The sequence below is a fragment of the Doryrhamphus excisus genome, linkage group LG4 (assembly GCF_037039965.1).
Source record: "Doryrhamphus excisus strain RoL-2023G ecotype Guam linkage group LG4, RoL_Dexc_Guam_v1.1, whole genome shotgun sequence".
Taxonomy (NCBI): domain Eukaryota; kingdom Metazoa; phylum Chordata; class Actinopteri; order Syngnathiformes; family Syngnathidae; genus Doryrhamphus; species Doryrhamphus excisus.
The window spans coordinates 5,807,456-6,047,592 of record NC_136360.1 but is presented as its reverse complement, the minus strand read 5'-3'; the positions used below and the strand labels follow the sequence as shown (position 1 = coordinate 6,047,592).

General features: G+C 40.5%; 13 protein-coding genes, 1 long non-coding RNA gene and 6 other non-coding genes across 33 annotated transcripts in view; 17 read left to right on the top strand and 3 right to left on the bottom strand.

The window, feature by feature from the left end:
• The first annotated feature begins 2,789 nt into the window (after window positions 1-2,789).
• Window positions 2,790-10,336, top strand: soat1 (sterol O-acyltransferase 1). The gene is made up of 16 exons (XM_078790043.1): window positions 2,790-2,993; window positions 3,303-3,454; window positions 4,836-4,894; window positions 5,555-5,703; window positions 5,844-5,903; window positions 5,983-6,090; window positions 6,176-6,461; window positions 6,556-6,634; window positions 7,259-7,343; window positions 7,408-7,457; window positions 7,543-7,668; window positions 7,745-7,842; window positions 7,905-8,003; window positions 9,043-9,178; window positions 9,257-9,402; window positions 9,499-10,336. The coding sequence occupies exons 2-16, from the start codon at window positions 3,304-3,306 to the stop codon at window positions 9,562-9,564; spliced, it is 1,698 nt and encodes a 565-aa protein (XP_078646169.1). The 5' UTR covers window positions 2,790-2,993; window position 3,303; the 3' UTR covers window positions 9,565-10,336.
• A 503-nt stretch (window positions 10,337-10,839) lies between these two features.
• On the top strand, window positions 10,840-36,282 carry abl2 (c-abl oncogene 2, non-receptor tyrosine kinase). Of its 4 annotated transcripts, none has more exons than XM_058073504.2 (11): window positions 10,840-11,518; window positions 23,261-23,422; window positions 25,729-26,024; window positions 26,145-26,417; window positions 27,392-27,476; window positions 27,752-27,929; window positions 28,012-28,196; window positions 28,279-28,431; window positions 28,530-28,619; window positions 29,156-29,338; window positions 31,064-36,282. In XM_058073504.2, exons 1-11 carry the CDS (start codon window positions 11,302-11,304, stop codon window positions 32,815-32,817), a joined length of 3,576 nt encoding a protein of 1,191 aa, XP_057929487.2. In that variant the 5' UTR covers window positions 10,840-11,301; the 3' UTR covers window positions 32,818-36,282. The 4 variants fall into 4 exon arrangements, with proteins under 4 accessions (XP_057929487.2, XP_057929486.2, XP_057929490.2 ...); XM_058073503.2 differs by having other exon boundaries at window positions 10,841-11,518; window positions 23,258-23,422; XM_058073507.2 differs by lacking the exon at window positions 10,840-11,518 and adding an exon at window positions 22,928-23,095.
• A 257-nt stretch (window positions 36,283-36,539) lies between these two features.
• osbpl9 (oxysterol binding protein-like 9) lies at window positions 36,540-68,196 on the top strand. Of its 6 annotated transcripts, XM_078790039.1 has the most exons (24): window positions 36,540-36,692; window positions 38,573-38,623; window positions 41,275-41,353; window positions 48,885-48,961; window positions 54,173-54,268; window positions 55,648-55,695; window positions 56,941-56,970; window positions 57,063-57,113; window positions 57,466-57,504; window positions 61,173-61,266; window positions 62,618-62,722; window positions 62,952-63,111; window positions 63,191-63,303; window positions 63,369-63,487; window positions 63,595-63,680; window positions 64,127-64,307; window positions 64,398-64,482; window positions 65,072-65,182; window positions 65,263-65,326; window positions 65,396-65,536; window positions 65,609-65,687; window positions 66,253-66,344; window positions 66,408-66,543; window positions 66,919-68,196. In XM_078790039.1, exons 1-24 carry the CDS (start codon window positions 36,582-36,584, stop codon window positions 66,991-66,993), a joined length of 2,223 nt encoding a protein of 740 aa, XP_078646165.1. In that variant the 5' UTR covers window positions 36,540-36,581; the 3' UTR covers window positions 66,994-68,196. The 6 variants fall into 6 exon arrangements, with proteins under 6 accessions (XP_078646165.1, XP_078646166.1, XP_078646163.1 ...); XM_078790040.1 differs by lacking the exon at window positions 57,466-57,504; XM_078790037.1 differs by having other exon boundaries at window positions 64,127-64,482.
• Window positions 68,197-69,274: 1,078 nt separating this feature from the next.
• LOC144898317 (uncharacterized) lies at window positions 69,275-72,673 on the top strand. The gene is made up of 11 exons (XR_013627217.1): window positions 69,275-69,359; window positions 69,804-69,858; window positions 70,244-70,285; window positions 70,469-70,491; window positions 70,859-70,883; window positions 71,063-71,087; window positions 71,277-71,316; window positions 71,852-71,886; window positions 72,081-72,141; window positions 72,312-72,339; window positions 72,532-72,673. It is a non-coding gene; the product is annotated as an uncharacterized LOC144898317 (long non-coding RNA).
• Window positions 69,604-69,684, top strand: LOC131130329 (small nucleolar RNA SNORD74). Its single transcript, XR_009130028.2, has one exon. It is a non-coding gene; the product is annotated as a small nucleolar RNA SNORD74 (small nucleolar RNA).
• On the top strand, window positions 70,097-70,175 carry LOC131130323 (small nucleolar RNA SNORD24). Its single transcript, XR_009130022.2, has one exon. It is a non-coding gene; the product is annotated as a small nucleolar RNA SNORD24 (small nucleolar RNA).
• On the top strand, window positions 70,325-70,406 carry LOC131130324 (small nucleolar RNA SNORD79). The gene has a single exon (XR_009130023.1). It is a non-coding gene; the product is annotated as a small nucleolar RNA SNORD79 (small nucleolar RNA).
• Window positions 70,916-70,998, top strand: LOC131130330 (small nucleolar RNA snR60/Z15/Z230/Z193/J17). The gene has a single exon (XR_009130029.1). It is a non-coding gene; the product is annotated as a small nucleolar RNA snR60/Z15/Z230/Z193/J17 (small nucleolar RNA).
• LOC131130331 (small nucleolar RNA snR60/Z15/Z230/Z193/J17) lies at window positions 71,130-71,212 on the top strand. Its single transcript, XR_009130030.2, has one exon. It is a non-coding gene; the product is annotated as a small nucleolar RNA snR60/Z15/Z230/Z193/J17 (small nucleolar RNA).
• On the top strand, window positions 72,384-72,456 carry LOC131130328 (small nucleolar RNA SNORD47). Its single transcript, XR_009130027.2, has one exon. It is a non-coding gene; the product is annotated as a small nucleolar RNA SNORD47 (small nucleolar RNA).
• Window positions 72,674-73,348: 675 nt separating the features above from the next.
• tor3a (torsin family 3, member A) lies at window positions 73,349-77,529 on the top strand. The gene is made up of 6 exons (XM_058072583.2): window positions 73,349-73,704; window positions 73,781-73,903; window positions 74,739-75,004; window positions 75,512-75,687; window positions 76,406-76,530; window positions 76,599-77,529. Exons 1-6 carry the CDS (start codon window positions 73,533-73,535, stop codon window positions 76,844-76,846), a joined length of 1,110 nt encoding a protein of 369 aa, XP_057928566.2. The 5' UTR covers window positions 73,349-73,532; the 3' UTR covers window positions 76,847-77,529.
• Window positions 77,530-77,955: 426 nt separating this feature from the next.
• On the top strand, window positions 77,956-84,006 carry LOC131129256 (calreticulin). The gene is made up of 9 exons (XM_058072582.2): window positions 77,956-78,214; window positions 78,652-78,753; window positions 80,160-80,363; window positions 80,439-80,533; window positions 81,172-81,381; window positions 81,459-81,572; window positions 81,660-81,803; window positions 82,260-82,352; window positions 82,435-84,006. Exons 1-9 carry the CDS (start codon window positions 78,121-78,123, stop codon window positions 82,654-82,656), a joined length of 1,278 nt encoding a protein of 425 aa, XP_057928565.2. The 5' UTR covers window positions 77,956-78,120; the 3' UTR covers window positions 82,657-84,006.
• A 1,177-nt stretch (window positions 84,007-85,183) lies between these two features.
• On the top strand, window positions 85,184-106,733 carry eps15 (epidermal growth factor receptor pathway substrate 15). Its single transcript, XM_058072956.2, has 25 exons — window positions 85,184-85,320; window positions 88,106-88,147; window positions 88,835-88,924; window positions 89,004-89,051; window positions 89,115-89,210; window positions 89,299-89,361; window positions 89,868-89,993; window positions 90,700-90,759; window positions 91,763-91,981; window positions 92,188-92,333; window positions 92,643-92,799; window positions 93,429-93,511; window positions 94,453-94,525; window positions 95,976-96,137; window positions 96,893-97,090; window positions 97,318-97,713; window positions 97,783-97,863; window positions 98,164-98,320; window positions 98,405-98,449; window positions 98,524-98,921; window positions 98,997-99,069; window positions 99,140-99,210; window positions 99,302-99,437; window positions 100,234-100,439; window positions 105,911-106,733. Exons 1-25 carry the CDS (start codon window positions 85,294-85,296, stop codon window positions 106,049-106,051), a joined length of 3,294 nt encoding a protein of 1,097 aa, XP_057928939.2. The 5' UTR covers window positions 85,184-85,293; the 3' UTR covers window positions 106,052-106,733.
• Window positions 106,734-108,540: 1,807 nt separating this feature from the next.
• On the top strand, window positions 108,541-127,066 carry ttc39a (tetratricopeptide repeat domain 39A). Of its 3 annotated transcripts, none has more exons than XM_078790035.1 (21): window positions 108,541-108,771; window positions 109,572-109,618; window positions 109,759-109,809; window positions 111,259-111,312; window positions 115,748-115,852; window positions 119,559-119,690; window positions 119,905-119,945; window positions 120,037-120,104; window positions 120,206-120,270; window positions 120,345-120,444; window positions 120,604-120,669; window positions 122,017-122,125; window positions 122,213-122,280; window positions 122,352-122,411; window positions 123,052-123,213; window positions 124,012-124,103; window positions 124,299-124,419; window positions 124,629-124,740; window positions 124,829-124,943; window positions 125,035-125,151; window positions 125,364-127,066. In XM_078790035.1, exons 5-21 carry the CDS (start codon window positions 115,788-115,790, stop codon window positions 125,476-125,478), a joined length of 1,608 nt encoding a protein of 535 aa, XP_078646161.1. In that variant the 5' UTR covers window positions 108,541-108,771; window positions 109,572-109,618; window positions 109,759-109,809; window positions 111,259-111,312; window positions 115,748-115,787; the 3' UTR covers window positions 125,479-127,066. The 3 variants fall into 3 exon arrangements, with proteins under 3 accessions (XP_078646161.1, XP_057928944.2, XP_057928946.2); XM_058072961.2 differs by having other exon boundaries at window positions 108,566-108,771; window positions 109,572-109,622; XM_058072963.2 differs by lacking the exons at window positions 108,541-108,771; window positions 109,572-109,618; window positions 109,759-109,809; window positions 111,259-111,312 and adding an exon at window positions 111,934-112,154.
• A 486-nt stretch (window positions 127,067-127,552) lies between these two features.
• On the top strand, window positions 127,553-140,036 carry rnf11b (ring finger protein 11b). The gene is made up of 3 exons (XM_058073804.2): window positions 127,553-128,037; window positions 135,164-135,333; window positions 136,142-140,036. Exons 1-3 carry the CDS (start codon window positions 127,915-127,917, stop codon window positions 136,311-136,313), a joined length of 465 nt encoding a protein of 154 aa, XP_057929787.1. The 5' UTR covers window positions 127,553-127,914; the 3' UTR covers window positions 136,314-140,036.
• An 8,126-nt stretch (window positions 140,037-148,162) lies between these two features.
• cdkn2c (cyclin-dependent kinase inhibitor 2C (p18, inhibits CDK4)) lies at window positions 148,163-225,451 on the bottom strand. 3 transcript variants are annotated; one of them, XM_078790033.1, is made up of 2 exons: window positions 225,263-225,451; window positions 148,163-148,549 (listed from the first exon to the last, which is right to left on the bottom strand). In XM_078790033.1, the coding sequence occupies exons 1-2, from the start codon at window positions 225,365-225,367 to the stop codon at window positions 148,232-148,234; spliced, it is 423 nt and encodes a 140-aa protein (XP_078646159.1). In that variant the 5' UTR covers window positions 225,368-225,451; the 3' UTR covers window positions 148,163-148,231. The 3 variants fall into 3 exon arrangements, with proteins under 3 accessions (XP_078646159.1, XP_078646160.1, XP_078646158.1); XM_078790034.1 differs by lacking the exon at window positions 225,263-225,451 and adding an exon at window positions 150,362-150,552; XM_078790032.1 differs by lacking the exon at window positions 225,263-225,451 and adding an exon at window positions 149,417-149,579.
• faf1 (Fas (TNFRSF6) associated factor 1) lies at window positions 152,797-217,086 on the top strand. The gene is made up of 19 exons (XM_058072940.2): window positions 152,797-153,085; window positions 154,281-154,349; window positions 157,590-157,636; window positions 159,365-159,666; window positions 159,756-159,847; window positions 160,241-160,338; window positions 172,398-172,503; window positions 180,476-180,562; window positions 188,674-188,769; window positions 188,830-188,950; window positions 189,065-189,128; window positions 189,218-189,299; window positions 195,059-195,213; window positions 200,931-201,067; window positions 201,234-201,322; window positions 204,543-204,623; window positions 204,968-205,045; window positions 209,797-210,012; window positions 216,063-217,086. Exons 1-19 carry the CDS (start codon window positions 153,026-153,028, stop codon window positions 216,144-216,146), a joined length of 2,064 nt encoding a protein of 687 aa, XP_057928923.2. The 5' UTR covers window positions 152,797-153,025; the 3' UTR covers window positions 216,147-217,086.
• Window positions 225,452-225,544: 93 nt separating the features above from the next.
• dmrta2 (DMRT-like family A2) lies at window positions 225,545-228,417 on the top strand. The gene is made up of 2 exons (XM_058073283.2): window positions 225,545-226,288; window positions 226,979-228,417. The coding sequence occupies exons 1-2, from the start codon at window positions 225,817-225,819 to the stop codon at window positions 227,875-227,877; spliced, it is 1,371 nt and encodes a 456-aa protein (XP_057929266.2). The 5' UTR covers window positions 225,545-225,816; the 3' UTR covers window positions 227,878-228,417.
• Window positions 228,418-230,546: 2,129 nt separating this feature from the next.
• LOC131129765 (GDP-L-fucose synthase) lies at window positions 230,547-237,388 on the bottom strand. 2 transcript variants are annotated; one of them, XM_058073611.2, is made up of 10 exons: window positions 237,171-237,388; window positions 235,090-235,241; window positions 234,883-234,997; window positions 234,674-234,802; window positions 234,328-234,401; window positions 231,855-231,988; window positions 231,606-231,737; window positions 231,442-231,521; window positions 230,916-231,015; window positions 230,547-230,837 (listed from the first exon to the last, which is right to left on the bottom strand). In XM_058073611.2, exons 2-10 carry the CDS (start codon window positions 235,212-235,214, stop codon window positions 230,782-230,784), a joined length of 945 nt encoding a protein of 314 aa, XP_057929594.2. In that variant the 5' UTR covers window positions 235,215-235,241; window positions 237,171-237,388; the 3' UTR covers window positions 230,547-230,781. The 2 variants fall into 2 exon arrangements, with proteins under 2 accessions (XP_057929594.2, XP_057929593.2); XM_058073610.2 differs by having other exon boundaries at window positions 230,548-230,837; window positions 235,090-235,244; window positions 237,171-237,387.
• A 213-nt stretch (window positions 237,389-237,601) lies between these two features.
• The window catches only part of serpinb1 (serpin peptidase inhibitor, clade B (ovalbumin), member 1), a 3,506-nt gene continuing 970 nt past the window's right edge, over window positions 237,602-240,137 (bottom strand). The window contains exons 2-7 of the mRNA XM_058073609.2: window positions 239,895-240,083; window positions 239,567-239,704; window positions 239,381-239,498; window positions 239,166-239,308; window positions 238,911-239,078; window positions 237,602-238,566 (exon numbers count right to left, since the gene is read on the bottom strand). Coding sequence (XP_057929592.2) covers window positions 238,159-238,566; window positions 238,911-239,078; window positions 239,166-239,308; window positions 239,381-239,498; window positions 239,567-239,704; window positions 239,895-240,062 — 1,143 coding nt within the window. The 5' untranslated portion in view covers window positions 240,063-240,083 and the 3' untranslated portion in view covers window positions 237,602-238,158. The remainder of the gene's footprint in view (window positions 238,567-238,910; window positions 239,079-239,165; window positions 239,309-239,380; window positions 239,499-239,566; window positions 239,705-239,894; window positions 240,084-240,137) is intronic.

Sequence of the window (240,137 nt, the reverse complement as noted above, 5' to 3'; positions counted from 1 at the left end):
GTCATTGTCCCAAATAAAAGCAGACACACAACAACACAAGCATTCTTGTCAATAGCTGTCCATGACAGCTGCGGAGGTAATTTTCAAGACTTTGGGAAATAGAAGATTTTTTTTCATATTCACATTTTGTAGTACTGCTGAGTCAGTAGTCTTAAAAGAAAAGTGCACATATTTGGTAATTTTGACAATCTGTGACACTCCTTATGTGAGACTTTGCATGCATTCTAATGATACAAAGTGTATCTGTATCTATACGTATATACTGTATATCCATGTGGTGAGCATGTTGTAACAGGCACATTCATGATAACATATTTACAGTACTTTGCCCTATTTTGGTCTAGGTGGGTCCCATTATGTGCTCTACTGAGCTGCCTATTTGTAGCTGTTTTTGTATTGTTACAACACACAGAAAAGAGAGTTTGTGTCCTACATAATTATTGTGGATGATGGGCAATTTTTTTTAAAGTGCACTTTTCCTGTAAGTTCTAATAAATACCAATATTTGCAGTGAAGGATACATAACAACATTTCACCCCAGCTGGAGCAACATTTGTACACAGACACCTTTATAAATGAGGCCCCTGGGCTGCTGTGGTTACACATGTGAGGCCCATTGGATGTACTTCCAAATTCTCTAAAGTGCTTTTTGGAGGATGGATTATGTTTAACGTTCAATTCATGAGCAACAACTCTGGGTAGACATTCCTGCAATTGTGACATTTTGCTGCGTGATAAAGCCTCAACCTTTGGAGTGTCCTTAAGATGGAGAGGTCACTAAAGAACAATATTTGAGAAAAATAAGCCTTTTGTGTACGGTGTACACATTAACAATTCGCCACTAATTTATAAGTATGTGATAATACAGGGGCTGCACGGTGGATAAGTGCTTAGAGCGTAGGCCACACAGCTAAAAACATGCATGCTAGGTTAATTGGAGAGTCCAAATTGTCCATAGGTATGAATGTGAGTGTGAATGGTTGTTTGTCTATATGAGTCATGTGATTGGCTGGCGACCAGTCCAGGGTGTACAAATCACGAATAACGGGGTTCTACTGTGCTAGATCATTAAAGACGGGACAAAACATGTGTAGCGTTTATGTGTGTCATGGATCTTTGAAAGTTTCAGTACATCTGATTGTGTGTATAGCCTCTTCGATCTTTATTATTTTAACTGAAACTTAAATTTTGTGAGATAGCACACATTTGTGACATCATAAAAGTTTTTAATTTTGTGGAAGGAAAAAAATCCTATCATGTGCAAAATTAAAAATGATATATACTGTGTGATCTAAATAATTTGTCTATGGCGAGTCAGAAGCAAAAATTTGTTTAATTTGGATCTGAATGGGATTGCACATTTGCCAATTGTAACTGAAAATAGATGATTCCATTTAACATGTTCTGACACTATGTATATTAAAACATACCCAATTTGAATAAAATTTGCTTGGTGTACACAACATCAGGTGATGTAAGGTCCAAAGTGTAATAAGGAATTATCACAGAGCAGAAAAATGCCATCGGGAGAATTTTCATCACGCAATGTTACTAATACAGCTTACAATTTTCATCAATGTGTCCTTGTATCTTTGCAGTTAATTGAGTCGGACATGCTCCACTCATAAGATCAGCCTTATTCAGATTACAGCACATTTACTGACATTTTTTCCTCTAATTATCAATGCAATTTGTTGTCCCAAAAACATGACAGGAAGTCTAGTATTTAGTCATCACACTGTATAGAAATAGTGTATTTTATCGAGCCAAGCCAAACCCCTGCATCACAAGATAAAGTTGTGAATAAGACCCCCTTAAAAACATGAGAAAACGTGATAACAATATCAGAATTTGTAAATATAGGTTCATCATCTAAATATGTTACATTTTTGAATGATTTCTTATCAGTATAACTCAATCACTACGAAATGATTAGAGGAAAATATTGACAATTCCTAACTGTTCAAATAAAACATTCCCGCTTTTCTGCTGAGTTACATCCCAGAGACTATGACAAATAGCGAAAATCTGGTACACTCATTAAAAATGCCTATTTTTGACACATAAACCATCAAACTAGTTGATACACTTTCAGAGTTCAGAACATTTGCAATAAAAAAATGGACTTGAGTTTAGATTAGATAGCCATATCCCTCCCCTTCTCTCTTCAATGGTCATTGTTCACCCATGACAGGTCCCAGCTTAAAGCCTTAAATATGCCTCACACACTGAAATACATTTAAAGTATCAAATTCATAGGTAGGCACCAGTAACGAATGACGAATAATGAATGAGCAATCAATAGATAGTGCCTTGATAATAAAGCAGTTCATGGTCACATGTATGTAAGTCAATATGTCATCAATACAAAAGTGTATTTGTTTTAGCATGGCATCGATTTGTGTTATTAGCGTTAGGGCCATGTCCAATGAGGAAGTGACTGGGGACTCCATGGTGGGCTCTCCTATCTCTGGGGCTGAGGTATGTCATACAACTTCATGTCAAAACAAAAATCTGCACTGTCCCTTTAATAACACATCTCCACAACACCAATATAAATAAACTATAAACCGGCACTGGCAGAGAAGATTTGGGAATATTTTCACGACTGCTACTCACTCAGCACTGCTGCCCACAAATGCATATTCTTAACAAACATGGTATATATTTTAGGAAAAAGAAGCCATTAAATACATGTCGAATTTATTTGCATGTTAGTGATCAATTGAAAAACCTGCTACGTCAAAAGGTGGAGTGACTTTTCAGCCAATCAGCGTGGAATTGGCCTGCCATCCAATCAGCGTGGGACTAGCCTGTCATCATCATCTCCTCAACGTTGACACAATGGCGGTATACAGCAGCTGCTCGCTTTTTGTGATTGATAAAAAAAAAAGTTAAATTGAGTGGACTGACTGACTGACTGACTGACTCTCGGCGCTGCTGTGGATGTGGACCGGCTAGTGGAACTGCTATTCTGTCCGAGAGGTTAAGACGTGAGTGTTTGTCAACTGTCAACATTTAACCTGTTGTTTAGCTAAGTTGGTTAGCTCTTAAGCACAGTAACTCTCACACACAATTGGATGTTAGACACTTAATTTAGTGGAATTCCCGATTTTCTATGTGTTTGCAGTCAACGGCTGTCTATAGATACAGAATCATGTGAGACTGATTCACTCTCATACTCTGCTAACTCTTAAGTGTGTCACTCTAAATCCAATGAATTATTGTTCGTGGAGTTGTGAGATCGATTGCGTTTTTTTTATACACACACAATTTTTTTATATATTATTTTTGCTTTCCAGGATGGAAAATGGTGATGACAGTGTCCGGTTCCGCCGCCAAACTTTTCCGAAAATGCCCTCTTCCTCAGACTTGGATAGCTCGGTAAATGGCGAGTGCAGTCTGGCGAAACACGATCAACAGCCTAATGGAGAGAGTCACGTCACTAGTGAAGGTAAAACAAACAAACAAACAAACAAACAAACAAAACCACCAAACCTATCAACATGCCTTGTAGGATGGAGACGCCCAGATTTTCTCTCTTTTCTCAACACACCCAGTTTAAACGACACAACTATTTATTAGGAAATACAGTTCTAATCAGCACTAGACTCCAGAAGTGATGACAAGTTCATGATACCATTTTAAGAGGACCTGTGTGATAGTTCAGAGGATTTTAACACAACAGTACAAAATTAAGTCATGGTTACCACTTATCCTCACACGGGTTGTGGGGGTATGCTGGAGCTTATCCCAGCTGTCTTAGGGCGAGAGGCGGGGTACACCCTGGACTGGTCGCCAGCCAATCACAGGGCACATATAGACAAACAACCATTCACACTCACATTCATACCTATGGACAATTTGCAGTTGCCAATTAACCTAACCTAGCTTTTGGAATGAGGGAGGAAGCTGGAGTACCCGGAGAAAACCCACGCATGCACGGGGAGAACATGCAAACTCCACACAGAGATGGCCAAGGTTGCCCGAGGGTCGAATCGAACTCGGGTCCCCTAGCTGTGTGGCCTGGGCGCTAACCACTCCTGCGCCGTGCAGCCCATTGTTATGCAGTATATAATTTTTGTTTTTAGTTAAATCGCATTGTGTTGTATTTTCACACCATTTTGAAAATCTGTGGTATCTATAGCAATGACATTGCTTGACTACTTCATTGGGTGCCAGAAATTCTTATTTTTAATTCCGTTTATTTATGCATTTATACATAATTATAAGCATTTCAGTTAGTCGCTTGTTGTTTTGCAGCATGACTGCAAGCTGCGTGTGAGTGTTTCATACAGCAAATCATTGTCAGCAACAAAAATGAACACTTTAAAACGTATGAAGACTATAATCAACTAATCTTAGACAAGAAATTGAAGCTATTTTTTTTAAAAAGATATCTGGCTTGTATATTTGGATGTAAACCTTTTATAGTACTCTGTCATCTGGGCATCTTCATGATAACTGAACAACAGCGTATTAATAGCTGCTCCCCCAAGTGAAGACCGGAAGTGATGAGGACTGCTTTGAGGTCACATGGTTGAAACCCAGCAATATTTTTGAACATCTCTTGGTTGGGGTATCTCTAACTCCGCAAAAAAAATATTTTCTGGACCATATTTTGTGGAATTTTCTGTTCACCCCAAATTCTTACTGCAATCTCTCACTGTGTAAAAAATGCTTTTGAAGTAATAGAAGTTAGCTAAGCAGGTTTAAAAATATATGGTTTTCTGTATTTTTCTCAAGCTGTTGGACCTCCTATAGTCGCATGGTGCCTTTTGGGAATTTAATTTGCATAGAGTTTGCAAATTAGCAGATTCTTCTTGTTATTTCAGGTAAAATTGAAGTGGAGCAGGTGATCAGCAAGAAGCTTCAACTGAAAAGGAAAGCGGAGGTTTGAAATTCAATCATTTGTTTTTTTGTGGTGGTGGGGGCAATGGAGGGGCATTTGAATGATTTGCTTATGAAATGAAAACATGAGGTCAAGTGTCCGGAACATGATGTTATGATATTATTATTATTATTCAGATCATATCCTGAAACAGCTGCACGGCGGATGAGTGGTTAGCACGCAAGCCTCACAGCTAGGAGACCCGAGTTCAATTCCACCCTCGGCCATCTCTGTGTGGAGTTTGCATGTTCTCCATGTGCATGCTTGGGTTTTTCTCAGTTTCCTCCCAAATTCCAAAAACATGCTAGGTTAATTGGCGACTCCATAGGTATGAATGTGAGTGTGAATGGTTGTTTGTCTATATGTGCCCTGTGATTGGCTGGCGACCAGTCCAGGGTGTACCCCGCCGCTCATCCGAAGAGATAGGGATAGGCTCCAGCGCAGCGTGCCGGCAGCACTCATGCAGCCTCAGACCTTGATACGACCACCTCCATGCTTGACTGTCGACAAGACCTACTGTATCTTCGTATTCACTTGTGTTGCCTGGTATTTGGACAATAATGGCTGTGTTGAGTACAGTGTTTTATTTCTATACTATTATCCCTTGAGAAAATATAACAATGATTGCTCTTACTGCATTGCGGTGTTATTCTTTCTCCTCAGCATCTTAAGCGGGAGCTGTTGCGCGAGCTTGACAACCAGGTCAATGACTGTATGGACAGTCTTATCGAGGAATCAGCCAGCCTGGACTGTGCACCCCCGCCTCCTGTCTTCTCACCCTCTCTGTTAGACAAGAAGATGAGCAGACTAGGGTAAACAATTGGGAGTCACTAGGCATTTGATTGGTACACCAATACAAGAAAAAAAACATACCTAAAGTTATTTAGAGGAAAAGATAATCACAACTAACTAACTAACTGCACAAAAAGAAAGGTATCACCCTGTCTTGCAGGCATTTCCAACCTCCTCATGGCCAAGGCAAGCAGTTTGTCAGCCGCAGGTCCCTCCTGGAGTAAGCGGACCCTAAGATGTCAACAAAACAAGTGTGCATTTTTCAGTCACTCATTGTCTGTTTTTTTTATCTGCCATAGTGAGTTATTCGAGGTGAACCACATCCAGACTATCTACCACATGTTTATTGCTCTGCTCATTCTCTTTATCCTCAGTACACTGGTGGTTGATTTCATTGATGAAGGAAGGTAATATATAAGACCATTTAACTTCACAGATTGTGAATTTTTACTGTATTTTTGCCTCATAAGATATTATTGCGCATCTCTTCAGACTGGTGCTGGATTTTGACCTGCTGGTCTATGCGTTTGGACAATTTCCTTTGGTGGTGTGCACGTGGATCTGTATGTTCCTGTCTGTTTTAGTGGTTCCCTACAGCCTATTCCATTTGTGGATGCAGAGTCAGGCTGGCTCTTCCAGTCACCATAGGCAGTACAGTTTTGTCTTTGGCTCCATGTTTCTTCTCTACCAAGCTTTGGCCCTTGGTTTTCTACCCACATATGTGGCAGTTGTCAACAGTTTACCACCAGCCTCATGCTTCATCATCATTCTGGAACAGGTATATTCTATGTATGTCTAATGTCCTTTCCTTAGTGAAACTAGGTACTTTTCATTGAAATCATCTGATAATAGCTGTTATGTGCACATTCCAGGTGAGACTCATGATGAAAGCCCACTCCTATATAAGGGAGAATGTACCAAGGGTCCTGGCCTGGGCTAAAGACAAGACCGGTAAGTCTCACTCGGGCCAAAATATTTTGTACAGCAATCCAATGTAATTACAATTACAGTAATGCAGGGAAGTATTGATTTAACAAGCTGCTGCTTCTTTTTCTTTGGGCTTTTCCCTTCAGGGGTCGCCACAGCAAACCAATCTCCTCCATCCAACCCTGTCTTCTGCATCTGTTTCTCTCACACCAACTACCCTCATGTCCTCCTTCACTACATCCATAAACCTCCTCTTTGGTCTTCCTCTACACCTCTACCTGGCAGCTCTAAACGCAGCATCCTTCTACCAATATATTTGCTATCTCTCCTCTGGACATGTCCCAACCATCTCAGTCTGGCCTCTCTGACTTTATCTCCAAGGCTTCTAACATGTAATGTCCCTCTGATATACTCGTTCCTGATCTTATCCATCATGGTCACTCCCAATGAGAACCTCAGCATCCTCATCTCTGCTACCTCTAGTTCTGCTTCCTGTCTTTGTCTCTAGACCGAACAACATGGCTGGTCTCACCACAGTTTTGTATAACAAGCTTACTATTATTATTACTAAAGCACAACACTTGAATGAATTATGAAGTGGTGAGAAATGTGCACCATTTGTTGTTCTATCTGTTTTGTCATATACAGGCCCAGTCCCAGTGGTGCCTCAAGTTTCTCAGTACCTCTACTTTTTGTTTGCACCCACGCTTATCTATAGAGATAAATACCCAAGGTAAGCAACATCAGCACAACTGAACAAGGAGCTCCTTAAACTCGCTCCTGTTTTTCCCACACAGGAACCCAACCATAAGATGGGGCTATGTGGCTTCAAAGTTACTACAGGTACCTTTTTGATTCTTACTGACTCATTCCAAATAAAACTGCTACTTGTTTATCTTATCAGCCCCGCTGGTTTTCCTCCTTACAGGTACTCGGCTGTCTGTTTTATGCGTACTATGTGTTTGTGCGGCTCTGCATCCCTCAGTTCCGCAGCATCAGTCTTCAATTTTTTGACCTGAGAGCAATGGTGCTATGTGTCTTCAACTCCATTTTGCCTGGTAAGATCAGACATTCGATCATCCTCTTCATTTACAAGAACAACAGATTAATATGTTTTGTTATTCAAATTTTCAGGAGTGTTGATTCTCTTTCTGGGGTTCTTTGCCTTCCTCCACTGTTGGCTGAACGCATTCGCAGAGATGCTTCGTTTTGCTGACAGAATGTTTTACAAGGTGTGCCGCACTTCTGCCCACCATTTGTGGTCAAACTCACTCATTTTGACTTTACATCACAGGATTGGTGGAATTCAACATCTTTTGCCAACTACTACCGTACTTGGAATGTAGTCGTTCATGACTGGCTGTTTCGCTATGTGTATTGGGACTTCTTGTGGGTGAGTCTGAGAATGTATTAAGAACACATTTTTTGTTACCATGTTTTACAATGACCGGCAATTTTAACTCTAGAAGTGAAGTGTAAAAAAACTTGCAGTCCACCGTTGTTGGTTTTCCAATAGTTAAATGATCACGTACAACAAGACTGTCACTTCGAATGCAGACATCTACAAAGGGTGAAACTGCAAAGAGGGCGTTCATTAAAAGAGGTGGTTATTTCTCACATTTGAAAACTCATTTTACATAATAACTTCAAGGGAATGTTTGCAACTGTTTGCAAAGTTATTTTTAAACACACAAAAATATTGGAAAACCACCACAACCAGCTATCATATGTATGTTACCATTCATGGTTTAAAAGAACAGACTGGAAAAACTAAATTGATGAAATTAACGCCCCCATTAAGGCACACAAAAGTAGTCAGAGAAGCAATATTAACTTAAATGTACTTGTTTGCCTTTTTTAATATGAAAAACGCCCCTGCGATTGGCTGGCAACCAGTCCGGGGTGTACGCCGCCTCTCGGCCAAAGATAGGCTCCAACATACCTGTGACAATCGCGAGGACAAGCTGTATAGAAGATGGATGGATGGGAAATGCGAGAAGGACATCGACACCTTCAACTGAGAGCGCTTAGCAAAGGCTCCTGCTTGTGTTATGTGGGGTGTAGCTTACATGCTGCCATCTTGTGGAATTATTGAAAACAAAAACCTACATCTGGAGGTTGCCTACAACCACAGCTATTAATGATGTACCTTTTTTTTATTTAACCAGCGCTAATTAGAGAATTTGCTTTTGGAGATCTGGTGACACAGGATGTTCTGTGGTAAATTGGCACATACCATAATTGAATTGCAGTTTAATGGGATGGTCTGTTTTGTATATCTTTAGTGGCATATTTTTTTCAAAGTTTTGGTTTAATTTGGAATTCCATGGAGTAGTTCTAGTACGGACTTTGTGAAAAGCTATTTTGCTGCAGATATAATCGCACATCGATACAAAGAGATCGATACAAATGTGTTTTTTGACTCATTCCAGATCTCCCAGAAGCGCTTCAGACCAGCGGCCATGCTGTTTGTGTTTACAGTGTCTGCAGTCGTCCACGAGTACATCCTAGCAATCTGCTTCGGCTTTTTCTACCCAGTCCTCTTCTGCTTGTTCATGTGCTTTGGGAGTAAGACGCCAACACACCTTCCAGCTTCTTGGGTTTATATTATAAAATACATAAATGTTTCCTATCACCTTCTTATAGTGATGTTTAACTTCATCCTCCATGACCAAAGGAAAGGTCCCATCTGGAACATAATCATGTGGACATCGCTCTTCTTAGGTCATGGAGTTATCATCTGTTTGTACTCTCAGGAGTGGTATGCCCAGCGCTACTGCACCCTAAAAGAGGTATCACCTGAATTGTGATGTCTTTGGTACAGATGATTGCTTCTTTCTTTTTGATTTGTCAGAAAATTCTGATTCTTAAGATTGATTTTATTGTAGCCCTCCTTCCTTGAGTTACTACAACCTCGGTCATGGAGCTGCAAGAGAAGTTTGGTGGCCAACTAAAAAGCTGTGACCTGAACTGCAGCTGTGACCCATCACTATCACGCCGACCAGCCTTTCAGTTACTTGCCTGACATTTGGTATTTTGCACTACTGTACATATTCTGCAAATCACACTGATGCCTTACTTTCATGTCTGCTTCAACCTGGAAGAAAAAATAGCATTTTTTTTTCCAGTAACCTGAGCTTACATGTGCCCACTACTTATTTTGCAACTTTGTAAATCCCTTTGACTTGATCTGCTTTGAGGTTCCGCCTTGTGCCAATAGGGAGAGGGGGCAATCATGAGGCAACTGAATACAGTCATTATGCACACACACACGCCATTTACACATGCAGTTATAGTTAATATTTAACAAAACCTGCATCCTGTCCTAAAGGTGTTGGTCTACTGAATTCCATGAAACGTGTATGTGTCATTCAAGCTGAACTTGCTTGATTGTATATTGAGCATCATTAAGAATGCTTCAGCTGCACCAAATTAATTGTTGTCCTTGATATACGTATGTGCTTGCAGACTGTCAGCGCAGTTAAAAGCTTTTACAGTATTGATGCTTACGCTGTAACTATTCCCACTAAAAGAAATGATCTTCTGTATACAGTACCTACAGTTATACACATTTCGTAAGGTCATTGCCAATTTTGATGGATGTAATGTATCTTTGTAAATAAGAAGATGCCATATTCCAAGTTTAAAGAGAGCTACGCAATAGTTTTCACTGTGACCAATGTTTGACCACAAGGGGGCACTGTACTATAAAAGTTTCATTCTCGACTGGTGCATTGGCGCTTCATTGACAAATTCGAGCCACTTACAATTTTTCATGCAGTATTTATTTTTCACAGCTTGTACCAGTATACAGCTTATATGAAGGCCATTGCTCTGTTTTCCCATGTAGATTTGGTCATTAATGATCACAACACGTTAGAAAGAAATCTGCAGACATTTTGGATACTGTAGTCATTGCTCATATTTTGCTTTGCAGAATCATAATTCATTCCCTGACCTTATTGAGACAAGTTTACAAATCTTTTAGCAGTTGTATCAGGTCGAGTACGCAGGCACATAAAAATGAAATTATGTTGTAAATTATATACATGAAATATATGTGGAGTTTACTTGTTCTTGTGTTTTTCCATGGTGGTACTTTTGGAAAGTTGGAGTGGCACTGACATTGGAATAGTTTTTAATGTTCTAACAGTTGACCATAAGGTATTGTGGGCGCCTGGAGGGCGTCGTGCGCGGCTTGCACGATCCCGCTTTTGGAGGGGACTCAAGCAGAGGAGAGGTGGAGGACGGTGACTTGGGGGATCGACCAACCCCCCGCCGCCTTCTGCAACACATCCTCTGTTGTGCGGTAAAGATGGCGGCGTCAGAGGGGGCGCGCAGCAGCCGGACAACGGCAACAGCCTTTTGAAAAAGCGCCACATTTCCGCAACTCTCGCTTGTTCGTTTTCGTACTTTGGTAACATATATTTTCCGTCGGAGGGAACTGGGTGGCTGTCAAGCTACTTGGGCCGTTACTTTAAGTATAGAAGGGTGGATTTCTTATCGCCACCAACATTAGCTAGCTTGGTTAGCCAAGCGAGCTAATAGGGAATAGCGGGGAGAAGAGCACGAAGGAGGGGGAAGAACAGGAACGCAATTCGGAGCTTCGGCGGCTACAGCTTATGGGAATGTGAACCAGGAGGGTTTGCTCGCTTCGTCGCGAACGTCCTTACGAACTCCAAACTACCGGGATGGGACAGCAGGTAGGCCGCGTCGGTGAAGGCGCATCGACCGGACTCCAACCGCCACAGCCCCACGCGTCCCAACCACACCAAGGGAAGGGGAACCGGGGAAGCGTCGCTGGGAGGAGACCCCGAGAAGCCGGCAGTAACACCGGTACACCGCCAGGCAGGACAGCTGCTATCAATGTGCCTGATCCGTCAATTAATATATTCACCAAGCATTCAGGTAACATTATTAATGATGTATGGAATGTGGTGGTGTTTTAATATCTGTTGCAGCTTATTAGCATTGGCTAGTTAGCGGAAATCGCCTCAGCAACCAACATGAGCCTGCACCTATTTTCTGTGCTTTTGTTCCTATTGTAAATGTTGGCTATACTTCTATTTTTATCTATAACACTGATCAGTGATATTCAGTTTGTGCTGCATGCTATCAAACGATGCCAAAATGCAGACCGTGTTATGGAGGAAGCCCACTTTTCATAGCCGAAGGGCCACCAGTCGGCTGGTTACGATTTTCCTCTCAGCTATCCGCATCTGATTGTCGCTTTAGTAAACAATGATATTTCGCCTCCGGAAATTTAGCTGCAATTCCAGTCCATTAACTCACCATAGTTACAATAGCGAGTTGTTTTGTCATGCTCACTTGCATCCTGTCTCATCAGGTCTACTGTTACAGCACACTCAGCAATCTCAGTGATCCACTGGGGGAATCTTTTGTGAATAATTTAGGTCACCTTCTGTCATTGCATGATTACGCTCATGCACTCAAGATTATGTTTTAATATCTTAAGATTTGCCCTCCTTCGTGGAAGATTAGTGACATTGCTACTTTTCTTAATTTCCTCAGAGATAATACTGTCTGCCAATGGAGCCTAGTAAATATCTGAGGGCTCTGACTGGTTGATGCATCTTAACATGTTTTAGCAATGACCAGATCTCTTTACCGCTTGTCCTCACTAGAGAGTCACAGGTGTGCCGGAACCTATGTCAGGTCATTCGGGTGAGAGGTGGGGTACACCCTGGACTGGTTACCATATAGACAAATAACTATTCACACCACTGGAAAATTTGAAAAGAGTCTCAAATTCCAACATGCAGCTCGAAAATAATAAGACTACACCTCAGTTTTCGTGATTAATCTGTGCCAAAGGGTCGGTCCAAAACCAAATCATATGAAAACTTGAACATTTCTTTCCCGTAGAAAACACTGATAATTCAGTTAATCAGTTTTCGACACCCAAATAAGTTGAAGGGGGCCTATTATGCTAATTTTCGTCCCTTTCTATGTACTCCTATAAAGCAGCTACACACGAAAACCCACACAGAAAGCTTTCCAGATCTTCCAGAATCTGCACATATTCCAGCTGTAGAAATGTTTTTTTTAATGACATGGCAAATGATTGGAAATTTAGAGGTAGTACCCCAGCACATGCTCGCCAGGGTTCATGGAGGAGACACACACACACACACACACACACGGACCAGTGTTCGGCATTTGACATACCAAAGTAACCATGTGGATTCATGACTTCAGTAAAGATTGTGGTTAAGTGGTTAGCATGTGGGCCACACAGTCAGGGGATTGGGAAGACCTGCATGGAGTTTTGCACGTTTTCCCTGTGCATGTGTGGGTTTTCTCCGGGTACTCCGGTTTCCTTCCACATTCCAAAAACATGTTTGGTAACACCAAATTGTCCATAGGTATGAATGTGAGTGTGAGTGGTTGTTTGTCTATATGTGCCCTGTGATTGGCTGGCGACCAGTGCAGAGTGTACCCTGCCTCTCACCCGAAGACAGCTGGGATAGGCTCCAGCATACCCGCACAACCCTAGTGAAGATAAGCAGTATAGAAAATGGATGGATATATTAAATGATTAGATATGTTTTTACATGGAATTATCTCCTCCAGAGAAGACCAGAGGCTAGGCAGAAAACTAGCTAGCTGGCTAGCGAGCTGCTGCCAGTGAGGCTGAGTGATAGGCAAAGTGTGCAAACAAAGATGCCAGAAAAGCCAGCAGCCATGAGAATGAAAGATGAGCCGTCATGACATGCTGTCATCAACTACGGTTCACATTGCAGATGTGTGATGGTTTGCATGTCACTCTCCGGGAAGGAGAGGGCGCAGATGCAATAATGCATTAATTTTTCCTAATATTTTCGGGATCGACTGGCAAACCCCCAAAGATCGACATGTGTTATTGCACTACAAATTTGAAGTAATATGTTCCATATTGATTTATTTATTATTCTATTAATATTATTCAATGTTCTATTTTTTCTCATCTCTCTTGTCTTCCTTTTGTTGTTTTTATTTTTAAGTGGATTACGTTAAGTTTCTTATGACATTTTTGCTGAGCTGCTGGAAATGTGGATTTCTCATGAAGGCAAAGTGCCAAATCTATCTATTCATACACCCCGAGTTAATCCACTGATGCTCTCTTAGATTTTGGGAGGCTTGCGGTCATGTTATGCATAACGGTGCTTCAGTCTGACGGGCATATTTTTGGTCATATTCCAAATTGTATGACCTCAGGGATTTCAGTAGAGCTAATTTTTCTTGATTAAGGATGCTCTTTTTCTTGTTTTGATTAACTGGGAATGTGTGGAGTAATAATGATGCGTGCACGTATGTGCACAAATGTAATTATTTTTAACCTGAGAGTAACATTAGTTTCAATGCTTTTTATTCTTGCTGTCAACTTTCTAAGCCTTGTAGAAAAGCACATTTGTCCCTTCGTCAGGGAATGGTCCAGCATTACTCCTCCTTGGCCGGGTCTCTCTTTCACTTTTATATGACTGAATGAAGTCCTAACTACCACTGCAGTGGACAAGGATGCTTTAGTGAATGGATAGGATTCGCCAGCTCTGTTTTATTTCCAAACGAAGCGAAGTGGCAGAGACCTACTAAGTGCAGCACGACTCACTTCCCAAGTGTTCTGTTTTCTGATGCTGAGTGTCCTTTTTATAGAATCCATGGTACCGTCATACTGCCACTCCACTGAGAGAGGCTTTCACTATCAAAGTGCATTTTTGATCTTAAATTTGTCTGATAGGAATGATACTTATTTTTGTCTCACTGAGAGGAAAAACAGGTTTGTTCGTTTATCGTTCTCTCCCTAGAGAGCAACGTGTGTATTATATTTGTTGTCTCCGGTGCACTCATCTCTTGGTCATCTCTCTCTGTATCCCTCACTCATTCCTCCCCATCTTAGCTGATGGGACGCTGAAATGATTCATTCAGCTGCCTCTGTCTACAGAGGGAGGCGCCCTCTGAGAGTGATGCTGCCAACTAGCCGGAACTACTTTCCCCAACCCCGAAAACTGATCAGAACTCGGCTCACAAGATGAAGTAGTCGCCGCTGATGCACTACACTACATAACTTCCATATAACGTTATGTCAAAAAATCTGAACTATCCGTATAAAAGGTCATTTTAAACTTCCATGTGCCATCTATTGGACGGGAAGGCACCAAATGGATGAGGATCTACTGGAGACCAAATGGAGTTCTGATGTTGCATAGCAATCTGATTGGACATTTCCACCAAGCAATTTAGTCCAGAAAAAACAGCTATAGAATGGGCATGTAATCCACTGTTTGTTTATTTTTAACTAATTTTAATTCAATCCCAGCCTTTTTTTCAAAAGCCGCCCGGCTTTTTTTTTGATGTTTTGACTGATATTTCAAGGCGCACAGAATATTTTGTTCATGGGCTGTGTAGGCGTGGTATATATATATATATATATATATATATATAGACTCATCTTTCATCAGAAAAAATGTTTGTTACTACCTTTTTCTGGTCTTTAGTAATCAGCAGTACAACATAGTTACGTTTCAGTAAGATATCAGCTCTCGACAAAAAATGGGAGGGAAAAAAAAAGCACACTCGTGTAAGCAGTGCAATGTTGTGTAGAATCAAATGATGCCTCCTCAGAACATAATTGAATGGTGCCAGTCTATGAGGAATGCATGGTTGTCTGTTGAGGTCATGCATATGTGTTGCTGCGTATCTCTGTAAATGTCCTGGTGCATCTTGCATGTACGTGCTCTCATTTGAAGTGGTTTTCAGAATCAAACAAAATGAACAGTTAACGGGGTATGTCTGTTGGCTCATTGGTGTGAGTAGTAGCGGTGTATAATATGGGGAATTTTGATTTCATACCAATAAATATGAATTTGTTAACATAAAAAAATAGCTCCATAAACAAAAATTTAAAGAAAACTATCCATATGGTGCTGCAGGTTGGGGTGAGTGATAATTTTTCACGGAATCGCATAATTTGCCAATATATACTGAATTTACTGTTAAATGTGGAATCTCATGTGAAGTGAAATATTGTGAATGAAATGTCACTGTTGACCAGTCCAGGTTGTACCCCGCCTCTCGCTGACAGCTGGGATAGGCTCCAGCATACCCGCGACCCTCGTGAGGATAAGCGACATTAAAGAATTGGATGGATGGAAATGTCATTGTGGCGAGAAGGAACGTTCGTATGCATAAATGGGGAAGTATTTTGTCGGGCCAACAGTTCAGAGTTTGTCTGGCTATGGATTTGTCACAAACGCGAAGGACGGGGATGAGGTTGATGACGCCGTTGTTGTTCGTCTATAAATAGTTTGTGTGTGTGCACATACACATCTGTAAATAGTTTAAACACATGTAAACGTCTGTAAATGGATAATTATTTTGGATTACGTTCTAAATCTGTGAATAAATGTAGTTATGTATTTGGCCATCAAAATCTTTTTTTCCTGTGTTGTTTTGTTGTTTCATAGAAGTCAACAACTGTACAGATGTTCGAGGTGGCACTAAAACAAAAACTATTGACAATTCACCATTCTGCCTGAATTTGCTTCTCTGCAGAAAAGACTAATTTTCTCTATTTTTTGTGTTTCTCTATTTTTTTGTGTTGCGTTGCTGAAACCTCTTTATGTTCGACTGCTGATTTCTAAAGACCCAAAAAAGGCTAGAAACAAGCTCTTTTTGTTCTGATGAAAGAAGAGTCTAAAGTTTCTTTGCATAGTTTCAATTTTTATTTTTATTTACACACCAAACCCAGCAGCCACCTGAAATGCCATGAATAAAAATCAAAATTTCAAAAATAGTAGATACAAAAAGTTATCTGTAGCAGTCTTGCTGTATGACTCTTGTTATCTGTGGCTTCATCACTTGGAAAAAAAAATACTGTGCATCCCTAGTGAATAGCCGACTGCTGTGCCCTGTGGTTATGAAAACGCGGACTTAGATTTTCACTTCCTCTCGGTTCTCTGCTTATGACAAGGTGAGTCATTTCCTGTGGCTAACTCAGGTGTGCAGCAGTTCCTCTCAGCACATTATTAATTCAACATCTCTGAGCCGCAGCTAAACATTACCTCAGCAGGCAGGACCAGAGAGAGCAAGAGACTGAGACGGTCAATGGAACACAACAATGCTGATTCACACCCTTTGGTTATATTGGTTGGAGTGCAATATTGACGTCACTGGGTTAAAAAAAAAACATTGGCATTGACAGCTGTGGCTGTAGGCAACCTCTTGATGTAGGGAACAATGAAAAAAAATTCTAACATTTTTGTCATACTGCTGTCTTCTTCCAGTATTAAGTTGTGATTATCAAAAAACACCCCCAGGGAGTTTTGTGGGTGTGGCTTATATATGATCCAGCGAATTTGTGGTTGCATTCTGGTCTCGAGACATCTCGTGTGCTTTGGAGCAGTCATTTTTTTCATCATGGAGACGTGGATGTGATGCAGCTTTCAGGTTAAAGGTGGTCAATCTTGCCGCTTTTGCTCGGGTTTGCCGGTGGATCTTGGCCGTGTGGCGCAGCGTCAGGAGGTGCACTGTTGCTGGCAGGTTGCAAGGGACTGGACTGCTGTGTGGTGGTGGGGAGTCGGGCACACAAGCCGAGGCAAATTTGCCTCGGGCTGGGGGTGGCACGTGAGCAACAACATAAGAGGCAGAGAGACTCGCGGGGTGTTGGCGAAGGAATTGTGGAAAATGGCTAGTGGTTTTTAGTGTTTTTTTTTTTTTACTTTTTTGACTCTTGAATTAAAAAGTTTGTCCAGTCATACTTTTTCATTGTACTTTTCTGAAAATTAATGTTAAAATATTGTCTCATGTTACACATAAGGAGTTTTTAAAACGCTTTGTGATGCTTTTTCCCGAAACAGTGTGTCTAACATGGCTAGCCTATGGCTAGTTAAAACTCGCCATATTCATTCATCCTCCTCCTCTCACAAAGTGTGAATGGAAGCGAGCCGGGGTGAGCTTAGTTTAGCATGCGTAGTTGTGTGTGTAGATGAGTGTATATATCTTTTCACAGCATTGTTTTTTTAAGACTTTAATGTAAGAAACGTTTGACGATGCCAGATGACGACGTGCTATATCGGAGGGAAAAAAAATACAAGAAGCACGTTTTATTTTTTATTGCAGCTCGTCTTAGCCGGAAATACACATGGAACACACTTCTGTGACCGTCCTTCAAAATAAGAGCGGTGTTTCAACAGCACTATACTCAACCGAGTAATTTGGTGCTACCAAAACGGCAAGAAAAAGGGACTTAACAATGAAAGAGAGACAGACCATCCTAATATGTAAAAATGTATTCTTCTAAAAACTTTGACCGCTAATGTACATACGCACCCTAACTTGCTAAATGTAGCGACCACGTCGCTAAATCTCTTCTCTACTGTATGTAATGAGTTTTCACATTTCAGAAATAACAGCCTTGCTTCAGTTATTGCCTGCTTCCAATTACCAACCCATTCTATTTGCCATTAAAGTAAATCACTTCCCCTGATATAATTACGGCGTATACGGTAAATTGGAAAATTCTATCACAACTTTCTCATGCCTTTAGCATTTATGTCCACAAAAAATGATCAAATATATAACTTGTAATTGGACTGTATTTTTTCAACAACTAGCTAATATTCACCCTAACTAAATTAGAGGCGGAATTTTAGAATGCCTTAACGCAGCACTTTTAGGTTCTGCTCAGATGAGAATGCCTTCATCCAGGATCCACGGAACTAAGCTGATTTGCATCAAGGGTGAAATTGGATTAGACGCAAATCCACTTTTCATTTGACTGTGTGCTAAAAGCCCTAACAACCACAGCAAGTCGCACAGCGGCCACAACACAATGTACACGATATCCTACATTCAGACACATTAGTGGTGATGATAGGCTTTTAGAAACGAGATTTCAAAACGGGTTGGTCAGTCAACCACCAGGAGGAGCCATGGCCACTGTGGTTTCACTCTCAGTAACATGCTGCATGTATTGAAATTATAATTGGCTAGCTATGAAGAAGTTATTCATGGATGATGCACATTTTGAGCTTTTGCTGCATCCTTGAGCTTTTGCATTGGCTAACAACCAAGCTTTTTTAGTCCACTCCCCCCGCCCCAAAACAAAAAAAACTCTTCGTCCATTGCCTTGATTCTCGTTCAGCTTAAATTATTGAGAGGGTGTTAATCAAAGCAGTGAAGTTGGCTGTACAAATGGTGAATCCTCTCCATGCATCTGTTATCCGAAGAACACAAAATGTTTTCAACTTTGAGGAGACGTCTAGCCAAATTGCTGCAGCAGCTCTTGGTTAAGTAGCGGTTTCACTATGAAGCTTAGCTGCGGGGGGGAATGTTAGAGAGAGGGCAAGTCACTGCTGCCAAGCCTGTTAAACATTGATTGGCTTCCAGGATCAGTCCTATGCTGTTGCCAGTATCACTGCTGCTTATCTTCTGTGTTGCAGACTGGAGAGTTGGCTTGGAATTTACACATAATACACACACACACACACACACACTTCCTCTGGACAAGCATGCACATCTATAACTACATTTATGCATTCACGCATCTTTTTTTCAACATAGACACTTAAGCTGCATGTGCCTCTCTGAGATTCCTCTGCCATCCAACATCTTCTGTCTGGAGTTTTGTAGCATATCAGAGAAATTAAGCACTATTTTCCATCACCAACTCCTACTGCGGTACAACATACATATATAGTCAACGTATAAAGGAAAAATGTGCTTCCATATCCCACCGAACGTACTCCTACTGCTAACATGTATGATATACATGTGTGATATACAATATGAACTATGAATGATAAAACATTGTCTATTAAAGGGTATGTGAACGCCCCTCCCCCCCCTTTGCCTTAGAAGCTTATTTGTTTTGCAGTCAAAGGCTACTAAACACAGCTGTCATTCAAACTTTAATGATAACGGAACATCAATGAAACAGTTTATGCTTCAAATATTCTCACACTGGCAATGACTTCTGTACAAGACAAGACATAATTATTACAATGGTGACAAGAGAGCAAGGTTAACGCCTGGCACGTACCCATGAACATGACAGCTATTGTAGCTTACCTGTGGGACAGCATAAGCTCCGAACAAAGCCCATTGTGTGTTTGTTTCAAAGACAAAATGTAAAAAGTCTGTGGATCAGAGACTATATGTTATAGCTAGTTGCCACCAGAGAGACAGTGGAGCCAGGCAAAATGTGTAAACAAAGATTGGGAGTCAAACATAGGCTTAGACTGACAAACTGTCGTCAATTTTTATCTGGTCGCACATGCATGAGTAGATGGAAAAATTCCCTCACAAGGTCTCATGTTTCAGTTGCACCATTTAGTCAATAAATGTAAGAATTTTTGCATTTAATGATGGACATTTCATTTACTCAAAATGCACACACTGGTAAAATAAGTGTAAATGGTGAAGTGAAATTCCAAAAAATGTAAATGGAAAAAAAATAATAATTTGGCCAAAAAATAAACAGATTTCTTGGGGGCCGACATTTTCCAGCAAGTCTAATTGCTCAAATTGATTTCAACACCAACATGTGTGAAAGGTGGAAGTTTGTTTGAGGGGAGAAATGAGGAATTGGGTTGACATGACTCCACTGTGTACAAAAGGCAAGTGCCTGTGTGGATTCTTGTTAAAGCGTATGGGAAAAATTCCACTGCTGATGAATGGATGTTGTGGCGCACACTCAGCAAAGAAGAGGCACTGTAATTTTGATTTGATTTGAAGATACTGTATCTCACAAAAGTGCTGACGCCCCTCGCATTCCACCAAACATTTTTATAGTAGATCTTAAGGGACACTAGTATAGAAATTCCACTTGAATATACATGTACAACTAGTAATACTTGAGTGTCTGGTACTGTTTATGCTCTGTGAATGTAGTTGACTTACAGAAGAAGGACTAATTATGACCACCGCAGCCTCATTTATCAGGCTTTAGCCTCGCCTGCTTGTAACAATCAGACTCCTGTCCGTCTACCACAGGACGGGCTTTAGCCCGATATAGCTTATGTAATGTCTTGTCCATGTGGGGATCATTGTCTCAAGTTGGGCTTGGGTTTGGGGCTTCCTGCAGGCAGCGAGCCAGCCACCATCTTTTGTCTGCACCAGCATCACAGTGTGCACTGCGGAGTTATTCCGAGTGTCATGCTACTGTGTTTTGTTCACTGCCAGTTAAAAATAAACGCTTACCTTTTCAGCCATGGGCCTCTGATATACAGTGTCATATAATATTTTTGTTGTTGCTTGTTTGACGTTATGAAAGATGGTATTGCATCTTGTTTTAATGGCTGAGTGTTTGGTTGCAGGATTATGCAACATTTTCATGGGTTGGTCTGAGACAGCATGCACTCTCTACAAATACAGATTGAGATTCAAACCCAGAACTTTGTAGCTATGGGTCGGAATGCTAAACACATGCTCCACCATTTATATTTGAGGTCACTTTGGTCATTATCGATAGATCAATAGATAATTTTAGGTCTTGACTATCTCATATTATAGACAATTAAGATAAGCATTGTGATCATCAACAAACATTAGCTAGTTTATTAGTATTATCATTTACCTCAAGGTGCTTTGGCCAAGCGAAAGATGAACACATAAGGAAGTGTAAATCTCTCATCGGTCATATAAACAGCTGCTGAATAGAGGCAGGGTCCTGGTATGCGTATTTGCCCTGGGATCAGGGTCACCTCTGTCCCGGCTGTCTTGGGGGTGGTGGGAGAGACTTGCAAAGACCCCTTCTGGTCCACTCAAAACAAAGCATTTCTTCAGACTGCACATGTGATACACTCCACAGTATGCACATGCACGGCTATCAGACAGCCACACGACATGCAGCATGTAGACCAACTGCTCACTCAATCAAATGCTACTGCGTTTGGGCCAAGCAGAAAGGCAACCGGCTATCTAAATTAAAAAAAAAGTAATGTTATTAATGTAGCTTCATGATTGATGTAATTAGGACAGGACACACCTTCACTAATGTGTCCTGTCATTAGAAAACGTTCTTGGAGGAGAGTGATGTGATATGCAGCAATGTAAGAGGAGCAGCTATGACAGTTGGCTCAGCATCGCTAGCAGTTGCACACACACTCCCAGGAGAACAAGACCAGCCATCTGCTGTTGACTACAGCTCTGGTCCAGGCCTCACACACACACATTCACACGTTTGTACACACATTACCCCTCTCCCTCAGCTTTCCTACCATCCCATAAACTCTGACCTCACCCCCAAACCTCTGCCTAAGCACATGTCTAGGCGCCTCCTACCCTTTGCCATCCCGTTCACAGTGTAGTACATCGCAGGAAGCCCTCCGTCATGACTATCTCTGCAGTCCATCGGAATATTCTCGTGGATTCTCAACTAGAGGATTAGTTTGTGTATTTTTTAACTCCGTTGTCTGGTGACTGGGTGAGATAGTGAATAAGCAATTGCGCTATTTTAGTTTTGTTGAGGCTTGCATCAATTGACGGATCAAGAAGTCTACAGAGTGTCGGACTCATAGAGCTCCATAGTGGAGCCGAAGATGTACTGGGAGCTGTGGCTCAGCCAGGTCACAGCCAGTGCTGCGCTGCAATGCATGCTTGTCCAAAACAAAGGTGGGCTTTTTGTTTGTTTGTTTTGACACTGTGGACACACAAGATGATTCATTGTCGTGTGTAGGCAGAGGTCATTTTTACAGGCTTGAAGTAATATTGTGTCTGTGTATATGTGCATAGAAGAATGTATGGACACTAACCATTCTGGCTTCCCAATGAAACTATGCATGTTAAAGAGACTGCAACTGTCTGCCAAGACACCAAATTTATTGCAAGTCTGTACAGCGTTGTAACATAGACAGTCCAATTATAATGTGCCTATGAGCGTGGGCAAGTAGGTAGCGTCAAATCTGATCGTGGCAGGTCTCCACAAGGAAACTGGGACTGACTATTCTTAAAAAAATCCAAATTAGATTTATATTGAGTGTCCACTCTGCAATACAAAACAAAGGTTGCAGGTTGCACAACATTTCTATGGAATTAAAGCAGCTCGCACTGCGGAGTGTGCGCTCCATCATCAGTCGCTCTATTTCATCACCCTCCTCTCCCACTCCCACAGCAGCTGTCCAGGCATGCAGTTTGACTTTGGCAGCAGCTGCAGAGAGTTGTTCATCCTGGCTACTCATATGCTGGTTCATCAATCGGTTGTCAGTCTCTGTGGGCGTGTGTGTTGTGTAGCAAGGATTAACACTGCACCTTTGTCAGGTGGCGTCACTAAAATGTACCCCTCCCTCTTTGTGCTCTTTAAATAAACACATAGAAAACTCTCCCAGCTCAGGTCATAACTGATCTTAGTGTCTGAAAGGAATCATTTGGTAAAAGTAATGCTTTTGAGGTGCCTGCAGGCAAATAGTTTTGAAGAAGAATGGACGGCCCTGAGCGGCCAACACTTCCACACTGGCTTTAGGCAGAGACCTGAACCTGGACAAACAGGTAGACGAGAAGGACAGTTTAGATTCAGGTTCTCATCAGGATGTTTCTTCAGACATTGCATATGTCCATCTGCAGTAAAGATCTCTCATGGTGGCTTGCTTGATGTTTCATTTATCGTCTTCTTTTCTCTCGTTCTCTTTTTGGCTCTCCCTTTTTTTCCAGAAGCTCTCCACCGGCCGTTCGGCCTGGACTCTGCGGCCCTGACAGAGGCGGTACGCTGGAGCTCCAAGGAGAACCTGCTGGGAGCGGCTGAGAGCGACCCCAACCTGTTTGTTGCACTTTATGACTTTGTTGCCAGTGGGGACAACACGCTCAGCATCACCAAAGGTAAATAGTGGACAGTCTTAAATGATGAGTAATATTGATTTTTAATCTATTAATAAGAAAGGTATTTGAATGACTTCATTAAACCTGCACACTCTGACAGCCAATGTAAATGCTGTTTAGAAGAGCGTTAATACTGTCGCAACATGTTTATTTGTATGGTTGTAGATTGGTGTCAAAGCACACAACATCTCACTGTTTTTCCTTTCACACCACCTAAAAACTAAAACCACAATGTTACATTGTTAAATGAACACCTCTCAGACAGCATCGATCATAATGGGGCATTATTCTATTATTATTATTATTAAGCCTGAATTATTGTTTCAGTTGTCACTCAATGAAGTGTCCATGTTATCTCATGGCTGCTATCACATTCAGCATGGGGTCATTGCAGGCTGGATCATGCCCTACAGAATACGTAGGTATCATGTCTGCATCATCAGGCAGTCGGAACAGTTGCTTGGTTACATGGTGGTGTTGTTAATGCATTGCTTTCTACACCTTCAACAGAAGCACACGTGTTGCAACTGAACTGCATGCCGACTTACACAACAGACACTCCTTCAGGCCAGGCCATTGATTGACAGGTTGTCGTCACTGAGGAGAGCCGTTTCATGTACAGTAATGCCATTAGAATGTTGTGTGTCAATAGAGCTTTGTATCGGGTTTTATGTGACTTAGTTTACAAAAAAGTATTTTCATACTCACATGTTCATAGCTTCGTGTTTGTGGTACCACGGCGATGTGGCAATTTGGAATTTAGTTTCAACCATAACAGGTGGGTAGTCCCAGCAAGAAGTAGTTGACCACAAACAGGAATTAGCTGCTCAGGAGTCATCATATCCTCCTCGGCAGGCAAAAGGCAAAGGGGTGCAGTCAGTGTTTCCAGTTGTGCAGAGGAAACTGTTGAATAGCGGCCTGGATAAGTAGTCTGATTATAGTACACTACTTTTATTGGCTTTTTAGCAGTCTCAGTTATAGTGACAGTGGTATTACAAGTTTCTCTAATACTAAATTGTATGGGGCAGGGTGGAGTTTCTGAAAGCTTATTTATATATTTATATGTCATGTTAATGCAATGTCATGTCATTGAGGGGATTGGATAATATATGTATACCACGGATTAATACACAAATGTTAACCAATATAACCGCCATTCATTTTCTATGCCACTTCTATGCCTATTTTTGTTTTTTGGCTGGACCGTCATTTCCCAGATGCTTAGGTAGCTTCAATGTGTAATGATGCGTCATTTATACTGTGACTCACTGGACAGTCGGACTGGACCGGATGCTGAGATTCTCCGTAATAATTAGAGAAACAGTGTGATGAACTTCTTTAGTTTGCAATGGCAATGAATGTGACAATTTTTTAGAGGTGATGTACCAACTGAACACTCCTTTAGCCACTCCCTCAATGAAGTTAAGTTAGTGTATTATTTTCACATTTGTGAATTTATTTCTACACTTCAGATGTCAGGAATGTCATTAAAATATTGCCTATACGGTTAGTAAAGGCTTAACCTCTACCACAGAGTAGGTTGCTAACTTTCTGCATTCTAGATTTGCCAGATAATGAGGTACAGGCAGTGCTGTGCTACTGAATCACTCCTCCAGTTTCGAAAAAAAACCAAGCGCCTCTCTCTCTCTGCCTAACATCTCACAGCATTGACGTCAAGATACAGACAGACAGAGACGAGACACCGAGTCACAACATGTCTGCCTTTGCCCGGCTCTCGCATGGCGGCATCGCTTTCTTATTGATGCACAGCTTTTTGATGTGGTTCAGCAAGACTCACAAGATGTCCATACCTTCCCTCTTTGTTTGTGCTGTGTCACCAAGACATCCTCGCCAACATTCTAATCTAATGATATGAAGCTAAAAAAGGAATTAGTTTTTTTATCATTACTGCTGCCAGGGAGTAATATTTCTATGTGGGTTGATTTGTTCTTCCTAGTAATACATGTATTTTTTATAGCAAAGTGAATATTGTATCATAGGGAGTACATTCGTTGAATGTTCTGAACTCCTATTTCAATTGCAGTGCTGCCTTTAACATAGTAATGCTGAGCCGTAGCGGAAGTGTGAATGTAGCTCAACTTCCCATCTTGTTGTTGTTCTTCAGGCCACTGAATAGTTGAGACTGAATCAGCAGCACATCCTGCAATTAACATTTTAACTTTTAACAGTACATAGACAGATAGGGTTTTTAGTGTTTATGTGGTGAGGTGAAGCCTTCACACTTTAAATTGTCTTTTAAATTTACATGGAGCCTTGATCATTTCCTTCCTGTGTCTCTTATCTAGGCGAGAAGCTGTGCGTGTTGGGATACAACCAGAATGGAGAGTGGAGCGAGGTTCGCTCTAAGAACGGCCAGGGTTGGGTCCCATCCAACTACATTACACCTGTCAACAGTCTGGAGAAACATAGCTGGTACCACGGACCCGTGTCGCGCAGTGCCGCCGAGTACTTGCTGTCGTCCCTCATCAATGGCAGCTTCCTTGTTCGGGAAAGCGAGAGCAGTCCCGGACAGCTGTCCATTTCCCTCCGCTATGAGGGGAGAGTCTACCACTACCGGATCAACACTTCCTCGGATGGCAAGGTAGAGTTGCTTGTTCTTTGAGCTACCCTTTTATTGTATTAATACTAGTCCTATACAATACTGTGAAATACTGAAGCCTGGAATCATTTTCAACATCTCCATACTCTTTCTCCCATCAAGGTATATGTGACATCTGAGAGCCGCTTTGCCACCCTGGCTGAGCTGGTCCACCACCATTCCACGGTAGCCGACGGCCTGGTCACCACACTACACTACCCGGCGCCCAAGTGCAACAAGCCCACTGTGTACGGCGTGTCGCCCATTCACGACAAGTGGGAGATGGAGCGCACCGACATCACCATGAAGCACAAGCTGGGAGGTGGCCAGTACGGCGAGGTTTACGTCGGCGTGTGGAAGAAATACAACCTCACAGTGGCGGTCAAGACACTCAAGGTGTGTTGCATGTATAGGTGGTCTTCAGGTGATGGTGTTCCGAGTTTTGGCATGTTGTGGTTACGTACATGTTCCATAAATTCAAACTTTCGATCCATAAACACTGGAGTCAATGATGAGGTACTTGCAGTGCAGAAGACTACCCTATGCTCAAAATTGGCTGTACTTTTCAGTCACAAACATCATTACAGATGATGGTTCCGTTTTAACCAGGGTGTTACAATCCAATCTTATTCCACCGATGGCCACATACTGAAAATCAAAACACTTTTTATGTATTTTTACATTTTGTAAAAAGGCTAAAAAAGGACTTCATATGCAAAGTAATCCCTCGTTTTATTAGTGCATTTCTCAGCAAGTAGGAGTCCTACTTGTTTACGATCTTCTGAATATGTTCTTTTAACATTATTAGAGCCCTCTAGAGATGAAACACCAATACCTTCCTCCTCTTCCCATACACATTAATAATTTGCCTGCCATGTTCACAGGCACTCGGAAATTCCAGAATTCTTTAACACTACAGCACATATAACTGAGAGGTTGCTGATCCTCTGAAAGTGGCAGTAATATCAGTATAAGCAGTGCAGTGGTCTTAATATTAAGATGGAAAGGTTGCCAGTGCTTTGACTTTGTTTTATTACTGTATCATTTCATTCTTGCATTTAGTGTTTTATTACAGTAATGTATGCCTTAATGTGTTCTGTGTACCATGTGAGTGACATAGGAGTTAATTTAGGTATAATTTAGCTCTAATATCCGATTTACATCAAAACTCAACAGACACCAAATTCTAGAAAGGTTATATGTATGTAACCTGAGGACCACTGTGCTTTGCAATCTGGCAATGATGAAACATGGGTGGAATCATGGAAGTAGGTCGCCATCTGCAGGTGGACTGTGGCATTGCATATAAATTGAAATTATTTGGTTTGCTTCTTTATGATGATGATTGAATTTCTCTTTTTTTATGACAGGAGGACACCATGGAAGTTGAGGAATTTCTGAAAGAGGCTGCTGTCATGAAGGAGGTCAAACATCCAAACCTTGTTCAGCTTTTAGGTCTGTAACCCCGCCCCTTATAAATTCGGGCCACTGTATACTATTTGTAACAAGCCTCAAGCATGACAATTTGTTGTGAATTTAATTTCAAATGGGTCAATTTATTACTCTTCCATTATTCTGTGTTAAAATTGTTTAAGTGTTTGGCACTGATATCAGATAATATCCAAACGATAACCAACTCCACTCCAAAAAGTCACATTATTGTTGGAAAAATAATTAAAACGTCAATGTTGCATAATGGGACTTTTTTAATAAAGTTGCCTCTCTGACAGGTGTGTGCACATTGGAGCCTCCGTTTTACATCGTGACAGAGTACATGCCACACGGCAACCTTCTGGACTACTTGAGAGACTGTGACAAGGAGGAGGTGAATGCTGTGGTTCTGCTCTACATGGCCACGCAGATCTCCTCTGCAATGGAATACTTGGAGAAAAAGAATTTCATCCACAGGTGAGTGAGGGTGGGGAGAAATTCAGCTGCCATCTTTTTGTGCTTTTATTCAAAGTACTCTAACATCTCCTTTCCTTGACAGGGATCTGGCGGCGAGGAACTGCCTGGTCGGGGAGAATCATGTTGTTAAGGTGGCAGACTTTGGTCTGAGCAGGTTGATGACTGGCGACACCTACACTGCACATGCTGGGGCCAAATTCCCCATTAAATGGACCGCGCCTGAGAGCCTTGCTTACAACACCTTCTCCATCAAATCTGACGTCTGGGGTGAGTAACACATCTCATTCATTTATACACAGTAGTACCACCGCAGTCATGGTTGCTAACCAACACTGTGTTTGTCCGACAGCTTTTGGGGTCCTGCTATGGGAGATTGCCACCTACGGTATGTCTCCGTACCCAGGCATTGATTTGTCTCAGGTCTATGACCTTCTGGAGAAGGGTTACCGCATGGAACAGCCCGAGGGATGCCCACCAAAGGTCTATGAGCTTATGAGAGCGTGTGAGTTGGCATCTTTCCAGAGCAACATGAGTCCTTCAGTTTATGATGTTAATGCAATCAGTGTTTTATATACATCAACTCTACTTTGTTCCCGCTAGGCTGGCAATGGAGTCCTTTAGACAGGCCGTCTTTTGCAGAGATCCACCAAGCTTTTGAAACAATGTTCCATGACTCCAGCATCTCAGAAGGTAAAGAAACAAGAAGAGACTTGTGCAAATGTGTCGAATCTAAAATTTAACAGAAATAATCTCATCAGCTGATCATGTTTAAGACCATAGCTTCAGGTGATGTTCCTGGAAGAAGCGGGGAGTCCAGCAAGCACCAGTTTTGGTCTTTATTTTGGTCAAGGATCGCAAATGTAATACTTCGGCCACTGCCACTTGACTTTTTTGTTTCATAACCCTCAGGATTTTTTGAAGAAATTCACAATGACTGTCTTACGATGGTAATGGTGTGTTAAGAGGCCCTCCTTTTATACATACATTATATACCGTCCTACCATGTTCTAAGATGGCAAACTTTTTTTGCCATCTTAGCCATGAGGAGAGTTATTGTTATTATTTGGAAATAACATGGAATCCTACGTGTTTCACAGATTTTGGCTTTTAGAGGCTGTGGTCTTAAGTTTTTGAATAGCTGACAAAGATATTAATGACTATGAATGCAGTTTTCAATCAACTGCCTGCTAAAAATAAAAATATTTTTTTCTCATTTTTCTTTGTAGAAGTGGCAGAAGAGCTCTGCAAGACAGCCTCGTCCGGTCGCAGCGCTCCACTTCACTCGTTCAGCCATGACACGCCCCTGTTACCTTCCAAATCCCGTGCACTTCTCAAGCACACGGAAAACAAGGAGAACATCGAGGGTGGACTGGACGGACGGACAGACCACGGCACTCACAGTCCCTCAGGTACGGCTAGAAACGCCTACCTCTCCTCCAAGGGATTAGATGCACCTCGTTACAACCCTACAGGTGTCCCAAGTGGCCTTGATTCGAAGAGCCAGCTGCAGCGTCGTCAAGCCCGTCGCCTGAGGAGAAGGGCTGTCATTTTCCTAATGGAATGACCTTTTTTTTGTCCTAGGTAGTTCGGCATAAGCATTTATTAACTGAGAAACAAAAATGACTTCACTAAAGATACAACTCTAGCAGCTTCTTAATAAACAATATACGCAAACTAGAAACAGATTTTGACCCACTTCACTTCCTGTGCTGAAGTTTTAATGGCAGGAAGTAAATCTGCCAGCCATAAAAGTCAGTAATATTCTGCGTGAAGAAGATGCTGCGTGCATTTAAACCCAGGAGTCTACAATTATTTTATAGTTATAAAACCCGTAAGATACAAGATCCCCAAATAGCACTAATCAGTTGAGTTCCCTCGTACATTCTAAATTGTTTCATTGCTAATTCATGTGGCTTATTTAGCTCCAATTGATCTCTGTCTGAGTATTTAAGTAGATAGTTATATCTGTACTATACACAGTATATGCAGATAAAAACACTAAAAGCTACCAGCAGTAGCAGCATTAAAATAGACAACATAGGCCATTGTGATGTAAGGTAAAATAAAGATTCTATTGTTTTTTTTCAATCAAATATTCCCAAGTCAGAGCAACTCCTATTTGTGTTAGTCTGTGTACTTTATTTTTTGTTGTTGTTGATAATAAAATGTTTAAGTGTCTTTGTCTGTGATGTGAACAAGGTTTGCCCTTCATGCTTGTTTTTGTCCTCGTTCTGTGTTTGTACCTGGCCACTTCACAGACCCCCCCTTTTGCTGGCCCATCAACACACAAAGCATTCATTTGACTAACACAATAAACAGAAACAGTACACCCCCAACCCTTGAATCCAGTCAAAGTGTTTGTGAGCATGCAGTACAACAAAAGTCACTGGTGAAAAATATATGCAATGCAATAGTAAACAAAAACTTTCTCATACAATTGCATACTGTCATACCATGTTTTTTTTAAATATTATTTTTATATAATTTTAATTCATCCAAACAATATTTATATTGCATCTTGCACAAGTGCAATGCCTGTCCAAATTCACTTAGATGGTGAGGGAGTGCATGACTTGCATGGACTTTGTCTTCATCCCGTATTATGTAGTCTTTAATCAAGGTCAAAAGCAGCTTTTTAGGGTGCTGGAGTAGTCTGTAGCTACTTGTAGTGGGTTCATTGGGAATGATCTGTGGTCTGTGGAGATCTGTGGAGTTTTCCCTGTCGTGCATGGGTTTTCTCTGGTACTCCGGTTTCCTCACTCATTCCAAAAATGGGTTAAAAAAAAAAGGTTAATTGGCAACTCTAAATTGTACATAGACATGTCTATATGTGCCCTGCAATTGGCTGGCGACCAGTCTAGAGTGTACCCCTCCTCTCGCCCAAAGACAGCTGGGATAGACTCCAGCTTACCCTCGCAACCCTAATGATAAGTGTTATAGAAAATGGATGTATGTTAATTCACTGAGTTTTATGATGAGAGAGGAAACTGTCTGACATGAGCAGAAAACGCCGCTTTTGTCAGAGAAGGTGGAGCCCCCAACAGTATTTTCCTCTCTAAAAAGAGGCTCACTCTTTTATACTTTAAAATCTCTTACTTTAATTGTTTTAATTGATCTTTTTCTCTTCCACTTAGGCTGGACTTCTTTGTCGGGAGGTGATGGACGTTCAAGCAGCTCCCCTGCTCTGCCCAGAAAACAGCAGCCACGCGATAAGTCCCCCAGCAGCCTTTTAGAGGACACACTGGACATGGGGACGTTCACACGAGACCGCAAGACCAGCTTCTTCAGCTCCTTCATAAAGAAGAAGTCATCGTCGTCTTCCTGCTCACCATCCTCCCAGCATCAACAGAATCTCCCAACGCCTCCCAAAAGGAGCAGTTCTTTTCGAGAGATGGAGACGCAACCCCACAAGAAATATGAGCCTACTGCTGATTTCAGCGCTCCTCCTCCGCTCCCACAGTCGGACAGTTTAGGGGGCTTCTCCGCATCTCCCTCTCATTCCCATGGCGAGCCCGCCCAGGTTCAGTCACGCTGTTGTGGAGCTGCATTTGGACAGAAGCCTTCTGGTGGAGGATTTGTTTCACAGGTAACAAGCGGCAGCAGCTGGGGAGGACTCGCTGGGTTTTTTACCCCCAGGCTTATCAAAAAGACACTCGGGCTACGGACAGGAAAGGCGGTCTGCTCAGGGGATGGTGGATCCATGGTGGGAGGGCCTAAACCTTTACCTAGGTCCAATTCTACCTCCTCAATGTCATCTGGGCTGCCGGACCTGGAGCGTATTGCTCTGACTTTACCCAGGAACCGCAGTGCTAAAACCCCTCTGGAGAGGACTGCCTCCACAACCTCCCAGCCGGAGAATGGGACCACACGGCCCACTGAAACACTGCTCAGGAGGATGGATGAGGGGACCGCACAGATCAGGGAAAGACCCAAAGCCAAGCTGCTACCCCGAAGCACTGCTGCAGAAGGGAGGGCCACGGGGGTGGGTGGGGAAGTCGGGGAATCGGACGGCGTGTCTCGGGCCAGAGAGGAGGGTGTACAGCAAAGCTGGTCATCCCCTTCCAAGACTTCTGCTTCAGCTGCTGCAGGTCCACAAACTCACAACCACAAAGTTCCAGTTCTTATATCCCCCACGTTGAAGAACAGCCCAGGAGACGTGCACCTCGTCGGGTTGGACTCTCAGGGGAACCGCTTTAAACTGCTGTCCGAGCACCAAGCGGACCGGGACAGGCCACGGCTTGTCAAACCCAAGTGTGCCCCACCGCCTCCGCCGACCTTACGCAGCATGCAGCACTCGTACAGCAGTGAGGGAGAGGAGCAGGTAGGAGCCACGCCAGTTGAAGTCAACGGAGATGCATTAAAAAGTCATAAATCAGGGCGGTTGTCAGGAGGAGTAACCATGTGTAGACCAACAGTTCCACCACCGCAAGTGCCTCCTGCTTCCTGCCCTGCAAACACAACTCCCACTAAAATGGCCAACGGATCACCCAGCACCACCTCCTCCTCACACTCCAAAGTGGGACTACGGAGAACCAGGCAGCAGTCAGAAAGAGTGCCACTGGAGCGCGTGAGCCGTGAGGCCTTACTGGAGTGCGCTGATTGCTTGAGCAACGTCCTCCACAGCAGCCCCGAAAGCCCCTCCAGCAGCCAAGTCCTGGACGCTGGCCACCAGCTGCTGGACTACTGCTCTGGTTACGTGGACTGCATCCCCCAGATGAGGAACAAGTTTGCCTTCCGGGAAGCAGTAGGGAAGCTTGAGCTCAGTCTGCAAGAACTGAGGGCCTCATCCTCGGGAGGAGGTGGGGGGCTGAGCTGCGTGGGGGCCAATGCCGTATTAGATAACCTGCACAGCTGTATCAAAGAGATTAGCGATGTAGTCCAGAGGTAGCTGACACTAACACAGCAAGATTCTCTTTCTGATTCCTTTAATACCGTATTGACCCAAATATAAAATGACTCACTATAATATGGCAGATTATTTTTTTTATTAATGATGTTTCATTCATCACATTATTAATCATATTTCTTAGCACCATGAATGTGAACCGAGCCAAGACTAGAGCAAAGAGTGTGTAGAAGTGACAAAGAGATAAGAGAAAATGTGCTACAATAATTCAGTTGTTTTGCATAATTCTCCAGACCACAACTATAAGACAATTTCTCATTTTCAGATTGTTTTCAAAACTAACAAAACACATATTCGGGTCAATGCGGTAGCTTTGGGAGGGTGTGGTAATAACATGAGAACAATATGTGTAAAGTACCTCAGAGAAATCACTACAAAATCTTTTTATTGTTTACAAGCCTAAAACGCCAGTATGGACATGTCTGTTGTACATATAGGGGACTGCTTAAGCCAAACTAAATCTGGTTAAATGTTTTCCAGGCGCTCGTGAAATGAATGTCAAGTGTGTCACCAGCACACATTGTCGCTGAAGTCAACACTCACTCTGCTTGTGTATGTGTCTGTTTGTTGTGCTCAGCCTTACTGACAATACCAGACCCACATTTCTCTCCTTCTGCCAAGCTACATGTTCCGTGTGTGTGTGTGTGTGATTCATCGGTCGGGTGCACTGTGTTTCTCTGAGCATTTTGCTGACTGTAGAGCAACTGAGGGACCATAAGGATTTTCTGAAAGCCATCTTAACTAAGTAGCCGATTTGAGGTAGTGATGTTAAACAAAACACACATCAGTTTTAGTCAACAGGAATTGCGGCCACAGTTTTATTTGAAACATGTTCGCCTTATGGGCGTTTATGTTAGGGATGGGTATTTGACTACATTTTATGGCTCACTTAAGGGATTCATTCATTCATTTTGTAACGCTTTTCCTCACAAGGGTCCCGGGGGTGCTGGAGCCTATCCCAGCTGTCTTTGGGCAAGAGGCGGGGTACACCCTCGACTGGTTGCCAGCCAATCACAGGGCACATATAGACAAACAACCATTGGCACTCGCATTCATACCTATGGACAATTTGGAGTCGCCAATTAACCTAGCATGTTTTTGGAATGTGGGAGAAAATCCACGCATGCACGGGGACAACATGCAAACTCCACACAGAGATGGCCGAGGGTGGAATTGAATTCGGGTTGATTACTGTTCAATTAAGTATAATTTTTAAATGATGGGGTTGGAGAAAGGTTCTGAACTCCTGTTTTCTTGCCAATGTTGCATTGACGAGACTAGCTAAAACAGAATAAACACTACTCCTGCTGGTTATAGCCAAGTAGTGAACGCTGTTTTGCTTCAATTGTTTCATGAAATGATTAAAGGGGACCTATTATGCTTTTTAAACTTTTATGACACCTTCTATTGACGTTCTACCGGACTACCTTACATGGGCTGCAGATTGCCCTCAGTAAACATGGACCTAGTATGCAAAAGTTCCCGGGAGCGCTTGGGAGTGTGACCAATCACAGCGGAGTGACTGTACCTAGAGGGGCGGGGTGGTGTGAATTAAACAGACCGTTATGGTCGATAGTAGAAAGTCCATGGCAACACTGCAGAAAGAGATGCAGAATCTGGAAGCTCTAGAAAGCTTTCTGTGTGTGAGTTATCCTGTGCAGCTGCTCTATAGGAGGCCACAACTCGAGACAAAGCGCTGAAAATTAGCATAATAGGCCCCCTTTAATCAGCAATGGTAATGGTTTAGTTTTATTTAAACATGCATACATCACAACATACAATCAATCTTGTAATCAATTATTAAGCGCATCTCTAGCTTGAAATACGACTTGATATCTCAATGTGGGCCAAAAATTGTCAGTTCATTTTTTTCCCCTGTAATTTTTCATTCACTTGATATTTAAATGTACAAGATATCCGGTGGTATATGTTCTGGTTGTCTACATCTATGCATTTTTTTATCATACAAAAACACAAGTGATGCCATAATACCAACTCAATTGAAAATGTAAAAACAGAGAATATAAGCAAATATTTACCAATTTTTATTTCCCCACATTGTTTTTATATGCACAGCTTTTTGTTTCCTTGAATGAATTTCACACTTGCCAAGTCCTTATAGCATTTCAGTATTTATATTGAGGAAATCCATTCGCACAACACTTTATCCTCGCATGGCAAAAAGAGACTCAACAGAAGCACAGGGTAGCGCACGTACTGTAAGAGCAGGCATTGGAGGACCGCTTTCCTTCCATGTGTACTTGCTCTGCTATGGACAGTGCAGGACTCAAGTGTATAGCCTTGTGGCCTCCGTGCCTCGCATGGCTTCAGTGTATGAAACCCAGCTTAAACACGCTAATCGCACAGTACATGGCCTCTCTTTAGGCAAACTGCAGTATGTCATTAGCACATACGCAAATTGTACATGTTTGATTCAAAGAAAAATGATTTCTAGAATGTTAATGTATGAACTTGAATTTTAAATTATTGTTTTTTTTAATTAAAAGCACAGAGCTATTTTGGAAAATACTTATGTAAATACTTGTTTTTATTTCATATTAAATAATTTATGTGTAGCCACAAAAAGAGTTTTAGACTGAGGCCTATCCATCTGAATATCTGCTTCCTGAATGTATTCTTCAGTTCTATTCGTCAGCAGTGAATATCTCATCTCTCAAGGTGCCATTACTTTTATTTTTTACATCCGTCACTGAACTTTCAGTCACACTATAGACAAGCTCAACCTGCTCTGTTTTATTGAGCACATTTTGCAAGTATTGTGCATTTATGCACACACACACACACACACACACACAGCTTAATATACACTGGATACGGCCTCAGGCAATATGGTGTATCTACACAAATGTGCATATGGGAACACTGTGTCCATATATTCACACATACTGTGAGTCTCAAATGTTTTTCAGTGATTATCAGTGCCTTTTGTGAGAAAACTTGCAAGAATCCACAGCATGTCATGTGCCATATTTCCTTTGCTATGCCATAACTTTCATTATAACTGAGTCCTGAGCATTTGTGCTGTCTGAAATTAATCATTTCAACCTATTTGTGATCATCTCTTGAATTAAAGCCTTATCAAAGATTGAGATAAAGATGTTTGGCACCTTTCACATACAGTGATGTGATAATAAATACATGGCCTTTGAATAAATTGAGCTCCGGTTTTGCTGTTTCATATCTGAAATTTCATTACCTGCATTTTTTTCCCCCACACTTTTGCACACGTCACTATACCAAAGTGGTTTAAATACAATGAAATCTGACATGTCATAATGGAATATCTGAATCTACAAATGAATTTAACAAAAAAAAACATGTTTAACTTTATATTGTGCAACCTATATATGTTTTTTTTATTTGAAGCTCACATTTTACTGTGAAGTTTTGCTCGTCAGTGTTGAGTCTATTGTAAATAAAGATGTTGATGACTATTGTATTCCTTTGCATATTTCATTGGCTTTGTTAAGCTAAATAAGTTAAATGATTAAACTTTAGTATTAAACCAGTTACAAAGTAGTATGTAACAGTTACAAAGTTGTATGTCACATAAGTAAGAATTTAGAATAATAAAAACTATATTAATATCTGACTTAAGTGATAAAATCTAGTTCCCGAAATTGGGACAAACTTTCCGCAATCAACATTATGACAATAACAATAGACTTCCTCGTGACGTCACCACGCAGCATATCCGACTCCTCCCTGTCGTCCCTACGGTAAAGATGGCGTCCATCATGGAAGGACCACTGAGCAAGTGGACCAACGTCATGAAAGGTTGGCAGTATCGCTGGTTTGTTTTGGACTATAATGCCGGCCTGTTGTCTTACTACACGGTACGTTGTTTTCGACTGCTTGATAATACTGAACTGTTCCGTCAATGCGGTTAGAAGTTATCGCTGCTTGCGAAGAGGGCCTTGGTGTTTGTCAGGAGTTGGGGAGTCTCGGGCACCCAACAGGCGAATCTGCTGTGTGACGGATTGTCACATGGACGAATCACATTGCTCCTTGAAGTGTAGCTGACCAATCGAGTGGCAGTATGTACCTCCATGCTTCCGTTTAGCAACCCTGCTCGAAAAAGCTAAGCCGAAACACCTTTAAACACATCCTTTACATTTACACTTAACTGTTTGAGTTGACAGCGAGACAGAATTATGTACGTTGTCAAGATTAATTCTTGATATGTGACAGCATTAAGCTTGCTAGTTATGGGAGTATGGAGCTAAAAAGACAGTGTGAGGAGTCGGTTACGAATGTTACTTGTTAGTTTAGTATAATACCATGACAATGACTAACGCCCTCGTAGGCAAACATGATCAGGTGCTTCATCACGACACGTTTGCAACTGCGTGTCAGTTAAGTTAACACTCGATACAATTTTGTTTATGTAAATTACATTCTAAAGCAAGGATTTCTGAAAGTGTGTCACTGTAGCCTCCCCACAGAGGACCTGGAGCCTATTTTATGGCATTTCCTGCTCATCCCAGAGTCGGTTTACTCTCGGGTATGAACTACAAATCAGTTAATTTTGCCTTTTAAAGATACCGGAAGTTAGGGTACAATCGTCAAGCACTTTTCAACCGTAAAACATACATGGAGAATTGTAATTTGCAGACGACATAACAGACTGTGGACAATAAGCCGACCTTGGGTGGTGTTTGTTTACCAAACTATGCTCACACTTGTGTGAATTGGTCACATAAGTGAAAAAATCAGGTACAGTCTGGTCCATGAATGTTGGGACAGCAACACAATTCTCAAAAAACACATTGCTGTTCGACAGCACTACTGGCAAAATATCCCATAAACAGATAAAATCTTGATGGGTAAACATCCAAGATGAAAGTGCAATTTTCCTATAAGACCACAACCCTTTAAATCTTGGCAAGGATGTGGATTCAGTGTCATTTTCTGGCAACACTGTCATGATTTCTTGACGGCAAAGGCAAAAAGCTTTCTCTCTTGAACATAGACTGATTGTTGAGCTTCATAAGCTGTCATTATTGGCTACTTCATACAAAGATGAGTTCTCTTTTTGAAAATTGTATTTCTATTTTGGAGGAATTTATGTATATAAGCGTAAGTAATATATATAATTGGCCACACACTTCCTTTGATTATTCAGTATGTAGCCCTCGGTGGAAAACTTTTGGAGAATATTTGCATTGTTTATTCATCTTCAGCACAAATATTTTCTCATGTGAAGGCTGAGATGTGATTTGTAGTCTTTTCCTTACATGAATACAGGTATACTTCATGGTTGCCATGTTGCAAAGATGCTTTTCTGAGTCTTTTTGTTCTTTTGTATTATGTTCATTAATTATTCCTCAACAAGTTTACCCACTATAATTACACAACAATTTATTACAACTTTCATTTTATCACCCAATTCTTGGCCAATATGACACCCACAACACACAGTTCAATCCATATTGTCAAATTTCAACATTGGTGCAACATTGGAATCCACAAAAAAGACTGTCCCACATTTCCTTGTGAATACTAGACAAAAGACTTGCCTCTTAGCTATAGCAAACTGGGAGTCACGGCAATGCTTATTGGAAAAGGAACAGTAGTCTGGTGTTCAGTTTGTGGTTGCCCTTTTGCACACACTCGCACCCACTAATTCCTAGGAATTCAACCTCAGGAAATAGTTGTGCATGATGTTTACCCTGTGTTGTTTTGGTTATACTGATTTTATTTTGTTGCTTTTCAGTCAAAGGACAAAATGATGCGTGGCTCCAGAAGAGGATGTGTGCGACTCAGGGTAAGATGTGCCAATGTGACATTTGCTCACCTCATAAAGAAAATTAATACACTGTATAACACACTACACTGCTTCACATTAAAGCTTTGGTGTAGTGGTTACTATGGGCTTTCTCTGGGTACTCCAGCAGTGTTTACCACAGGGCTGCTTTCTAACTGTGGCCAGGGTTTTAGGTAGAGGTTGCTGCCCAATGTCATTGTTTAATTTGCATAATTGTTTGTTTCCTCCCCAAGGACAAGACCCATAATTAGGGGTGTCCTGATTCAATAATGTTATCAGCAAAATAACAAGCATTGGATTATATTTGCCTGCATCTAAAATCTGTGATATTGGCACTCAGATGCAAGCAGTCAATTCCAGACTCCGCCCCAGCACATCTATCCATCAGTGGCCGGGTGGAATGCTTTCGCGGTGATCAGCAGACACGGACTGCTCTCATAACTTAAACTTTCTAACCTTCAGTTGAATACAAAAAATACGAGTTCATAATATAAGGCTTGCATTTTGATACAGACATTACACAGATGAGAGTATTGTCCTGACACTGAACTTTGAACATACAAACAAAAACTTCTGTATTTACTGCATTGTTTCCTGGTAAATGTGCCTTGAGACATCACAAATTGGAGGTATTTCTCCCTGTTTACACCCCCCTCCAAATGGCGAATGTATTGGTGTAATCTGTTGAGTATTTAATTGCAAATTTAGACATTTAACAAGCTTATGCAATGTGAGAGCTATATTAATATGTACAGCTCATATTACTGTTTCATTGTAGCCCCAGGATCGTTTGGTGTGACCTTATTTACAGACATAACACAAAGATGCATTATGTGGGTCAGCGCACCCATGTTTGCAATATGTTATTGTAGCCACTAGATGGCAGTAGTTTCTTGCGCCTCATGATTTCTTGATCTTGAAAGACAAATGATCATTTCTTTCCAAGTTATGTGTGCATTGTGATGAACGTGCATACATTTTTAACAAATGTGAAACATGCCTATTTAGCAGATACAGTGGTATGAAAGTGTTGGTAACCATGATTTTTTATTTTTTGGTCACACTTATGTTTCAGATCATCAAACTACACAATTGAACATAAAATGCTGTTTTTAAACTCCGCTTTCCTCCCACATTCCAAAAACATGCTAAGTTAATTGGTGACTCCAAATTGTCCATAGGTATGAATGTGAGTGTGAATGGTTGTTTGTCTATATGTGCCCTGTGATTGGCTGGTGACCAGTCCAGGGTGTACCCCGCCTCTCGCCCAAAGACAGCTGGGATAGGCTCCAGCACCCCCTCGACCCTTGTGAGGATAAGCGGTAGAAAATGAATGAATAAATGCTGTTTTTAAATGAAACATTTTATTATGAAGTGAGGGGAAATAATCAAACCAACACGGCCCTGTAGAAATAAGTGAGTTAACTGAGGTTAAGTGAGCTTTAGTCTGGAAAAGGTTATCAATGTTTCCCCTAGGATTTGCTGGGCCTATTTTGTAATTATGACAAATAGGTTTTATGACTTAATTAATTTTCTGATGTAACATTTTTCAACAACCAGCAGAACATGAACAAAATGTTCTCTGCTCAAAAGCACTTTGCCACTGTTGGTACATTTACTTACTAATGACACAGCATCAGCAGCAACTAAGGATACTTCAACATTGTCACGGCAGCGTTGATCCCACAACCGTCAGGATGGGAGACGACCACTCTACCACCTGAGCCACGCCGCACAACATTGGCCAATGGCCAAACATTTTTCCACTGAGTCTCTGCCGAGTAGTTTCTTTGTGGGGATTGGCACAATGGCGTCATGACATCCTGGAAAGTGTAATTTTATGCCATTTTATGCTATATTTTCCCCTCACACATCAATAACATAAGCAAAACCATCAGCAGGAATGAGTGCACACTTGAGCGCACAAGAGTATAAGGCTTAAATAAATGTTCAACCACGTCAAAGACTTTGTGCCCTGCAGTCATTTATTGCTAACCATTTATGATCCGGTCCATTTTATGGTAGGATAGAAACATTCTTGATGCATCAACATGGGGAAATAACTATAATAACCACTCGCTAAATGTATTACAGAAAAGATCAGTTAGTATAACCCGTAATGTAGTGTACAGAGGACATTCAAATTCTCTATTTCTAAAATCCCAATTAATAAAATAACTTTGAAAAATTAACCTCACTTTTTTGAGGTACTCATCAATGTATGATCACTGTTTTGGTTTTTTTTTGCATTAAAAGGCTGTAATCACATGCCCAGTAAGGTTTGTTTTGGACAGCTCGCCAGCAGTCTTGTTTCTCTGCAGTCCTTTTTAATCTGTTTGCTGCTTGTCCCTTGTGTGTCTGTTGCTCTCCTTCCCTCCCTGCTTTTCTCCTCCTTTTGCTCCAAAAGGCTGTGCTTGTGTATGTGACTGGAACAGCGATCTTGTGTGTGTGTGTGTGTGAGAGCGAGATATATGTCAGGAGGAGATTAGTTCTTTTAGAAGGTTCTGAGGTTGGAGCCAAGGTAATTTTATAAAGACATGAAGAAAGAGGAAAGTAACTGAAAGTGGAGTATGACGTGTCCCTCTGACTGCCTGCTTTCCATACTCTCTCTCTTTTTCTCACTCTCTCTTTTCGCTCTTCCTCTTTCCTAGGGCGCTGTAATCGGCATCGATGACGAGGACGACAGCACATTCACCATCACTGTGGACCAGAAGACTTTCCATTTCCAAGGTGAGCTGACCTTCTTAATTTAGTCATCTCTCCGTGTTCTCTTTCCCCACCATCACCGCTGTTCATTTGCTCTGTCTTTCTCTATCCTTCTCTCTCTCTCCCTGCTCTTATCCTCCCCGCCTTTTTAAAGACTTGGATCAGCCTCTTCTATGCCAGGAAACAAGCACATGAGTCAAAGTGGGCTGTGTGCAAATTGAACTTTTTCTTCTCTCTAAGGGAATGTTACCTAGCTTCACGAAGTTTGAGTGTCACAATGACATTTGCGCCGCGACCCATTAAATAGATTTCCGGAACGGCAAACAAGGAAGGAATCTGTTTTTCTCAGCACTCCTGACTGCGGCTAGCACGAAGATTGCCGCTTGTGTGTTTCTGCAGCTGCGCCTCTGGGAATAATAATGGAATACTGCTGAGCTGGAAGCTGAGCTCAGGTCTCTGTCGGCTGTTGCCTGTCCTCGTCCTTCACTACAACCCTACCTCTGCTAGCACTGTAACAACCAGTCAGTCCATCCATTGGGACAGGATTGTCCCCCCCCCCCACGTCTCTTAGCCGTGCCAACCTGTCCCTCCTTTTTTGCTGACAGAAAACTAGCACACACATCAGTTTTGTTTTGTTTTTTTGAATCACCCCCACCAGGTTTTGACTGAACCTCAATCTTTCATCTCTGTTCTTCCATCTCCCCATTTGTATACATTTTTACCTCCTCACTGCCAAGCAAGCCCTCACATATCATCACCTGCATCCAACCGCCCTCCACTCATCCTCAAGGGTCATCTGCCACAGTCCATGGGCGCTCTGCCCCTCTCACCACCTCCATGCCCTCTCCCATGTCTGTGTTCCGAAGCTGTATGCTGTGGTTCTACAAACGGAAGGGTAAGGAGAATACCGCCCTTGGCTAGGGCCACATGCATGTCATGTCCAGAGAGGAGAGGAGGTGGCCTTAATTGCTCATCGTCTTGAGATTTACAGTTTAGGCGGAGCATTGGGTTTTGTTTGCTTGGGCGTATTGGTTTTGTTGTTGTGACTCAAGGACACTGTGAAAGATAGATTGTTGAGTCAGGTGTGATGGGCAGGTGCGTGCAGCCTTGCATATCAGCCAATTGTTGGCACAGTATGAAAGTATGACTATGCTAACATAGCATGCTGGGTTTTGTACCCCCGCTCTCCCCCACCTCCCCGGTGATTCATTTTGCGGACTGTGTGTGAACAGCTATGTGTATAATTGAGAGATGACGTCAGATTCTTATCATAGTCTGGAATTCTCGTTGGCAAAGTTTGTGCATTATCAAGGTGCTCCACATTCTTGAGTGTATTTTAATATATGACACAATAGATTTGGGTTTGGATTTTAAGAAAATTACAATGACAAAAATGTAGGACTGAAGAGACTTTTCATTTCACTCTGTCACAAAACAACTGTTTTTTGTTGAAACAAATTGAAACAAAAACTTTAACAATTATGAAAGTTTGTGTTGTTGTAAATGCTACCACTAATAATTTATGTTCATGTGTAGATATTTAAAGACACCTAAATAGATTGCAGTACATGAGCTTTGTTTTCGCTAAATGAATTACAGTTCCGATATGATGCTTAGTTTCCCACCAGGAAGTAGGTCAGAACTAGACTATAGTATGGCGTTTTCATCTGCAGTGATCATGTTTGATCTGACAGATCTTGAGTAACTTTGATCAAATGTAGAATTACTCAAGCTTATGCTTGGATTTTAACACCGCAGCAGCTGTTGAACTCCCAAGAAAACAGTCACATATTGTGAGTGAGTGATGCTGGGAACGCCGAGTGCAGGTTGGATTGCAAGGTTTGCTTAAAGCACTTATTGTGCAGTTTCAATCCTGCCTTGCACGCTGCCACCTCCATATTACATATATTATCATTCACAGTAGCAATGCCACAGTTTTCTGGATGCCCTCTTCCTCTGAGACAGATTTTCTCTAAATGACAAATAATGTCATGTTTTAACCTTCAGATCTTGTCACACACGATCTTGTGGCACTCCTAATTACTAACATTAAATCCCATCTCATCCTGCTTTGATTATGTCAATGTAACATACACACTTGTTATGTTTGTTGTCGGCTAAAGATAGCAATTTGCCAAAGTTTCGCTTCTCTGAGACTGATTTTGGGGGAGAGGATAATACAATGTCTGAAAACCTGAAATGACGCAATATGTTACCTCAAAGCAACCAAAAGAGGAGCCTTTTCTAACCTGTGACCTACTTTTGAAATGTTTGAAAAGTTACTGTGGATGCCCAAAAATGTATTGTGATATATACTGTATATGAGGCAGCCATATATATAGAGATATGGCCAAAAATGTTGTCATATGCCCAGACTGCTGCTGATCCAGTCTTTGTCCTGCTGGAGGAATAAATGGAAAATTAGCACTAAATATGTGCCTACCATGAGACAGGCTTTTAGCTTGGAGATGAGACACAGGATGTTTGCCGAGGAGATTCCCTTGTTGCTGTAATGTAAAATGATCCTGCACTGAGGATGCGCAGTAGTATGGATATGTCTAGCAGTATGTGTTTTGCTCATATTTTAAACGACCCACACGTGATGATACACGGGTCTATGAGTGTTGTGTTATACTCATATCATATGGAATTAGGAAGTGCAGTTATTCACCTGCTCTGCCAGCTTAGATTGCGTTTCTGTTTCCTCTATGTTTTTTATTTAGAGGAGCATCCATTATTAATCAGACCCTCTACACTGGCGGCGCATCAGTTACCTGAGAGCCTTTTACCATCCCCTTTTCCTCAGCCCTCATTCACCTCCTCTTATCGACAGTCGCCATCCTTCCTGTGAGAGAACCAACCCCCTTTCTTTTTCTTGTGCACTTGGTCCTCTTCCTGCTTCTTTTCTTCATCCCATTTTACCAAAACTGTTTTGTCTGTATTTTGTGTTGTAGTTGGTGAATTACCCGTGAGCCAATCCATTGAACCATAGAACTGTACTGACCTGCAATCATATTCACTCTAAAATTTTGCATCGTCACTGTACAACACTCGGGTCTCAGCAATCTTGATATGGTGTAGTCCGGAGTGACTGGCCCAGCTCCATCACATGGGAGCACATACACAAACCTCTCCTCAGCTTGAGGAAAGATGGCAGGGGGAGGAAGGAAAAGGGTGGCATGAATAATTCAGATGCATTTTGGACAAAGGAGGGACAGCAGAGGCTAAGCATTTCATAGGGAAATGTTCAGTGCTCAATGCCCTGACTTGGATGTGGAAAAATACAGTGCAACATCAAAGGTCAAATATAACCCATACAACGACACTGGGTGACCCCTGAATTTTTAATTCACATTTTCATTAAGCATGAGATCGATTGGTTTCTATAATTTTATGAACATATGAAACCGATCCTATCTACCTCTCCAAAGGTGTGTCTATTGCACAGGTAAACAACAAACACTCGCCGCACAAGTAAAGTAAAGTTGAATCTATGGTATCACACTCAAAACGTTTCCCCTGCTACTTGTGCTAACTCGAAACATTTACATCACAATCCTATTCTAACAGTGGCCAGTAACAGACCTCGGACCTCTTAACCTGACTTCAGAAGTTCCATTCTAAGATAATCAATTTATCCTTATGTCATATCAAAAACAACCACCAAAATTAATTGAAATGTAGTCAGGTTTTGCATTTTGTTCTCCAATCAGTTTGTCCCTGGTTCATAGCAAAGCTGTGCACAAGATTTAAACAATATGTATTCACGTTTTTTTGCATACATGTATACATGGATTTGATTGCCATAAGCTTTAGTTAACTTTATTGATTTTTTATTCTATTGATTTTTTTTCTTTACACTGCATCAAAAACTACCCTTCCCGATTGCTTAGTTTTTTGCTTGTTTGTCACACTTCATTGTTTCAGATCATCAAACAAATTCACATTTTTATCAATGACAACACAACTGAACACAAAATGCAGTTTTTAAATCAAAACAATATGGCCCTATGTGGGAAAAGTGATTGCCCCAAGACACAAAGTAATTGAGATCTATCAGTCTGGAAAAGGTTATAAAGCGGTCACAAAAGACCCTGCAACAACAACAAAGTTCATGGCTCTCCCATAAAAAAGACAATGCGCAAAAATGGCCCGCATGGCAGAGTTTCAAGACGAAAACCACTGCTGAATAAAAAGAACATTGAGGCTTGTCTCAATTTAACCAGAAAACAACAACATTTTAACTTTTTGGAAGGTTTTTGTCCCATTACATCTGGTGTAAAAGTAAAGCCGTATTTCAGAAAAAGATCATCATACCAACAGTAAAATATGGTGGTGGTAGTGTGATGGTATGGGGCTTTTTCGCTGCTTCAGGACCCGGAAGACTTGCTGTGATAAGCCATGAATTATGCTGTCTACCAAAAAATCCAGAAAGAGAATGTCCAGGCATCTGTTTGTGACGTCAAGCTGAAACCAACTTGCACAAACACACCAGCATGTCCACCTCTGAATGGCTGAAGAAAAACAAAATGAAGGCTTTGGAGTGGCCTACTCAAACAAAGTCTTGACCTGAATCCTATCGAGATGCTCTGGCATGACCTCAAAAGGCAATTCATGGTGGAAAACCCTTCAATTTGGCTGAATTACAACAATTCTGCCAAAATTTCTCCACAGCGCTGTGAGAGACTGCAGGGGTGGCCCAACCAGTTATTCGGTTTAGGGGAGTTATTCAGTTTTTCACAAAGGGCCATGTAGGTTTGCATTTTTTTTCTCACTGAATAATAAAACGTTTAATTAAAAAACTGCATTTTATGTGCTACTGTGTTGTCATTGTTAATGTTGTACACGGTGAACAACTTCTTGTTTGTTGACTAGACAGATTACAGTAGCAGTCCTTTTATTGTGCAAAGTCCTACTGGAATGTACCCACTCATCATTCAGGAGAAAATAAAATCCATTTACTTGTTAGCCCAGGCTTGGGACAATATTGTGCTGCGACAAACTGTACATCAAGGCTGCAGCGCTGTCTCCATCTGGAATGGAGCTAAATAACATTAGCCTCAGTAACCACATCCTCTGGAGAGTCTATTATGCTGGGGGGTGTCTGAGTGGGTCGGCTGTCTGTGTTCAAAAGCTTCTTTGCACTGCTCAGCTTATGTACCTGCTCCGTCTGTACTGCCTTGTTTTCGGCCACAATACTTAACATTTGAAACTGTTTTCTGCAGTTTAACGCCACTTCACACTATAGCTATAGTCCAGGGGTCTCAAACTCAATTTACTTGGGGGCCACATCAGGTTTTCCAAAAAAAACAAACGCATTTATTAAAAACAGAAAAATGAATAAACTTTGCTTTTGTTCCGATTTTCTACAAGAAAAGCTCTGATGAAACATTCCACTGTTCTCAAATATCTTACTTTTTATGTTTCTACACAAAATAAGATGAAAAATAAATAAACAAATCAAGAATAAAGAAAATCAATCAATCAGTAATAAATAAATATAATAATAATAATAATAAAACGGCAAATAATAAAAACTTAAGAAACCACATATAGTTGCTGGGTAGACAAATTATTTTTTCAGATTAAAATTAACAAAGCATTATTAGAGCCCTGTAGACATGACAAAACACGACTATAGTCACATTTATACTCTTTTTATTTACAACATATTGTGCAACTGCAGGGTCTTCAAACACATGCTAACTCGCAAACTAGAGAGCTAGCGACCTAAACGGTAGCCTTCAAGTTATTTCCTTTAAACTTAAATAGCCAGAAACTTACCACTTCCACATGGATAGGGAAGATAACTAACAGTTATTTAACCTTTAACATGAACATTAATCAAACGTAATAATTTTTTCCGAGTACATGATACCATACAGCAGGGGTGGGCAAACTACGGCCCGGGGGCCACATGCGGCCCACTAAGCGATTGAATCCGGCCCGCCTGTTGCTTTTTAAGTATTTCAAATTTTAACATACAATTTGGCAACATAACTTGCAAGTCGGACGTCTTATTTAGTAAAAAAAAAACAAAAAAAATTACAAATTAAATGAAAATAAATAACAAGAAAAATATATATATTAACAATATATATATAAATAAATGTATGATATATTAAATGACTGATGTTTAAAGTGCTCCTGAAAAAGTTTTATAGATAAAATTAGACCAAAAAAATCTAGAAAAATTATAAGTATAAAATAGTGTGTATGTTAAATATATGTTATGGCCCCCCCGGACAATTTTGTTAACTCAATGCGGCCCACCAGTCAAAATATTTGCCCACCCCTGCCATACAGCATCCATATCAAACTTGTGCGGGCCGCACTAACATTAAACTTTCATATCAAGGCGGGGCCTCAAACTAGTGTCCTGCGGGCCACATTTGGCCCGCGGGCCGCATGTTTGAGACCCCTGCTCTGCAGCATCCGTTGTAGAACAACCAGGTTTAGGGACAGCTACTTCCCCCTGGCCATCAGACTGCTGAATGCCAAATAAGCCCCTCTACCTGCCCACACGCAAAACTTTATATTATTATTATTTATCCAAAATTATTTGTGCAATTTACTGTTTATGCTGTACATTGTTGTTCATATTTGATGTCATCTTTTTATTCTCCACATTATTATTATTATACGTGAGCCAGGCAACAACATTTCGTTGGCAATTTCACTGCTGTGTTATTGTGCAATGACAATAAAGAAAGTCTATCTATCTAGATAGAAGCAAACTTTTTTTTTTCTGTTTTGGTATATACTGTACCATGTCAATAAAACCCTAGAACACAATATTCTTTGTGCCTTGAAAAATCTGTCCAAATCATCAAAACTGTTGGTACTGAGAGGGACCGCTTTTGAAAAATGTCCGGGATTGAATGAGTTAAGAAACTATCTTCAGTGTGAAGTCCAGACTGATTCTGTACTTTTTTTTTTTTTTAGCATGATGACCACAATCATTGAATGGGTTTGACAAAACCCATTCCCACCCAATGACTGACAAAAAATACGGAACCTTTTCATACCAGTCGCTCTCTTGCCCTAAGTCTGCTGGGAAAGCCTTCAGCTCACCCTTGAGGGGAAACGGTATAGAAACAGTATAGAAAAGGGATTGTCATTGTAAAATATTGTATGTCTATATACTGCTGGCCCTACATCTATGAAGCACGTGTTCTGTATTGGGTCAGTGTTCAATGTCACTGGCGGTGTGTTTATGAGGGTGTTGTGTGTCTGTGCACTGAGGGTGCAGCTTTGTCCTGCTCTATTTCACACACCAACCCCACGTGGCTCATTCGGAAAATTGACATCATAGGCCTGCAGCATTTAAATGCAAGCCAATAAAATATGATTTAGAACCTCACTGTTAATGATTGTTTTCCCTGATGGGGTTTTCTGTTTTAAAGTAAATAGATGCTTTTTAACTTTAGGATTAGTGCCTTGTTAAAGATGTTTTCATTCTCGTCATCTTTGTCATATCCTTGTGTAACATCTATTGATGTTTCTGTATAAGACATATTGCTCACTGGGTGTGTCTGTATTCTTGTTTCCTCAGCCAGAGATGCAGACGAGCGAGAAAAGTGGATCCATGCCTTAGAGGGAACCATCCTGCGTCACACCCTCCATCTCCGGGTAGGAAACTGTGCACGTGTTTGTATAAACATGCCTCTTTTTGCATGCACGTTATCCATCAAACTGTTGGAATAAAACCTGTTAAGCTGTAGGGCTTGGTTATGCTTTATTGTCTGCTTATGCAAATTTCTGTCTTTCTGTTTGCACTGTATAGTTTACCATTTGCAAACAGCCGTATCGGGACTCCCGATAGTCGTCTTTTCACTTTCATGGCTGTGCTTTTGCGACATTTTGCAATTCAAGTTTCTGTAAGGGTCTGTCTTATCTGGATAAGCCAAATGTCATCTGTAGCTTTAATTATATATATATTTACAGTACATATTATGAGGGCATGATATATATTTACAGTATATAATATCATGAGAACCAATTACAATTTTATTCAAAGAATTTTAACAGCAATGTCTCTTCATTTAATTGTTAATCCACCCACCTATAAATGTTGTCCTACTTTGAATGGACTTTGGACATTGAGCATGATTGTACTTATACAGTTCTTGTATTATATGTGTCTTGGTGGCCTCATTACCTCATTTTTTTTCTCTACAAATTCTTATTAACTGTCAGGCTATCTCACGAGAGAGACTTCACCGTGTCTTAAGGACTAACTGCAAGTGATTGCAATGATGAATTCCTTGATGCAACTATTCCAAAAGGCACTACAACCAGCTAGATTTAAAAAAAAAACTGTTTAATAAGTAAAAATTATTAGGCATGAGTACTTTAAATGAAGAAAATTATTCAAATATAGTGTAAAGATACTTCAGATAAAACATACAGTATTTCACAAAATGGCCCACAATATTTAGTCCTGTATAAATGTATTTAATTATTTGAAGAATGAAAATGCTCTAGTCAGACACGCTTATTATATAAAACATTTCATTTTATGTTGGTTGAAATGTTTTTTTCCAATATTACCAAGTCTTAGACGGTAGAAAGTGCAACATAGTGCAAAAAGCAGTACATTTTTTATAGTTTTGCTTAAATGACACAAAAGATGCAAAGAAAAGAAAATCTGAGGGCCTCCCAAGTTTATAAGTAAATGGCAGTACAAAAAAGGAAAAACATGTTGTTTTGTGGTGGTAAAACAAACGCTTGTATGACTGCTCTTTGGAGGAATTGCTCTCCCATACTTCCCCATACTATACTGTTTTCTGCTAATGATCGGAAATCCAAATAGTGCTTGTTCCACCGGTCTTTTTCATCAGCTCCTCCTGTTTGCTTTCAGCCATGTTTACATCTTACACTGACATTGCGTTGCAGCTTGTCACTGTTAATTTTGCAGGTCGTGGCTAGATTGCATTATTGCGATAGGGCGATGGAATTAACTAGACCAACTATGTAACATATTTTGGTACTGTTGTATACCATTTCTATCGGCCATTACTACCATGAAGTCAGTTGATTTAGTGTTAAGGTTAAGAATCTCCTCTCAGGCAATGACACAGTACACAATTTATAGTTTTATTGTACAGTGGTTGGTTTACTTTTTTTTTTTTTGCACTCGTATGACAATTAACAGTGTCAAAGTGCAATGCTTGAGGTCACCTTCATTAATCACTACTCCTGTCATTCATCATCAAAGGCTGAATTATGAAAAACAATATGTCGAAAGACAATGAGACTCATTAGCGGCCAACAACATTTAAATTGATATGTTAAGGGATTATTTAATTTTACAATAAGTGTTCTTATATTTGCCTGCTCTGTGTTCTTTTGTTTGGAAAGGACTTACGATTTTTATGTGTCTTGTTGGCTTTGTTTCAACAAAGTATTATCTTCAATTTTGGTTGTTGATGAATGTGCTTGTGTATCTTATGACCATACTATTTTTAATAATCCTTAGTAATACTGTTAAAACCAATTTTTGGTGCTGCCATCATCTAATTTTCCTATTTTCTATGCATTTATTGTCCTCAACTCTTTTGGTATCTCGGCCCTTTATTGCAAATGCTTCTGTGTATTGTTCAGCACACACACACACTTAACACGCTACTGTCGTTTGCATCATGTGACCCACTCCTACCAATCTCAGAGCTGCTTACTGCCGCTTGCTGGATCAACCAAACATCTGCCCCACCATCTGCCCTCAGCCAATAGGAGCAGGTGTTGATGCTTGCTTCAGTCAGCATTTGCTGCTGCTTCGTGTGTTTTCTCTCCTTTGCCTGCGTGAGAGGAAGTGTGCCTTTCCTGCCAGGGGAGGGTCCTGGATTAACTCGGCTCTGTCTGCCTCGTACTAAACGCCCTGCTGATAACAGATAAGACAGGATCAACTGTGGCTGCATGGCTAACTGGGTCTGAAGGTTGTTGCAGTTAATACTGTTGTCCTGTAGTGGAGAGCAGTGTTTGTTGTTCCTGCGAGAAGAAGGAGGAGGAGTGAGGAAGGACGCTAACCACCACACTAGGGGGTTTTATCGGCCGAAAATGAAAGTGCACAAGAGGCAGAGGAAACAACCCACGTCAGGTTTTAATGGCCTGATGGACAAGATGTGCATAGCTTAGCTCAGCATGTCTATTGGAGCGAGGCACCCTGTAAGTAAGACATACACACACTGCACCACAGCAACTTTAACACCTGCAGTGCGGTGCCAAGGCAGAAGCTTTTTTTTTTTTTTTTTGCCTTGGGTCATCCTGCGCGGAAAAACAAATATAAATTGTGAGGGCGGTGTTGTTTGTTGAGTCTGGTATGGTTATGAGTGTCACTTTGTAAGCTTCTCTAAAATATGTCCACTATGTGGCACACGGCCATGCAGTATCTCTTGTGAGAATTAGTGGGAGGGATTATATCATGGAACTGTGAAGACGGGAGCATGTGACATTTTTGGATGCCTCGGTAAAACATGCAATGTTGCTTACTGTGGGAAAACGGCAGCTTAGTATTTTTCAGTCACAGTTGTTAATGTCCAGTATAAAACAGTTATTTAATAGATGATTTTAGTAGGAGATAATCGGACAGAATGTTGTTTATTTTTGTGTTTGTTGTCCTGGAGTCATGCTGACAGTGAAAGCACCTTTGCTCCTTTTTGAGGAAGTTTGGCCAGTTGACCGCAGGCTTGGAGGTTGCGCTAAGGCAGACTTTGTTCTCCATAAAGCCAGTGTATTTTTTTTTACAAGTAGATCGCAGGCCTGCAGCGACATTTTGGCTCTTTATGGCTTTTCTTCACATCCCCAGGAGATTGTGTAGAGCAGGAGGAAAAGGCCCTTCAGGTCCACGATACAGTAGGACTGAGCGACAGAACAAAATCAGAACAGGCATATCAGCCCACAAGGTTTGATTAGAGCTTGATTTGATTCCATGTTGAGAGGTGCTGTGTTTTGTGTAGCTGCTTGCAGACTCAACAATCTCCTGTGTTGTTCATCCTGCGGAACTGCCTGCCTTGACATTAATGTATTGTCTTCTCCGAGTTGATTTTCTTTTTTTAGGGAAATCTCATCTTGTGTACACATTAATCTGCTTTTTCCTGTTTTTGCCATTGTGCTAACTGACTTGGTCTGGCTACATGGGTGAGCCCAGGCAAGGCATGGAATGACAATCAGACAGTATGATAACCTTGGGCAAAAATATGGTTTCACTCATTCACACATTCATTATAATTCCATCTCTAAAATATGTTCCACCCATCTTGTGTGCCGCTTATCTTCACGAGGGCCGCCGGAGTTGCTGGCGCCTATCCCAGCTGACTAGACAAACATTTACTTTCATACTTATGGGTAATTTTAGAGTTGCCACTTAACCTAACATGTAACATGGTGACAACATGCAAACTCCACATAGAGATGCCTCTTGGAGATTCTTCCAGATATCCTGGCTGTGTGATCCACATGTTAACCACTAGTCTACCATGCGGACATCTAAAATGGGTTATTTTGAAATATAGGAAAAAAAGTAAGTAAAAACAGCCATTTTAAACCAACAATGGTTGGCTCTTGTACCAAGCTCTTAGACTAGAACTGTCCTACATTATGTCACTGGTGCGTGCCCCACTTTAATCTTTGATCATGAACTGATGACGCCTGCTCAGATGAGAGGCGAAACGTCTTCTAAGACAACCTCAACAGTCCAGTTGCGATCGATTTGAATGCCCTGATAATACTGTGACCTGATGAATAAGAATATTCACAGGCAGTCATTTTTAAACCATGTAATAGAACACTGTGACAGTAGAACATACAGTCAAGGGTGTATCCCCGGACCAGGGTGGACACAAAGTGGGGATTGAGTCGCTGTTGACGGACTTCTGCTTATGGGCGTATCATACAACTTCTTGTCAAAAAATCCGAACTATCCCTATTTAATATATGCACGTGAACATGTGGACAATGTACTTAGTGTTCTGTGCTTACACATTAGTTTGATAGCTCCAAAGCCATGTGACATACAGACTAAATCAGTATGCAATGCAAAACTCTGAGGACAAACATCTTGCCACAACGGCTGCACATGTTGCTAACAAGGCAACTAATGTCACTGCTAGCTTTGCCACGATGGTTACATTGCCAAACATTGGTAACACGGTTCATGCCAGTGGTTTCAGCACATCAAAGCCCAGTTCCAACTGCGACGACTAACACAGGATATGACAAAGTATTTTCACGTAGTGTTCAAGCTGGACCTCCACTTTCTCTCATACGGCAGGAATGATATGATGGACAATTTAGTGGTGTTGAAACCATGACTTTTTCATACTGTGGTATACCTTGCACCCAGTAACTGGCCCATGCCTAGCCTAGACATATGCTCAATCTTCTCTGCCACTTGTCTGGTAATGGCCTTTTAATGGCTTTTGCTAAATTAAATTGCCCTTAACTTGATTGCTGTGTGCCTGTATTATGTCTGGATTTAATCAAGCAGCAATTACGGGCACCTCAGTAAATCTGCACACCCTGTCTTTTCTCAGTAGCTCTCATGTCTTGGTCACCTTGATTCACAGATTGAAGGCGGGAATGCTCAAATCCCAGTCACACTGACAGACCCGCTAGCCAGTTGTATAGGCAAGGCTGTAAACAATAGTTCTCATATGTGGACCAGTTGCTGGAAGTTTCTCCTGAACTGTTGATGTAACTGTTTGCCATGATGTGTGTATACAAAGCCTGCATGACCATGACACTCATTGCAGACATTACTCTGACTGGTAATTTTTACAAGCATAGTGGATTACTTACTTTTTGGGGGGCTTCACTAAATCAGTTTTGTTTTTCTTAACACAGGAGGCCGAGACAGGATTTGTACCCAGTGTCCAAGACTTTGACAGAAAACTCGCAGAAGCTGACGCCTACCTACAGATTTTGATTGACCAGTTAAAGGTAGAACGGCAGGACGTGCTTACCTCACTGGTGCTCTATGCAGTGTATCACACTTAGCTGTTTCCTTATATTAGCTATATTGTAACTACTTCACAGCCTACGGGCCAGATATAGCATTTTAATCTAGCCAACTGAACATTTCCAGATTGTATTTGTTTGTCACCTTTAACATCAAAGCTGTAGCCAACAATAGGATTTACATGGATTTTTCTGACTGCCTCAAGTATTGAATAATATAAATAATTTCAATGGTTTCTGAAACTAGAGACCGTGCTTTCCAGTGATGTATGATGTATGTCATTGCGGTATCATAAGGACTATGGCACGGCAGCTCCTGGAAGATGTTTAAATTTGTCCTGAAAAGAGGGACCCAAGCACCAATAGCAGATTGTATGGCATTTTTACAGCTGAAATATGACATAATTCCAGGTCGGCTGTCAAAATTAGAGGCTTCCAACTCGAGACTCAACACTGCAGCATTAAATCCTGATTTGAGCATTTGTACGCTGAATCTTGTAAACAATGACACAGCTCACAGTTCCTGTGATGCTTAGAGTGCACGTTCAGGAAGTAGTGAATTGGAGTCGTGAAGTGGATGATCATTACCTTTTGAAATCTCATACAGCGATCATGTTTTGATCTGACAAATCTTAAGTAAGTTTGATCAAATGTAGAATTACTACAGCTTCTGCTTGGACGACGGCAGCTGTTGGACTCTGATGGGAAGAAAAGTGTCTCGCGTCTCACCCATTGTAGCTAACGAGTGTAGGTCGGGTTGCAAGATTTATAGTGTATCTTTCTGTATAAATATTCCATGTCACAACTTGGACAGCGCCGGCTTAGACAAGTACAGCCTATGTGTAACCATATATACACATATATTTCTTAGTGCGGCTTCTGAATTACAAACAATGGCATGAATCGGTCCTTTTCTGTAGCTGGTCCACGCTCTGGAATGTCTTACCTATTGAATTGGACCATCACAGACTTGCATTTGTTTAAGGCAAAACTTCAGACTAATTTGTTCCAAACTGCATTTGGCACATAAGAAAATTGTCACACTTATTTATTTTTACATTTTCTTTTAATTCCTGTTGTTTATTCTTTTATTTTAGTCTTCTTGTGTTATTTCACTGTTTTTCTTGCACTGTTGTACAGCGCTTTAGTTCAGCTACAGCCAATGTAACAGTCTATATAAATAAAGTTTGATTTTGATTATTATTTTGATTACAATCAGGGCACTCAGTTGTCCAGAATTGAAGTAATTAGATAGTGGTATATATTTGTGAACATCCGGCACAGTATGTTACATTAGCACAAAGAGCAGCATCAATCAGTCACTGCCTTTTCTCATCATGTTTTCTATCCATTTCTAACAGCTATTTGATGACAAGATCAAGGACTGCAAAGACGATGAATCACGCAAAGTGAGTACTGTGCACTGTTTTTGTGTCTAAACTGTCTCAGTTCTGGTCACCAAGCATTACGAGATGCAGTGTAATGGGCTCCACACATGGGAGGTGACTAACAACTGCAATTGGTGAAACTCATCGCCAACACATACGAAACCCTTCACATGGGAGGTGACAAGCAGCTGTGGCGACACCAGTGAGCAACGCACTCACAACCACAGCGAATTCTGAGTTACCATAACATGAACAAATGCTGGTATTCAGAACTCACGTTTTCTATTTCACAATGCATTTATGTCTCATCTTCTCACATTATTAACTGAAAACTGAAAAACTGAGTGTAAAGCTGGTTTATCTACCTCTGCTGGGTCGTTCCAGCCGCATGCGGTGCCTTCTGAAGCACAGATACAGCCGACTTCTTCTTCTGTGCCCGGAGAGATGGTGTGATATCAGTGTTCACAACGGCTGTTTCAAGCGTGGCGCAAATGCTCACACGTCACACATCATCCGGAGCCGCAGAACACAATGAAAGTTCCTCCCCCTATACAGCATGCCCCCAAATCCGTACTGAGGTGATACTCATCCCCAAATTTTACCCACACTTGCAAGTACAGCAGGTTGGAACCGGGGCTTTATAGCCGCTGCATGACGATGATCACATCGCGAGCCTCAAACTCGCCACACACTGCCAAGTGTTCGGCCCCAGAAGTCGCACCAATCTAAAGCTTTTCAAAGCGCCACCACGGTGAGGCACGTTTTGGGGTGCAAAACTTAGTCACTCTCTCAAGACAGGAAGTCCCACACACGGCACACATGTATGTTCTAAATGCTGCAGCGGAGGCGGAGCTGATAGGCGCAGGGGATCGGAGGAGAGGATCACCGTTTTAAAGAAAGTATCGGCCTATGTCAATATCGTCCTTTTTTCATTGGTATCGGCCGTTACCGATCTGTGGCCCATTGATTGGAGCACCACTAATATGTATACGAGTATATACAGTATGAATATATGAAAACTCAGCGAACAGTTGACCGCATTGATTCAGTTTTTTTTTTTTTTTAAGTAATGGTTATGTTTGATTTAATTGAAAATTGTTATCACCAGAACGTTGCACAATGTTTACTGGCTTTATTTTTGGAACCTATCAACAGCCTCTAGCACATTTCCAAGGTCAAAGGAACACTCCTATTGTCAGTAACAGAGTCAGAAATGTAACATGTTGACTGCAAGCAAACTCATTAATTTTCCTTTTTGTTTTTCAGAAAATAGACCATTTGAAAGAGACTACTTGTGTAAGTTGGAACTTGACACACTTTCCTTCCTGCTTTTCAGTTTTGAAGTCAGTTCCTGCTTATTTATTTCATTCCTGTGTTGGTGTTTTCAGAGTATGGTAGAGTCCATCAAACACTGTATTGTTCTGCTGCAAATTGCCAAGGTAGGTGTGATATCTTTGCCCGCATGCTGTTGTGTGTAATCATCATGTGACCATATGTGTTGACTGTTGGCTGTCTCTTATTTCTGGGGTAGTTCCCAGCTCATGTCTGCTACTTGTGTCAACGGCCAATGAGGATGTAGCCCAGTCATCATTTCATCACATGTCCGATTCTACTTTTGAACATTTGTAAAACTACATTAAACTGTTTATAATAGTTCTTTCCACTCGTTCCTGTATGAAAACTATTGATTTAGTAATGTGATGAAAAGAATACTTAACGTGGCAAGTTGGTAAATTATGTAGTCATGACAGCAAAGCAAATAGTCTAACATTGTCTTCTTAAAATTTTAAGGACCAAAGTAACGAACAGCAACACGCAAACGGACTTATAGTAAGTTTGACATTCTTTGTCATGGCAAGGACTGAAAACAAACAACTGCTAACTTTTCTTTTCCCGCTTGATTCACTTCACACTGTAGGAAAGCGGTTCCAATGAAATCTCTTTTTTTTAGTGCATGCAGTCTGATAATGGAGATTTGTATCCATCTCAAGCTTTTCTCTCACATCTGCCACTATTTCCTCTTGATCTTTTAAAACAACTTCCTGATTTCATCTGATTTTAGTCTTTTTAGCAGTGGTTGGGAACTATTCTTTATCAGTGTGACTGTATGTGTTAAAAGCTGTGTTACAGTAAATGTGCATTGTGTGTTCATACTTGACTTTGCTTGTATGAGAATGTTGCTATTCATGTCACCCATTCAACCTTCCACAACAAATTCACCATTGATTTATCTTGCGTACACACTGCCTGCTTATTGATCCATCGGACACTAATAGCTGGGCATATTCTATCTAGTACTAGTACTAGTAGTCTGTGATGTATTTACTCTTTTCTGAAGCCATAATGGACTACTAGGATGTAAAACTGTTTGCATGTCCACATTTGGGAACAGTGACTTCCTCATTTGTGATTTGAGAACCGGAGGCCACTGTTCTCCATGTGCACGTTGAATAATGCTTCTTCTAATGCTAAAACTTTTCACCAATAATTCATGGCTGCCATTGGTTGCACTTGAAATTCAGTAAGCTGTTCAGAAAAGCAAATATTACAAGATGACTTTCATGCAATTGGAATCTTGCATTAAGGAAATCAGTGCTGATGCTCGAATCCCACCAGGGAAAACCGTTTACTTGCTTATGTTGCTCTTATATCATGGACTTAATCTCACAGACATTACATACAGCATTACTGATAATGGGACAGTGTGTGCTCTCTTTAAATCTACATGCACATTTCACACGCCATAAGCTGTGTGCTAAATATACATTTTTAGGGCTTTATAACGGTTTAAGCGTCTGTCACATCCATCCTCTAATATGCATGTGTGCTTGATGCATTGCTTATCCACTAAGTTTAAACTTCTGGAAACCCCCGCTGAATGTATTATTGATCATTTCCACTGAGTATGGAAGAAACCGTTTCCGTGTCTATTATTGGTCTCGCTTTTGCTTCATTCTTCATATGGTAGAAGGCTTGGAGTATTGAAAAATTATGACCTCTCTGTTCCAGCTTTAATAGAGTTTTGAGAGCTTCACTAATAAAACAAAAAAACAATAAATAAAAGCAATTTTTAAAAAAACAATGCCCAGGTTAACCTGTGTTAAAAGCCCGACAGTAAAAGTAAGATTTCTGTAAGGATTTAAAATGCTCCGGTGATTGTGCAGATCTTATGTTAAGAGGCAAGCTATTCCAAAGTCTCTGACCTGCAACAGAGCAGGCCCTATGACCTCGAGATTTAAGATTAGATTGAGGCATGGTTAAAAGGAGCCGTGAGCTGGACCTCATAGTTCTGGTAGGAACATAAACAGTCAATAAGTCAGATAAGTATGAGGGAGCGTAACCCATTTAGTGATTTAAAAACCAAGAGCAGAATTTTGAACTGGATCCTGTAAGTAACAGGTAACCAGTGCAAAGAGAGGCGGATTGAGGTTACATGTTCCCGTCTCTTGATATCAGTTAACAGGCGACAGGTAGGTAGATTACACTGGAAGGTAGTAATGTTTATACGTTTTCCAACTATCTCAATTTAAAAGAACCATCTAAAACCATGCCAAGGTATATGGTTGGCAGTATGAAGATGATGAGCCAAGCACACTGTCCACACCATCTAAAAGACCTGGATTGCCAAAAAAAATTTCCTCATTAAGCTTAAGGAAATTCAGAGACAACTACTGCATGATATCGGCAGTTCAAAATGGCAAAAAAGGAGTTTGTACCTGATTTCAAAGGCAGAGCAAACAAGGCTGGACCCAAATTGGAGCCATGAGGCACACCAGAACTAAGCTTGACCATAGTGACAGAAAAGGACCTACCAGATAAATAGGAGTGAAACCACTGGAGAACAGTTCCTTTACAACCTACATATAGGTCCAAACGACAAGAGGATATCATGGTTGACGGCATGTACGTATGTATGTACTGGCTGCTGATAAGTCTAACAATAAAAGGACAGCAGAGCTACCAGAACCGTAATCATTAAAAACCCTTGGTGCAGTCTCAGTGCTATGCCGCAATTTAAAACCAGATTGACATTTTTCAGAAATACCAGTCGTATTAAGGTAGGCCTGCAACTGAGTAAACATCCACCTCCAACACCTTAGAAAGAACGGGGTGCTTAGAAATTCGACAGAATATCCGGGGCCAAATTGAGCGGCTGCACTATAGCCTGTTTAAAACATGGAGGGACACAACCTGAACCAAGAGAGGCATTAATTAGCCTCATAATACAAGGCCCAATGGTAATAAAAACATCCTTTAGCAGATTAGGTGGGAGACAATCCAAGGGGCCATATGACGGTCTTCCATCATGCACCACCTGTGATCATTCAAACTGCTCAAAAACAGCTTGACACACACAAGGACCACAGGGGCGAACAGCAGAAGATGTTAGAACATAGGATCAAATAGCTGAAACCTTGTCAGTGAAACACACCAAAAACTGGTCACAGATACTTGATGGAAGGCACCATGCCAACTTTGTTGCAGGGTTTCACAATGCGATTAAGCACATTTAAAAAGAACACGAGGCCTGTGGCTATTAACAGACACGAGGTTTGACATGAACTGAGACTTTGCAGTCTTGACAGCTTGCTGATGATTAGCGAAGCATTGTCTTGGTATAGGCAACATCTCTCAGCACGTCTGCATTCTTGTCTGAGTTCTTATTCAACCGCGACTCGGACACAACTTTAGCTCACTTAATCCTGAAGGGCACAATCAAGTCCAGAACATCCGTCCAAGTTGAGTTAAAATGATCAGCCAAGTCCATAACACTCTCGGAACAAGAGTTAAGCAGTCCAGTGTCATTGAAAGCAACAGCAAATTGTGACGCTGTTAGGGCGTTGAGGGTCCTCCCGCTGCGTTGTGGAACAAGGGGATGGATGGATGGATGTAGTTTGGGTCTATTTCTACAAGAAGGTTCACATGTTGTCAGTGCTTCTGTCTGCTTACTGCACGGACTTATCGTGATGGTGATGGTGACGGTGACAGTGATGATGGCTGTATCCTGCAGAGTAGAATGTCCCAGCTGGTGTTCACTATCGGGATGTCGACATGTAAACGATTTTAGCCTGAAGTTGATTAGCTTTATTTAGATTGGTTGGGAGGTTGTTCACAGTTCAAGAGACACTATTGGTTAATGTGCACAGCTACTGCTGGATGGTATAATATTGATCTGATTCATGACATCTGGTAATGTCACTCTTTCCAGGAAGTGAAGTCAAAGGGAATTGATTTGGCCTTGCAGGACAGAGGCAGTGCATATTTTATATCATGGTTTTGGTTTCTACATGACTGTATCATTAGGCTGATCCATTGTCATAATATACAGTAAGTTTCCTTGTAACTTATCGACCGTCTATAGTTTTCTTCTAAAGTTTCCTTTTATTGACGGAGCCTGGGTAAGCAGGCAGTGGTACAGTTACTGATCATAGCAGATGGTCAGGTGCATGTCCATGCTGTGTAACATTGATGGCCAAACTGCATTTGTTTTGCTTCAGAGCACCATCAACCCAGTGGATGGGATCTACCAGCCCCCTCTGGACACTCCAGTAGCCAACGCCACAATGCCAACACAGACCACTCTACCCACAGGTAGTGCACATTGTTTCCATACCTCATGCTTTACGTTTAAACATGTTTAATAGCGTTTCTATTTACCTTATGTTGACATAGACACTACACAGAATGCACTGTTGACTTCTCTATCATCTGGCCTGGGAAGATAAAGAATATGCATTAATTAAGTATGCATTAAAATAGGATTCTTGTCGTAAGAAACAACACTGTATAAGAATAAAGTAACAATGTAGTAAGTAGCAGAAGTACTCTTGATGCAAATCTGGAAAACAATGTTTTATTTCTTGGAAATGGTAACGCTGAGCCAAAATGCAATAGAAATAAATGAAAATGAACTACGTACATTGTCGCATATACAGTACAGAGGAACCTTGGTTAGCATCAATCTGTTCCAGAAGCACCAAAATGAACAAAGTCAGTTTTTCCCATTTGGAAAAAAATTATTTTGTCCAATTAATTTTTTTCAGATGTTTTACAATTACAATTTAACATACTGAAAACTATTAAAATTGCATATACATTTATATAAATGAAGAATGAAAGGGATAAATGAACATCACTTTTACTGTGATAGAAGAGGTGATTGTTGCCAGACGGCGATGTGGCAACAAGATCCACTCTTTGCTTGTTGTTATTTCTTCACCTTCTTTTTCATATGCTGGCACTTGCAACTTTGTTTGGCTCCTTGTGGGTTATTTTGCAACAGTGATCAAAAGAAAAGCAGAAACCTTTGGTGTAACTACGTTGGTTAGCAAAGCAGAGTCAACTGCTGATGGCATCTGTGATCGCATCATTGACAAGCGACGGAGCTGACATTTCTGTTTCCACGTATTGGCAAGCTAATAGGCACACACAGACTCCCGCCATATTGTATTGTAACTGGAAAATGTGCAAAAACCAGGGCACATTTTTGACATTAACCAAAAAACACGCTAACCAGGAGGTCACTGGAATAGAAATAGCCAGATGTCATACAGTTATTAAAAGATAAGGAAGGTGAGATTTGTTCTCTCTTTAAATGACTCATCTCTCATCCAAAATTTCCTCAGCATGCTAAAACCACCCAAAAAAGTTTTTATTTCAGATAGATGCACGTGATTAGATCGGCTGCTAATATAGTGTGAATTTCTCTTGGAGATGAATAAAACATCTATCTATGTATCTATCTATCTATTGGATGACACTATTGAGAACATTCTAAGCAAGATGTCTATTTTGGGCAAATGACTGTGACCAGACTTAAAAATGCTGAAGACCTCAAAGTAGGCCTTTGTAATTTCAGTCTCTGAATAGACTGTAATCCCTCACATAGGACCCGTCTGTCTGAGAATGTTTAACATTCTTCTTTTATTTTATTGTGCAAAAGATACTTCTCAGGTGTGTAAATCGGACCAGCGACCCTCAACATTACCTGTTGGTCCTGTTGTCACAGTGATGGGTAGTCTGCAGACCCCAACTCCCAATAGCACAGGTGACTTCATATTTTTTGCACAGTCAAGCATGAAACAAATTCTGAAATAAGTGAGAGAAATGATAATGACGTTACATTACTTCTACGACTGCATTGTTTGATGTGTCAGTCAGTGAAAAGCACAAGTTTGTGCTCTGCAAAGGACTTTGTAATGATGCATGACAACGCATCAGTCTCTGTGACCTCCCGACTTTATACTTGCTAACATTCTCCCTTGCTGTTCTGTCAGGGAGCGGGCCATCGGGCCCCAACAGCGGCGTCACCTCCCCAGCTCACATCCCCCTCCCCTCGCACTCAGTCCCAGACTTCTCGTATTCGTCCAGCGAGGATGAATTCTATGACGCAGACGAATTCTACCAGAGCACCACCTCCCCCAAACACTGCATGAAGTGAGTCTCATTGATACGGAAGACGGCTACGTCAGTTGAGTGACGACTTATTCTCTGTGCCTGACACTTTTCCCCTCAGTCCCTCAGGGCCCCCAGCTGCCTCCGCTCTCAATAATGAAGAAACAACGTTGAAAAGACCGGACACAACAGAGTCCCTCAACTCATCCATGTCAAATGGCACCACGGATGCAGGTGAAAAGACAAACATGACGCACACGTTTTTGTTTTGTCTTTGCTAAGTCTGTGACTGTGCTCAGATCCATTTGATACCCATGACGATCGTGATGATGAAGGTGAGGGGGAGTCGGTGGAGGAGCACAAAAGTGTCATCATGCATCTGCTTTCCCAAGTCCGTTTGGGCATGGATCTCACCAAGGTAACCTGCCTGTTCCTCCCCATAGGAGTCTGTGTCGTTACCTTTTTGTTCAAGCATGAACTCACCACTAACATTTGTGGACTGTTTGTCTCCATCCTAATTCACAGGTGGTGCTGCCTACTTTCATACTAGAAAGGAGATCATTGTTAGAAATGTATGCTGACTTCTTTGCACATCCCGACTTATTTGTAAGGTAACCATCTTTTAACTCCTTCCATTTGTTGTGGTCCACTGATACAGTACAGTTTAGCTCAGTACAGTGCAATACAGAAATGTGGGTTGTTTCCTTTGTCAAATCTCCTGACGGGTACCAAAACACCCATATTCTCCAAAATGTTGGGTGTGGGGTATAAAATATAAATAAAAGTATCTATGAAGTATATAAGTGCATCCAGAAAATGTTCTTCAGTTTTTCTACATTTTGTAATGTTAGCTTATTCCAAAATAAATCTCCCTCTGCACATAGCATCCCATAATGACAACACAAAGAAGTTTTTTTTCTTTTTTGTCTTACCTACACACCCTACCACCTCATCAATCCTCTAGTCCAAATTGTACTGCTGAACCAAACTGTATCTATGGTTGGAAAAGAATCATTCAAGGTACTTGAAATTAACTTAATTATTTGGTTTCTTCTAGTATCGCAGAGCAGCCGGAGCCCCGTGAGCGCATGGTCCAGGTGGTCAAATGGTACCTCTCTGCCTTCCACGCGGGAAGGAAAGGATCGGTGGCCAAGAAGCCTTATAATCCCATACTGGGAGAGGTCTTTTTCTGCCACTGGGACCTGCCTTGCCAGACTGAGGAGCCAGCTACACACATGGTGAGGTCACATCCACTACCACCACCTATACTTGAAGCTATATTTTATTCAGTGGTCTGTTCTCAAGTCTCTATTCCTCCTCCTCTGCAGGACACGCAATCAGAAGGTCCCGTTCCATGGTCTTCAGCAAACAGTATCAGTTTTGTGGCAGAGCAGGTCTCTCATCACCCACCCAGTGAGTGGCGTTCTTATATGGCCAAATACACTGTAACACTGTCTGTTCAGCAATGCTGCTTGATGTCCTAGTTGTAAGGGGGAGGGTACACAGTGCACTCCAGAAGTAATGGAACAATGAATTTGACATCAAAGGGGGAATACGGGACCCAAGAGCAACATTTCAGCTTTTACTTCCAGGTATTGATGTCTGGATCGGTTGCACAACTTAGAAGGTAGCACTTTTTCATAATTCCGCTATGTCGCAAGTGTAGATGAGCCTTGGAAAGCGGAAGGCGATGGATTTATGTGCGTGCATTATTTGTCCTTGTATAGTTTGGTGCGTGGTTTCATCTGCCTGTTTACACACACAAGCGTTCCCTGTGTATTACATAGTTTTCACCCTATCTGACTGTAGCCAATACGGTGTGGATGTGACTGTTTTTCAGCCTACCAAAAAATATCTAAAAATCATTCCCATGTAGACGGGGCCTGAGTTTGACACTCCTGCACTATTGGCAACATGAGCTAGCAAGTTTCATACAGTCCTTTCATGCCCTTTTTTGTGTGGTGCCCAACATAAGTACGTTTACTGTTTCCTCTTTCTGCAGTTTCTGCATTTTATGCAGAGTGTTCAAGTAAGAAGATCCAGTTCAATGCTCACATCTGGACCAAGTCTAAGTTCCTGGGCATGTCCATAGGTGTTTATAATATTGGCCAAGGTATGTCCATTCTGCACGTTTAATGCTCATATTTCTCTTTTGGCTTCTTGTCGTGCTAATTCATGACCTCCTCCATACAGGCTGTGTATCATGTTTAGAGCATGATGAACATTACATCCTCACCTTCCCGAACGGATATGGCAGGTGTGTGACTCTCTCACAATCTCTCCTATCATCAATGCACGTTTGACTGACCTTAACGCATCTGTGCAGGTCCATTCTGACTGTGCCCTGGGTGGAGCTGGGTGGGGAGTGCAACATCTCGTGCTCCAAAACGGGCTACAGTGCAAACATCGTGTTCCACACCAAACCATTCTATGGCGGCAAGAAGCACAGAATCACAGCTGACATTTTGTAAGGAGAATGATTTATTCTCTGCTATTCTCTGGTATTTTTAATAACACCATGACATTCTTTATTTTGCAGTGCGCCCAATGATAAGAAGTCTTTCTGCTCTGTTGAAGGGGAATGGAACGGAGTGATGTATGCCAAGTGGGCCACTGGAGTGAGTTCTCGCTCAGGCTTTAATTAGACAATTCTGTCAAAATGCATTTATTGTGTGACTGCTGAGAGATGACGAGTATTCAAGCTTCCAATGTGTGCCATAAAAATTATATAGCTCAACGCAAACCCACTGGAATACGAGGGCCCAGTGACAAATAATGTTGTGGTATTAACAGAAACATACTAATACCCCTTTTCTGATGCTACCTCAACTCAACACAGCTTTTCTCATTACTGATGCTTTTCTGTTGACAAAACCAGGTACTATAGGGTACTATTTCTAATATCTGTTCATCCAGATTTCTAAGCATAACGAGCCAATACAATGCGAGTGATGTAAATTACAACTGGTCGCCTTTTGTTTGAGCACATTTATTATGACTGCATTCTTGTAACATTTAGCATTCACTATACAGTCCATGGCTAGAAGTAACAAATACTAAAATAACCAGTAAGTTCTTCCATTTGTTGAAATTGCAGCTTGCAGTCGGCATATCTCAGCATTTTCACACAATGTAAGAAATTCCCTGCAAATATGAAAGTCTGAATATGAAATGTATTGTAAGGAGAACACAACGTTTATCGACACTAAGAGGATGGGTATCATTAAGAAGAAAGTGAGGAAGCTGGAAGACCAGCTGACGTACGAGTCTCGAAGGTGAGGCATTTTGATGCTCTGAAACCTGACTGGTGACGTTAACCTTTCCCACCCCCGTGGCAGATTGTGGAGAGATGTGACGCTGAACCTGAAGCTCAAAGACATCGACGCTGCAACAGAAGCAAAACACCGGCTGGAGGAGAAGCAGAGAGTGGAAGCCAGAGAGAGAAAGGAGAACGAGCAACAGTGGGAGACCAGGGTGAGGGCGGCGGCCTTTTTTCAACCACCAGAGTTAGAATTTCTATATTTAACCCCTGAATGTTCTGAACTCCTGTTTTCCCTGCCAGTCTTGCAAAGGTTAGAATAATTCTCCCTGCAGAAGCTTTCATAGTGGAATTCTGCTTGCATGTAGCTCAACTTCCTTTAATTGACATCATGTTCTTCATCACAAATGAATAGAGACTGAATTAACAGCGCCTTTGCTGGTTGCAGCCAAGTAGTGCACTGCATCACATCATTCTTAATCAAACTGATCAGTTGTTATGCCTATCCTTATTTAGAATATTGCAAAACATGATGATGGAGGCACTGTGAAGTATCCAGTATAATCATTTCCTCTGTATTTCCTCTGCAGCTGTTCCACGAGGATGGAGAATGCTGGGTATACGACGAGCCACTATTAAAGAGACTTGCTTCTCCAAGGCACTGAATGGAGTGACACAATACAAAAATACACACACACACACACATACATGCATTAAGATAACGCACACGCTGCAGAGTCTTCATAAGAACTCTTTTGCAAAAACCACTTATTCTCCAAGCCTTTGACTGACTGCTGATGGCTTTGTGTACACAGCTTTGCATTCAACTGTAAAACAATGGCAATGAATGATATTAAATGGAAAGACCTAAAGCTCTACCAAGACCATTTAATAACTCCTTACATGCGCCCGCCCCCTGGTGGTGATTTTTGCCAACGCGCCCCAGCTGCGAGACCACGCCCTTCAATTCTGTTTTTTTGTTTTTTTTGTAGGGTCTTGCAATTGAATAACAACCTTTACAAATGTAAAACAGAGCTTGACATCTCAGGGAATCTGGCGACTGAAGAAAGCAAGCCACAGCCCCCTGCAAATGTCTGACAGCCTTATCGGTATTTTTATGATGGTGGAATGGATTAACCTTAACTGGGCAGGGAGGACATTCCCTGCTTGCCTGCAACTAGTTATATAGCTTGTTTATATATATATATATATATATACAAATAGATATACATATGAGACGTGTGTGTATATATATATTGTCATTTTTTTAACTTTGTTTATTTTTCTTTTTGGCAATAGTGTAAAATAAGAGCATAATGAAACATCACGTCTCCAATGGTCATGTTTGCTCCCAACTCCAGATAGTTTGTCATTGTCTCCAGTGTGATTATACACAGTAAAGCCCCACAGAAGCCATATAGCATCCAATGGAATATAATATGCAATCTAGTGGTCATCAATGCTTTTGAAGAGCAGGCTGACGGGACTTTCATGTGCACACAGAACAAAATCAATATTTTTTTCTGTTACCTGGAAGCATTTATGAACAAACTTTTTGTGGGTTTTTTGTTATTCTTCCTGACCACTTGTCCATGTTGAGGATGTTTTTTTTTCATTTAATCACCTTGCTTAGGGGAAGAGAGGGGTGTAAACGACCAAAAAACAAAAGTGTGCGATCGCCTCTGCTGTTTTTTGTCGTGCTGCTAGTTTTCTTTCCATAAGAGCCACTCTGGAGGGTCTACTACTACTCTTCACCTCAGCTTTTTTCTTCCTTTTTTCAAAGTGTTATTCATTCCTTTATTTTACAGTGACATAGAAGTTGGATCAAAGTGCAATGGATGAGATACAATAAACAAATTTCACTTGAATATGCCAGGGAAAATGTGGTGCTTAATTTGAGATGTATTTGCTTCAGTATGAAGACCATACGATTAGTTGTAATGATAACCCACTCAGAAGTACGTACACCTTATGGACAATATTATAGAAATTAAACTTCTATAACTTATATAATATAAATATATTAAATATAAATATAATTTAGACCAGTAGTTCTCAACTGGTGGGGTCAGGAGCATTTTCAGTGGGTGACCCAATGTCTGTGAATGCACATAACATTTGTCTGTGCTGTTCACTTACATCGCCACGAGGTGCAAGCCATGCTTCTGGGCGACTTTGTCAAGCTTGAATAGGAGAGGAAGAACATTTTGAGTAGTCAGTGTACAGCTTGTGTAGCACTCTACATTTACTTGCCACAAAGTACGATTGGATTGAGGTCCAGGCGCTGGGCCACTCTACACTTTGTTCTCATGATCATTGCCACCCCACAAGCTGAAATCTGATAAAAACCAGACCAAGGTCTATTGATGGTCATGCTATACTTCTCAACTTTTCTCACAAATGCACCAATGGTTGTTACTTTCATACCCAGCATCTTGCTAATGTTTTTGAAGCCCATTCCAGATTTGTGCAGGTTAACAATCCTGTCTCTGAGGTCCTGAGAGAACTCTTTGGTCTTACCCATGTTGGAGAGTTTGGAATCTGTCTGATTCTGTGAATAGGTGTCTTTCATATATGTGATTGGTGAGAACAGGTGTCTTCAATTCAGTTAACAGGTTGATTGGAAATGTCTAACTGGTCTGTGAAAGCCAGATTTTCCCTCAATGAAATATAAATGAATTAAAACTTTTGTTTAAATATTATATATCTACCATTAAAAGTATAGAATGGCCATGTCTTCATTGGTGGGCAAACCCAACCAAATCAGATCAAATACTTGTCTCCCTGTACATATACACACACGTATATACAGTGGGTGTGTATTTTTGAAAAGGTGGAGTGAACTGAATGCATATTTAGGAAGAGCAAATGAAATATATCCATTTGTTCATTAGTGTAATCAGTGCTCGCTTGCTTTCAGTTCCTCGTTTCTACCACTATAAGCAGTATTTTCCCATCAGCCCTTGCGGGAGAGGGTATAAAAATGCTTTCCGTCCACTGTACTGTCTCATTCCCCCTACTAAACGGCAAGGTAAGGTTGTTAAACTATACCTTCCAAAAGAAGAAAATACAAGTAATTTGCCACACGATTTTGTGTTTTAGCTGTGTTTCTTGTGTCGTGTAATTTAGAACCGTATAGTGGCTAATATAATGTTGGTTAAATGCAACGTAGTCAGCAAGGCCTGTGTCACGTGCAAGTGCGTGCTAGCGAATGTTGACCGGTTAACATTTTTTTTTGTTACAAACTTAACGTTTTATGATTAGTTTTACTCCGTCCCATTGCTATATGATGACAAAATGTTGGTAGGGACATCTGAGTCGATGTGAGGAAACGCCAACCACACTGACCGCATGGGACGTGGTCGAATGTTTAACTAGCCGCCTAGCTTTGCATTAGCATTTTGCTAAAGCTAGTTTTACCTTGATCTGGTACTATTGTTTCCTTAACTTGATCTCCAACACACTTGTTTTCTAGTTTGAAGTGTCCTACGATGAGGAAATTCCATGAAGACCTGCCATCATGCAAAAGGGTCAGTTTGATCCTTTTCCTAACATTAAGCTTCTGAGGTGGCCTGTGTGGAGTAATATACAGTCCGGTCCAAAGGTTTTGGGCATGAACGTTTTTTTTCTGAAATAACGCCCCAGTGTTGGAAAAAAAAATTTTTTTTGTGGTACTCACAAATGAAAGTAATTAAAAATGTCAATCACTTCTGAAACTTTTGTCCATGACTGTACATATTGTGCACAGCCTTAGGTTGCATCCTTTGCTGCCGTGATGACAGTTTATTTGCTACTCTTGACAAGATGGGTGACGATACAAACAACCACCAAGTTGATATCTGAGGCACTGGCCACTTGCTGTATGTCCCCAGACATATGGATTGCTGTTATACTGAATGTGTTCTTTTCCTCCAGGTCCTCTTGGTGTTTAAATTTCCCCCGTGATTGCCAGAAGAGGTAACTTCTCAATTTGAGTCATTTTGATTAGTCTTCACAATCTGTCAATGATGATTTTTGTTTGAAAACAATGGGAATCTCTCTGAATAAGAGTGAAAGACATATTTTTTCTGATGCAGTGTTTAGTGAGTTAGACAAATGTGACTTTGTAGTCTTGTGCTTAATGTGTTTGTCTTATTGCAGGTGGATTCCTGGCTAACTTGGAGGTATGTGCAACTGTTCAAAAGTTGGGTTTTCAAAGTGTAAGGTGAGAAGACCTTAGAACAGCTTTTTTCCCCACATCTGAGTTTTGCAATAGTACCCCCACTCATACAATGATTGTGACTACGAGTGGTATACAAATTGCTACTTAGCTCCTAAAAATTGGACATCTGAACTCTGAAGGAAGCTCTCACTGCAATACTTTGGAAACCCCCTGGTCTGTTATCTTGAAAGCAGCCAGCAAGTGATGTGTGCATAGTTCAGCGGATGACAGTGAAGACAATTCAATCTTAATCCTGATGTGTTGGCATTCATAACAACAACATAGGACTCTACAAACCGAACCATATTAATTGTTTTGCATCTCCCTAGGTGAAGCACCATTCCACAAAAGATGGTAAGTAATTGGTGTATTTGCCAAATGACAACTTGACACAATGATGACTGCATAGTTCAGCTGACAAACCATGACGAATTAAAAATAAGTCTTTCACCCCTAACTGATGTGTCACCCTGCACATTATCTCAAGCCGCTAGGAGTGGCATATGATTTACCTTTTTGTTTTCCCCTTCTAGATCCATGAGCAACAGTCAAAAGATGGTAAGTTTTTTTTTTTTAATATTTTGCTAAGGAAATCAAAGCTTGACACTATGATGATTGCATAGTTCAGCAGACAACCCATGAAGAATTAAAATAAAGTCTTTCACCCCTAGCTGACGTGTCTAAATTTTACTGAAGGTCTGAAAGTGTAAGACTACTGAAATTAATTGGTTTCTCCCAACTTTGTAGATGTGCAAAGGAAACGGAGGAACTCCCTGGGCAACTTGAGGTTTGTATTCTAGAAAACGATGACACTATCACAAGGCCATATTCACACCAGACCTTTATCGTTTTTTTTTTTTTTTTTGTCCTTATCGTGCCTTCACAATTGGTTTAAAGTTTACTGGTTAAATTGCATAGCTGTTGTGTTGGTAAATGGCCTTCAAATCTGACAGCTGTGTAGTTTATTCAATATACACAGTCATTTTTGGGGGGAACAATCTGGCTTCGGTGTTGTGTGGATTTTGTTTTTGGGGGGGGGGGGGTCAAATGTGCAACATTTTCACGCCAACAGAACTGTGTTGTGCATTGTTCTCAAACGTTTTCAGCCTGAAATAGATGTATGACCCTGTAAGGAAATATTTGTCGCCATAAACTGCGCTAGGTTGTGAATGTGGCCTTTATCTGTCAGGCGTGATGAGTATGAATCAGGTCGCTGATCTAGTTGAGGAGATCTGAATATTACTGATCTTGACTGAAGGACGAGAGAATTTCACTGTTTTTGGAAGAAAGCCTGACTAATTTGTTTTGTCATGTCGTTGTAGAGTGCCTTGAGGACTGGATCGAAGCTGTCCAGCAGGTATGGACTAGTTTGCTTTTTGACACACAACTGTATGAAATTACCCTTTTGTTTGACCTATGTGATGATAAACATTTATAATAACTGACCGTGCTTCCATGGAGTCAATTATTAGCTCTAGCTGAATGGGTCAGTTTGACAACCTTTTTTAAAAGCTGGTGTGTATTTTGACTGAATGCTGGTTTTTACCACAGGATGTCGTCCCACCTTCTGACACAGGCTCCAGTTTAACAGTCACACCTGGCTGACCTTAAGGTGAGAAGGGGATCAGACAGGTTTCCTAATACAGATGGGTTCGGTGATGTCATAACAAATGTCTGACCTGAAATAAAATGTGGATATTCAGTTTTACTGAGTGACTGCTGTAACAGTAACGCTCAGCCTTGCGTGTAAGGTTAAACCAACCCCCCTTTTTTCTCGTACAGATAATTGGATATTTGCAGCATCTGCTCGGTAAGTTTGTTACCTGATATGAATTGAATTGCAAACTAAACCACAACCTGTGATGAAAAGATTCTGCCATATGAACTCTGATTATAACCCTTACCGTTCCATTTTTTTTCTGAGCTTGTGGTGGAAAAATTTGCTTTGTCTGTAAAATACAACATGCAATTAAGTGCCTGTCTAAAATGTAAATTCCTACAGGAAGTGGAAAAGCTGCCTGGGTCACCTGGAGTTGATATCTTTTGGATGGCAGCCATACTACTGTGTGTGAAACTGAATGTTAAAATAAAATTGTATGGTTGTCAGCCATTGCAAGAATAAAACTTAAAATTGACTAACTTGACAGCTTGTGTTTTCTTGTTTTTTAGCATAAAATGGCAAGTCGGCATTTAAACCAGAAGTGACGTAATTGCCCACTTAATTAATCCACCAGAGTTTTGCCATCCAACAAAGGACTGAAAGTACCAATGGGCGGATTCGGGTGCCATTTTAGTAAGCAGAATACAAATGGTCCACTTGAAACGTTGCATACGACGAAGGAAATGCTCAAATAGGTCATGTTTAGAGTCAGACGGGTGTGTATTTGTCTTAAGGACATTGAAGACGTCGAGACTGAAGTGTAGTACACATGAAGCTGCCTTGTTTCGCCCTGACTAACATATCCAACTTGTTTCCATCACTGAATTTTAAAAACTAGATCTTCAGAATAGGGTTATAGTGTACTTAGACATGGCATGTTAATGGAAAATTGGTCATGGTTCAGTGTAAAAGATGCACTTCCAAGGTGCCAACTTGATGAATGTGACGCTATTTGCGTCGTTCTCAAGTGAATAAAGATTTGAGCTTGAAATAACTGCTCAGCGCCAGGGAATACTCGCCCCACAGAGGGCTTGCTTACCAACATGGCGGACATTACGCTCCATTGCATACTACGCTCTAATAGCATGCATGTTCGGTAGTGTTTGCAGCACGTATACGTCAACTAACTGAACATAAGGCTAAGTTTTTACTTCTGTCAGCAGGGTATTCGTTAAATATTGTGCTTGAACGTGCTATGTTTTTACCCCCAAGCTTTTACGACTTCCGGTGTAGCAATCGGTACGCCCCTCCTCCAATAGTAGCATCTATAGTCAAGCAGTGATCTCTCGATGGCTCATTAGATACTGTGTCCAGCTAACGGCCACGGTCGACCTCTTCCGCCAATGATTATCCGCTTCTTATTGCCGCTGCTGTTGCTGCTGGCTGTCTCCGCACAGGGTCACTTCTTCAGACTGGAGACCCTCTCCAATGCGTCCACTTACTATTTTAATTATATTTACTGCAACATTTGGGAGGGGGAGTGTCAGCCCCACCAGGACGATGCGACGCAGCAAGGTAAAGGAACATCATTATATAATGACCTACACACATGACCTACTAAATTCTATTCCTTGGTGTGGTTTGTGAACAGTTCCAACCAGGGACCTTTGGGCGGCGTTTCCCCAGGACTACATTAGCCTGGTGTACCATTGGTACTGCAGCCTGGGTCAGTGCTGTGAGTCTGGGGACTGCAGGGTGACCAACAACATCACAGGTAACTGTTAAAAATGTTCACACCTGCACTGCATGGTAACAGCACACAGTAGCGTTATAATAACTAGTATTAATAAAATACTGATACATGTAGTTTATTGCAAATAAAGTGCATCTTTATGCGAGAACTGTATCTGCCGCAAATATGACACTTGTCATCAGTGAATGGAAGGTTTTGCTTATATTGTTGAATTTGGCATCACCTACTGTATGTATGGTGTTACTGTCATGTTGTTATAGTCGATTGTTGATGACTGCAGCGCCATCAAGTCTTTGTGAGGCTGAGTGGTTAGCATGTAGGCTACACAGTCAGGAGATCGGGAAGACCTGGGTTCGGTTCTCCACTTGGGCCATTTGCATGCTCTCCATCTTTTCTCCGGGTACTCCTGTTTCCTCCCACATTCCAAAAACATGCTAGGTTAATTATTCATTCATTCATTTTCTACCGCTTATCCTCACAAGGGTCACGGGGGTGCTGGAGCCTATCCCAGTTGTCTTGGAGCGAGAGGCGGGGTACACCCTGGACTGGTCGCCAGCCAATCACAGGGCACATATAGACAAACGCTAGGTTAATTAGCGACTCCAAATTGTCCATAGGTATGAATGTGAGTGTGAATGGTTGTTTGTCTATATGTGCCCTGTGATTGGCTGGCGACCAATCCAGGGTATACCCAGAAGACAGCTGGAATAGGCTCCAGCATAATATAAACGCCATAGAAAATGGATGGATGCATAAATGTATGTTTGAGTTGACTGGTCACATCATCATCAGTACTTTTTGTTAGAATTGAATCATTTATTTACATAAACATATTTTTTCTGATGCCGTTTTGCAGGCTTGGCTCGAGACCTTCAGACCAAGCTCCACGGTCAGCACCTGGCTCAGTCTGTGGTTCTGAAAGCCATCCAGGGTTTTATCAACAACCCGGAGTCCAACAAGCCCCTGACACTGTCCTTCCACGGCTGGTCCGGTACCGGAAAGAACTTTGTGGCCAGGATTATTGCAGATAACCTTTATCGTGACGGGGTGAAGAGCGAGTGTGTCCGCCTGTTCATCGCCCCGTTCCATTTCCCACATGCTAGACTGGTGGACACGTACAAGGTAGGTCAGACTGAAGCCTGTTTGCCCTGTGAGGGATCCGTGCCAGAAACATTCAGGTCTAGTTAGAACCTAAAAAAGTGTCCTGAGCTGGAATAATACAGGTGACTTTTTGAAACCTGGCGACAGCCCAGGTGGGACACCATGGTCATGATTTACTCTATGCAAATGTTACACAATCACTGTGGTAGGTTTCCAAATGAAGTTTGATTACTATTGCAGAGGCAGAGTACAGTCAGTCAAAAGTGAGCGTTTTAACTATAGCAAAGCATGCTGGGAAGGGGGACCTTTGATAGGCTGAGCACATGCTGGAGGGATTATGTCCTGCAGCTGGCCTGGGAATGCCCCAATGTCACTCTGGGAATTGCAAGAGCTGGCCAGAGACTGGGAAGTTTAGGCTTCCCAACTGAGACTGCTGGATATGCAGGAGAAGATGGGTGGATGGATGGGATTTTAGCCATACTGTACTGAGCACACACTATTTTTGTTGTTTGTCTTTTTGTAACCCAGGGTCAGCTGAGAGAGGCAATCCGGGACATGGTTCTCCGTTGTTCTCAGACGCTGTTCATCTTTGATGAGGCTGAGAAACTCCACCCAGGCCTCATCGATGCCATCAAACCTTACATGGACCACTATGACAATGTGGATGGCGTCAATTACCGAAAGGCCATCTTCCTCTTCCTCAGGTTGGTTCCAGAAGAATATTTTAACATCTCCAGGCGGGGGTGACTGCACCCGTATCCAGATCCTCACCCAAGATATGCAGGAATCATGAGAGTCTGTTGAGAATTCTATTTAATACAGAGAAAAACAAACTTTTTGAACTGATTTTGAGCTAAACTAATTAAAGCTTAAGGCCTTACTTGAATGTCAAGCAATGTATGAAAATACTTGTACTTCATTGGGGGGTTAATCTCTTCACATATCTTTATGCTATGCATTCTGTTCTGCCTGTATAAATATTGTCATCTCAGCCATATTGTACTGAAGCCAGGACAGTGTAGACTGCTTTCCGACTTGACTGGAGGATTCATTTCCTGTTGTATGGTTGCTTATCTTTGCCATCATGGTGAATCTCAGAAGTATACAAAAAGCAAAATTCCATTCATTCATTCATTCATTTTCTACCGCTTTTCCTCACAATGGTCGCAGGGGTGCTGGAGCCTATCCCAGCTGTCTTTGGGTGAGAGGCGGGGTACACCCTGGACTGGTTGCCAGCCAAACACAGGGCACATATAGACAAACAACCATTCACACTCAGCAAAATTCCATCATCATGGAATTAGTTGATTTAGGAATTAGGTTTAGTGATTTTGAACTGTTTGTATTTTATAGCTTTAGAGGTATGTTTTGAGTCGTACGACCTAATTTCTAGATGTTTTTTTCTGTGCTGGCTGGCTGCAGTAATATTGGAGGAACGACAATCAACGATGTAGCCTTGGACTTTTGGCACTCAGGGCAGAACCGAGAGGACATCGGGATGGAAGATCTGGAACATCGGCTCCGAGCTGAAACCATGGAGGCACAAGGTAATTGATTTATTAGATTTTTTGTTAGTTTTAATGTTCACTGACATTTTATTTTGGTTTTCTTCCAGGTGGATTTGCCCAGAGTGAGCTAATGTCGGGCCACCTCATCGACTTCTTCGTCCCCTTCCTACCTCTGGAATACCGTCACGTAAAGCTCTGCGCCCAGGACGCCTTCACGGCTCGAGGCCTTGAGACAGACGACACCACCCTGGATGAGGTGGCAAAAGCCATGCTGTACATTCCAAAAGAGGAGAGATTGTTCTCGGCCCAGGGATGCAAGTCCATACCTCAGCGGATCAACTTTTTTCTTCCTTAGAAGAGAGACGTGGAGCAGGTTGGGTGGTTCATGCTTTTACAGGTGCAACGTGTGTCTGTCCAGGTCCCAAAGAGCAAGTCACACAACAGCACATGCTGTGTGTGTGTGTGTGTGGGAGCGCAAAGCACCATTTGCTGTAGAGCGTCAAGACGGACAGACGGGCCACCTGGCCGTCTTACGATAAACACGTTTCACTTTATATTGTGCAAAAGACTGAGCCCTGTCATAGTTGATTGTTATGTTGATATGATAAAACACATCTAAAGGTGGCGTAAGACTTCTGCACATATACAGTACACACAAACATCCACAATTTTCACTCAAAATTAACTTTTGGTGTTTTTGAAACAACCCTAAATGGCACTGAATTGTTGTTACCAGGCACCTAAAGTGACAAGGTGTTGAAAAGCAGTTGATATATATTTTATTATTATTTTAAGAATAATTGATGCTCACTGTAGAGCAGGGAAGGAACCCTGCTCAGATAATATCAGTTGTATTTAATGTAAAAATGAATTGATTTACCTCCCTGATCGTAAATATGTTCAGTGTTTACACTTTTAATTGTCTCTTTTGATGTCTCTCTCGCCCAAAGACAGCTGGGATAGGCTCCAGCATTGCTCCGAACCTAGTGAGGACATGCGGTACAGAAAATGGATGAACATTAAAAATAATAAATGACACCCATAATGGTCTTCTTTTCTGTGGACACTAAAAAGCCTCACAAATGTATAATTGTGTCCCACAGCAGGGCAATAATAAACAACGGCACCCATATGATCCTTGAGATGTTAAGACTATACAGATGACGCTTAGCTGTGATTTTAAACAGCGTGACAGTTAAGAGAATCTTTCATTTCCCCTTGTTTCCCCTTTTAGTTAAATAAAAATTTCATGTTTTGAATTTGGTCGGATTGAATAATCCTTCCATATAGGCATAAACTGTCACTTCACAGGGATTCACTTTTAATGCATCACGCTCCCTGGGCCCAAACGCGTGGTCTGCGCCGGTTGGCTGTAGCTGCAGCTCGTCAACAAACCTCTCATTCGATTGGCTGACAGGTTTTTCACTTCCTGGCTGAGCTCCGGTGCTGACAGCCAATCAGATTGGGACATCTGTTCCGAGCCGAGAGGCGAGAGGGGTTGCATGATTTCAGTGAAACGGCACTAAGGGGGAGTCAGCAGTTGCTACAAGCCGAAGAGCTGTCAAGGCGACTTAATATCACTTACTTTGTTACTTTTTTACGGTCGTTTGACGGGGTGTGCTCGTCGCCATGACTGCCTTGTCGCTGCTCTTTTTGGCCGTGTCGGCCGCTTCTGTCCTGGCTGAGTCCACTGTGTATTTTCGAGAGCAATTTGAAGACGGGGGTGAGGTCATTTTCCGTTAAATATACTTGTAAATTATATATTAGTTATATGCTATTGTGTATTTTGTCACTATGAATACAACTAGTGCTTTGAATGGGTTAAATCGGTGCTTGTGTTGCTATGAAGCCCGTTAGCTTATTATAACACATGTTAGCATTGTAACTGGTCGATTTTTTTCTCTTAAATTCTACATGCATGCATTTTTACGTACAGTACAAACACCCCAATTTTATTAGATTATAGCTACACACTAATTATGGTGAAACCCCAATATGTCTCCCCCTCCCCCTTCTGTACATCCCTCCCCTGGTCATTGACTATAACCTCCCCCCTCCCTCAGCCATACTCTGTGTGACACTCTCCATGCAGGTGGACAGCACAGCACCTCATGTTACCAAATGTTTGATTATTATAACATATCTCTTGTTTGTGCGCAGATGCCTGGAAGAGTCGCTGGGAGGAATCAAAACACAAAACAGACTATGGCAAGTTTGTCCTGACTGCAGGGAAGTTCTACGGCGATGCAGAGAAAGACAAAGGTGAGTGGAGTGATCCAACCAGCCCAAAAACAAATAAGAAACGTCTTGGTGCTGGGCCATCTGCTGGATGTGGTTGATCACTGCCTTGCTTGCCCCCCCATGCAAGTGTACATTATAGTAACTAACCGTTAGTTGTTATGCAACATTAACCAGACAGCAAGCTTGCGCTTTCATTAATGTACATTTTTGCTTTGTGTTTTAGCTTTTTTGGTAATATTATTAAAAATAAAGAGTGGCGTTATGAAAATATTGTTCTTGCACCGAGGGCTGTATATATGTGCCACGGGCTACACTTTGGACACCCCAGTATTAGGGGGGTCGTGCACTACTGGGCCTCCACCCATAGAGGCACTGCTGATTCAGTTAGTCAGTTTGCATGCTGAAGAACATGACATGAGCTACGCTACATGTTACATGTTACAGCTTTTTTGTTTGTTTCTTTTGGCTTTTTTCCTGATTTCGGAACTAAGGTTAGTATTTATGTAACAAGACATGAATCTTTACAAAGAAGAGATGATTTACACCAGACGTAGCTAAAGCTTCTTTCTAGTTGCAGTTCCCGGACAGGTAGTTTAAAGCAATAAAATGCAGTCAATATCGATAAAACCAAGAAAATACACTCCATATCTATACAGTATATCCAAACATAAACCATCCACCATCCACACCACATTTCTGTCATTTTGATGATTCCATCACCTACTTTGAAAATGACGCATCAGTAATTAATGTTGACGTTCCTTTGCGTCATGTTTCTCGGACCCGCTGTTTTGCAGATTTTTAAAACTGCAATATTGCATGCTTTTTCTTAATGCCATATGAACTTACATTCTGCATCCTTGTGGTTTGTTAGAGTGATATATCATTGCTCTGTTGAAAAGAAAAGAATGTCTCCCTCCACCTCATCTCAGTATGTGTAGCGGCTAAATATAGGTGGCCACAGCACTTCTGATTGGCTAAGGGAGAACCAGCCCATTATGATCTGCATTCTGTAGACGGCTGTAGACCATTGTCAATCTCCTTCATGCAGTACTGCCATGTTTGCTGAAGGGAGGCTGAAGTTGCATGGTTGTAGGTGGTCATTATGGAATACTGGAAATTAATCTTCGGTTCATGGAGAACTACTAGGAGGCGTAAAATACTACTTAAGAACAATGTTTTGACAAGGATACAATAATTCTACAGGCACGATCACATCAGTCACTTAACTCATTGCCTATCAAAGACATACTTGTGTTTTTTTGTCAACCCGACCTCGCGTTCACACAGATGTATTCATACATATTTTCAGGTTTATTTGCACAACAGGCACAAAGAGTTGATGCAGCTCTCCAATTGAAGAGAGCATGTTTGGTACTGTTTTAAGACAAAAAATGGCCATAAATGAACCCTGGTCCCTGTTGTAGGTTTGCAGACGAGCCAGGATGCCCGCTTCTACGCGCTGTCTTCCCGCTTCGATGACTTCAGCAACCAGGGCCAGCCTCTCGTCATCCAGTTCACCGTGAAGCATGAACAGAATATCGACTGCGGAGGCGGATATGTCAAAGTGTTCCCATCAGACCTGAAACAGGAGGAGATGCATGGAGACTCCGTCTACAACATTATGTTTGGTATGTTTGCGTCAGCATTTTCTTTACTGTAAAATGTATGTTCTCTCATTGAATCTCTAACCTCTCTATGTGAAGGTCCTGATATTTGTGGCCCCGGCACAAAGAAAGTCCATGTGATCTTCAACTACAAGGGGAAGAACCATCTGGTTAACAAAGACATCAGGTGCAAGGTGAGTCTTCAAGTGGTTGTGTACATGAAGTAAACATATGTTCCTCTTAGTCCAGAAAAAAAAACATTCCACTTAAAGATGCGTTAAAATGACACATATACTGTTCTAGCTTTGTCTTATTGCTTTTCACAGCATGGTAAAAGTAAATACAAAAATCATTATTTGATGCTGGCTGACTTTCAAGTCTCAATTTCAAAGTTTTCTCATAGGAAATGTGTGAATGGTTGTTTGTCTATATGTGCCCTGTGATTGGCTGGTGACCAGTCCAGGGTGTACCCCGCCTCTTGCCGAAGACAGCTGGGATAGGCTCCAGCACCCCCATGACCCTTGTGAGGATAAGTGGTAGAAAATGAATGAAATAGATTCCTGTTAACTGACATGTTTTATGTCACATTTTCAACTTCCTGTCTGAGATAATAATTAGTCCAGACTTCCCTCTCTCAAGCTGGATCCCAAAGCATTCCCAGGCCAGTTGACAGACAGTCCCTCTAGTTTGTCTTGGGGGGGGGCGTAGATCGTTCAGCGTCAGTATTTGCAGCTTTTTAATTGAATGTAAAGGGCAACATTTGGCTGACATGAAAAACAGTATAAGATGTAGTAGGTCACTCCTCATGATTCCAGTCTTTTCCGCTTGGCAGGATGACGAATTCTCACACTTGTACACGCTGATCGTCAACCCTGACAACACGTACGAGGTGAAGATAGACAACAAGAAGGTCGAGTCCGGCAGCCTTGAGGATGACTGGGACTTCCTGCCGCCCAAAAAGGTTAAGGACCCCGAAGCCAAGAAGCCAGAAGACTGGGATGACAGAGAAAAGATCCCCGATCCTGATGACACCAAACCAGAGGTGAGTGGGGTCACAATTGATTGAACCTTGCATAGCACTACAATGAAAGTGACTTACCTCGGTGATCTGTTTCACAGGGCTGGGACAAGCCTGAGAACATTCCAGATCCCGATGCCAAGAAACCAGATGATTGGGATGATGAAATGGACGGAGAGTGGGAGCCTCCCATGATCGCTAACCCGGAGTACAAGGTGATACACGTGACTGCTAATGCCTAATGGACAGAAAATGGTCCAAATATAGGAAATAAGAGCCTGTCTTTTTGTGCTGTCACATAGGGTGAATGGAAACCCAAAGAGATCAACAACCCTGCCTACAAGGGCAAGTGGGTCCACCCTGAGATTGACAACCCGGAATATACTGCAGATTCTGAGATTTACAAATATGACAGCATTGGTGTGATCGGACTGGACTTATGGCAGGTAAGAGGTCATAGTTAAGTACCTTACAAGAGGTACACTTGTGTTAATACAGATGAGCAGTGAGATGGCATCCTTCAGCTACAAGCTGAAACCATTAAGGATGCACTTCAGCCAATAAGGATCAGAGGACCGGAAAATGCTGTTGTTGTGGCTTTTGAGGCAAATCTGAAATCTGCTTTTGGTTTTCCAAAAAAAAAAAAAAAAACAGCCCCATTACTCTGTTTTAATTGACATCCACCACCACTCCTGACTCTGATGCCGCTGGGGTGGGTTAGGTTAACATGGCAACACAATGTGGTAAATGTGGGTAGTGTGTCTGATGGTGTTTAGGCCCGTAGAGAAGGCCTTGCTGGTCGTGACTGACTACACACTGGTCCTGCCTGAAAGCGTTGGTGTATTTCTCCAACCTCATGCTTTTATATCAAGTCATTTCCTTTGCTGGTGTATTTGCTTTAGGTCAAGTCTGGCACCATCTTTGACAACTTCCTGATCACCAACGACCCCAAACTGGCCGAGGAAGTAGGCAACGACACATGGGGCAAAACTAAGGTATGTTACTTAGCTTCGTCTCCCTTTCATGTCATTTCTTTGTCCCCACTTTTAATATTCATCACTTTTACCCCCCTATTAGGATGCTGAGAAGAAGATGAAGGATAGCCAGGATGAGGAGGAGAGAAAGAAGCGTGAGGAAGAAGACAAGCAGAGGAGAGATGAAGAAAAGGATGAGGATGACGAGGAAAAAGATGAAGAGAAGGAGGAGGATGATGGAGAGGAAGAGGAGGAAGATGATGATGAGGAGGAGGATGAGGAGGGAGAAGAGGACACAGAGTCCCCCCTGAAGGATGAGTTATAATATATACCATTTCAAGGCAAGGAGCAGTTTCTAAAGAACAGACTGTCTATGAACCACTGGAAGCAGGCTGTAGAAGACTCGCCCAGTGGGAGGAGTTTTGTTTGTTTACAATTTAGCGTCAAAATATCATGATTGGAATTCGAGATAGCAGAGGTTTTCAAAGTGTTACAAACAATCTGTGCCCGGTCTCTATTACAAAAAATCATGTCTTAAGTTAACATCTTAAGGATAGTTAAGTTAGCAGATTTTGAAAGGCTGCTTAAAAAAAGCTGCTGTGTTTCCCAGGGGATGCCTGTTTCACACTTTGAAAACCGCTACTCTATATAATTACTTGTGTTAACCTAATAATAATAATAATGACGATGGTAATAGAAATATGATTACAAATGAAGATGTCGTCATGAATGTCAAGACTAGAAAATCCAACCATATTTCAGATTGTTTTTTTTTTGTTTTTTTGCAGTTTCTACCCTCCCGAAATGTGTAAGGAGTGATTTGCGTGTGTGTGTGTATTGTCATAACTTGGGCTGTTAGGGAATATACAGGGTTATTTAAAAAGAATGAACGGATTTTGTGATGCACTGCTTCATGTCTCAAGCATGATCATGGAATGGGTCAGTGACCATTTGAAAGAGTTTTGCAAGTTTTGGAAAACATAAACATGGAATTACTACAGCGATCAAGCCAGTGGACGGTGATAAATGTACACACGTCTGGAAGGAATTCTCTTATCGCATTGATGTTGCCAGTGCTGCACGTGATGGCCACATTGAACGCTTTAAGACAGGAAATAACACTTGACTGCTGGTTCATTCTTTTTGAATAATACTGTGTGATGTTGACACATAACATATTTGCCTAGTGGAGGCTTTTGTTTGTAAAATATTTGATTTCTTATGTATTCCTTGTCTTGTAATGCTGTTTTTTTTCATGCTTTTGTCAGTCCCCAATGTCAAAGTCCACTCAAAATGGTTTATAGTAGAAATGATCTCAACTAAATTTGGGCATTGGAACCTCTCCAGTCAAATGCTGTTAAAGTCAACTTGCCTATTTTTGCACTGTACAGTTACATTTGTGCACATATAGTGTCAGTGTAGTGATTGAATGGATTTATGAAGCACTCCGGTAGCAGGAACGCTTTTTAGGCTTACCACTCATTGTTTGGTGTGTACACAATTCACCTGTCCTCAGTACCCAGAATGCCTAAAAAGGATAAGCGCTAATCTTTTTTTGTTTTTGTAAGACATTTTGTACTAATACTGGTGGTAAAATGAACGTTCAAAGATTTGTCATTGCAGTGCAAAATAAAAAAAGACAGTTCTGTCCCAATAAAAAAACAGAGGAAAACGACTCAAAACCTCTTTATTTATTTTAAAATATATTATTTATTTTTAATTTGTTGTGTTAGAGAGCTACCTTAACAAAATGAGAAATGCTTGATTTTCCGGGATATTAATAATAAATACTGGTATCCACAACTCACATTTTCTATTTCAGAATGCATTTCATTCTCGTGTTCTCACGTTAATAACGAATACCTGAATGAAAAGCATGCTTGCGGGCGCCTCGTGTGATCATTAAGGACTCATCACGCCAAGTCATCGCGCCCATACAACACAAGGGGGCGCTAAATCCCTACTGAGCTTAATAATATGCCACCACTGATGTGATGTTGTACGAGACACAAAAACACCCTCGCTGCTCAATTGAATTGTTTTCTCTTGAGCTACGCCTTCATCGGTGGTATTATTGAGAACCCTATGGCTTGGATTTTCTCTTTTCCACGTTTCGTTGACGTTTCAAGAATTCAATAACATAACATTGTACAGTTTGAGTAAAGTAGCCAAACAATGGCCTAGCTAGCTAAAACATAACTCGGTTGTCATCAACAATTCATTCAATATCAACGATTCATTTCGCATGGACAACACGTTTAATAATAATAACACATGTGACCAAAAAGGTCAAAATATTTGCATTAAAAATGTGGCTGTATAAAGCCAATGGTAAAAATAACAAAGTTACACAAAACATAATAAATGAAGTTACAATTCTGCCGACAGTTGGATTCTATTCTTTTTCCAGCAACACACAGAGAAACAACAGCAAAATTGGTGTGTTTAATCTGAACCTTTCCATCCATTCATCGTCTATCGATTTTCCAAGGTTGGGTCTTGGATTTGGAACCCAAGACAGGAAAGTTCAGATTTAAAATCCACTTCGTCCAGCCCCTCCTACCTGAACTCTAAGGTGTTTTAAGAGACATTAGTCTCTCCAATGTGTCCTAGGTCTTCCCCAAGGCCTCCTACAAGTCGGGTGTGCCCTGAACAAAACAAAAAAACAAAACTTTCAGGAATGCATATACTTACTGTAGTTTTATGAGAGCAATATGTTGAAATAATTTTGCTAGGTTTTGTTTTTTGCCTTCAAATTTAGTTTGATTGTATAAAAACACACACTTTTGACTCCATACATCTACTTCTAACAATGAGTTGCGAGTTTCGGCTCTAATGTGTGTGGACTCCCCTACGTCGGGGACTCCAGGAAGTCCAGTTCGTCCAGTTCCAGGTTTTGTGGCGGCCTGTGTGTGAGTGTGTATCAGGCAGGCAGCGTGAAGGCAGCAGCAGCAGAAGGACTATGGCCGCCTCCCTGACTCTGACTCAGGTAACACTCTTACAACTCTCATTTAACGACAGACAGAGATTCATGTCCACCGTCTTGCCCGGTTGGGGACTCTTCGACAAACAAAGAGGCCTCCTGCGGGAGAATAGAGTGTTTACGTCTGCGATGTTGCTGTTTCAGAGGGGGAAGTTGACAGTGCTTGGTTGTGACTGGGAAAAGTTTCTGCCTAATCTCTTTGGGGACTGTAAGGGCGTAGCTAGCTAGCTAGCTAGCATGCTAGCTAACTGACTGCTAGTTTGTGTGCATTGTTGGCTCGTTTTTGACTCGTTTTATTGTAATTTCGATAAGGGGTGTATCCTTACCAAGCTTGGTTGTATGTCGTTAGAAAATGTCTCAGAATTCTACTACCTTGCGTGTTTGCGGTGCGAGAGGCGTTAATGTGACATGAACATGTGTGGTTGTGGTTGGGATTAACTGTCACTTTTCTGGACAGTGAACGCCTCTGATAAGTAACATTAATGTTATTGATGTACCTTCACTTAGCGACAACCTTTTCGCTGTTACTATATGAACAATTCCTAGTTGGTGCCTTTATGACATTGGTCAAAGTGACTGTTAGCATACACAAAATGTAATAAGTTATTTATCAGCTGAAAGGCAGGTGTCACTACTAGGTTACCCTTGTCACCTGAGTCACTGTTGACTCTAACAACACAGAAGACGAGCTGAGAGTGTGAACACTTGAATGGCTTCATTGCTACAACTAAACAATCTTCAAGTGGACACGTTCCACTATTTGACTACAGCAGGGATCTCTAACTTGACTTTTTACTTTGACAAAATGAAAGGAGACGTGAGCTACTTGTACTTATTTATTCATTAGCATTGTGTCCTGGTTAGTTCATTTTGGTGCAATCATAGTGCAAACTACTAAGGTAATTCTTCATTAAGTGCTACTCTTTAATTTTTCAATACTAAAAAACAAAATAGTCATGGTGTAAACAATTATTATTGCATTTGTAGTAAGTCCCAAACAGGATTAGGGGTTTCAAGGTCTGTCTTCTTTTGGCACTATTGCTAGCCGTGATTCCAGCTCTCCAATGGCTGCCCTTTAGATATCCACGGAATAGACATGTGACTATATTGAATGTACCATTACACCCCCAGAGTTTATGCAGTTAATGAATGAGGTTGCTCATGAGCCATCTATTGGAGACCCCAAACCTTTTTCCATCGAGAAACATTTTAATTTGAGTAAAAATTTTCTGCCAAAATATAAAAACAAACAACAGCTTGTGCAATAAAGCCCAATTAACTAGTCCACTGTGCATTTGGGCTTTCATGGGCTGCATGTGGGCTTTGACGAACAACCCTTGGTATACTCTGGGCTGTTACATCGGCCATCTTTAATGAGTGTTGAATAAGTTCACATCAAGTACAATGCACACTGTGTTGCAGCCACAATTAGTTCCTGGCACACTATTGTCTACAGCAATGAAGCAGCCTTGGCCATCAAGAGATAAGTATGGGCAGTTAGTTATCGCTAGTCCAGATCCACCAGATCTTGTCCTGCGGAGTCATTTCAAAACTTTTTTTAAGCACTTTGCAAGCTGTTAAGTTGTTCCGTGCTGCACCTGCTCATTTTTAGAGAACCGCAACAATTGAGCTATATGAAAAAGGAAATGCTGACTGTCTTCCCGTCCGCCCCCGCTGTGGACAGTCAGATATACTGAAAGAGGAAAGGGGGTAGTTTAAAGAGGATATGACATAAGGGTACGTTTGCTGATTTGTTCTCATTTTCGTGAGGTCATGCTGGAGCCTAGCCCAGCTGACTTTGGGCACCCTGGGCACCTTTGGGCACCCTGGACTGGTCGCCAGCCAATCACCGGGCACATATAGACAAACAGCCATTCACACTCACATTCATACCTATGGACAATTTGGAGTCCAACAGCAATTAACCGAACATGCATGTTTTTGGAGGTTTTAGGGAACATATAGATCATGTAGGTTGCATCTCTGTGAGATAAACAAAGATAGAGGCAACTGTTAATCCACATGTCCACCAGGATTTAATAGACTATTATAGAGTGTTTGAAAGTGAAATGAAGATATATGCTAGTGTTTACTCCTGTTTGCGTCAGCATTTGTTTTTGAGCTATCTGTAAGATGGACCTTTTCAATAGCTAATAAATATGACTAATTGAAATTAGTAGGCTGTTTTTGTGAATTTAGTAGGTTTGTACTTTGTGTCGAATCGTATTTTGGGTATTATAAGATTTTATGTTGATGTACAGCAGTTGTTCCCAAACTTTTCAGAGTCGCTGGAAGTCATGGACCACCTACTCACAGTAGGGGACTTTCTGACATAATCAGCAACATGACTGCTTTTTGAACGCCATGACTTTGTACACGTTCAGAGCTGTATTTTGCTGACATTTAAGTCAAATTCTGACAATCTTGGAGCCTTTGATATTAGACTTATGGAGCAATTAATCTCTGCCAATGTTGTTGCTGCACCCTCTTTGCCTGCAGAAATAAGACCTGCAGCCTTTTTAAGCTGTTTGCATTGACAAGTGAGTGTTCTTTGTTTGCAAAACAGGTTCAACGTGGCTTTTCTTTACGCAATTATCACAATCCCTACCTCAATAGACAAACTATGGTGTTTTCTTGGTGACACCAGCGAATATAGTAAAGAACATTAGGGTATGAGATGCCTTGTCTGTGTGTAGTAAATTCAGTTTTCAGGTGGATTGAACATTTAACCAATCCTTTGAGTAGACAGTGTTGATAAAAAAAATAAATGTGACTTTTTCTTCTGCTGCAGCTCTCCAGTGGAAATCCCATTTACGACAAGTACTACCGACAGGTATGCAAATATGTCATTATTACAGTTCTAAAGTCCTGATTTCTGGAGACCAGAACATGTACAAAAAATGTGGATGTCATTTTTAGTTATCAAATGCAAAGATGGCACGCACTTTAAATTTAAGGAGCCCCAATACAAGCTTTGTAACAAAACATCTACCTTCACAAAGGTAATACTTCTTTCAATACTGTATGTTTATTATTGTGCGAGACTGCACTGCATCACAATTGGATATTTTTTCAACCAAGTAGAGTGACCACAAATATGTATATACAACTACATCTAGTGTGAATGTCTTTTATTTTTGCACAGCTCTATAGATTGTGCACGTCTACCTAATGTGGTGACAGCTTCATGGTCATGTTGCAGCTCTTATTGCTTCCCATACAGGAAGACGGTCTATGAATTAATAATGCAGCGTGCTGGTCAACATGGTTATAGTGGGCTGGCTGTGACCCTCATGAAAGGATACTAACAGACGTAGACGTAAAGAGCTTTGCTTTTACTGTCAAAATTGATTTCAATGGATTGATTTTACAGGCTTCCACCTCTCAAAGAGGTGTCCACATTTATTTATTTGGTTGTACTTTTATTTAGTTCAACCACTGCTGCTCAATCAATTGGCTAAAAAGATCCTAAGGTCCTATCCTATCCTAAGGTTTATATCTGTGACGTTTGTGTCCACAGGTTGATCCCAGGGGCAGCGGGAAGGTCGCCGCAGCAGACGCAGCTTTGTTCCTGAAGAGGTCGGGCCTTGCGGATCTTGTTCTGGGCAAGGTAAGCAAAGACTCCTGAAACCAACAGAGAAATTGGGCTATGTTGTTTGATGTTGATGGAGTCTAAATGTCCTCCATAGATCTGGGATCTGGCCGACTCAGAAGGCAAAGGTTTTCTCAACAAACAGGTATAAAATCCCAGTCTAAGTGTTTTTCCACACACTTCTTATGAACATTTGTTTGCCCTTCAGCAATTTTTCATCGCACTGCGCTTGGTGGCGTGTGCTCAGAATGGCCTGGAGGTGGCACTCAAGAGCCTTAATGTGGCTGTTCCACCCCCCAAATTTGTAAGTCTCTGCTGCTTTGCATCCATCATAATATTTGTGTTGCTGATTCTTTAAATCAAGATGAATAAAAGTTGTATTTTGTTCCAAGCATGAAACAAACAGCCCGCTGTTAGCTGGGGGGGCAGCCAATGATCTCCCCTGGGTGGTCAAGGTAAAGCATTTATACATTTTGCTTTTATATTCAGTAAATCCAATCAGAATAATGCAGCCAATCTATTTGAAATGTATCATTTTTTTAATGCGGATGTGCTTGTTGGGTTTGAAAACTTGTGTATTTTATACCAATTACAAAACAGAGCTCTGTTTGACCACATGATCAAGTAGATTGCACAATAAAACTAATGTTGTAATAGCGGTAAGGAGCAAACTGCACAGTCAGCATGAATAAATGGTAGGCATCCTTCTGTCTCGAGAGACAATGGTAATGCCCCAGGGTTGGGAGACCGCTAATGAATTCATTGTAAACAACAGTATGCTCAAGTGTATTATGGATTTTATGTTGAAGCGCATCTAGTGGTAGATAAAGCAGTTAACACTATTAGAACCCAATATAATAACTGTACACGTCTGCTTCCTTTGCCATGTCATCTTCACAATAGGACCCAATACAGAAAATGTGGAAAACTTTCCTCCTTTCTCATTTTGTTTCCCCCTCAGCCTGAAGAGAAGCTGAAGTTTGACTCCATCTTTGACAGCCTTGGTCCAGTAGGTGGCATGCTAACTGGAGACAAAGTCAAGCCCGTCCTGCTCAACTCCAAACTGCCAGTGGACATTCTTGGCCGGGTATGAGGTGCCTGCAACTCCAAGCAATGTCAAAGGAAATTTGTTTTTGAAACTAGGAAGATAAATATTTGTAATTTGCATACCACAAGAAAACAAACCGATGAGACCAAATGGTTAGCAAAGGATGTAGTGGGGTTTAGGCGTGTCACAAGATCTCGCGAGATTAAAACGTGCCGATGTTTCTCCTTTAGAGAAAAGCTGTCTGGTGAGAACAGGACAGCTAGAAGTCTACCAGACTGAGGTATGACATTGCTACTGTGAATGATAATACACGTCATATGCTAGCGGTACTCTTCGAGGCAGGATTGGAACCGCGCATTAAGTACTTTGCGTGTACTATAAACCTTGCGATCCAACCTCGTACTCGGTTTCCTTATGTCACTCGTGTGCTTGGGCGGTTGAGACTTGATCAAACTTACTTAAGATTTGTCAGATCAACACATGATCATTGCATAAGACTTCAAAACGTATTAGAAGCTGATAACTTGGTAGCTTATTTTTCAAAAATACACTACTATCTTTTCTTGATTTCTTGAAGCCAATACCGTGTATTGTCTCGTCTTTTGAGCTGAGTGTATTGTGACACCCAAATGGGGTTCATGTAGAAGTGAAAGATGGTACTTGTGATCAAGCACATACATCAAATACGGAAGTTTTGTGTTGATGCATAATTGACAACATAATTTGCTTTTTGATTTATTTCAAGGTGTGGGAGCTCAGTGACATTGACAGAGATGGCATGTTGGACAGAGATGAATTCTCCGTGGTAAGAATGTTCTCTTTTCATTCCTGATCCAATGTGGTCAATATTCTGCCTGAAAGATAATGATGTTTCCATTGACACTGTTATTTAACAATTCTGAGATCTGTTTCTAATGGTTTGCAACTGTCATGTAGCTAAATAAGGCAGGGAACATACTGCAATACTGCTGTTCTTATAGGAGCATGAAAAGTGACACAGTGATGTTTCATGTGCTATTTAAAGACGCCGTGTGCGTTGGTTATGTATTGCTTGAGGGCTGCTAACTTTCAAATGTATTTCGCCCACCCTTTCCCTGCTGTATTGTAAGCTTGGCCAACATATAACACACACGCACTTTTATTAAGGTTGTTGTCAGTTGATGATAGCGATTTGGTTAAGTTTATCTACTAATGTTAGCTATCATTGACTGTGTAACCCATCATAACCACACAAGGACTCCAAAATGTTGTTTGCATCTCTGAGACTGCTTTTGCGTGTGTGCATATGTTAACAGAGAAATCGGTGAGTGAGAGCCATGAATGCCAGTCATCTTATTCTGCTTTCAGTTTTAGAAAATTTCACTTGGAATTGTGGCAAATTTCTTGAACATATTCATAGCCAGTGGTGTTTGTCTCATAATTAATAATTTTAAAAAGTGTAATTTGAAGTCAAATATCTGACTCTTTCTCTTTTCTGTGAGTTTTAAAGAGAGAAAAACGGCAAAAAAATCTATGCACATAACAGGCTCCACCTAATTCGACTATAGAGCAATTTAAAAAAAAATGTCCAAAAAATGCCAACTATGTTCTATTTACATACCTGACCTATATACAAACCAGAGGGCTTTATAGTCTAAGTAGGTGTGTCCCATGGCGTGCATTGTTAGCTCCCTCATGCAAACTGTTTTTCCTCTCTCTAGAATGCACAGAAAAGGGAAAGACGTGGTCAATTTTCACATTAGGATTGTGAACAATTGGCAAAATGCAATTTTCAGACGTATTAAATTGCCAATCTCCTGCTCTTCCAGGCCATGTATCTGGTCTACAGAGCTCTGGAAGGAGAATCTGTTCCCATGTCCCTTCCACCTCCCCTGATTCCCCCCTCCAAGAGGAAAAAACCCTCTGTGCCTCCTGTGATGCCCTTGTTACCCTCGCCCCCTTCCGTCAAAGACAGTCGCACCTCCCATGTTGGCTCTAAGACCATGCCCCCTCCCCCTAAACCCGCCCCGATGCCAACAGCCGCCCCTGTGAGTACACTGCCACACCATCCTTTGCAGCCTCCCAAATGTTTAGCATGTTATTGTTGCTTTTAAAATGATTTCAAACTGGGTAGTGAAATGTGTATTTCAAAAGAAGCAGACCAAAGGGAATGTGAAGGTATATTATTTTTATATGTATGCATTAGTCAACATGTGGAAATGCTGTTGAAATGCATGTTTTGGCGTCTGCTCAGTGGGTGGTGTCAGCAGCGGACAAGGCCAAATATGATGAACTCTTCAGCAAGACAGACGGAGACATGGATGGACTCGTGTCCGGACCTGAAGTCAGAGATATTTTCCTCAAAACTGGTCTGCCTTCTGCTACACTTGCACGCATCTGGTGAGAGAGACTTTTATATTATTAGTATTCTTTTTAGTTATTTTCAGGTTTTTAATATCGGGTTGAGTCGTTTTAAGTAGCATGGCCTCTTTTTTTTTAAAAATGTAATTTAACAGAAATTTGTATCTGAAATCAATATATCTCTGAATGGGAAACTGACATTGCACTGTTGTGTGTCTGGATGAGGAAACACATTCTATAGATTTTCCCTAATTAGCTTTTGTCTTGCTGTGTCGGTCTGCTCTGTTTAACTGTGGGGTGTGAATCGTTAGTCTGTTGTATAACCTGCGTGCCATTGTTTCCTATCAGGGAGCTCTGTGACATTGGCGACATTGGAAAACTGACCCGAGAGCAGTTTGCCCTGGCGCTCCATCTGATCAATCAGAAGCTGACGAGAGGCCTGGACCCACCGCAAAGCCTCTTGCCGGAGATGATCCCTCCCACAGACAGACAGAACATCAAACAGGTGAGATATGCCCATTGATTACCAGATTCCCGGAAATCATTTTTGTTGTCTATTTTACATTTTCACTCACATATTTCACTAAGCAAGCAACACTTATTGTAAACATCAAAATGATCACTAAGCGGAGATATAAGATATCCCTTTCCATTGTAGTGAACTTTAGTGCTGGTGTACATTTATTATAGTGTCAAAGATCGGAGACCCGAACCCTGTCCTTTGGTGTCCTCTGTTAAATAATATTGCACGTTCGCATTAGGTGCTTCTCTAAAACCATGCATTCTTAACTGCTGCTCTTGCTTTGCATGTACGTATATGCCTTTTGGCTTGTCTTTTTCCTTTGCTCTCATTGTTTTTCTTCCGCCCTTTCTGCACTTTACATTTTTACTCTTTGCATCGTTCACATGCAAATGGAACCGGCCCCCACTCAGTGAGTTTGTACTCTCCAAATTGTTTCCCTCATGTAATGCCATCCCGTTGATTGTCTTGTGCGACGTTTCGTGAACACCATCATTGTGGTTGATTGATTGTTATGATTTAAATATTAGAATCTGCAGCTTCCGTGGCAAGGGTAGCTTGGACTCACCTGTGTTCTCCATTTCATTTGTCACTTTCTACTTCATTTGCTCCAGAACAACATGGCCAACCTGGCAGCTGACTTCTCTGCCATTAAGGAGCTGGACTCGCTTAGCAACGAGATTGTTGAACTACAAAGGTAACATTTGTTTTGTTCTCACAAAACATCAACACATAGGTCAGTTTTTGTAACCTTTGAAAAGCATCATGTCTAAGAGTATGATTTCAGGATGCAGATCATAACACTTGTGATTTTCACATATTTCTAGTATTTTGGGGAAAGTGGGAGCATGTTTCCATCTGTGCCAGACACTTACACGTTTCTAACTTCTTCTTAATGTGGCAGCAGCCTGGAGTGAGGATGAGAAGGATGGTACTGGTGACTGTATCTCTAGATTTGTCAGTGGAAAAATATTCTGACGTGAGAGCAGATGGAAGATCCAAAAATAGAGACTGTGGAGATGAAAGTTGTGCTGTGTTATTTTTTTGCTCTTGTATTGGTTCAACATAACATAAGTTTATTTGTTTATTTAATTGCTGCTGTGGTAAACCTTCAGTCTTAATGTGATTTTTATTTAGTTCCTACATGAAAAGCCAAAACCTTAAAAACATCTTTCCACGACAACATTTTTCATACAGATTTTTGATTGTATTTTATTAGTGAAAAGGGCTATGTAATGATGCGCTACATGAGGCATAGAGACAGCAAGAGAAGGATGTAAGATGCTTCGGCAACGCTCAGAAGAGCTCTCCTCCCTCACATCCTCCTCCCTTCACACGTCAGCCATCTGCTTATTACTTCTTCTCTCCCACGTAGTCGACAGATCGAGCACACACTGACTTCTCCCAGTCTTCATCCTCGGTATTCCGAGCCTCGGCCTAATTTGCTTTACCATCATACACACTCATAGCCGTGGCTTTGATTTGAGTGGCCATGGTTGTCAAGGGAGAGCAGGTGGAAGCGGCTGCTCAGGCACAGCAGGGTGTTGGGGCTTCAACAGAGAGCTGGCTGTGGTCTGGTGGTCTTGGGAATTTACCCTCTTTGTCCTTAGTGGCTAATCTGTTGTGCTGGACCCCCAGGGAGAAAACCACAGTGGAAGAGGAGATCAAGGAGAAGGAGGAGGCTATCAGTGAGCGCAACAGTGAGGTCCAGGTACGATGGCATTTGCTGTTTTTATTAAATCTAGATTTTTGTTTTTTTGGTGTACTTATTTCTGCTGTGTTCAATACAGAAAAGGCTTAAATGGCTGCTTTGTTTGAAGTAAAAACACTGAAATAGAATAAGAGTTACCTGAGATGCTTTGTGAAGAACATCAATAGTGCTATGGAGGCTGGTGGTCTTGTGATGCGTCTACATGGTCTGAGCCTCATGAATGGCCACTATTTTGGGAGATGACCGTCTCGAGAGCCAGTTCATCATCTCACTCAGGGATGTGAGGCTTTCTCAATCCAACACATCTAAGAAATTTGTTCATGTTTATGCCAGAGATCTATCACACATCGGGTTGGGTTCTGAGATGTATTCATAATAGGATCCTGATGTGATATTTACATTTTGCCCAGCAGAGGGCGCCTCAGACGTTGGTAACCATACCATAGCCTCCTCTTCACAATGATACATAAAATATATATAAACATAAGATAATTTCATCAGGAATTATGTGCCAAGCGCATAAACAGTGTGTGAACTAGTCTTCAAAATGACATGCATTGCCATTGTGAACTGTGGGATAATTCCGAAGTACAGTGCGAGCAAGCGTTGGAGCAAAAGCCTGCCCCACAAAAAGAGGGCATTATTTAAAAAAAAAACAGTAAATAAATTGTAAAAAATGCACTACAACAATATGAAGACACCGTATTCAATACAGGAGGTGAAAAAAATGCTTTGCAACTCATGTGGAACGGATGAGGGATAGGATTAAGTTAGCTTTGCTTCTTCTTTTTCTTCTTCTTTTTGGACATGCCTAACTGTGAATTTTGTTATGTTACATGCTCTGGTGTTATTTGTGTGCATGTTCAAGATGAGATAAACCACTACCATAATTCCGAGACAGAGGTTTCTCTCCTCCAACCTCAGACAGGATTGTTTTCAGTGCTGAAAAAAGTAAAGGGAGAATAAATATGTCAACATTCAAGCACATACACAATACAGGAAATATGCTTGCCAGTGTTATTATGCACGGCACAATTAACGAAATATACTTTGGTGTCATGAGCACTTTTAAAAACACATGGATTTAGCCGCATAGTGGAGTTAATATCGTACAGCTAAAGTTCAGTTGCTGGTCTGTTTTAATTTTAGAAAGTCAATGTGAAAGTCTCTGTTGCCACTTCCACTTCGCAAATTAGTCACTTTAAATGTCAAATCAAGTTTAACTGCAAATATGAACACTTTGCTTCTCTGTGTGTACTGGCAGTATTGTCGAGAGAACCAGTAGTCCCTTTTCTTATCTGGTCTATTACAGCACCATATATACAGTAAACGTACTGTATTTTACAAACTTTATTCTTTCTTTTTCTCTGACAAATTTAATTTGCTTATATATTTAATTTACAAATAATATATAATAATAATAATATATTTTTTGTCTTGATACCCACAGGACCTGCAGGATGAGGTGGCCAAAGAGAGCGAGGAGTTGCAGAAGCTCCAGACTCAGCGTCAGAAGATTCAGGATGCCCTGGAGGACCTGGACCAACAGAAGGGCTCTCTGGAGGAGCAACTGGCTCACCTCCGCAAGCAGACCAGCCAAGAGACCCAACTGGTGGGTCTGGCAGAACGCTCTCGTCACCTCCCTGAAAACATAGTAGGCTAAGTAGTATCATAGATATTATTATATCGGCAAATAGCATATTTTAGTTTCTGCACTTTTTTGACCACCAACAAAATTCCAACATCATAGGATATACATTATATTAAAGTGACTTACTTCAGCAATAACATATTCAACATCATTGTTGGGTTGTTAGCCTGTATTTTAAAAGCGGTGAACACCAGTACTGCATTGATGTAAATATAAGGGCATGTGCACACCCCCACACCGGTGTTAGAAAACATTCCATCCTGAAATTAAAAAAAAACTGTCCACATAAAAACAAATTCACCATCTGTCATGTGCATTCTGTCCGAGCCTGAAAAAGCATCCACTGCTGATTGGTGGACTATAACGCATCTGTTCATCAATGTAGTGATATATTACATGCACAATGACATGTACATTATCTTTAAACCCATCACACACTTACATGGGTCCAGGAAACATCAATAATGTTTTTTTAATGTTTTTTGTTTTTAATTGCCAATGCCCACACTGCAAATACCAAATGTTGGCAGCTCAGACATGGGATAATGCGTGTTGACATGTCTTATGTTTGGGTTCTAGTGATTGTCCATCAGCTAAGACATACATCTTTTCGCCCATTTCATCAATATTAAAAATATTTCTTATAAAGATACAGTTTATCTTTTTATGTTTAAAATTGTTCTTGAAAAAGGGCTTATATTCTTGGACTTTCTCAGATTTCATCGCTGCAGTCGGAGCACGAGGAGCAGGAACAGAGGATATGTCAGTATGAGGAGGAGTTAGTCCAAGCTAGAGAGGAGCTCCTCGCTCTGCAGGAGGAGAGCAGAAGACTACAGGAGAAGGTGCAAGCTGCCCAGGAGCAACTTACACCTTTGCAGGAATCTGTGCGGGACTCTTTCACACAAGTTTCACAGGTCAGATTGAAACAAAATGTTATTAATTTTGCTTTTCATATACCAGAGATGTCCAAAGTGTGGCTCAGGGGCCATTTGTATCCCATGACTTCTTTATCATTGGCTTACAGCATGTTGTAGAAATAAATATAAACACATAAAAATGGGACACAAAGCTTTGGCTTTAAATACATAAATACATTTCTCCCCTCTGTGGAAAAAAGTATATACCATCCTCTGCTGTTTAGGTCCAACAGAAACTGAACGACCTTCAGGTGGAGGAGAGGTCCGTGTCCGCTCAGCTGAGTTGGAAGAGAGCTCTGGAAGACAACTCCCCAGTCATGGTCAATGGATCATCAGGACCCACGCCAGAGCTGCGTCACGGGGATCCTTTTCAGCAGGACCTCTTCCAGGAGGATCAACCTAAAGAGCTAAAGGAAGAAGAATCAACTTCTGGCTCACCCAATCGGAAAGAACTCTCAGAACTCTCAGTGAATGAAGAAAAACACGAAGAGAAAGAGGGCAAGCGCCCCAAGACACCAGAAGAGGAAAAACTGAAACCTGATGCCTTGGATGATCTCTATACTAGTCTAGCCTCATCTGAGATGTACACCCTCACCAAGTCACAAGAAAAAGCTGTTAACGTATGAAACCTTGTTCCGTCAGCAAGACATCGAAATGTCATAGTAACACATCTTCTTTGACATCTCCAGGAACACAGCAATCCTTCACCTGACATCTCCTCAGAAGTCCAAGATGATGTGGTGCCGTCATCTAAAGCCAACCCATCAAAGGTAAATGAAGAAGATGACTGATTTATTTAGTCTTAATTGTAAGATATAGCATCAAGTGGCATTTTATGAAGCTAATATTTCCATCAATAAGATTTTATATATTGTAGACTTTATGTTGTGCAATTTATTCAAGTTTGCTGCCTTTCTAGACAGCCGTAGAAGTATGAACATAAATGGACAGTACCAGCAAATCGAGATGGACCTTTTCGGACAAAAAAAAAGTTCTGTTAAATATTGTAGTACTATACAACAAAGACTGGTGGAAAACAAGGTACATTAGTCATTGTCACTGGGAAATAGGTCGCATCACCAGAGCCAGAGGTCGAACAGAAAGCTGGCGAATCCCCAGAAATCAGCACATCATCATTCCCAACACAAGTTGGTCCTCCTCGTTCCGTGCCAGCACCACCCAGCCCACCTGAGATGGACTTCTTCCATTCAGACCCGTTCACAGATGGTGAGCCCCATTAAATCCTTGACGTGTGGCTAATCTGTATGTTGGCGGTGGTGCAGGTTTGATAATGTCATATTTGTTTTGTAGATGATCCATTCAAAGATGATCTGTTTGGAAAGCCAGATACTGCAGGTGAGCCCTCAAAGTTGATGAGCAGGAACACTAGTCCAGTGGAACAAATCATAATAATGATTTTGCTGAATCAGATCCATTCGGAGGAGATCCTTTTAAAGGATCAGACCCCTTCGCTGCTGATGATTTCTTCACACAAACCACCAGCAGCCACTTGCCCCCAGAAGACCTCTTTTCTAGCTCTACTGACCCATTTGGTACAACTACTGGTGTGCCAGAGCCGGACCTATTTGCGGCCAAGCACAAGGATCCTGCCCGAGCACCGACGGTAGAACCGGACCCTTTCACTTCGCAACCCACAAATGCAACTCTGCCAGCCACAGACCCATTCAACTCAGAAGGCAACACTACAGCTGAATCGGACCCGTTCGCCCACAAGACGAACTCTGCCAGTGAGGCGGATCCATTTGGATCTCAGTATGGAGGGTCAGATCCATTTAACTGTTCGCCGCCCACTACTGGGCTGGTATTGGTGAGTCCACTCTGAGACTTGCAGGATGTACAGTATGAGTTTAGTTGACATTTGTGACATATTTACTCTTCTTAGAAGGACACCACAGCAGCAGGCAATGACCCTTTTGCTCCAGGTGGTACCACAGTGAATGCCAACTCAGACCCTGGTAGGACCAATACCAAAATACCCAATACAGTAAAGTATCAATAATGTGATTGTATCCCTCTATATTTTAGATCCATTTGCTGCTGTGTTTGGGAATGATTCATTTGGAGGAGGCTTTGCAGACTTCAGTGACCTTGCTAAGGTATTAACCGCCCCCATCCTCGGTCATCTCTGTGTGGAGTTTGACAATGAAACATTTTGAATCATGTCACCTGTGTGTTTTAATGTACCAGTCAAATGGCCCTGATCAATTTGGCATCAACAATAAGAACTTGTACCAGGACGACAGCCAGTCCGCTAGTTCTGACGTTCCCCCAGCACTGCCTCCCAAAACGGGTACACCAACGAGACCACCCCCTCCACCTCCAGGTCAGAACCAAGTTTTTTTGAATGGAGATATACAATATCTCACAAAAGTGAGTACACCCCTCACATTTCTGCAAATATTTTGTGTTTTAACATAACTCTGTAGAAATGACTCAAAAGTAATGTCATGTAGTCTTGTACAGCTTTGATAGGAGTGTAAATTTGCTGTCCCGTCAAAATAACATGACACAGAACAATTCATCTCGAAACCACATGAAAAATTAAAAAAATGTTTCAGTTTGTGGAAAAAGTTGTCCATCGTCATTCATGAAAAGTTATAAACCATTCCAAAATTATATTTAAAAAATGACAGTATGTTTATCCAATACAATATGTTCTTTTTGTAGTTTTCGTAAAAGTAATGTTAAAATGTCGTCTCGTTTTGGGAACCGAATATCGTTTACCGCCTCATTTCATGAGTTTCATGACACCCCTAATATACAAATGTATTTACACATAAATGCATACATGTGTATACACACTCTGGATCAGAATTTTAAGGCCAATTGAACCACTTAAAACACCAAAAAAAAAGGTTCTTGTTAATGACCTCAAAATTGGTTTGGGCATGCTAGATGCCAGTGTTTTGTTTTGAAAATGTTTTTACAAGTAACTAGAGTAAACACAATAACGCTTTTTAGGAAAACATATTTTATTGCATTTAGAATTTGCTAGTATTGTTGTTAATATCACAAACTAAAACTCTGACAAAGTTAAAGGTCAGCTTTTCTTTCATATTTTAGACAAATAGTTGAACAGTTTTTCTGTGCAATTGACCTTTCTCATGGCTTCCGTGCAGGTAAGAGATCCTCCCTCTCCAGAACAGAGTCTTCGGACTCCTTCCATCGACGAGGGCACTTCCTCCCACAGACCTCTGGAGAGTTCTCCTCCTCTTCCTCCTCCTCCTCCCTGCCTGCCAAGGATCCCGTAGCCGACCCCTTCGCCCCTTCTTCCCCTCCTCGTCAGCAAATACAGGAAGCTGACCGATTTGCCACCTTTGACAAAGTGAGCATCGCCCTCTCTCGCTCTCCCTCACCTCCACCTGAGTTTGAGTAGACACACACCCTTCTCTCCTCTCCTGTCCTTTTAACTCCTCTTTTGTCTTGTTTTTCTTTCTGCTCTTTCCCCAATGCCTCCATCCACTGCTTGTCCGCAATAAGAAAACTAATATTTAATGACAATTTTATCGCTCATCACACTATTACAGAGTACATAATTGAATTAAATGTCACCTTTTTAATTCTCCTTATGTTTTGAGGTCCATGTCATATTTCCGTCAAGTGCAGTGAGGGGGTATTAATGGAGTTTTACAGTCAGGTCTTTTTGTAATGGTGCATATCTTTTTCAGCGTAGGATGTATGGCTTCCTTATCAGCAGTCCCTCTTAGATTGCATGATATACCTGCATGCACCCATTGACCCTTGACCTAGTGCTCTCGCTGTCTATCTTTGTGTGTGCATGCGTGTATATATCTGTATATATATAATTATATATATTATATATTTCACACACACACCAAAATTTTAAGACCAGTTTTTTTCAATTTTATATTTTGCACTGTTTGATCTTTAGGAGGGGCTAGGCAGAGCTTCAGAATGCAAATAGAAGACTTGGGGCAGTTAGAAGTTTATTGCAAATAGGTCAAAGATCACGGCCTTTAAAATCCAAACTCTGTAAATATTCTATGCTATTTTCTGCCAAGTATTTACACTGTCATGGTTTCTTGATGGCACAGTGGCAAAGGCAAAAAAAAGGTTTCTCTCTTTGAACGCGGTCAAATGATTGCACTGCATAAGCAAAGCCTCTTCAAAGTCATGTGGTAGATCCAAAAAATGTCACTATCCTTGAGCTGGAGGATCCGCTGTCCGACAAGACGATCCTCAACCCAAATTAAGATTGTCACTATTTCGGAGTGTAGTCCAATAACCAACAGACAACATCTGCAGAAGGCCTTCAAAGGCCTCGTCTCCTTCAATGCCACAAAATTGCTCATTCGGAATTTGCAGAAGAATGGCAAACATGGGACAAGGTGGAAGAAAGTTTTAGTCAAAGAGAAGAAATGTTACCTTGGCAGTCCTGATGGCTTCCAACATTACCACCATGATGAGAAGATTGCACCTAAGACGACACACTGGAGGGGGGTGTTATCATAATCTGGTGTCCTTTTCCATCAGGGAAACAATGATGCTTCAGATTGTGCAGGGGCGTCAAATGGTGGCTTACAATGTGGAGATGTTTTCAGGGGGCTTCCCTTATGACTGAAGCCCCCTCGTCTGTGTGGGGATGATTCCTGACAAATGACTTCTTCCAAAGGAATAATGTCATTTTTTTTGGACCGTCCTGTCCATCACTTATCTTAATCAAATTCAGAACATTTGGGAAAGGATGGCAAGTCCTTGCAAAAGGACATCAGTTCCAGACAGTGGATGCCCTCTGAGAAGCCATCTTCACAATCTGAAGTATCTTTCCCACTAGCCTTCTGGAAACAAACCAATTTTTGAAGGGGGGGGGGTTGTTTTGTTTTGTTTTTTTAGCTATGGTCTTAATCTTAAACTTTTGATCAGCTGATGAACTGCCTATTTCGTCTGAATGCTTGTTTACAATAAATTAAAAATAGTCTCGCTGGCATTTCTTCTTTTTGCATTTTCAATCTCTACTTGGAACCTTTTTCAACTGGTCTTGAAATTTTGATCAGGAGTGTCTATACACGTGTGTATTAGGGGTGTCACGGTACACTCAGCTCACAAGATGACATGATCTACAATACTGGGTTCACGAGACGATATTAACTAAGTTCTAAAAGTTAAAATAATGACCACATTTGTAGATGGTACTGCTTATCGTTTATTTATTAAACGCATTGCATTAGATTAGTTTTATGTCGACGGTAAAAGAATTACAGTTCCCATTTTGCTTCGACAGCGGAACCAGAAAGTAGAGAATTTCCAAAAGAGACTGTATTATCATGTTTGGATAGAAGTCATATGCAGCAATTTTGTTTTGATCTGAAAAACCTTAAGTAAGTTTGATCAAGTGTGGAATTACTACAGTTTCATCACGAGCGAGTGACAGAGGGAACACCTACATACGTTCGATTGCACTGGTTCCAAAACTGCAAAAAAAAGTTACGTTTCCATTTACCTCCTATGACCAAATGCATGGACATCTCATTTCTGTTGCTTGTCCAACAAAGCTAAAAAAATTTGCTCAACATGGGCCTGATGCTCATTTACAAGACAAAAAAGATCATCTGTGGCGACTCCGTAATCAGGAAAAAGCCGAAAGAAACAAACAACGTCACAGTAGTGGGTGTGAAGACCCAATCCCACAGGTCTGAAAGGGACATAAACTTCTATTATGAGTATGATTGATATTGTTCAGATTATGCGGTTGCCTGGTCACGCACACCCGGAAGTTACACTCAGACACAGCAGGATGTAGCTGATGACTCAGACATTGTCTGAGTCATACCACTGAGGATAGCACAATGTGTGTGGGGTGAAGTGGTATGACAATAAACCTGTACTGATGTCTGTTGTTCAGATTGGAGATCCAAAAGACATCTGCTAAACATGATAATACAGTTCTAGGATCAGGCTTTAGCCAACAGCTGGCTACTGTACCGCATTACATTAAATGTAGTCCACCAAAGAAGACTATCATGTCACATATAATATTTTTTTATTTACAGCACTTAAACAAGTCATACTGTCTATGTCAACAGTCAAAGGAGCAAAACTGTGTGCTTGTTTTGCTTTTGCACTGTTGTCTTCAGCGGCAAAATAGTTTTGCGGTTACGCAGTTCCGATTTTTTTGCGTGAAATTTAAATCTAAACATCACTGCAAACAGCAAGGAGATATTAAAAGTGAATACCAAATAAGAGCTAAGGTCTTAGGTGGCTATACAATTAATGAGAAATATGAAATTTTCCATGTATACATATATGCAGTATGTATACACACACACACACACGTATATGTGTGTTTGTGTGTGCATGTGTGTCCCCATACCAATTAGTTATGTAAATAAAATGTTAAAATCAAGGGCATCACCTTTTGATTTCTATTTGCATCAAATCTGTCTGCAACTGCATGAACGTCACAACCAATCCTCCAATTAAAAATCCTTGCAATGCGATCATTCCCTATGCACTACTTTGTTTCTAGATTGACCTGCAGCGAGCAAGCACCATATTTCTTAAATATACGTAGGCCTCCGCTCTAATATAGATGCCATGTGACCTGAATGAATGAGAATATTCACCAATACCCATGTCCTAGTACTGCCAAAAAAACCAAACTTGTCCAAATGTACCTTTAGTGGTATCAGGCATTAAAATGAACAGCAAACTGAAGAAACAAAGCTCTAGTACATTTACATGTACAGTATGTAATATTTCTGTTTTGTTTGAAAACATTGCTGATGTTCCCAAATACCACTAGATGGAGCCCATATACCAACCGTGGTGTTAGTACCACTCTTTGAGAATCAATGCTTGCTATAAGGGCTGCATGGTGGTCGAGTGGTTAGCGCCCAGACCTCACAGCTAGGAGACCAGGGTACGATTCCACCCTCGGCCATCTCTGTGGGGAGTTTGCATGTTCTCCCCGTGCATGCGTGGGTTTTCTCCAGGTACTCCGGTTTCCTCCCACATTCCAAAAACATGCTAGGTTGATTGGCGACTCCAGATTGTCCAAATGTGAATGTGAGTGTGAATGGTTGTTTGTTTATATGTGCCCTGTGATTGGGTGGCCAGTCCAGGGTGTACCCCGCCTCTCGCCCAAAGACAGCTGGGATAGGCTCCAGCACCCCCGCGACCCTTGTGAGGAAAAAGCGCTAGAAAATTAATGAATGCTTGCTATAAACCATGATGAACATCATTCAGCCAGGGCAAACCCTCATAGATGTAGAGTTCTGCTTCGTCTGCTCTGTTGAGGCAGGTGTCAACTGTAATATGATGTGCTGAAACTAAAACGGGGAACCGTTAGTTTCGCCTTTAGTAGCACTGCATTATTTATTGTATCCAGGAATAGAAGGACAAACGAATAGAAAGTGCGGCTCTTACCTATCGCTTTTGCATTGTACGAAGAATTTCAGAAGAAAGCTGGCATGTGTGAGGAATTTAGGGTTACACTATTTTAGATTTAAACATATTCATTGTTAATCTGTCATTATACGCTGAAAATCTGAGAACACAACTCCTGAGCCGCTGCATACAAAAGGGTGAAAAGTTGTGACAAACATGCACCCCTACTGTGTTGCCTGTGCTACTACCATTCTGACAAATACGCCACACGGTGGTGCTGTTGTTAAACCCCAAACTGTGACTTGATTAGTCAGATTGACTTGAAATTTCTCACACGGATACCCAAAACCAATTCACTGCACCTTTATTGTGTTTAGCCCAGTGCTTCTCAAGTAATGGGGCGGGGCACGGTGAACTGTCAGGGGAGGCGTGAGAGGTAGGATGTACTTTCATGTTACTGCTAACATGTTCAAATCTATCCTACTCAACATGCAATTTGACACGGCGGACAAGTGGTTAGCGCGCAGACCTCACAGCTAGGAGACCAGGGTTCAATTCCACCCTCGGCCATCTCTGTGTGGAGTTTGCATGTTCCCCCCGTGCATGCGTGGGTTTTCTCTGGTTTCCTCCCACATTCCAAAAACATGCTAGGTTAATTGGCCACTCCAAATTGTCCATAGGTATGAATGTGAGTGTGAATGGTTGTTTGTCTATATGTGCCCTGTGATTGGCTGGTGACCGGTTCAGGGTGTACCCCGCCTCTCGCCCGAAGACAGCTGGGATAGGCTCCAGCACCCCCCGCGACCCTCGTGGGGAAAAGCGGTAGAAAATGAATGAATGAATGAACATGCAATTTGACTCTTGAATACACTTGTACGATGTACAGGTTTTGGGGGGCAAGACAGAAAATGGACAACCACTGGTTTTGTATTTAGAATTTTATGAAAAACATGTTTGTCAAGGGACTTGGCTGCAAATTTCCCATAAGTTAAATTTTTTTTCATGATTGTAAAACTTAAAACATCTGTATTACATGCACAACAAATGACACTCTGGGTGTCCAAATTTTTCCCATGACAATGTATGTACTATGAAAAAATAAGTAGCTATATTTCATATTCTATACTGTATAGTGATTATTATTACAGTTAACTGGTATTGGCACTGTGCATGTGAACCCGTTTGTTTATGACTATTAGCTGCTGACATACACTCATATCATGTACACTATTCCATTCCATTTTTTCCTTTCATTCCTTTCTCGTCACTGATCACATGCCCGCAGACAATATTTTCATCTTTGATCCATTTAAATGGATTTGCATGACTTCAGCTGTGTTTTTATTCACTCGTGGTGTTGAGTACGCACTTCTCATGACGAGAGTACATGTTAGCTTTAACAATCTTTAAGAAACAATCACTTATATGTGTGTGTGTGTGTGTGTGCAGTACCCAACGGAGGAAGACATGATCGAGTGGGTAAAGCGCGAGAGCGAAAGAGAGGAAAAGGAGCGTCTAGCCAGGCTCACCCAGCAGGAACAGGAAGACCTGGAGTTGGCCATTGCTCTCAGCAAGTCTGAACTCTCCTGAGGGGCGTGGGGGGCTTCCAGAAAACCCCCGGCACAGCCACAGGTGGCCTGTTTTAAGCACCAAAGCGAAAGTGGGGACCTAAAACCAATGTTGCCCTCAAGACTGGCATGGCGGTGTCTTTTACATCCATTTAGGGGAACCGTGATGGAGCAGATGAACAGGGAAACACAGCTTGTCAAGTTCTCCAGAATGTAACTTATTATTAAACCTCAACTCATACGCTAGAGCTTTATCCACTAACTCGCTACAGTCAGTCACTAATCACTCTTAGTATTCTCAAATGTGCAGAAGCGGGTGTCTCAAAGTGGAATATCTGGAATGTAGCAGCCATCATGACTGAATGGGATTTTATTTCATTATTTTCCAAACAAGATGACAAATAGAGCTTGGCGTGTTCTCTTGACAGGTGAAGTGCATGCCGGGTTCTTACTTTAAAGGAGAATAAATAGACCGCCATGGTTTATCTTAGCATTGTGTAGGAGGGAAACGTAAACTATCCATGAACTGCAGTAGCATAAAGATTCTATATATTTTCAGATATAAATTAAGATGTAACATAAGTGTGACCCCCACTCCCCATGCCATCTTTTTTTTTTAACATGAATGCATTTTAAATGATCAGTTAAGGTCTGTTTATAGCGACTTTTGGGTACTACTCGTTTAAGCTCCTCAGTATGTAAGATGTACGCCGATGTGATGGGTTTAATGTGCGATAAATATGTAGTAAAAGCTAAAGCATACACAAATGCATGCGCTCAAGGTGATATAATAGATGCCGTACCTCAATCAATGTGTCATCCATCCATTTAATCGCTTCGCAATTCACCATTGAGCCGTCACTAGGCACTGAGAGCAGAGAGCTCCACCCTCACAAGTATTCTGTATAGACAAAGTAACGCCCCTCAAATGAATGCCTTACTTCAAATAAATCATTTATACTCTGTAGAAACAGCTACAACCACAATGACAAACATATTGTTAAACCAATACCTCCCTGACAGTGTTGACACTTAGCAATATGACTTCTAGATGTTCTAGATATAAAGTCAATGATGTGTTCAATGGAGTGAAATTGTTTTCTAATTATAGAATATCCCACCTTTCCAAAATGCCCTGTCTCGTCTGCCTTTCCCTCATTTCCATTCATTTGTACAGACTGTTCCCAACCAGCAACCACCATTTCTACGTACGGGTGTGCGAATAAAATGCATTTTATCTTTTTTCTGATCAATATGTAATGCACTAAAATGAAGAATAAATATTTGAAAGCTTATACATCATTTTATTGCACTATGGGCACATTTTCATACGTAGCTATGATTGACACGCACTGTAAGGTAGTACTTAACAATCTGTGGTTAGTTTGTCTGGTTACAGGTTGGACCATTTTAGTCAGTTGTTGCCACGCTGTCTATCACTAATCGGCACAGTGGCCGAGAACTGCAAAACTGAGCGTTTGGGGCCATCCCAAACTTCTTTCAGTCCTCACTTCTAAATGTGCAAACCTCATTATCTGAAACTTTGGCATCATTTAACACGAGAATACTACATTTATAGGTCAGAAAAGTGAGAAAAGCATAATAGGTCCCCTTTAAAGCCATATTTTGAAAGTTGTGGTCAGGTCTATAACCAAATAACTGTGATACGTGAGGGACGACGGTAGTTGGGTATTTTTAACATTTAAAAAAAGTGGAAGCAAGGTACTGCTACAACTATGAGTTAGCAGCCGAATTTCTTGCATTAACATTCACAGTTGGGATATAAAATACCTGTTTTAAATGATACACTATGCTGGTTATTGTAAGATAAGATACGCATTTATTCGTCCCTCAGTGGGGAAATTTGCATTGCACAGCAGCAAGAGTACAGAATCAGTTAAGCAGTACAAAATACACAATGTAGAAAAATAAACAAAAAATAAACATTATAAACAACCCAAGTATCTGTAGTGCTAAATGTAATTAATGTAGTTTTAATCATGTTTTTGTCTCTCCTACTAGGTTTTAATTTTTTCCCAAAGAAAATCCATGCATCCATTGAAGGTACTGATCCTCACTGGGGTCGCAGGGCTTGCTGGAGCTGTTACGTCATATTTAAATGACATGCAAATTAGCGTATGGCGTCACAGCGACTCCTCGAACAGCAAATGGCCGCTTTTCTTACTGAAGGGTTGGCAACAATGAATCAGAATTTTCAGCATCAAATCGTCGACTGTTCTAAGACACCTAAAGAATAAAAATTAAACTGTCTCGGGATAGGGTGGACATTTGGACGATGTTACGTGCCAAGTCGTCAACATTATTGCAATTCAATATCCTATATGCTAATTTGCCAATGCTAACTTGTTTAGAGTTTTGTTACTGTGTCCTGAAATGCTAATATTTTTGGAAAAAGTGCAGGGGATACACGTTCATGGCACAAACTGCGATATTTAGCACCCGGAAGCCACCCACCCGCAACCTCCGCGTGTCTTTTTTTTTCCAGTCCATGTTTCTGGTCATCAGAGCCACGGAGAACCACAGAGCACCTTTCTACGTCACAAAGAGGGAGGACGAAGCAGACAGTTCTTGCTACCAGCCGGCTACTCTTCATCATTCCTGTCAGGCAGACTTCCGCGAGAGATCTTCCACGTCCGAGACCGCCGTGTAAATCCACCCTGCCCGCCGTGGAATGAGTTTTATCAAGTGGAGACGGAGCGTGAAAGGAAAAGACGGCAAAAAGTAAGTTAAAATCGAAAAATAGCACACAAAAAATAAAAATGAGCGCGTGCAAGCTCTTTGAAATTGTCAGGCTTCGTCTTAGAAAGTTATATTCATGCAGTATTCAAATTAAATCAAATTATTTTAAATTATTTTGGGCTTTATTAAAAGAAAGTTGACGAGGCAAACTTGTGTTGTCAGTTCGACAGCCTGTTCGACAACATAACACACTGATGTTGTCAAGCAGGCTTGTTGGCTACACAATGACTTTTTACACGGTACAACCCATTCACTATCATAACACCATTATTCCTATTTATACATTTATTCTATTCATATACTGTGTAGGCGTATTCATATTTTATATGTCAGTGCAAAGGTCTGTTATATTTTAACATTTTTAGCTCACCAAATTTCTTATAGAGTCATAAATAAAGTCATAATCATTGAATAAATATTAAAACCCATGCGTTATGTTTACATAGTCACAAATATGTCAAAGTTCATTTGTATGATATGAAAAGTGATTGCAAAAGTGAACTGAGAGGTTAGTTTAAAGTCATTCAGTTGAATAGTCCTGCCTACAACATCAATGGTAATCGCATTCATTGAAAGTGAGCCTTACTTCCTGTTGATGTTCTTCTTGCAGATGTAACAAACACAATTGCTTAGTTTCAATGTCTTGTATTTGTCATTCCGGGCTTTCCTCACATTTTCAGATTAGTTCTGTCGCTGCTGTCATTCTAATCGTCGTCTCCTCACTATCATGAGATCCATTGATACGCTCTGTCTCACCCATTTGACCTCTGACCTCTTCACAGCGATGTCATGCAGGCACAAGACGTCCCCGACGGTGCATACTCTCAGAGTGGGTATGCTGACAACTTCACACAGTTGGATTGATATTTGAGCAACTGAAGGAAATGTCATGTTAGAGCTTAATTTGCTTACAAATTCATGTAAAAGATGAGCACTTTAATGACACAACATTCTGTGTTATTGTTGCAGGTTATCAGTCATAAACACACCAGAATTGGATCCCATCATCAGTAACTTCAGGTAACCTACAGTATAAAAAAAATACCTTTAATGAAATGTAATATTGAAAGGAGCATTGTCCAGTGTTTTTCACGGGACTGTAATCTATTTGTGCTGGTGGGTTGCGGTGGCATCATTGACTAATTTGCATAAGTGTCCATTAAGCATGTGCATATCATTGTAATGGATGCTGTAAAATCATAAAATAACACAAGGAATGAGGCCTTTGAGGTGCTGCTGCTCTTTAAGAAGAGTCATTCACTCTCCAAAAGTGGTGGACAGGTGGTCCTCGGTTTGTGGCGTTCCATATTATAGATTTTCTTAGTTTTGTATGCACGCCCATAAATGTAACTACTCAGTTGCCAATATCCGTGTTTAGTGAAGGAACACACTTTGTCCTGTTTTGCCGCAAAAATGAACACTAGTCTGTAAAAACTGAAAGGTTTCAGTTTGACAGCTTTGAAAATTAAAAAATATACAGTTAATCCATGTGATGGGTATCGACCAAACTCACTCATGGATGATCGGTTTTAGAATTGGCAACATAAAAACCAGATCGGAGCATCCCTAATTGTAATGTCTACCTGGACATTGTCAGGATGCTGTAGAGATGGTTGATCAGAAATGTCTTAATTACCAAATCAAAACAGGCAACGGTCGGCTAAACCATGCCAAAACATGTGCAAACTCTGTACACATCCGTCCTCCTACCACATTCACACATGTCATCAGGATTCAAGTCACATTCACAGACATTCAGAAATCAGAAAAGTAAAAAAAACATCACACATAATTGCCAGGTTGCTACAGTATCCTTGAACATGTTAAAGGATCTGCACCTTTGTAACTGACAGTAATAACTATGTAGTGTAGTGGTCTTATGAGATTGAAAGTTTTGGCTTTTTAAAAAAATGTTATTTTACTACTCTTACTGTTTCATTTAATTATTTTATTGGTTTTATTACAGTATTTGGTGTGCTACATATCTTCTGTGTACAGTGCGAATGACTTCAGAGTTAATGGAGGTATAGTTTAGGTAATTTAGGATCTTACATCACAGTCTAGAAACAGAACACCTTCGTAACCTGAGGACCACCCATACTCGCTGGACAATATAAGGCATTAAAATGTGTCTGAAATATGAGTATTGTAACTCACATAGATATGCTAGTGTTGCTAATATTTGTGTCCTCCTTTGGCACTCCTTAACAGCTACATCATGCTAACGAGAGCAAAACAAATGGATAATGCCAATAGTGTACTGACCGGCAAATAGCTTGCAGTGGTCTTCTACTTAAACTACTACTGTCCACACTTCCCTGAAACCCATGGACATTTATTCATCGAGCTGTGAGAGTCGACATGATAAAAGTGTCCCACGATCATTTTTCTCAAACGATTGTTGGTGGTTGAGATGGATTTCATCCCGTGAGATGATCTTCCTGTGCCGTTTTTTTGTTCTTTTTTTAGGTTGCACTTACCAGACAATGAAGATGCTCGGCAAGAGACCAACCCTTCCAACGGGTAAGACCAGACAGTGTTGCCATGGTGACACTTTCACAACAATGTGACATGTTGATGTAAATATCTCTGGAAGGTCATTGGAATGGATGTAGCTTCTCTCTGCTGCGTGAATAAGTAAAGGTATGGCAGGATGAGAGGGAACATGTTTAGTAGTACTATTGTTTTGACTTGAATTGTGTAGTATTGTCTCTTTTCTACATTATACAGTTGCCATACATAGGTTGTTCCACGTTTTGCATTATTGTGGTTACATACGTGTAATTTTGGTTTCGTTGGAGAACTAGTTGCAGTTCATACACTATGTGCTCAATATTGGATGAAATTGTTTCTATCGCCTGACTGTTGTGGCCTTGTTTTGAAACTTCAATTGAAGTTGAAATTGCCATATCTGCCAGAAAAATTGCCTTAAGATTGTTCGGCCGTGGCGACAGCTTCTTAAAGAGTGAGATAGGAAAACATTCGTTCTCAGTTTAAGGAATCTTTTAAATAACATCTTAAAGTTTATGGTTGGATTAGGTTTCAGGGTTAACAATGTGAATGTAGTTGTGTGTTTTACTCAACACAGCACACATAACATTTGTGTCCTCTCGTGCGATGTAACAGTCATCCTAATCTTATTATCGGGGTGCTACTGTGATGGCTTCCTCCTCCTCCTCCTCCTGTTCCTTCTCCAATCCCTTTCCTCCCTCTCTTGCTGCTTGTCCTGAGCTGCTTTTCCTCCCGTTGCTGGAGAAGGGCACAAGGACCATTTACTCACAGCTGCTCGTCTGCATTAGTTTTCTGTTACTGCACACACACACAGTTTGCCACATGAAAATGTCAGGAGAGCCTCTATCAAACGGGTAAGAGACGTCACCTCTGCTGCATGATGACAAGGCACGTCAGTTTTCTCTCTTTGTTTGACGCTATCGTGGAACCAATTTACATGTCGCAGCTCAGGCATGTGGACAAACTTGCTGGGATTGTTTGTTTGAAATTCTCTTGTGTCGCATCATGTGTGTCTTAAGGCCTTCAAATATCTCATAGTAGCTGCAGAGGCAGCTTCGAGGCAGGGTTGGTAAACAGATGTTATTAACTCTCGGAGTGTGGGGACTTGTGCAGAGGTGTGCATGTGAATAATTGTTGTGCTTACTAAGTGTTTTTATGTGTGCACTTGCTTGATTGATTATGATCGCCTTTGTGCAAGAGGGAATCTACTCACATGATCAGACGCAATGGCTTGAAATGACAATAAATCACATGCCCTGTCAACACGATACTGCATCTGTACTCACAATTGGAGCTGAAAGATGGTGTCGTGTTCCAGATCATCATCTTTATTAAACCAGTGGAGTTGCTTTGCAGTTCTAAGGAAATAACAAACCCTTTAGCCAGCCCCACACATATTTTTACCTGTATTGTCATCTTTATGCCAAGTTACCAAACACAAAGTCTGCTTTATCCTCTATTGAGGATTCAAGTTAGTTTTGGTCATGAGGAATAGGTTAATACTATGCTTTATTTCAAGTTGCAAGTTAGAAAGCACACTCAGGAGGGCATAGACACCACCAAAAGTGCATATTTGCATGTGGCATCACCTCATAATCGAATTCCATCTTATTGCTTTTGTATATAATTATTGTCAGGACTACGACTATGACTACGACACTGGTCCTATGCTTGTCACTGTAGGTTTTAACTTGGTGGATTAAGTTGAGTCTTTGTGGTTGTTCCTATTCTCCATGGAAGCTGGTATTATTAACTGGCAGGAGGAAGGATCATACTGATTATACAACACATCCAAGTTTGACATGGTCTTATGTACTAAAAAGTATACTAAAAGTAAACAAAAAAGTGTACTAAAAGTATATATTTTTTTAAATGACAGAGACGAAGCTAAAAAATGTACACACTAACAAATTATTTTTTTTGAAAAATAGGCGTCTCCAAGGCAAGCCATGCATTCATCTGTTCTAACCCTAACTATTTCAATAATTGATGGTGCTGCAACATACTGTGTTGTACTTTGATGTGGGTATGTCAGATAATGTTTTCAGTGTATTGTTTGATTAGAGTGAATATTGTTTTGTGTGGGTTATAAATCACATCTCTTGTGCATTCTGCACATGATGGTCTTGTGCATCCACTTTAACAGGAAATAGGAAATTTTGTCTTTAAAGGCCTTTATTAATTGTTTAACCCCTTAGCTCATATTTGTATGTATGATGTGACTGCAGATGGTGTGACACATTACAGGGGGGAAGATTAGCATTGGCCAATATGGAGGAATATTAGGGCCATATTGAAAAAGAGAATACTCTAATAAAGTTATAGAACTCTGAGTATAATTATACAAAATAATAATAATTATAATAATTATAAAATTATTAATTTTGTATTTTAATAATATAAATATTATAATTAATATTAATACAATATTGTTATTAATGTGTGTTATTATTATGGGGATAATACTTTGAGGATATACTCTTTAATATTATAACGTATTACCATAAACGTTTCACACTATATTCTTAATATTACACAAATACTTTTATGGTAATAAAGTGATGGTACTATGAGTTAAAAATTCAAAATTAAGACTTTATTCTCCTATCATTGGCATCATGAAAAAAACATGACTTATTATCATGACTTATGATTAACATATCATGACTTATTTTTGTAACATTACCTTTTACATGTCATTCTACAACTTAAAAAAACATTTTTCTCAAGCATTGAATTTGTAGACAAGCATTGTGTAACATTTTGGTGTAAAATGTGTTGCACATGACTCCAAAAATGATCATGCTCATCAAGTCATTAAGGGAATCCTCATTCTGTATGGATGAGGGCATTGTCACTTGTAGAATAGACCTATCCTGTGTTCTGTTGTTTTTCTTCTCTTTAATTCAGCCAGTCTAGCCCATTGTTGGTCATATGGTGAAGACACCAGTCACCCGCATGTCATTAGCTAATGCTGCACTAGTGTATGCCCTCCTTTTATAGAGTGTGTGGACATGTATGAGTTCTTCTGTGTCTCTAATAGACAGGAATGTAAAGTGAATGTTGTATATTAGTCATCAGTTACACAGATTAGTTGTACTTTGGGTTCTCTCGGTTCTTATATTATTTTCCAGTCGCCATGATATTTGTTGCTGACATCCTCTAGAGGCCACACTGATTGGTGTTTTTTCCACTTCCCTTAAATTGAAAAATTTTCCAAGCTCATGTGATCAATACTTGACTGGGGAAAAAAAAGACACGGCACACAAAGCTGTGGTTTGTGGCTCAAGAGCACAGCATAAAAATTACAGCATCCCTTTAAGCACACACATAGCAGAATGAACATACTGTGCAGCTTAACCCATTCAATCCCAGACATTTTTTGATGATTTTTGCAGGCACACAGAATATATTTTAAGCATAACTTTCACTTTGACACAAATTTAGCCATATATATTTAGCCAAAATATATAAACAACATACATTTGACATGAAAATAACAACAAATAACTATTTACAATTTTCACATGTGCAACTGTTCATGGGTTAACATTTCCCTTTAATTAGTAATCTCCTTCACGCAACACGGCAAGATGCCTTTTCACTTCCTGTTTGCAGTGGAGCGTGTATTTCAATGGGAGAGATGCAGTCCGAGTTCTTATAAACTGCCAGCTTGTGGTGTTTTTTTCCGCTTAAAACTGCATCAAACATGCTCTCTTCTATTGTAGAGTTTCATCATCACCTCTTTGTGTCTCTCGCAGAAAAAAAAACATAGAAGACCTATAAATCCGTTTTTGGGAGTGAGTGGTTGTGTTGAAAAAAATGTATAACGACGTCTTTGATAGCGATTGAGTTAATGTATAAGAAACTGAACTGCTACCAAACCAACAAGTGGGCGGAAGCTTAATGACAAAAGACAGCGAGCCGACGGCTGTCCCATTATGTTGATGGCATTGATGCTGCTTTCACGCTGTGTGCTTAAATGGAGACATAAAAGTCCCATTAAAATGCAATCATCAGACCTGTAGTTGAACCCAGAGTAGGCGGTTTGACTGAGGCTTGTGCACACAGCGTGGCCCCCTACAATACGCTCTCCACGTGAGGGTCATGTGCATGCGTTGACATACTGTATCATTCAGGATTTTTTATGTTTAATAGTTCATATGCCGATGCACACTATCAAAGACAGCACAGGAATATTTCTATTTAGCTTAGTTATTTTGTTGCCAGGGTTTTTGGGGTTGATTTCTTCTGTTTTCTGTTTATAATGCGTGGAGAGTCAATAGATGCCTGATCTGGTTGCCTGTAGGGACAAGAAAAACTCTGGATGTTCTGAACTCCTGTTTTTATGCTATAGACGATGGATGACTGTGTCTTTAATGTAATGACAAGAGCTGATATGGCTGTCTAAACCACTACTTCCTGTGTTTGTTTTTAACTTGTCCAGGTGCTTGAAGTCGGACCTGTCACTGGCTTTGGAGGACTGCATGGCCGCCCTGGATCTGTTCCTCCGAAATGACTTTGAGGAGGCGCTGGCTCGCCTCAGGCCCCGGTGAGAGTGCACACTGCGTCACACTTTACAAGTGGCGTGAGCTGAGTACCGTTCAGCTCCTGAATGACGCATCCTGAATGAAAGGAACATAATACACCCAGCCATCCATTTTCTCTACCGCTTGTCCTATTTCAGCTTTCTTTATCACATGTTTTTCACTGAGGAAGAAAACGTCCTTTATTAGCCCCCGGAGAAATTAATCTTATAGACAATGCTACACAGACAATAGACAGGAATACACATATGCACAACAATGATCCCCCTCGTGGAGATAAAATAAAATGTACTTTGTGGAGCTATGCCTTGGTCATGTGTGACCACTACTTCCGTCATTTAATGGATGAAGCTGATGAAGTGATATCACTTATAAAATATGAACGTATTAGAACTTCGATCATCCACATCGATGGAACTCCACATACGGTAGATTTGCTTGCAGCTGATAAACACTTGTTGCATCACGCCCAGTACTGGTAACCAACACTGTGTCGTCAAGTTACTACATTGCTACTACATTGTTCAGTGCTCTTTCTCTCCTTGGTCAAAAGTCATCATCACACTCTTGCTATTGTACTATCTCCAGAGCCACTCCCGTCAGCCCAGTTTGTACTTTGACAAACTTGTGTTCTACTTTGGTATTTTAGCAAGCTTGACATCTTTATAGTTTGGTTTGTTGAGTTGAAAAGATTAGAATTATGTTAATAAGGCAAATCCTCAGCTCAGACTCCATTACATGGACACATTCTGGTACTGTGACTAGCTTAGTGTTAAAAGCTGGATATCAGATATTAGACTCGCTAAGTCCGCAGTGTCAGCAGTAAAGAGGCAAAGTGGCAGTGTGTGTCACACTCAACAAACTATGTGGTTCTGAATGAAATCTGATCCCTACCACTGCGATTATCACAACTTAGAGGTAGGAATGTGTAATAAAAACAATATTCAATAGAAACAATATGGCCTTCGATAGACATTAAAACCGTGTGATCATCATCAGAAAACTATATTCTGCAGAGTGTGTGGGGCAACCATTCTGGCAAAGACTGGTAGGACCAATGTATTTTACCACCTCCAAACAATACACATCTTTAAATACGCGCAATGCCAGATGATGCAGCCGACACCAATATCCAAACCAAAGAACGGCAGACAGGAACCGGTCATTTTAAATTTTTCTACTGGAAGTAATTTCTTTATTTAAATAATTAATTGCTATAACTGAAAAAACTGCATAGCACCAAATGTAAAGTATCTGTATGCTGCACCTTATATATTTTCTTTATTCAATGCCTAATGCTTAAGATTCACAGTATCTGTTCCTTTAACAATAACAAGACACCACTTTTCATGTTCTCTATATCTTAGGTGTCATTTTAGATTGAACTAGCCAATACTCTTTGCTGCTAGTGCTTGTATTTTGCTTTTTCCACTTTTCTGACATATAAATGTAGTTAGAATGTTGTATTCTTGTGTTAAACAATGACAAAGTTTCAGATGATGAGGTTTGCACATTTGTAAGTGAGGCCTGGAAGACTTTTGGGATGGTTCAAAACGCTGGGTTTCAAAAGGCGTGGTAAAACTGCCCCTTTGTGATGTCACAGACAAGTGGACTTCCATATATGGCCATGGCTGTAACCCAGATATGCTCTCTGCCTTCCCCAAGCTCTGCTCATCTGTTTCTGAAACAAGCTCAATTATAAATATTATCCCAATGATATATTGTGATTGTTAGGCGATTTTATTGAGGTTGCAATGTACTGTACATCACAATGTTGGTGATGATTGTTCAAGTATGAATTAGTTTAAAAACGTACTCTTGCGAACAAGCCAAGCTAACCTGTGAACTTCAAAGCAATTGCCTAGCAACAGGATAGGATGCAGTAAAAGAAAATAACAATTTTCAAAAGCCTTTAGATACCAGCTCAGAGGAAGAGTCCCCAGAAACAGCAAAATGTCATTAAACTCAATTATTTTCTGCTGTTCAGGAGCTAGTGATGAAAGACAAGATGGACATTATGGATCTCATTTCAGTAAATCTTGAGACGAGCGCCTCTCAAAGGGAACAGACAGACAGATCAGGTACAACTGAAGTGACATAGTGATGTCACAACACTCAGAATAGTTACATTTAAGTGTAGATTTTTTTTTGTACAGAGTGTATTGTGTGAAAAGACCAATACTATGACTGTATTTTCTAACCCCTAACAGTTTAAATGGCACTTTTTTTAAACTACACACTCCATGAAGAATTTTTTTTATTTTAAAGCCCAATTGTGTTAGTCATTACACAAATTAGCAGAACTGCGTGCAAAACGATTCATTTAACCCGCTCATTTTGTTCATTCCTGATATTTTTGTTGTAATTTAGGCACTTCAATCGTACAGTTTAGATGCATACCAAATATTACTGAAAGCTTTACAGGGTTGGTATGCTCCTGTATCTGTTCCCGTATGATAATGAGGAGAAGATGTAATGAGAGGTGATGATGATCCATGATGGTGAGGTGGCTCTGCCGATGCAGACCAGGCCCACACAGCTGCATCAGGGAAGGGAATGTTATCTTACAATCTTGCTTGCTGTCGCTTTATCACCTCTACACTGCAGATTCTAAATGGGGAAGCGAAGAAAAATATGATAGTGCTTTCTATAGTGCCTCTACAGAAAGTAGTGAGGTGTGTGTGTGTGGGGGGGGGGGAGTCTAGTTTTCCTATGCTTTTGGAGAGAGTGGAAGCACAGCTGCACTTTTTTGATGACATCTCTTTGATGATCACCTGAATGGGATCACATCTCACGTTCAGATTGATCCTCATGTAACCTCCTCACTCAACTCTAGCAATCATGCTGGCTGCAAATCAAAACACATCAAAGTTCCATTTGTATAACACCTCACAACATCCCTATGGTACCCAAACACAAACAGGAGGATTTTAAAATGGATTCTAGAATGTTCCGGGAGCAAATGGAGAACTGCAGTGATATGCTTGAAAAACCTTTGAAGCGCTGCTGTGTGAAATGTTTGGAATTCTCCTCCATTTTTCACCAGCCATCCAACTCCCTTCACAGCTCTTTCCTAAAGGGTTTCACAACGGCCTTGTTAGATAGTTTAGCTTGCTTATGCTGTACCTAACACATTGTTTGCTCATGCAGTTTCCGACAAAAACGATAAGAACAAAGATACAATGAGGACTCCCAAGGAGTGGACTGGAGCTGAAAGTAGTCTGGCAGATCTTTGAAGATATTGTGTTTTTTTTACTGTTATTTCACTCTTAATGACTTCTGAAAGTCTATATGTTACTTTTTTCCTGATGTCAGTCAACACTGACAGGCTAGTAACCTCTAGCTGAATGATCTCTGCAGTACTGTATGCTATATATCTGGAGCTCAATGGGTTTGTTTGAAATAGAATTATACTGCATATAAGAAGACTGATTCAGTTGTTTGCAATTACTTTGGTAATGGTTTACAACTGGAAGAACAGGTAAAGCTATACTAGGGCATAATACAGTCTTCAGAGGGCAAAGCTTTTCATTCAGGGTGCGACGTGAAAAGCCAGCAGCCACAAGTATAAATAGAGAATGGGAGGGTTTCTTTTGTTTTTGGAGGCGTGGCGGCGCTAAGTCTTCCACGTAACCAATCACACACCCATGATTTAGCAGAAAGCCCATGGGTTTTGATCCATGTGTTTTGTTTTGTTTTCTGCATTCACAGAACCAAAGACAGCATGTACCATGCCCTGACCCACGCCACCATCCTAGAAATGCAGGCAATGATGACCTTTGAACCCCAACACATCCTGGAGGCAGGGGACACCATGAAGGAGGCCCAAGCTATTTGTCAAAGGTGAAACCATTCACTTTTCGTGACATCCTGTTCTGATATGACCTGATGATGGCCAATTGCCAGACAATTCATTTTGGCATTTGGCATGGTGTGTGCAGTTCTCAGTTTAGATTAGCAAGTAAATGCTTGAGTCATCACCTGGTGGCAACTTGATCTCACTGCAATTCAGAGTCAATATAATGAACAGAAAAAACCACTGTGCTCTTCTAATCAGGCACCGCAAGAAGTCCAGCTTCTCCAAGAACTTCACAGAAGGTCAGTGTGTGTGTAATTGCACTGCTGCCTCTGGGATCTCCTAAGCTGCTGGTTGCCTGAGATAACTTAAAAAAAAAATTTTTAATCACAGATGAGCTCCATGCTGAAGTCTGCTATGCTGAGTGCCTCCTGCAAAGGGCAGCACTCACCTTCCTGCAGGTCAGTATCCAGGCCTACCAACAATCTCTTTATGGCCTCCGTTTTGCCTTCCATGTTGATGTGTGTTTTTTATTATATTATCCCTTAACTCTTCTCATTAGGATGAAAACATGATCAGTTTCATCAAAGGAGGAATCAAAGTGAGGAATAGCTACCAGACGTACAAGTGAGAGGCTGAACCTTTCATTTCACTTTGTTAAATGTAATTTAACAAATCTATTTTCCTCCCTTTCTCTGCAGAGAGCTTCACAGAGTCCTCCAGTCCACTGGGTATAGTCATGGCAACAACCATGGTCATTTTGAGGGTGGAGTCAAATTGGGAGTTGGAGCCTTTAATCTAGTAAGAGTCTTCCATGTGGCCTTACACACTCTTGTTTGTCCTAGTGGAGGTTCAGTTTTTCAGAAATATTCTGATATCATTCTCCAGGTACTCCGGTTTCCTCCCACATTCCAAAAACATAAAACTGCTTCTATTCATCTGTCTCTCTCTCTCCTGCAGATGATCTCCATGTTGCCTACACGGATGCTTAAGCTTTTGGAGTTTGTGGGCTTTTCTGGTAATAAGGTGAGTTCCCCTTGACATGTTATAAAAAGAACTACTGTAATGGGTGACTCCTAAATTAAAGATGGTTGAGAGTTGGCAATGGTGGGCAGTGCATTTGATACCTGGGGCCGAACAGAATTTTCTGAATTATTGATTTATTATTGACAGTAAAAAGTAAAAAGTGCCATGTCAGGATCTGAAGAAGAGGAATGAAGAAACATTGTATATTTTGCGCCGGAGATATTAACCATTGTACCATACTGTAGATGCAATGCGAGTGAACTTTAACATAAGTGCCAACCAGCTTCTTCAGATCGTGTTTAGGCCAGCAGAGAAGGCCATGCTGGCACTTACTGTACACCACTGTTTAATGGGATGTGCTGTGAAAAAACACTGAACTGTGTGTGAATGGCTCGTGAGCACCTACAGTGACACCTAGAGAACAGTGTGATGTCCTGCATAAATATAACAAATCTTATTTCAACATATTTCTCCACTTTCTTGTGTCAATTCTAGTAGACAAATTTTCATTCAGTTAAACATAAAATTAACTAACTTTTTTTCTCTCTACTTGTACTTTTGGTTATTCTGTTAACTGTAAAAAACTGCAATCATCTTTGTCCTTAATGACAACATAGTCACCTTCCCCAAAACAGTGGCTGAAATGTTAAATATATATATTTTTCCACTTTAAATGAGTCGATCACTATTCAGCCTGAATATTACTCTACATATCAAATATTAAAGCGGCCCTAAGCTGCTTATTTCAAGGGCTTTCAAAACGACATTGGCTAACTTAAAAGCACACCAAACTCATCGTATGGTACTTGCACATCATATAAAACAAGAGTACAACATTTTAAACATACCTAAAAACTAAAAGATCTGAAAATTTGGAAATCCCTTAAGTAAGTTTTGCCATATTTTTCTTTGATGCCCAGTATGTGTACTACAAAAATTATTTAGATAAAAAAACATTTAAAGGAGTGTCTACTTTGCTTATTATTAATATTACTGTTATTATGCTCTAATTCAGTGGTGCTCATTACATCGATTGTGAGTTATAGGTTGATGGCATGTGTCACTGTTGCAAAGTTAATGGTGAACAGGCGTCTTCACAAGCAGCACACGGAAGTGTAGTTGTAATGATTGGCAGCAAGTCCTAAGGACAACTGTGGTCAAAGAAAATATATACCATATATATTATATTATATATACAAACATATTAATAGGTTTTATATTTCCACTTACGTTTTTCAAAATGACTTCTGCCAGAAATAGCCCACACATATCAAATATACATGTACACATCCTTAACAACTAAGGTAATGCTTTTTTGTGCATTTCCTGGTATGTACTCGTGTGCAGGAGTTTGGCCTCCAGCAGCTTCAGGAGGGCTCTGCAGAAAGCACATTCAGGTCCTTCTTATGTAACATGCTACTGCTTTGTTATCACACCTTCATGAGCTTTATACTAGGTAAGTAAACACAGACACATACGGGGAGGCCTCTGGCAGGACATTCTTTCATCGTCTGGCTTTGCACGTTTTATGTGTGTGCCGCAGGCACCGGAGAAGGAGATGTAGAAGATGCAGAAAAACTGCTGCAGCCATTTCTGGAGAAATACCCTAAGGTGTGAGAATTGTTGTGTTGTTGTGTTTGGTGTTCCACGTGGCTAAAAAATGTGGGTTGTTTTTCTTGTAGGGATCCATTTTTTTGTTCTTCGCTGGTCGAATCGAAGAGATAAAAGGCAATCTGGATGCTGTAAGTAACCTGAAAATACTTGCATTGACTATGTTTTTTGTGTCAATCCCAATGGATTAATTTCTTGTAATATTTTCCATGGTTTTTTTGTAGTGTTGACAGTACATATTATTATATTATAAAAATATATATCATGTATGGAGTGAAATAAGCTATGAATATAAAAATTAGTAACTCTTCATTCATTTTCTACCGCTTATCTTCACGAGGGTCGCGGGGGTGCTGGAGCCTATCCCAACTGTCTTCAGGCGAAAGGCAGGGTACACCCTGGACTGGTCGCCAGCCAATCACAGGGCACATATAGACAAACAACCATTCACACTCACATTCATACTATGGAGAATTTGGAGTCGCCAATTAACCTAGCATGTTTTTGGAATGTGGGAGGAAACCGGAGTACCCGGAGAGAACCCGCGCATGCACGGGGAGACACAGAGGGTGGCCGAGGGTGGGATGAGTTGCTCTTGATCATTTTCATTTCATAAAAGTTCACCTAATATAGCCAGATGTACATTTAAACATTTACACTTCATCTATGTGCTATGTAATGGAAACTGTATCAGCCGATTTCACAGTAAAAGAGAACCTAGAATATAAACTGAAAGAAACACAGTGATGATTGTTTGTGTGTCTCTGTCAGGCTATCAAGCGTTTTGAAGAGTGCTGCGAGGCTCAGCAGCAGTGGAAGCAGTTCCATCATATGTGCTACTGGGAGCTGATGTGGTGCTTCACATATCAGAGGCACTGGAAGATGGCCTACTTCTACGCTGACCTGCTCAGCAAGGAGAACTCCTGGTCCAAGGTGGGCCGTCTTCTGCATGACTGTGTTCTTGACAGAATTTAGAGTAGAGACAGTTACAAGGAATTACCTGTCCGTCACATACAACCCATCCCTGCTGAGTAGTGCTGCTTTAGGGGAAATAGCAAGAACGTTTGGGCACAACTACTGGCATGTCAATGCCAGTGACATGCTGGTCAATTAAATCACCTGCTGGAGAAACTGGTTGGAAAGGATACCTGCAGTGCTTCGGCCTTCTGTCAACACATGTGCCCTAAAAAATGAATCAATGGAAATTCTTAACAAACTCTTCTATCTAGCAATCCAAAATATTCATTCATTTTCTACCGCTTATCTTCACAAGGGTCGCGGGCGTGCTGGAAGCTGTCTTCGGGCAAGAGGCGGGGTACACCCTGGACTGGTTGCCAGCCAATCACAGGGCACATATAGACAAACAACTATTCCCACTCACATTCATACCTATGGACAATTTGGAGTCGCCAATTAACCTAGCATGTTTTTTGGAATGTGAGAGGAAACCGGAATACCCGTATACCGAATACCCACGCACAGGGAGAACTTGCAAACTCCACATGGAGATGCTCGACGGGGAAATCGCACCCCTGTTGGGTGATGTGACGTCACATATTACTGACATATTTTTTCATTTAGATAAAATATAAGGCCCCGTTGCTGAGAATGCAACGTGGCTATAAAAATGCAGGACCATTTTTGTGCCTTCTATAATCCTTTTTTTTTTTTGCTTTTCATTTGGAAAAAAAAGATTGGATTGCAGCAGTAACAGCTCTTTTCCTCCCCCAGGCCACCTATGCGTATATGAAAGCAGCTTACCTCAGCATGCTGACGGAGGATGATTGTTTAACCTTCGGGGAGACTGCACTCACTCTGTTCAGGTGGAGTTTGTATATATATTCCGCTCAAGCATCATTAACTGTGCCATCATCTTGTTTTTGAAGGTAACACTTCTGCAGGGGGAATCTCGCCTAAAATAACTGATCTGATCTAAAAGAAAAACTTTAAAATATAGCAAATGTTAATCATATCAGTCAATATTGATGATTTTTTTTCATATATATTGTATATTCTAGGCAGGTGCACGGGCTGAAGCAGAAAATTGCAGGCAAGTCTTTACCAACAGAGAAGTTTGCCATCAGGAAGGCACGCCGCTACCTAGCCGAAACCCCCATTCCTCTTCCTGTTCCTCCACTTGTAAGTGCTACTTCCATTCATGTAACATGGAATACTTTTATTTTACACGACGGGGTGATATGCCATATGGACAAACACATTTTCACACAGTCAGCCAAAGCCATGGATGCTTTTAACATTCCTGATTAGGTATTGCTGGATGTGAGATTACGGGATTGGTTCAATTGAATGATTGTTTGTTTGCTCTGGGTTGTGTGGTTCTTCTCCAGGAGATGATGTACATTTGGAACGGCTATACGATCATTGGCAAACACAAAGATCTGACTGAAAACATGCTGAAGACGCTGGATGAGGCACATGCAAAACTTGACAACATGGAAAGTATGAAGCCATTATCATCCATATTATATATGATGTATGGGTATTGTTTGTAGATACAATAAATGTACTCTATGTGGACATTTACCAGGGACTGAGTTTTCCATTGATGACCAGTGTCTGCTGAGCCTCCTGAAGGGACTTTGTCTCAAACACCTGGGACACCACGAGGAGGCTGAACACTACTTTACTCTAGTACTCTGCAAGTAAGAAACAAGTGCTAGTGTTTGTAATTGATAAAAATGATTATATTGACGCTGAGTTCTTTCTTTCTGATTTCATTTATGTAATCTTCAGTGAGACACAGATCAAATATGATCACTACCTGGTTCCCAATGCAATGTTGGAACACAGCTTGTTGTGCCTTGAGCAAGGGCGAAACGATGAAGCTGTAAAACTACTTGAAGCAGCAAAGTAAGTGGCCAAATCTAAATTTCAGATTTTTTTCAGTAAGCCAGTGCTTAAGTTTGGATTACTGTGGAACCTCCACGGTCTGACAGACTCTGGGATACATCTCCAATTTATTTGGATTTTCAAACAAATTTTCCATAAAAATAATCATCCTTTTAAAACAATAACTAAAAAATTAATGAATATGATGGCTAACCAGGTATTGTTTTCTACAGGCAAAATTACAAAAACTACTCCATGGAATCTCGGACTCACTTCCGCATTCAAGCCGCCTTACGCAAAGCCAGGGGAGCGAGACAAAATGGTGTCCATGTGCCCTCAAGCCCATAACAGACAGAGGAGGGCGCACCAGAGCTGAGATAGCATCCTGCATTGGCACTCCCACAATGCACTGCTCCGCTTTACCCAGCCCTGTTCGAGGTTTGGAAATGGTCTCTTCTTCAGGAGAGTAGGTGGGAAGAGGAATGCTTGGTATTTATTTATTTTCATTGTATGTTCATTTGTCTCTGCCGCTGATGCCGTGCTCTTGTGGCACTAATGGCGGTCATCAAGCATGATGTGTCATCTTCTTCCAAACATGCATTCACTTCCCCAGTTCATTAGAAAAAGAGGCAAGCCAAGACATGTGCCTCAAATCATAGGACAATGTCACTACTGGTGCTTATACTGCAGTCACTCATAAAGGTGTGGAGAGGAAGTAGCAAAGATGGCCTCCGTTGCTAAAAAGTGTGGTCTTAAATTAGAGGCTATACATAAAATACATGGTGAGACTGTGTATGAGCTAACTTATCCTTTAGCTTTTACCTTTTGAACCATCATTATTTTGGATTAGTGTTCATTGCATTTAACACATGTTGCTTTCAAATGTCTTTCCTCTGCTCAAATGTATTGAAAATATGCACAGATCCATTTCATTGTGTCACCTTTTGACAGTCTTGCATGGCTTTTGACGTGCAAACTTATGCAAACTCTCTGGAGTCCAGAGTGTGAATTGTTCTTTACAATTATATACTGTAAAATGGCACCTTTGGCTCAAATTATCCTGTTTTAAGAGGACAGATGAACCTGTCTTTTAAAAAGGCAGCCTTCCTCCTTCTCTTCTGCTACTCTTGTGGGACAGACTCCAGCAGCACTTGAGAGCCTTGAACAAACAAGCCATTCACTCTGAGCAGTGAGGGGACCACGTGTTTGTTCGCCTGTTGCATCTTTGGTGAGGGGAGACTCTCTAAAAAACCATGACATTGAACCTGCTACTCTTGTATCAGCCATGCTTGATTCACAACCTTTTGTAAGAGGGGCTTCAATGTCATGATTATCGTTCCCATTAAACTGAATAAATACTGCGGAGTGAGTCAAACTACAGGAGAGACGGACCGTGATAATAATGATTGGATTACTTGAAGGGAGAAACTGCTCATTTATTCATGAGTCGAGCCAGGTTTGGTGTCCATGCCGGTTTTCCTTATTAGCGTAACACCTTTTTCTTTTTTTTTTAATAGTCCCATAACTTGTGTTTTATTGTCTTCATACTGTGTACTTGCTCAAGATTCTACTTTGACATTTTAAAATGAAACTGTGTGGAATTGTGATGTTTTCAATTAACAAAATGTAATGGACGAGGCTACCACCGAGATTAGCTACATTCATGTATATACTGATTGTTTTATTGTAATTTAAGATGGAATTATGAGAACAGTCTCATAAAAAAAGATGTGTTGTTGTCTTCTTGCCATAAGGAAATTGTGTTTACTACAAAGCATGTTACTTACAGAGAGACAGAGGCACTATAAGAGAAAAATAAAGAGAAACAACTTTTCGGTTATGTTAAAAAGTGCTGTCTCCCTCTCCAAACTACACATTTTACAAACAAAAAAAATGAAAGCACAATTGTGGTTGACTGAACAAATAAATGCCAATAATTGGCGCAATTCGAAGGTGAGGCCTGGCTGTATCGTTGCAGCAAGAAAAGAGCATTCGAAAGTTTAGCGCCCCCTATGCAGTACCTAGCCAAGGCAGACAGTACCTTTTAAAGACGGAATTCATTGATTTTTGTTCGGAGTTCGAATTTTCATTAGTGGTATTGCGTCCAAAAACGTGCCTTTTAGGTTCACTACACTTGTAGGTGTGAATACATCACGGTATGTTATTGGCCATGACGACATTACGAGTACTAGTAATAATCATGGACCAATTAAAGACTAAAAGGGTATAAACACGATAGTGAAATGAAATATCCATAAATAGCTCCTCAAAAGCATCGTTTGACTACGCCGAACTGTATTGTTTATGTTTACACAGAATTACAATGTGATAAATCTGATTGGCTTTGAGCAATTGCTGCGTGGATGTAGTCGGTCTCTGGTTGGCTAATTCTTCGGTGGGCGGTTCCTTAGTGTTGCTACATCACTTGTCTTTTGTCCGCTGTTCAAGCAGCTGAAAACTGGAAAGTCCCTGACAGACAGGAGAGCGACGGCTTCCGGATAGGAGCTACAATTAAAAAAAGGGGGGGATAGTTCTTTATACGCCCCGCTTCCGCCATGGATTTAAAGAACCAGCAGATGTTATTTCACTCGGAATTGTAACGTATTGTCCCAGTGCGAGTGCTAGCTAGTGGTAGCAAGCTAGCTCTTTGTGTGGCTAGCTGCTAGGATGTGTTGTTGAGCCAAAGCAACCCTCTCGTCGTCTGGGAGAATAAATAATCAGTCAAATTCAGTCGTGTTACATAAGAGAGAAGGGAAGTTGTTCGGCTGAAGAGGAAGGAAGGAGATGGGCAACTGTCTGAAGTCGCCGACTTCCGACGACATTTCTTTGCTCCATGAATCTCAGTCGGATCGGGCCAGCTACGGAGACGGCGCTGACACCGACCAAGAGCCACCGCCCCCTTACCAGGTAACTTTAAGATTAAACCGTAGACGATGTCACACGTCACAAACAAATATATATATTTTGCAGTGTGTGCACGCACTGGCGTGAGGGGGTATCTATCAGCTGTTCCCAGGCCCTCACAACATGGGCTGCTTTGACAATAATCCGCTTTGTAATATAACAGCACAGCATGCATCATTCATGGTAGCCCCATAGCACTGGGGTTGACAGCCAGCTAGTTTAAGCTCCATTTAAATGCTACCTAATGACTTGATAAGAGACACATTTATTTCCCATTGTCTATGATGTATATTGCATTACTACAACCACTGGTCATTCCTCATTTGGGTCACAGGTGATCAAGAGTCTATCCTACCTGATTTTGGCCGAGAGATGGGGGTACACCCGAGGTGGGTCACCGGTGTACCACAAGAGAGCATACAGTACAGATCAGGGGTCGGCAACCCGTAGCTATGTGGCTGATCAGCCTCCTTGTTGTGGCCAGGCACTTGTGAATTTTAATTTTTTAACAAAATGGAGAAAATGTGCATTTTTCAGAAAATAATGATTTGCAAAAGGTGTTTTATACACAACAAGCATGATGAACGTATTCAACGATTTCCCCAGTTTTCTTCAATATGTTTGCAGTTTATTTTCACATAGCTGTAGCCTGTGCATCATGACCCGAGACGCAATTGCACTGTCTGGCTGGTATGCCTGTAAATACTCTTATTTGCTAGTACCCCTTTCAGGACAATCTCCATTATCTCGTATTTATCGTGCAGTTAATTGATTTTTTTTATTATTGCAAAAGGAGTACATGTAATACACATATCCTCATAATTTTATGTTCTGAATCCCATGGCGCCCCTGCAAATACAGCCACGTTTTCAAAGCCAGTCTTGCACACACGTGCGCTCAGGACAACGTGGCAGCTTCTCCCCGTGCATGCGTGGGTTTTCTCTTGTACTCCGGTTTCCTCCCACATTCCAAAAACATGCTAGGTTAATTGGTGACTCCAAATTGTCCATAGGTATGAATGTGAGTGTGAATGGTTGTTTGTCTATATGTGCCCTGTGATTGGCTGGCGACCAGTCCAGGGTGTACCCCGCCTTTCGCCCGAAGACAGCTGGGATAGGCTCCAGCACCCCCGCGACCCTCGAGAGGATAAGCGGTAGTGAATGAATGAATGAAGATATAGTCGCTCTCAAAGTTCCTGATAGTGAAGAAGGTCAAGATGGTCAACAGGCATGAACATAATTGAGCATGTTTGGGGTTAGATGAAGCATGCGAGAATTTTGATGAAGTGTGGAGGAAGACTGCTTTCTTTGCCTTGCCAAAAGAATTCATCAATTAGTTATTTGAGTCACTGCTGAGACGTTTGTATGTAGTCCTCCAAGCTCATGGAAGTCATACACAATATTAATTCTTCTTACAAAGGCACTCCTGATGTTTCGGAACTTTTCAGACTAGTGGTCTAAGTGCAGTTTGTTTACACTGATAGAATTTCACAAGAGGCTTAACTAACACATTAAAAGCTACATTTATAAAGGACTCTTTCATACCAGCCGCGTCCAACCCCCCTTTTTCCCACAGAAGATTGCAGAACCCTGCACATGTGAAACCCAAACTTAGAACACAGCACACTTTTTTTGCCTTAACACGTCCACACAAGTGCCTTCCTTTCAGTTCTATACTATGTGCACAAGAATTAGGCAAGTAGTTTATTTGTGGATTAAGTTTTTTCTTGGTCAGTCCAAAATGTTAATAATCCTTTTAACAAAGTAAAAATGAGGTTTTGACTTTCTTAGAATATCTGTGTGCACAAATATGATGCAACTAAAGGAACATTCCCTCATCTCACTTGTTGACTTAGTGTTCTTAGTGTTAACTTTCTGTTAACCTCAGAAAAATAACTGGTTATTTTTATTTTTAGATAGGATCAGACTACAACAGACATTTGTCAAGGATACATTTCTTATGTTTTTATAGAACCGGGTTGTACCAGATCCTTCTGTTAGACAAACTAAGTAGCCCTATGAAAAATAGCATGTGAAATATGTAGTCAGCTTGTTACAGTCTAAGCCAATTGATACCTGCATGTGTACACATTTTGCCTGGCTCCACAGTATCTGGCAGTAGCTAGCTAGCTAGACTGTTTTGCATTCACTCATAATGGTCTCAAGCAAGAATAGGCGAGTGTATTTCATATCCGAGCCGATGTTCACTGTAGCTGTGTGTTCACTGTGTGTTCTCTGGAGCGCACAGTTTATATCTGTTATCGTTATTTGGCGAGCAGCCGGTGAGATGAGTGACTCCATGACTCATTGCGTGAGCAGATGACTGGAGATAAGACAGCACTGTGTTTGCATTAGAGAGCGGCTGAGCTGTGACCTGCAATGCCCCCTGTGCAAGCCTGAGAGATGCCAGTGGGGCTGCAAGGCCTGCATGCTGCTGTCAGAAAGCTGCACCAGAACGCAAGTTGTTCAGAGCTGAGTCAGCTTGGTTACAGAATGCCAGAATACAAAGAATTTAAAGAGATGATGAAACTCAAGAATTTCCCCCTGTGGCCACAAACATCTTCAAGCAACAGTTGTGTGACCCTCATCCTGCCAGCACAATGTGGATAATAATTATTTCATCTTTTTTTATGTTAGGTTTTAACAGTGAGATAACAAGAATATCAACAAGACTTGAAAAGCATTTGAATTTGATTGAGTCAAATTAGTGAATTTTTGTAAAAAAGCCATATAAGTAACTACACTTGTCTCAAATTGGAAAGAAGATTTCTATATTGCTAACAAATTTTCTAATGGGATGTCAGCTTCTGCACATATTGCTACTAAATGTCTGTGCTATTTATTAAGGAAGATGTAGTCACCCATGCAATTCCAACAGATATTTTGCTTGACACTATTGTTTTGTTTACGCAGACATGGGGCAAACAGCGCTCTTATTTTGAAGGACAATAACAGAAGTGTGTTCCATGTGTATTGAGAATGTGTATTTACGGCTAAAAATAAAAATAAACGTGCTTCTCATATTTTTTTGTCGTCGCCGTAAATCAAGTAAATCAAGTTAATAGATGGCACACAAATGTATTTCACATGAATGTATTTAAACGGGACCTATTATACTTTTTCCACTATTTTGACCTATAAATGTAGTTAAATGTTGTATTATCATGTTAAATGATGCCAAAGTTTCAGATAATGAGGTTTTGTAAGTGAGCCCTGAAATAAGTTTGGAATGGCTCAAAACACTAGGTTCCGTGACGTCACAGAGGGGTGGGCTTCATTATATGGTTCATAGTTAGGAAGCTATTTGGGCATGTGACCAATCACAGCGAAGTAGGCATGCCCAGAGGCGGGTCGTAGGTGAAATAAAGCAGACCATTTTGGCAGGAAGCACAAATCAAAGGAAATACAGCTGGAATAGGTGCAGATTCTGGAAAATCTAAAATGTTTTCTGTGCTAGTTATTGTGTTTAGCTGCTCTATAGGAGACGACAACTCAATACAAAGGGTCAAAAAATGAGCATGATAGGTCCCATTTAAAATTTTAAGTCTTTTTAAGTGTTCCATTTTAGAATAAGGTTGTAACAAAATGTGGAAAAAGTGCTGTGAATGGTCCACAGGCCATGATTTTGTAAGGTTCCTCCCTAACAAAGACATAAACAGTCCAGAATTCTATCGCAGGTGTATTTTAACCAGGAGAGACAGAATAGTGAAGAAAATGTAATAAAAGTTGTCAATTTGCATTTGATTTAGTGAAATAAGCGTGGGATTTCCTTCTGACCTCCACAGACTGGTTATGTGCGCTGAAGTATCTATCTAATTAACCAGACAACTTACACAGGCACTTTTTTCCATGTTTGCTGCCAAGTGACACTGAAGAAGACGCCTCATCAGCCAGAAAAAGAAATGACTCAACAGTTGTGCAATATTTGCATAATTAAAGACACAGCGAAATATAGCTTTTCATGGATAGGCTAAAACAGGTGTAGCCAACTTTCTGTACTATTTGAGCTCCGTTGACTAAAACTTCAAGTGTACAATAATTGACAAAAATATCCCTTGACCCTTTAATGATCTCACAAGCTCCCTGAGCTCAAACAGTGCTTCTGTTTGATTTTAAAATGGTCACAGTGACGCCTCCTCTCCAGTGACGTTCCATGTTTGTGCCCTTGTAGATGAGTTCAAGTGCAACTGACAGACACTCATGAGTGCGTCAGGTTTGCGTTGTCCTTATATGGCAACAGAAACAGGAACAGTGCTGCAGATTGTTGATGTTGTCCTAGCATTAGCACAAAATGCAACCATGTGGCTCATTGAGCCAAACTACGAATGCCAAATATTTGCCTCATCAGTATTTTCATAGAGACTCTCACAAAGACAACATTGTGAGAAAGTCAACATCTTTGGTACTGTTTTACAATAAAAACGGTTTTCTGTGCAAACAAAGGACTTGTATTGTATTATGCAAAATAGAAGTTCATGCCAAAATTGTGCCACATTTTCCAGATAACATACCACATGGCACACATATTATTGTGTTGTTAACTGCATAAGTCCAACTGTGCTCTTAATATATATTTTTAATCACAAATGTCCTTGTTAACATCTTATCAGTTTGCCCCTACATGGAAATAAGAATTGGAGGTCAACTGTGTTGTTTGGCAACATTTAAATTGTACACTATTAACCAAGCACATCTTCACTCAGTGAAGCCATCATCTTTATGCTATTTTGTGCTAATTTGTTGTTATATAAAGGCATAAAGTCTGATTTCAACAGTTATAATAAACTACTAAGATTTGAAGCATACACTGTACAGCGAGAGCCATTATCCACAAATGGCGAAAACATGGAACAGCAGTGAACCTTCCCAGCAGTGGTTGGCCAACCAAAATGACCCCAGGAGCGCATCGATGTGCATGGTAGAGTTCTAAGACCAAAACAACTGCTGAACAAAAAGAATATTGAGGCTTGTCTCATTTTTCCGAGAAAACATATTGATGATCCCCAAGACTTTGGGGAAATACTCTGTGGTCTGACAAGACAAAAGTTATACTTTTTGGAAGGTGTGTGCCCCATTACTTCTGGCGTAAAACTATCGCCTCATTTCAGAAAAAGAACATCACAGCAACAGTAAAATATGGTGGTGGTAGTGTGATGGTCTGGGGATTTTTCTGGAAGACTTGCTGTGATAAATGGAACCATGAATTCTGCTGTCTGACCATCTGTTGGTGACCTCAAGCTGAAACCAACATGGGTTCTGCAGCAGGACAAAGATCTAAAACACACCAGCAAGATGCATTTCCCCCTTGAAATACCGCAGAGATATTATTTGGCTTCTCGTCTGCAGAAATATTTTTTTACAAGTAATTCCTGAGATGTTTAGATGCTTTGGGCATAGTTGCGGCATGGCAAAGACAGGCGGTGTACATTCCTTTTTTCCCTTGCCACACGCTGTTAGTAGCCTGGGAGGCTTGACACCCTCTTCTTCGTTCAGGAGCCAAGGTCTTGCTTGGTAGATGACACCCAAGTACTTAATGTTGGCATTCCTTCCCTCCCCCCATCCCTTTTTTTCACCCAAACCAACTCACTAAACTCTGTCCCCCTTTCCTGCTGGGCTCCCAGTCAATGCGAGGTTAGAACAGTTCCTACAGCCCAGCTGACGCACCATGTCCGAAAGAAGGTAGAGGCCTATGATAACAATTACACTGCTGACGTCGCACAGCTGATGCCACACACACACACACACACATTTCGACACACAGTATGCCGCGGCCCATCCCCCTTTTCAGGACTTGTGCTTGACACTTAAATTCCCCGTGCCTGGCTGCCATCCCTGTTTGGCATGGGTGAAAGTATGAGCAGTTCTTGCTGCAGCAGACGGCCAACTGTGCTGACTAATGGCCACTCCCAGTGCTTCGTTTTTTTTCTATTCTATTGTCTTATTTCTAGCTAAATGAGGAAATCACCAGTGCAATGGACCACAAACCGTGTGCATCTGGAGTATTTATGGATCTGACAAAAGCATTCAGTGCAATAAATCATAGCTTATTAAATAACTGCATGACAAACTACTTAATGCCAGCATCATGCTTGGATACAGTAGTATGTGGCATATCCCAGGGGTCAATACTGGCATGACCAAACTTGTTTATTTTATCTATAAAGTGAAAATCTCTTCCCTGAACATGACCTACCATAGGCTTATAGTTCTTCTTTCAATTCCTTTTCTGACATGTTGACCATAATTTTGAAAACATAAGCTGCGACTTTTTTCACACTCATTGAACCTAATTTAAGGATTTTACAGGCTATTGAGCAGCTACTACTAATCATTTCTGATGGCATGTAGTTGTGACATTACATGTACGTATAATAAACTGCAGATTGCAGGAGATTAGGTTTCTTTACAGTAAAAAAAGTACAGTTCCGATAATGCTTGGAGTGCAGATTTAGGAAGTAATGACGCAATTTCTTTTCTTGCAATACTGTTCGTGTTATTGTATGGTGTAGCTTTTTTTCCCAAGTTAACTATTTGTGTCTCGTCAAAAGATACCGTTACCAAAACAAAGTATTTCCTGTTGTCACTAACATCTTTCTAATGAGGTGTCAAGACCAAATTTTCATTTGAATTGTACAACCTACTTGGTTGACATTATTTTGAAACAATTGACTGACTGACCATGGTTGTTGCCATTTGGCTGTGGTGTTTTTGTGTCCTTGTTGAAGCATGTTACATCTGCCGTCATGTAATAATCCCCCCGCCTCGTACTTGTGAGCCGAGGATTTATGTATTCCAATTTATGTATCCCCATTTATTGCCAGGGACCATGCTGCATTTTCCCAAGCCGTATCAGACTTACTGCTAGCTCACAATTTAGTCATTCATTGCGGTTGAGAGTGAGCAAAAACTATTGTGAGAATTTTTTTGAATCATGCAGTCACTATGACAAGCCGTCCGTTTTATTATGCCATGTCCCACTTAAAATGTCTACTTTTTGTTCACATTTTTTCAGATATAGGAGGTAGGTCTTATACAATACATGTACCCATGACTGTGAAAGATATTCATTCAATGAATTGGTGTTCTTGTGTGATGTAATTGGTAAATAGTATTCGCTCCTCTCTCTGCAGGAGCAGATCCATGTTCCTATCTACCACCCGACACCCAGCCAGGCCCGTCTGGCAACCCAGCTGACAGAAGAGGAGCAGGTGCGCATAGCCCAGCGTATCGGACTGATCCAGCACCTTCCCAGGGGCGTTTACGACCCCGGGCGGGACGGCACCGAGAAGAAGATCAGAGAGTAAGTAGAAACTATTTCATTTGATACTCCTAATATGTTCATTGGGTCCTCCACTTTTTTTTTTTTTTAAAAACAGTAAAAAAATATGAAGAAAATGGCATCATCAACTGACTGATAGGTAGTTTGCATTGGTTGACCACTGTCATTCGGGAGAAACTTCAAAATGGGTAAACCTCATTATCTGATGCTTATACATAATTTAACAAAACAATAATTGAAGCATCTGTGATGTTTTTTGAAGGCGACCGATGTCCACTTAAGCCTTAAGACGGGTGTCTTAATGTTCCCTCCTCCACAAACTGACACATCGCTCAAATCTTAGCTGTAATCACTGTAAACATCCTGTTTGTGTAGCTGAGACTGACTGAAGTACTGGAGCCATGAACTACAAGTGTCATTTTTTTCAAATTTACCATTTGCTTTCAAAAAAGCCAACTTCATCAAGTAAAGTTGATGAATCATGTCAGGCACCTTTTAGTCTTCTTGAGAGCTTCTGAGTTTGCTTTCCTCATGTCATTCAACAACACCATTGTCTCCCATAGTGCACCTGGTTCCTGGCTCAACAAGCCTGTATTCAAGCCAGCAGTGTCAGCAAACAGATCTGACAAACTCACTTGGTCACAATGTCTTCATGGCTAGACGCTAGCTAGCATACCAAGGTTCTGAAAGGTCCTCGCCTGATACTCCTTTACCAAAATTGGAGTGAAAAGAAGACAGCCAGGCATAAGAAGTACTGCTTGGACTACCAGTGCAGTGAAGTACTAACCTGATGGAAGAAAAGAGTAAACGTGTGCATTTGTGTCCGCAGGTGTGTCATCTGCATGATGGACTTTGTGTATGGGGACCCTATCCGGTTCCTGCCCTGCATGCACATTTACCACATGGACTGTATAGATGACTGGCTGATGAGGTCCTTCACCTGCCCGTCCTGCATGGAGCCTGTGGACGCCGCACTGCTTTCCTCGTATGAGACCAACTGACCAACGTGTGCCCACACACATACACATTTATCCACACACACACACACACACACTAGTGAACACATCCAGGATTAGTAAAAGCAGTCAAACATTGGAGGCCAGAGTTCACGACTAGTGGGCCTGCTGGTCAGGATTGCATCTGGGAAGACGGAATGAGAATTTTGGAGCAAGAAAAGCAAAGACAGGAGCAAAGAGTGACTTATGACGACAAAGCCTTTTACACCAAACCCCTTTTATTTACTTTTGGCATGGACTGTGATGTCACACGTAAGACAATATCTGCCCACCATGATGTCTTCTCTACCAATACTGGCTCCAAGCCACACACACTTGATGAAAAAAGAACAACTGTGATCTGCAGAGATGCAGATTGATCTCCCATGACAAATGTCAAATTGATCATTCTGTGGTGTGGTTAAATTCCTTTTTGTTTATTTTTTTTATAAAGTCAGCATAAGGGCTGTGGTAGACCACCACCCACCCTACCCCCGCATGGTAAAAAAGCTCACCTCAAGCAGTTGACTCTAAAAGCACAAATGTTTGTCTCAGCGTCTCCTTTTGTGCCTCCAGCACATTCAGATCTGGTATACCGTGATAAGGACGACAGAATTTGAAGTGCGTTGGATCAAGAAAGGGATGCCACCCCTCCCCCGAGCCCCCATTTGTTTGTCTTTTTGCACAGTAATCAAGTTTGTGTTGTCCATTTGTCACTACAGTGGAGCAATACGGCCTTCATTACATGTGGGTGAAGGTCGTTTTCAGCTGCTGAAATGTGTGATGCAGGAAAGGAAGTGAGGAGAGGTGATTCATCCGATTCAAAAATTGCAAGCATTTGACACCCCATAAAATATGTCTGTGTGTGTGTGTGTGAGAGACCAGTTGAAAATGGCAAGAATTTACATTTTTATGTTCAGGAGTTTCTAAGTAGAGCTTCAAAATCCAAGAAGGAGACTATGACAAACTATTACAAACTATGAACCTGAAATAGCTGTTCATTCGCTGGTGAAAAGAAAACCCTCTAAAATAGAAATACAGGACTCTTTAATGAGTAGCTACTCCATTCTTGTGAATCACCTCAAAAATTGCTCAATTCCGGTGTTTCCGGAACGTTGCACCAGGTAGTGAATGGCCTCACAGAGGGCATCCACCGATGTCCATTTCTGTAAACTTCCCTTGCCATCCATCTCCAAATGTTCTCAACTGGATTTAGATCAGTTGAACGCACAAGAATGGTCCAAAAAATTGAGGTTAGTCGTTCTTGTCAGGTGGGCATTGTCCGCCTACAGCATTATCCTGCTGAAGAACCTAGTCATGACCACACAGATTAGAGCCTTCAGACATCTGCAACATCTCCACGTAATCATTTGCCGTTTGACACCCCTGCACAACTTGAAGCTCCATTGTTCCATTGAAGGAAAAAAGGCACCTCGGATCATAATGGCGCCCCCTCAACTGTGCCTTGTGGAAAACATCTCATCTCAGTCGCTTGTCATGCCAGCAACTGGCAAATGGGTAGACGCCGTATGATGGTTATTGGATTGCACTCGGAACCAGTAACAACCTTCATTTGGGCCGAGGATGTTCATGTGTTTTGACGGACAGTCAATCATATCCTTTTGACAACTGTATGCCATTTTTGGGGCCAATCACTTGACTTTTTCATAATCCTAAGGATCTTAGGCAAAATGTTAAATGCCTTTCAACAGCAATGGTGCGCTGCTGGAGGCTTTGCTTACGCAGCTCAATAATCCAACCACGTTCAAAGAGAAAGCACTTTTGCCTTTGCCATCAAGAGGCTACATTTTTGCCAAGATTTTGGCTTTTAAAGGCTTTGGTCTTACACTTTGGATCAGCTGATGAACAGCCTATTTCAATTTAAAGCTTCTTTGCAATAAATTGCTTACTAAATTATTTTTTTTGCCGCACTCCCATTTTTTCTTTTTGCATTTTGAAGCTCTACTGTAATGTAAATGTAAATTCCCCTTTTTTAACTGGATATACATACACACATACTCTTGTATACATTGCAATACAGTGATATGTATTTGCACACACAAGAACTCCCATTTTACAGCGTAGGGGACAGTGTATGGCGGTACAACTACCTTTACATGAAGGTAATGAAGGTAAATGTATACAGTATCTCACAAAAGTGAATACATTCTTCACATTTCAGCAACCAGTTTTATGACGGTGGATCTTCTCAAGAGACAACACTATAGAAATGAAACTTGAATATGCTTAGCGGTTGTTTGTGTATATACTGTAGCTTGTATAGCAGTTAGGATTTTCTAGCTACTAGCTAGCGGGTGAAGCACTGACTCTTTTAATGTCAATACAGGTAGTCTTGTATTTAATGTATTTATTAACTGAGAAACATTGCAGTCTTATCACTAGGCAAGTGTTTTTTTTTCCCCCTATCTGATTTGCGGCTGCATTCATGTCTGAGAAGAAGCTGTAGTAACTCGACATTCGATCAAACGTACTTAAGATTTGTAAGATTAAAAAACGATTACTGCATAAAATCTCTATTAAAACAATTCCAGTGTTTAATTTGGACCGACTCCCTCGTTGTGCACGCTTAGCATCGTGGGAAGTGTTCTTTTAATGTAAACATACACATTATGCTTTGGTTATGCATACAAAGTTACAAAACAATTAAAAAGTACCTTCATTTGATTATGACTTATTGTTAAATAATACATATATGTATATTCTGTCATTGTTTTCTTAAAAGTTAAAATATCGTCTTGTCTCTTTTTGGTGAGTCCAATATCGTGCATCGTCTAGTCTTATGAGTTGAGTGTATCGTGACCCCCTACCCCCCCGGTATTGTCCAATGAGAAGATGTACGGTAATAAGAATGGTTGCTGCAATGTTGGGGGGGTGTACTCACTTTTGTGAATCATGTTTGTACAATATTGTGCAAAAGTCCTATTAGCTTTGTATTTTGTTATTTTAGTGTTATGTAATGTAACTCTTCCCACAGTTTTGAGTCACTTGCATAGAATCGGCTCCTTCACTGCAAAAACGACAAAATATCAGGGATTGGATTGGGGTTGAACAAAATTGATCAGAGACTGTGGAGTAATAATACTGATGTGTCGACAGCTAAGGCTAGCATTAGCTTGTGTGTTTACTTTTGTCATTTTACATATTTGACCATTCTCGCCATGTATCCTGTTGATATAATACAGAGATGTGCTCACATATACGGTATTGACTTGACTGACACATGCCCGGAACTACAAATAGTACCTTGTAGCCCCTGATTTTCACAGTAAAAGTCAATAGATCTGAGTAGACACGTGGCATTAATAAAACTATCCACTCCTCAGACTGATAACGACATTATCATCGTCTATAAACAAGGAAGTAGCCAGGGATAGTAAAGACAAATACATGGTGGAGGTCCATACTCGAGAAGACTATTTTGCACAATACTGTATGTGTATGCAATCTCCAACTAATCATTCTTCTATAACGCATTAACACTAGTAGCTCATTTGAAGTTGAGCTGTGGTGCAGCTGATAGTGGTGCTCGTATTATTTATTCCCAGAAAAATGACTCATGGGCACAATGAAACAGCTGCACACAAAGTTGCCTAACTGTGGGTAGAAGGTTCTGTGTGTTTGCCGTGCTTGTGTGAGGATCCTTGTTAGATATTTCCTCGTTCCAATATGCTGAGCGTATTATAATAAATAGACACTGCAACTGAACAAGTGCTGTGTGTATATTTTCACTATCACTTTGTCACTGTTTGGCACTACAAACTAACTCAGAATGTTTTGCCCGTGTCTTGAAAGTGTTATTCTGTGGTGAAATTTGACTTAATACTGTGTCGTATTGCTTTTCATATCAGGAAACTTCCCAAAAGATTCTCAAAGCGAACATGTGATTGAGGAGCAGCACATAAAGCTAAAAATAAAATGAGCTATCACTCTGGACCTTCATTCAAGACACACATTGTGGGTGGAGTGACCCTAAAATGTGTGTATGTGCAAATTCTCCTATTGAATTAAGTAATTCACTATGGTGCACGCTAAGACTGCAATAAGTCCAATGCCCCAGGAAGGTGAAACATTATTTTGAAGTTGAAGTTTGGTATTGGGGGCACATGGAAACAAAATTATCATCTGAGATTTTGAAAATAAAGTGGTATATTTACAAGAAAAAACATGTACATTTACAAGGAAAAAAGCTGTATTGCCGTTACCCAAGGCCAAAGGTCACAACAGTACTCCCTTTTCATAGCTGTCTCAGACAGTGCCGGTTCCAATGGAGTGTTGAAAATAATCTGAGATTTCAAGAATTACTTTTCCGATAATAAAGTCGTAAATTGATGACAAAAAACATTTTCTAACTTTAGTCTCGTATATTGACAACTTTTTTCTTGTAAATGTACAACTTTCTTCTAGTACATTTACGAAGAAAAAAATAGTCAGCAATGAAGTGGTAAATTTACAAGAAAAAAAAGTCATAATATTGCCTTTGCCAAATAAGTCTCCCCTTTTCATAGCTGTCTCAGACAATGCCTGTTACGACGGAGTGTTGAAATAATGAGATTTCGAAACCAAAGTCGCAAATTTACGATAAGATGTAAATTGACAAGAAAAAATGACTTTTTTCTCATACATTTACAACTCTATCTCCTAAATTTACTCCTTTATTCTCATAAACTTACAAGTAAAAAAGTAAATATGCAAGAAAAAAAGTCAGACTATACTTTTTTTTTAATAAAATGTATATTTGCCTTTGCCAAAGGTTACAAAAGTCCTCCCTTTTCCTAGCTGTCTTCTGTCCTTATGCCTGTTATGACGGAGTATTTAAACTGAGATTTTACGAATAAAGTAATAGTCACGATGATATTGTCGCAAATTGACAAGAAAAAACATGTAATTGTTATCACTTTAATCTTGTATTTTTACAACTTGTAAATTACTTGTAAATTAAAAATATTTACAATTTATACAAATTGCATATTCACATTTTTTTTTCTCTTAAATGTACAACTTTATTCTCGTAAATGTACAATGTTCTTTATGTACTGGACATTTTTCTAAACATTACCTTATTTTGTCTTTCCACCACACCATTCATTCATTTGAAATGAATATAACTGGTCATTATGAATCAATTATAAATCAACTGTTGACGTCACATATAACTTCAGTGTTGCTAAATTATATAAGAAGTGTTTACAAAGTTACTATTAACATTGGGCCAGGACGAAGATGCTGTGGTTGTAGCGTGCATATCCATACCATGCACATTACCATGACAACACACATGCAAGGCCAGTATGATGGAGCCAAATATTCTTCTTGGTGAAACCGTGTCAGTTAATCCTAATTAATATGGCCTTTTCTAAAAGTCTACTTTATATTTATGACGGATTTCAAGTGTTAGGCCATGTTCCATCAGTTCCAGACAGGCCTCTAAAATGCAGTTATTTTCCTCTTTATGGAAGTATAGCAGTGACGAGTCCCTTCAAGCTCACACACGCCCCCATGTCCTCAGGATGAAGCGAGTACTGCAAGCACCTCAACATGGCCTTGTATTTATTGTCCACTTAACAAGAATAATGCTGTCACATTTCAATTAAAGCCACTATACAGGCTATACAAAGTCATGGTGTATAATAAAAGTTTCTGCAACATTATATTAAGACAAACCAAAACCAATAAGCCGAGATGAGACGGCCGTGACAGCCGCATCTTAGGTTTCTGTCCTGTAGCTGATCAGGAAACATAAAGTTCAGCAATTTTTTCTTACAAAAATATCCAAAAAGATTTGAATCATAGAGAAAATGCATTTATAATACAGTTCAATTGACTATCTATATTTATTGTATGTTATCATGATTCATTTTTAAATTTTTAGCATTTTGAGGTAAAGCCTCATCTGCCTCCCCTGACTGCACACCACCAGTACCAGTACAAAAAAAACTAAAACACTTACAGATAAAAATTCAAATACTCCCTTCAATATTTTGCTGTTATTTATGCCCCATGTATTATGAAATCCCCCATAACTCCATGTAATATACAGGCATGTTTTCAGTTGAAGATAAATGTGGAAACAAGCAAAAAGACTGGGGTGCGATGATCCACATGACGTCTTCATCAGTATTCTGTGGAAAGGGAAAGGTCAGAGGTCAATGAGAAAGGTCAGCGAAATTATGCATTATGAATTACTGCACATGTATTCTTTTGGGGTAACAAAACTACAATTACAAAGAATTACAATGGATATGTTTAAGTAAAGATACTTTCATCCCATTCATAACACGAATACTAATACTAATACTTCCTGAATGGAGTGAAAGCCATCCTGGGGGGGTTTGACGTACGTCACTCGCATTCATCCAATCACAGCTTGAGCTGTATGCCATATAAAGCTGACTCCGCCCACTTGGTTTACTTGAGGCCTGTAGGATATTTTCATGACTCCCACCAGGAGCTTCGGTCCGCATTCAGAAAAGGCACCACGCGGTAAGTGTTGCGTTTAAAGTACTTACAGCAAACGTCATTAAACCCCCACATATAATAATAATGAATTTTTTCAGGCTTTACATGAAGCATAATCTGTTCAAAAAATATATACAATTTAAACATGGTGTTCAAGTCATACTAACCTGACCAATACAAGGCTGCTTCATCAACTTGACTTTTTTAATAACTTCTCTTTCTGAAAAAAACGAATATAAATGCTAGAATAGACAGTATAAACGAACAGTTACACAGAATAACGACATTTAAGATGTATTCATTTCACAAAACTTTTCGCGCCTTGCAGTATCACACCGAGAGACTTCCAGGGCCAAAATACAACAGAGGCCGATGCACTGCGAAATACAACCACACTAATAAAGCGAATATTACCGTAATACCTATTTGACAGCAGTTTAAAACACGTGCGCTTTGCAAACCGAGCTTCAAAATGTTGTGACATGCGCAATGGATATTCCTGTGCTTGATGCAAACCAAAGGTAATACGTGTTTTCTAGCCCATATACAGATCGGCACGTAACACAATGCATTTCAATGACATGAATGTGAAGAAGTGTGTAGAGACGTAGCCATTAATACTCTTCGGTGGCCTTTAGTGCCCGAGAATCCCAAATCATTGTCATTTGTGGCCATGCATATCAGCCTAGAGAAGCCAACGTTGAAATACATTTTGATGTCGTTATTATAATGCAACCGACACGCTTTCTCAAAACGTTTGATTGGAAACATTCATAACAGTAGAAAGTCATTTAAAAATGGAATGGTTCTTGTGTGCAAGGAGGGCCACATATTGAAAAATGATGTGCAAATTAAGTTATAAATATACATACCTTATATTATTACGTTTTATATATATATATTATACTATATATGCATATACATACATACAAACAAATATATATATATATATATATATATATTATGACATTATTCCCATAATATTAAAACATTTTCCATAACCTAGTTCTCCAAAAACAACTTTATTCTTTTTGTTTCTCATATGACTTTTTAAAAAGGATGTATATTTTTTAGCATTTCAAGTCTATGCTACTAAAATGATATTATTTTTCCTCATAATATTACAAGTTTATTTGTTTAAGTGAAACGTTTTTCCACGTCATAGGATATGATTTGTTTCTCTTAATATTTTTATTTTATGCTTGTAAAATTTCTGTTTTTTTCCATTACAACTTCTTTTTTTAAATTTCCATGTATTTCAACTTTTTCTTGTAAATTTTCCTCATAATTTACTTTATTCCAGTAATGTTTTGACTTTTCTTTATGGTAATATAATTTTCACATTTTGTAATTCCAAAAACATGCTAGGTTAATTGGCAACTCCAAATTGTCCATAGGTATGAATGTGAGTGTGAATGGTTGTTTGTCTATATGTGCCCTGTGATTGGCTGGCGACCATTCCAGTGTGTACCCCGCCTCTCGCCCAAAGACAGCTGGGATAGGCTCCTGCATACCTGCAACCCTTGTGAGGATTAGCGGTAGAAAATGGATGGATAAATTATATCAACGGCTTTGACTGCTTGTAAACGTGAAAGTAAAAAACTAATTATCATATTTAGTATAGTGTTTAATAGTAAGCGGTATAGATCATTATCTAGTTAATCTGCATATGGATCACCACCATGTCCTTTCCCCTTCCTTGGTGCTAGTCTTATGTTCATGTTGTGTATAAATGTGCTTACTTGTGCGAATGTATGCTAACAGTCCCGCACTGTAGTCCTCTGTAGGAGCTTAGTTTGGAATTGTCTTTTTCCCCCTCCCCAATCCTCTTGTTGTTCCCCTATCATCTCCCTCCTTCATCACCCAATCATCTGTCTACCACCCCCCGAATAAGTGTCAGCCCCCCTGGCCTAGAGTCTAAGTATATCATCTTGGCACAAAACACTCAAGGATTCCAAAATGTCAGATTTCAAGGTCATTCTTCAAAGCTCTGATATTTCTCTGGTGATGATTTTAATTTCTCCACCACAGAGATAAAATTAATTGCACAAGTGTCACAGGAGGATATGAGAGTTGAAAATAAATAGTTCAGTTTCGGTTTTGGTGTGGTAATGGCACACAAAACGGCCATTGTTTCCATAATGACACACATTTTTAAAAATGCATTCTTCAGTAAATATGCATTTTGACATAAGGTGAAGTTCATGGTTGGTGAGGCGCTGACACCTTGGAAGTTTTTTTTTCACATTCCATTTCTTTCCACTTGTTTGGGTCGTGGGGGCAGTAGTCTCAGGAGACTATTCCGGCCACCTCTTTCAGTTCCACTGTAGGACACCAAGGCATTCCATATCTATGAGACATAATTCTTCCAGCATGTCCTAGGTCTGCCTCGGGGCCTTCTCCCACCTTGGAAAAACCTCACCAGGGAGGCATCCGGGAAGCATTCGGACTAATGTAAAGGAGCAGCGGCTCTACTCTGAACCCTTCCCAGATGACTAAGCTCTTCACCGTATCTCTTAAGGTGAGTCCAGCTACCCTACGGAGGAAACTAATTTCAACCGCTTGTCTCTGCAATCTTGTTCTTTCGGTACTATGGGAACGGTACAGCAACCGCATTACTGCAGACGCTCCGCCAAATGTGTCTGTCGACCTCACACTCCAACCTTCCCTCATTCATGAAAAAGTCCCCAGGATACGTTATACTCCACCTGGGTAATAACCTCACTCCATGTTTCCCCTCTGACACATATGACACAATGACACGTAATATTACAACTTTATTCTTGGAAATGTATATGACTTTATTCTCATAAATTTACAACTTTTTTCTCTTAAGTTTTCTCTTTTTCTCTTTTATTCTCGTAATATTACAACTTTTTTGTAACTTTACAACTTTATTTTCGTAAATGTACGACTTTATTCTTGTAGATCTGCGCCTTTTTTCTCAAATGTATGACTTTATTCTCATAATATGACTTTTTTCTCGTAGGTTTACAACTTTATTTTCGTAAATGTACGACTTTTTTCTTGTAAATGTATGACTTTATTCTTGTAAAATTCTGAGTTTTTTCTTGTAAATTTACAACTTTTTTTCTCTTAAATTTTCTCTTTTATTCTCGTAATATTACAACTTTTTTGTAACTTTATAACTTTATTTTCGTAAATGTACAACTTTATTCTTGTCGATCTGCGCCTTTTTCTCATAAATGTATGACTTTATTCTCATAATATTATGACTTTTTTCTCGTAGGTTTACAACTTTATTTTCGTAAATGTACGACTATTTGTATAATGTATGACTTTTTTCTTGTAAATGTACGACTTGATTTGTGTAAATCTACAACTTTTTGTCATAAATGTACAACTTTTTTCTCATAATATTATGACTTTTTGTCATAAATGCACGACTTTATTCTCATAATATTACGACTTTTTGTCATAAATGTCCGACTTTATTCTCATAATATTACGACTTTTTTCTCTTAGCTTTACAACTTTATTTTCATAAATGTACAAGTTTTTTCTTGTAAATGTACAACTTTATTTGTATAAATCTACAACTTTTTTCTTGCAAATGTACGACTTCATTTGTGTAAATCTACTACTTTGTCATAAATGTGCAACTTTATTCTCATAATATTACGAGTTTTTTCTCATAGTTTTACAACATTTTTCTCATAAATGTACGACTTTATTCCTGTGATATTACAACTTTTTTGTTGTAAATTTATGACTTTTCTCAGACCATTCAGTCTACTTCTTGATGTGCGTTTGTGGTGTTGGTTTTGAGTCTGAATTGTTGAAAGTGCTAAGTTTGCATAGCTGCTTACTTTGTCCTTCTTCCCTAGCTAACTGGTAAGCTTGCTAGCATCCATCTAGAGTCCCTGTAGCATAATAGTTGTGCAATCCAGGTTTAAACAATGAATAATAGGAGTGTAATGGTGACTATATTGGTGTTATATCATGTCTATTGGAATGCAACCTGTGTGTACATGCCTGGATGAGAGAGTGGGGATTCCCCCAAAAAAGAGGCTTAAATGTTGGTTGTATGTATTTTGGTACATTGGAATGAATGGATGGATGGATGGTTAATCAAAACTTTCTCTTTGATGATGGTATTAAATGAATATGCAGACTTATGCAGTGCTTTTCTGGCCAGTAGATCAGAACTGCTTGCTAACTCCCTCAACATTAACTCAGATAGGCAAGAAGTACAAGCTAGCTGCTAGCTAACTGCTGAGTTCAAAGCGGTTTCATAGCAACAATGCCAAATACAAAAGGAAATTATACTGACCCTGGAAATACATCAGAAGTATGGTCAGTCGGATGAGGAGAAAGATGACACCTCGAATTAAAAAAAAAAACAGTTCCAGATTTTGAATTATTCTTATTAATACACGCCTTGAACAATCTTAACGAGGCTTAACACGAATGAGCATCTGGCAAAACGTAATGCTGACGTCACCGAGACAGCACGAGACATGAGGAAGCAGGGAAAGATACAAAGCAGTTGGAGCACCAAGGGTCAAATCTACATCAAGCTAAACGGAGGTCCAGTATAGAATCAAGAGTGCTTGTTGTCAGAGATGTTTGAATAAATATTAAAGATAATTTTAGCGCTGAAACTCTTTGGGAAAGAAGGACACTTGGCAGCATGCAAAACGGAGAAGTTGAACACAAAGAAATTAGCATGTCCTACCCACTTCCGCCTTCCTTACCCCGCCCCTCCCCCAGACTCCCTGACCCTTCTTCATCGTCTTCTCTTTGCATTACGTCATCATTGTAACGATATTACACCTAAGTCAGAGTGAAAATGCTTATGTCTAAACCACACAAAGACTTCTTAGTAACACACTATGATATTGTGTGATTTTCCTCCAATAATTACTCATCATGATCTCAGTATAACTTACTGGAACACATTTACTGTAGCCCTACTTAATAATTAAATGTATGAAAGAATGAACTGACTACAACCTCACACAAATGTGACAGAATTAAATAATTTAAAATGGTAATATCATTGAATTTATTTTGACTTCCTTATGGAGCATCGGCTGTATGATTATTATCAGTAGATAATACATACGGATCAAATTTATTAGGACTAATGGGCATGATGGAAAACAATAACATTGACATTTGTTGATTCATTAATTACCATTGTGGTCCTTCATTCTGTATTAAACAGACTGAAATTATTATAAAGAAGAAAAAAAACAATAAGCAGTGATTTAATTATATAAACGCCATTGACGTCTTAAGGCTACGCCCTTTTTTTAAGACCATCTCCTGTTACTTTTGTAGTACTGGGTAATCTTTGCGGAATCTTTACGGTCATTTTTGTTTGTGCAATGTAATATAGTGTTCGTGTTTTGAATGAAAATGTATATTTTGAACATGCCATTTACAGAAAAGCCACACACCTGACCGCAGGTAGCGGTGGATCACCGGTGGAGGAGCGCCAACTGTGCGGCTGTATGACCGTCACAGTTCACCTTCATGGGCTCCGAGGTGACCGCCGTGAGGACCCGGACCAGTTCTGCGTGGCCCGCCTTGGCGGCGAGGTGCAGCGGGAGGTTTCCACGCTCGTCCGCGAGGTTGACGTCCGCCCCGTGGGCTAGTAACACCAACACCGTGTCCAGGAAGCCTTCGCGCGCGGCGTCGTGGGTGACCGTGACGCCGAGGACAGGGTCGCGGAGGTTGGGGTCAGCTCCAGCCGACAGCAGGGCCTCGACGACCGCAGTGCTGCCCAGCTTGACCACCTATGAAAGGGTGAGACAATATACTATACATCATAACTCATTAGGTCTACAATGAAGCAGCCATAATAAAATAACATCAACAAAACATTCCATTTAAAAGACCGAATAGCAAAAAAGTGTGCAAAACCCAAAATATCCCCTATGATCTACGATAATTACAGCTGCAACAATTAATTCCTAAATTGATGATTAATCGATTATTCAATTAATTTACAACTATTTATTGCTATTTTTAATTAAGAAATGTAAATATCCTCGGTGTGATATTTGTGACCCCTCTTTGTTAGCTATGAACGCAGACCTATTATCTTTGTGTTTTCAAACAAGCTATTCACAAACATCATCTTTGACTTTTTGACATTTTTGCCTCTTTTCTGACATGTTGCGGACCAAACCACTAACTATTTGTGTTTGGTTCACATTAAGGCCTAACTGATTACTCACTTAATCCAAACAACAAGCTGAACAACATGAATCGAGTGAGAAAACAATCGTTAGTTGCAGCCCTAATAATAATTATAATATTTGTTGTATTTGGAATATTAGCTAGCTCGCTGGCTATAATGCATTCAGGGAAAGGGAGAGACAGGCCTTTATTGTGCAAGGCCACCATTTCCTCACCAAACATCGACCACCTTGCTTCCTCATCTTCTTTATTTGTACTTGATTTACACTTTAGCTGAACTGTCTTTAATACATTACACTCACATATATACAAATATATGTTTAGCTAAGTCTAAAGTTTACAGTCAAGTCTTAAATAACCTTAAATATATGTACAGTATACATGTTTGTTTATCTTAAGTAATACAAAGAAAGTGACAGTGTGCTGTTATATGATAAACACATTTGAATATCACTACTAACCTGTAATGCAGTTCTTTTAAAAGTATTCCTTCCATTAACTGCTGATTCATTTTCCAGCAAGCGCAAAACCTCTGGTAAATTTCCTTGAGCAGAGGCATTGCAGAGGCGGTCGGCTGGTGAAAAAATGCCAGCCATTGTTTAAAAGGCTAAATAAAATGTTAAAAACTGCAGCAAACAAGAGGACAAGGATTGGGCTGTCTTCACGTAAAAAGAATGAAATGGCCAACATTGGTAAAGTAGGACTCCGCCCCTAAAGTATATTTGACCTATCATGGCTGTTTTATGCAAAAATGCTGCATAATGATAGGTCGATGGACAATGGGAGCACAACCTAACTGGCTTATCAGTAAGGATCCATAAATGCGTCACTTAATGTTCAATAGTTTGGTGTCATAATAACATTACAAGTTAAGTGGCTTAGCAGCACATTGATGTGTTTTTGTTACAGTATTTTATGGTTACATTATGGATTCCTGTATATGTTTTGTTTTTACTCTTTACTCGGGCCTCTTGCCATGTCATCACTGTAAATGAGAAGCTGTTCTAGATTGATCTTACCTGGTAAAATAACGGTGAAATGAAATAAAAACAAGTATATATTGTTACTTTTCCCCTATAAACGTGAGTGAAACTATTACAACTGTATAAGTGTACTTCGGTACAGTATAATAACATTAGTAACAACATTAGCAACAGGTATATTCAGCCTATATGCCCACATATAGGCTGCGGATGCGTGTGCTTGTTTTAAATATGCACACTTAAGATTACCCTTGATCTTTATGAATCACCATAATAACAGGTCGATTCAAACTAGGGAATAAAAATTGAGGTCTAAACATCGAATAATCGAAAAAATACATCTGAAAAAAATAAGGATTATAAAAAAGTATTATAATAAAAATGGCTGCGATGATGTAGTTGAAAAAAAGTGACGCCACTTACGGTCATTTCCCGCTCGTTTTCAAAAAAGTTGCTGCTGCTGCAAAAAAGAGACAGAAGTTTGCGGTACAAACGTCTCACACGAAGATGAGATAATAAACCACCCTCACGTCGAACCTAATACTAATGCCCAAATAATGTCATCTACTATCACAAATGAGTTCATTTGCGGGCTCAGACAATGGAGGATTATGTCTCTGTCGACCCAACAGCTATGCAGGGCGAACGTTTTTTTCCTCATTTACCTCCCATAAAAGATTTGTCATGATTGGATGATACGCTTCAGAACAAGGAGGCGGGTGCTTCCTCTAAAAGAAACACAGCCCGGTGCTTGCCCGACGCAATGCCGTGACGAACGGTATAAAATGTCTGTTTGGCTAGAGGTGGGTTGTCCTTGTCACATCCTTTTTAACCAGCCAAGGCTTTCCTTTTTTGTATCGTCTTTGATTTTTTCAGTGTCGGGCAGAGAAACAAGTGCCTTCGCGTTTCTTGCAGTCTGCTTCCCTCTAGTGGTCACGTGCAGTACTGACTTATTAAAGGCAATGGAGTATGCTACCATCAAGATAGCAAAAAAAGCATCCATTGAAAGGTGCATGAAAGATTCAGTGAAAGAATAAGACATTACAAAATACAAACTTTACTCATAAATAATATACACCAAATACCCAGTTCAGTACTTCAATGCCAGCCATACTATGTTATTAATAAACTCTGTAGGAGTTGTTGCAGCCTTGTAGCATCAGGATTGAAGGGTCTCACAAACTTTTCTGTTCAGAATCAGAATCAGAAAAGGGTTTATTGCCAGGTATGATCAAACACATACTAGGAATTTGTTTTGGTGAAGTAGGTGCAGACACATGTATTAAAAATACAAAAAAATACAAAATATACAGAATAAACAGTATAAATATATGTACACAGTCTGTTTTTTGTTTGTTATTCCGGAAGTGCAGTCTGATTGTTTTTTCCTAAGAGTCCAAACTGTTCTGCAACACAGAGAGAGGAGCCCATTACTGAGTCTCCTTCTCTGATTTGCAAACGTCTCATGCAGCCATGCAAGCCTCATTGGAGCTATCCGTCATGTTCCTGCTTGTTTGTCTTGCTGCTACTTTTTTCTTTGTGTTACAGTGACTTTTTTGTGTTTGCTGGGTGAGCCACCTGCCACTCACCTGCTGTACATCTGCAACCTATTGTTAATGAGGCCTTGTGTATAGTGTGACTTGTGTATGGTTTTTCATGCTTTGCCACTTGTACTGTTTTGGTCTGATGCACGTCCCTGCCCTGTCCTGGCTTGCCTAACTTTCTTTGTATCTTTGAAGGCCTGATATAATAATTGGAGTGTATGATGTTGATGACACCCTGAAGCGATCCGTACGTTGTGTCCTCAATTTGTAACAGCTGTGCTGCAGCAGCAGGGATTGACCCCACAACACATGTCTCATACACGTTCCCACTCCTAAACGGCATAGCGAATTTCCACCTCTGTGGTACTCAAAGCGCTTTGACACTGTTAGCACCTTTACCTACTCATGACAGCATCATAAGCGACTGGGACTGGACGGGTTCAGTATCTTGCCCAAGGATAGTTGGACATGATCAAACCTGTAACCTTCAGGTTGGGAGATGACCATTCTACCATCTGAACCACACCGCCATTTTCACATTTATACATGCAGCATTAAACAGACTGATGATGCGAAGCATGACGTTTGATCACATGTGGTGGGTGGAACTTGATTGCTTGTCTGCTCCTCGCTGTTAACCATGTAACTGCTTCACTGTAGATGCTCAGATCTCCTTCACAACTGATATGAGGGTTAAAGGTCAGAGTCTGATCATGACTACATGTTGATATCGACTCCAATGGCGCTACCAACTGGAGAAAATGTATAACTATTGTAGCTACCTTTGCAGTGGTCCCATTTGTCTCCAAAAAAGTTATGTAGTGTTGGGGCATAGGACAGGAAATGGCCAACTTGACACTAATGTTGCCCCTCCCGGTTGAAATTCATAACTGTCATAACTACGTTCCACATTGTTAATCTATTTATATATTTATTCATATACCTTACTCTGTTGTAAATCAGAAATATTCATTTTCAATAATGTCACGTTTGATTAAAATAGTAAGAGATAATTACTAAACAATGTTTTTTTTAATTGAATGTATTCATTTATTTTTAAATTTATTATTATTTATACTATTATATACTGTAGAAAATCGAATGCTTTTCAACAATTATGTCTGAATCAAAAGTATTATTGAAATGCGAGAACAATAATACGTGATGATGTATATGATGCTGGTGATGACTGTTCATTATTTTCTTGTATATTATTACAATATTCTATTTTTCAAACGTTATTCATACTACAATACAATACTACAATACACTAAAAGTGCATGATACTACGTCCTCTGCTATGTTGCAGCATTTTTCAATACTTTACGTCAGCTGCCGTAAAGCGTCGAACAGTAACGCTACTTTGTAGAATGACTGCCTGAAGCAGCTAAATCCCGAATAAACTTAAATATCTTCCGTTCGCAAGCCTCCAAAGGGTTGTCAATTCTATGTGAAGCATTTCAGTCCTCTTTAGTATCCTCCTGTGAAGCGAGCAAGCGACGAGAGCCCGTAGAAGCAGCGTTGCTTTTAGCCAGTCATTGCCATGGCCTCCGACAGCGGCGACAGCAACATGGACAGAGAGATGATTCTGGCGGACTTTCAGGTGTGTCTCTTGTATGTAACTTAATGGTTGCTTGCAACTGTTGGTTGTTGTCAATATGTCAACATTGGAGCCAAGTGGCTTCATAAACAGCAGACCCAGGCCCAGTTTTGCTTTCTGTTGCTAGCATAGTGAGCTAATAAACTGACAGCTTGCTAACGGATGGCAGTTATTAGCATGGAGCTGTCTCTCTTGTCAACAACAGTCGAGCAAATGTCCTCATAGAAACACTTTACCAATCCAGTTTATTTAGAAATCTGTATTTGCTAGTTTAAACGACATGTAGTGGTTTGAAAGAGGATATCTTGATAACGGATTACATTTCTCCACTTCACTGATATGACGATCTTACCGTGTAAACACTGTGTGAAGTAAATCACTTTGAAGTAAGACTTAGTAATCATAATAGCACAAAGACTCAAATTAAGTATAGTTCAGTAGTAATACATCAGAACTCGCTTTGATTAACGTTCACAACGCTGATAGGGTCTCCAAATTTTGTAGAGTTTGTGATGCTGTTAATGTTTTAATATGTCTTAATTTCCCAGTTTGTACTCTAAATCAGACACTATAGACCAGACATATAGGCAACTGGCGGCCCTTGTCTATAATTAATCGGGTCCTTGGATTAGTTTACAATTTTAAACATTTAAAAATCAAGATGCAATTGTTGTAATTACTACAGCCCACCAGCTGGGGGAATTCGTAGCTCGTACTGCTACATGTGAGACGCTCAAGATGAGCTTGAGAAGAAGAAAAGTTAATTCTAAAATCGTGTTTGAGCCAGGAAGAAGATAAAACACTTTGTTGACAAGCTTGTATGTTTGGAGAAATAATGGAAAAATGAAAGACTTCACCTTGAGGCACTATTTCAACACACATTATAAATAGAACATAGTTACATGCTGTTGCATTAATTTCAGTTCATTATTTAATTAATACATACTGGTAAATAAATGAGTACTGCATGGATTATGCGATAGTGCTGGAGGTAGAACACTGTATCATTCTTGATATTGGCTTTTGTCGGATAATAAAGTCCTTGGAACCATGTTTTTTTTCTTCCAATCTTATCATATCTTCTAAACAATAATTTTCTTCCAGAGTAGTGAGTAACCAACAGAGCAACACTTGTCAAATTGAACATGCATTGTGTCATACTTTTAAACTAATTGTCCTATTTTTTTCCTGTTTACAGCTTTGCACTGGAATTGACAACATTGCAGAGGCAATCACCTTATTAGAGCTTAATAACTGGGATTTAGTGGTAAGTTCATCAGATATTTGTAGAATTTATTGTTTTGACTAACAGAACAACCATTTGAGTTTGTATATCCTTTTGGATGGAGTAAGAAATTAACAGGAGCAAGTAATAGCAGCACAACAACCCCCCCCCCCCCCCCCAAAAAAAAAAACAACCAAATGAGATAACTGCTACAAGTTTCCGGAACAAAATGGAAGTTTGCCAGGCTTCCAAGGGAGCCATACATGGTCTGTAATATTTTGAGAAAAAGTGTTTAACAAAGACAATTTACCTTTTCATTGTACGTATTGTACATTGAATCTTTTAAATTCAACATACTTTCTTTTCTCCTTTCTGGTAAACATCTGCTTTGCCCTGTGGACTTAAAAAATAATAAAAAATAATAATGGATTAGTCGGGCTGTCAAATGCTTAACATTTTTAAGCAGATTAGTCAGTTTTCAAATTAATCACCATGTCACACTCGCTGAACTATGCCCATTTTTACTGTATTTATTGAAAGATAGACAAGAGGACTGACAGTTGTTGATAGTATGTCTCAAAAATGTAGATTGTTTTTTGAAAATCATCTGATTAATTTTAATTTTGAATTGCATGAAAATGTTTTTCTTTGGAAAACAAAGAAATTTGCAAGTGATCCCAACCTTTCGAGCGGTTATGTGTGTTTGTGTGTGTGTGTGGCAAAATTAACGAAAATACAGACAAGACATTTAGAATATGCATACACAGACATATGTGTTATTTTACACTATTCACTATTAAATAATGTTACATTGATTAGACGATAGCCACTGCAGAAAGTACAGTCCTTGAGAAGATACACTAATAAAATGTGACTATAGTGTACTCACTTTTGTGACATACTGTGCAAAAAATGTGTAGCAACATGTTAAAAAGTATAATCATTCTAACACCCACTCAGTCAAAACCATAGCCGCTTTAGTGAAGGTAACTACAAAGAAGCCTTAGCTCAGCGTGTATTTTTATTGGGATGTTGGCTGGCACAAGTTGAAAGCGGGGCAGGATAGTGACACCACAGAGTCAAGTCTGCTGACACTGCACCTGTGAATGCTCTGAATGTAAACAGTTGACGCAAGAAAAACAATGGAGATTGTGAAAAGGAGGTGAAGAAGCATGTGCAGGCAGGATGGAACGGGTGGAGAAAAGTGTCAGGCGGGATGTGTGATAGAAGAGTTTCAGTTAAAATGAAAGGAAAGGTATACCAAACTGTGGTGAGGCCAGCCATGTTGTTTGGTCTAGAGACAGTGCCACTGAGGAAAAGACAGGAAGCAGAACTGGAGGTTTCCAAAACATTTAAACACTAAATGCATTAGAGCATCATCTGGTAACAATGTTGCTGGTTCAATACCAGCTTCCCCTTCAGGTCTTTCAAAGTGCAGTGCATGCTCAGAAGTTGAAGGTTGAAAAGGTTGTCTGAAAATACATGTGCTTCTAAAATTGCAGAAAATGTGAGTACTGTAAATATTGACACTCATTCAAACTTAAGTCCCTGCAGGGTTCCCGTGACAACCAAGTTCAGTAGCCTTATTAGGCTTTATATACAGACATACAGCATATCCCAACAAACACCCCACTAGCTTTGTCTTGCCCCTTTTTTGAGTACAGCCAGTGTTCGGGACAAATCCAGTCAATTGTTTCTTCAACAAACAAAGGCTCAATGAGCGAGCTAGATCTGTTTAGCTGTCATGTTTTGCAGCTAGCTTTGTCTACTGCAGGACAGGTTTACATTGCAGTGTTTCCTCTACTGTTACATTGATGCCCCACCCAATGCCATCCCAAGCCACTCCAAGAAGATCAAGTTAATTTAATTTTAATACAATTTTTATGTAGCGTTGGATCACAACAGAAGAAAGTTGAGCATATGGTAATTGTTCATTTATTGCAGTTAATTAGGTGCAGATCTGACCGCTATCATAGAATTTACGCAAATTAGGTATTACGGCCACAGAAGTTGCTCTATTTGTGATTATGACGATGATGAGTATAATTATTGTGCCTTTTAGAAGATAAACTAGAACTGTGAACTGATCATGTGATGCACTCAATTGTAATCTGATGCATATTCAAATGAAAAATAAACCATTAAATAATTATTAAAGTAATAAAAGCCTGTTGTTGGCCGTGAAGACTGGTCTGGGCTTACTCATGAGACCTATTAGCCAGTGTGGAATACAGTTCATCAAGCATATTTGTATTTTTGTTCATTTAAAACATTTTAAATGCTTAATTTAGGCCAAGAGTGCGTAACATATGCTAACATTGCTTACATTTTGTTGGACTATTGGTGGCCGTAGCCAACCATGAAACAGCAATCATGTATTAGTTTTTGAAAAAAACACAATAGAGTGGGAACAGTGGCCTAAGCTAGGGACAACTGCACTGTTCATAAATTCATAACTAATTCATAAATAAAGCGTCAGTATGATCACTGTTGTTGGTCGATTACTAATGTTAATCTAAATATTTAGTGTCTTTTGACTGGAGTTGCAGGATTACCCACAGTAGACCACATTGAAAACTGCTTTTTATTATTTATTTAGGAGGAATTCAGTTATTTTTTAAATTTATTTACAATACATACAGTATAGTCCACTTTTATCATGTTCTATTGTGTAGTTTTGTTTGTCTGTCTATTTTGACTGAACTTTTTTTTCTCTTTTTTTAATAAAGATTTCCAAGTAACATATTTAGACCTGTAATTCTAATACCCTGAAACCGTGATAGTTTTGACAAAGGTTGTCATACTGCCAGAATCTAATAAAGTATATATTATTGCTTATATGTATTGCGGGCCCCCACCATTGAAAGTGGGAAATAGATGGCATGCTATGTTTAGGGTTTAAAGATTTCTACATGCATACCAGTAGGTGGCACCAGAAGACTTTTCCCCAAGCTGCCTAGTTCCTATCACTCTAGGACTCCCATGCACACAGATTGTACAAGTTGGGCAAGTCAGCAAACAGATGAAGAGTTATAATGTTAATTTTAAAATGAGGAACAATGAAGCAGAGTCACCAAACAACACTTGTGCACCTTGGAAATGTCCTTGTCTTTGACAATGTCCTTGAGTTTGACAAAAATGGGTCTTGAAAAAATTATATTGAGGGTTGTATTTGGGTCAATATGGATGGCATTTTTTATTTTCATTGTTAGGAGATTAGATGTCCTACAATGGTGACAAGAATCAGTAATGTTTATAATTCCTCTACATTTGTCATCACAGGCAGCCATCAATGGAGTCATACCACAGGAGAACGGCATCTTGCAAAGGTAAGATTCCTCACACTCTGCGTCGCAGAGAAAAACATCAGACAACCTAATGCTGAAAGCATGTGATGACGTGAAAGACACACTTTGGCCATGTACTGTTGTCATCTTTTAAAAGGACCGCACAGTTGAACATCAACAGCAGTGTTGTCATGGAGTGATACTAGAGACATATTTCCACAATTTTTAAGAGAGTGAGCATGTGAGGTAATCATGACTAATAATAAGTTACATGAGGTGAACATGTGCCATTGTGTCTTCTCACTGTAGGGTCAATCAATAAACACAATATGTATTCTCACTGTAGGGTCAATCAATAAAAACACAATATGTATATAAGAATCCACTATGTAGTTACACACACTTGTTCTTGTTTCTTGTCATTTAAACCCCATTCCTGGAGAAACTCAATGAATTGCCCACTGAAAATAGTTTTTGGTTCACTTCAATTTCTTCTTTTTGCATTTTGAAACTCTACTTACTTAACTCTACTCTCCTTAAGATCCAACAGTGCAAAATGTAACTGATCAGCAGTGTATTATAAACATATTGGGTTTGGCCTTATTTTAATGATAAGCCCTACTGTGCTAACAGTTACAATGCTGCAGGGTAATGACTTTGTGCTTCTACAATTAACCATTTTCAACGTCCAGACGGTGAAAGGATGAGGAGGAGGTTGTCAATCAAGTCTCTTTATTGAAACAGATAAGTTACGGTCTGCTCCAACCTTGTTAAAATAACATCTGGAAACTTTCTTAATGTACAGCAGTTCCTGTCGCTGCTGGGTAGGTTTAAAACAACAACATGGAAACGCTCAGCAGGCTGGATTAAAACGGTTTAACGTGCCGCAGTTTGCCCATATTTGGACTAATCATGTCGTGCATGTCCCAATGACTTTAAAATGAACTGGCTATGGTTTCTATCTTGCTACACGATACGCTTTTGAAGGAGACATTCCATCCAAGCTTGGCGGCCTGCACAGTTTCTGAATAAAACAGCTTCTTTTGTACCTTCACACTCATTCTACGGTTAGTTGACACTCATGAATGCACAAAGCCCATGTGAACCCACTCAGTTGCATCGTTGTATTGTACTCACACCTTTTGTGTGCATGCTTTTTGCTGCAGTGTGGTCCAGGCCCTTGGGCCATGAGATGATTGCCGGTCTTTCTAATGGGACTTGTTGCCTTGAATAGAGGCTGACTGGCAGCATGAGCAGCAGCCAGCACATTTTCGAAGTGGCTGGCACTGCCAGGATGCCATGCTATTGGCCAGTTCACAAACTCTGATGAAGTAACCTGAAGTGGAGCCAGTTGGTTGCAACACAAGTGCTCCTGTTTCATAATACTCTCCCTTTTGTATGTATCCTCTTTACGAGGCATGCCTTGCTTACAAGAAAATAATCTTTTGGCCAAGAAAATGTATTTCCAGCTGGAGGACCAATTCATTCAGTTCGCTGACATTTGTCTGTGTTAAGCGGGCACAGTTTGTCTGCTTTGTCGTCCAAAGTCCACTAGGGATGCAATGGTTGAGAAACTGATAATCTATTTATCTGTACTGTACAGACTAAACTCCAAACTGAAAACTGGATGGTAGGCCAAAGAACGAGGTACAAACCGTACTGTGGGTTCTTTGTAGCGTTGCACCCGAAACATTGTCTATTGTCTTAATGTAGAGTGTGCATACATTGTATATTAAAAATGTAATGCTAATCTTTTCACCTCTGCAACAGTAACTTTTCCAGTGAGGCGAGCCAGGCCAGCATGTACGGACCGCACAGAGAATCAGAATCAGCCGACGCAGTAGCAGCCGACGCAACAGCAGCCGACACAGCTACAGCAGCCGAAGGCGCTGTTCCTACGTGCTCCTCATTGTTTTCATCTCCCAGTCCGCTGTCATCCTCAGCATCTACGTTTTGCCCAAGCTCCCCTTCCTCCCGACATATTGTAGAGCGCCAGTCTCGGATGCTTGAATTCAAAGTGGAGTACCGACAACGCACTGTTGAGCTGGTACTGGAGGACGGCACAACAGTCGGTGAGCAGAATACTACATTGCTATGTCCATTGTGAGTCTTCTTGCACATGAAGACATGTTTGCATTGAAAGATTTCTTCTAAACCACAGGTGAAATCAAGCAAATCCTCGAGACAGAGCTTGGTGTTCCTGTATCCAAAATGCAGTTGAAAGGATGGAAGAGTGGCGATGTGTCTGATAGTGTGAGTTAGTGCCCGTTAGTGAGGAAACACCATATCATTCCATACCAAATTTCTGATGCACTTTAACAATGGCCACATTTGAATACAAAGTGGTGTACATCAGTGAGAGTTTTGTTTTTATATATTTCATCTAACTAAAAAAAAGAAAAAAATGTCTTAAAGTGAACTCAAAAATGCACAGGCACAGATCCAACACAGATGATAACTAAGGAAAAATAGCAGATTTTCCTGTTGCAAAGAGACTTGACAATTTAGATTCACTACAAAACACAATTTTGTAACTGCAGGATTTCTGTAGTGTTTTTTTATACAATAGATATTTCAAGTTCATGACAATATGAAAAATTAAAACCATCAATAACACCCCACTATTGTTTTTTACTCTGTCATCAGACGGTGCTTCGAAGTTTACATCTGCCCAGGAATGTCAGTCTGTATGTCCTGACCCCAGACATTGCCCCCACAGCCAGCGCCAGCACCAGCAAAAACAGGTATTTACCTCCATCAACCATCTTGGTGGTAAAGGATGAAAAGTGGCACCAATGTAGTTGCTAAGAACGACCATTAAGTGGCAGTCTATGACAACCAGTGGAGGAGTTGCTGCAGGCGATAGCCACTTCTGATTAAAGAACAAATGAAAAATTGCAAGAGTTTACATCTTGAACTCCTGGATCTTAAGGAGGTTCTGAGTAAAAATGCAAAAAGAAGAAAGTGGAACAAAAAAAATTGAGTCGGTAATTCATTGCAAACAACCGATAAACTTAAATAGGCTGTTCATCAGCTGATCAAAAATTTAAGACATTAGCGCAGAAAAAACAAAAGGCAATACACCCCTAGATAGATAGATAGACTCCCTTTATTGTCATTGCACAAAAACACAGTAGTGAAATTGCCAACGAAATGTCGTTGCCTGGCTCCCATATAATAACAGACACATAAGAAGATAAGTAATAATAAATAATATTAATAATAATAATAATGTGGAGAATAAATACATAGAATAGACACCAAATATGAACAACATAATGTAAAGTGCAGCGTGAACAGTAAATTGCCCAAATAATTTAAATAAATAATAATAATGTAAGTAAAGGTAGAGGGGCTTATTTGGCATTCAGCAGTCTGATGGCCAGGGGGAAGTAGCTGTCTCTGAACTCTAAAATCTAAGTTGTAATTAAAAACTTCCAAATCCCAAATGGGCAATTTTGGAAGGAATCAAGGCCTGTGAAGAAAAGTTTTGTTCTTAAAAACCATTCTTTCACAGATGCCATCTGATGGTTATTGGACTGCACTTAGTACCTGTAACAATGTTAATTTGTGCCTAGGATTATCCTGTGTCTTTGCCAACAGGTGGATTATCGGATCATATGACACATGGCCGGTTACTTTTTTTGGGTCTACTTGACCTGTTTGTTCAATAACCCTCAGGATCTTTTAAGAAGTTCTAACGGCGTCCAACCTTGGCACTAATGGTGCCGCGAGAGGGAATACCTGACAGTAAATTATCACATTTTTGCCAAGATTTTGGCTTTTAAATGCTGTGCTCTTAAACTTGTCTCATTCCTGTTCCTATGCTCTACTTAGAACCTCTTCAAGATCCAACAGTGTCAAATGTAAAGTTTTGGAATTTTTCAACTGGGCTTAAAATTTTGAGCAGTAGTGTAGTAACATCACTGGTATTAATAGATGCGTAACCTAAAGTTTCTTTCATTTTCTCACATTTTGAGAAGAACATCTACTGCTGCAATATCTTGTGTAAATATACTTTTGTATATTCCAGTCTTGACACTGTTGCTGCCTCTTGGCTGTTTTTCACACAGTGTATATGCAGTTCACTCCTACATTCTCCTTTTTTAACTGCTCTGTTCCATTAGCGAGAGACCTTTGTGTCAGGGGAGATTTGGGTAGAATGCTTCATTAATCCAGTACTGCTTCATTCATCTCACTGAATGCTCCGGAGCATAAACAAATCTTCCCCTCTAAAATGTCACACAGCTCACTGTAAAGCCACAGCAGTAATACAATCACCGTTGGCAGCTGAATGTGCCATTGTCCTTTTTGTCTGTCACGTAAACATCATCTAGCAAGGAATATCAACCGTTAAGTTCACGCATCACAGCAACAAATATTCTCAATTAAATGATGTAAAAAGATTTTAAATGATTTTTAGAAAGCACGGTCTGCTTGCATGAGAGTTAAGATGAGTATTGCCATCACAAAGTATTCCTCACCAGCGTGTTGTATAATGCAGTTATAAGTAACGTGTTCTTTATGCATTATCAATTATTGTAACTACTCTTAATGGAATTAATGTTACTATGTACTACTTGGGCTACTGTACTATAGAGGAAGTAGTAATTATAATTCTATCAATTGAAACACCATTATATCTGTAGTAATCCAATTTCCAGGGCATTTCATTGATTGCAAACGGACTGTTCAGGTTGTCTTAGTTGCCTCTCATCTAAGCAGGCTTCAACAGTCCATGCTCAAAGACTAGCTGGGGCACACACCAGTCAGACTGGATAGGACAGATCCCTGGTGCAAGATCTATTTATCCTCTAGAGGAGGAGGCAGGTCCAGACAGAAATGGTTGGCCCTTTAGTGGGGTCAAATGACAATCGTTAAGATATAATGGAGCCTCTACGCGCCAACAATGATCGTTTGGGTGGTATCACCTTCGTTAGCATCCCATTCAGATGAAATGATGGTCATGGCCCCACCTGAAACCAACGTGGCTGGTTCTTGTTTATTTCTTAGAGGCTAAATGACTCAGTCTTTTAGGAAGGGGAGAAAGGACAGCATTGTATTTGGGAGAAAGTTGGTTTCTTTTGACATCCTCACATGTGATTTGGGATTTTTTGGTCCACTGAGTTAATGTGCTTCTTGACTTCTAATATTGACCCGTGTGTCATCCACATAGCTGTACCAGTTATTAGCTGCTGTTCCCTTAAAGGCCCACCCAAACAAGTTGGGTTGGTTGGCTCTGCCAACGAGGCATCCCTTATTTGTTTTTCCAGAAGTTGGCAACCTTACCAGTTAATTTGCCAATTTTATTTTATTATTATTGAATATTTTTTGTTGCTGACAAACTTGGGCTCCGCATACAGTAACGAGCAAATGAGCGAGTTTGCCAACCAACAACCAACAACTCCTAAAGACGAAGAAAGGAGACAAATGCCAAAGAAGAAGAAAAGTCGGCAGGATATAATATTGTAATTTATATCTGGAGTCTGGGGCCCTGGCTTTACTAATTTGTACTTATAATAGTTCCAACCCTTCTTGTCAGGATGACCAAAGCGACCACAGCATTGCGCGTTTGGGTTGGCTTTTTTTTTTTTTTGGCGTTTTTACACAGGATGCCCTTTCTGTCGCAACCCTCCGGTTTATCCGGGCTTGTGCCTGGCTATCTGCAATCAAACCCATGCTGTCTAGACCAGAGGTAGGGAACCTATGGCTCGGGAGCCAGGTAGGGCTCTTTTGATGACTGTATCTGGCTCTCAAGCATTTCTTACCACAATAAAAATGTATTTTTGCTAACATTTTAAAGTAAACATCACAGAAATGACTGTTAAAAATAATATTAAAAATCAACAACTTTTTTATGCATTTTAATCCGTCCATCTATTTTCTACTGCAATACGGCCGACCATATCCATCTTTCCTGATATTTTCCAGGTCAAACACCAAAACTCGATTATTACTGGGTAATGCGGTAGTCTACCTCGGTCATTGAGATGTCAACATGTAAATATAAACTTTTCTCCTTTAGTCAAATAGTCACCTAGCTAAAGCTGCAGAACCAAGCCTTCTGGCAAAGATGGCCAAAAGAATGAAATATACTGAGTACGGTGCAAAACTATGCAGCAGCAGAAGTTGTATTAATGGCAACAAGTATTTGATTTATTATTGGACACTGCGCTGCTCACAAAAGTGTGCTGGCCACACCCCATTGGCGTGCGGTAGTGTGCCTGGTCTACGTAATTAGAGCCCATTATATCTAAAATTGTTGGTCTTACATAAAAATGCACACATTTTATTGCATTCAATGTTTAAAAAAATGTATATGGCTCTCACAGATACGCATTTTAAAATATCTGGCCTTCATGGCTCTCTTAGCCAAAAAGGTTCCCGACCCCTGGTCTAGACCAAAGGCAGCAGTGTGGGTGAGGGAATGCTGACTAGAACACATTGCCTTGGGCAATATTAGATAACAGAAATTGACAGGGAAGATCTAAGAGGCTACAGAAATTCAGGATTTGGCCTAGGATTATTTGAAGCTGTGGTGGTGGGCTGCATGTGAGAGTGGACAACTGTCGCTCTTTTGTGCTGGTATTGCGTCAGCAAATGTTTTTGTTATGACTAATAAAAATAGACTTTTGTATTTATTTTTTTTCACCAACCAGCAGATCTTGAACTGAGAACATTGCAAACCTGTTAAGTTAATGGCAAGGTGCACAGAGCACTTAAACAGAGTCTAAAATGTTGAGCCTTCTTTTGTCACCTTGCCTATTTAGTCAAACAGTACTGTGTGTTTAGTCCTATTAGCACAAAATTAAATTTTACTATTTGACACAAACGTAAATTCAATTACAGTTTTACAAATACATGGGAAATTAATTGTTCAATAATATCAAAAATAATAAAAATAACACAATTATTGAATGATCCAGGCATTCACATGCTATTAATTATTCTGAATAAAAAGTGATTTTCATTGTCTTCATCACCACAGTGGTCCCTCACTTTCACCCATGTCTTCTCACCCCCCCATGAATCACTGTGGTGTTTTTTTTTTTTAGCAGCGCAGTTGCCTTTACTCCAAAAGTGTCAACAATATAATTTTAGGTGTCAGGAGCTCATTATCCTATGTCAGCTGTTTTGGTGTGAGACTGTTGGGGTTGAATAGAAGTGGGTGGGCTCCTTTGTGTACTAACGTGTTTGTGTATAAATTTGTGCCCCTAATAATGACCACGTGGAGGGATGGGGGTGACTGATTACAGTGATGAGGCGGGTTTGTAGCCCACAGCGGGACTAGTGAAGCTGTTAGCTCGCAATAAAAATAAACTGCTCACACCTTTTATATATGCAGTACACACAACTTTTGTGTACTGTGGGCATTAGCGAGCATCAGGTTTCCCCTCATCACTCCAGCAACAACTTGGAAATGGCAGCCTATCCTTTAATTGCAAAATTGTGTAGTGTTTTCATACCAACATGAATTTTGCCACTCACACCGTGTGTAGTTCTTACCACATGAAACTTTTAGACATATTGTTAGGCTTTAAATTGAATTCTAAGACTTTTTAAGACCCCATAGGTAACCTGTAATTTTTTTTCACACGAATGCACATTTGTAATATCGGAAAACCACCGTGACAATATTTTTGTTACCACCATTATAGTATAAAATCTTTCTAACGATATGGTTTACCTGCTGTGATTGCCACTGACAGCTATCAGCGAGCTCTATGGACACTGCCTAGAACTGAAGATGAGTGACTACCACAGATACCATATTAGCCCCTTATTGTAATCAACACTTCTTAGCTTCATTTACTTACTATACATACTGTACTGCCACCATGGCACACTTTCCATGGTCAAATGTCTTGTGGGTTCTTCACTTATTTATTATTTCCATTTGCGGAGCAGTATTGAAATAACAAACGGTGGTTCATGTTAGTCTGTTTTTCGTGGCTCTCGCCTCCAAACAGGCAGAAACAGGAATTCACTTTGTGCATTGGTTCAGCACCTAGATGCTTCATACGCTTCATTGATATATTCAACCGCAAACAGAGTGAGACCTATTGTCAGTCATACAGTCGCTTTGTCTCTGGGGGTGGAGGCTCGGCTGCACACAGTGACAGACAGACACAGCAAAATAGTGCAGCTTCGTGAGGAGCAATGCGGGTCACCGTGAGGGATAAGGATGCTTGCAAAACCAAATGCCACAGGCCCCGTGTGGGACTATTATTAATAATAATAATAAGGTGGTCCCATCAACATAAACAAGCTAGTATGCCAAATTTATTTGAAACATAAAAGGCAACAAAATGAACTTTCTAACCTCAAACATATCTACTTGACCAGGCAGCTTTTTGACAGGAGCCAATCGTGAGCTATAAACAAACTCACAAAAACTCATATTGTTACATGTTTGTATATGTTTTAGGTATACTTTTGAGTGTTAAGTTGCCGAGTGATGAGTTTAGTTTTGGTAAGACGACACCATGATGGACTGTTTTTCTTGTTAAATGCTTAATTTAGGCCAAGAGTGCGTAACATATGCTAACATTGCTTACATTTTGTTGGACTATTGGTGGCCGTAGCCAACCATGAAACAGCAATCATGTATTAGTTTTTGAAAAAAACACAATAGAGTGGGAACAGTGGCCTAAGCTAGGGACAACTGCACTGTTCATAAATTCATAACTAATTCATAAATAAAGCGTCAGTATGATCACTGTTGTTGGTCGATTACTAATGTTAATCTAAATATTTAGTGTCTTTTGACTGGAGTTGCAGGATTACCCACAGTAGACCACATTGAAAACTGCTTTTTATTATTTATTTAGGAGGAATTCAGTTATTTTTTAAATTTATTTACAATACATACAGTATAGTCCACTTTTATCATGTTCTATTGTGTAGTTTTGTTTGTCTGTCTATTTTGACTGAACTTTTTTTTCTCTTTTTTTAATAAAGATTTCCAAGTAACATATTTAGACCTGTAATTCTAATACCCTGAAACCGTGATAGTTTTGACAAATGCTGATATGTGGGGCGAACAATCTCACTGTGAGAGCACTATAGCTTGTGATCTAAGCTGACTCGCAAGCGTCACCCTATTCACGCAATCAGTGGTAATTCTGAAGTTAAGGAGATGTCACAAGATTAGAATTTGTCATAAATTTAACTCTACTAAATTAACCGCACTGCTGAAAAAGCGCTGGGTTCAAAGTTGATAAAAAGCAGTGGCTTACACTGGGATATACAGTATGTTGTCAAATTCTATTTTTGCAATGTACTTTTCTTAACATTTATGTAAAAATTTTGTCATATCGTTCTGGTAGACCCAATCTCGTGCGGGTGTCTCATGATACCCCTAGCAATGACTTTGGCTCACGTGCCATACACATAGTCAAATCAAACTGATTAAACAGTGCTGCAGTGTCATTACCAACCTGCTGAGTAAACTCCTGTTAATTGTCTTTGTTTGATTAAAAATAAATCTGAAGGCACTCAGAGCGCACATCCATTTCTGCTCGTTATATATAGCGAGCGATAAGATGCTCCGTTGTTGCTGCAAAGTTGAAGTGTGCTCTCTACAGCCATGTCGACGAATACGAGCGGCTGTCGAGGAGGAGCTCATCTCTTGCATAAATGATGAAGGCATGATGAATATTTCAGGGGAGCCTCTTGGCCTCCCTCTCTGTTTGTCTCTCAAACTCCACTGCCCACTGTCCACTCTTAACTGTTACCAAAGAATGGTAATTTTCCTTTGACATGACAGAATAGTTTTAAATGGGAAAAAAAAGATTCATTAGGTTTTTTTTCTTCCCTATTGTCCCTTATCTCTGGTCTTTGCGATCAGTAGCAGACAGACAGATGCTCTCAAGGAAATGATTTAACAGTGAGCATGCTGATTAACTTGGACAAGATGGCAGAGCAAAACACAACACAGCCTGAATGGTTTCGCATCCTGCTTCTTTGTTGTGGATGCAAAATGTGGAGGAGGTAAGAATACCTGGTGTGATCTTCCTGACCTCCTCTGTACCTGTTGGCAACAACATAATGATGTGTGCTTTTGCTTGAAAACTCTGACACTGCGTTTAGGAAGCATGCATTTGACACATTGTGTGCGTGCATGTGTTTTGGCAGTGCACGTTTAATAAGGTCTAGAGTCTGCTCTGTGCCACGGGGACTCACAGCTTAAGAAACAGGCTTACCTCAGAATGAAACCAATCTGTCCCCCACCCCCCCTTCACTCAAACTGCAAAATTTTTCCCGTCTACAAAGTTAAATGACATTTTCCTCCTGGCACCCTTATGCCATTTCCAGTACCTTCAGATGCAGCCAGCCAATTGAGGCAGAAGCAAGAACTTAGGCAACCACATTGCAACCCTTTAGGTGACTTGAGGGCATTTAAAGGATTCTGTTGATTGATGGACAAACTGCAATGTTTGTGTGTACATTTAAAATGGCAAAAGCGTGGTTTTGTCCATAATGGAATTATTGCTGAGTTTTCTTTCTGAGTAATTTTTTAAATTGATTTTCAGAATTGATAAAACTCTCCTAAAAACACACATAACCGCTACTAGTGTTAGATGTTTGGACTTATCTCAACCCTTAATCACTGACCTGTTCTGTGTATGCTTGTCACATTCGGCTGAAAGGCAACTTTGTACTGCAGATCATTGGTGGAAATTAGTCACTAGCAGTAATCTCGGTCAGGCATGTCGTTGACTGCGTATTTGAAGAAAAGTGGACTTATGTTACTATTGATACAGATTTGGTATTGCAGCGATCCGGAAGTTGCTTAGCCGGCAGGAGGCTCCAGGACACGCTGGAGGGATTATGTTTCACAGCTGCCTTGGGAACCTCCCAGTGGAACTAAAAGAGGTGGCCGGGTCCTGGGAAGTCTGGACTTACTACTGAGACTGCTGCCCCGCGACCCGCGGACTCCTATCAGTGCAAGAAAATGGAAATTTGTAATCAGAAAATTGTTGTAGTAATTTTATTTTTTTAATTTAATTTAATTTTAGTACAAGTGGGATTGAATTTCCTGCATTGGATATATAGTGGAACCTGCCGTCATTAATCTATTCCAGAATATCTGATGCTAACCGAAATAGACCCTGCATATAAATACATATAAATAGAGAATGAAAGGCATAAATTAACCTTTAAGGTTGCTTGTATCTTAATGATGACATATTGTTGACTGATGTGACTGTTCCCAATTACATCATAGACTTACTAGGAAAGCCACCTGGGCCAGGTGATTTTTCCTTGGTGGTTTACCCAAATCTAAGGTCTGTTGGGGAGATATAAGTGGGAGCTGGAAATCCTTAGTTTTGCATAACTTTGGAGGGAGCCTCAGATGCTTTTAGTGCTTTCCAGACTATTGAGGTTCAAATATTTGGGGTACTGTTGATGTCTAAAAAGAGAGAGATTTGAGCTGAAAACATTTCACAAAGTCCTTGTCTTTATGTTTTGGACCCCGCTCTGTAAAACTGGGCGAGATCCACCCCAGTAAGCATGCGTAGATCTCTACAATGCAGTGTGTAGTGGTAGCTGTACGGACTGCTTGCGACTGCTTTGGGGGCGGGGTGGACGTCTCAGGACAACCGCTGCTGCTCAGTGACAACAAAACTGAGCAAAAATGCCCAAATACCAGAAAACTCCCCAACGACGCCAGGAAAAAGTAGCCTGATTTGTCAGAAAGTTGAGCAACGCTGGGCGATATAATCGATATTACTACTATATTAATAATCTCTTTTAACTATAATCTAAAAACATGCCATTCACATCGCTATAGATTGGATTTGCACTATAAATCTTAATGGCTAGATGCTGAGGTCCCATTCATCACTGTGTGTAAGCGTCACTGAACGGTGCTTCTGTGCCACCCCATTCTGTGAAGTGACAACGTCAGCGGTGAAGGAACTGGTCAGTAAAGTAACTTACTTAGGACTCACGTAGGATTCAGGGCATCAGATAAGCAATACAATGTAATTATATGTACAGAGTGCCATAAACAGTGACTGGCAAGCGCGGAAGCACTACAAATCTTACCTTACTATCACCTTAAAAGGTGGCACAAGCTCCAGTACGAGGAGTGTGTGAATCTGCAAGCTGAACCAACCGTGTCGTATTTTTGTTTATACTATGTGGATTCAAGTAGACGGCCCACATGCAAGCTTTCTTTATTCACTACACTATTCACTGGAAGAACTGTCATCACGTAAATAGGACCCGCTTGACAAAGTGAAACAGCAGGACAATGATCCAAAACACACCAGCAAGTCCACCACTGAATAGCTGAAGAAAGAGGAGTGGTCCAATCAAAGTCCTGACCTGAATCCTATTGAGATGCTGTGGCATGACCTTAAAAAGGTGGTTCATGCTGGAAAACCCTCACATGTGGCTGAATTACAACATCTCTGCAAAGACAAATGGGCCAAAATTATTTGCAAGTTATTGCAAATGCTTGTTGTTGCTCTCTCCCTTTTATCGCCCAGTCATCATGTCCTGTCTACCCACATCATATTGTATATGATACATATGTTGAATATGTACAGATGAGTGCTTGTACCTCTGTATACGTGACTAGTAAAGGCCATTATTCTTCTATATTTTACCATTGAATACAATGAGCGAGCTAAATATTGAACAGAACTCCACCCAGGCAAACACCACATGTCTCATCAGCCTGCCGTAGCCTCCTGATGATCCCTCCTTGCTGGAAGGACAGAGTAACACATTCAGTCAGTTTAGCCTCTATCTCAGTGTGTTTAGATGTGGAGTTGCCTGCCAGCAGTATCTCAGGATTGTGTCCAAACATAATCATGATATTAGTTATATCCTGATTTATGTGTCCCTACCCCTACCATATATCCTGGCTCCCCTTCTCACCCTCTCTCGCTGTTAGGCACACAATTCTCTCTCATCGTCCTGCTCAGCCCCATTACATATGCATCCATCCTTCCCATCCTTCGCCACACATTTCCAATCTTTCTCAGCTAGCTACAACAAACATTACATTTACATATTGATTCCCTAGTTTTAGTCAATGTAAATATGCTGTCATTACAGTAAATTTGAGCTTCTGTTAGCATAAGCTCGTCCAGATCTGCTCAGATTAAGGGTGTGATTGCATAATTAATGTGTATGCTACATATTAATTCCCCCCTCCTTCGCTTTCTTCCAAGTCTTCCTCCTCTACTTTGGTTCTGAGCCCTGATTAAGTGTCTGCTTCGGCCCTTAAGCCTCCCATTGATATTCAGTCGCACAAACCCAGCGTTTGCTCAAAACGCTACTTAACCTCACAGCTCTTTGTAAATGAAGCTTCCAAAAGTTGATTCCCCACCACCGCCTCCTCCGTCTCTGTCTCCTCCTCCCTGTGAGACACAAAAGTGTCTGCTTTGGCATTATGGCTACTCCATATACTGGGTTCTTGTAGTCCCTCCATAAGTTACTTAAAAAAACAGTGGCACTCAGAAATGTGCAGACCTAGGCCTAATTGCACACCTTCATAACTATAGAATTTCACAACAGTGAGTACACACGAGGGAGGGTATCATGCTGGACTTCAGAATCTTAAGTTCAGTCATTTTCATTGGATAGTGTGGCTATACAGGCTGTACACTGACTACTCTAAAGTATATCTCTAAAGCAGTACTGTACATTTGTGCTATGTGAACGTGGTCCTTCTATTGCCTTACTTACATATGTGTCACCACCTTTTTGATTTTGCAAGCCATTTGTTCACACAGTGCAATTTACATGTACTACCTCCATGTGCATCTTGAGCTCCTCGCACTACATGGAAAAACGTAAAGGAAGGATTTATCAAGTACTCATGGATGATGACAGGTCTCCTTTGGTTTGTGTCAGCCTGTTCGATATAGCCTGCTGTGTTGAGTGGAACTCTGGCCAGGCTTGTTAAGACATAACCTGTGAAGTGGGTGCCGAGCCCCCAGAGGAAGGCACACAACTCCGTTAGGACCAGCAATATATCACTTATGAACAAGTTTCAGCTTGTCCTGTACTAGGTCATAGTAATAATTATGGCTATCCAAAATAATGGTAACACATTTTTCAAAATACATTGCCAAATTATTAAAAATTTATTATTTATTTAGATTAAAGGTGTAATGATACACAAAATTCCCTGTTTGGTACGTATCTTGGTAATCAGGTCACAGATGTCGGACATGTAGACCAAGGAAACATTGTGAGAGTTGTAAACACCCTATTAAAACTGTTTTGACATGAGCAACAACATCCAGAGAATGGAATAAAGGCAGGAATAAAAGGTACAACAGGCTACTGTTCATAGAAAACTTCATGAAAATGATGATGGCTACACCACTCATTAGCAAGAATAGGAAGGTTAGGCTGGAGTTTGACAAAAAAGTTGGGAGATGTGTCAAACTCTAAATCATAAATAAAGTACTGTCTAAAAAAATTTAAGCAAATTTCTGTACTTTTTGTCAAATCCCAGTCTGGCCTTCTTATACTTCTCTGAGTGGTCCGCATCTTCCGGTGTAGCTGCTGTACTCCTGTTCATGAAGTATTCTCTGGACAGTAGACAGTGATATCTGTTGTCACTAACTGATGTCATAGGGTCTTTTTTTTTTTTTACAACTCTCACATTAACTGCTGATGTTTTCCTTGATCTATCTGTTTGACATTTGTTACTGAGTACTAATTTGATACTTTTTGGTACTAATTTGTGCTTTTGAATGGCAGAATTTTAAGCATGTTTACTTCATTTTCAATAGCAATATGTCCTGCTATAACCATTTTTTTTCTTGTCAAGTGCTCTCCCAGACTCGCTAAACCAGAACTTCCTGCTGGTCATCAGTCACCACGAGGCCCAAAGGGACTACAACCTAAACTTCCCTGGATCCAGAACCATACAAGAGGTATTTTTAAAAAAAGAACATTGATGGAATCAGAAAGCCCTTGTAAATATTAACTAAGCACCTTTTGCATGCGAGGACACTTACATATGTAACATTCTAGTGCTCTGGTTTCCCATCACGCATGCAGCTTTCATTCCATTTGCTCGACTAACATTGCTAGTCTATCTCAGCCATGTATTCATTATTCATCACAAATGATCCCATTTCCAAGCACATAATTACTCTCACAGCTGTGGCTCTGTACAGCCTCCTCCACCATGCAGTTTAAGTCAAGTCTGCTAGTGGCTGCTCTGTTCTCATAAGACAACTTTTTCTTAAATTAAAAAAATAATTTTAAGCAATCTTAAAATTTTGATCAGTAGTGTACCCATATATATACATTAGGGCTGTCAAAAATAGAGTGGTTAACAGCTAACACATTTATTTATACAACCATATGTATAATGGTGCCTTTTGACTTCCTGGTTGCTGTGGAGCATGGATTTCAATGGGAGAGATGCATGCTGAGGTCTTACAAAATGCACTTCTGCCACCTTGTGGCCATTTTTTTACTTAAAACTCAGTCATGCTCTTCAATTGCGGAGTTGCATCATCACCTCTTTGTGCCTCTTGTGCAAAAAATGTTCAAAACTTTGGACGCGAGTGGAAAAGATACTTTCTCACAAAATAGAGATGAGCCTTAATGTTCTTTTTGTTCAGCAGCGGTTTTGGTCTTTTGACTCTGTTGTGACCATTTTTGTGCCCAGTGCCTTTCTAAGGGTGGAGACATGAACGCTGACCTGAACTGAGGCATGTGAGGCCTACAGCTTTCTGGACGTTGTTGTGGGGTCTTTTGTGACCTCTTGGATGAGTCATCACTGCGCTCTTGGCGTAATTTTGGTTGGCTGATCACTGCTGGGAAGGATCACTGCTGTTCCTTTTTTGCCATTATTGAATAATGCCTCTCAATTTAATTGGCTGGAGTCCCAAAGCTTCAGAAATGGCTTTATAACCTTTTCTAGTTTGATAGATCTCAATTACTTTTTTTCTCATTTGTTCCTGACTTTCTTGACATCTCAGCATGGTGTCTAGTTTTTGAGGATCTTTTGGTGTACTTAACTTGGTCAGGCAGGGAACAATCACTTTTTCACACAGAGCCATATGGATTTTTCATAATAATAAGATTTGTTTTAAAGCTGCATTTTAGGTTCTGTTGTGTTGTCACTTTATTACAATTTGTTTACAATTTGTTTAGTCTGAAGGGGTAAACAACTATAAAGTTAGGGAGCCACTGCACACAGAGCCTTTGGGACAGTGCTCAAAGCGGAATCAGTAGTCTTAAATGAAGGCACACCACTGACTTAAAGGGGAACTGCACTTTTTTTTTTATAAATTTTGCCCATCATTCACAATCATTATGCGAAACATGAACACATATTTCTTTCCCTTTTCTGTGCATTGTAACACAAGAAAAAAGTGTATTTCAGCGAGCTTGCAATGCTTCCATTGGGTTACACATATTTTCACTATGAATCCCTCATTAACATTTACAGTGATGATAACATGTAATAGTTGCAGTATCCTGCCGTATTTTCATGAGACCACCATAAAACACCACCGAAACTTCTTTTCATTCACAATAGGAAGTTGTTGCTTGCTCACAGCAGCCACTACATGGCCTTCCTCCTTGATGAGCGTGAAGATTATTACACTGATAATAATCTGGCAAGTAAGCCGTGCTTGTAATGATGCTAATTGACCAGATTAGTATAACCAGCATCTGAGCTGGACGGGAGTCAGCTTGCCTCCCTGGTTTCCTGGCTCTCTCTCTTATTTGCTCTTTCTTATTCCTCCTCCTCGCTTGTCATCTTCCTCTCCTCTTCTTATCAGCCAGATGGTTTTGATGAGCACCCACTGTGAACCTTAAGTGTTTCTACTGCGATTACAAACACTGGGGAGGGTTCCCTGCGGTGTGGGAGGGGGAAAACTATGGTCCCAGAAAGTTGGCTAAGGGCTGCCGACGTGGTGGGGGTGGCGTAAGAAGCCATAGGGAACCGTGCTGGGACAATGTGGGCTTTAACTTGCCTCCATGTTGTGGTCTTTTGCTTGTCTTTAGGCATTTCAGGGGACCTTTGGAGAGAATAGGAGGCCCAGAACTTTAACTTGCATAGCTGTACTTGTCCCATATTGACTATGCCCTCTTTTACATTTACTCTTTAGCTGAACGTATTTGTTTTTTTGTTGAATTCCATGATGTTATCACTATGTCGATAGGTAATGAGTGGAGTCAAACATTTAATATGCAATACACAAATACATAGTTAGTCATACATACGTAAATATGTAGTATTATTATTATTTTTGTTGTTGTTGTTAGTCCAATAGTACTATGTGAAAGTACAAAAAGACAAAATATTGTGCTATTTTGAAACAAACCTAATGTGATGGCTTTTTTAGTTTTACGAATACATGGGAAAGGAATTTTTGGTCAAAATAGGAGTTAACAAAATAAAATAACTAAATAACTTTTAACTAAATAACTGCCTGCCAACATTTAAATTGTACTTGTAATTTAATTGTACGTGTAAATTTGTATTACAAAGCACATCTCCAGTGTGTTCGTTTGTCATGAAATACTAGCATTGAGTTAGAATAGAACACTTAAAAGTAGTCAGAGGCAAAGAAAATATTGTTAAAAAGTAAGTTAGCATAAATGTGATGGCCACTTGTGGCTCGCCCGTGGGACAAAATGAGCTTGCAAAGTGGCCCCAGAGAGCCGATGAGAGGCAGGCAAAATGTGGAAAGCATAGATGCCAGAAAGTGAAATGAGACTGATCACACACCGGCCTAGCCTGTTATGAGGTGTCTACATTTTACGGACATGTTTTAAATTCTCACAATAATGAGGAACAAAGTGAACATCAACTCAAGATGCGTACTTTTATCTGATCACGCATGCACAAGTGCCAACAGGGCAAACAGGCAAATCTGCTGCATGTTTATCAAAATAAAGCGCAGTGCAACATTTGAAAATGTTTTCAGACTGATTGAGGTCAATATGTGCATAAATAATAAACTATATATGTACACACACACATTTTTCAGAGGAAACAGAAAAACCCACACATATTACCATACCAAAGCAGCATATGACACTTCCCTCAACTCGTACACAAAAAGCTACAACTAACTGAAAAAATTGGGGCATTTTTTTCTCCTTTCCCCTCAAGACAAGACAACAAAGACAAGATAAACCGACAAAGACAATATTTACTTCCAGATTGCGATGGATTGTATTTAATTGGTCAGACTGTTGAGGCTTCAAATAGTTGAGTTTGTTCATTAGGCTGCAAGGCATCAAATGTTTTCCTACATTCAGCATTGAACTGCTTTTCTTACTGTCTGCTAAAAATATTTATGTCATTAGATCAGTGACAAAAAACTAAGTTTGTATTCCTTAGTTTTTTGTGAATTCAGTCACATTATCTATTTGTCATCATTTTCAAGTCGAAATTAACACAAAATAGGCTGATTTTGTCTCAAAATGGTTTATGTATGACAAAAACAAAGATATTCTATGTAAATATGTTTTGTTCTAATGGATCTTAAGGAGGTTCTATGTGCATAAAGAAAGAAATGGTATTGAGACAAAACTTTTTGCGTAAGTAATTTCTTGCAAACAACCATTAACCTGAAATGGGCTATCTATTCGCTGATTAAAAATGTAAGACCACAGCCTTGCCAAGACAAAATCTTGGCAACAAATTTAGATTCAATAGAATTTTCTGTCAAGTGTGCCTGAGGCAAAAAATGTGGTTGGATTGTTGAGCTTTACAAGCAAGTTCTCTTGCAACATGCCATTGCTGCTGAGGTTGAACACATAATGACAGTGATAAGTGGTAAACGCAAAAAAACCCAAAACCCCAACAACAACAAAAAGCTGGTTCTGAGCCAGACAGGACGATCTTCGGCTCAAATGAAGGTTGTTACGGGTGCCAAATGCAGTCCAATAACCTTAAGAGAAGGGTTGTATGAGCAGTTGAGCAGCCTAGTTTCCTTCAACGCTGAAAAATTGCCCGTTTTGCACATAAACATGGGACATTGAAATGTGGATGAATGTTTTATTTGTGTGATGAGAAAAAAAATTAACGTCTGCGGTCCTGATGGCTTCCAACGTTACTAGCTTGATGTGGAGATCCCACATGGCACGGTGGAGGGGGCACCATCATGATCCGGGGTGCTTTTTCCTTCAATGGAACAATGTTTCAGATTGTGCAGGGGTGTCAAACGGGAGGTGGCTATGTGGATGCACTCCGTGAATCCATCTTCACCACCTGGAGCAACATTCCTACTAGCCTCTTGGAAAGACTGACATCAAGCAAGCCCAAACCAATTAACTCGATTGATGCCGCTTCTTATTCTTCTTTCAAAATATAATTTCTATTTTCTTGCTCTATGGTCCTAAACTGTTGATCAGCTGAAGAACAGCTATTTTATTTTCATGGTTGTTTGCAAGCTCACTCACATTTTTTGTTTTACTCTTGTTCGTTCTTTTTGTGTTTTGAAGCTCTACTTAGAACATCCTTAAATAAAATGTAAATACTTGCAATTTTTCAACAAGTCCTAAAGTGATCAGGAGTTTATTTGTCCCACTCTAAAACTTGAGAGCGCAACAATTAACACCATATTCTGCCAGCCTGGCTCCCCTTTCTCTTCAAACTGTGTCCCCTTTCTCTTCATACTGTGTCCAGTCACAAACACATATGGACTCCACTACAGTACACCCTTCTCTTGCCCGCCCCCCTTGTGTCTACACTGAAAACTTACCGACAGTGCCTGCATGTGCATATCAATAGGGACGATCCTGTCTTTTGTTTGTCTTTGCATAAGGGCTCTGGCTTTGCCTTGTGGCTCTTAGGGAACTGGCCTTACCCCTCCTTTTCTGTGCCTTCTCCATGTCTCCCAGTGTCCCCTCTCTAACTTCTTTCTTTTGGATGTCTAGAGTACTGAGCTCGGTAGACTCTGATTGGCATTACTAGACAAGAGCGTGGGGGTAAGTAGCTGGCTAGCATGTGAGCTAAGCTGTAGAGCAAATGTTTGCCATGGAAGCAGAGGGTAGAATAGAGATGGCTGTCGGGACCTGAGTTGTCCGTGACCAGACCCGTTGTCCTGGGGATTTCTCTCTTCTGCTGCCCCCCCAGGGTTGGGCCTGGGGCCCAATTCCTTCTTTGCCCATTCCTTCTTTGCACCTGGAAGCCATATATGAATCGAAAGCTGACAGGGCTACAGGGCTGAGAAAAGGAAGGCTGGCTAAAAAAAAAAATGAATGAAAGACATCTGGTGCCTCGGGGAGCCGAAGAAAGCGAACACGAGGGAGAAAGCTTGTGACTCTTTAACAGAAACTCTTTGATTTGCTTCCAGCCAGGGATCACAGGCAATTGGCATTTACAATGATCAGATCATTAAATTTGCTGTGAGACGCTCACCACGACTTACCAGTGTTCTCCAGAAATTTCTCTTCCCTCACCATTGTCTAAGCTCAGCAGTTAGATTTAAATGGTGTTGGCAATACATTTCCAAATTTAGCTAATGTCCTAAACTCAGTGCTTAATCTTCTATAAATATTAGCAGTAAGGTTGTCTGATTTTACTTTCATTTACCTTATTAAAATGTTACAGTATTAGTTCATCAGGGCAATTTTAATCATTAAATGTATTGTAAAACTAATATGACATTAGTCACTGCAAGTAGAAAAATAAAAACATAATTCTCAAGTCATCATTTAGATGACTGTGATGGCAGACAGGGGGCAGCATTAGACAATATTGTTAGCATTTGTTTGATGCAGGCTAATGTATGCTCACCTTTAAGGTGCAGCATCATTTTACTATGAGTACACATACTTTGTAGTCTTTGTTTTATAAGGGTGTCTTAGTGATTTGTAATTACGCTGTTAAATTGTCATTAAGGGTAATCGTGAGCAACTGGCAAAGTTTTTGCAGGTGTGCAGGTCCACCGTTTTTTTTTTCTTCCCACATAAGTCGGCTTGTCCTCTGCTAGGTTCCTTTCAATTTCTGTCTCCACTCTCCTCCATCACCACCTCTCACCTCCACACTCTCCGCAGTGGGCATTAGTTTGTTGTTTCTCTCAGGCTGCTTTAACCTTTTGACTCCAGTCTCTTCATTACTAGTGTTTATGCCTCTCCTTTCCTCCCTTTACCCCTCTTCTCATCGAGTGGCTAGGCGGTCAGTCAAATCCCTGTAGTCCGGCTGATCAAACATAGATATTACACTCTGTAATAACACTGGCCACCCGCTGAACTCAGGGCCCGCCATCCTGAGAGTGAGAATACGCTCATCGCCGTGTGGTGAGGGGTTTACGACCAATGGACAATGGGTGGATTTTGCCACTCGTTTATTAGTGTTCTTTTTTAGTGCCTCTTGTAATGTTGATTTTCTTGAGGGTGCCAATGCAAAATAACCACGTTTTAGACAGAGACTGGTAGTTTAAACACACACACTCGCACATGTTACTAAACTAAAGAATTTACAATTGTTCTGGTAATTTGCAGTGACATATACCACCTGCACTGCAACATAGTGAGATTTGTGTTCACATTTTGGACAGTTGAGTATTACACACAGTTCTAATGCTGTGTGGTTGTACACCAAAGTACAACCACATTTATTAATTTATTCATTTTCTATCGCTTATCCTCACAAGGGTAGCGGGCATGCTGGAGCCTATCCCAGCTGTCTTCGGGTGAGAGGAGTGGTACACCCTGGACTGGTCGCCAGCCAATCACAGGGCACATATAGACAAACAACCATTCACACTCACATTCATACCTATGGACAATTTGGATTTGCCAATTAACCTAGCATGTTTTTGGAATTTGGGAGGAAACCAGAGTACCTGGAGAAAAAAAACACGCATGCACAAGGAGAACATGCAAACTCCACACAGAGATGGCCGAGGGTGGAATCAAGCTTGGGTCTCCTCGCTGTGTGGCCTTTGTGCTAGTCCACTATAACCACATAACATTGTTAAATAGTATGTGATGTCAATCAAAACTGCCTTATTGTTTTTGTAAATGTGATTTTTGTGCAGTGAGCACTGTGCAAGTTATAGTGTTGTGGAGGTCACACCAAAATTTGTTGGCCCAAGCCCCCAAGTGGAAACTTTGTCCCCATAGCCTTCATAATTCTGTGTTTTTCAGCTGGGAGCCATTGACATTGACATGTTTTGCAGTGTTCTTTGAGTTTCCACTTGCATGACCAGACGCTCGAGGATCCATCTCTTCTCAATACGCTTTCCAAACATAGGATTTGATCCTGTGGGTAGAAGGCTCTTCGTCTTACAATGGACAGTTTTTGTAACATCAGTGTCCAGCCCCGCGGACACTGAAATCTGTGGATACCGCTAAATGAATGCCGCAGAATCCATGGGCCGCCGCCGCTCAGACGCCGACGAACTTTGATCACCTTCGGCTGGCGCACATCAGGCTGGCGTGAGGGCTTTAAAGCAACAAGGGTGCTGGATGGAGCAGCGCGGCAGCCTTTGGACAGGCGCTGCCGGCTGCTAACTCTTTTAAAGAATGGAATGTTATTAATTGATGCCGATACACCAGCCGCGCATGAATGGGGGGAGAGAAATACTGTTCATTTCAGAACGTGTGGCTGTTGATACAGGGCATTAGCCGTGGCATCTGAGGAATGCGGAAAACACTGTCCCCCCCTTTTTTTCCTCCTCTATACAGTGCATCCCTCCTTTGACTCATCTCCTCCTTCGTTCTCTGCCTCTTTGTTTGTTTTCCTGCACAGTGACATAGGATTATTGAATGCAGCCCTTCATTGTACTCTCTTTAATTACTCTTTTATTTATACACAATTACTTACTCTTTCTGACCGCATCATTTAATTTTGCAAATTTTACAATTTCTTACCATTTGTCTTGACACACAGTCATGATTTGTCTTGTCTTCTGTTTTCAGGTGAAGAGGAACATTTCAGACCTAACCAACATCCCAGTCCGGTATCAACAGTGGGAAGGATGGCCTGCATCAGCATCTGATGACTGTGTAAGAAACATGCACACATGCGCACACACACACACAAGCTATATTATTAAAGTTTGCTCTTCAATCTTACTGCTTTGGCCCCTCATCTACATTGAAAGTGGAAATTCTAACACTTTGCAAATACATTACATCACAACAGTGAGTGCACCGCTCACATTACGGACAATATTTCATCATATCTTTTCATGGGACAACAATAACAATTATACTGTGATGCAATGTAAAGTAGCCATTGTACAGCTTGTATAACTCTAAATTTTACCATCCCCTCAAAATAACTGAACATGCTGCCTGTTGGCAACAAAGGTGAGTGCACCCCAAGTGGTTCAGATGGTGTCAAGTGTCTGTGGCACAGCCCGGTCAGGAGTGCTGCTGGCAATGAGGAGCTTCACTGAGGGAGCATGAATGCCAACTTGACTGTGATCATGTGCTAACTTGTTAATTGTGGAGTGATATTGTCCGTGGCTATTTTTTGTTAAAGTCCGAAAAAGATGTTTCAGCTGAGTGAAACGCACACCATGCACAAGTTTTTCATGCTGGCATCGGACTTCTTAAGTTTTCACACTTAACACTTCACTCTCCACCTCAAACCCTCGCTATATTTTGTCTAGCCACCACTAAATTGTAGATATAACTACCCCAGGTACTCGAAGAAGCAAGTGGGTCTGTTTTACTCATTCCTGTACTGTTGCTTGTTATTGTACTGTTAATATAATTTGATCAAGTCTTTTCCCCCAGTTAAGTTGAAGTAGCGATCCCTGCTTTAACATGTATAGCATTCTATAGGTCATACTCACAAGTGCTTGAATACAAAACAGTAGTCTTATAGATAACAGTTGCCCCAACGAGTCCATGGGTTACCCGCAATTGAGTAATACTATTTTTTATACTTGCGAATAGTATCGGAACTGTGCCATAGCAAAGCCGTCTGTCAGAAGCTAATTAAGATGTCAAAGACTGTTCCCATCCCATGACCTCAATCTGTGGACATTACAGCTCACATCATTGAGTCCGGCTGACCTCACTCATCCTGGGGTCGCTCTTCCCCAGCCATTCATCCTCCACAGTCAAGCTGATCAGAAGCAGAACCTTAAGGAACCTCTGACCCTTTTTGTTTCAGCCTGTCTTTGACAGTGTATGTGTTCCCTTACTAATCGTAAGGGCTGTTTTATCATGCTACATTATGCTGCCACTGTGCACATAGTCTTTGCGTCACCCTGAGCTAACAGTTTCCCGTTAGATCTATGGGATTGTTGTTTAGTTTGAAGGATTGGTATTGACTTGCCGTCTTTTTTTCCCCTGACAGCCACAGTGACAACTTAACCACAGTTTCAGATTGCTTTTTAAAGGTCATCCAAAATTCTGAATCACAGACAAAGTGAGGAGGATGTTTTTGCATATATAAATTTACGTTTCATACATTTCATAGATGGAAGTCAATTAATAATATCAAGTAAAGATTCTGTAAGCTTACTTTCATATAGACATTGGATGAAAAGTGCTCTTGACCTCAGACAGGGCTAACTGTTCATCTTTCAGCAGGACAACAATCCTAAGAACACAACTCACTCTGTAAATGTCCTTGGGTAGCCCAGCCAGGGCCCACACTTGAATCCCTTGGACATCTCAAGATTTCAAAAATACTTTTTTGTATTGTTATTATGGGTTGAATTTTTTGTTTTGACAACAAAAATTCCTATTTAAAATTGGACTCAAACATAAAATGTGGAAAAACTGAAGCGCCATGAACACCTTCCTGATGCACTGTATAATTGCACCCCGTCGAGGCCTCTTAAGCCTGTTCACCACCTGGCTAGTACTCCCAACGCAGCGTCTGTGTCTGCTGGACGAGGAGATATTAAAAAGCAGAGAGACAGAAGTGTAATAATGGCCTCTGCTTCAGCCTCAGTCCCCTTATTGAAACGTCTGAAGGTATTAACAGAGAAAGCCCAGGACTTGGCCGGCCAAGTAGGTGGGTTGGGAGCCAGTGTTAGTGTCTAGCTCATTAGCCCAGTCTCATCTCCCGGGGTTTGGGCCAATAAACATGGTGGCTCAGAGGCCCCAGATTACGTTTCGCTCAACACATAACAGCTCGCCTGCAGTGGAATTGATTACCACTTAAGTTGACTTCCCCTTGTTTTAATTGTGTTTTATTACTGTGTTTGCCTTCTTGGATTTACATTTGTGTGTGTGTGTGTGTGTGTGTTTTTTGAATCACACAGTGTCTAGGCTTGAGTATTGAACTCCAATATAGCCTTTACAACAGAGCTGTGTCAGTTGCATCAAACTCCTAAGGTACCGTATTTTCTGCACTATAAAGGCACATTTAATAGCCTTTAAATTTCTCAAAAATTGACAATGCGCCTTATAATCCGGTGTGTCCGAGTTTCAAAATTTGTAAAAATGTTGTGCTACTTGGGTAAGCGTGCAGCTTGACTGTCAGACCATTTCCCACTGACACAAGGATGTAATACGTACAGTGGCAGCGATAAACCAATCAGAGAACAATGGCTCTGGGGCTGCAAAACAACATTGCGCCAATCGCTCTGCTACTGTAAAAAAAACAAGTGAAGCAAATTAATTCGGAGCATGCCATCATTGCAGGGGGATTAACAAAATAATTCCAACCAAGATATCATTGCCTACATCATTGCTGAACAGCCACCTGACAACGAGACTTACTCCGACAATGATGAGAGGGAACCCGGCATGTTTGATGGAAAAATTGCCCAGCTTTTCAATTCAGATACGGAAGATGAGGACTTTGATGGATTTGTGGGAAAATATTAATTAAAAATATGAGTGTATTGTTAAATAGTATAATAAATTTCAGCTAAACTCAATGTTTTTTTATACCGTTGCCTGACTCGTAATATCTTTTAGCATGTGTTAGCATGCGGCTTATAACATGGTGTGCTTTATGGTGCAGAAAATACGGTAGTTCTATTTTAGCTGCAGCAAGCAGCAGTGGTGTTGCCTGACTGAAGGCTGAGGAGTTGTGCCACTGTGTGTGAAACTGTGTCATATATTCTTGGAGTTTCAGAAATGAGTTTGTCAGAGAGAAATGCTCGCCTTTCAGAGGAACAAGCTAATTTTGTGTTGCGTCACCTTCCCCAGTACTGTCTACTGAGTGTGTTTCATTGTTTATTGTGCTCAGGGATATTCAAGGTCCTATGGGTACTTGAAATCAGATCGGGATGGATAATACTCATGTATCACTCAACAACAGTTTATTCAGTTTGCTGTGTTATATTGCGTGCGTGCGTGCGTGCGTGCGTGTGTGTGTGGGTCTGCTCTATTTGCCTTTGGGAGACTTTCTGTGCAGGCTTCACAAGTCATTATGATTGGCAGCGCTTCCTCCATGCCCGTATGAGTGATTGGCATGTCCCTTTTATTACATCCCCACAGCCTTTAAAGCCTCAAACCCCACCAAGACACATCCTACCTCCAAGTGTGTAATTGCTGACATTTATGTAGTGTTTCATGGTGTTTGCTAATGTATTAATGCTGCAGAGCCCAAGAGGTGCTTCGCCGTGTAGGCCAGCTCCTCTCTCCATTTCCTACCTTCCATTAATGGAATCCTCTACCTGACAGTGGCCTATGAAATCAAAGTTTTATTGTGGTGGTGGTGGTGATGGGGGGCTTGGTTTCCATAGCAACATGCTTCAGCTGGAAGCTCAGGAGACCTCTCCTTTGCACGATTGTCTGCCTTCAGGTGACATTTCGTATCAAGTTCCCTCTGTTGCATTGTTTTATTTTCTGTGTAAAATGGCCATATTGTTTTTTTTTGTATGTATTGTATTGAAAGCTTTCCTCTTCATTTGCCTGGCCATGCAGCGAGGGAGGACATACCATGAGGCGAATATAGGCAATTGCCTGGAGACGCAAGATTTCCAGGGGCCCTCAATTTTTTTTAATTTAAAGTCAACACTGTTTTTGTATTACTTCATGTGCTTAAGACTAGATCAAAATGTGTAATCTTTCATAAGCGTTTCGACCGCTGCCCTTCCCTTCTCGTGCACTGGAGTATGCCATGATACTGTGCATGTGCACATTGGTTCTGGAAGATGGGAAAGAACTGTTACCATCATTTTGTTAATGTTTTGGTAAAAACAAGCATATTCGGTTTGTTTGAGTTGAAATAAGCTATGCAAATAAATGTTCCATAAATGAGTAGCTCATTTAGTATCATATAGTAAAATGGTCGCTGAAATGTGAGTGTGCCACACTTTAGATTAGACAAAGACATTCACAGGTATTTTTGGAGATTGTGAACACATTTGATTCATGCCATCTTATTGAAGTCATTTTGAAATCTATGTTTTGTCACAGTTCCTATGTCCATCCAATCAATAAAAATGGGAAGACAGTGAAGTATAATTACCATCAGTGCAGCTGTCAGCAGTTATTATCTCACACTCCCTGCCAAGTACTCTAATCCAAACACTGTATGTACAAGAAAAGAAAAAACAACTAAAACACGGGAAGAATGAAGGGAGAAAAGAAGAGTAGAGAAGGGAAGAAAGAGTTGAAGGGGAGCAGTAACAGAGGAGGGGAGTGAGGGGGAGGGAGAGAGAACATTCTTTTCCTGTATCGGACACTGAATGCTTAGACCCTCAATGCAAGTGTTAATTAAAAGAATCCAAAAAAGAGGAGCCAGGTCTTATTGTGTGTAGATGTGAGAGAGGCCAGTTTGGGGTGGGAGGGGTGAAGTCGGTGGATGGGGGGGGGGGGTTAACCTCATCACCCCGTCCCCTCATGTCCTGCGGCGCTTCAGCCTTGTTTCCACATTTTACCACTGAGCCTCCAAGCTGCACTTGTGTACCTCAACATCGGGAGAAGCCACAGGGTCAAAGCAAGGAAGAGAGCCCACCCCCCCCCACCAGCTCTCTGCATCTATGTCAGCCCCTACCAAAGCCTCTAGGCTGTTTTTGAAAGAGGAAGTGATCAACTTTATTTATACGCTTATGAAGCCCTCAGACCAAAGGCTCTCATTGTGAGCGTAGTGGGTAAAGTCTTTATGGAGATCCCCTTGACAGCCACTGTTAAGATTCTCACATTTGATTGCTACTCGAGGAGGGAACTTGGCAAAAAAACTATTTTTCCTCACAAACTCGTAATATCAAACTCGACTCATCTTCACTCATTCTTCCAGTTTGCCTCTCAAATCGCTGCAAAGATCATTTTGGGTTATTTTTAGAATTACATCTGAACATGTACATTAATCCAAAGATCTGTCCCACGCTGCTACCTTGGCCGGAGTTAAATTACAAATATTAGCCAATCCAGTTAAGTGTTCTTCATTGGTGTTCCTCGTATTCACGCTGTGTGTGTGTGTGTGGGTTGGGGACAAATACACTTACAATTGATTGTAAACGTACAAGAAACACAATCTGACATGTTTTATTGGTTTCTTTTTACACCGGGGTAGCACCTTTTTTTTTTGCAAAAGCGTGCGTAAAGCATCCCTATGGTCTTATACCAAGCATATGGTGTATTCTTCTCAGTATATATTTGGAGTGGCATTTATGGGAAGTACTGTATATATTAGCAGTCGGAACCTCATTTTCTTACAGTGAAATAGGCTGTGCCTCAGCTGATCAAAAGACCACAGCCTTTAAAAGCCAAAATCTTGGCAACAATGTGGATTCAGTGTTTTTTCTGTCAGATATTAACACTGTCATAAATAACGGCAAAGGCAAAAGCGTTCTCTCTTTGTGCGTAGTCAGATTGTAGTGCTGCATAAGCAAGGTCTCTTGCAACACGCCATTGCTTTTGAGGTTGGATGCAGTGAAACATCATTTAATCTTCTCAAAAGGTCCGAGGGTTATGAAACAAAGGGTAGTCCCAAAAAAATGTAATCAATCAAGAGCTGGAGGATCTGTTTGTCAAGACATGGGATATGTTGTTTAGTCCACTCTATCAGAAAGGCTTTTTTTGTTCACTTTTCTTTATAGTGAGCACATGTCAGTGAATAAAGTGTTATTTTATGCCAACAATGGTATCATTCAAGCTGCAAGAGATACCATGATAGCAAGGCCAATTATGCTTTTAATGGATTTTGTTGATGGCAATTGAGATTTTATCTTGTTGAGGAAATATTGACTCAAGAGTTTGTGTGTTCCACATTATGTTGTAAATTAATCTCTGATCGCATCATTTTTTTTAAATAGGCGTCTTTGGTTTCAGTCTTTTTTTTGTGTGCGATGGCTGCACTCATATTGTTGATGTCCCTCGGGTCAAAGCCTACATACAGACACCGTCTGTAATGAGTCCCTACTGAATGTTGACATTTTCAGGCCTGGCCTTGGATTTGGGAGCTCATTAGTCTGTAGTATTTTGAATGTGACAGGTGAACCTAGACCAAAGATTGGTGTTTCAGTAAAGACTGCCGTTAGGTTTTCTTCATTTTGCACCTGATCTACAGAGGTTAAGATTTTGCAGAGGTTTGGTTAGTCATCTGTCAAGTTTACACTGAAAATAAATGACTGATAGCCACTATATCTTGAGGAGGGATGGTGCACCAGCCAATGACTGAATACTGTAGTTTATTTGGGCAAGATCTGTTGGTTTTACTTAAGCCAGGGGTTTTCGAAATGTGGTACACTGAGCCTTGCAGAGAATGTAATACAATTGGGGCCTCCCCTCCTCACTGAAAAAAAAAAAAAAATGTTTGCTCGAGCATATTTTGTTGTGTTTGTGCTCACCCAAGACTCTGTTTACTCGGTCTCGCTTTCTGTATATGGACTAAAATCTGTTAATTTTGCTTTAGGTTTTGAAAAAAAAATTTTTTGAAAATATTTTAAATTAACTCAACCACTGATAACCACTGACTTGAGCCATTCAACACCTCAAATTTTGTTTTTGATTTAAAAGATTGACATGCCATAATCCTTTTTATTGCGACTAATTGGTTCCAGAAAAGTGAATTTCTGCAGAAATTGAATATTTTCGTAGTTATAACATAGGGAAGCTATTGACCTGTATTTTGGCCCCAACAGTAGCCCGTGTTACTCTGATGTCTTGATGTTAGTGTTACCTCGTTTAATGTAAACATCCAAAGTTTTTGCTAAAAGTTTGCATTCCCCTGCTTGGTTAGCAATACTCAGTTCACCCTTAACTACGGCAGCCTGTAACGCACATACATGTAAGGCATCCGGACAACAATTGGACCCTCTGTGTTGGTGACTCCTGCCCGTGCATTTCGTCATTGAGTGTGACAAGCTGTAAATAAGCCGCTATGAGTCCAAAGAAGGTTGCTTGCCTCCAAAGTTTGCAAAAGATGTCCATTTAAATTATGTTAAATGTTCATTTCCTCATTTCATATGATTGTCATTGTTTTTTGAATGTAAAACTGCATGTTAAAAAGCTTTTAAGAGACCTCTGCAAAGATTATTTGTGTCCCATTAGTGCAGGTTAACGGTAAAAAAAAGGATTGCCTTCTAAGCATAATCTCCCCTCATCCCCATCAAATATCAAGTATCAAATCATAAACGAAATAAGAGGTATTGCACATCATTAATGATGAGGGCGCTCCAAAGCGCAGCAGATGTCTTGAGACCAGAACGCAACCACAAATTAGCGGCATCACTGTATATAAACTGTAGGGTTTAAAATTGTGAGAAAAAAGAACAGGCTCATGTAACAGAAATTATACAATATGTTTGATAAGCCATGTTAGTGTCAAGCTGGGAAATTCAAATCGCGATGTAGAAAGAGATGACTGTATTGCTCATCCTGACTTTCAAAAAGATGTCTTTGACCTCAAAATATACAAACATTTCACAGTTCCTCTTGTTGGTCTGGAAGAACAGTAAAGAAATCTATCTTGTTCCCAGAAAGCAGTGAATGGGACTTTAGTGGTTGACATAGATGGATTTCATGCAGCCATCCAAGGCGAATTCCCCAGTTAGTGCAGTCCAGTGTTTAGTCTCACCCAAAGTCAGGATTTTGATAGCTCTTGTACAGGCCTCAAGGCTCGGAGCGGTCATGTTATTAAACATTTATTATTAATAACTAATGTTATTCCTCTAAAATATTTTCATGTGGCCTTGGATGTCCCTCGGGATCCAAGTATCTTAAGTTTATTTTCTCTGCATTTCATGTCGTAGATGACGCTAGCTGTCTCTGGGATCAACTATCCTTGCCATCACCTCAGTGTGTGTCAAAGGTCCTCACCAGCCAATGCCCAGGTGCCCCAGGAAGAGGTATTTATATTTATACACACAGAAACGGACATCCTTTAAAACCAAAATTTACATTCACAGTGTGCAGATGTTCACATGATCAGTGACAGCGAAGGAGATGATTTTGAAGATGCGTCAGAGTTTGGGGTGGACGATTCCGAGATGTTTGGAACGGGCTCCTCCAGTCGGAAAACGCCTATGAGTATGTGGTCATTGTAACACTCAAATCGAACAACAAAACTGTCCTGTTGTACTGAAACCTTGCAAGCCCTCTACATCTCTAACTTGACCATCCTATTAAATTAAATCATTTCAGTGCCAGAGAATAGCGAGAATGAAGCTGATGCCTTACTGCACTTTACTGCTGAATTTTCTTCAAGGTGAGTTCAACCCCAACTACAAAGCCTGTTAGCATGAAACAATATGGTATTATTTTATATACTGTCTTTTTGTTGTGTGTCTAATGTAGGTATGGAGAGAACCACCCAATGTTTTTCATTGGATCTTTGGAGTCAGCATCTCAAGAGGCCTTTTATGGCAAAGCCAGAGAGGTAAGTCAGCTCCATGAACTTGACTGGATAGCTTTAATTTTTGTGAGGTAATGTAAGTTGCATTTGTAAAATGCAGCCTCCAAAGTTGACTGTCTTAAACAATAAAGCTCTCTCTGGGAGAGACATTTCTCTATATACTGTATACAGTATATAAGTGTGTGTGTGTGTGTGTGTGTGTGTGTGTGCATGTTTGTCACACTTAAATGTTAAGATCATCAAACTAAGTAACGACAACACAACAGAACAAAAAAATGTGTTTTTTTTTTTTTTATTGCAAAACTTTTGTATTAAGGGATACCAAAAATCAAAACCTAAATGGGCCTTTTAAAACATAACAGATTTATTGAGACATATCAGTGTGGAAAAGGTTATACAGCCATTTCTAAGGGCTTTGGGACTCCAGCAAATCACAGTGAGAGCCTTTATCCAAAAATGGCGAAAACAGGGAGCATGAATCTTCCCAGGAGTGATTGGCCAACCAAAATGACACCAAGAGTGCAACCAAACTCATCCAAGAGGTCACAAAAGACCCAACAAAGAGCCACAAAGACCTAATCTTCCTCTGTTAAAGTCAGTCTTCATGAATCCATCATAGGAAAACCAAAAACGGCCTGCACGGCAGGCAATACCACTGCTGAACAAAAACAACATGAAGGCTAGTCTCAGTTTTGCCAGAAAACATCTTGATGATCCCAAAGACCTTTGGGAAAATACTCTGGTCTGACAAGACAAAAGTTGAACTTTTTGGAAGGTGTAACACCGCATTTCAGAAAAAGAACATCACGCCAACATTACAATATTGTGGTGGATGTGTGATGGTCTGGAGCTGTTTTGGCTGGACCTGGAGTACATGCTGTGACATGCTGTCTACTAAAAAAAAACAAAAAAAGGAGAATGTCTGACTAAAAAATAAAATAAAAAACCTTCAATTTGTCCACAGCACCCTAAGAGACTCTCTGTTCATAATAAAAACTGCATGTTAAAAAATAAAACTGCGTGTTGAGTTGTCATCACTAATATTTAAATTTGGTTGATGATCTGAAACATTTAAGTGTAGACGAGTGTCTACTGCCTGTTTTATTGTTCTTTTGTTACAGAATAATGAAACAAGCTTCTTCAAAAATGCATATATTATTGTGTGCTTCTCCATTTGAGTGAATTACGCTGCAAATCCGTTTTGAATTCTCCATTTAATTTCAACTCTGTAATGTTGTCTGATGCAGTTGCAGCCTGCTTGGCCATTTTCACACAAATTAATTTGGTATACAAAGTAGGAGCGCTAAGGAGGAAAATTACTGAGAGACTTTTTGAAGCCTTGCAATCTTGTCACATTCTCTTTCATCATAGCAACCAAGTTTTAAAAGCTCATGAAACTGACTTTGTGTCATTCTATAAACAACAGAAGTACACAACAATTGGTGGCCAACATGCATACTTGGTAGGTATCATTTGTCAAACATAAACATACTGTATGTTACAGAAAGAGTATTTGATTCAGAGTTTAACAATGCGTTGTTGGTCATCTATATCTTGTATCGGGTTGTGTGGCAACTGCTATAATTTGACAAAAGCCATTCAAATGTTCACCCTGACTGCAGAGGTTTATTTATAGCTGTCCTTGTGTTTTCCTTCTTTTGTCCTTTTAAGGATGCTCGTATCAACTGACAGCTTGTGTGGATTACGGTCTTATTAGACTGTGAGGGCACAGCAAGATGTTAGGGGAGTTCAGATCACCCTGTGCACAGCCAGCAAGTGAACAAGGGAAGGGAGGCTGGGAAAGACATAAAAGAGAAATCTAGAGATAAAAGTAGGGGGGTTAAGAGTCACACAGGACAGACAGATGTAAAGATGGTGACAGACAGCATGAAACAGAATTCAACTTGAGGAACTTGTTATTACAATTTCTTCTCAGCTGATCCTTTCTCATAAACCAGTACAATTGCCGTCTTCTCCCTGGCGTTCTCTCTCTAAGTGGAGCTCATCACCACTTAGGGGCAAAACCATTTTCACTGTATTTTCTTGTAGTCCGGGGAGCTTGATTTAATTTATCCTGCCAACTGTGCAGTGGTTAGAGTGGCTTTAAGAAATGTGCAAAAAATAGAAACAAAAAAACAGAAGCTTTTTGAGCTGCTCAATGTTTTGCCTTTTCAGCATGTTTTGTCACAACCATCTGTGACATCAGGCCTAAAAAGAACTTCTGTGGCATGGTGTCATGAAACAGTAACGTATGATCATGATTGCTTCTTCCATCCATCTAGCCGCCTTAGTCTTTGCCTTCATTTGAAAAGGGAACGCATTTTCCAGAAGGTCTTCATTGGGTGGATATTGGAATTGGGCAGATTGGTCTGAACGGGGTGATACACAGCCACTTTATAAACAGAGAAATCAGTCGCATTCTCTCAAAGCCTGGGAAAGGCTAATCACTAAGCAAAACACTACATTTGATGAAGTGTTTCTGAAGGTGTGGATATGTGTGTGGGGGGTGTCTTTGGAGATGGACTCAATCCATCCTTAATGAAAATGCTTTGGGCCGCTGAGCTGTGCTGAGCCCTCTTGAGGATCAGCAGTTAGTCAGAGCGTACAGAGTGTGATAGGCCACCCATCACTAACCACGATCCTCACTAAATCCACATCAACGCAGCGGTTAATCACTCTAACCCCACTCTCCTCTGCACGCCTGTCCTTTGCTGCCTGCCACACACAGACACATCAAAATTCATAGCTCGCTGGAGTGGGGAGTTCAGGGATTTATCACTGCCAAGTATCTGCTTTTAAACCCAGCAATAGCCTCTCAGAGTCAAGAGGCAAGAGCACAACCTGGATGGCATCTGGCGTATTGACACATGAATATCAATCTGTTCACTTGTCATTCATTAACTGCACTTGAAAAAACCAAAGAATACCGATTAATTAATGAATTTTAATCTTGAATATATTAACATTTCAATTCATTTTTTTCAATGTACTCACTAGTTATCCCCCGACCATCAGAGGCTAAGACGTTGCAAAGATACCATCTCAGTTTTAACTACAGCAGGATTAGGCAACTTGCATAGATTTAGAGCGAGATTAAAAGTTGACGATGTTTCCATGAAATGTTTTCAGCCAGCCTCTTGTGCGACTGGTCATTGATCTCTTTGTGTTTTCCCACCGTGTATGCAAGGTCATTAGAGCAGTCATTTGAGCTCTTCATTTTGAAGTGTTTGCTTTTCCAGACTGAGCTGCCATCTGTACTACAATCACTATCTGGACTCCCTTCGCTGTGTGGGTCCCTCCTTTAGTCTCTTAGATATCAAGCCTTTGAATATGGGCTTCTTCATTAAACCAGGTGCTGTCTCAACTTCCTGACCTCTTGTCAACTTTAAAACCCCCTACAAAACAATATTTTTTTATAATCATGCCTAACACCTGATTCTTATCTGTTGCCGGTTATGGACCATTCACTCCCTCCTCGCACCACATGGTTGTTGTATGATTTATCTCTCTATATATATTTTAGTGTCTGGCAAGTGGTGGTGGTATTAGCAGGATAATCCAGTCCAGCCTGTGCAGTTAGATATGTAATAGCCACCAGCCATCACCATCACCAAGTTATTTTTCAATAATTGCAAGCCAAGCTTGTCCAACTGTTGTTGTGTTGATATGAATTTGTACTTTACTGGGCAAAAAAGGTCATGAGAAAAAAGCCTTTTTCAACAGTGCCAATATTGAAACCAAATATTACAGAATATCCTTTTTTTATTGTAGTTCATCATTAAGTAATCTGTAGTCTCTACATAGCCAGCCGCCAATTGATATCGCTGCACAACATGAAGCTCAATCTTAAACCCTTCTCTCGCAGATGCCGTCTTACGTTTTTTGGGCTGCACTCAGCATCAGTAAGACACTTAATTTCAGTCGACCCAGTGCAAAATGCAAATACAGTACATGTCAATTTATTCAGGTCTTAAAGTTTTGTTCAGGAGTGCATATATGTGTGAAGAATTCAAGTTATGAGAGTAATGCAAATCTCAAAAGTTTATAGTCATTAACTCTCCATTCTATATTGTTGTTTAAACGTGGAATGACCCCTCGTAGTGATCAAGGCTTTATGGGAGTGGTTTTAAGTGAAAAAGCAAGTCATTCAAAGGTATCTTTTTGGAAATTCCCAAGGCAAAAGCCTTTCTGAAACTCAAATTGTGTGTACACAGGACAGACTGAACGTCTTGGCCTGTGTCATTTCAGAGGTTTGAAACAGGACATTTAATGAAGCTATTTTCTTATAGACATAAACTTTATTTTCTTGGACCCAGGAGGTAGAGAATAAAAAAAAATATTCATGTGTGTGTGGTGTCAGCCTTCAAAATAAGTGTTCGTAATGACATTACTTTTTCTTCAAAACAAACAAACTTTGTGCCAAATTTATCGACACCCCTATCAGTCTATGGAACATTGACTGCTAATTTTCAACCTCTGGCTCTCGCACTCAAGGACGCACACATGCACCTGCGCACATGCACACACACACACACACACACACACACACACACACACACACACACACAAAGCCAGTTCAGATTTAGGTGAGCAGGTGTGAGGAAAGGCTATGGGGTCAGTATCTAGCTCAGGTTGGACCTAGTAATTTAGCTGAACAGGGATTTGCTCCTCCCTGCTAAGACAGGCGACACAAAAGGTCCAACTTGAAAGCGGCTGGAGAACAGAGTGGCACAGACAGTTTAAAGAAGATGAAGGAGTTCAGTTGGCCCAGATCCCCACTTTGATTAGTCTTTACACTTGCTCTAATTGAGCATGCATGTGTACGAGTGTTGAGTCCTTAGCTCCGGTGGGTGCAACGCAGTTTGTGTATGTGTTGGGATGACTGCGTGTTGAGCGTGTATTGGGTTGTTGTTGTTTTTTTTCTTTTTTTTTTCCATGTAGTAAAAGTCCTCCCTCCCCTCTCAGTCATTCTTTTCTCAAGACTGAATTTTCTTGTCTTCTCAGCATGAGTGTTTAATCTTTTCAGGCCGTTGAATCGGCCCGTTGAATGAGTACCCAGCTTCTCTCTAGGAGCCCTGGAGATTATTCTAAAGCTCTAATCGTTGAGCAAATACAGCAGTGCTCTCCCATTCCTGCTCTACACAGGCCACAGTATAGCACAACCTGAGTCTCTCACACTCCCACACTTAAAACATCTTGGGGTTTTTTTGTGTGTATGATTTTATTTTTTTGCTGTACGTAACAGCCTAGAATACTTTTCCTGACTCGCCCTGTCACAAAAATGAACCAAGCTGAGTTTTTTCCCCCCTATTTGTTGTTTTTATTTCAAGAGACGTGACATGTAATTTAGAAAGCATTATTTCCAACATCGTCCTCTGGAACCTTTTATGCTTGTGGGTGTGTTTGTTTTTTAATTAGTTAGTCAGGAGGGAGAATCTGCCCGGCTTATACCATGGTGTCAATATACTTGGATTTGGAGTTTCGTCAATATTGTCTGGCCCTGCCGCTACTAACCTGAGCAGGCTGCTGGCATTTGGTGTAAAATAAATAGAGTGATTTGTCTGTTTTGTTTTCTCCATATCTTTGATGCCTCCTAGAGAGCTTTTATTTACACCACTCTCCACTTGATTGCGTGTGGTATTTACAAGCGGTGGCCCTTTTCTTTTTCTCACGGAAGTCATCCAGGCTCTTCACCTGCTCGTCTCTTGTGTCATTTTATGTTCATGCCATACTACAGATCAATATGCAAACAATTTATTTAATAAATTGTGTCTCCTCTACAGAGAAAGCTGCTGGCCATCTACCTCCATAACGACGACAGTGTCCTCAGCAACGTCTTCTGTTCCCACATGATGTGCGCTGACTCCATTGTCTCCTTTCTGAGCCAGAACTTCATCACATGGGCCTGGGACGTCACTAAAGAAGCTAATAAAGCCAGGTACCAACATGACAGCTGTTTTTGTTTCAGAGTTATGTCTTGTTACTAATAGAAATGGACTGTCGTGTTCTAGGAAATGGCTACGTTGCAATGTCACATTTTTGCGGATATACTTTTGTTCACTTCAAAATATAAATTACTCGGTAACAGTTATATGTAACGGGTTATGTAAAATTTGTTTTAAGAAAAGTAAAATGACACAAAATAGGTCTTTTTTTATTTAAGGACATTTGTATTTAACTGAGTCACAAAACAAAGCATGTACATTTTGAAATGTTTTAAATGAAAACTTATGCATGTGGGATCTTAACATGATGCTTTTAACTGTTGCCCTTTTTCCCACAAATGGAAGCAAAAACTAAAAATGAAAAAGTTAAAACTATGTTAATGTGTAGTTATAAAAGGAAATTTTTGGTTGCAGATTGTAGTGTACTCTAAAAGAAATATGGTTCCTGTGATGCATAGGGGTACCAAAAAACATCTTGATGAAATGTACAATCAATTCAGCTTTTGCTTGGACATTAACACAACTATGATGGAGAAAAAAAACGCATCACAAGCGAGTGATGCTGGGAATGCCGAGGCAGGTTGGATTGCAAGGTTTTAGTGTGCGTAAAGCACTTCATGTGTTGCTCCAATCCTGCCTTCTGCAGAACAGCACAAAATGAATAATATCGTCGCAAGATGGCATGACCCCCCCCCCCAAATGAATACGGATGGGTAGTTAATAAAGAGGGTATTTTTATATTCTACTAGTTGGTTGTTTTGCCTTGAATATCCTGTTTGTATTAGGTCCTATGCAGAAGACATACTTCCCACCACCCTTAAATAGCAAGGTAATGTGGAAAAAGTATGAAGAAAGATGACATTTTCCCAAAAATATTCACTTTCGTAGTGTACCTCTCCAGTCCATTTGCTCAAATGCTGTGTATTTTAAGTCCACTGGTCCTCCCTTCATTTTGTTTTCTTGAAAAGAGTATAACAATGTTTGCATTGTGAGGCCCCTCACTGGGCAATCTTGTTCTAAGCTATCTGAATAGAGGGCCTGTGGGAGAAAAAAAGGAGTCTCTTGAACATCTTTATTAAGTTGACACCAATGAGTTGGAGAGTTATTTTGTAGGGCTAGTTCAACAGGTGTGTCTACCAGACTACTATTTTTTTTCACTGAAAGTTGACCCACACTACTTACTCAACATCAACTCAAAATAAATGAAAACTGTGTTGGCATTATCCCAAATGACATTTTTAGTTATTTTTTTGTACTTGTTAATATAGATATTGAAGTTGCAAACAAGTCAGACACAGGATTTGAAGACCAAGTCATTACATCAATATTCTATCAAGTATCACAATTTTCAGTACAACTCGGGCTCTATAATTTCCGTGTTAATGCAATTGTGGCCAGAAACTCCATAAATTCCATACATCCATTCTCTATGCCGCCTATCCTCAGAGTCGCAGTGGTATGCTGGAGCCTATCCCAGCTGACCTTGGGCGAGAGGCAGGGTAGACCCTGGAATGGCCATTTTAGGTCAGACCTTTTTAGGACTCCTATAGCGCATCTACACACAATAACCAGCACAGAAAGCTTTCTAGAGCTTCAAGATTTCGCACCTCTTTATATAAAGTGTTTCCATGGACTTCCTGCTTCCAAGCCAAATGGTCTGTTTAATGACTCCTCCCCAGACCCTCCTCTAGGTATGCCCACTCCGCTGTGATTTGTCACACTCTTGAGGACTTCCGAATACGTAGGTCCGTGTTTACTGAGCGCAGCCAATCTGCAGCCCATATAAGGGGGTCCGGGTCGCATTCCAAACCTCTTTCAGGGCTCACTTCCAAATGCATGAATGTCATTATAACATTTATAGGTCTGAAAAGTTGGAAAAAAGTCCCCTTTTTAATATTTGTTTGAGTTGAGACAATATATTGTCACACTCCTCATTCACATATTGAGCGATTAAGAAGGAGATACAGATGGAACTGCCAGTAAATTTCTCAACTGTCCTCATTTTCATTTTGAGTATCCCACTGCCCGAACATTTTCCCTCTCCAGAGAACCCCAGGAGTTAAGCCTGCCCTCTGGTAGGAGCCGTTTAAGAAAGACTCACACCCTGACCTCACCCCTCCATTATTTCTTTTAAGAAAAGTCCCTCCTTCCTTCATTCCGCTCTCCTTTCTCTCTCCCTATTGGCCTCCTTTGCTTTTTGCCCCAGCTGAGCCTTTTTATTGCACATTAAAGGCAGGCAACATCTGGAGCTTTTCATCGCACACAGCCAGTCACAGCTTTGCTGCTAACGCATGCATGCACATATGCATACTCGCTCACTCTCACATTCATGGTGCCTCAGCATTCTCACGCTCCTAAGTTGATCCAGAGTGACTGCTGATTGGCATCACTCACACACTTGTGCTGTGTATGTGTGTGTGACAATCCTGCTGATGTTGGAATGCATCTTTTACTTCACTCTGTATTCTCTCAGGCTACCCAGTTAAAAGATTAATTATGCATAAGTGCAGTTTTGCTGATTGGGTGTCGGTGTAATTTTTGCCCGTGGGAATTTAGTTTGATACAGTGTACATGTGCTGCAGTGTCCTGGCAAATATTGACACTTATGAGTGGATCAACACAATGAAATTATTAGTGTAGTAAGAATTCTTTCCTGAAATATTTCATTACTTTTGCAGTAGTTTCTTGCTGCTTCCAGTACCAATAGTCAAATAATAGCATGAATTTGGTTGCACACGTTATCATCCTGGTATAAAATGACAACTTGAGCTACAGTATTTCTACTAAGCGAGCGATAGCCTTGTTCCTTTATGGCGTTTCAAAAATACAACCCATCTTCCTCTTGCTTGACTTCTCCCCCTGACGTCCTCCTTCCTGAAACCATAACTTGTCTAGACAAAGAGCAAACTTGTCATTTTCAAATTAAGTCTGTGTTCCTTCGGAAACAATGTGCTTATGCCACGGTAAGCTGTCGGAGTAACCAGTTCTCATACCAATTGCGGTACAAGTGGCTGTCAGAAATATTCCCCGAAGTGTTACTACTGTACCAGCCAGAGTCGTCAGCTGCTCAGTGAAGCCCATGGCAGGTGCGACCTCGTCTACACAAATGATCACTCATCACATTGATGGGAAGACACGCAAGGTGACATTGCAGGGAAACATTAACTGTTTTAACTGTCTGGATGTGCAGCAGTAGACGGAGATGGATGACAAATTGGAAGCTGCCAATCATGTTTGTCATCAGAGCCAAGGCTTGAACTTGCATCGGCTTTGTGCAGGTGTCCTCTGCCCTCAAGGTTTTAAAAAGGACTGGTGCAGTCCAAGCTACATTCTTCGCCGTGTTATGTTATGGATGAATGAAACGTTGCTCAGTCATACACTAGCACAACTCGTTATTTTCCCCTTATTTCTTCACCTTATCAAGGCATTCCATACAATTCTGTACTGTTTCAGCATGTTAATGAGTTTGGTGGGGACAAACTCCAGAGTCCAACCTCCACCCCATCAAACACCTTCAGGGAAAACTACAAAAACAAAAACAAATCCTTTCAGTTGAAGAGCAAACAAATCTCTCACGTGCCCTAAATGTATATTTAAAGTATAGGAAAAACCCAATTTTCAGTCCCTTTGGGTGGACCATAATGCGTATCTGATTTCCATTTTACTACATTTTGATGATTTTGTTGTTGGCCTGACTTGGATATGGCTGACAAAAGCAGGTTTTCTTGTGCTCTATGGGAGATTTTAGATTGAGTTACCCTTCAAGTTAGTGTCCATTGTTCGCTGGTCTTTCATTACAGGTTAGAGTTTCCTCACAGGCTATTGTTATGATCTGCCCCGGCTGTGGGCTAAACAGGGAAAAGTGTCAGGGCAAAATGATCAGCAGGATTTAGATACCCTTCTTCAATTGCCAAATGCGGGCACTTGGTGTTCAGTGTTAGGGGAGATTTTTTGTGATTCACATCTCCAATCAATTTCATAAATAGTTCCTCCTGATCAATCAGTCCATTAGCGCACTCCTGACAGACCTTATAGCAATCTAATGTTATTGTCATTTACTAATAAAACAAAACACAACATCAAATTAAATCAACATAATGAACACTCACCATCAGTACATGCCTAGATCTTGTTTTCCACAGAGAAAATTATAATAGGGGGGTTTAATGTGTGTGGCTGTTTTTATAGCATCCAAACAACCAACTTCTCCCCACACACATCGAACACAGTATGGAAGCAACAAAGCCATATTTTCAGTAGCTGCTTTCATCATCTGGGTTGTCTTCTTGTGTTCCATTATCTTCAGTGGTCTGGGTTTTTTTTTTATGCTGTCCGTAGTCCATCTCTTCATTTCCATTTCTGCCACCAGTGATTGGCCGATTTGAGTCCCATAATTCAAAACAATATAAAATATTTTTAAGCAAAGATGATGTCAGGGAACCTTTAACCTTTTATTCATTCATTCATTCATTTTCTGCCGCTTTTTCCTCACGAGGGTCGCGGGGGGTGCTGGAGCCTATCCCAGCTGTCTTCGGGCGAGAGGCGGGGTATACCCTGGACTGGTCGCCAGCCAATCACAGGGCACATATAGACAAACAACCATTCACACTCACATTCATACCTATGGACAATTTGGAGTCACCAATTAACCTAGCATGTTTTTGGAATGTGGGAGGAAACCGGAGTACCCGGAGAAAACCCACGCATGCACGGGGAGAACATGCAAACTCCACACAGAGATGCCCAAGGGTGGAATTGAACCCTAGTCTCCTAGCTGTGAGGTCTGCGCGCTAACCACTAGACCGCCGTGCCGCCCTTTAACCTTTTAATCAGTGTAAAAACATTTTAATATTAATTTTCAAATAAATTAAATGACTTTATTTCCAAAATTAATGTACATTTACATTAGTCAGTGTAATTATTTCTAAAACAATTACCAAAAATGTATTATTATTATTACTACTATAAATTGCGGTCCAATGGTTGGAGACACCTGCTTTAAAAGTACTGACGAACCAGTGTTTGGGGGGACTCGTGCTTAAAAAAAAACTAAAAAAGAGGGATTTTGTTGCACCGTTTGTGAAGCCTGTAACTAACGCTCTGGTTTGACTTCATGTTTTAATGAGCCACAACCCCTCCCACACAGATTTCTTCATCTCCCTCATCTGACCCACTGTCCTGCTATCCATTCCATTACTCACTTCTATTTTATTAGCCAGTTATTAAAGTAGATCTTATTAAAAGGCAGGAGGAAAAAAACTAATCTATATTTGCATTCAGTCCATAGCAATTCATTAATATTATGACATTTAGAGGGAGCTTGGTGGCTCGCCTGCCTGCTACCCTTTTCCCTTCTGGAAATGTTAATTTAAAAACTTCCCTCTTTGTAATGGAATAAGAAATCCTCTCTTACCCTATCAATTCTGGGAGCCTGGGGAGGCATACTAATTCACCCAATTGAGATTGCATGTCACTCTGATGGCTCTGAAGAAAAAGTGGAATTGGTTTTAAAGTCCCTAATGCCACCAGTTGTGTGTACCTTTGTATTGTGTGTAGAGTGTACTTGCATTTTCTGTGTGTGTGTGTATGCTATTAAGTTGTAGTTTTCATATACATCATTGTTTTTCTGTGTTGATCATCAGAGTGAATTATCACAAATAAAATGGAAAGAATAATAAATAGCATATTGTTTTGTCTTTGTGTTTTTCAGGCTACTCACCATGTGCACGAGACATTTTGGCAGTGTGGTGACACAGACTATACGCACATACAAGACTGACCAATTTCCTCTGCTCCTTATAGTCATGGGAAAACGCACTTCCAATGAAGTTCTAAATGTTATTCAAGGTAAATATGAAGTTGTGGTCAGAATTTGTCTGTCATTTTTGTAGCCGAGAGAGATTGAATCCATATAATACAGATACAGAATATATAAACAAACTCTGCTGAACTGAAATTTTCTTTACTTTGGGCTAAAGCTTTTTCATCATTATCGTTACTCTTTAACCCGCAGGTAATACTGCAGTTGATGAGCTAATGATGAGGTTAATGGGTGCACTGGAGATCTTCACAGCACAACAACAAGAGGACATTAAAGATGAGGTAAGGAAACGCTGGGGGGGTTCTATAAATGCTGATGCACAGACATTTAATGTTTGTTTACTTTGCTTGGAAGAATGATTCTTTTGGTGAGTCCAATGCCAGGAGGAAATGTTTTTGTACGAACCAGAGATTTTCGGAAACACTTCTTAATTAGTCAGTCATGGATTGGGTAAATGCGAAATCTAATTTAGCATGCCAACTTTACCATATTTAATTTGTGGAAGTTTCTAGCATGACTGCTTCAGCGCACGTAGGCTTTGATAGTTTGGAAGAACCTGAGAGCCCTGAGCTCAACCACATCTAATACATTTGGGATGAGCAAAACTCGTCATTGCTGTGTCAGTGAGTGACCCAGTGCTTAGGCCCATGCATGTATTGCACCAATTTATTTATCAATCCACTTCCTGTGTGACTCTTTATTGCTTGTCCTTTTGCTTGGCATTTAGTTGTAACCACATAAAAACGGTTGCTACATGATAGCTTGTTTTCGTTTAATGTTGATGCTGTTCCAAAAGGGTGTACAATATTTTCCTGGTTTGACCCTCTGCCCACATCTAAGGTTTAAGGAAGTGTGTTGCCTTTTCTCTGAACAGCAGCATACTTGGGCAAATCAGAAGATAATGTTACCCGAAATGATGCGGGTACATTGTTTCGCTTCATTCTGTGTTTATAATTTAAAGTTTTTACATTCCCGACCAGGTTCCCACACTTAACAGGTTGGTTTGCTTTTTCGACTACTGTATCTATAAATGTCAGATGTCATCCCAAATTAACAGTTAACAGTGAACATCTGTGAGCAACAATGCTAATTTGAACTACACATATGCCAAGAGTTGGTCACACAAAGACACTACGAAGGCTTCCTCACTCACCTTACTTACTATTGAGTGACAGGTATTATATTACATTCTGATTGCAACAATGCTTTGTCCTCATTTTTCATTTCCCACTTTTGGCAAACCTCAATCATAAATTCCAAGGTTGCAAGTAGTAATTAAAAACTATGCACATGTGACAGATAAGACGCAAAACTTCTATTGTCTTACAATATGATAAAATATGGGCTGTCAATACTAATACACACGAATAATGCTTTATGACCTTTTTTTTTTTTTTAAACACATCCCTGCACACATGTACACTAAAGTTGTTCTGAAGAACTATTTAAGTGAGATAATAACCCAGGTGCAGGCCGCCTCAGGGAAATAACTTGTAAAAATGTCACATGAAGACAGCGTCGATTTTGAGTGATTGTGAAAGCGTAATGCAGCGGTGTAGTTATCCATTAGGACCAGTAAACACAGGAATTGAGCATATCCTCCTTCCTGACAGGACCTATTCCCATCTCCGGGGCAAGTGAGTGTGCTCATTGTATCAGCTGGTCATTTTTCTGCTCTATTTTCCCCACTTGGCCACTGACACATCCCAAACACATACATACATTCGTATGTCTTCTCGTTTCCGCCTGTCCATATCACAGGTCATTATTCGGTCAATAACAAACCCTTGTTCTTGTAGCCATCTCCTATCCCATACTTTTCAATGAGATTTTCTCTGACTTCATTGAGTGTCCCTTTGTTGCAATTGTAGCAGGAATCCTAATGAGCTAGAGACTGGACCTCCCCAGACATGGGTGTTTTAATACTACAACCACTTGACACCCATTAACTGTACTCGGGTGTGTCGCTAGACCATTAATTGACACTGTAGGCATTAACTAGCGAGACCTCTGTTGAATTAGGTCAATGGCTTTAAAGGGGCTAAATATTTATTCAATGATTTATTTTACTGATTTTACTAGAAATAACTCTCTCCAGGTTTCCTGCTTCCAACTCATGCCCAATTCTCCCAAGAAACACCTTGGCTATAATTAGAGTACTTAAAGTACACGCAGACTCCTTTACTCCTCAGTGAAGCAGCACAAAATCAATGTTTATTTTTCTCAAGATACACTGCACTGCCTCTTGGGTCCCTGGATCCTCAGGTGCCTGACACTTTGAAAATGGCTATCTGCAAGCTTTGTCTAAAATGGGTACAGTAGGAGTTCATTTCCGTCCCCATGAGATTAATTGTTAGGGATGCACAATAATTATTGGGCGGATATGAGGAATTGTGATGTCATACAGATAACCCGATTTAAAAAAACAAACAAAAAAATCTTCAGATTACAAAAACCCTTCAATAAGCCAAGATGAGCCGGTGCTATTTTTTTGTTTTGTTAAAGTAATTGTCATATTTTTGTCGTTTTTACCTCCAGATGTGCACAGATTACAGTCAAATGCTATTTGAAATATAATACATAGAAAAGGTTATGGGTGATTGTTATCAGCATTGCTCTCGAGGAGGAGGAAGTTATTTCATTAGTTTTAGTTAGTGATTTTATTTTTAAAAAGTGCATTCCAACTAATTACATGGCTCTAAGGTAACTATTAGTGGTAATATGTGGGTCATTCATTTTGCCTTAGTTTACAAGGTCTTTAATGTCTGGAGCTGTTTGGTCTTTCGTGTTCATTAAATCATTCAAGTAAGCTGTTGTATTTAGTTTATTTATTTGTATTCATTTGTTTGACAACTGTGCAGTTTGTTTGCGTGATTCATGTCCAGTTCATTGGGGGTAGCCTGTTTTGCTGCCTGTTCTTCTTTTACAGTTTCTTTTGACTGTTTATCCATTGTGTAGGCCAATAGCACAAATGTATCCTTTGCATGTGCTGACTCTATACAACAATACAAACACACTGTCCTTTTGCTTGCCCACCTCTTAGCTTCACCCGCTCCTTTGCCGTATCCGGGCAAGCACACAGCATGGGCTCTCAGAGAAGAGGAAAGTAATGGCTGTTTAATGTCAACACAATAGACTGCCGTATTTAGTCCCAGTCTTTATAAGCCCTGTGTAGCCACAGCAGGTAGAAAGAAAAAGGCCGCCGGTCCCCTTCCCTCTGTACAAACAGGAAGAGCGAAGCCATGCGAATAAAAGAAGTATGGGATGGTGAAACTGAGATGAGGAAACATAAAAGAGGTTCAGAGTCTGACAAATGACAGGCTGGTCACAGTGAAATCCTTTCTGATGCTACTCTTTCATACCTGGTGTTTGTATGTAACCACACTTGCCATTCTGCACTCAGTTCTTTCTGGCTCCCACACCCTGTACCTAGGCTTAGATGTTTTGTCTGTGTGTGTCCTTTTGATTTTTTTCCCTTTCTCCTCTTCCTTCTCTACATAGGATGAGCGTGAGGCAAGAGAGATGGTGAAGAGAGAACAGGACGAGGCCTACCGCCTATCCCTAGAGGCTGACCGTAAGAAGGTATTAAAATAATCAAAATAAATCCACTTAAGTCACTGCCTGGCTGTGTGGGAAACAGACATTGCCATAACATCACGGCATTGCACAAGCTAACAAAAATGATTGACTCTGTATTATGGTTGCAGTTTACAGAGGTTTAGAACTGCTGAAATGTAAGCGTAATAATTCATTAAAAATGGTTTAAAAATCAATTTTTAAAAATGTTGCAGTGCAAGTGCACGTCAGTTGGAATGGAAAGACTGATAGCATTTTCTGCCATTTGGATTAGCTAGATTATACTGTATTATTTTGGATTATATTAGATATTGTTTTGATGTGCATGTAATAAAATAATTTTTTGTCAGAGGGAAGCTCAAGAGCGGGAGGAGGCGGAGCAAGTTCGCTTGGAGCAGATGAGAAAAGAACAGGAGGAAGAGAAGGAGGTAGTGTCTTCATTGTACTAATCTAACATGATCAGTTCTGGTCACCAATGTTCCCTCTAAGGTGCCTGTGCGGTTGCTCACTTCTGCAGCATTGTCCACACACATGAAATCCATGCAGCACACAAAATTAAATCCAACATGAACTGTAAATGAAATAAACACATAACAGTTTATTCTCTAGCATTTGCAATGCAACTCCATGAGTACAGGGGACAGACAACAAATGGTAACAACATATAACACAATGATGAACAGTGTCCAGCCAATGACAAGATTCTGTTTGTATCAGTACAGCTGTGTTAAGAGGGCTAAATGTGGCTTACTAACCCTGTATTATGGCGAAAAGAACAGACAGTCCCAGATTTACTCACCAAGACAATTTAAAAATAAAAGCGGTGGTTCATAAAAGGTGAAACTGACTGTCAGAGTATCTGCAAACAAGAACAACAGGTGAATAGGGTGAAAGCTACAGCCAGTGCTATTGAAGAAGCTATCCACACTGGATGACCAGCCATTTACCATCGTAGAAGATGGTGGCTTTTGTCACCTCGTTTTGTCACGCGGATGCTGATAATGGAAATATAGATATAAGCTTAATCTTTTTTTTTTTTTTTGAAAAACAATATACGTCCATTTCTAGAAACAGAACTCTTTTATGTGATGACATATTTGGGTAGGGCAAATCTACAGGTACATTTTTTCTAATCCACGTTTATTTAAATAAATAATAAAAACTATATATAATTTATTGTATCGAAAAGAAATAATGTGCATCTCTGGAAATAAGGAAATTAAAGTATTAGTAATTAACAAAATAATAAATTGATGCGAGTTCCACAGTTTGTTTTGTCTGAAGCTGACAATAAAGAAAGCTTGTGTGTGCTTAGAAAATGAAAAAAATTAGGGGGGGTGACATTGCTGGTCAAATGTCAATTCACATATGCACTTTGTTTAGTGCCAAGTTTTATTTTTAAACCTGTCTTCATTTTAGTTCATAACAATGCCCCAATTAGATTGTGGTTTTGTTCCCTGCCAGTCAGTAGGGATGATGTGGCATACAGTCTTTTGAGTTGAACACCATAGACTAATTACAGTGAGGCATTTTCCCTGCAGATATTATCTGACTTTGCACAGTTATTGTTCTTTTTAACTGCTTTTCATTCGTACAGCACACAAGCCCATATTGAAGCCAAAGTTAACAAAAGACTGCGGCTTGCTCACAGGCTTGTGTGCACACATATATTCACTTTAAAACAATAATTGTATGCCAAGTGTGGGCTCACACACACTGGCAGACACTGTCAGGCATACAGGAAAAACTAATTTTGTGAGGACGGCACCGATGTAATTATCCACTGCGTAGTAGTACAGTGTAGTGGGGGCTGATTGCTGTTTGTTCAGCAGCACAAAGCCTCGGGGCACCGATGGGGATTGGGTGACCCAACTCGCTCAGGTGATTTGTCACTTAAGTTAAACAGAAAACAACAAAGAGTCTCAGGATGGCCGTCTTAATTATTTCACTGTAGACACACACTGGTGTGTTTTTAAAATGGTCACCATGTCCTCAGTTATATCACATTTCCGGCTGTCTATTGTGATCTTTTGTCTTTTGTCATAACATACTGGTGTTGAACTTGTCACGATTGGTGTTTTGTCTTTTATAGGTGATAATCTTTTGACATTTTGTCAGAAAACCATTACTATGACAACATGTACAATAATGATCCAGTGGTCTTTTTTTTTTTAGCTATTGTTCCTTTATATTTCAATATATTTGACAAGAAAACCTGCACACTGCAAAAAGTGAAATCTAAGCAAAATTTAATAAATGAAATCAAGCTCAAATACAGTCATTTTTTGCCCAACAAGATATATGTAATTATAGTTATGAGCCTGCAAGCAAATCACAGCAGCCATAGTATTCCTCAATTACAACTTTACCATATCTTATTTTGCTACAACTAATTCTAGATAAACCGTGCACCCAACACATGTTACATCAATGGAGAGTTCTTGATCATGGCTAAGTATATTGAACGACATCGTAATTGACAAAAAACAATCCACTCAGATTTTTTTTGGGGGGGGGCAGCATTACAGTCCATTTGGTTTAAGTTCATATAATGGATAGTTCCGTAGACTTGATGAATTGTAGATTAGAGTATGAAACATAATCAATCTTGTAGTTTGACAATAGAGAGGTGAAATGTATGCTACATAGTAACCAGCTCTTTTCAATGATTAATGATTTGGTTCAGAGAATAGTGAGATGAAAGTAAGAGATGGGGAGGGGGTGCACTCTGTATGGGTTTCTATACTATACTATTTACCGCTTTTGGAGCGGGCATAGCATATAGTTGTATGGCTGTCAGGTGCACCGCCACCCAACATTTGTTTGCTTTCTGTGGTTAGCAGAGCGGAGCCAGATGAATAGATAGATGCTTCAGGTTATTGTATGGAGCAGCCCCAAGCTCCACACCCAACCAGACGCGTGTGTTGTGGTTTCTTTAGGGACGCTACCTACACTGTATGTGTGGGTGATGATGCTTGTGTCTGTGGTTGGCTGTTTGTCTCCATTTTGTATGTCCACCGTCATACACACAGACTAGCAATCTGTTATTTGTGTGTGTGTTAGTGTGTCCCAAGGGGGGCCTTTAACACCAGTCAGCATCAGCTTTTGTACCTGAGGGAGCTGATGGCGGAGCGGCACACGCGCCACCTTGCCCACCCAACACTAGAAGCTGCTAATGAGCTACTGTTGTACACTCTTATGAAATATAATTGCATTACGGTGTGTAAATAAAGCCGGGGCGTGTTGTCACAGCATATGTTCCCCGGCTGGCCAAACAGGAACAACAAGCAGAGGAGGTAGGAGGAGTTTGGGTTGCAAAAAAGAACGAAGGTGGAGGCTCCAGGGAGAAGCTGAAACGTTGTCTCACAAAGACAGGTGAGCTGATTCGCTCTGCTGTGAAATTTGACAGTTGATGGTTTTGTTGTAGTAAAGCCACTCTTGTGCTACAGTGTACAGAGTAAAAGTAAATACATGCAATAGAATTTTACTACTGGCTGTGAGCAGCCTGTTGAGGTCCAGGGTGATGACCATTTATAGAAATAGTGTACGATGTTTGTTGTCCTTATTTGAATGGCATGGGAGTGTGCTGTGGCATAACAGTCACTGTTGAGCTTTGGTGTAGGTTTACTCCTAACACAGACCAATTATTATTCACCAATATAGGGCATCTTCAACTCAGGATTATCATCGTCGAATTTTGTCCATAGGGCCATTGGTGGTTGTTTAAGAGCACCTCTAATGGCGATCCCAACAAATAAACAGACATCCTTTGTGAGTTTTTCCACTCAAAGAAAGGTACTCCGCTGTGTAGTCATGTCTAAGTGCACATTTTGAGGGTGTAGTCCAAAAGTCTCTTACTGTGGGGATGTGAAGTCATGACTTTTTTATTTTATTCACTCAAGACTGTACATTAGCAAGGAAATACTCAGTAAGCAGAGTCTATGTGGTTGTTAGCTTGAGCTTAGGTCATATTCCTCCACGCCTCCCTCACCAAAGAATCCATGCCTTCCCTACCGAGCAAGGAAATACTCAGTAAGCAGAGTCTATGTGGTGTTAGCTTGAGCTTCGCTCATATTCCTCCACGCCTCCCTCACCTTTATGTTGTCAACGTTGTTTGTAAGCATTTCCTCCCAGTTGGGTGGTATGTGAGAAAATGAATATCCAAAAGTTCATCTCGAGTGTAAGATGTTAAACCAGACCCCATATATAAGCAATATAATAAGTACAAAACTGCAAATCTGGAAGACATGCTGGGCTTTGCTGTGTGTGTGTATGTGCCGCCATCTTTCGTAAGCATAGGTCTTATGTTCAACACACATTTACAATGCTTTATTAACTCAGAAGACTCTGAATTCATATAAAAATTGACTATTTATAAAAAACGAAAAAAAAAACAAAGGCGGTCTATTTACAAATATATGCTCTGTAGCAGCCGTGGGAACCTTAATGTAGACAGAATGGTGCATGTGAAATGTACATATGATTCAACTGCAAGATTGTCGAATCAGACTCCTCTGAATCGACCAATGTGATATTGTTTTTCTTATACTGGGAGGGTGGTCGCTAAATGAACTTAGAAAGGAACAAATTGACATAATTGAAAAGTCAAAACATGTTTATATATTTCCATGCTCTGCTGGGTAATGACAACAAAAATAGCTTGTAAGTGTGCAATTTAAGAGCGTATAGCTAGCCATTTCCATGGTTTTCCTGATAATAACCAGAATCACATAAGTGATTTTTAGCTTACATAAATAGCTATGGCATTGTACTGCAAAAACAGTGCTTTTATGCATTCCATGTTGTTGTGTTCATTGTATTCTTCAGGTAACATTAAAATGAACACAAAATTTAACAAATGATGCTGGTGTAATAATTAATTATTCCATGACTCTAAATAAGAACTTTTTTGGTAAAGCACATCATTGTACTATTTACCGGGGGAAAAAATAGGTCTTCCAAGAAAACACTGTCCTTACGGTCAAACATGGAGGAGATTCACTGATGTTTTGGGGTTGCTTTGCTACTCCTTGTATCGGATCCCTTAACTGTGTGCATGGCAAGTGTGACCCAAAGCACACTTTAAAAAGCACCCTGTGTGTATGCGTGTGTCTATAAAGCCTCCAAGCTAATAGAATACTATGCTGACCGCACTGTTTCCCTGTTTTCTTCCCCTAAGGCCATACGTTTATCATTGGCGCAGACCCTACCGCAAGAACCCAACGAGGAATCAGGAGAGCAGATCAGTAAGCTGCGAATCCGCACACCCAGTGGCGAGTTTCTGGAGAGGCGTTTCCTGGGCAGCTGTAAGCTCCAGGTGCTTTTTGACTTTGTGGCCTCCAAAGGATACCCATTCGACGAGTTCAAGCTCCTCACCACCTTCCCACGTAGAAATGTGAGTTTTGTCTTTTGTGTTTCCATAAACAATTCTTAAATTTAATGTGGCCTATTTTCAAGCATCACAATGGAAAAAATAGCCAAAAAAAGTTCAAATAAGTTTAAACAAGTTTAACATTAATAAATTAACATTTAATTTGAACTGACTTAACAGTTTTTAATGGTGAATACAGTATATGGTAAGTTAAACTACCTATACAGTATGGTAAATAATTTGAGAATACCCAGTGAGATATATTGTGTTTGTCTTTAGTCATGCATTTCTGTTATCTGAGGTCACCCACAAATAGGACTTTCATACTGAAAACAAATAACAAAATCTAAGATGTGTTTTTCTGCATTGCCTTGCTGCCTTTTGTTCACCATAAATGTTGACTGTCAAGTCATCCACCTTGCTCCCACCTACTGTCCAGCGCATATTAATTAGTGTGTCCGTTGTGAATACAGTACACTATGACTGTGAAGATACAGTTGTCAGCACCAACAGTAGTAATCTCTATGGCCCTTCTGCTGAAGGCAGCCCTCCCGCCTCTTCCAACCAAGTCATTAAGAGTACTTGGCCGCCATGCTCTATGGTAGCGAGCTAATGAGCACTGTTTTATCTGCTGTTTTAATTAGCCATGCTGCTGGAAACAAAACTGAGATTTCCATTAATCAAGTAAGGAGGGGTGTTTGTGTTGAGGTGCGTGCGTAGGCTTGCCCAGGCAGTGTGCCATAGCAGTCTTCAGAGACCACTATGGTACAAACATCTAGTCAGCGCACACATTAACACGTAGCTCGCACTCTTCAATGTTGTCACACATGCACAAATATTTCAAGCAAACACATGCCCCGCTCACAACTTTACCACTTAAAGGATTCACAGTTCTCTTTATAATCAAGAATAAACATGTGTTTGAGACAGAGATAAAGATGTGTCTGCATCTGAGATGAAATTACGGCAAAAACAGGATGGCAGGATTTAGATGAAAAGGGAAGTAAGAAAAGCATGACGACTGGAAAAGCAAGTCAAAAGAATACAGCAAGCGATAAAAAAGATTAGAGAAAGAAAATAATGAATCAGGTAGGCTGTCTGATAGGAGAATGAGTAGAGAAGATAAGTGAAGTAGATATTGCAAAGAAAAAGATATTGATGAGACATTTTGGGTGGTGCAGCTGAGTGTAAGTGCCAGTGTGAGGCTGTGAACACAGGCCCGGCCTAATCCAGCAGCTCTGAGTTGTAATTAAATGAGAGGGAGCATAGAAAGCCTCCATCCCATCCAGACACTCTCTGTGTTGCTCTGCCAGGATCAGAGAATAGAGCACTATTGCTTTTGCTGCACAACTGTTGAAATCATTTCCCTACTCTAGTTATGTGTATTGTGCAGTGTCAGTCTTTTGCCATGTTCCTTTTCCTCTGCCTACTTATAGGCTGTGTGGAGAACGCAGGTCACAGTTTGATTTGGAACAAGTGCTCCGTTTTTTTTACTGTTTGTTGATTTACGCTTCAGTAATTAATTCCTGTATTTCAGTTGGAAAAATATGTGTGTGTGTAGGTGTAACATAACGAGGAAAACAAAACTGACATTTAAAAAAAAATACATATAGATATACACATATACTGTAACTTCTTAGCATTTTGGATTAGTTTTAGACTTTTTTAAAGAATGAAAAATATAAAACTGGTCCACTCATCCTTGCTTAAGCCACCTCCTTAAAGCTGCACCAATCAGTGCCCATCCCATCTTCAGTTTTTTGGACTCCTTGTCAGCATTTGGTCCCAGTGGCTTATCTCGTCAGCACTACAGCAGGCCTTACACTGGCATCATTTGTACGGGGCTTAGCCGTGCTCAGGGAACTAACCCTTTCTACAACTGTCTGCAAGTTTGTAGAAGGGGGCTGTGTATGTGCCTTAATGTTTCACTTCTCTACTCACCATTGAAGAATTTTCCTGCTTTTTCTGTTCTGTTTCTGTTTCTCTGCTGAAACACCCAAGGTCGTCTTCCTGTCTTCCTGAACGTGTTTAGACTGCAGCTCTATCTATCCATTTGTCGTCAGACAGCCAAATACTGTCAAACTAGCATATTATTTTCCTCACTATGATACTGTACTCTGTTTCACCCTCTGCTAATTCGTCTTCCAGCGTAATTTTCAGACAAAACCTGAGATGCTGAAAAAACAAACAGCACCAAAGAAGCTGTGTGCTGCGATGAAATGGATTTTACATCTGGAAGTGGCTAGGTTTTTTTTTTCTTTCCTGAACGTTTTAGTGGAACATAAAGATCCGTTTTAGAGTAGATTAATTCATCCGAAGTGGCTTCCTTTGCGAATACTCTGTAAATAACACAATGTGAGGAGTATGACAGCCGCGCTTGCTTTTTTTAGATGCATTAAACTTGATGGCTTCATGCAATCTTGTAGAGCACGTGTTAAAACCTGCAGTCTTTGCATTTTAGCTTCCACCGCCTTCTCACGCCTCCTCCCCATCTTTCTCAGTTTTCTCTTTTCTTTCCGTCTCATCACAAGTATAGTTTCTCAATTCTAATCATATTAAACTTATAAAATCCCTGCAATGTAATTAGTTGATTGTTTTGTCCTATTTGTCCACATTCACATTTTCCCCCGATGCTGTGCTCCCTTTCAATGGTCCATACCTTGCCTGTTCTTTTATATTCTTGCTGTAGCGCTACGTGCAGTCAGTACTCCTGGCAGCTGATAATGATCCCCCACTGCTTTTATAATTGGCCAAATAAACACTTGACAACACTAGTTTAAAATCGGACAAGTTATTTGGGTTTAATTACCAAGTGGGGGCCCGTAATGGCCCCTTAGAAATGCTTTATTTCAGCAGCACGTTTAATTATGTTGGAAACAGACATTTCAAGGGTCCGTGTTTATTTTTCCTCCTTTTGTGGTCATGCTGAGCGGTGTTCAGTGCCGGCTCAGTGTTTTCTCCGTTGCGATAAAACCACTTAGTTTATTAATTTATGTAGTTTTACAATGATAGAAATTTACCTGAAGACAAATTAATATAGTTATTTGAAAGTTGTCTTACTTACACATACTGTGAATCCTCCGACAATTTGTGAATGAAATGCTGTATTGATGCGACCCGTGATATTTTGGTGTAAAAGTCTGATGGCCGCGTAGTAAGCTTGGAGTGCTGTAGTGCAGTTAACGGTAATCCGTAATAAAAATCACCAATGCAAACACAGGCTACTGTTGCAGCTATGCCCCAGGCCAAGCTGAAACGCAACTGTAAACGGGTGTAAAGGTGATTATAGGGATATTTCATGTCTAGGGGCCTTTAATAATGTTAAACACCATATTTAGAAGGTTGTAAACAAAATTTCTATGATCTAAACTATGAAAATATTCCATTGATAAATGAGGATTCTTAATTAGCTGAAAATGACTTGTACTTTGTACTCCTTTTTCGGACATGTTGAATTGTGCAAGTGTAAACTTTTGATGTGATGCTATGTAAATTGTTTTGCATGATCTAAACAAACTATTACCATTACCAAAATTCACAGTTATAAAAAAGATACAAAGACCTGGTTGGTTACAAAGTAAGTCAGATTAAAGTCTATGATTTGACTCCCATGTTGAACTTTATTCAGGTGATTGAAAACTTTATCAACACCAGGTTGAGAAACAAACAACAAACCGGAGAGCTACAGCAACACAAGAGGAGAGAATATGGCTTAGGGAGAGCGGAGAGAAAAAAAAAAACCCAACAGCTTTGTTTGTTGACAGATGCCTCCATGCTTATGGTCTGTTAATTGGATAACAATGTAAACAATCACCGATGGCGCCCGTCTCCTGTGTCAGTGTGGCATCTTGTTTCCCTACTTTCGTTTTTAGAGTCAGATGCTGCACTTTCCCATGTTGTCACTCTCTGGCGCACTGCAAACTCATCCACAGACACACACACCTGCTCCGCGCCAAAGTCTCATTTACTCCTACCTGATGCTGTGGTGCCACAACAGCCTGCCGTGCTCATTAGCATGGAAGCCATTTGCAACGCCCCACTCCTGAGGTGGGAAAAAGGAACCCAGTGGCCCTGTTGGTGCTTTATCCCACAGTTGGAATGAAATATGATTGCAGCAATTGGGTCCACACATACACACACTCATCCTCACACTACTGGCTCCCCACAGTGCTATGAGATAGTTGACAAGTTGAGGGGCACAAGGGTGATGTGGCAGCCCCCTCCCTGCTCACACCGGGCTTCCAGGGACCCCCACTGAGAAGTCAAGTGTCTAAATGGCACGTTGAAATGAGGGCAGAGAGATGAAATACGAGGAGTCAAAGACCGCTGCTGTGCATGTCGGTGTGACATTTCCAAACACCCTTAGGAGATGTGAAGGGTTTCCTAATGTTATGTCCTTCTCACCTTAATCTAATTTACTTGACTTCATATTTTTCCCTGTTCTGTGTCTGTGCTCAAACACGCATGCAGATTCTTTTCTGAAATTTGAAAGGTTTTTTTTTTTTTAAATTGTCCATACTGTCAGTGTTCGGTTGTTGATCTGTATGTGTTTTGTGATCAGCTGGCCATAAAGTAAGTAACATTTACTCAAAACAATTAACAATAAATTCTCAGTCTTAACTAGTGGGTGGGAGGGTTGGTATTGTGGAAGTGGTAGAGCAGTTTGTGTTTGTATTCTTTATGTATGTATGTTTATTATCTATTTTTGTGTGACCTGGTTTACATGTTTTTCTGCAAAGTTTGCATCCTGTTATGAATTGTACATCACCAGGGGCGTTCTACGGTACAAGTGTACTTTAGTGATGACGGACAAAGGTGCGACTTGTTCATGGTCAGAGTTCAAGTTTCATTCCTTACAATAGTCTGTCTCCAACCTGTCACTTTACATGTTGTGAGGTTGACCTCACAACACACCGGACTTACCCTTCGACCCTTTAGAGCAGGTACACGGAATCGCTTAATTATCCCACTGTGAGGTTAGAATAGAAGCCCCAATCACAGGGCCTGACGCAGCAGTCATCAGATAAGCCCAGGACACATCTCATTGTCACACCACCTCCTCGCCACATAGCCCATTCAGCCCAGGTGTTAGATTGGCCTGATGTAACACTACCCCTCCAGTGATTAGCTCACATAAGCGAAGAGGCCCATGAGGGTGTCAGGGAGAGTATGATTGTTTAAAAAAAAAAAAACATAGGTCAGACCCCCTTCATGTCAGCTAACTCAATCAGCTCCGTGGTGGGTGGCGCTGCATTATTCCTCTGCTCTCTGACAATGGCCTGGATACACGGAAAACATTTTCTTCTACGGTCCTGTTACCTGTTTCCCATTCGTGAAATTAGTCATTTTACGCATACAAAACACAAAGGTCTATGTCCTTAAATACACCTGCATAACTTAGGCCTGGGCAGTATGTCCCAAAACTGATATATTTAGGTTGAGTGAGTGAGCTTAGACGTGTGAGCTTAGACGAAATCAATACTTATATGAGGATTAAAGCATATCCTTATCTGAAAATAACCGTTAAATTTTCTTTTTTGAAATATAGAAAAAGTTAAATATAATCTTTTTTTTTTTTAAATAACAAACCTTTAGCTATGCTCAAATCCCTCCTCCATTAGCCTGCATGAAGGGATGAGGGAGATTCAGTGCAAATCCAGTCTATATCGATATGAACGATATGGTTGTATTTGATATCGTGCTTGTGGGAAATATTGTTAATGATGTCATTATATTAATAATATGGATATATTGCCCTGACCTCAACCCCATCTCAATCTGTTTTTCTTGCTGCCTTCAGTGTCCTCTTCAATAATGTTTCTCTCCCAAACCCAACAGCCTCATACCGACAAGTACACGTATATACAGGAGATCCATGTTCTCCACTGTCATTGGTTGAACAAACACTGTACTATCATACCAGTTTCCCATCATACTGTTTTTCCACAAACCAAGAGGAGTAGAGCTGAGCTGTGCCAAGGCGCACTGTAGAGTGGAAACGTGTTATTAAATGTTTCATTTAATGAAGACTGCTTGGTAAGTCTTAACCCTGTCCCCTACCATCTTATCCACAGATCACCCAGTTGGATCCAGCATCAACTCTACTGGAGGCCAAGTTGTTTCCACAGGAGACTCTGTTTCTGGAAGCCAAAGAGTAGTAAAGTGACTGATGAACTGGCCGAACACAGCATGGGTCCAAATCCATCTGGGCCTCCACAGTACATGCGAACACACACACACACACACACACACACACACACACTCATGCAAAGACTTACTCAGATCCATAACACACAGGCATGCACTCAAGTGCAACGTAAGCTTCTCTGCCCTTGGCCTGGTTGCTGTACACCTAAACTTGGTGTACATGTGTTGCACAGAAGAGCAAAGACAGTATCACAAGCACAGAGCCACCCCCCCTCCCCTATCCCTTCTCTAAGAAAACTACAACCCCCTAACCTGTACCTCTCTTTTTGCTCTTTCACACACTTGACATGACGTGTGTCATCACTTTCCCCCCAAACACACAACACAGTGACGGAATGGAGATCCCAACTAGACAGACCTTTGTCACAGGAAAAACACTCGTTCACCTTAACCCCCCCCCCCCCCCCCCCCGCCTCCCTGCTGCTTTTCCTTTACTACATGGATGGTTTTTGCGTTTGAAAGATTCAATAAAAGCCAGCGATAAGAGACAAGACATCTCATGTCTATTTACCCCCTTTTCCTCAAAAACCCATCTTACCTTCACCATTCCTCTACCCATCAACTCTCTAATCTGGTTTTACCAGTTTGATGCTGTGTTATTTTTACTTTGATATACAGTATATAAATATATGACTAATCTATATGACATTATTGTGTCTCCCCCAGCAACTTCTTAAATAGAACCTCAACTTGTCAGATCTATTACCGTCAAGATAGCCTTTTTGTAGGTTGTGGATTCATGCTTTTTATACAGAACCCAGCAATGATCAATAGATGCAACAAAAATACACAAATAGCTCACAAAAGTGATTAGAACCCTGACATTTCAGCAACCATCTTCTCGAGGGAATACTATAAATTAAACTTGGATATTCTTTAGAGCAGGGACTTTTTTGACCACGTTTCATAATTTTGACGTGTTGAAATGGGAGGGGTATACTCACTTTTGTACATTTTGTATATAAAGTATTCATAGTGCTTCACATTTTACGTGATAGCCTTATTTCAAAATGAAATGCACTCAACACAAAAACAATGTTTTTTTTTTAAGTTAGCTAATTTAGTAAAAATAAACTAAGAAATCGACAAATTTTTGAACACACATATTTGGGCAGATTTGCAGCACCTTTCAAACCCCATCAGGTTAGGTCTGGCTGGGCAGTTAAAGGACAGAGCCTGTCCTGAAAACACCCTCTTGATATCTCAACTGTGTGCTTAGCATTGTTGTCCTGAGAAAAAATGAACCATCGCCCAGTCTGAGGTCAAGACTGCTATGGAGAAAGGTTTCATCCAGGATGTCTCCGTACATTTTTCTGCATTCATAGATCCCCGTATCCTGCTGTTGAAAATCATTCTCACAGCACGATGTTGCCACCACCATGCTTCCCTGTCGGTCTGGTCTTAGCCTGGTGATGAATAGTGTCTGTTCTTCTAAACATGATTCCTGGCTTTCATGCCAGCAAGGTCAATCTTTGTCTCATCCGAGTTTTGAAAGTCCTTCAGGTACCTTAAGGCAAACTCCCAGATGCACTGCCATGTGCCTAAGGAATGGCTGGAAAGTTGATTGTCCAGCTCAAAGGTTCTCCTCTATACAGAGCAACCCTGGATATCTGTGAAAGTGATCATTATGTTTTTGGAACACCTGCCTCACAAATTCCTCGAATGCTCGGTTTAGACGGCCGACCAGTCCGGGTGTTTACAACCTTTTTCCTTATCTATGGTAGAGGCCATGGTGCTCACCTTCAAAGTAGCAGAAATGTCTAAGTGGCTTTCCCAGATTTGTGCTTTGAGACAATCGTGTCGCAGCGTTCTCCAGACAATTTGTGTTTTTGACACGCACTGTCAACTGTGTGACCGTATAGACAGATATGTGCCTTTCCAAAGTAAAGTCATCAAGTCTAATCAACTGAATGCTGATTCACATGCAGTAGAGCGTAGCACACAGCAAAATGTCTGCCATATTAGTAAGGGGGCTAAGCGCATGGCGGGGTATTCAGTGTATTCACTGACTCTTAAGTGGAGCCTAAAATGAAATGCACAGTGCGTACACTTGGATTAAATGAATGAATTAGATTTATTGAACAGACGGAATACATACAAGTAGGTTAATGTATGCACCCCTCCATCCTCTACATAAGGACTATGAGTAATAATAAGAATCCATTATACTGCACAAATATTACCGACCTGAGGATGTCAATAAAAACCAGCCCAAGCAGCAGTATGAAAGTCACTTTTTCCTTCTTTTACATAAAAATCTAAATTTCAAAGTGAAGGAAATGATGGGCTACAGAATATTTTTGACAGTAGTGTACAGCGCATGAAATGAATTTATCCACACTAAAGTCAAACCAAGATGTGCTGAGGGACGAACAGGTGATTTTAATGTAAAAAAAATATATCTAATAATATAGCAATTATTTTGTTATCATGTCATTATGGAGTTGTGTGTTTAGAATTTTGATGGACCCTGGTGAGAATAAGCCTTAGAAAATGAATGAATGAAAGAATAAATAATTTTCAAATAACGTCACATAAAATGTGGAAAAAGTAAAGTACTTTGATTACTTTATGAATGCATTGTTCCAACAGATAACTGAATAAAATACAAATATTACTGAGCAAAATAGTGTAGCTCAATCCAGATGATTTTGCAACCAATTCTCTCCTAGAAGCTGTTTCATTGACTTTGTGACTCCTCAAACATGGTTTCTGCTGTCTTGAACTTCATCCTCGAGGGTGAAATAGACAATTATCTCATAAATCTGGCTGTCATCACATCCTGTTTCAAAATATTTATAAAATCAATCCTTCCGTTCTTGCAGTCAAGGCTTTATTTTCCTTGTCTCGTTTCACACGCGATGACTGAGATGTGCTAATATGCTCATCCAGCCACACTTCCCCCCCTCGCTTTGGCCAAACGATGTATCGCTGAAGGCAGGGCTTCAGATGAGATCCGGACTCCCTTGTCATGCTTAACAACAAGACAAGCTTCATTGATTGCTCATTTATGAGTCAGACTGCATGAGGAATGAACGTTACTATACTGTTGTTAATGATCCTGATGATGCATTTGTTTGATATGAATCATAACACATGGTAGCACGTTCTCGTGAGAATTTAATTGGATTTTTTACACAGGGTAATTTACTGTAATTGGTTATTTAAAGGTGCTGTCTGCCTTGGTTAGGTACTGCATGGGGGCTCAAACCCTCAATCCCGCCCACTTCCTGCTCTGACATTGCAAACCATGTCCCACGCAACACACATGCACGCACATTAGCCATGTTTGTTGTGCGCTCAGAGAAATTTGGTTAGCTAAGAAATTAGCCATCATCACATTTCATAGCACAATAACTCCACAATTGTTGGTAATTGTCTAAGACTGCTGTTGTATATTTACAGTATATGCTTGCTTGATATTTACAGTACAGCTGTGACAGCCATGAACACCAATCCTCTTATTCGGATAAAACAAAACAAAAAATCACAAGGTTTAATTGAATTGTGACAAATGTATTTGTTCAATTTGTTGTTTTAAGAAATGACCAAAATAGAAATGATCTTTTTTGGTTGGAAAACCAATTTATTCGGGTAGTTGTTTTTCCCCTCCATTCAGCATCTGAATGACGCTTTTTGGCTTGTCTCTTATACTAAGCAGCAGGGTCATCCCTGACCACATTCCAACAATAGTCAGCAAAATTTGCTTTTAAAGTAGTCCGTGAAGAGTCTTTGAGTACACGAGTGCTGCTGTGGAAGCTCTTGAGGGCAAATGTTAAATGGTCTATGGGGTTTTTTTTTTTTTGCATTACTGTCAGACATGTGAGCTCAGGGCGAAGGTGAGGTTGGAATTTGTTTACGCAAACTGTCAGACAGGTGCATGTCCTGTCAAAGCAATGGGCCCGACGTGTGCATAGTGCATCTCCTTTGGAGTGTAAGATTACAGTTTCTATCATGCAGCGTGATGCGTTCAATGTGCTCAGACATGTTCCCCTTCCTCAACACTGTTGACGCTGTGGTGGCAGACTCGGAAATGCCAAAATGATATTCCACATCAACCTTTTGCCGTTAGCTGTTTTTGTCTCAGCCTTTTCAGAGAGGTCATTGGGGGTCAAATTTGGACTACCTTGAAATCTGCCCTTTAAATTACGGCAAAAATGACCTGCATGGCAGAGTTCCAAGATGAAAACCACTGCTGAACAAAAAGAACTTGTCTCAATTTTGCCAGAGAACATCTTCATAATACCCAAGACCTTTGGGAAAATAATCTGTGGTCTGACGAGACAAAAGTAAAATATGGTGGTGGTAGTGTGAGGGTCTATGGCTGTTTTGCTGCTTTATGAACTGGAAGACTTGCTGTGAAAAATGGAACCATGAATTCTGGCGGTTAAAGCTGCAAAACCCTCCAATGTGGCTGAATTACAACAATTCTTCAAAGATGAACTCATTGCAAGTTATGCAAATGCTTGATTGCTGTTGTTGCTGCTAAGGGTGACCCAACTAGTTAGTAGGTTTAGGGGAAAATCACTATTTCCACACGGCCATTTAGGTTTGGATTTTTTTCTCTCTTAGTCATAAAAAGTTTAAATTTTTGTGTTCAGTTGTTTTGACATTAATATTTTAATTTGAGTGATGATTTGAAATATTTAAGTGTGACAAACATGCAAAAACAAAAAAGAAATCAGAAGGGGGGCAAACATTAGACTTAGACTTGTGTAAGTCTAGCATCTAATAAGCTCGATTAAATGATTTGGAGGCATCAGAAGCATCGGTAGCTGCTGGCAAAGTGCTCTTATGACAAAGAGTCAAACCAGACTAGGCTAGATGTCTTCATCATCCTGTTCAAATGACCCACATTGAGACCCACAGAGGGTCCGTGCCATGAGCTTAAGGTCACCTCAGGATGCTGTCTTGACGCTGTGTGTGACGACAAAGGAGGCAAAGTGTCTATGTTTAACCAGCCCTCGCCGGGGTCAAGAATGTAGCTCGCTGGCGAATGAACAAAATTCCTAATACAAGCCATCTCCACCTCCCTCCTTTTGAAGTGGGAAACACTGGGATGTTGGAATCACAGCTTCTCCTCTTTGGATCCCAGACTGGCCTAAACCTTGGAGGGTCACCCCTAGAGTTTACTTTCTCAGAGACGGTGGGCCTCGGCCAAAGAAACAGAATCTATGAGGCTTAAACTGTTGGAGTTTTGGGGGGGACACAAAGGGAAGGTCACTAAAATCCTTATGTCTGTGTCTGTTGGTTAATGCATGCAAATACTTTTTTATGTAGCCAAAACAAAACACACAGCACCGGTTGCGCTGTAACCAACCTGATTAAATGGGCCTGTGAATTTTCTCTTTAGTCCACTTCATTATTTGATTGCAACCGGACCGTTCCAAGACGTTCTGCCTTTCATTGGAATCTGATTTCAAACAAATCTTTCATTTATTCATTCATTGTCTTTTTGTACTTTACATATTAAAATACATAAATCACATACATAACAAAATGTAGTATTTCTCTCAATAAAGGATTGGGACCCTCTTTTGACAGATAAGTAGGTCCATACTAAGTACAACTTTAATTTATTTCATAATATAATCAGAATATAAGGAGAAAACACGTATAAAATCAAATATGAGCAAAAAAAAAGCATATACAGCTAAAATGTTTACTCATATGTTGTACAAAAAATATTACCAGGATTTCAGGTTATTAGACCAAATATATATATCTTTTTTTAATTCTTGTATTCATGTACAGGAACTCAAATATAAAGCATTCATAAATATTTACTTGTTTGGGTTCTCAAAAAATGTTTTGATTGACTTTATAAAATTCATTTCATTTATCACTGTACTCGTACACTAACTACTGTATATTTATTTGTGAAATTGCTTGTTTGCATGTAGTAATTATTTAAAACATATTTAATTTAATTTTTAAATATTAAATTCTTTAATTCAACTTATTTATTTAGGTTTTAAATGCATCTCTGTTTGGACTTCTTCGGAGAGTGCTCAGCATTAATTTACTTAACTACTCATTATTAATCACACCAACATATATTTAAATATCCATTTTTATTTTGTATATATTTCATGTCGAAACTAAAATTAAAAATGAAAGTGCATCATAACATCACTTATTACCAACGAATTGGGGTTTATATATTCCTGAGATTCCTGCACATTGGTTCAATTCAAATGCTTATTGAAGCAGTTTGTTGAATTAATTCCGTTGTCCCTTGTCTATAATAAAAAAAAAAACTAAATCTTATAAGTAATAAGTGGGCCGCTGGGGTTCTAAATGTGTGCAGTAGCGTGGAGAGGAGTAATTATACCTTCATATTAATTGTGATCGCGCGCACACACACACACACACACACAGCGGGGCAATTGGTGACATTTAGGGCCACGTCTTTGTGCAGAACACTTCAAGTTTCAAAAACAAGGCCAATTGAAGCGGGTCGCCTCAAAGGGAGCGCCATTGTAGGGCGCCACATTGAGTTTTGATTGGGGACAATGGTGTTTCTCAAATTTCCCGCAAAAAGAAAGCCATACTCCATCTGTGATCTCAATGAGCGTCTATTCATCCGCCTGCCTGCTTTGCACAGGAGGCAGATGTGGAGGGTAGGGGCAAGGAGAGAGTTTTTAATTGGCTACACACACACACACACACACACACACACACACACTGCAGTTATTTGCCACTGAAGGACGAGCTTGCAGAGTCCAATAATCTGGCCGTGTTGATGAATACTTGTAGCCCATTCATTAAACAAAAATAATCCCTGCCAAACTAGCCCCGGGCCACACAAAACCGCCATTGTGTGTGTGTGTGTGTGTGTGTGTGTGTGTGCTTTGGACGCCCTTAAGATATTTAAAATATTCATACGCCATCTCCCAACCTTTATGTATACAGCCTGTTCCAGAAATCTGGCTTCTGATTGGCTGAAACGGCATTAGAGGTGGGACTTACATTTATAATACATCTATGCATTAGTTTGTCAATCATCCATACACATATCCATAAGACTACAACCTCATTTGTTATTGTGCCTTTTCCAGAAATGACTTTCTTCCGGCCTGTAGTTGGGAGCTCTCTCTCTCTCTCTCTCTCTCTCTCTCTTTCTCTCTCTCTCTCTCTCTCTGGGAGGCGAAGCCAGGCCCAGAGAGGGCCGGGACTGACGGAGCGAAGCGGCCGGCCACAGCGGCCATCGGGGTGCAGGGCAGCGGAAACATGCTGCTACATATGTCGGGTCAAGCATGGGCTTTTGTTGTCACGTTAAAAGGGGTGTTAAAAAAAACCCTACTCATCTGTTGCGTCACTCGTTGAAATGAAAGCCTATGATGCAGTTTTGTGGGTGCATAGGCCTAATGAACCGCTTCAAAGTCGATTGGTGCTCTCTAGTCACTTTGAATGCGCGGGGGGCATTTTTAATTGGGCCTGCAGGAATAAAGGAGGACTTAATCCTTATCATAATGCTGTTTTTAAGCTATTCTAGCGAAGCAAAATAAAGCAGTTTATACTTTCATCACGTGCACATTTATTCGGTACAGTACCGATCTAATGAGGTCCGATACAATAATTGCAGGAAAAATAAAGTACATACACAAATAACTTAGGTTATTGAAATGGTCGCCACGATAATAATAATAATAACAATAAGTATGACGTAGTGCAGTATTTCCAATAATAAATGAAGCAGGTTACATATGCTGATCATGTTTGTTATTGCAATAGTCATCATAAGTAGGCTAATACATTTAGCATGGTGTACCTGATGAATTGTGTATGTATATTTTTATACCCACCACCTATATTATGACTTAATCAACAAATTCCATATTTTAAAGATGATAAAAAAATAAATTTACATGTAAATATTTAATCGTAGCCTAAAATTTGACATTTTTAGCTTCATGAAGGTTATTTTGTTTATGATCTGTCATCACATGGAGCACACGTGGAAGTAGCATGTATGTAAAATTGTAATAACCCGCGCCATCTTGGAATAAAAAAGGCAAAACAACAGCAACAAACAAACAATTAAAGTGGAACTGACTAATATATCTCAGCAATGCTTGCCTCCTCCCTCTTGTAGGCTGCAGCTTGCATGCATCAACAGCGCGTTCGGGGCACATAATTACTTTGAATGTCAAAAAGATGTCGTTTTAATATCGTCTCCATTAGCCTGTTGGCTGGGTAATTAAGGTGCAGATGACAGCGGCGAGGAAACAGATGGCATTTGCTTACAGTGATTCAGAAAGTAAACAAAGAGGAGGAGATGGAGGCCATTTTCTTCTTTCTCTTCCTCCTCCTCCTCCTCCTCCTCCTCCTCCCTCACTCGCACTCTCCTCCTGCTCCTTGTCGTTGTTCACTTTTTTTTTTAGTCAGGCTCCCAAAGAGCCCACAATGAACTAGTAGAAACATCTTCAAGTTGACGTCTTTGGAAGATTCTCATTGATTCTCATTGCTGCATGGGGTTTTTATTTTATAGGTATCAGGTATTATATATATATATATATATAAATAAATATATATATATATATATATATAATGTTTGCTCGTTTAAACGTATTTAAGTAAATAAAATATCACATTGTTTGAGATGTATGTAATACCTACATTTATTTTATCTCATACCCAAACCTACATAATCTTGATATGACCCGTGTATCTGCAAATAAAACACATGATGTATTTCAGATATGAATATATAGGATATAAAAAATATTTGTCAGATTTTATGAGAAATATTTACGAGATACAATTCTTTATATTTGTCAATTCAATTGTACATTTAATGTAGGTAATCATTTTGGGGAACAACACTCTAATACAATAACAATATATCATATTAGAAATTTAAAAAACGACGTGTTTAAATCGATTGGCATGATAAAATATAAAATGTACTCTTTAATTTGTGTCTGAAATTGAAACATTTTTGTTTAAAATTGAAATCCACTTGACTATCTTGACTAAACGAAGCGACAATATTTATAGCACAATATTATATCATGAACTTATATAAAATATTCATCCCAAAAAAATGAAATAGATGACTTACCTCCCGGTGAAAGACGACTAATAAGGACGATTCTACGAAACGGAAAATATAATTGTAGTATTCTATGTGACCTTGATAAGAATGTATTTTTTTATTGTATAACATTGAAAACACGCTGCATCTGAGTTAGGCTTTGTAGAACTCCCTTCAGATTCTTAACACTTGATGTTTTGGAGGTGCTGGGTGAGGGTGGAGGGGGGGGGTGTGGGGGGTAGAAGAAGAAGAAGAAGAAGAAGAAGCAGAACTCAGGTGGACACAGTTGAAAAATGAAGCAAGCCAATCAGATCGCCCCTTCCCCTTTCGGCCAATGACAGGCGTCACATTGTAGTCAAATTTGTCTAATGAAAAGGTGGCAGCAACAATAGTGAAGGAGGGAGACAGTGCTCTGTATCCACTGACGATCTCTGGAGGAAGTTAGTGTCTCAGGCGGCGTCCAAACATCCAGGATTGCTCCTCTTCTTTTTGGATTTTAAACTCAACTTTTGTTATACTGGAGACGTCCGCTAAGTAGAAGTCCTCATCTTGTGTCCACTTCTAGTATTCTTATCACCACCATGGATCTCAGATCAGAGCTGCCCGGCGCCTCCTCCGCTACCCAAGTCCACCCCGCGGCAGCGGCAGCAGCGGCGGCTGCAGCGGCATCCACCATCCCGGTCTCCATGGCTGGTAACCTTCTACGCGGGCCTCCTCTGTTGCTCCGCGCCGCCGACAAGTACCCCCGTACGCCCAAGTGTGCCCGCTGCAGGAACCACGGCGTGGTGTCGGCGCTGAAGGGCCACAAGCGCTACTGTCGGTGGAAGGACTGCATGTGCGCCAAGTGTACGCTGATAGCCGAGAGGCAGCGCGTCATGGCGGCCCAGGTGGCACTCAGGAGGCAGCAGGCGCAGGAGGAGAACGAAGCCCGGGAGTTGCAGCTGCTCTACGGCACGGCGGAGGGGCTGGCCCTGGCTGCGGCCAACGGCATCATCCCTCCGAGGCCCAGCTATGAGGTGTTTGGTTCTGTTAACAGCGAGACCAGCAACTCCGGTGAGGAAAATTGAACAAATTTGAATTTGAAAATGACAGTAATCAACATTCATAATAACAATTTCTACCTGGCCTTTTTATGATAATGATTTGGTGATTCCTCTGTATGGACAGATCATAAAAATATATACAAATACAAATGTATTTTGAAGGGATAACCAATATACTGTATACCCTCTCTAAATGCGATCCAAAAAAGTAATAATGTTAAAACCTGTTAATTGTCAAACAGATATTAATTGAAGAATATCTTTATTATTGTATTAGTAGTGGTGCACTGTACGAAGAAGACCGCTGATTCTAACATTGTGACAAAATATAACAATATGACTGACTGACTTTACTTCATAAAACGGCATATTAACTTTAATACGTTTTTATTGCTCTTAATGGAGTTTACAGCTCACAGTGACCACTAATTGTTTAAAATTATTTTATTATTATTAATAATATTAATATTATTATATGACTAAGAAACATAATTAGGTGATTGTCGTTCAAAACTTCAATACACACAATCTCAGAAACCCCAATACAGCCGATATTAATCAGATTATTAAATGGTGTTAAACAGCCTGATTAACTTTAACTCATGACGCTTCTATATTGTAGCCCATCCTAATTGGAGTTTGAAGGCAAAACTTTGAATGGAATGACCTTTTATTAATATTTGTTTTCTTTTAATAACAGATTCAAGCGTTCAGAAGTTCGAGTTGTTCCCCAAGGGCCAACTATCCGGTCCTTCCACCCCGCAGCAGTCCGCTGGCAAGCCTACCGAGAGTGACTCAGTCCCGGGGATCTCCTCTCCAGACGGCCGGCACATAGGCTCCGGCTCCGAGAACGGAGACAGCGAATCCTTCGTCAACTCCCCGGTAGCCAAACCTTTAAAAGACGACGAGGACACTCCCGGATCCGTCAGCTCCCTCGGTTCGGACTCCGGTTCCGAGACTGACAAAGACGAGCAGGAGTCCTGCCCGTCCTCCGCGGCCTCCAGGCACATGCACGCCATCGACATCCTCACCCGGGTGTTCCCCAGCCACAAGCGCAGTGTGCTGGAGCTCGTCTTGCAAGGCTGCGGGAAGGATGTGGTGCAGGCAATCGAGCAGATTCTCAACAACGGCGGTTCCAACGGAGGAAGTGCCGCCCAGGGTGCCAGCAAGGCCGGGCTCGATGAGGCATGGAGCGGTGACAGGATGCTTCAACAGCAGACCCAACCTCCACCCACCTCCTCATCTGCCACAGCCCCGACTCGACCCATGCTTCCCGGGGCCATGACTCTCAGCAACCGCTCGGCCTTCTCGCCCCTTCAGCCCAACGTCCCCCCCTTCGGAGCCGACCCAAGCACCTACCCGCTGGGAACCCACCTGGGACTGAACCCTCTGCGGCTGGCCTACTCTGCTCACAGCCGGGGTCTGGCCTTCATGACGCCCTACTCCACCACCGGCCTCATGCCCACCCTGGGCTTCAGACCCCCCATGGACTATGCCTTCAGCGACCTGATCCGGGACAGGACAATGCTGCATAAGGAGCAGGGCTATGCGGGTGGCCTTTACGGGCCTCTCGTCAACAATACACCGGAAAAACAGTAACGAGAGGCGACTGAACACACACACACACACACACACATAGTACATATCCCACTGTACACACATTTCATTGTATTTGTAGCCACCCGTGTTTGAATGTTGGACAAAAATATGTAACGTTTAAGGCGTCTGTAAATAAAAAATATGTCTTAGAGTGGAAAAAAATCAATTGTTGCATTTTATATTGGGCATGTTTTTTTACAGTCGTTGTAAAAGCAAAATTATCACACACTTCAACGTTAACCGCAGTTTTCACCGGAAAAGGAAGTTTTACTAATGCTTTCAGCGTAAAAGTTCAACTCATTGATGTGTACAAACTCCCGCCACCAAGTCTTATGTATTATAATTATTATTTCTTATGTTTTTCTATTCCTTTTTCCAACAGTCTGTATCATACTGTATATTGCATTTATGAGGAAATGCTCTGGTAATATTTGACTTTTCCTTGAATCGGTTAGCACCAATATTTAGTGACAAAAGTCCTCCAAATAAGTCTGTTCATCTTTTAAATGTTATAAAAAACAATCTGTGCCGTCACATTGTCTGAATATGCTGAAAATAAATGTTATTTTTTAAAAAAAGACGAAACATTTTTTTCTTTACAATTATTATTTTTTTCAAAACGACACTGGAAATACAAAACACATCTGAACAAAATTTTAAGATCAGTTGAAAATGTTCCCTTGTTGGAAAAATGCAAATGCAAAAATGGGAGTGAAACTATTTTGATTTATTTTTTTATTGCAAATAGCCATTACAGTGAAACGTGCAGAGTCCATAGCCCAAATCTTATGGATTCAATGTTATTTTTTACACTTCTTAAAAGACTCTGAGAGCTACGGAACAAAAAAAGTCAAGTGGTGGAACCAAAAAAATGTCACTGGTGACACAGGTCAGTCCTTGGCCCAAAAGAAGGTTGTTCCATTTACCACCAGACAGCCTTTCCAGGACAAAAAACGTCTTCAAAGGCCATGTCTCATTCACTGCCACAAAATTGCTCATTTGGAATATGCTTGAGAGAGGTGGAAGAAAGTTTTATTCCAGAAAAAAAAGGAATGTTTATGGTCCTGCTGGCTGCAGCGTTCCTGGCATGACAAGGAGCTCCTATACCTGAGATGTTTTCCACACGCCACAGTGGGGTTCATGTAACTTTTTATTGCTTCAAATGTCTTTTTCAGCTTAAGTTGGGTGCATTTTATCTGCACAGCAATGCCACAGTGCTTCGCTAAAGCACCTTAACCAATAGGAAGTGCGGAATTAGACAAAATAGACTTTGAATGAATGATCAATAGCACCTGCCGTTACTTGCAATAGCTGCATGTAAGTGTATATTGCTTTAAGGGCTGCCAAAGTTTACACGTTCATAACGAAATTAACAGAAATTCCCTTTAACGCCACTATTTTTAAATATACTTAAAGATCATATTTGACCCTTGGCCCATGCCGTAGTTTGACAAACCACAGTGGCGCCACAGCCAATGCCGTGCCAAAAGTGGGAACAAACAAAGCCCCGGCAGATGTCTCTCCCGACAAGACCAAAGCCAATTGCATCCACTGGCACCGGAGCAGGACTGAGTCCCAAACACCACCCGCCGGACCCAGCTGGAGAAACCGTCAGAGCACTACAGGTATTTGTTATTGTCATTTATATAGCGGTAGTTAATGTCAGGCAGAGTGGAAGACAGCTATTTTGAGGGCTTGTGTCACCGTAGTATGGGGACAAAGGCGGAAGTGATGAAAATGTGCCCATGGGGCCTGAGTTTAACACGGCTCATACTGCCACTTTGCTACACACTCACCTCTTTCCGGACTTTACAAAACTCAATTTTGCCACACATAAAGCACACTTGAATTAGGCCCTCTTCCACCCGATTGACGTTTTGTAATGGAAAGCAACTTTTTACGGTTTTAAATGCATTTTCAACTCATGAATGATGTTGACCTACCACATCATTCCAGAAAATTTGTTCAAGCCAAAGTTCAGAACATTATTACAAAAAACATGCCTCACAATAATATTCCCAAATATGATGTAATCACCAAGTCATTTTCAAATAAAAAGATAACATTTTGAGTCATAATTCAATGTCGTCAACCTTTACCGTTGATATCCAAAGCAATTTGCTGGGCTTTCTCGCCACCTCGTGGTCATAAGGTATAACTACAGTTTTTAATGAAATTCATTTTGCTCACTGCAGCGTTCCAATGTCTCCCTATGTCCCCATCAGAGCACATTTGCACTAAATCGGGGGGCTTTTTTTCTAAACACTAAACAGTTACACCACATCACTAAATAATGTACATCAGGCAACTGTGGAACTATCTGATTCAATCATTAATCGATCTTGTAGGAAACTCCTACTTAATTTTCTGTATATTTTCTTGTCATTTACTTTGAAGGGCCACCCAAAGGAGGATTATCAACTTTCTAGTGGTAGCTGTGGCTCTCCTGTCATTTCTCTTTCTGTTCATTAAATACAGAAATTGGCATATTTCAGTTATGGCTGCGTAAGGTGGTTAATCATGAACCTAAAAACAGATTAAAGTAATACAATTTCATGGAACAAATACTAGAATTCAAGTTGTAAATGTAGATCAACGCTTCTGATCATGTTTAGGCCTGCAGAGAAGGCTTTGCTGGGCCTGACTGCACCACTGATATACACACACATATATAACTCACTGTGAAATATTTGGCCATGGCCTTTTAATGTGGAAAGGTCACAAACAGGTGGAAGTCCGATGGATAGATAACAAAAAATAGATCTGATCTTCACAGAGTCAGATGTTGCAGGTTCTCCATCCAGCTCACCCAGGAATGCAAGCCTGGCTCTGAGCGACTTCTGTATGACCATCTTGTAACAGATTGCACATTGTCTTGTTTTACTCCCCAATGGATATCTGCTTTCACTTACGAGCTGTGTCATAGTTGGCAACAAACCAGTCACAGGTCTCCTTGAGAGCTAGGAGGACATGAGAAGAGTAAGCAGATGACTTTCATTAAAAGTGACTGACTCACAAGCAGCCTGCCATCTTCCTACCTTGTTGGAAGGGTGTGAAGCTGAAATCTGGGAGATAGCTGTGGAGCTTTGCATTATTGGCTGTCTTTTTAAACTGCCCATCTGCTTTGCTGGTATCATACTGCAGGGTGACGGTGAAGGAAATTCCATATAGAATGAGATCATTGATCAGCATGTTTGAGATGGAGATGGATGGCATGAAAAGGTTTAATAAGGGCAGGTTATAATAGGGAATGATGGTGGAATAAATCATTATGGAGCCATGTAAAACCTCCATTGTAACTTGATTCATGTTCAAGTAAAATTAAACCATTACCAAACAATAACAATAAAGGTCATTGTTTTCTCAGGACATTGAATCGATCGCAAACTGGACTGTTGAGGTCGTCTTAGAAGACGTTTCGCCTCCCATCCAAGCGGGATTCATCAGTTCATGCTCATTGACTAGGTAGGACAAACACTAGTCTGACTACATAGGACAGCTCTAATCTGAAAAGTTGGTGTATTTATCCTCTCCAGCCAGCAAACTACATGTATTTAAGGATACAACCACTTCACCCTTAAAGTCCAGTGCATGCACCACTGCGTCTGCTGCTTCTTTAATTGATACTTCATCTTCCTCACCAACTGGGAGAGAGAGACAACACAATAATTACTTTTACTGTACATAATGTGTTCAGAAGTCAGCACACAACATGTGTTAAAACTCACCAGAAAGGATAATGGGGTCAACCTCTGGATATTCTCTTAAAACCCAAAGGAAGAGGCGAGCCAAGTCCAAAGAGTAAATGAACTGCCTTCTTGGAGTACCTGAGCCCCAGACAACCAAGGGCTTCCCCTCTTCTAACAGTGGAGATAAACAAGAGTGGGTTTGTATGTCAGAAAAATCACAAACACATTTGTTGTTATGTTGTTACTGCTTATGCATCCTTGGTGCTTATGTAGCAAAACGTAACTTACCTTTGGCAATGTAAGCTCTGTGAATTAGACCTGGTAGCACATGACCATCTTCAATGCTGAAGTTGTCATGGGGACCGAACACATTAGTGGGGATCACAGCTGTGTAGTGACGTCCATGCTGCTGGAAATAGGCCCTGAGCAACATCAATGCAGTTTAATAAACAATTACAAAAAGGTAAGTGTAACCAGGTAAATTTTGCCTCTATGACGTTTTAACCATGCTTCTATATTGTCCCCATTTGACGCTGCCGGTCAAAACAGTTCATTTCAGTGAACCGGTTCATTCAGTAAAAAGATTCGTTAATTTCGGTCAATTGGTCGCTAGCCTGTGATCAGCTGTGTCGAGTCAGTCCGTTCACTCATGTTCACGTTCGTTCCGACTCAACAGAGCAACAACACGTGATGACTCGTGGTGTGTCGGTCATGAACGAACTGGTCAAAATAATTTGTTATTTTTTGTGAACGGAATGAAAGAGGTCACCGACAGTGTCGGTCAATATCTCGGTTTGGGTCTCTCAGTCAGCTAACCCCACCCACAGAGCGAGGTGGCGACGATAGGATAAGACAGGCAAGTACGCAGATAGTTTAGGAACGGTAAATTGACTCTCCAGCCAATCAACTTAACGGACTGAACGGGTATTTTAGGGGTGGTGACCTCTTTCAATCCGTTCACAAAAAATAATTCGTTTTTTTTAACCGTTTGTTCATGACCGACACACCACTACGATGAAGTGTTGCCTGAGTTCAAATCCCCTCACTACGACATGATACATTTCTGCTTTTAATGGTTCACATTGAACTTGTAGGAGCCTCCTACCGTGAACCAGGGCGATGGGGAAAAACTATACATATTGCGATAGACTTCGTATTTGGTAAGTCCATTTTATATCAATTGTTTGTAGCATTAGCTGGCAGCCTCCATTCACTCCATACTGTTAGCTTGATTTGAACACGCCTTACTTCACCAAAACACAACGACAACCTGTTGGAGCAATAGTTTAAATTGGATCTATCGAACACATTTGTCAAAGTGTCTAATAACTGTAGCACTTATAATGCTTCAATGAATGTCTATTATTTGAGACACGTACCTGTTGAGTATTGTATATGAATTGCACTATTTATGAATGAATTTTTGTGAATGTATGTATTGAACTGTTAATTCTTCATTAAGTATTAAGTATAATTTGGAGTTATAATGCAATTAATGCTATTTTTGGATATTGTGAGCACATACATAGAATTCTATTTATAGGTGTGGAACAACTTGATCATGTGTATGTATAGCTTAAATGGTAAGCAATACATAGAGCACTGTACATTGTGTGATTAGTGAACATTTGGTCTTGTTACACAGACCAGATTCTGCGCGCTACCAGACCAGGCCGAGAGCCACTGATTGAAAGCCACTGCAAGAGTCGCCCACACGCTGGTAGGGGGCTTCTTTTTGCAGCCCACAAACTTTTTTCCCACCACGCAACATCTGCCACCAAATTCATACCATCGCAACCACTTCACTTATTAAAAGGCAACTGCAATCCCAGACACGGGTTCAGTTGCATCCTATGGACTCTGGGTGGATCAGGAACATATTTTGTGCAATAGCAACCTACATTGTTACTCTTGCTGAACTACTGAATGGCCATTCGTTGTCTCTCATATTCTTAAAATTGCACTGTAAATATTTGTATGCAATGTTAACCTGTAAATAATATATTGCATTCTAAAAGCCTTCAGTATTCTGCCTACTCCCTCCATGAGCTGAACCGAGTATTCTAATCACTGACCTAATATATACACACACACATATTATCAACATAGTGTATATTGATATAGTCATCACTGGTGAGTGTATCAATTTTTGTAAACCGGTGTTACAGAAGACTGTCACAAATTGGAGAAATGCAACTTGCATAAAGGATGACCAAAAACAAAAGGGGTCGTATTTTTGGATTGGATAATACGTCAACAGCTGTAACTTGTAAAAGTGTTGTTTCTTTAGAGATATAATAATATATTTGCAGAATTGTGACATAATGTATAAGACGCAAATCACACACCATAATGATGTTCTTGGCATTCAAAAATTCTCACGCTACTTTTCCAAAATAATTACTTGCTTGTCAAAACTGTAGGGTCTTCCAAAAACCGCTGTCATTGATGGGTGCATTATAGCAGTATTAGAAGCTTTTAATAGTGGCTTTGCCTTTACCCTGGTTGGAGTTCCATTTTAAAGAACAAAAAGTTACATTTGAATGTAGACAAAAGGCTAAAAAGCTCGCAAATGATGTGTTTTTTGATGTGGACATCGTATATTTCTTTGCCAAATGGACATCGTATATTTCTTTCCCAAAAAGCTGAATGCTAAAGAGGTGTTTTTGATTGTGTATGGACGAGAGACCAAAATGCATAAAAAATGTGTTTTAAAAATGTTTGTGTGGACATGGCCTCACAGTACACCAGTTTTGCATACCTGTTTTGGACATCTATCATTCTTTTTGCATAGGCGTAGCCAAAGTTGGACTCATGCGGTGGGCCATTATGGATCTGTTGCAAAAGAGTTTTTAAGACAAGTTACCATGGGAATAAAAAGTATCTACAGTAAGTATCCCAAAAGTACGTGATTGGGTCGTGAACAGGGGGTCAAAAATAAAATTAACATACAAGTATGACTTATTTAGAAAAATACGTTACAAGACATTTCAGGCTATTTATTAGACTTGAATGACTTCAATTTCAATAAACTGGAAAGATTGGGGTGTTCCTAAGGTTTTGACTGGTAGTGTAGTATATCTGATTCAAAAACAGACACCTCTTACCATATTCTCATCAATGGGATAGGTGGTCTTATCTGGAAATATGCAGGTGGATAGACAGGAAACAACCTTGACCACACCGACTTCATGTGCTGCCTGCAGCACATTCTCATTGATGTAGATGTTATTCCTCTAAAAAAGACATACATAACAGAATCTCACAGTGACCGATTTGTTATCAGTCCAGGAAGTGTGTTTGCATGTATTTATACCCAGAAGTCCAGATTACACTTCATGTTCTTGAAAAGTCCCCCCACCATGGCAGCCAGGTGGATAACATGGGATGGCTGATATTTCCTAAACACCTCCATCGTCTCCTCCCTGCTCCTAAACATTGAGAACACACAAAGTTAAAGAATAAAAACATGTTCACTCAACCTTGGGATTGTGAAAGTGTTTTGGAGAGTGTTTGTGCTCACTTGAGATTGGCATCTTTGGAGGAGAGGAAGATCCATTCTTCTTCTTTCCCGATTCCTTCCTCTTTGACCACATGTTGTATGGCCCTGCCCACCAAGCCAGAGCCTCCTGTCACCAACACTCTCATCGGACTGTTGTGGCCACTCTGATAGCTCTACTGGAACATGAAACAAAACAATATAAGAAATTAGATAACCTTTATATGAATACCATCATATTGTTAAGGTTTAATAAGCTGGGTAACATTTATAGCAGTGGTTGCCAAACTTTTTACAGTCGTGTACCCCGTCAGACATTTTAGCTAAAGTCATGTACCCCCTAGTCCTGCACACTTCTAAAACATAAACCCGCAGATGGAACCATGTGACACATCAAACCATAGAAGAAAGAACATGTACATAGGTGTGTCGTCTTCCACTTTCCAAGGCTACTTCCGTGAGTCATTGGGGAGTGTAAGACAACACAACACCAGGAGAATGTTGACTGGGCTGAGTCATGTCAGTAGAAATATTCAAATATTATGTTTGCTTGTTCCACCCTCGGGCATCTCTGTGTGGAGTTTGCATGTTCTCCCCGTGCATGCGTGGGTTTTCTCCCACATTCCAAAAACATGCGAGGTTAATTGGTGACTCCAAATTGTCCATAGGTATGAATGTGAGTGTGAATGGTTGTTTGTCTATATGTGCCCTGTGATTGGTGAGGATAAGCGGTAGAATGAATGAATGAATGAATGTATGAATGTTGGCTTGTCAAAGCTCACTTCTAGTCATGTGATGGTGATGTCATTGTTTCTGTAGACAGTGTTCCGGCTGCCTACAAGAAAATGACAAGCCTCCATTGTCAGATTTTCCCAGTCTGGAAGCTGTTTTGAGAAAATACAGTTTCAGGGCACCAAGAACTGTTTCTCTGTGGATAAGAGGCCAACCTGAAAACCCTTGGAGATCCTCTATCCTATGATGCTATTAGGATAGAGGTGGATGAACATACAGATTTTTTGTATACATTAAGATACCTGGACAAGAAAGGGTAGTTTTTTTTTTTTTAAGCCAGTTCCTTGAACTCATCCCTGTCCATGCTGGAGAGTCAAATACCATACGATCAGAGTAGGGCCCTATGATTAAGCATGGTGTCAAAAATGGTATCCCAGAATGAAAAATGGGGACAGCTGTACCCATGCTTGAGCCAGCTGTCATCCATTGCTTTGACAGTACCCATATCATATGGTGAGCTGGCTGTAAAAGCTTAAATAAATGAATGAATGAATAAATGTGCCGAGTACTGTCCAGTTGCTCTTGATAGATCTTCATTCAAACACAATGGATGTTGCTTCAGTAGAGCAACAAGTGGTCAATAGCCCCTATAAACTTATTTCACTGTTCCTCCTCAGTCAAGTGAAGTCACCATTGTACAGGTCATTCAGGAGGTGCCCCTGGTGAGATTGGCAGAAAATTGGCCGGAAGTGACAGATGAAGAAAAAACAAAAACTCAGGTGGCAAGGTAAAACTGAAAGATGTGCCAGAACAGTTGAAAAAGATGTTGACTAATTTTGACTTTTGATAAACATGCATAGCCTCCACATTGGTCACCACGCTCGGGCTTTTTGGATTCTGAGATGAAAAGGTAAGCGGGTGTGGGAGGAGTGGAGGTGATAAATGGAACACTCCTGCCTTGCTCATATTCAGCCCATAGAGTCATGGTTCCATCCATAGTGTTTATTTTTTGGTAAAATCAATTTAGTTTGAGTGCGTTTCCAAATTTAGGTTGTTTGTTTCAATTTAGTGTTATTACGTTAACTTCAGCTTTACACAGAAATGTAACGACACTAATGGTGGATTCCGGGGGAAGTCACCGAGGGCAACTCAAACTGACATTGGAATGCAGCTCAGGTGTCAGTAACATATTGATGAAAAAATGCCATTGCAGGAGGAACAGGCTGTACAAAAACACTGAACACTGTGATCTTGTGACAACACAAGGGGAAATATATATAAAATTGCCATGTTTTTATCCATGAGACAAAACTGTACGAGTAAATGAAAGGGTTAAGTAGCCAAAGGAAAACAAAGTAGCCACTGCTACATACCTGCAAACGACAGCCGGAGGTGGACGCGAAGCTACCAGGAAGTGGGCGTGCCTCTACGCGGAAGCGAGGAAACAGTTTACAAACGAGTAAAGTTGCTAAAATAATAAATCACTGGTTAATCTGCCACACACGAGTAATTCAAGCACTGCTACATATCAGTCAATACTCTAGCCGTAGTGGTAACACGTTCCGTTCTGCGCATACGCACAACGCGTCTACTTCCGGTCGTCAGCTTGTGGACCGAGGCTGCGTCCCAATAGTAGTTTCCGTCGTCCTCGCTAACTTGCACTTGAATTCTACACTCCGTAAACGTAATCGTCGACGTCATACGGTGGCCACTTGCGGTGTACAGGGAAAGGGAAGGAAGGGAAGTGATAATGTAACGCATTTTACCTTGTTCACGCTCAGCCCAAGCATTTATTACTCCATTGGCAGTTGTAGGTGTAAGTTTCTTACAAATAACACATAAAATAAAATTAAATAACTACCGACTCATTTCAGTGACACTAAAGCGTCTTCTGAGGATAATAGATCTTCTTCGCCTCTTGGTAATTAGCAGAAGTGAAGCTGCTAAAAAAAGTTAAACCATAAGTGGGTTTGGCCGCCATGTTGGTAAGCAGAATCCAGAAAAAGTGCATTGTGAGATCGTCCCGGCACACTGTTCAGCAAATAATTGCTCAATTAGACGAGGTTCGTCATTTTTTAAGTTTTCCAGACACAGAGAAAGGTATGTGTCACAAAAAACGTTGTAGATAAAAAAAAAACACCACTGCAAAATATAGCCCCTTTTTTATTATCTCTAATTGTTAATTCAAACAGCTTTTCATACAATTATTCATATCATTAGACTATGTAAGTGTACCCTGAATGCTTTATTATAACTGATTTAGTGCATGGATTGAGAAAAATGTAATTTTAGAAATGTTCAGTCAAACATGTAAAGCCTTTCCTGCAAGAATTTAGCTTTAAAAAAATATTTAAGTTCTCTTCACTGGGGAGAGGAAAACCTGCCGAGAAAAAGGATAGACTCGGATTTATTGTGCCTGATGAAGAAGAGGAAAGGATGGTCTGCTGTAAAGTGTTCCTCCCTCAGCATACAGAAAGATGCAATGCCAGCAGTGGCAGCAGCAGCCTCAGTGCCCTCCTCGTTGACCTCTACAAAGGCCTTGTGGGCCACTGTGGACAGGGAAAGGTTTCCCTCGCCGTTCATTCCAGAGAGGTCAGCCTTTGCAGCACAAAACACATCAGCCATACCAAGTTTAGCCAAAGGTTCATTCAGGAGGTACTCCTCCTCCAGTTTGAATTTGGGCAGATGAACAATAACTTCGGAATGGATGTCCATGTTACTCCTCTTGGTCCACTCGTTCAGATTTGTGTGTGTAAGCTCCTTTTCCACCTACAAGGAAATACACACATGGAAAAATGGTCCATTTAGAAATGTACAGTAACAACAACAAATTGTCCCCACGTTTTGCAAGTACGGTGGCTTGGGACCACAAGACACACAAACACACTACAGAAACACTCACTGGCTGCTGAGGCGGTCACTGGGTATGACTGGCCAATCACAGAGCGTGAAGAGTGAATACATTACCCAATGAGTTAAAAAAACATATTCATAAAAACTACAGAACTTACAGGATTTCCCCTCACAGATATTGACAGCTGTACTCCTTTCAACTTCATATGTATTGCATTATATATAACGAATATCCGGCTCATCCCTAGTTGGTTGCGTACCTTTAGCAACGGGTCAGAGCCATCAGTGGACTCCTCTGGAAGCAGGATGACCATACTGAGCTCATCATCTGTGTACGGCATCTCTAGGATCTGCAGACCCAGCTCAGGGATGTAGTTGAAGGGCAGTTTCTCCTTCAGATACATCATATGCACCTTTGTGGTCACATTCTGACAAATATCAAACACAGAGATAAGAGTCATGTCCTTATATTAATCCATCTGTGTAAGACACGTGTATCATTTCTGAGGTGTCACCTGATTGACTTTAAATGGCATTTCCAAAGTATTTATCGGATTGAATCTGTGCATCCAGTTGCCTTTGAAGTAGATGGCATTGACCAGAGCTAATCTTGTCATTGAGCTAACTGTTCCTGGCTTCAGAAGATCTTTAATCTTATCTGAAAACAACACACACACACGTCAAAGCAAGAAGTAAACGGTTGTATTCATCAGCGTTTTAGAGGGCTCACTCTGTGTCTGCTGCTCCACCCAGCTGTTAATCTCTGCTCTACACGCCTCAGCAGCCCCAATGAAATCCACCGTCTTCAGATCTGCCTTATAGTACTTGTGTGTGGCATCAAGGAATTGCTGCAAAGAAATAACGTGTCATACATTTTGTATATGTAACTTTGTTAATTCACTTAATGAAAACCCACAGGGAGGAAATTAGATGTATTTTCTCCATAAAGACGGTTGGCCAGTTTCAGGGTGTATGATACGGATGGTGAATTGATGTCCCCATTAAGAGACTGGAAGTCTGCATGGATGGATTCGCCGGACTTGAATGACAGGGCCTGTGAGAAGAGGAAAGTATTTGGTTGGTGTATAGTGATCTATACTGAAACATTAGTTAGCGCCATTCATTTGTTCCAACTGAAATGGATGGAAACCGAATCAAAACATGAATGGCTTGGTCTTTATAGTGCAGTTCATAAAAATTGTACTGCAGTTGTGTTTTGTTTTATTTCAGATACTGTAGTTCACCTGTGCCATCTGAGTCGCTGTGTCTCCTTTAGCTCCCAGGTAGACCATTGCTAGGGCTGAACTGATGCTCAACGGAGAGACAAAGATGTTGCCGGTTGGGTTTGTTTGACTCAGAGTTCGGAACAACTCCAGAGCAAATGTCGTATTTGAGATACTGAGGGTGGCCATTGTTGATGGTGCAGAATTCCCCTGTAACAACCAAGGGCGAATTTGAGCCAGTCATTTCAACAATTTAAACAAATC

Bases quoted from the DNA above. Each gene is read 5' to 3' on its own strand.
- soat1 (XM_078790043.1), top strand. From the start codon at position 3,304: ATGGAAAATGGTGATGACAGTGTCCGGTTCCGCCGCCAAACTTTTCCG. The intron at 6,091-6,175 runs GTAATATATAAG...GCATCTCTTCAG, and splicing joins GATTTCATTGATGAAGGAAG to ACTGGTGCTGGATTTTGACC. The intron at 7,843-7,904 runs GTGTGCCGCACT...TTTACATCACAG, and splicing joins CTGACAGAATGTTTTACAAG to GATTGGTGGAATTCAACATC.
- abl2 (XM_058073503.2), top strand. From the start codon at position 11,302: ATGGGACAGCAGGTAGGCCGCGTCGGTGAAGGCGCATCGACCGGACTC. The intron at 11,519-23,257 runs GTAACATTATTA...CTTTTTTTCCAG, and splicing joins TATATTCACCAAGCATTCAG to AAGCTCTCCACCGGCCGTTC. The intron at 28,197-28,278 runs GTGAGTAACACA...TTTGTCCGACAG, and splicing joins CATCAAATCTGACGTCTGGG to CTTTTGGGGTCCTGCTATGG.
- osbpl9 (XM_078790037.1), top strand. From the start codon at position 36,582: ATGGCGTCCATCATGGAAGGACCACTGAGCAAGTGGACCAACGTCATG. The intron at 63,488-63,594 runs GTAACCTGCCTG...CCTAATTCACAG, and splicing joins TGGGCATGGATCTCACCAAG to GTGGTGCTGCCTACTTTCAT. The intron at 66,544-66,918 runs GTGAGGGCGGCG...TTTCCTCTGCAG, and splicing joins AGCAACAGTGGGAGACCAGG to CTGTTCCACGAGGATGGAGA.
- tor3a (XM_058072583.2), top strand. From the start codon at position 73,533: ATGATTATCCGCTTCTTATTGCCGCTGCTGTTGCTGCTGGCTGTCTCC. The intron at 73,705-73,780 runs GTAAAGGAACAT...GTTTGTGAACAG, and splicing joins GGACGATGCGACGCAGCAAG to TTCCAACCAGGGACCTTTGG. The intron at 76,531-76,598 runs GTAATTGATTTA...GTTTTCTTCCAG, and splicing joins TGAAACCATGGAGGCACAAG to GTGGATTTGCCCAGAGTGAG.
- LOC131129256 (XM_058072582.2), top strand. From the start codon at position 78,121: ATGACTGCCTTGTCGCTGCTCTTTTTGGCCGTGTCGGCCGCTTCTGTC. The intron at 80,364-80,438 runs GTATGTTTGCGT...CTCTATGTGAAG, and splicing joins CGTCTACAACATTATGTTTG to GTCCTGATATTTGTGGCCCC. The intron at 82,353-82,434 runs GTATGTTACTTA...CCCCCCTATTAG, and splicing joins ACACATGGGGCAAAACTAAG to GATGCTGAGAAGAAGATGAA.
- eps15 (XM_058072956.2), top strand. From the start codon at position 85,294: ATGGCCGCCTCCCTGACTCTGACTCAG. The intron at 88,925-89,003 runs GTAAGCAAAGAC...TGTCCTCCATAG, and splicing joins CGGATCTTGTTCTGGGCAAG to ATCTGGGATCTGGCCGACTC. The intron at 99,438-100,233 runs GTCAGAACCAAG...GCTTCCGTGCAG, and splicing joins ACCACCCCCTCCACCTCCAG to GTAAGAGATCCTCCCTCTCC.
- ttc39a (XM_058072961.2), top strand. From the start codon at position 108,722: ATGAGTTTTATCAAGTGGAGACGGAGCGTGAAAGGAAAAGACGGCAAA. The intron at 124,420-124,628 runs GTAAGTGCTACT...GTTCTTCTCCAG, and splicing joins CTCTTCCTGTTCCTCCACTT to GAGATGATGTACATTTGGAA. The intron at 125,152-125,363 runs GTAAGTGGCCAA...TGTTTTCTACAG, and splicing joins AAACTACTTGAAGCAGCAAA to GCAAAATTACAAAAACTACT.
- rnf11b (XM_058073804.2), top strand. From the start codon at position 127,915: ATGGGCAACTGTCTGAAGTCGCCGACTTCCGACGACATTTCTTTGCTC. The intron at 128,038-135,163 runs GTAACTTTAAGA...CTCTCTCTGCAG, and splicing joins AGCCACCGCCCCCTTACCAG to GAGCAGATCCATGTTCCTAT. The intron at 135,334-136,141 runs GTAAGTAGAAAC...TTGTGTCCGCAG, and splicing joins ACCGAGAAGAAGATCAGAGA to GTGTGTCATCTGCATGATGG.
- cdkn2c (XM_078790032.1), bottom strand. From the start codon at position 149,551: ATGGCTGGCATTTTTTCACCAGCCGACCGCCTCTGCAATGCCTCTGCT. The intron at 148,550-149,416 runs GTTAGTAGTGAT...ACCCTTTCATAG, and splicing joins TTAAAAGAACTGCATTACAG to GTGGTCAAGCTGGGCAGCAC.
- faf1 (XM_058072940.2), top strand. From the start codon at position 153,026: ATGGCCTCCGACAGCGGCGACAGCAACATGGACAGAGAGATGATTCTG. The intron at 180,563-188,673 runs GTAAGAAACATG...TTCATGTCGTAG, and splicing joins CATCAGCATCTGATGACTGT to ATGACGCTAGCTGTCTCTGG. The intron at 201,323-204,542 runs GTAAGGAAACGC...TTCTCTACATAG, and splicing joins AAGAGGACATTAAAGATGAG to GATGAGCGTGAGGCAAGAGA.
- dmrta2 (XM_058073283.2), top strand. From the start codon at position 225,817: ATGGATCTCAGATCAGAGCTGCCCGGCGCCTCCTCCGCTACCCAAGTC. The intron at 226,289-226,978 runs GTGAGGAAAATT...TTTTAATAACAG, and splicing joins CAGCGAGACCAGCAACTCCG to ATTCAAGCGTTCAGAAGTTC.
- LOC131129765 (XM_058073611.2), bottom strand. From the start codon at position 235,214: ATGAGAGTGTTGGTGACAGGAGGCTCTGGCTTGGTGGGCAGGGCCATA. The intron at 231,738-231,854 runs GTAAGTTACGTT...CTCCACTGTTAG, and splicing joins CAGAGCTTACATTGCCAAAG to AAGAGGGGAAGCCCTTGGTT. The intron at 231,522-231,605 runs GTGAGTTTTAAC...TCTCTCTCCCAG, and splicing joins TGACCCCATTATCCTTTCTG to TTGGTGAGGAAGATGAAGTA.